We start from the raw sequence: 288358 nt of genomic DNA on the forward strand, positions 1-288358 counted from the left end.
CCGATTCTAGTCTAATTGCTAGTTCTACCCACTGTCACTGTGACTGTAGATGAGCTAGAGACTTAGCGTGGCTTGACAAAGCTTCAGCCACATGTTTCTAATTATTATATCCGTTTTCAGTAAAGTTAATTTTAAGTGAATTTCAGTGAATTTAGTTTAGTTCTGATCCTACTGTTCTTATGCGATGAAGACGAAGGCGGTGTTGTCGATTTTCCGTAGAATTGCAATTCCGAACCTTGCAATTGTTATTGTTTCACTTACTTAATTCTCGTTTTTACAGTTGCATTTTTGCCGCTCTTGTTCATAATATTGATTTTTTATAATATTAAAAACAGAAGTCATTATTTCTTCAATTTCAAAAATTGGCTGTCCTCTAAAATTTGCCGCCCCTGAATTTGCCGCCCTGGGCAGCCGCCCAGTTCGCCCACCCCTGGGGCCGGGTCTGATTTTAATGTCCATGTCTCGTCTCACAACCATATAATAAGATATACCACACATAACATAATAACTAATAACATTTTAGGGCATTCTTGAGAATATTCATCGACATCTTTTTGTTACATAAAAGTGGCATCCAGGTCATAAATGCCTTACGTGATATTTTGATTCTGGTTAGGTAATTAGGTATTATCAATCTGTTCATCAAAGTCACAATTTACATTTAACCAGCTGCCAAGGAATTTGAAACGGAAAAGTAAATCTTACCAAAGAAATAAACAGATAAAGAAAAGAACCTTAGAAAGCTTTAAAATATGATCGTATTTCCGCTTTGGAAATGAGAATGAATCCAATGGAACGGTAGGCTTTTTTTGCAAACCGACAACATTCGTAAGATGTTCTGTTCATTTTAGACAGTGACAGAAAAGCTGTCTTCTTTCAATCTTTTTGTTGTGGCATACACTTAACAGTACCTATGTACTTCTCAAGAACCCATTTCTTTCTCTTGTCGAGTCGTACGTCTTCTTAAGATCTATAAATACCAAGTGTTACTCTCTTTTGTTCTCGTCGTATTTTTCTAAAAATTGTCTCAAAGTAAACAAGGCATCCGTTGTCTTCCTTCTTGGCATAAACCCAAACTGTTCTTTTCTCCAATCGATGTCTCATTCCTTAACCCTAGCCCTAGAAGGACCAAGGGATGTTAAAAAGTATCCACAACATTGCACTACATCCGATTTTCTAAATACCTTTGTTCCTAAAAATCTCAAATAATTAGTAGTTGTCGGCGTACTACTGCCCTATTATAGATGGCATAATTAGCATTTCTATAATTTAATTCATTTCCCCATACTTTTATAAAAACTTGACAGTGGACTGACTATAAATAATCCCCTTCAATATCTTTAGGCTATTGATTATGTACTATAGAAAGGAACTACAACGTTAACGGGGCTTTTATTATTTCATATGGTCAATGAATCTCTATATATGAAAAAACCGCGGAGTGCTACCATTTAAAGGGGTGCGTTTTTGAGAAATGGGTGAATTAGTCCCTGGGCACAGGTTACATTAGGGTCAGTTCTATGCACTTTTGGTACAAACACGTCTACATAAAAATTGTTCCTGGTTAAATTTCCTATCTAAATATAACTTTTTAAAGTCAAATGTACTTTTTTTTATAAAAATATATTCAAAAGAAAAAGTACAAAGAAACCCAAAAGAAATAAATTTTGTTTTTTGTCCCATAACTTTTGTCCACGGGGATATAAGTATAGACTTTGCTTCACAGAAAAAAACTTACATATTTTGTCTTTAAAATGATGTTTGTAGAGGTCATTAGGATTTACAGTTTTCGAAATATGATTTTTCAAAGTTCGCCACTCGCAGCAATTTTGGGCAATTTTCCTTGTTATTTCGCAAATATTGTTCTGTAACTCTTTTCTACGTAACTTTAGGTATATGCAATGGTACATGTAAGAGAAATAGAAATCAATTAACTTTAAAATGTTTTACTGTATAATGTTGTACGACTTCTTTTTCAAGACTATTGGGACCGTGCAAGTTCGGCAAAGCGACCCCTATTTCTACGCTCTATACTAAAATTCGCACTTTTAATTATATTGGCCAATTATATTAGTCCTGGTTACTGGATAATTGCCAAGACCATAGTCCAAAAAAATAATAAGAAAAAAAAATAAGATTCAGGTTATGTTATGAAAACGTCAACAATTAGGCATTCCAAATCACGTGATATAATATGGCTGCTGGATGGCGAAACTGTCATCCATAGGCGTATCCAATGTTTAAACCACTTCATATTTACTTTGCTATCACAATTTCACAAATTTCGTTACACAATTAACAAAAAAACAAAACCAAACAGGATATTCTTTACAAATTTGTCAATATTCAATGTAAACATTAGATACGACATGACCACCCCCCTTAACTATGTCTATGGCCATGTCGCTTTAGCCATCCACCGACCACCACTGACAGTTCATTGGAATCCCTAATTGTATGTAGTAAATAAAATTAGTTATTAAAATGCAGTACTGCAATCAAAATAAAATTAATTAAATTTACCTTTATATAATAATTGCATATCATATCAATATTGTGGAACAATATATAATTTTTCTGCTTCATTGACAGAAGGTATGAAATAAACGTCAATTTGACAATTTCAATTGACAATATGAATTATTTAAGATCGTTGCAATATTTTTCCGCGACTCGCGCACGGTCGTTTCTCGTTTCCCCTTCCAAGTACTTGCACACCGCGAATACGTTTAACGAGTTTTTATATTTTTTACGATTATTTTTTAAATTCCCATTATAACTTTTTTTTCTACATTTAGGTATATATTATATAATAAAAAAGAAAGCTTATTCTATTTACTTTAAAATGGTGTATTATAAAAAAAATTCTAGGATTATTTTTGAATAAGCTATGCTTTTTCAAAATGTAATAAATACTTGCAACCAACGATTTTTGATTTTAGGATTATTTTTAAATTCCTCATTATAACTTTTTTATGTGATTGTGTGTTATGATTGAATCTTATTTTTTATAGGTAATACTTTGGATCCACTTGACTCGGCCGGGCAAACTTCTCTGTTCCAATATTTTACATATTCCTTCTCTATTCCAATATTTACTGTCAAAGCTCCTCCACCACAAGCTTTGCTTGAAAAAATAGCATGTAAATGTACCAAAGGATGTACAAAAAACTGCGATTGTAGGAAGATAGGAATTAGTTGTTCAATATTCTGCAAAGGGTGCATGTGCATGGGTATTAATTGTGGGAACTCTAAGATAACTGAGGTGTCAGAGGAAGATATTGAAGCTAATGCTAACGAAGAGATGGACTTTGATTTTGAAAATTTTTAAATGTCAACGTTTAAATAATTTTAACTAAAGTGATGTTTTCTAAGACTAATGTTTATGTAATTTTTGTAAAAGAAATAATTTTAAATAATACAGGTAAAAAAATATCAAAGAATCACTCGGTTTCCATTACATATTTAAATATAGATGATACACCATTTTAAAGAACAGAAAGTAATCCCTCTTTATTGAGCAATATAATATAGTATATTCATGTACAAGAAAAAAAAGTTATAATGAGAAATTTCAAAAATAATCGTAAAAAATGTAAAAAATAATATTTTTTTATATTATGTATTATATAATATATACTATATAATATAATATTATATTATATATACTATATATAATATAATATTATATAATAATATTATTTTATTTTTATATTATATTAGAAAAATCGTTAAAAGTATAAAACCTTGAAAAACCATAATCTCTTTAAAAAAAGTCGTACAACGTTATACAGTAGACCATTTTAAAGGTAATTGATTTCTTTTCCTATTACGTGTACCATTGTATATATCTAAAGTTACATAGAAAAAGTTACAGAACAATATTTGCGAAATAACAAGAAAAATTGCCCAAAATTGCTGTGAGTGGCAAACTTTGAAAAATCACATTTCGAAAACTATAAATCCTAATTACCTCTACTAGACAAGATTTTAAAGAAGAAATATGCAGGTTTTTTTTTCTATAAAGCAATGTCTATACCTATATCCTCGCGGACAAAAGTTATGGGACAAAAAACAAAATTTCTTTCTTTTGGGTTTCTTTGTGCTTTTTCTTTTGAATATATTTTTGTAAAAAAATGTATCATTGACTTTAAAAAGTGATATTTAGATAGAAAATTTAACCAGGAACAATTTTTATATAGATATGTTTGTACCAAAAGTGCATAGAACTCACCCTAATGTAACCTGTGCCCAGGGACTAATTCACCCATTTTTTAAAAACGCACCCCTTTATATGGTAGCACTCCGCGGTTTTTTCATATATAGATGTCCATTGACCATATGAAATAATAAAACCCCGTTAACGTTGTAGTTCCTTTTAGCTATCTTATTTTGAATATAATCAATAGCCTACTTCAACACCATCCCAAAATGGAAAGGGACGATATCATTCCTGTGTCAAATTAGCAAAATCTAAAATAAAAAAGGCCAATAAGCAAAAACAACCAAAGTTTGTTCAAAATGCAAGTATGTATGCGGAAAGCACAGCAAGAAGTCAAACATGTTTCTGTATCCTACGATGATGCCAATTCCACTGAAGATAAATACTCCAGGTAAATTATAAATTCGTATCTTTTAACTGTTCCATTAACGTGTAGGAATAATATAAAAGTGTTATGTTTAAATTAGTTTTAAATAAGGAAGCACGTTTTTGATTAATTTATATGTGGACATTGATCCTCCTTGGTCCTCGCTGTTTCTACTAAAAGGAAAAGGTTGGTCCTGCGAGGGTTAACCTTCACTCCACAGTTCCCTCCCCCCAAATGTTCATTGTGTGCAAACTCAACTGTATCCCTTTATAATTTTTATAGTCTTTAATATCCCCTTTATCTTTATACAGGGATGATTAGAGCGGTGTCGGTAAATTATCACATTATTTTCGACAAAATATTCTATCGCACAAACAAAATACATCATCTAAAAATAGAAGCTATTTTATCTAATTTATTATCATTATAGTTGTACTGTGGTCTATTTCATTTAAATAATTACCTAATCAAATAATAATTGTTTCTAAAAACTAGAAAACTAGTTGTTACATCTGACATATCCGGAAGTGGTAAAAATTATAAAAAACTTATACATATTACATATAGAGCTGGTTTTTCTCACACCAACAATTTTACTGTCTACAAGTATCCACCTTGAAGTTGTTTGAAATTATGGTAAGAAACAGAATAAACTGCTCGTCAAAAGTTAGGGATATAGAAAATTCTGCTGAATTTTCATAGTAGATTTTTTCATGAACAGATTAACGGATTCCGCAAATTTTTTATTATTATTTTAGATTTTTCTTTTTTTTTTTTTTTTTTTTTTTTTTCCCTGGAAGCCGTCTGTTGTGAACCGGTTGTACTGCAGCCACTTGGCTTATTGTACATCTTCCATTGTTTATGAAACCCATTCCAGAATTCTGGAACCCTGTACCAGCTTGTACAGGTCTAGTGGGTGGGTGCCATATAATTTTGGAGTCATTTCGATGTCTCCGAAAAGTGTTTGCCGCCTCCGATCCAATGCCTCACAGTCATGCAAAATATGGTTGACTGTTTCAGGTTCTCTGTTACAGAGTCTGCAGCTCAAGTCTCCATGAAACAGCCCCATTGTATGCAGGTGACCCTTAACTGGCGCATGTCCAGTGAGGAAACCTGTTATGACTCTGAGCTGATTCCTGCTTGTTTTCAGCAGTAACTCAGCTCTACTAGCACATGTCCGTCCGATATACATCTTGCCATGTGTTTGACCGGGTACACTCTCCCAGTGTGAGTTGTGTTGGCTTCGGATCCAGGCTTTTTTTCGTTCGCGGACGGTGCCTTTTGGCACTCCCACGGCCGGCTCTGGACCCAGGTATTTTGTAGCTGATGCTCTCTTGGCAAGTGCATCAGCTCTTTCATTGCCGTATATGCCCCGATGACCTGGAACCCATACCAGTATAACACTGTTATGTTGTGCCAGTCTATCAAGTTCTTGTCGACATTCCCACACCAGCCTAGAGTTCACCTTAGGGCTTATAAGAGCCCCAATGGCTGCTTGGCTATCTGTGCATATGTTAACCCGCTGCAGTTCGAATGCCCTCAGGTTGTTTTCTCTTGCACACTGCAAGATTGCAAAAATCTCTGTCTGAAATACGGAGGTACATTCTCCCAGTGGAATAGAAATGTTGAAATTTCCACCACTATAGAATATTCCTGCGCCCGAACCGTCTGCAGTTTTAGACCCGTCCGTATACCAGGTGCAACCCTGCAGTCTGGGTCGAGAGTTTCCTCTGTCCCATTCGTCTCGTGGGCAAATGTCCACTTGAAAAGGTACTTCAGGCATATATCTTGATGTCATATGGTCAGAAATCATCATCCATTCGGCATCATTAATTTCATTCGTTATTTTACTATGTCCTGATTTAACTGGTACGTTGCTCAGGTTTTCTCGCAGTCTATAATAGCCCATTCTCGCCTCACCTCTTATTGTTATATGTAAAGGAGGGAGATCCAGTAGTGCCTCCATAGCTGCCGTAGGTGTGCCCCCCATAGCCCCCGTGATCCCGAGACAAGCAAGTCTTTGCACCTTGCTTAATTTGATGATGGCACTTTTTTGCTGCACTTTTGGCCACCATACCACTGATGCATATGTAATTGTGGGTTTTACTACCATGTTATAAGTCCAATATACCATGTCTGGTCTCAAACCCCACATTTTTCCATGAGTACGTCTGGCTACCATTAACGTAGATACCGCTCTCTTCGTTATTCTTTCTATCTGCTGATTTCAAGTAAGTCTTGAGTCTAATATTATCCCGAGATACTTTACTTCACTCACCAGATTTAAATGTATACCATTTAGACTTAGAGGACCCAATTCCTCTGAATTCCTTCTTTTAGTAAATTTCATGATTTTGGACTTTAGAGGACTGATGTTAAGCCCTACATTTGAAGTCCATTCTGTAACTACTGTCAGAGCCTGTTGCATTCGATCTCTGACTGTACCATTAAATTTTCCGTGGGCTAAGATGACTAGGTCATCCGCATAGCCCAGGACGTGATGCCTATTATTGTCGAGTCTAGCTATCAGGCCATCCATGACCAGATTCCACAATAGAGGAGATAAGACTCCCCCCCTGTGGGCAGCCTCTGGCTACCTGAGCTGACACTGTATCCCCTAGCAACGTAGCATATATCACACGGCTTCTCAGCATGCAGTCTATCCATCTACAGCTTGTTTCGTCTATTCCTTTTAGACGGATCGCCCTTGTGATCGCTTCGTAAGAGGTGTTGTCAAATGCTCCCTCAATATCGAGAAATGCACCCAACATCACCTCTTGGTTTTCTAGAACATACTCCACTCTCTGTACAAGATGGTGCAGTGCCGTTTCTGTGGAGACTCCCGCTCGATATGCATATTGTCCCCGATGTATCGGACTTTCAACCAATACACCATCCCTGATATGCCTATCGAGCAGTTTTTCTAAGGTCTTCAGTACGAATGACATCAGACTTAATGGCCGCAGAGACTTGGCCCTTTCCTGTCCGATTTTGCCAGGTTTGGGTATAAAAGCCACCCTTATCAGCCTCCATGCTTTTGGTATGTACCCCAGCCCTAAACTAGCCTGCAGTATCTTACACAATTTTTTGAAAAGAAGGTCGTTTCCCTTCTGTAGAAGTATTGGATAAATCCCGTCCGGACCCGGTGATTTATATGGCTCGAATGAGTTTATTGCCCATTTGATTTTGTCCTGGTTTATAACTTCTTTTTCCACATGCCAGTTTTCCCTAGAACCATAATTCATGATATCCAGTCCGGTTTGCCATGTGTCTAGTGGTATCAGTTTTGTCTCAGACTCAGGAAAGTGCACCCTGAAAAGCTCTTTCAGGGTGTCTTCACCATTCTGAGTGTATTCACCTGACTCTTTTTGGAGCGAGGGAATACTTATCTGAGGGTCCTTTGAGAGAACTTTATGGAGCCTTGCCATTTCTGAAGTCCCTTCTATCTCTTCACAATGCCTTCTCCACGATTCTCTTTTTGCCCTTCTCAGTTCCTTATTGTAGTCAGTCAGAGCTTTGCGATAATCGCCCCACTCGCCTGACCTTTTGGCGAAATTAAATTTTCGTCTAACCTCTGTCCTTTGATTTGCAAGATTATGATTCCACCAGGGAACTTTCCTGTTGGAATTCCTGACTATCTCCGGACAGTTGTCTTCGAACGCTGACGTGACAATCTCTTGAAATTGTTCGGCAGCCATGTCTAGGTCCAATGTATGCCTTATCTTCCCGTTAATCCTGCTTAAGCTATATTCTATGTCTGCTTGATATGCTTCCCAGTTTGTTTTACGAGGATTACGATAAGTTTCCTTGATAAGCTCATTGCCTGTCATTTCAAAACAAATGTGTCGATGGTCTGAAAAGGACACCTCATCTGACACATGCCAGTTTTTCACAGTTCTAGCCACGTTAGTCGTGGCAACTGTTATATCAATCACCTCCTTCCGTCGTGAAGTCACGAAGGTTGGTTTGTTTCCTACGTTTAATATGTCTAAATTATGTTGCATTATAAACTGTAGTACTGACTCACCTCTTGCATTGGTGTTTGTACTGCCCCAAGTCAGATGGTGCGCATTCGCATCACAGCCAATGATCAATTGCAATCCATTTTTCCTGCAATCTCTCACTAGCTGCTCCAATTCCCTTGATGGTGGTTGTTCGGGATCATCATATGGGAGGTATGCTGATCCTAAAACTATCTGCTTCACCCCTCCTCCATCTATGATCTTCATCTTTACCGTGGTTAAATTCCTGGAACAGTGATTTATCAACGGCAGTGTTTTGATGTTTCGTTTGACTATTATGCAAGTTCGCGGGACATCGGCAGACCGGCTATATATAAGCTCTCCACCAATACCCGATAGACCTCTTATTTTGCCCTTGTAAACCCAGGGTTCTTGTATCAAGGCTACATCAAACCTTCTCATGGCGACAGTAAGTTCTGCCGAAGCTGACTTACTATGCTGGAGATTCGCTTGCAGGATTCTGATTGGAGCCATCAATGCCTCTGATGGTTTTGAAGGATATCTTTTCAAGTCTGTAATACGCCTTGAAATTTGCAGCCTTCAATGTTTTATAGGAGACCTCGTCGATCGTGTATACGAGGATTTGCATGTCCTCTCCGACCTTCCGATTTTTCAACAACCAGTCTTCCGTCTTAAGGTCTTTATTTTGCCTCTCTAAACGGGTTCTGACTGTTGATTCTTCAGCCTCTTTCTCGGGGATGCGGGCGAGGACCATAGGGCGTTTTGGCATGTGGCTGGGATCGACCACATTTAAGTCGACTCCTTCCCACAGGCCCTCCATAGTCCTTACCACCTCAGTAGTCCATTTTTTGGTATGTTCGTTAGCACAGTTTACCCACAGAGTACCTGCGCTAAACGATGTTTTATGGAACTGTAGCAGTTGATTTTGACTTCCAACAGGAGCCTCATCCACTGCTAGCTTTAGTTTGTTGATGATCAGGTCTGCGTGAGCCTGATCTAGTTGAGTATCCGGATGGTGCCTGTGTGCCACCGCTATCCTGAATACTTTTGTGACATTGCTGTATGACCTAGTCTGCTCATGAGAGCTCCTTGGTCTCTTAGCAACCCTTTGTTGCGGGGGGGTAATGGTATTCTCCCGCGGTCTCTTTTTACCCTCGGGTTTTACCAGTACTCCCGTTTTGTTTTTATGGGGATTTGCTGTGGTCCATGTTCCAGCAGCCATTTTTGCCTTTTTCGTCATCTTTCTTTTTTGAGCTCCAGAAAGGCGTTTTTTGCTACTTTGTGCAGAGTCTGTTCCGCTTGGAACAACTTCTGGCTCAGTATTTGGGACAGATACAGAATCCACGACTGAAGTCGCCTCTGTGTCCGTTCCCGTTTTTGTGTTTGTTTTTTCAATCTCGTTCTCCATATTTGTTCCCACGAGTTGGGACGAATTGCTGTCAGGCACGGCAGTGCGCCCTTACCGTGCTAAGGCTATAATCCCCCAGAGTTCGCCATCTCTCTAGGGCATCGCTTTAGATACACTTTACTCCCTGTACCATGCATCCCGTCGGCACGATGGTGTTACACCTTAGGATTGGGAGGATGGATCATTTGGCGTTACCCAGGGTGCACCACGTGGAGGCGATCCATCGCTACACCCCTAGATTTTTCTTTAGTATTTACACAGTTATGCAGAGGTTTACTCAAACTTTTTTTTGTACTTATACCGGGTGGAAGAAAAGAAATGTTTTTCTTATGTTAAGTTTGAGACGCCCAGTAGGGAGGACGTGGTACAAATGTGAGTATACATCGAAATCGTATTGCAGTCTTATGTTTTGTGAACATTTTGTTTTTTGAATGTCTCTGGTATCTTTAGAAACAAAAAAATATACGGTTTTATAATTTAACATGTGTTTTAACCGAAACAAAAGTTTGAGACACCTTGTAGGGAGAAAAAGGCACAAAGGTGAGTATACCTCGATATTATGTTGTAGTCTCATATTTTGTGAATATTTTATTTTTTTAATTTCTCTAATATCTTTAATAACAAAGAAACTAGACGGCATTACTCTTTATTATGTGTTTTAACTGACGACATGCATCACATCACACATATGTGAAAGATAGAAACACATATTAAAGAGTAATACAACATAATAATATCGAGGTATTCTCAACTTTGTGCCTTTTTCTCCCTACAAGGTGTCTCAAACTTTTGATTCGGTTAAAACACATGCTAAATTACAAAACCATCTATTTTTTTGTTTCTAAAGATATCAGGGACATTCAAACAACAACATGTTCACAAAACGTAAGACTACAATACGATTCTGATGTATACTCACATTTGGACCTCGTTCTCCCTACAGGGTGTCTCAAACTTAACATAAGAAAAATATTTCTTTTCTTCCACCCGGTATAAGTTCAAAAAATAAGTTTGAGTAAACCTTTTCACAATTGTGTAAATACTAAAGAAAAATCTAAAATAAAAAAAATAGCGGAATCCGTCTGTTCGCGAAAAACTCAACTATGAAAATCAGCATAATTTTCTATATCCCTAACTTTTGACGAGCAGTTTATACTGTAATATATCGCTGGACCAAACATGTGCGTCTCATAAGGATATTGAATAATAACCAGAAAAATCAAACCACACTTCATTAGATATTGGTTTTCACAATCTTCACAATTTTTTACAATCAGTCACTACGTACAGTATTGAAAATGTGTAAAAACCTCTAAAACGAATGATTTTTCACAATGTCGGCCCCCACAAACGCAAAAATTTGGTACTTCTATGACGGCATATGTTATGATTTGTTGTGTAATTAAAACCAGTTATTTAATATGTGGTTTTGGGTATGAAATTTATAAAATAAATATAATTAGCATTCAACAGAACCGCCACAGCTACCTTTGTTCAAATTCCGAAGTTATCCATTGTATTTATTAAAAATTGCAGTGCAGAACTACATGATGAAGAGTAGGTACGGGTGATATCTATCTTAGTAATTGAAAGAACCTGAAATGAGGTTGTTAAAGCTTTTATACATATCAAATCACCCAGAAAACTAAATACATGCCAGCTATATCAATAATGCAACAAAATAACTTGGGTGTAACATGAAACTATAGAAACGGTGGAAGAATTCTGCTACTTAGGGTCACTGGTGGACTGCAAAAAGCAACACATCGAAAGAAATAAGAAAAATAATCATCATTCAATCTTCTCTTGTCCACTGCTGGACATAGATCTCCCTCATAATTTTCCATCTGTTTTGCTATCTTGGGCCTCTTGCATCCAATTCTTATGACAACATTTTAGATCATCAGTCCAACGTGTTGGTGGACGACCTCTGCTTCAGTAGACATCATCTCTGTTCCAGTATCCGCTTTGTCATCTGTCATTCGAGCCACGTGACCTGGACCTCGATTTTTGACCCTTCGCTTCGTTATCAAACGTATTCGCTTCGTATACTAAACAGATACGAAGCGAATAGGTTCGATAACGAAGCGAAGGGTCAAAAATCGAGGTCGTGCTCAGTTTCATTTCAGTGTTAGAAATATGCTTTATTGTTGAAACGGTTCAAAAGAACGCAATTACTTTGTTTTATGCAGAAACCAAAAATTGTAAATTTATCGTAACATATTTTTGTCTTACCCTGTAGACATACAAATATTGCTTCATATGCTAAGTAAATTCATTGAATTTATTTCTGTTTCAAAAAAATACGTGAGAATTTGAGTTTATCCGTCTGGTTAAAAGAAAGACGTTATATTATTTTGTAGACATATCTACATTCGGTTACTCAGTGTTTATATTGTTGCTCGAAAATTGAACTTAGAACAGCCAGTTTGCGATGTGAAAAATAGTTACATTGTATATTATAATGGCCTTTGGCGCCGGGTTTTTTGGAGTTTAGATACACAATACGTGCTCATATCAATGTCAGAGAGCACATGTGTTAATTGTGGACTCAGCAATATCTTTACTTAGAACTGTGGAACTGGGAGAGGTTTGCTGACTTGCGAAATGATTTTTTGATGTTTCCCTATTATGTAGGTTGGGCTTAGAATGTGTTTCGATTTTCCTATTGGTTAATAAAAAAGTGTAGGAAGCTTAGTTACTTTTTTTTTATTAGTCAATGATGAAAGAGGGAAGGATTAAACTTTTTTCTTATTGGTTGATTGGATGAGTAGGGTAGAATGATAAATGGAGTGGGTTTTTGGAAGAAAGCGTTTTGGTTTAGGGAGAAAGATTCAAGTTCTGAGATTACGAATTCAAGTTTGAGCTTTCAAAGAGAGAGGTTTGTTGAGCCTCGGCAGGAGCCGCCACGGCGCGGTTTTCTGAAGAGTTTAGTTTTCTGAGAAAGTTAAGTTCGAATATTAAGTTCCGACATAGCTCTTAATCAAGTTTTTAAAGTTCCTGAATATGTAGTGTGAGAAGCTGTTCTCCTTTCGTGACTTCTTAGCCACAAGCCAAATGCCGCTGTTAGGCAAAGAGCTAGTTTATTTTAGTGTATACCACACTACCTAAATTTCTTTTTGTAAGCAGTTATGGATTAAGTACCAGAGTCATGGATAAAGTCATGCGTTAGGTGCCAATATTAATAATAAATACTTCAAGAAGTTAAATAGAAGTTATTTAAATATTTTAAAAAGTCAATATGAGCAGACTCATTTCGAATTTTATTTATTTTGGAACAATCATTTGGAAGTTTATTTAATTTTGCTGAAACTTTTCATAAATAATAAACATTTTTGTACTATTCTTTATCTAAATTCAGTGAAAAGTGCGTGCTTTGGACATCCACAACGTGAAGATAAGGACAGGACTATATGACAAGGTATTGTTTGTAAACCTTTTTAATGTTTTTGTAAACAGAATCTCTTTTATTGTCTACAAGAGATCCATCATTTCATTTTATTATTTTTAAATTTTAATAAAATTTATTTCATTTTGCAATAATGTTTTTTGCTTGATATTATTACTTGATCCCTTTCTCTTGTTCCTAAATGATATTCAACTGAGAACACTAAGGTAAGGTCATGATATATTTATGTTTATGTAAATGTGTTTGTATTTTATGATGACTATATATATTTATTAACTTGTTATTTTAATTATTTTTTTTGAAGTTTTAAGTATGTTTCGTCTTTTATTCTCTTTTAATTATGGCGCCCCCGAGCAATTGAGTTTCTATTATATTTAAAATCTATTAAGAATCCACACCCCTAGATCTCTGAAGACTTAGAACTACCGAGGTACTCGTAAAGTTACGTAGCACCAAGTACATATATTTTTATGTTTGTTTAATTTGTCGAGTTCATATTATCTTTTTTTGCCTTTGTTATCCACGCTGGGGCTGTTATACAAAAATGGCTTCCACCGTCGAGGCTTTGGCATTTGACGTGTTAATGTTACAAAATAGCGTCCATCCATGATGCTAATGCTACAAAATACCGCCCCCTTTCGTGGGACTGCTACAAAATAGCTTCCATTCGTGACGCTCGTGTTACATTGTCATGAAAAATTGTACAATTTTATCGACAAAGCTTATAAAAAGTCAAGATAACAAAACAATAACAATCCAATTTACTAAAATGATATAAATCGTCAATATTTTTACAATAATAATAATAATGAAGTTAAACAGAAATAATCAATTGCAAAATTTAAATAAATTGCAAATGCATAGTCTACCTAATAGTAATTAGTAAGTTTAAAAGTTAAGCTGCTGCATGTGACACCCAAATATAGACAAAAAAAATAATAAAAATACTATTTGTGCAAAGGGTACTGTAATTTCTTAGTTATTGATTAAGAAAATCTTCTACTGAATAATATGGTCTTTCAGATAGGTAGGCTTTTGTCAGTTTACGGAATTTGGGGAAAGATGCTGCAGATTTAAGTTGTAGAGGGAGATGGTTGTAAAGTTTTTTTGCGAAATATAATATAGATTTCTTTACTAACTCAGAGGACGAGGTCGGCAAATAGACGTCAAACGTAGAATTTCTCGTGAAGTAGTCATGATTGGGTCTTGGTGGAAAGACATGTTGTTTACGAATTAAGCAAACAGTTTCTAAGATATACAAAGATGGAAGGGTTAAAATTCCGTGATCTTTGAAGTAACTTCTGCAATGTGTTGTTCTTCTGAGGCCAAACAGATATCTTATTGCTCTTTTTTGTAATTTGAAAATAACATCGAATTGGGCAGCTGTACCAGAACCCCAGACAGGAAGACCACAACGAAGATGTGACTCGAACAAAGAAAAATATATTATATTATATTATATATTTCCCATATAAATAATTAATCACAAAAATATATTATTTTGGAAGATGCTAAATTGAGTTCATTCGAAACGGATCTTATAGCATAGCAAGCTGAGGATAGTTTCTTCCTTAACAAATCGATATGGCGGGACCATTTAAGGTTGCTGTCTAAAAAAATACCAAGAAATTTTACAGAATCAACGGTACTGATTTGGCTGTTATTAAAAGGTAAGGGTTGAAGAGCTCTTTTATAAGACAATGCTACTGTTTTATCTACGTTAAACGAAAGTAAATTAGAGTCAGACCAGGTTTTTATTGCAAGTAGATCAGAAGTTATAGTAGCATGAAGAGTTGCAATATTTGAGTTGCTCCAAGTGATACTGGTATCATTAGCAAAAAGAAAGATTTTTTCATCGATTTTTAAACCAGTGATGTCATGAATAAAGATAAGGAAAAGTAGAGGACCCAATACTGAACCTTGAGGTAAATGTTTTTGAGACTAGAGTCTGTATCATTTGCTCTAACCAGTTGTTTCCTATCATCCAAGTGAGATTGGAACCAATCTAAAGAAATACCTAGAATTCCGTAGAAATTTAGTTTTTTTATCAAAATGTTGTGATTTGCACAATTAAAGGCTTTGGCGTAGTCACAAAAAACGGTGGCAGTGTGAAGATTATTGTTCGGTGCTTGATAAACCTCATGTAGTACAGAAAACATGGCATCAGTGGTGCATTTATTATTTAAAAAGCCGAACTGATTTTGTGATATTGCTATTATTCTCTCTACTGCCCAGCCACTCCTGATCTTTGTCGTAGCTCTTGGTTTGGGATCTTGTCTCGTAGTGAAACACCCAACATAGCACGCTCCATCGTCGTTTGAGACACACGGATCTTTTGCACTGTTCAAGAAAAAGAATATACGTGACTAATCGCTGTTATTTCGATCTAAGCCTTTAACTAAAAGCGAGATGTAAGTCAAGAGCAACAAGGTGCAAACTTTATAAAACAATAATATGCCCAGTGCTCACTTAGGGATCGAAAACATGGCTATGACGATTTGATATGAAGAGTTACTACGAATCTTTGAAAGAAAAATATTGAGGACCACATAATATGTACCTATATGGTGAAGTTAACGAACAGGGTCTATGTAGAAGGCGATATAATTTCTAACTCTATAGACTTGTTGGTAATGCAGATATCGTGAAAACCATCAAAATGGATGGAAGAAGGGGATCCTGCTAAAATAAGTATGCTAAATAGGTCGGTTGAAAACGAATAAGGGGTCGAACTAAACACATATAACTGGACGATGTACAGGAAGATTTAAGAGATTGGAGTGGGGGAATGGAGTAGACTAGTACTTGACAGGGAAGGATGGAGGATGTTTGAAGGATAAAGAATCGACTATAATGTGGAAGATGCACAAAAAGCCAGTTACCTGTAGCACTTAATTATGTATCATAAGATGTCAATAGTCAATTAAGATGGCTATTTCCGTCTTATATTCATATAATTTAAGCTTCTTCTTGCGGTTTTCTGTTCTCAGGTCACCACTTTATAAGAAACAATAGCAAACGTAGAAATAAAAGAAAAACTATTACTTTGGATTGGATGGAACTGGGCAGTGCAGATTTACGCAGAAATCATAGATTTGTGCTTAAGTATACATGCACTAAGAATATTCTGTAATAGACAACAAGACGGCGGATATAGTACAACAGCCTCCAACTAGATGAACAGGCGACATAAAGTCTCTATGAAAGCATGTGTTTAGTAGTGGATGAATATGATCTGATTTAATCAGATGAAATAAAAAATAATATAAACAGATAGAGACTAAACACCGAGACAAAAGCATTTTTGAAGTTATACTTCTTTAGGCACGAGGGTGAATTTTTACATTCCCTGGCGCATGCGCACACCGACAATATGGTATTAGTCGCTACATCTTCTAAGTTATGTAGCACAAATAAGGTATGCGTGAAAAGAATATATTATTAGTGTTTTTAGTAAATATATTTATTATAATTTTTATGTCTGTGGATTTGTCTTCCTCCTTATAAGTATTATTGAAAATGTTATTATTTTCAATTAATGCATCTGTCACCGTGACTGTAATTATGTCCGAGAAATGATCGACTGAATACAAAAGCGGTGGTAGCTGATCGGTAGAGCATTCGCCTAAGGATCGAGAGGTCCCCTGTTCGAATCCTGACAAAGTCATATCATTTTTTTTTTAATTTTTGGTATTCTTTTTGTTCTTTCTAAAATTAGTTTAATATTTAAATACAATACAAAAAAACTGTTTAAAGTAGATAGGTATATTGATTTCGTTGAAATCATAATATGAAGTTAGATTATAATATAATAGAAGTATAATTTCTTACGTGCGTACCAAGTACACACACATTCTTTTTTTATCATGCTACATGTTATCATGCTACATTGTAATATAAGAAGTTAGTATTTACCTGTAATATGGGTTTCATCAAGTTCATTCTAATTGATGTAACTTCCAAAATTTTGAAGTTTATCTTTATTCTTACCCAATTTGGTAGTTGAAAAAAAAATAGACAATAAATATAATTTAATGTGATGGGTTTTTGGTAGCTCATTGCGGCAAATCAGTCACGAGTATTTAATGATATTTTTACTATATTGAATAGGAATTAACCACAATTTCAGTGGAAAATACGTTTATTTTGACGTTTCGATTTGTACTTTGGAAATCGTTCTTAAAACACATGGTAGGGGAGCCCAAGCGGGGATTTTTGCAGTTACTCGAGGGCGTCAGATTATCATATGGGGAGAAACCTGGTGCCCTGCAGATGTACCTCTATTGGCTCTATTGGCTCAACACAGGGAAGTTCGTTCAGGGGGCCCGAAAAAAAATCTATCATTAAAAATACTCTAAATTGTCAGATTAAGATAAGGTAAGTTAAGGACATGCAAAAGAGTAGGTTTGTTCCAACTCGATACAAAACCGTTCTTGAACGGTTACGAGTGTGCGCAGTAACGAAAAATGTGTTACTGCGCATAATTATTCGTTATTGCGCATGCGCGTAACGATTCAAAAACGGTTTTGTATAGAGTTGGAACAAACCTATAGTATACATATTTCAAAAATCTGACGATTTGAGCGGGGCGTAAAGAAATGGGTGAGTTAAAAAGTTTCTCAAAAAAAGCGAATAATTCGCGAAATTAACGTTAGATCGAAAAAACTAAAAAATACGTTTTCAATGTTTTTCAAAAATATATCGAATGATACCAAACATGACACCCCACGGAGAGGGGTGGGGGGTAAATTTAAAATTTTAAATACAAATCCCGCGATATTTCGCAAAATAAACATTAGATGGAAAAACTGCAAAATACACTTAATCAATATTTTTTAAAAATCTATCGAATGGTACTAAACACGACACCCCCACGGAGGTGGGGTGGGGGTTACTTTAAAATATTAAATAGGAGCTCCAAATTTTTATTCAAGGTTTGGATTCTTTACATAAAAATAAGCAACTTTTATTCAAAACATTTTTTCAAATTATGGATAGATGGCGCTATAATCGGAAAAAACGATTGTTGGAAATGGAAAATTAAATTAAAAATGGAAAGTCTCCACTAAAATGGAAAACTTTACTTAACTCTTTTTGGTTTTGAGGACCTACTCTTCACAACCCAATAGGTCCCCAAAGCGCTCGAGTGACTGCACATTTAGCATACTTCGCTCCCCTACTAACACGTTAAACCAGTGGTCGGCAAACTTTTTAGCCAAAGAGCCAAATATGAGCATTACAATAATTTAAAAAAAATTGGGAGCCAAATCTGCTTGTTCAGCAAACTTTTATTACACTAAATAAAACTAAAGGGCCTAGTCGGTTAAGATAGTGAAAAATGCTCCCAGCGACATTCTAATAAAAAACCACGACATGTTCTATATCAAGAAATATTCGACCAAAAAAATTTTTAAACCCATAATCATAATCAACCTTCCAAAAAATTAAAACGTGTTTCTTCGTTTTTTGGCAATAGCTTCGTTTCTAATAATCGTTTTTTTTTTTTCGTTTTGTAAGCAACTATTCTAAATGGGAAATAAGCCACAATTTAACTAAAAAAATTATTTTATTAACATTTCGATGCCCACATCAGATGTCGTTGTCAAAATACAAAATATTAATAAATTAAACAAAAATGTTGCTTAGTAATAGCTATTTGTATAACAAGGGAGGAAAGTGCTACTTTTCCTCCCGAGAATGAAGTTTACTGCCCGACGCGTAGCGGAGGGCAGTAATCATTCAAGGGAGGAAAAGGCACTTTACTCCCATGTTATACATATGGTTTTTCCACCTTCCTCAAATAACAAGTCATTTTTTCATTTTTACTTAATTTATTTATGTAACTAACCAACAAAATTTATTAGAACTAAAACTAACAAGTACGTACAATATAACTGTCAACTGTCAAATATAAGTCAAGTTAATAATGTAAATTTTGTTAAATCAAAATAACAATTTACTGTTTTTTACCATTCTGCAAAATACAGAGTGTTTTATAAATAAACGTTAAAATGTATAGAAACTTACGTAATAGAAAATAGATATTGTACAGGGCGTCAATAAGTTACATTTCATGAATGAAATACCATGACGTCACTTTTACTTTCCTCCCTAGGGAGGAAAAATATTTTCCTCCCTAGGGAGGAAAAGTACAACTTTGCTCCCTACAATCAGGTCCGGAAAAGTATACTTTCAGTAGAGGTAGGTGGAAAAAATTTTTTCTAATAATTTAATTTTATCTGACTCACTTATGTAAGGTTTTATTTACTACAACACTGTATTTTTTACAGAACTTTTGGCGCAATATCCATTTTTTATGTTAATATGTAGAACCGACAAGGGAAAGAACAGCAAACGTGAGTTTTCTCAGCTCATAAGAATCAGGAATACCTACTATTCCAAGCGTTGAAAATGATCATGTCTTCTCCAGGTGATTCAAAGCAGACCACTTGTGTTGTGAACATTTTTTCTTCTCCAATATTCCCAACTCAAGACAAAGACGTTCGAATTTAGAGCGTCATACCTTCTTGTTCTTAAATCCAGAAATTGTATTTTAAAGCTATTAATGCCAATTTCAAAAGGAAACAATTTCAACTCGGTTATCGTAGCATTAAGAGGATTTTTGACTAATGCTAAAGTGTGTAAATTTAATAAAAGCTAATTTATCAGAATAAGATGTATTTAGGTAATGTTTTACTGTAGTTTTTTTTTTCAATGGAAATATTATTGCGCTTTCCGTGGATATTTGTGCCAGAGCCGCACCTAAGGAGCCAAAGAGCCACATGTGGCTCCGGAGCCGCACTTTGCTGCACACTGCGTTAAACAAATCATTTTGTTTTGTTCCTCGGTAATACAAAAAATTCTAAAAATTTTAATAGTTCTAATAATTTAATTTTATCTGCCACCTTTCTTGTATAATACATTTCCTTTCAGCCTCTCATTGATTTTTCAATCACATAGTACCCCTCTCAATGGCTTCCAGTTAAACCAACCAGCCTATATCCTGTAGGCAATTTATCAATCTAGTGTCCCATTTTCCGTTATGTTAGAGCCAATGTATTAAAATTCTTCTACTCATTATAGTTTTCACCAAGCAATTCGGTGTCCTTAACAATTCATGTTCCTCCTAACTAGGGTAAAGGAGGGTAAGAGTACGTACTTAGTTTATTTTGGGTTGTAACTTGGGGAAGAAAGACATAACAATACCATATTTATTGAATATCGATCTTTATTTATTACGTAACAATAAAATCATATTTTATTATGTTTAAACAAAAACAATTCCTGTAAAAAATATTTTGAAAAAGTGTCATTTGCGTACTCTTGAGCTCGAGGGAGGCTAAAAGTACGAATGAGTTAGGGTAAAAGTACGCACTAGCTAAGAGTCTTACAATGGTCGCAAACGAAAGGTCCGCTTCCTTCATACGCTGAACAGGCCTCATGCCACCATTCTGCACATATTCCACATTGAATCCAATTGTCATTAAATGACTGTCCACATCCTGGGCACTCAACAGTTTCTTCTGATTCTCGGTTTGAGCTGGTAGATGGTTTGGGTTGCTCAATATCAAAAGTTAGTTTAGTTTTGACGTTTGAAGCTTTCTTTTTGTTTTCTTGGTCACTATCCTTCATATTTTGATCCGCTTCAACCGACTCATGTGACATGATTCAAAGAATGGCCGCTATGTGCCTGCACTAAACAGACTCTTCTCTTTAACTCCACTCATTAGATAGCTAATCTTATGGTCATTGCCTTAATAATAATGCAAAATATGCCTACCACTGTTAAGTAATCTTAAACTCTTACGTTTTAGAGTAAAAATATTACATTCCGAAGGTAAAAAAGAACAATTTACCTTGTAAAATCTAAAGATAGAGTGTCAGGTGGATGACAATATGGTCGGTTCTTTTCCAGTTGAAAGCACACTAAAACAACGCTAAAACATGATACCTATATCACAAAATTCCTGCAGTGATGCCAAGTGTTTAATTCCCTGCGTACTTTTAGCCGACCGCGTACTCTTGCCCTCCTTTACCTTACATACACTTCGTTTTCGACCTGCTTACCTACCCCCACTTTTCAATAGCCCTTCTCCAACCCTTCAAGTTCTCCTCCAACATTTCTTTGCTTTTTTCAACTAACACGATGTTTGAAAAATCTGTGAGGCAGAGACAATGCAGAAGTCCAAACAAACAATTCCTAGACAATGTGTAAGCAGATCTATGTAGTGGTACTGGAAATTCAGAAGGCTAGTTTTGAGTAGAGAACGCTGGATCTTTAGGGAGCCAAGGCCCATTAAGGGCTGTAAAGCTATAAAGAAAAATATATTGTTTGTCATGAGACAGACTATAATAAACATCTTCTTCTTCTTATACTTGTTGTAGATCTGTCGATCTGTTAATTCCGACATTGAAGTATTTCTTGAGAGATAGACTGCCAGCTATCTCTCCATCTTTTTGGTGGTCTCCCCGGTGGACGCTTGCCAGCTGGTTTTTCTTCTAGCGCAATTCTTGGTAGTCTGTGCTCCTCCATTCTTTTTACATGACTGAACCATTCTCTTCGTCTTTTCCTGCCCCATATGACTACATCTTGCACGCCACATCGTTCCCTGATGATGTTGTTTCGTATTCTATCTCTTCTTGTCTTCCCTGCTATTGCTCTTAGGGTCTTCATTTCGGCTGTTCCTAGCATGATTTTGGTTTTATTGGTGTCTTCTCTTGATTCAATGCCATAGGTCAGAACAGGTCTGATGCAAGGTTTATAAATTCTAACTTTGCTGTCCATTCTCATATATGGGTCATTCCAGACCACATCTCTCAAACATCCGGACAAGACAGCGGCCTTGTTAATTTGTCCTCTTAGGTCTAGCTAGGAACTGGTTTAGCTGTTCTATGGGTTAACCCTCTACCACGAACTTGCATCTAATTGAGTCTTTCGCAATGGTAATGCATTTTGTTTTCTGCGTGGATATGTTCATGTTGAGTCGTCGACATGCTTGATAGAATCGATAAAGTTGTCTTTGTAGGTCATCCTCGTCCTCTGCAATCAGGGCTGCATCATCCGCATAGCACACTATACTGATTCTACTGTGGTCGAGTCTGTATCCTAGTTGTAGCGATTTCACATCTTCTATTATTTCATCCATTAGCATATTGAATAGAAATGGACTGAGGCTGTCTCCCTGCCTGATTCCTCCTGGTGTTGGTATAATAAACAGTGGATGCTAAATAAAAAAATAAGGCTCCTTAAGTGTTACCTACAGATATAGAATAAAGAAGGCCACAAATGATTTGTATATAGATTGTGGTGTAATAGACGACGCAATTTTTGTTTGCACTATTTTTCGAAGAGAACAGAACAACCTAATAACGACGCAGAACAAAGAAGCCTACAATGTCACCGTCGACTTAGTTACGCAAATAATGAAGAAAAAGGAGATACTAGAAAGAGCGAGAAACGGGTGGATGAGGTAACAAATTACATATAGTACGATCATGGCCCCCTACAGACCATCCGCATTATGGAAATGACGGAATAGACGGCACCTTTACAGCCAGATCTTTAAATTAATATATTAGGTACCTACGAAGTTTTTACGGCTTGAAGAAAAAAGTTTACAACCAATGCATACTGCCGGTAATAACACATATGGTTCCGAAACCATAACTTTGACTAAACATTCTCCGAATAAATTGAGAATAACCCAAAGAAAAATGGAAAGAGTAATGTTAGGAATAACAAGAAGAGATATGGTACCAAATAGGATAGTGAGAGAGAGAGGACCAACGTGACAGATGTCATAGAAAAAATTACATAAGCCAAATAGAGATGGGCTGGACATGTAGCAATGTCTTTGACATTGCTATAATGATAGCATGATAATAGGAATAGGTGATTTAAATGATAATAGGAATAGGTGGACTAAAAGACTCATGGTATGGAGACCTAAAGAAGATAAAAGACACCGAGATAGACCACCAAAAAGATGGATGGATGACTTGAGAAAAACAGTGGAAATTGGATACAGAAGGCGCAAGATAGAGAACAATGGAAGAATATGGAAGATACCTATATCCAACAAGTTGTAACGTTACAAACGTCACATCTTTTACCCATTTCCCCCTTCAAAAATCGGTTGGCGCCCTCTTTTATTACCCTCTTTATTATCTTCTATTTAATATATTTCTTTTCATCTAAAATCTAAATCATCGATTGAACATACTGAACATACCTCGTATATTCATACTCTCTAAATATCTGTATATCAATACGGAACATGCCGCTACTTCATAGTACTTGGTTGTCATTTTAAATGTCGTTTTCAATGACAGTGTCACTTCATCGACTTGACCCCTACTCCCTGACATAAACTGGAAGGGGAAAATTAATCCTTAAAAAGGCATGTAATTCCAAAATTAAATCATTTTTGTATCATCAAATCATTTCCCTTGGGTTTTTGGGAATAAAGATCACAGTTCTCCCTACGGGGGCTTCAAGCCATCCACACCGGTGATGGAACTAAGGCTGACACAATGGGGACCATGATATCCAGACCAGCATCCAACATCTTTAGCTGAGGGGCCTAGGGCCGAAGATCCGCCCAGGCCTACGAGAAGTCCACAACAGCAGTACCATTCGACATCAAGAACTTACCATCGAGCCTAATACCAAAAGCCATAAGTATAATCCAGAATTGTTAGTTTTTGGCAAGAATTTGAATACATTTGTTAATGCAATTTACTAAATCATTTTATTTATTATATCTTTATGAACAATAAACATGATTAGTTAAAAATACTGTTTTGTTTGCTTCCATTCTAAATTTTCAGAGTTCATATCTAAGATTAGGACAAGACGAACACACACCTGAGTGACTGAGCTAAGCTAAGGGTGTAACGATGGCTAACTTAGTTGATTGAGGTAATATTTTCGAATATTATTTCAATTAGCTGGGTAGTCCATCGCTATACTCGTTACAGAGTGTTCCCCTTCTTTTATTTTTACATTGCCCTTGCAATTTTGCATTGCCCAGAGAGGCATGCAGCGCATATAATCCATAGTCTGCATGCTATGTCCTAGCAAGTGTTCCTTTTCTGATCAAATCCAACAGTACTAGGGGCATCTTCCCTAGTTGGTTTAGAATCTTTTCACCTCAGTAAAAAAAAAGCGAAGAATCAGTCGCACTGAACGTAAAAGGCGCTAGATTAATGTATAAGGTACATTCCATGTCAAATCACTCAGGCAAAAAATTTTGGATCTCCGATTTGTCTGAAAATTGGTATATAGCTTCTGCGGGACGTAAAAATAAGATATTTAAGGTCAAAAATCTTCTTCTTCTTTTTTTGTCAAAATGTTATTTTATGCGATTTTACAGTGATTTGGTGTTTATTTAAACAAATTTGCATTTTCTGTCGTAAAGTATCGATGAAAAACATAATATTTTAATAGAGAGGACCCAAAAATGTCATATGGCATTATAACAAGTTATTTTGAATCAAAACAAGTTTTTGATCAAATTTTATAGTGTAAAAAACGTTAAAATACCGTTTTTTGCATAACCTCCATTCCCAAAATACATTATCATTGATTTGGCTGAAAATTTGCCCACAGATAGCCAAAAGATAGGACTTTAAGTGGTTAGAAGGATTTGAATTATATTACAATACCAAAAAAGTTACATGCAGTAATATCAGACTCAAAAGTATACATTAGTCCAGTCGGAATAGCATTTGACCTTGAATGCCGAGCTGCCCAAAATTTTATTTTTCTGATCTTTAGGGGAGTCAATAGTAGCCCAAATTTAAAATCACGAATGAATTTCTCCGTTACGTTAGCAGCCATCTTGATTTTAAAGGAGAACCTGTTTTGCTCAATATCTCCGCCATTTTTAAATTTTCGACAAAAATGGTAGGAACTGAAATTGTTCCAAATAAATCGTATTTACAATTATTACCATTTCTTTTTAACAATTTTTGTCGTGAGGTCGATATTTTCGAGTTAATTGTACTTACAGTAGACGCCTATATTTTTGATTATAATATTGCATGTAACTTTTTTGGTATTGTAATATAATTCAAATCCTTCTCACCACTTAAAATCCTATGTTTTGTCTATCTGTGGGCAAATTTTCAGCCAAATCGATTATGATGTATTTTGGGAATGGAGAAAAATGTAAAAAACGGTATTTTAACGTTTTCTACACTATAAAATTTGATCAAAAGCTTGTTTTGAATCAAAGTAACTTGTTATAATGCCATATAATGACATTTTTGAGTCCCTTCTATTAAAATATTATGTTTTCCATTGATACTTTACGATAGAAAATGCAAATTTGTATAAATAAACACCAAATCACTGTAAAATCACATAAAATAACATTTTGAGAAAAAAAGAAGAAGAACATTTTTTGACCTTAAATATCTTATTTTTACGTCCCGTAGAAGCTATATACCAATTTTCAGACAAATCGGAGGTCCAAAATTTTTTTTGCTCCAAAATTGAGTGATTTGAAATGGAATGGCCCATAAACTTAATTAAATAATAATATATGCACTCCGTTTTGATATATAAAGAAGCATAACCGGTACAAAATCTAAAATAATTATAGGCTTGGATCCCGCGTACCAAGAAAGTTGATTGATAGCAATCTGAAAATTTGTAAATAGCTTAACGGTGTGTAGTCGGACAAACTTTGATGTACGGGAACACTGGAACAGGGGAAGTTTTAATTGGGGAACAGGTTAACAATTTGGAACGTCAGACTACCAAAACGTCCCATGTATTTTGTCGGACAGAACTTCCAATATATTTTTTAACCTTTCATTAAACTCTCATGCAAAACTCAGACTGCTACTTATCACCATCATATGTATTTCCTGTCACTTGACATATTCTACGTGTCGGACTTATTAAAATGCCCAGTTGGTGATAAATACCAGTCTGATTTTTGCATGAGAGTTTAATGAAAGGGTAACAAATCAATTGGAAGTTCTGTCCGACAAAATACATGGGACCTTTTCGTAGTCTGACGTTACAAATTTTTAACCTGTTCCACAATTAAAATTTCCCCTGTTCCAGTGTTCCCATACATCAAAGTTGGTCCGACGAGATACCGTTAAGCTATTAACAAATTTTCAGCTTGCTATTAATCAACTTTTTTTGGTAGACGGGATCCAGACCTATAAATAAAACAACCGTTTGTTAGGAAGAAAAAATTGGGAATTACGTTTTATATAATATATCATATGAAAGACTAGATTGTTAATAATTAAGGTGAGTGAACCAAATAGAAATACACATTAACATTAGACCAAATTAAATATCCACGATAGTGGGGGTTCTCGAGAAAATAAAGTAAAGGAAGGTATTCCACAACAATCAGACAGTTTATTGCTCGAACGTTGGCGACAGGTGAAATCAATTTGGTGGTACCGCGAATTAACGAGGTGGTACCCGCCGGTCGAAACGAATGGTTGTGATCAATGTGAGTGTTTACCGATAAATCAGTGATATTTTTGTGACAAGTCAAGGTAGGACGTTTTTATCTTGTATTGTAGTCTAGGGAAAAAAGATTTTTCTTGTGAGACTGACCCGGTTTGACAAACAAGAGTTGTTTTGAATAGTATGGACCTCTATAATAAGAACCTATGTTTCCTGCAGTCGATTATAAGTTATTAACAAATTAAGCTCAAAAAACGACCAATTTTTGCTTTTTCTGTCTATTAGCAAAAAGTGAAGCATTTGAAACAAATTTGAGACTAATAAACTAATAAGTCATATAAAAAATTTCAAATAAGTCAAAAATTTCGGTTTTTATAAATATAAATAACTTTTTAAAAAATGAACCTAGAACCTTCTCATTACATGTAATGTTGGTTCTTGTGGTGCTCAAAATATGCTCAAAATTTCAAAACGATGAGACGAATAGTTTAAAAGTTATTTTATTTGTTTATCTCAAATTAAATTTTTGCAACAGTGTGTCAGAAAATAATGAAGTAGCAGTAATTCTACGTGCAGCTTATGAAAGAACAAGGTTGGTTATATCAATGTTACGGTTGATGTGATAAATCCGGTCTGTATTAATAATTACCGGTAAATATTAATAGTAACCGTAGCAGCTGGTCAATGTGATTAATAATGCCTTTATAATTAGATTTACCGGTTATTATTAATACTTTCCTAACAATTCTGGTTAATGTAATAAAAACGAATTTTGGGCTTCACTATTGTATATTTATGAAATTTGATAATAAAGTTAAACACTTAAACAGAATTTATCAATAAAAAACTCAACTAGACACCTTATAAGTAAAAACAATATCATTCACATGCATTAGGCTTTAAGTTACTAGACTATAATTACTTGCTTTTTTAGGAAAGGCCCCTGTGGCACTTAAAGTTACAAATAACGCTTAATTTTTTTCATTTGCAGCGTTTTTAATTGCATTGGCCACTACAATATATTGCAGTAGCGGAATCCTTGACTGCCCAATTCTAATCTTTACGAACGCATTCACTGAGACTTATCTCAGTATCAGGCGCTTCATTGACGGAAATAGTGTTTCCTTGCAGGTGGAAAATTCATTTCTTGCATGAAGTTGGTTTAAAATGCCATGCTTATTAGGGTGGAACGAAAGGATAGGAAAATAAGTTTTTTTTCAAAGAACTTTCTAATAGCACTCCAAAGTGGCCTTTTCATGTCTATAATAAAACACAAAATATTTTTGTTCTAGGTTTACATCTTGAGGTGCCGCAAGATCATTGAAAAGATAGATTTTTAACAAAAAAATACAGAAATTTTCAAATATTTTATATATTTAACCTGGTGCCATAGCTAACATTTCTTAGTCAAATATTGTTAATAATAATGGTTAACATTGCTATCATTGCTATATGTACACATTGCTATAAGATTTCTTTAGTTACAATATTCCTCTTGGGACTAAAACACTGTTTTTTTGTATCAAACTTGGGCATAATCTTTTGGGAAGCAATATTTGCTCTAGCAAAGCCATTTCTTGCTTCTATACCACAACCACAGACACTAAGACATGACTCAGTCACGAGCTTTATGACTCTTTCCACTGCCTGTGTATGACAGGGAAAACGCTGAAAATCCGCACACTGCACCTGACAACTAGGGTCTCTTGCTTCACTTATATACTTTAAGTCCTCGTCAGTTACATGTGTTGTGATAAGAAGTTCAGTAATTCCTTCTTCCGTCCAGTTAATTATATCAATGTAGTCATTGGCATTAAAGTTAAGCTTCGGGACAACAAAGTTCCTTACACCATTTTATGAGTTCCGATCTTGCCTTCAAAAGTCGCCGTAGACCTAGCTCTCTTATGTGTTTTAACTTGTCACATAACATGGAGAGAAGCATATTTTCTGGGTGAGAGAAATAATCATTACTTTGAATTACTGGATCAGTTATTTGGATATATGTTCCTCACAAAGATAACGTGAAAATTTGATGAGTTCCCATAGATGTTTTGATCCATTTACACAAGATGGTTTTAGTTTGATATGAGACAAGACTGGGGCATACACATTCATCACATACATAGTTAAAGTTTTCAGATTATCTGAAGGATTCTCTGTTGCAACATATAACCGAAGAATGTGATTGGCCAACGTAAGCCATTGTGAATGAGCTAGGGGTTTTTATAATAAAAACCTAGGGGTTTTTAAAGAAAGATCAGAGGGACATACACCACTGGAGATTGCTTTGCACATTTCAAGTAAATATTTTCGATCTGTGTTTAGATCATCCTTAATCTCTAGAATAGTGAGGTTGTTTTGTATGGGAGCGAAATTAACCACAGGAAGCTGGTTACAGATTTCAACTGCTTTGCTTAAAACCTCTTCAAATTCATTAGGGTTTTTAGTTTATCCATCCAATGTACAAAACAAATGACGCAAAGGCAATTCATTGGCGTGGAACAAACAAATCAGCCACTGCAGTGGCTTATTTTCTATTAAAGCAATTACACCATTGTTAACACCGGTGATAGTGGCAGTTCCATCACATACGACAGCTATTATGTTGGAAACGTTCAAAGGATTGTCACCTTCAAAATGCTCCACTATGCTATCTTTTATAGCTTCACCTCTTCCGGAAGCAGGAGTTATATGCCCTAGGAAGGTTGATCCAGGTTCCTCTACTATTGAAATGTGCTCTTCTAATATAGTCTTTTTGTAAAATTTGTGCCCTCGTTTTTCTTGATTAATTGTTTTGTCTTTTCTTCCATCAAAGGATAACCCCGCGTTTTTTGCAATTTGAGTGAAGGTTCTGTGGCTTTTGTACTATTTTTCAAGCGTGCTCGACGTATTTTCATCCTGTCAATTACCTTACTTTTATTAACTTCCATAATAATGCCAACATCTGGTGATTGCTGCTGCTATTCTGTGAGAGATACCCAGGGGCGTCATTTGATATGGGGCAGGGGGGGCATTTGCCCCCCCTGACCCTGAAAATTACTGAAATTTACAAAAAATAGATAAATTTTGTATTATGTTTGCATATAAATGTATTGTATATATAATGCTTGCCCCCCCCCCTATCAAAATTTCAAATGACGCTCCTGGAGATACCAGTCCTGTCACAGATAGAAGCTACTGTGGGCAGTTCTACTCGCATTTGTTTAGTTATACTTAAAGAACTTAATGGCTTTTTGTAATTATAAATAAATTCTTGCTCGTAACTTTGATCATGATCATCATCATTTAACACATCTAATATTCACAGCTGTGTTACCATCAGCTACTGATTATTGTCTGTAATTCAAACGCTGCTGTACTAGTTTTTGCCTCCTTTCCTCCCTCGTTGCCAGAACCTTTGAAACTATCTAGTCAACTCTACCGATACACATTTTCCTCATATCTTGGCTTTCATCTGCTACTAAGAATGTTTGATTATATTAAGGAATGAAATAAATATTTACTACTAAATATTTCTTTAAATGTGGAATTCTAGTTCAAACTTTGTCAGTTTTAGTAAAAATAAATATTGAATTGTTGTAAGTTAAAACTAAAATTATCTTTAAAGAGTAGTTTTAGAGTGTGTATTAATCATTTAAAATAGGAATTAAGACTGTTCTGAAGCTATTTCCTTGTGGCATTTTTATGATTAATTATTTATATGGGAAATAAGCAGTAATATTTTGTATTTTGACAACGGCACCCGATTTGGGCGTCGAAACGTTAATAAAATTATTTTTTTTCATTTTAATTGTGGCTTATTTCCCATATAAATAATTAATCAGGAATTAAGACATTACAATAGCTATTTTTGACCAAAATAAAATCATTAAAATTCGCAAAATTTAACTAAAAATTCTAATTTTCAACCCTTTTGCGGCACCTCTAAAAATATTTTGTTTTGAAAAATATTTTATTTGTTGCTTAACAATGGCTATAGGCAACTTTCTATCACTATTACACTTTGAAATCATAAAAACATTTTTTTCGTTCCACCCTAATGCTTATTGGCTAGCTTGTATAGCTTTTCATCTATAACAGAAATATTAATGGCAATAATGTTTCGACTATCAGTCTTAGGTCTCTCAAATTCTGGAATTCGCACTCTAACACTTTGACCTACTTTTTCAACAGGGAATCTATCATTAGAATGCTTTAACATTTTGTCAGATTCTTTTATAAGTGACTGTTTAGCAAGATCCCGAGTCTCGTGAACTTTGTTTTGAAGTTTTGTCAATTGCACTGCCATCTTCTTCGTCTCCCTCCTTTTGTTTAACGCCAATACTGGCATTGTATTCCTCATTGACAGCAATTGAGGAGCTTGCGTTCAAAAGGGGCTATATCCATTTGGAAAAAATGTCCAGTAAACGAAAAAAACTTCTTATCGGTTGGCCTTAGTACTTGGGGATAACAAGATAAGGTTTATTTGTAGTGTTTTAGGAAAGTAGTTTGATGCAATTTGATTTTTATTTTTTGAGTTAACGTTTTTTGAAAACAAATGATTATTAATCTGGATATGGATAGTTTTGATTGCAAAATTTTAAAAATTCTCAAAAAGAACTAATTATAACGCCAGAAAACACATTTTTATTATAAAATTGGAATACAAAAGTCAAAAGGAACCAAGAGAAACAAAAAAAAAAAAGAATGTGTGTGTACTTTGTACGCACGTAAGAAGATATTTTTCTATTATATAATAGGTAATTTAAACGAAGTAAATATACTTAAAAGGTTATTTGTACTTATTTTATTTAAAAATCAAACTAACTTTCTTATCTACCACTTTCAAAAAAGAAGAATATCTTCAAAAATTATATAATAATATACTTACAATCATAAAATCTATAAAAAAAATAAAAAATAATAACTTGCTTGGGGCTCGAACCCACTTCACGTCTACCGCGCCGTACGAAAGTTGACGCCATTTCAAACTGCACCAAACTCTCGTATACGTCATGTGGGAATATACACAAACTAAACGTTTACACCATAAATTTATATGAATTTAATAAAATTATTAGTTTGATTTTTGTCGAAATAAAATACAACAAAATATAGAGTAAGAAAACGATATATGAGATGAAGATTTGTAGAAAGTTTGTTCGTAATCAGATTATGTAAATTAAAGCATTGCCTACTAATAGGTAACTACATTATTTTGTTTACATTTTCCAAATAGATAGGTATTGAAACTACTAGGTATTTCCAACTGAAACATTTAGAATTACTTACGTGCGGCTTTTCAAAACTATTTAAAAAGTCACTATAATTATAAATTTCATTTTATTTCTGTCCACACATCAATAAAAACTAATATTATACAATATTTTTGTTTACCGATAACCTCCATATTGAACAATTATTGACAGATCATTTCAAAATTTGAACACCCAATCAGAGCCCGTATAACGACTAATACCATACTGTCGGTGTGCGCATGCGCGCGGATCAATCAAATTTTACCCTCAATCGATTCGCCGCTAAAGAAGAATATCTTCAAAATATTTATATGTGAAGAGCAGCTTCTTCATCCAAACAGTCACATTCCTCGCTCTCATCTACTTCTTTGTCAGTAGATTCCGTGTCTGCATTAGCGGAAACAAGTAAATCCTTATACTATTTTAGGTCTGCTCGCAACATCCAATTTTCACCAAACAGCTCTTTCAGAAGCTTCGTAAGACTGGGTTTCTTCTTATCTGGTAACGAGTTTCTGGGCTCTATAATGTTTAGAACCAGGTTCCCATCGTCTTTTCCTTTTTTTAGCATCATCTGACGCGATTTATTTCCAGATGCAAACCGATAATATAGGTGTATATTTACTTCAATCTTTTGTTGGTTTTGAATGTCTTTTGAGATAAAAATTCTTTTTGTTTCAGCAATGCCCTTTACCTGATTGTACACTTTATCTAGTTCCTTTATATTAACAAGTTTCCAGTCGTTTCCTAAGAGTTTTACTTGACCACATTCTGAATAAAATTTGACGTACTCCTCTTTAGAAATTATATCGGTATTTTGCCTAAGCAACTTCTCCACTCTCCCAAAACAACGATCAGCAGCCATAAAACTATTTCTGAATATAACGAATTATTGGATATAGCCACTTTTGATCGTAAAAGTAAGATATAGCCACTTTTGATGCAAAATGCCGACTTTATATGCGATTTTAAAATATAAATAGCTCGTTTTGATCGCTAATGAACGTGCCAGTTGAAAGATCTTGTAAAACTTTGCCGAAAATCACAAAAAAACCTAATTTGGAAAAAATGGATATAGCCCCTTTTGAACACAAGCTCCTCAATTATTGCACACGAATTATGTTCGATTGGGCTGTTGTTAGTGTTACCTGTATCTTCAATATTCGCTAACTGTGAATCCTAGGCTGTACTGTTGAGTTCCATATTACCACGGTGCTTTGCTCCATCATCAGCGTCATCAGAATGATCTGCTATTATCGCTTCTAAATCTTCTTCTGATTTCGGATAAAGTACCAGGAGGTAAATATGTTTTTAATCCTACTTTAGCCTTATGTATTTAATATATTAAATAGTGTATTACACAGTGGCCGCTTCCGACTACAGATTGACTAACACTGTAGCAGTGCTGCCGCTGAAAAATTTAGGAATGTACTAGAATTCTTCATAAAATGTACTAGATTGTACTCACTGTCGCCAACGACGGAAAAATGACACTTGACAGCCCAGAAAAGAAAAAAATGACAGATAACAACCCAAAAAAGAAGAAATGACAGATTATTTTGTTAGATGTCAAAATAAAAGACAAAGAAAACAACAAAAACTAGTTTTATTTTTTATTTATATAATATACAGTAAAACGTAAAACCTGTCAGTAACGGCCACTAAAAATGAAAGGACTGTTGGCCGGTATTGCCAGTTTTTGTAGTCTACATAATATAATTGGTTTGTGGAATTTTTTAACTGGCCGTTTTAGTACAGGTGGCCGGTAACACAGGTTTTACTGTAGTTTATATTTACATTAAAACAACATAACTGAAACTTTAAATACTTATTCTCACTCTAAGGCCCGGTCTTTTCACCTCCGAATAAATATGTATTAGGAAGTTTATCCAACAGACTACATGTAAATCTGTCAAATAAACCTCCGAATAACTTTTATTCGGAGGTGAAAAGACCGGGCCTAAAAATATAGAAATCAAGAAGTGTAAGTTCTAATAAAAAAATATATACATTTTTAGCTGAAATTTAAGAAAAAATACTCTCAGTCGAGTACTAAATCAAATACTTTAAATATTTCTTGTAGAATATTGACTAATTAACGCGGCTAGACTATTTTTTGTTTATAAACATAAACCACAATAAACATGGAGGAGCCAAGACGCAAACGGCCGAAACGGCACAACGGCAGGTGTAATAAAGTGTAAACTAAGAACAGAGTTGCCAGATAACTAAAAGGACAGTTCACACAACCAACACAATAACCAAAAAAGTCACTAGAAAAATCACCAAATACATAATACATCTCCTTTATTGGTTGATATCTGTATAAAGTGAAGAAAATAGATTGTGTAATAAATGTACTAGAAATGGGTGGATAATTTACAAAATGTACTCTCGTACTCACTCGCTAAAAATGTACTAGAAATAGTACAATTGTACTAGAACGGCAGCACTGCACTGTAGTATGCACTATGCGCCGTATTTAGCTCTGGTTGGTACGTCGCAGTGACTGTGACTAATAAACCTCCCTACATTCCGCAAGCTTCTACGCACTTAACAGTATTGAAATTTATCACATTTACCCTTCTAATCTGGGATTTATTAATAATTACCCGTCGATGTGATTAATTCTGCCATATTTATTACTTTTACCTAGATATTCGGTTTGTGTTAATAGTAACCGGTAATTATTAATAATTTCCAATTAATCATACTTACCGTAACATCAATATTATTAAACAAATATGAAAAAAAAAACAATTTTAAAAATTGCAAAATAATTTTTCAAAATATGTCGAGTTTTTGATAATAAACAATTAGAATATCTTTTTAACCATTGTCTACGGGAAAATTATTTTTTCGTATTTGGAAAGCTTGCAATTTTTTACAAACTTTCAAAGAAAGAAGTTGTCCTAGGACAATTTGGTTATTCCCTATTTTTGAATTCACAACAGCTTTGTTTATAACAATTAAGGAAATTTAATTAGCGCCATTTGAAAGAACATACAGCAAGTTTTAATGTGCCAAATTCGAAAAAGATTCCCTTTTAAGGAAATCGTCCACAAAGCTTCAAACTGTGGTCCTCAAAATTGACCGGCATTGAAACTCGCGGGGGCGATGGAGGATGAAGGAGCTGTTAATTGTTGTATCTCTGGTTCTTGTTTATGGATTTCCATGTTTCTTTTTTAAATTCGTATGTACTATGATAGTGATAGAACAAACCTCTTGCTTTCATAAGCCACACTTAGAATTACTGTAACTTCATTATTTTCTGACTTATATTGTTGCAAAAAAAATTTAACTTGGGATAAACAAATAAAATAACTTTTAAACTATTTGACGCATTTGAGCATATTTTAAACACCACAAAAACTAACATTACATGTAATTAACAGGTTCTAGGTTTATTTAAAAAATTATTAATATTAAAAAAAACCGAAATTTTTTACTTTCCATTTTTCAATTTTCTAAGCAACAAATAAGGATAGAAACATTTCAAAAACACCATTATGAAGGTTTTTATATGACTTATAAGTTTATTACTCTCAAATTTGTTTCAAGTGCTTTACTTTTTGGTAATATACGAAAATAGCAAAAATTAGCCATTTTTGACCTTAATTTGTTAATAACTAAGTTCAAAAAATTGATTACAGGAAACATATAGGTAGGTTATTGTTATAGAGGTCCCTATTATTTAAAACAAATGTCGTTTCCCCAGCCTGGTCAGTGTCACGAGAAACCTCTTATTTTCCTGGACTATTATGTATACTCCATCTTTTTTGTCTTTACTGATAATGATTTGTTTAATACCGCTAGAGCATTTTAGGAGTTCTATTTAAAAAAAAAATATTTTTTATCCATTCCTTCATGTTCCTTGATAAATATTACATTGCTTCCATCAAGTTTCTTCTTTTCTTTTTGATCATTCCGAAGTTTTGTTCTATCCTTTTTTCTTGTTTTTATTCATCTTGATTCAGTATCTCTTCTGACCAATCTACTTTTTCCATTCTGCATACATGGCCACATCATCCTGATTATTTTTCCCAATAACTTTAAGGGTTCTTTGTGTTAAATATTATGAACTCTTTAAATTAAGACTGTCTTGGCTCTTTATTATTCTCTTATATATTTTGAATGGTATTCCTGCTCTCGACATATAGCTGGATAGTTGTTGCAGATGGTGTTTTGTCCTTTTTTATGTATTGAGATTGAGGTTTTGTTTCCATTCTTTAGGTATTGTTCGTATTCTTTATGGATTATTAAATATGTTGAACAACCTTGCTTTTCCTTCTTCTCCTATGTATTTCACTATTTCTGGCCCACATTATCCCTACCACCTGCTTTTGAACCTCTTCTAGTCATTTGTATGTATTCCCAATCCGGTAGTAGGGAACAACTATTTACATTCTTCATCAATAATTTAAGAAAATAAGGGTGTTATTTTTTGTCTGCTGAAATATTATGTCAACTTGGCGTTGGTCTAGGTTCCTTCTTCTTCTTTTTAGCCTCCTACGATACATACTTCCAATTTGTTCCGGATATTTTTTGATGTTCTAATAGCTTGCTCTATATGGCCCACATCTCTGTCAACTGCATTTTCATAGCCTACAAAGGCAAGAAAGAAATACGGGTAGTTGGTATTCATTTGCCTTCTTCTCTATCAATGTTCTCCTTGTCAGCAGATGGTCTGATATACTATATCTTGTGATGGATGTAATGGTCTGTGGAAGCCAGCCTATTCGACTGGCTGTAAGCTTTACTGAGCAACGATATAGATCTATATTTTTTTAGATCACATTCGTCCCTTTTTTTGTGTAGTAGTATTACTAGACTCTTGTTTTACTCTTGTGAACTAGTACCAGTTTTTTGCTATTATGGAGATATCCATTAGATAGCTCTGTTAATATAGGGATTGTTACTGTCTTTTATTTTGTATTGTTTTCAAAAGCTCAGCAATTATACCGTTGTTGTGTAATGGAGCTTTATTAGTTTTTAGCTCTTATAAAGCTCTTTCTATTCTTAACATTTATATATTTTATAGTAATCTCTGAGTTCACGTTTCCTATTTTTCTAAATGAAGCTAATATAGATATATTTTATAAAAATCTTTCCTTTTAATATTTTTTTTTCTGTAAATTTACTTTTTACTTTAGCAATAAAAAGTATTGCAAATATTTAAAATATATTTTGAATACGTTTACTCCTATTTACATATTATGTATAATATGTATAATTATGTTATAAATGTCTTTAGTGTATGCTAATTTCGCATTTACAAACAGAAACGGTAAGATAAGAAACATAAAAGATTCTAGAATTAACTGGACTGATATGGAAATTATATTTTAAATAACGTGTAAGTATGAGATGTTTTTTAAAAATGTTTATTTTTGAGTAATTTTGTAGCCGAAATTAGCAATTTAGATGCTTTATTTATAAGCCTGGATCACTCGTACCAAAAAAAGTTGATTAATAGCAAGCTGAAATTTTGTTAATAGCTTAACGGTGTCTAGTCGGACAAACTCTGATGTACGGGAACACTGGAACAGGGGTAGTTTTAATTGTGGAACAGGTTAAAAATTTGGAACATCAGACTACGAAAATGTCCCATTTATTTTGTCGGTCAGAACTTCCAATTGATTTGTTACCCTTTCATTAAACTCTCATGCAAAAATCAGACTGCTAATTTATCACCAGTATAATTCCTGTCATTTGACATGTTCCACGTGTCGGACTTATTAAAATGCCCAGTTAAAGGCTGATTCTCACTATCATGCAAGTCAAGTGCTCGGCATGGGCAAGGCATCGGCTCGGCAAGATACATTTTACATAAAATCTTATGAACTTCACGGGATGTAATTTACACTATGCGTGCCAGGCACCGGCCAGCGACGGGCTTTGCATGCGACGTTCTTTTCGAAACAATATTTGCCCAGCATGTGCCGTGAAGTTCACGACAGTGTGAATACCTTACCGGCAAGCAATCTGCAATATTGGTTGTTTAAAAGCAGTTTTATAAAGACGATAGAGAAAAAACGTATTTTGTTTTTGAAGAGGTCCCTTAGTATGCGCCAATGTTTCTTCTTCTTTTGGCATCATAACTCTGGATGGGTCTTTGCCTGTCTGGCTATGTCCTTCCATTCGGATTTCTCTTGTGTATTTTTTCTCCATTGTCTTATGTTCATGGTTTTCGTGTCGTCTTCCACGTTATCCATCCCTCTCGTTCTGGCCCTTTCTTTTTTTTCGCCTTTCATTCGGCTTCCATTGTAATATTTTCTTTGTTGTTTATTGATTGTCTTTTCTCTGTACATGTCCCAGCCATGGCCATGACAGTCTTTTACTTTCCACAAATTGTACAGTATCGTAACCTTCATTCAATTCATTAACCTCGCTGTTTCTACTGATTCTTTATGTGCCGTCTTCCTCTTGCACCGGGCCATATACTTTTGCTTCTCAGTATCTTTCTCTCGAATGTCCTGAGTTGGGCTTCATCTTTTTTCGTCATTACCCAGGTTTCACAACCATAGATTACTACGGGTCTAATCAAGGTTCTGTAGATAGTCATTTTGGTTCTTTTGTCTAATAGTTTCGACGTCATCAATCTTTTAATAGCATAGGATGTATGATTCCCTTCTGGAAATACCTGCATTATTTCGATCCGTACGGAATTCTTCAGATTTCTGTGACCAGATATGTGAAGGCATCCACACGTTCAAGAGTATATTTGTCTATGTGATATAATTTTCATTGTTAGGTATTCTTTTGACGGTCATGTAATTCGTTTTGGCTTCGTTTATTTAAAGCTCCCTTTTTCGTGCTTCAGGATCAATGTTTTTGAACGCTTCAGTTAGTCGTGTTAAAGTGTAGCGTCTGCATATGCAGTAATTTGTACTGTCTTGGTGTTTCATTGGTTTTTTTGATGAGTGACTCAAGAACTAGGTTGAATATTACGGTTCAATATGCAGCAATACGTTGTTAAATTCATCCACTGTCATTCGGTTATATTTAAAAAATTTTGTCTGATCGTCTAAAAGTTCGGAGTGTAAGGTTGCAAATTCTCCTTCTTTTGTGCGTTTCTTTAGCATTTTAAGCACCCAACAAGGTATTTTTCTATTTCTGCAATATTTGTTTCCATTTTCTGTTTCTTCGTCTAATATTAGGGCAATTTTTATTAACGTTCAATTTCAACATTGTTCACTACACAAAGCAACCAACCCGCGGCAAGCCTTTCGTAGTGTGAATTGGCTCCGAAAATCTTGCCCGTGCCTTGCCGTTGCCGGTCCGGTTCCTTGCACGTCTAATGAGAATCAGGCTTAAATACCAGTCTGATTTTTGCATGAGAGTTTAATGAAAGTCCAAATCAATTGGAAGTTCTGTCCGACAAAATACATGGGACGTTTTCGTAGTAAGACGTTCCAAATTTTTAACCTGTTCCACAATTTAAACTTCTCCTGTTCCAGTGTTCCCATACATTAATGCCCGACGAGAGACCGTTTAGCTATTAACAAATTTTCAGCTTGCTATTAATCAACTTTTTTTGGTACGCCGGATCCAGGCCTATTATAGATTATATTAAATGATAATTTATTAGATGGGTGTGTAAAGTGGTTCTTTTTACACCAATAGAAAAATTCACCGCATTTACGTCAATTCCATGAATGAACAAAAATATTTTATATATATGTTCCATATAATATTGTTTATTTATAGCATTATTGAAATAACATACGTCAACAAAGATATTTGTAATAATTTAATAAATAAAATAGGAAGTGGTTGAATGCTCGAATATATGAATTTTGCGAAATAAAAGGCAGATATCGAGCAGTGAGTTTTATTAAATCTTGCCCAAGTATACTTTCGCTCGAATGTCATTTATTATAATATGATTGTTTGCATCTTAAATTAACATAAAACTAACAAATACACTAAACAAAGGACAAACAGATAAATTTGATTGCAGGTATATTTCTACATTTTTTGAAGATGAAGATACAATACCTCCATCTTTAAAAAATGTACATAGAAGTATATCGGGACTCAAATTTATCTGTTTGTCCTTTGTTTGGTGTATTTGTTAGTTATATGTTAATTTAAGTTGCCACCAATCAGATAATAAATGGCATTCGAGGATACCTTCCTTTTCTTGACGAAATGCCGCTAAAGATGCTCTAGGAGTGAAAGTATACTTCGGCAAGATTTAATAAATTCAGTGCTCTGCCTTTTATTTTGTAAAATTAATTTAATAATTATTATTATAGATGTTCAAAAATACAACTTCTTCATTGGCGATGTCATTATGGTAGGGGAGCAAAGTATGCGAAATGTGCAGTCACTCGAGCGTTATGGGGACCTATTGGGTTGTGAAGAGTAGGTCCTAAAACTAAAACCAAAATAAGTTAAGTAAAGTTTTCCATTTTAGTGGGGACTTCTTGACCAAAAAATGAAGCACTTTTTGAAAAAAACTCATTAAAACTTTTTAAAGAGTTTAAAAGGCTTTATTTCTATTTTTATAAAAAAAGATTCTGGTATCAAATGTAAGCAAGTTACGCTCAATAAACAGTTGGTCCCTTTTGATTTGGCAAAAAAAATCGGGAAAATTACTCCTAATTAACAACTTAAATAAAATTTATCGTTACCGCTTCACAAGCTGCTTTGTTTATATTGTGTTTATATGATTTGTAAGTTTCATTGATACAACATCCATATTTTTGAAAAAAATTGGTATTAAAATAAAATTTTTTAAATTTTTAATTTTGTAAAGAAAATGCTTTTTTTCAAAATAACTTAAAAATTATTAGCAATACCAAAAATCTCAAAGAGTAATGAAATGTACTTTTTGCTTTTCTGGATATTTTAGACTTTTTTGTCTTCCTGGTAGATAAAAATTGGTTATGCTATGGCTGTTCAAAGTTTGCATACAGTCGGGATTAGTGACTCGTTAAAGCCATTTTAACTAGAGCCTTCTTAAAAAATAAGCACTTTGAACCGATGAAACTTACAGATCGTATAAAGATTAAATAAGCAAATTAACTTGTGAAGCGTTAACGATTAATTTTATTTGGAATGCTAATTAGGGGGTGCTTTTTGCCATTCTTTTTACCAAAAAATAAAAGGGACCAACAATATTTTGAGCGTAACTCAATTAGTTTTAATGTTTTTTTTTTCTTGGGTTTGTATGACTGCGGACCTTAGGGTCCATTCGCCCATCTAACCGAGTTTGCTCATTTTTACATTAATTTCAACTACTCTATGTTTATTTTACTTCCCTATGTATACATTACAATATCATCATATCATTATTATTATTATTATTTTACATTCACATTTTTTACTTTTAGTTTTCATTATATTTTTTTCATCTTTTTATTCAATTATATTTTTTTTCCTTTTTTTTTGTATCTTTTTTATTTTTTTTATATATATATATTTTTTTGCTTTTTTTTTGTTTTTTGTGTCTTTTTTGTTTTCTTTTTGTTTTTTTTTTGTTTCTTTTTTTTTGTTTTTTTTTTGTTTTTTTTTTCCATTACGGTAAGACTAAAACCCGATTCATCCTCGCGGAGGTTATTCGTCTTCTTAATGGTTTCTGTTTTTTTTTTATTACATTGTTTTTACATTTTTTTTTTTACAATATTTATCTAATTCTAAATACAGATAGTTAACCATAGCTACTCATATTTCCAGTTTAATATTTTTAATATGTTCACATAATAAAATGACCAGTTGTGGATTATTACTTTGATTTAATAAGAATTTTAAATTAATTGGATGTATGACATCCTTTAACTTATAAATTTTGTCCAAAAAGATTTTCACTTGAGCTTGTATTAGAGAGCAATTTAATATTTGATGCTCTGCGTCTCCTATTTCTCCACAATTGCAATATGGATCGGTTTTTAAACGAATTTTAAATAGAAATTTGGGAACCGGTACGTGATTAAACCTCAAACGACAAATTTTTCTTATTGCATTTTTGGAAAGATTCCCCTTTATAAACCATGGTTTTTTGGGAATCGTTTCTTGAATTTCTTTGTAATGTTTGCCTTTTTGATTGTTTTTATTATCTTCTTCCCATTTTGATTTCCAAACGTTGTTAATAACTTTTTTTATTTCATTTGTTGTACATTTGTATTTTGTTCCTTCTCCTTCGTGTATGGCCCTTTTAGCTAAGACATCAACTGTTTCATTGCCCAGTATTCCACAATGGCTTTTGACCCATATTAGATGTATTGTTTTGAAATCTTTATTTAATTCTTCAACTTTTTGTAATATTTCTAAGATGATATAATTTATTTTAGATGTAGATTGAAGGTGCTTAATTTTTTGCAAAGCACTTTTACTGTCAGAGAAAATATAAATTTTCTTGTCTGGAAGATGTTGGCAGTATTTTAGGGCTTCTAATATGCCTATTAATTCAGCTGAGTATATGCTACTATTTGCGTTTAATTTAAACGTCTTACTCTCATTTGTTTGAGGATCGTATATTGCACATGCTGTTCCTTTAGTACTTTTGGAAGCATCGGTGTAGATTTGATAAGCATTTGATGATAGTTCTTTAATATCAGCTTTAAACATCACATCTCTAATACATGTTGGGTAATTGGAATAATCTCTTAGGAAGTTTATTTTTAAATTTTTTAATTGTACTGTATTAAAAATATAATTTAAATTAATTGGGGTTGTATGTAAAGTTTCTTTATATTCTGCCAGTTCTCTATAACATTCAGCAATACAGGGAGATTTCTTTTTTTTCCAATAACCTTTTATTAAATCATTTATCGAAAGCCAATGAATTTTATTAATTACTTCTGATTCTTTATGTGATAAATTTACTAAGAATTGACTACACAGTTTATTTCTTCTTAACCTTAATGGCATCTCTGCGCACTCCACATGTAGATTATTTATTGGAGTAGATTTTAAAGCACCTATGCAAAGTCTTAAACATTTATTGACAACATTTTCAATTTTTTGTAGATGAACATTTGCTGCATCTGCATAGAAAATAGATCCGTAGTCTATTATTGATCTAATATAGGATCTATACATCAGTAAGGAAATATTAGGATCTGCTCCCCATTTCGAATGTGAAATGGTTCTCAACACGTTCACTCCCCTTTCTGCTTTCTTAACTGTGTTTTCTATATGTTCCTTCCATAAGAGTTTCTGATCCAAAATCACCCCAAGATATTTTATTGATTTTTTAACCGGAAATTTAATACCATCTATTACTTCTATTTCCTTTGGAATGCCTTTCCTACGTTTGGTAAATATACATGCTTGTGTTTTTTTATTTGAAAGGGACATACCATTTTTAAACGCCCAATTTCTAATTGCAATGTAGCTCTGTTTTACCTTTTCTACACCTGTATTTATTTCTCTTTGGTCACTATAAATTACCAAATCATCTGCAAATTGTAATATTTTAGTATCTGTTACCGATTTTTCCAAATCATATGTATATATTAGGTATAAAATTGGACTTAATATTCCTCCTTGTGGTAATCCGTCTTGTGCTATTTGTGGTCCTAAGCGTTCGTTGTTAATTTGAAGATATAATTTTCTATTACTATACAACTTGATTATTTTTGTGTTAAAAGACTCTGGTAATCCAACTTCAATCATTTTATTATACAATATGTTGAGGTTAACATTATCGTATGCACTTTCAATATCTATAAATAGAGATGTAACTGATTTATTGTTAGTGAAGGATAAATTAATATCTGTTATTAAATGACTTAGATTTTCTGTACCAGAATAACCTTTTCTGAAGCCGAATTGGGTCATTGACATTTTTTTATTAAGTTCTAGCCACTTCTCCAATCTGATTTTAACCATTCTTTCAAAAGTTTTAGCAATACAAGATCCCAAAGAGATACCTCTATATGAATCTGGTGATTCAGGACTTCGATCTGGTTTCAGAAAAGGAACAACTAAGAATTCTTTCCAACTAGAGGGGTAACTTTCAGTTATCCATATATCATTGAATATTGCCAAGATCATCTCCTTTGCAGCCATCCCTAACTTATTTAGCATAACATAGTGTATATTATCTATTCCAGGAGCTGTATTTTTAGTTGTTTTAATGGATGACTCTAATTCGTCCATAGAAAATTTTTTAGTTAGACTGTGTCTTTCTGTATTTACTGGATACAATATATTTTGTCTCGGACCTGGCGGTGCAATTTTATTAAAGAAAGTTGTTGTCCATTCCCCTTCTATTGTTGAATTTATTGGTGGTTTGTACACATTCTTTAGCTTTTTAACCTGTCCCCAAATATTTTTAATATCTGTGTTTCTGTTTAAAGACATGCAAAATTCTTTCCACGTTTTCTTTTTATTCTGTTGTATAATTTTTTTCGTTTGGGCTACACATTTATTATAATTAATGTAGTTTTCCATTGTTCCTTTTTTCTTGTACCGTCTTAATGCTACCTTTTGTTCTTCGACTGCCCTACTACATTCCTGATTCCACCAATGTTTATTAAATTTTGGATTAATCGATTTTCGCTTCTCTGGTATACTGATTGCATTGACCTCATTTAGTTTAGTAGTAAAATCTGTATATCTGTGACTGCCTTTATGAGTTTGTGCATATTGTTCCATATGGTAGGAAAAAATCTCCCAATCTGCTTTATCAACATTCCATTTTTTCCAATTATTTTTACAATCTATATTACTTACACTAACGTTTATATTCATTTTCATACAAATTACATAATGATCTGAGCCTAGTGTTGTATCGTCTACATCCCATTCAAATAAATGAGCAATATCGGTTGTACAAAAGGTAATATCTATAGCTGATTTATTAAAAAATCCCGGCCTTGGTAATACCGTTTCTTTACCAGTATTTAAATACACAGTACCACTCTCATCGCATGCTTCTAATAGATTTTTACCCGCTCGATCCGTAGTACTACAACCCCAAGCAATATTGTGACTATTAAAGTCTCCACCAACTAAAAATGGTTTTTTTAAACTATTAAAAAAATTTTTCCAATCATTTTTAGATATAGATAACCCTGGTTTTACATAAATAGAGTATATATTTATCTTTTTTCCTAAATTTAAGTGAATGGTTACCTGTTTGCACATTACATTATTGATTTTATGAAATGCTGGAGCTGGAGAAAAACCTATACCTCCTTTTAGCAGTACAGCCACTCCTCCATATCCATCACCTCTATCTTCTCGAAAAATATTATACCCTGTGAATTTAATATTTATGTTTGGTTTAAACCAGGTTTCTGACAAAAAGCATACAGATATATTCTTGTCAAAAAGATATTTCTCTAAAGTACCTTTATTTGATAATACTGATCTACCATTCCATTGTAGTAAATTTATATTAGCCATTTCTAGTAAGAACTTTCTCTATACTATTTTTTAAAACTAACAATGTATTTGCTTCTAAAGATTGATTTAAATTATTGAGAATAGTTGTAAAGCATTCCAAAATATTATCACACACATTTTTTTTATTTATTTGTAAATTAGATGAAATATTATGATACTGTGGTACATTATGAAAATTACTATAGACTGTTTGTGATTGTGGTTTCGGTTTACTTAGTATTTCTTTACGTTGTTCAAGCGTTGCCGTGTCGTTTGTTATCGAATTAACACTTTCTGTTCTTCTACGTTTTGTTATTGTATAATGATTCGATGTTTGACTATTTTTTACTGCCGATGAGAAATTTTTTTCATATTTTGTTTTAGCCTCATAATAAGATATTTTTTCTACGTTCATTATATTTTTAATACTCTTTTGTTTTTCTCTTTCTGGACACTCAGCCCTTATATCTGTTGCGGAATGATTCCCGTTACATAATATGCATTTTACTGACTCTTTATCTAAACATTTTGAACTCTCATGTTCTCCAGCACAAAACCTACACCTATCTGTTCCTCTACACTGAAAACTAACGTGTCCGTACCGTAAACATTTCAAACATTGAATTAATCTCGGTTGATACGTTTCTACTTCGTACACTAATTTTTCTATAACTACCTGATGTGGCACTATTTGCCCTTTAAATGTAACAATTATGGTAGATGTAGGTACAAAATCTGCATTTCCTTCTGAATTTATAACCTTTCTATTTATTCTTTTGACGTCTATAACATCAAAATTATATCCGTATCTTGGTTTAATTAATGATTTCAATTCTTTTGTATCTAAATCTTTATCTACCAGCTTAATTACGCCCTTTTTTTGAATAAGAAAATTTGGTAAATACGCATTATAATTTTTAATAGCTAAATTTTCTGACAATATTAATTTATTTGCACTTGCTCCCGAATTTAGTTCTACCTTAACTTTATTTCTACCTATAACGGTTATTTGTTTAATATTATTTTGAATCTCCGGAACCGAATTATTTATAATTTTTGCTGTCCCAATCCGATAAAATTTTCCAATGTTGCCTAGACTATTTTCAATATAGACATAATAAGGTCCATTATCAGTTGCAGTATACAAGTTTTTGTTTGCGTTCTTAATTACCTGACTATTATTTACGCTCGGAGTGGTATTTACCTCACCTAACTGACTGTTATTTGTAAAATTAAATCTTTTTGATATTACTGTATTTTGATTAGAAATATTATTTTGACTTACCGAAGCCTCTGAATATTTATTTTTATCATGATTTTCCGTTACCTGCGTATTTTTCTGAATACTACCTAATCCGGGTGTTTCCAATTCCGTTTCCATAATCTCGCCTTCGTTGTTGAATTTTACATTTTTTCCTCGATCTGGTGGTTCAGGAGGTATATCGTTATCCATATTATTATTGTCCATTTGACTATAAAAAACCTGTATAATTTCACTCACTCGATACACGACCGATTCGTTTGAAATTTTAACACTGAAATGGTTTTAATGTTAGAAGTTTTTTTAAAAAACAAAAATAAACCTTTTTTTTAACACTTTAAAAAAGTTGTAATGAGTGTTGTAAAAAGTGTTCCGTTTTTTTGGTTATTTCTCGATGAAATATTCGATTTGGAATTTGACGAATAAGAACCTACTTTTCATGAGCTACAACTATGTTTCTACTGGGTCTACAGTCTACAGACTTCATATATGCACCATTTTTTTACTTTTATAAGTGACATTTTTATTAAGAATATTTTTTCGACAAAATACTTACTTTTTGAGTTATTTGCGAAAAACCGTCTAAAAACGTGGTTATTTTGTTGAAAAATTAACATATTCACTCGCAAGTAACTCGAAAAGTATTGACTTAGTGAAGAAACTCTATAGAACAAAAGTTGCTTGGAATTAGTCAGTTTATCGAATTCCGAACTTATTTTGGAAATATATTTTTTCACCCCCGAGAAGGGGTGAAACTCGCCCCCAGGGCAAAAGCATATCTTCTTCTTGTGGTGCCTATACGTTACGGATGTTGAACACTAACATGGCTATTCTGACTATGTTGACTGCTGCCCTGAAAAGTCCGGTAGTGGTTAAGTTAAACCATTTTCGCAGGTTATGCAGCCAGGATATTCTTCTTCGTCCTGGACCTCTTTTCCTATGCACTTTACCTTGAAGTATGGTCCGAAGTAGGTCATATCGTTGTTCATTGCGCATTATATGGCCCAGGTATTCCAGTTTGCGACGTTTTATGGTTATGACTAGTTCGCGCTCTTTACCCATTATATGTAAAACTTCTTCGTTGGTAACTCTGTCTATCCAGAAAATCCTCAACATGCGTCTATAGCACCACATCTCAAATGCTTCGAGTCTCTTCAGTGATGCTTCAGTTAAGGTCCATGACTCCACAACATATAAAAGAACGGAGAATACGTAGTATTTTAGTAAACCTACTTTTATTTCCAATTTTATATCGTGGCTATTAAAGATTTTTTATTTTGACGAAAGCTGATCTTGCCTTCTCGATCCTTATCTTAATTTCCGTCGATTGGTCCCACTGTTCATTAAGTTTGCACCCAAATAACAAAAGTTGGTGATTTGTGTTATATGTCTATGTATTGTATATTTTTGTTATATGTATATATTTGGTGATTTGTGTTATTTATTAAAAGCATATATCGGCACAATATCACTTTTTTTCTTTGACTTATTAGCTATGTGTATGCCAAATTTCATGTAAATCTAAGTGGTTCTTTAAAATTTAGAGATTTTGCAATATTTTACCGAACGTACTATTCCATTGCATAAATGACTTCAGATTTTAAAATTTCACGTCCTTCTTGATTTACATAAGGAGACATAAAAGCGCATATTTGATATATTATTGTATTTTCTTGAGTACAGTTCCTCCAAGTTTTATGGCATCAGGATTTTTAGTTTGATACTTCCGATTGGTTGTAATTTTCCTGGATTATTTGTAGGTGCTTGCCTGGATTTCAAAATCAAATCTTTTAGAATTTCAATATGAAAATGTCTTCAAAAAAGTATGCGAAACATTTCACAGAGCACTATAAGACAAGACAAGAAACGATACAATGAAAAAGCTTTATGATGGATCTCAAAAGGATACCAATTTCAACGAATTTTTAACGACATGAGGAATATACTATTTTTCTATTTTATAAAAACTATTTCTATTGTCAAGTTGAAAAGTCTACACATAAAATCAACGAAGGTTATAAAATTATTTAGTTACATAAGAGTTGACTGCACTAGTACAATAAACCTTGTATTGAAATGATCTCATTGATGTTTTTTCTGCATCCATTACACAACATTTGTATCAACGGAATGCTGTTTTTACCAGAGTTTTCGATTGCAGAGATTCATGGTAAGGTGCTGCAATCGGTAATGTTAATAGAAGCGTTATCAATCAACGATAGGAGAAATGAGTTTTATTGTAGAGATAAAAAAATGTGAAAAGTAAAAAGTTACTTGAAATCTGAAATGCAATTATGCTGAGGATTTTTTATATTATCCCTTAATGCAATAATCTATGTCCACAATAAAACAATGAACGGTTCTTAACTTACAAGTGTGCTGTGTGTCCTTCTAGATAATTTTCTTTTATAGCATTAACCTTTCTAATACTGCATATAAGATTACCTTAACTATTTATGACACATATAATAAAGTATACAGTATATAATATAATAAAGTTTATAACTTTCAGATTATTTACAGTAAAAGGTTTAATATTCTTACGGCACCTAGAAAGTACTTTTTGCAAATTAAAAAAAATCGTTTAAAAGACCTTTATTGTGCGACTAGTTTCGGAATCAACAATTTGCTCTCTATCTTCAGATCGACACAAAAAATCAATGAAAAAAACAACAAAAATACACCAATAAGTCACGATTGTGTCAAAACGAGATGTGCCTTTACAGAAGAATCCTGAGAATATCTTACGTATAATGAGTCACGAATGAAGAAGTCTTGGGAAAACTTTCAAAAGTCACAGAATTAAATAATGAATTGGATAATGAAGTAAATATACGAGAACTATAATACCTTCGCCACATGAAAGGAGGAACAAAATACCACCTTCTGTAGAATATCATACAGGAAAAGGAAAAGATTTTCGGAAAGCGTAGCATTTGAAGGTAACGAATATGTCATGGCTACGCAATCTCATGGAGTGGTCTCAGTGTTCGACTACCAGTTTTTTAGAGCAGCTGAAAACATAGTACAAATGGTTATGATGATCGCCAACTTTCAAAAAAATACGGCACCTCAAGAAGAAGATGTCAAAACGATTTCAAGGAATTTTTTATCCCAACAAGCTGGGGGTACTTAATACTACAATCTTCTTCTTCTTTTTTTTCTTCTTCTTCTTCTTCTTCTTCTTCTTCTTTTTGTATAGACATGACTCTGTCTGTTTTTTCAATGTGCCTCTAGTAAGTTGTCGTTCCATCGTTTTCGTGGTCTTACCACTGATCCTCTTCCTATTGTGGAACCGTCTCTCGCTGTCCTGACTACCCTATTTGTTGTCATTCGGCTTATGTGGTCATTCCATTCTATTCTTCTGTTTCTTACAGAGTTATTAATGTTATCCACCTTGCATCTCCGTCGTATATCTGTAGGTACTTCTAGCTCTGTCCCATAGAGTCTTACCATCGATTTTTCGAAGGGTTTTCATCTCCGCTGTTTCGAACAATCTTTTTGTACTCTCTGTGTCGGGTCGTGTTTGTGCCGCGTATGTTATTATTGGTCTGATGACTGTTTTGTAAATTCTGCCTTTCATTTCTTTTCCGATATTTTTATTTCTCCATATTGTGTCATTCAGGCAACCTGCGGCTCTGTTTGCTCTATTCGCTTGATCTTCCACTTCTGCTTCGAGCCTTCCGTAGCTAGATAGTGTGATGCCTAGGTATTTAAACTCCATCACTTGTTCTATTATCTGACCTTCCAGCTCCAATTTACATCTTATTGGATCTGCTGTTTTAACCATGCATTTTGTCTTTTTTGAGGAAATTAACATGTTAAATTTTCTGGCGATTATGTTGAATTGGTGCAGCATACGTTGTAAATCATCTTCACTTTGAGAGATTAGTATTGCATCGTCCGCATAGCAGATTATTTTAAGTTGTTTTTCTCTCATTTGGTATCCTTTTTTAGTTCTTACTTTTTTTATTATTTCGTCCATGATTAGGTTGAACAATAAAGGACTCAAGGAATCCCCCTGTCTTATCCTATTGCCGGCTTCAATTGGGTCAGTTAGTTCATCTTCCACTTTTACTTTTATTGTGTTGTTCTGGTAGATGTTTTCTATCGTTTTAATTATTCCCAGAGGTACCTCTCTCGAGTATAACAAGTGGATAACGTCCTTTAATGTGACCCTGTCAAATGCTTTCTTAAGGTCACGAAACATAAATATGCCGGTTTGTTGTATTCCAACGATTTCTCTTGAACTTGCCTCATTATAAATATAGCGTCAGTGCATGGCCTAAAATATGCTGCATACTACAATCTGTACAAGAAAATCAATGAGCAGTTCTATTATTGTTCGTCCGCTCTAACTTTTCCCATGCGTCACGATTTATTTTCAAACAAATTAAGTTAAAACCTAAAGTGAAACGTACGCCGATGTGTGTAGTATATATAGTATACAGTATACAAAATGTATCACATTGACACATCGACGTTCGTTTCACTTTAGGTTTTGACTTAATTTGTTTGAAAATAAGTCGTGACGCATGGGAAAAGTTAGAGCGGACAAACAATATAACCTAAGCGCCTGCAGTTGTCATTTTAAGTATAGTGTCATTCTATAGATACTAACTTAATTACACTTTACATAGATATATTAAGCTCGCATAATGCTCTGCTTTTACGCTTACTATTTTCACTTCACTAACTCGAAGGGTTTTCTCCTCTTGAACCTTCTTTCTATATCTGTATTGGCCAGGAGTAAATGGACTCGATGTTTACATATTGAAGTAGAAGTTGTTCATATCTGCTGGCACATGTGGCAATTATTTGCTCTACTGTCTACATCTTCAGATCTCGGTAGATGCAGCTATTTTTTACGTAAGCTAGTTTTTACCATAAAGCATCAACGCTGCTCCTTGCTCCTTAGTACCTACCATTTTCTGAAACTTCTGCATTTAGTCCAGAGAAATAAGGTTTTTGTCGGGACACTTGAGCAGCCAGGTTGCAAATGGATTTTTTGGGTACTATATACCTAATACATTATAAATACAAAAATGCCCGTCACAGTTCGGACGAGAAACTTAGTTATTAACAAATAATGGTCAAAAATGGCAGTTTTTTCGTTTAAATCCCTACAGGTAAGAATATGATAATTAAATATCTTACTTATAATATTCTTCTTTTTGTAGGTGAGCCAAGGTTTAAAATGGCACTTCTTAAATTTTGGTCTGATCCTTTTTTGTTTCGGAAAGTGCAAAATAAGACTAAAATTTCAAAAATAAAAAATGTGCTATAACTTTTGCGAAAATGGCTTTAAGACTTTAATATTGCACGAAAAGTTGAGTCAAACATTCCATATAATGCACAAAATATTTTAAAACGATTTGTCAACTAGTTTAAATTTTGTTCAATTTGTTTATCGCAAAGAGCTTTTTTTCGCAATGTTATTGTTCAGAAAATAATAATGACATAGCAATTCTGTGGAAACCACATGCAAGAATAATATTTATATTTTTAAAGTATTGAAAAAATCATTAAAAAGTCGTTTTTATCACTCCAAAAAAAGTTTAGTAAAATAGAGTCACTTTTGACTCTATTTTATTGAATATTATTTTGAATAGAGTCAAAATTGACTGTAGAGGAAATCTACTTTAGGATTTCAAAAGCTGGTATTTTAATACGAATTTTCAGAAAGAAAAAACTTTTTGCCTAGTTTAATTACCGTCAAAGTTAGCCACTTTTATTATTTAATTCGCAGTTACTTCTATATACATCAAATTCTCCTGTAACAGTGTTAGTTACTACTCCGAAACGGCTTGGCCGATTTTTTAAAAATTTTTCACGTTTATCCTGTAGGACGTTGAAGAGGTTTTAATCCATTTTTTATACCCATAATAAGATAACAAGAGCAATGCCCCAGCGAAATGAAAAATCAATAATAGACTTCATAATTGTTCCTCGAGAAAAAAGGAGTAAAGTTAAAGATGTCAGAGTGAAAAGAAGCTATGATATAGGTAGTGATCATTATCTACTAGAAGGAATATTCAAGAATAACAACAAAGTCGAGGACCGAAAACAGATACAAAACAAAAACTATAGCGGAAGAATAAGAATCTATAAGCTGAGAAACTTGCAAACAAGAAATGAGTATATAGAAAAAACAGAAAAACAGTTTGCAAGGATTGAAAAGAGAAGACAAAGTAAAAAATTTGGAAGAAACGTGGATCAGATTTAAGGCAATACTATTAGAAACAGCAGGGCAAGTTTGCGGGTATACCAGAAGAAATAATCATAAAAAGCAGACAAGCTGGTGGAACAACGATATTAAAAAAGAAGTCAGAGAAAAGAAAAGGCTATGGAAAATGTACATACAAAAAAGAAATCAAGAGGCATACGATAAATACAAGGAACAGCGCAACAAAATTAAAGTAAGGATAAAACAAGAAAAGCAGAACGCCTGGGAAGAATTTGGAAGAACTATGGAAGAAAATAGTACCCAAAATACAAAATTATTTTATAGAGTATTAAAGAATATGAGAAGTAAAACGGAAATTAAACTGCAGCAGATAAAAGATAGAAACGGAAATATAATAACTGAGGATGAGCCCATTATAGAAAGGTGGAGAGAATATTTCAAGGAACTTTTAAACAATGAAAATACAACAGCAGAGAATCGCACACAGATAACAGATGAAACACCTGAAAGAGGGCAAGAAGACGTTTATGAAACTGAAATAAAGATGGAAGAAGTTGAAGATGCACTAGAAAAACTAAAAGTTGGTAAAGCAGCAGGGATCGACAGAGTAGATGCTGAATTATTGAAATATCTTGGACAACAGGGTAAACAAGAATTACATGACCTACTAAATTTAGCGTGGACAAACAAAAAAATCCCAGAGGATTGGAACATTTCAATAATACTGCCTATACACAAAAAGGGACACACGAAAGAGTGCAGTAATTATAGGGGTATATCACTTCTCTACTCAGCGTTGAAAATCTACGAAATTATCCTAGAAAAGAAACTACGAGAAATAGTTGAGCCTCGACTGGCGGATATACAAAGTGGATTTAGACCATCACACAGCAGATAAAGATTATATATTCACACTACAACAAATTACTGAAAAAACACTGTTAAAAAACGATACACTGTACCTGTCGTTTTTAGATATGAAAAAGGCGTTTGACATGGTCAATAGAGAAGGAATATGGCAAAGCCTGATAAACAAGGAATTAGATGAAGAACTTGTAAGTGTAATAAAGAGTTTGTATGCCAACACAAAAAAACAGGTCAGGACAAGTAACTTAATCTCCGGCGAATTTTCTAATAACGACGGGGTTAGACAAGGTGGAGTGTTGAGCCCACTGTTATTTATTTCCGTTATGGATGAAGTTATTAAAAAGTGTTGGAAAAAAAACTAAAAAATGCGCTATAGGGTATAGAAATTTGCAACAAATAAAAATTGAAGCCTGTACATTTGCTGATGACATTGTATTAGTTGCAAGAACTGAAAAGGCTCTCGCAGATAACATTAGAATCTGGGCTGAAGAACTAAAAAACTACAACTTAATAATAAATATGGAGAAAACTAAATTAATGACAATAGCCAACAAAGAAGCAACTGTAAATATTGAAATCGAAGGGCAAAAAATCGAGCAAGTAGACCTCTTTAAGTATTTGGGAATAATGTTAAACAACAAAGGAACACAAGAAGATGAAATTGGAAACAGAATAAAATTGGCAACGAGAACTTATTATTCACTGTATAAAAATTTCCTAAACAAAAAAGAAATATCGAGGAAAACCAAAATGACAGTATATAAAACTGTATATATGCCAATTACAATATATGGGGCAGAAAACTGGGTACTTAATGACAGACAAAGAAAAAGATTACAAGCTACAGAAATGAGATACTTAAGAAAAGTGGTGGGAGCAAGAAGATTAGACAAAAGGAGAAACGAAGATATAAGACATGAATTACAGGTAAAATCGCTCAACGAAAAAGTTGAAGAAAAGAAGTTAAAATGGGCTGGACACATGATAAGAATGAGTGGTGAGAGACAAGTGAAAATGACATGGGAGGCCAAAGCAGTGGGTAAAAGCACGAGGGGCAGACCAAGGAAAAGCTGGAACACTAGTGTAAACGAAATACTCAAGAAAAGAGGAACATCGTGGAAGAAGCAAAAGTTATAGCAGCAGATAGGAAGAAGTGGCGTAAATTTGCAGAGAGTATTATATAAAGGAGGAGTCCTCGACACCTAATGGTAAAAGAGGCATCCGATTATGTATGTAGGTATGTGTTGTTTATCGCAAAGAGCTTTTTTTCGCAATGTTATTGTTCAGAAAATAATAATGACATAGCAATTCTGTGGAAACCACATGCAAGAATAATAGTTATATTTTTAAAGTATTGAAAAAATCATTAAAAAGTCGTTTTTATCACTCCAAAAAAGTTTAGTAAAATAGAGTCACTTTTGACTCTATTTTATTAAATATTTTTTTGAATAGGGTCAAAATTGACTGTAGAGGAAATCTACTTTAGGATTTCAAAAGCTGGTATTTTAATACGAATTTTCAGAAAAAAAACTTTTTGCCTAGTTTAATTACCGTCAAAGTTAGCCACTTTTATTATTTAATTCGCAGTTACTTCTATCTACATCAAATTCTCCTGTAACAGTGTTAGTTACCATACTACATACTACTCCGAAACGGCTTGGCCGATTTTTATAAAATTTTACACATTTATCCTGTAGGACGTTGAAGAGGTTTTAATCTATTTTTTATACCCATAAGTTATAAGGGGGGTTGCCCCCTGACATTTTTTTACTTTTTTTGGACAAAATTATCTACCTTAATTTGATATGATGTACATATAATTAAAAAATACATACAACCCTTAATTTTCACTCTTCTATCACCAACCCCTATTTGTTAATAACCATCTATATATTTATATCTATAAAATTCTGTCACAGTGTTAGTTTCTATACTCCTCCGAGACCGCTTGACCGATTTTTATGAAATTATATATGTATATTCGGTAGGTCTTAGAGTCGGTCGTAATCTATTTTTCATATCCCTGAGTGATAAGGGGAGTTCCCTCTAACATTAGGTGGGGTTGTGTGTACATAACGTACTCTATAAGACTACGAGTACATACAAATTAAAAAAATTATGATCAAAATCCATCAACAGGTTCCAGCGATATTAATCGCAGCATAATATGTTTGCAGAATCAGTTTCATTTTTTGAGTACACGTATTTTAGTAATTCCCCTCTACCGACCACGAATTAATTCCGTTCGGACGCCATTTTTTAAAGCTTTATTAACCACGCTGTTGAGATTCAAAGTTTACTCAAACTTTTACACATAAGCTATATATCTTCAACTTCAAAATGGCTCTAGTTAGGTTGCTTAATTGTTATAAACAAAGTAGCCGTCAATTAAATAAAAAAAGTGGATAACTTTGACCGTAATTAACCTAGGTGAAAAGTTTTTCTTTGAAAATTCGTATAAAAATACCAGTTTTTCAAATTCCATTGTAGTTTTAGCCTACAGTCAATATTAACAAAGTTATTCAAATTGTTTATAAGCCAAAAATGACTCTATTTTAGTAAAATGTTTTCTGAGTAATAAAAATAACTTTTTAATGATTTTTTAAATTCTTTGGATATATGACTATTTTTCTTTCATGTTGTTTTCACAGAATTGCTATATCATTATTATTTTCTGAACAATAACATTGCGAAAAAAATCTTTGTGGGATAAACAAATTGAATAAAATTTAAACTAATTGACGCATCGTCTTAAAATTTTTGTGCATTGTATGGACTGTTTGACTCAACTTTTCATGCAATACGAAAGTCCTAAATTCATTTTCGCAAAAGTTATAACAAATTTTTTATTTTCGAAATTTTAGTTTTATTTTGCAATATCCGAAGCAACAAATAATGGAACTAAAATTCAAAAAACGCTATTTTAAACCTTGGCTCATCTACTAAAAGAAAAATATTATAAATAAGACATTTACTTACCCTATTTTTACCTGTAGCGATTTAAACGAAAAAACTCTCATTTTTGACCCTTATTTGTTAAAAACTAAGTTTCTCGTCCGAACTGTGACGGGAATTTTTGTATTTAGAATGTATTAGGTATATAGTACCCAAAAAAACCCATTTGCAACCTGGCTGCTCAAGTGTCCCGAACATGGTATATTTTTGCCTTATTTCCCTGGTGTAATTACTTGTCTGGGCATCCCCAGAGCTGTGCGTGTGATCTCTATACTGGTCTTAGTATTTGTCTGTAAATCAGTAGTAAATCAATGGATAGTTTACAATTTCCTCTAAGCATGGAGCATTCATTTCGTTTTTCTAAATTTTATGTTGAATTCTTCTCTCTTCTTTTTAATGTAGACTTTCCAACATAGTATCTTATCCAAACGCAACCTCTAGATATTTATAGAATCGGCAACAAGGACTTGAATGTTATCTATTCTAATAGGCTGATATCGCTCTCTTGTATATGTGACATTGACATTCCATTTTTTGTCCAATTATTTATTTTATTCACTGAGATCTGCAGTTTTCTTGCAGTTTCTTCATGGTCTTCTACAACTGAGAGGATAGCTTGATCATACCTTCTTCAAGTGTTAGTGTAAACTAGGTAGTAGTAGTTCCAATACACTATCTTGCGGTACCCCCGATTTAATAGATGAACAGACTTTCTTTTCTTCCAATGCTCTTTTTATTAAATTAGTTATTCTATGTATTTGATATAAGCTCTAATGACTTTCCCTAAAACCAAACTGAAGAGGTGGATGAGGTTCCTTTCGTGGTTGGTTTTAATCTATTTAGCAGTACTTTTTCAAATAGTTTCGACAGTACAGGCAACATGGACTTCTTTAGGAGTAAAAAATTTAATTTTCATTTCGTCTTGGTAAATATGAGTCAATTTGTTAAAATCGTACCCTGGTTTGATTGGAATTTGTTTTTGAAATGTTCTGAAAACGTGTAGCTTTTTTTCGTTGTTTCTGGCCCAACTTCCGTGTGAATTTCTTATTTCATGGAAATTTCATGGAAATAACCCATATCAGCTTTAAATTTGCATTTATAATATTCTGACTCAAACAAGATACTTTTTGACAAACTTGAATACAAAAGTTCTTTGTTCTGTTTTAAAATATTAATCATATACCGACGCCGGGGATGACCCTGTCCTTTACTTGTAGTGTGTGATTTGTATTTTTTTAAAACCCAGTGTCAATGTCATTGCTCATTTGATATTTGATGTTGTCGTAGATAATTTAGTAAGGTTGATGAGTATTCCTGACAGTGAAATTATCATAAAATCTTTAAATTCTCATGAAGGACTAGGTAATTTTTACCAGAGCAGAACCAATGTCTTCTATTTCTGTCATAAAACTTCGCTCCAGGTTTTTTAACTGAAATTCCTTTCGATTATAACCTTCCAAGTTTTAGCAAATTTTATCTCGCTTACAATTGTTTTGAATTTAAATTATTGACATTTAAGTCGCCAAAGGTATTATTTAGTTTATTATTTATCCACAAGGTTGAATGCATGTTGTATACCAATAACGAGGAGGTTTTACCTCAACCTAGATAATTCCAGGTAGATAATATACATTTTTTAAATGGCTTCTGAAGGTTTATACCAGACGATGTTTAAAAATTACATTTTATACACAGTGGTGAATGATAAGTGTCTGCTGTTTCTGAGTTAACCTGCTATTTTGAACAGTTTTGACAAAAAACTTTGTTCCTGTTAAACCTTCGATTAAATTATAGCAGAAAATACGATTAATCGTCTGTTTTTTTTTTAATTTTGGGCATAGATTTCAAAATTTTTGAAATATATTTTCTTGTTGCGTTTTACTATTAGTACATTCTTTTACGGTTTTTGCTGTAGATTTTAAAGAACCGCTTGGATTGACATGTATTTTGGCATACGCATAACTAACATACCCTGGGAGTGACTTTCACCCCATCTCGGGGGTGAAAAAATATATGTCCAAGATAAGTCCCGAAGTGGATAAACTGACTAATTTTAAGCAACTTTTGTTCTATAGCGTTTTTTTTTCACAAAATCAATACTTTTCGAGTTATTTGCAAGTGAATATGTTCACTTTTCAACAAAATAACCACACGTTTTTAGACGGTTTTTCGCAAATAACTCAAAACGTAAGCATTTTGTCGAAAAAAATATTCTTAGCAAAACTATAGCCTATAAAAAAGTGAAAAAAACGGTGTATAAATTAGATCTCTATACCTAGCAAAAGCAGAGATATAGCTAATGCAAAATAGGTTCATATTCGAAAAATTCCGAATAGAATAATTCAATGTGAAATATCCAAATAATGAAGCAATCTTGGGGAAAACACATTACAACTTTTGTAAAGTGTTTAAAAAAGCTTTATTTCTGTTTTTATAAAAAAAAATTCTAGCATCAAATGTAAGCAAGTTACACTCAGAATAAAAATGGTCCCTTTTGTTTTGGCAAAAAAAAATCAGGAAGATCACCCACCAATTGGCAACTTAAATGAAATTAATCGTTACCGCTTCACAAGTTATTTTACTTATGTTTTGTTTATATGATATGTAAGTTTCATCGATTCAAAGCGCTTATTTTTGAAAAAATTTGGTTTTAAAGTAAAATTTTTAAAAATTTTAATTTAAAACCAATGCTTTTTTTCAAAATAACCTAAAAATGACTAGAGATACCAAAAATCTTAAACAATAAAAAAAGTCGGCTTTACTTTTCTGAATATTTTGTATTTTTTTGTTTTTCTGTAATCCAAAAATTGGTTAAGATTCGGTGTTTCTAAATTTGCATACACTCGTGATAAGTGACTCGTTCAAGCCCTTTTAATTACAGCTCTTTCAAAAATAAATACTTTGAACCAATGAAACTTAGAGATCATATGATCAATACATACGCGAGTAAAAAACTTGTGAAGTGGTAACAATTATGTTCATTTGAAATGATTAGGGGGTGACTTTCCCGATTTCTTACCAAAAAAAGGAACCAACTTTATTTTGAGCGTAACTTGTTTACTTTTTTACTAAACTTTTTCTTTTTACTTGTTTACTAAATTTTTTTTTAAACAAAAATAAGCATTTTTAAGCACTTTAAAAAGGTTAAAATTAGTTTTCTCCAAAAAATTGCTCGGTTTTTTGGTTATGGCACGTTAAAATATTCGATTTGGAATTTGACGAATTTTTCATTAGCTATAACTCTGCTTCTACTAGATCTAGTCACCCAATATATACATCATGTTTTTCACTTTTTTACGTGCTATATTTTTGATAAGAATTTTTTTTTTTCGACCGAGTACTTACTTTTTGAGTTTATTTGCGAAATACCGTCTGAAAATCATGGTCTGTTTTTTTTTAGAAAAATTAACATATTCACTCGCAAATAACTCTAAGGGCCGGTTGTTCGAACGCTAATCAACAATGATCATTATCAAATATTTAATTGCTGTCACCAAAACTGTCAATGTCAACTTTGTTTGGGTTGCTGAAAACATAATTAATTACAATTATGAGATTTATTATTAATTATGTTAATAATTATTGTTATATTAATTGATTATAGACTCCACAGACTTTTTAACAATCCAAACAAAGTTGACATTGACAGTAATTAATTATTTGATAATGATCATTGTTGATTAGCGTTCGAACAACCGGCCCTTAAAGTATTAACTTGGTGAAAAAACTTTGTAGATCAAAAGTTGCTTAGAATTAGTCATTTTATCCATTTCAGGACTTATTTCGAACATATATTTTTCACCCCCAAAAGGGGGTGAAACTCACCCCTCGGGCAAAAGCACACATCGGCACAATATTACTTTTTTTCTATGACTTGTAAGCTATGTGTATGCCAAATTTCATGTCAATCCAAGCGGCTTTTTAAAATTTAGAGGTTTTGCAATATTTTACCTTTAATAAAGAACGTAAGTAATATATTAATTAATATATTTAACATGTCAACTAAACCCCTGTAGCAAGAGCGACGTTCACTAGCACGAAGCAAATTTTCACCTTAACCGAAAGGCCACACAGGCGATAATTTACGGCGCCGTAAGAGAAGTAGCCAACAAATTTAAGATTGCTGTGATGGTAGCCAACCTCCGATAGGAGACGGTACTGCAAGAAGAAGAAGAAGAAAAGTAAACCCATTGGTTGACTAACTCCTCCACCAATTGTAGATGAAATAGGAGTTAGTCAACCAATGCTTCGTCAGGTTTACTGCTCTTACGGCGCCGTAAATTATCGCCCGTGTGGCCTTAGCCTTACAGCCTCACCCTACCTTTTAAAATCCGACTTCTCAAATGTTAGATATGTGTTTCTGGTTTTGTTGTATGGAATGGAGGCGTGGAAAATGACTGCACCATTAATGAAAAAAGTAGAGGCTTTCAAAATGTGGGCTTACCAATACCTGGACGTATATTATGTATTGGGACCGTGCAAGTTCGGCAAAGCGACACCTGATTTCTACGCTCAGCAACATTATTCGCACTTTAATTATATTGGCCAATTATATTAGTCCTGGTTACTGGATAATTGTCAAGGCCATAGTCCAAAAAAATAATAAGAAGAAAAAATAATATTCAGGTTAGGTTATTAAAACGTAAACAATTGTATGTAGTAAATAAAATTAGTTATTAAAATGCAGTACTGCAAGCAAAATACATTAATTAAATTTACCTTTATATAATAATTGCATATCATATCAATATTCTGGAGCAATATATAATTTTTCTTCTTCAATGACAGTAGGAATGAAATATACTTTGACTCAATATGACAATTTATACTCAATTTGACAATTTCAATTAACAATATGAATTATTTAAGAAAGTTGCAATATTTCTCCGCTATTCTCGCACGATCGTTTCTCGTATCCCCTCCAAGTATTTGCACACCGCGAATATCCTAGACCGATCACGTGACCAACGAGTACGCCGGATAGGTAAGAAGAGAGAGTTAGGAATAAGTATAAAGGAAATAAAGTTGGAATCCAAGAGAAAAGCGACAGCAGAAAGGGTCCTGGGAGGAGGAGACACTGGTGGCTCCAAAACATGCGGCAATGATTCGGATTGTCATCTGCCGAACTATTCAGATCTGCCGTAAACAAAGTTAGCATAGCCATGTTAATTACCAACGTTCGGAATGGACAAGGCACATGAATAAGAAGAAGCCCCTATAGAAAGAGTGAAGAACTACAACTATCTCGGCACCATAATAAATGAAGAATGGACCAGCAACCAACTGATAAGAGAGCGTATTAGAAAAGCTAGATCCACTTTCAACCAGATAGAGGGCTTCTTCAACAGCCACAGGCTCTCTTTTGATATAAAAGGAAAAATACTGTGATGCTTCATCTTTCCCGTTCTTTTCATATCCCTCAGCTACATGTTGTATCGTAGGTATTGAACGAAGATATTATGTTCAGAAAATTGGAAGCATTTGAGATGTGGCTATATCGGAGAATACTTAAAATCCCGTGGACTGACTGATTCACAAATGAGGTGGTCCTCAGAGGAATGAAGAAGAACCGAGAAGTACTAACACTAACCACCATCAAATCTCGTAAGTTACAATACTTTGGACACATTATGCGAAATGAATCCAGATATGCCCTCCTGAAAGGAAAAATATTTGGAAAACGAGGTCCACGAAGTAGGACATCCTGGTTAAAGAACCTCAGAACCTGGTTCAACACAACATCTGTGCAGCTTTCCGCGTTGCTGCAGATAAAGTGAAGATTGCCATGATGATCGCCAACATTCGTCACGGATAGGCACATCAAGAAGAAGAGGCTAAGTACAGTATGCGGCCAAATAAACAGTACTGAAATGAATATTGAAATGTTTATGATTATTTATATATTTAGTATACATTATATAGCCTTGCAAACATTATTAACGACGGCGCACGTTCCTGATAAAACCTATGTTAAAGATGCCCTCTGACCAGTGGTGGATCTACGGGGACGGAAAATGAGGAAATTTTCCCCCCTAACAAGGTCCAAAATTAAAAAAAAAATGTTCAAACATAAAAATATATTAGCTGATTTGAAACCAAAACCATAGAAAGACAAATTCAACCCGATAAACACGCTAGTTAGGAAAATTAAGGGAACTTAATGCCTATAAGATATTATTTATGTCTTTTATTTAATCTCAGTGTATCTTTTTTATGTCTTTTGGTTGGTTTTAATTGGAACTTTCGGTATGACCAAAAATAGTACTCCACCATAAAATATTTTTGTGCAAAAATGAGAACTATTCTGAAGCATCTAACATTATCACGACATTCACATATAGACCAGGACTGATTGGTAAAAAAACGTGTATTTTTGGATGTGAGAGGGGGCATTCGGATTTTTGCAGATAAAGTTAGGTAATAATAATTGACTAATGCTCCTTCTCAAATATGCCCGGAACATTAATAAAAAAATTAAAATATTTAAAAATTTCGAAAACCATCGATTTTTTCTGCTTTCATTTTTTATAACAGTAGGTAAAGAACAGGTTCTTTTTGGAACAAAGTCGTCAAGAAATAAAATAAAGATAATTGAATTTTGTATGACATACGACTGGTCAAAAATGTCTTAAGGTATTACCTTTTCTGCAATATAGCAATAAATACAAAATAAGGGGGCACAATATGCCTGCTATTCAATGTTCCTTAACCACTTTGGTAGCACCCTCAGTAATTTGCTAGAAAATTCCTATAACTTACTTAAATGGTCTACCAAATTTCAATAAAATCGACCTAATAGATTTTGCATAATAAATTTGCAATGTAAATGTTTTTAAAAAAGTTCAAATTTTTTAAAATCTTTCTGAACAAAAAGTAGACCATTTAGAAGTTGGTTAATTTTTTTACATATAAAGAGGGCTCTGCCTATCTAATACACATTACAGAATTAAAATCGGATTATTTAAGGGGCCTCAGCAATGTTTTAAAATTATAAACAATTTTTTGGCTTATAAAAAAATAGCTTTGTTTAATAATAAAAAAATTAAATTTTAGCAATGCAAATAATTAAAACTGATATTATTTGACTTAAACTTTCAAATGCTGTCAGCAGCAATTGCTATTTTATTTTTTAATCAAAAGTTATTCTCGTTCAAAAATTGCAATTTTTCGATTTTTTTAATGTTTCACCGCGTTTATCTCGAAAACTATGCGTCCTACGAAAAAACTTGTAAAAACATTTTTTGCTTAGAATTACCCAAGAAATACAAAAACATATTTTATTTTGCGAAAAATCGATGTTATGTAATTCCTCAAGTTCTTTGTTTATAACAATCTTATGGACATCCGGATCAACTGTTACCCAAAAAATTCGTGTTCTACGGGTCAAAAGACATAAAAAAACTCCGGTAAATCCATCTAAATAAAGGAGCCTAAATTTGTTTATAAGCCAAAAAATTGTTTATAACTTTAAAACATTGCTGATGCTGCTTAAATAATCCGATTTCAGTTCTGTAAAGTGCATTAGATAGGTGGAGTTCTTTTTATATGTAAAAAATTGACAAATCTTTGTATGTTCTAGTTTTTGTTGTGCAAGATTTTAAAAAATTTTAATTTTTTAAAAAAGTTTAGATTGCAAAATTATTATGCAAAATCTAGTAAGTCAATTTTAATGAAATTTGGTGGACGGTTTTAGCAAATTACAAAAATTTTCTAAACGAATTAGGAAGGTCCCAAGTGTAACCTAAGTGATTGAAAAACATTGAATAAAGACAGGCTTGTTTTGCCCTCTTATTTTATATTTATTGCTATTTTGCAGCAAGGATGTTCAATTAAGACATTTTTAACCAATCGCATCTTATAGGAAATTTAATTATCTTTGTTTTATTCCTATACGACTTTGTTCCGAAATGAATCGTTTTAAAGTTATAAGCAAAAAAAGTAGAAAAAAAAAACGAAATTTTTTGAAATTTTTAAATATGTATTTAATTTTTTTTTAATAATGTTCCGGGCATATTTGAGAAGGAGCATAAATCAATTATTATTAACGAAGTTATCACCTGTAACTTTATCCGCAAAAATCCGAATGCCACCTCTCACATCCACCTAAAAACAGATCTTTACTGGTCTAATACGTTATAAAGACGCGACGACGACGTTCGGAAACCACTCAGTACGTTTCGGCGCTTGACACCCTGACACATACAAATTTGAGGCATACGAATTTCATAACTGTTTATTTTGCCGCATACCGTCAGTGGCGTGCTGGAACTTTTCAAGCGGCCCGGTGATTTTATAGAAAAGCGGCCTCCCATCCTCATTTTACCTTCTATTATCAGGATGATTTATTCGTTATTTATAAAATAAAAAAAAAACAAAAATATAAATTATTTTTATATCAAACATACAACTTTAAACTCAATGATTTTTTAAAATTTGTTATATTTTTTTATTTAAGAATAAGCAATAATTTTACAAATAATAAATGACATGTATGCCAATATTGTATGCAGTAAGGCAGAAACCATGATTCCTTAATAAAATAAAATTTTGAGAATTTCTCAATCATGTATGAAGTTGAATTTTAGTAAATCGATTATACAAGAGAGTACAAATACAAGTACAGTGCAAATACTTTAATTCAACAATATTTAAAATGTTAATACAACGCAATAATCTAAACATTCTTTTGCAATTATTTTATAAAATAATAACTTAACTCTCGCCCAATAATTTCCGCATTAAAGTAGATTTTTGAGCAAATTCGTCGATTGTTTCATCATTTTTAAGCTCACACAAAGCTTCTTTTTCTATAGCCATTAGCATAAATGTTTCCAAGTGATCTTGTGTTAAAGTACTTCTTAACTGATTTTTTATGTATTTCCACGTTGAAAAGCTTCTTTAGCAAGATTTCTGTGTCACTGAAAGAGTTAATAAATGAAATATAAAGGAAAAGATTCCTCTCATTGGCTGTATACCTTAATAAAAAACTTACTAAGGAAGTAAAACTTCACTTGTAGGTAGATGGTATATAAATTTATTAAAATTTTTATCTAAAAAGATCCTAATTGGATTGAAGTGGGTACATCTCTAGTACAAAAAACACAAACGTTTTCGGACCAATCAGTCCATCATCAGGTTGAAACTTTAGATCCAAAGTAGTTGGAACTAGCTACATAGTTAGGTCGACATTGTTATAGTTAATCGATAGTTAATCTGACGACATTGTTGTAGCCGAAATGGCCTAATTCTTATAATACTAAGGTCTTTTGACCTAACTATGTAGCTAGTTCCAACTACTTTGGATCTAAAGTTTCAACCTGATGATGGACTGATTGGTCCGAAAATTGTGTTTTTTGTACTAGAGATGTACCCACTTCAATCCAATTTGGATCTTTTTAGATAAAAATTTTAATAAATTTATACAAGGTGTCCCCGAAAATAGTGCGTTCCTTTAAAGTATGGATATAATACAAAATTTAGAACAAAAAGGTCCTATAACATTTTTTTTTAAGTTAACCGTTTCCAAGAAAAAAATTACATTGTTCGCCATATAAGTGAATTTTTATTTTCATAAATTTTAATGACCTGCCAACGTGGCGTTTATAACTAGAAATTTAACCTAATTCAACCCCTTGTTTATTTACAATTGGTGTGATTTTTGGGGTTGTTGACACCTATAGGTACGTACCTACAACTCTTATCTATGAATTAAACAAAATAGCCAATGTCAAATTTTTGGTTTGTTTGATGTGAGGGGACGACAAACCCTGCAGAACTGGATATCAGTTTGATTGATATTTACATTATTTTACCTACCACTAACTGACCTACAAACCTGGATACTATTTTTCTACCTTCAGATTTTCAAATTGTGCGTTGTTGCCAGACCTCAATTTGCATATCAAAATGTATTTTCGTATTTTCGTCAAACAACTGAATTTAGAAAAAAATGTTATAAGACTTTTTTGCTCTACATTGTTCCTTCTACCGATACCTTTAAGGAACGCACTATTTTCGGGGACACCCTGTATACCATCTACCTACAAGTGATCTACCTAAGTTTTACTTCCTTAGTAAGTTAATAAATGCTTATATACTATTTAAATAAGTACACTGATATAGGTTGTACTTATGCAAAACAGCGTAACAGCAAGCTATACAATCTTTATACTTTTTAGTACCACACGGAGGTGAAGTTTTCACGATATCAACAACATTGTCATTTGTTACTTCATGTTCATTATCATTTAGACTAATAATATTATCCTTCATCATTTCTGTAGACTGAACATATTCATCATTAACTCGATTTACTATAATTTCAGTATTTTGCAAAATCCTATTTTTTAATACAATCCATTTATCAGCAAAATCCACGAGTTCTTCTCTAATTGCAGTCGCAGATATGGTAGGATAAAAATTTCTTAATTATTCAGTAAACGATTTAAATGCCGTTAAAAGTATCCCTATTCCACGAACATACGCCTGTTTTGGATTACTTCGACAACGAATATTTTACTGTGCAAAATAAGAAGAATGAAAGTAAATTGCAAATTACATTGTTGTTTATTGGAATAATTATTAGCGCCATTTACTTTCGTACTTCTTTTGTTGCACAGTAAAATATTCGTTGTCGAAGTAATCCAAAACAGGCGTATGTTCGTGGAATGGCCCATATACCATTTTTTATTGTGTCAAAATTTCTAAGATGTAGAGTGCTTATAACATCATAAAACAATTTGTCTTGATCAAATCGTTTTTCAATACTTACAATAATTTGGAAAAAATGTGCAAGACATTTTTTATTCTGCACAGTACATACATGTTTTAAGGAAATTGGAAAACCATAAAAATACTTATATAATGTATGAAAATAAATATTATCTGTAGCAATCTATTAATATATATATATATATATATATATATATATATATATATATATATATATAGAGTCTTATTAATTTACTTACTGTATTTATTTAACTCTATTTTACCATTAAAAAAATTTAAATTTTTTTGAAATATTTTTTTTTGTTACATAAAAATTTTTGTGAAAAAAAACCTATCTGACCGGCCTCAGGAGGCCGCGGCCTCTCGGTGATTGCACCGATTCATTTATATGGCCAGCACGCCACTGCATACCGTATAACATACAACTTTTCGGCGCTGCGACACATAAGATAAAGATTGCACTGCATTTGATAAAACATGCATGTCCAGTCCAATGTCCAAACTTCATTCTGATTAAGGTTGTTATCTACCTTGATTTACGTTATAGATCTTATTAAATGTTTATTAAGATGCTACTTAGTGGGATGACAAAAATTACGAGAAAAGATATTGTGAAGATATGTACTTTAAAAAACAAACCTCTTATACATATGACACAAGAAGAAAAATAGCTACACTTCTGACATAAATTTTGTTTTTTCTATTGGGGATAATATTAAAGCGAAGAGGCTTTTAAAAACAGATTGATTCAACATAGAAATATATAATATTTTTAATCATACTTTATTTAACAATCAGAATATAATACATTCTATATGTTAAAGTGTGACACAATGGGTGGAATTCATAAAACGTAGTACCTGCTAATGCTTCAGCTTCAAGTATGTACTACATTTTTCAAGATTTTACTCTAGTTACAAAGCATTACTACACTTACAAATGTTTTGTAAGTATTTTACTACAATTTAAAAATTATGGAAATACTTTTCAATTTGTTAAGGTAATAATTTTATGTAAGTAGGTATATTGATTAAACATTCCATAGTATCACGTCTTAAATTACATAGGACTACTAAACAGATCACGAATAATACAGTATAGCCCGAAATAAACTACTGAAACTGAAACATAGGTTTCTCTTTCTGCACGCTGTCATACCCAAATTAACTTGTATAGATCTGCCAAGTAATTCTTAGCAATTACTAATAATCAATAGTTGTTAAGAATTACTTGGCAGGTCTATACAAGTTAATTTGGGTATGACAGCGTGCAGAAAGAAAACCCTATGTTTCAGTTTCAGTACTGTTTATTTCGGGCTATACTGTATTACATAAAGATCAAAATAAAACCCTAATATTATTGTGATTATCGCTTTATACAATAATAAAAAAATATGAAAAAATTGTTTTTAAGAAACGATTTTCTTTAGTTACGAGTGACTAAAATTAAAAATATTATAAAAAATCAACTAAAAAGCAAAAAATAAAAAAAAAATTAAAAAATCTAACACATTCGTCAAACAAAAGCGTGGCGCGTCTTCGTCGAATAAACGGTTTTCGCCCCACCCTTTTCTTTAACGAATGTGTTGGATTTTTAATTTTTTGCTTTTTAGTTGATTTTTTATAATATTTTTAATTTTAGTCACTCGTAACTAAAGAAAATCGTTTCTTAAAAACAATTTTTTCATATTTTTTTATTTTTTACTTTTTAGTCTTCCATTTTTCAAACATTAAAAGTAGTCAGAATCGGCAAAAAATTTGAAACTTCATTGTTTATTTATGAAGCATAACGTAAACAACTAACGTAAAAAGTGAAATTATGTATAGTTCATATAATTAGCTACAATCTGTAAAAGTTTCAAGTTTCTTCATTGTAAAAAACAAGAGAATTTAAGCATTTTCCGTTAAAATCGTTTTTTAAACAATTATTAATAAACATAAAAAAATTTATTGACTATTCGTGTATTGTTCCCGCGAATGCATATTATGTCTGCAAATTTTCAGTCATTTGCATTGAAGAAAAGGCAGTCAAATTAACGTCTAAAATTTGACCCAAACGATTGAGACAAAGAAAAGTGTTTAATTAATACGCCAAAATGAATTCTAATGTTAATTGTAGCACAAAACGTCTCTACCGGCGGTTTTTCTGAGACTACAGCGGCAGTTTCACATAGCAGTTCACTGTTATCGCAGCGGCTTTTAGCGGTGGGGATATATCTACTGCGATCGGTTTTACTGCTACCTACTGATTCACTACCCGTATGTCCAAATGAAATAGTCAGTTTTTAAAGATGGCGCCGAATAAAAAAGGTGTAGATGGTGTAACAACTTATTTATTACTATTGAAGAAAAAAAATATTATGGAAAAAAGTACCCTCGGTGGCGAAACGAACATACAGTAAGAAAATATATTGGGTGGTGAACACACCGATATTATCAGATCTGGCTTTGACATGGAAAATAATTTATTAACAGAACCATTAAAACCATGGCACTGTTGGACAATAAATAATCATCTGTGCTCATTCCTGTTGGTTGGCTATCATAAATTTTCTTTTTTTCTACTAGATACGTTGCTCTTATGGATGCTATCTTATTTTTTATGGTTTCTTTATCTATAATCTATACCCACATGTGTTGTCGCCAGATTTCGCCATTTTAATTTTATAAATAAGTTACTGCGATAGCAAAACTAGAATTATTTCTACTTATCGCAGTAATTCTTACAACAATCCACTGTGATCGAAGTGGTATGATTCACAACGAAGAAAAGGTGACAGTCAAACCACGCCTACCTAACAGTCGCTGTGATAACAGTGAACTGCTATGTGAAACTGCCGCTTAACGATAAAACACGAATTTTTTGAATTCGAGTTTTGGTTGAAGTTTTATTTCGTATCGTATTGAAATTTGACACGAATAAGCGCCGATTTTTATATAAACAAATATATGAGCGTTTAAAATTTGAAGCCTTATTGTTTATTTATGAAGCATAACGTAAAAAATTAACGTAAAAATTTAAATTATGTATAGTTCATATCATTAGCTATAATCCGTAAAAGTTTTAAGTTTTTACATTTTCAAGAGAATTTAAGCATTTTCCATTAAAATCTTTTTTTTTTTATTTAAACAATTAATAAACATAAACAAATTTTTTTTATTGACTATTCGTGTATTGTTCCCGCGAATGCATATATCTGCAAATTTTCATTCATTTGCCTTGGAGAAAAGGCAGTCAAATTAACGTCTAAAGATTTGACGAAACTATTGAACTAAAGAAAAGCGTTTAATAAATATAAGTATTACGTTTATATGGGATCAAGTGACAACTAATTATACCTAATAAAAATTACATTTTTAACTGCTGTTTGACGTTTACAGTCTTGAGTGCGAACTTAAATAAACAAAGATTATCCCGGACAATGGATTGTACTACGTGGATCCATAGGATGGCCACCGAGATCCCTGGATCTTATTCCTTTAAATTTTACGTTGTGGGTTATCTAAAGTTATGGTAAATCAGAAGAATCCACAAAATATTGCTAATCTAAATCAGGGAGTTCAACAAATACGTTACATCACGCAATATATAGAAAAATGTTACAAATCGTTGGAGAAGAAAGAAAAAAATCAGTTACACTACGTACCTATAACTGGTGAATAGTGAACATTCTGAACTCAAAATGAACTAAACTTATGAGTTTTTATTAATGCCATTTATAAATATCACAATTGCGAAATTTTCATTACTTAATGAGTTAATAAATAGGTAAGTAAAAATTATTAGTGTAATATATTTTTAGAATCAGATTTTGACAAAAACAAGTCATTAACTCCTAAAAAACATTTTTCAATACCAATTAATCTTCATGCCTCACTAAACTTTTGTTTGTTACTAAAAAACTCACTATCTCTATAAAATGTCTAGACAAACACATTTCACTACATTGTACCCAAAACTTGTTAAACAATCTGTTTGATTTGGTTTTAAACCTTTAGGAAAGATCTTTATTAGTCAATTTAAATAATTTTTTGGAAAAAGTTGAATAACATGGTTTAAGTGATACTAAAAATGGATCGAGATGTTTTTAATGTGGTAGTTACCAGGCAGCTATATTAAGATTAGGTTAGGTATAATATTGATACCACATTGTGTGCACAAGATTTTGGTGTGTTGATTTAATTTTATGCAAGTGTTTAGTGAAACAATTTTCATCATCCAGCCTCAAACATCTACTGCTGAATATAGGCCTCTTCCTCTCGTTTCCAACCACGTCTATCTTGCGCCGCTCTCACCCTTACGTCACCTCTTACGTCTTCTTAAATCGTCAGTTCATCTTATAGGCGGTTGACCTACGCTTCTCTTATCTTTAGTCCAGGGCGCATCTGTTTTGAGATGGACGTTGAGAGGTGACTCATATTTTTTTGCAGAAATTACTTGGAATTGACTCATATAATAATAATTGAGTTATCCTCCCACTTAAAAAGGTCCGGAACTTTGTTTAAATAATCAAAATGTCAAAAAATGAAGGAAAAATTCAATTTTTTTCTTGGTTTTTTCATTATAACTTTCAAAGTAATCACTTCCGAGAAAAGTTGAACCGACATAAAAGTTGCGTAATTAAATTTCCTACAATATAGGATTGGTTGAAAATTTTAAAAATTGTGACGCTTGTTGCAAAATAGCAATACTTGCGAAAAAAACCATAAGAAACAAGTATTCGCATTTTACGTTTTTCAACCATTCATGCTACACTGAGGACCTTCATATTTTACCCAGAAAAACTAAATGATATAATAAAACACTAATCAATTTCATTAAAATCGGTTTCATAGATTTGGCAAAATAAATTTTGTTATCCAGCTTGCGCAAAAAATATTCATTTTTTCAAAATGTGACAGGACTAAAAATAAAGCAGATAGCAAGTTGAAACTTTTTTTGCATATAAAAGAATACTGCACCTTTCATATTCAATTTGCAAAATTAAAATCGATTAACTATTACGGCGTCAGGTTTTTTTTAAATAAACATTAATTTTTGGTGCGACAGCGGTGTTCGATTCACACAAGTTAATTTCCACCAAAATTTCTTCTAATCTTTATCTAATATATTATTTTCTTACTCCATAGTTTGTTGTATTTTAATATTTTAATTCCACAAAAATCAAACTAATTTGATTATTGTTTGTGAAATATTGTTTAAACAATTGCATATGTTTAAAAATAATAAACTTTTATTCTCTTAAAAAGTTAAAATATATGAACAAAGAAAGTTTTTGCTACAAAAAGTGTTATTTCAAAGGACAGAATATGTGTTTTTTTTTACAATAAACAAATTTATTTAATTATATCGAAATGTACTAAAAATTAAAATTTATCAATCATTATCAATTGTCATTGGAATGCCCAATCAGACCAAACGTATCCGCTGTCCTGCGCGTAGCACCAAAAATTAATGTTTATTTAAAAAAATTGTTAACGCCGTGGTAGTTAACCGATTTTAATTTTTAAAATTTCAAATGGAAGGTACAGCATTCTTTATACGCAAAAAAAATTCAACTTGCTGCCTGTTTTCTTTTCAGTCCTGCAATATTTTGAAAAAATGAATTTTGTTGCGAAAGCTGGATTGCAAAATTTATTTTGCAATATCTATTAAACCGATCTTAATGAAATTCACAGTATTGTTTTAATACATCATACAATTTTTCTGTGTAAAATATGAAGGTCCCAAGCTTAGCATAAATAATTGAAAAACGTAAAATGCAAATACTTGTTTTTTATGGTTTTCTCGCAATTATTGCTATTTTGCAACAAGGGCGACAATTTTTAAAATTTTTAAGCACCCCTATATTGTAGGAAATTTAATTACGCAACTTTTATGTCAGTACAACTTTTCTCGGAAATGAAAACTAGTTACTTATATTCAAAAAATGAAGAAAAAAATCGACTGTTTCCTTCATTTTTTGACATTTTGATTATATAAACAATGTTCCGGACCTTTTTGAGTGGGAGCATAGCTCAAATATTATTATATGAGTAATTTACAAGCAATTTCTGCAAAAATATATGAGTCAGCTCTCAACGTCCAAATGTACTAATATTTTTACAGATGCGCCCTGGTCTGCTTCTCTTGGTTTCCAATACAATACCCTCTGTCATCTTGTCCATTGCCCGTCTGTCATTCTAGCTATGTGTCCTGCCATTCTTCATCTAAAATCCATAAGAAAAAAATTTCCTGTAGCTGGCTGTATACCATTAATTACAAAAATAGAAGAAAAAAATCTTCTGTGTAAAAGGTATATTCATTTGAAAACCCCAATAAAGGGCTACACTAAAAAAACAGAACGTTTTCGCTCTAAAGAGAGCATCATCAGTGTTCTAAGCAAGCTCTACATGCTAAGCCACCAAGTTAGCTTTCACCAAATACTATTGACTGTATTATTTATATACTATTGACAGTCAATAGTAATTGCTTTCGCCTTTTTCTTTGTGAAGACAGAGAAATCGTCTCAACCTCCCACATGCTTCGTGGAATAGTCATATGATGCTTTGAGGTATCTCTCCAAATTTCATCCATCGCTAGGATTTAATATACAACATGTCAATGTAAGACATTTAGTCGACATTTTAAGAGTTTTAACCCATGTATTTTTGGTGGCTTAGCATGTAGAGCTTGCTTAGAACACTGATGAGGCTCTCTTTAGAGCGAAAACGTTCTGTTTTTTCATGTGCCCTTTATTGCGGTTTTCAAATAAATATACCTTTTACATAGAAGATTTTTTTCTTCAATTTTTATTCTTCATTTAGTCTGGTTATTCTTTGGATGACGTCAGTTACTTTTGTTGTTCTCCTGATCTCTTGCCTCGCAGAGTTATTCCTAACATGGATTGTTCCAGTGGCGTACCGATAGATCAGCGGACCCTGGTTCCAGTTGGGATGCGGGCCCGCTCGCCCAATAAAAACACACATTGTATATCAAAAGTTTTTAATAACCAATTAATATAAATCATCATTTTTATCATTGAATATACTAGCCCAGTAAATGAACGGGAAATTCGGCGATACCGTGTAATTTTCAGGGGCAACTCCGAATTGCATGAAAATTTGGATTTAGGTTCTACTTACCCTCCACTTCAAAGTTGAAATTGTGCCGTTGGTTGCTTTTACTTGGGGTGTGACAGTCACCCCTTCTCGGGGGTGAAAAACATACGTTCAAGATAAGAACGGAAATGGATAAATTGACTGATTTTAAGCAACTTTTGTTCTATAGAGTTTTTTACGTAAGTCAATAATTTTCTAGTTATTTGCCATTGAAAATGTTGATTTTTCGACAAAAAAACTACGTTTTCAGACGGTTTTTCGCAAATAACTGAAAAAGTAAATATTTTATCGAAAAAAATATCCTTAGCAAAAGTGTAGTTTATAAAAAACCCAAAAAAATGGTTTATCAGTAAAGTCTATCAATCAAACAAAAACAAAGTTGTAGCTCATGAAAAATACGTTCTTATTCGTCTAATTCCAAATCGAATATTTCAAGGTGAAATCACCGAAAAATTAAGCACTTTTCGGGAAAAACCCATTTAAACTTTTTTAAAGTGTTTATAAAAAGCTTTGTTTTAATTGTTAACAAAAGTTTTAGCATTAAAAATAAGCGAGTTACGCTCAAAATAAAGTTGGCCCTCTTTTTTTTGTAAAAAATCATGAAAATCTCGCCGTGTTTAGCTCCCCAAATGAAATTAATCGCTACCGCTTTACAAACAATTTACTTACCTATATATTTTTTATATGATGTGCCAGTCTCACCGGTTTAAAGTGTTTATTTTTGAAAGGGTTATAATTGAGAAAGCTTGAATGGGTCACTAATCACGAGTGTATGCAAATTTTGAACAGCCATATCTTAACCAATTTTTGTCTTACGGAGAAACAAAATGAAACTAGCATATTTATAATAGCAAAACCTACATTTTTTCACTCTCTAAGATTTTTCTTATCACTAATACTTTTTAAGTTATTTTGAAAAAATAAAATTTTTCAAAAATTTTTAGAAATTTTTTTTTACTATAAAACCAAATGTTTTTAAAAATAAGCACTTTAAACCAATCAAACTTACAGATCATATAAACAATACACATACAGTTAAAATAGATGGTAAAGCCAAACGATTAGTTTCATTTAGGGTGCTAAATAGAGGGAGGTTTCACGATTTTTTTTACCAAAAAAAAGGGGCCAACTTTTTTTTTCAGTGTAACTCGTTTATTTTTGATGCTGTAAACTTTTGTAAAAAACAAATAATAAGCTTTTTTCGATACTTTAAAAATGTTAATAAGGTTTTCCCGAAAAATGCTTCTTTCTTCGGTGATTTCGCGTTGAATTATTCGATTTGGAATTAGACGAATGAGAACGTATTTTTCATGAGCTACAACTTTGCTTCTACTCAATTTGTAGACTTTACTGGTACACCATTTTTTTCGTTTTTTTATAGGCTACACTTTTTTTTCGATAAAATATTTACTTTTTGAGTTATTTGGGAAAAACTGTCTGAAAACGTAGTTTTTTTGTCGAAAAATCAATATTTTAAATCGCGAATAACTCGAAAAGTATTGACTTACGTAAAAAACTCTATAGAACAAAAGGTGCTTAAAATAGGTCAATTGATCTATTTCCGGCCTAATTTTAAACACGCGTTTTTCACCCCCCGAGAAGGGGTAAATGTCACCCCCCAAGTAAAAGCAACCAACGGCACAAATTCAACTTTGAAGTGGAGGGTAAGTGGAACCTAAATCCAAATTGTCATGCAATTCGGAGTTGCCCCTGGAAATTACACTCCAAAACGGTCATTTATTGGGCTATACCATATATTTATAAAACCTCAAGCTAATTTATAGTCCATTTACTTTAGGTTTTTGCTGTAAATTTTAAAAAACTGCTCTTGGTTCCGAGTGCTCATTTTTGAAAAAAATTTGGTTTGAATTAAAAAAAAATTTAATTACGTAAAAATTGTTGGTGATACCAAAAATATCAACTAGTAAAAAAATATATGTTTTAGCACTGTGAATATTTTGGACTTTTTGTTTTCCTGAAGACAAAAATTGGTTATATAAGATATGGCGGTTCAAAATTTGCATACACTTGTGATTAGTGACTCGCTGAAGCCCATTTAACCAAAGCCTTTTCAAAAATAAGCACTTTGAACCAACGAATCTTACATATCTTATAAACAATAAATAAGTAAAGTAATTTGTGGAGCGGTAACGATTAATTTCATTTCGGATACTAATTAGAGGGTGATTTTCACGATTTTCTTTAGCAACCAAAAAAAATACCATTATTATTTTGATTAAACTTACTTACTTTTGATGTTGGAAACTTTTTTAAAAACAATGGACTATTAAAACAGTAAGTTAATATTAATCCTATCGTTTTTCATACTGACATGACTGATCACTTTACGCCAGAGGTTTTTATAAATAATGAAACTCAAAAATTGTCTACATCTATAATTAAAAACCTTAATATCGAAAAAATGAAACGGTTTTTAAAAAATGAAAATTGGAATACAATTTATTTCAACAAAATAGATTCTCAAATTGCATATGATACATTTATAATTAAGTTAAATAATTACATGCAAACCTCTAGCTCTAGGAAGATAAAACGGTTAAATAGAAAAATATCAAAAAAACATTGGGTAACGGTGGGGTTGATGATATCTTTTATCAAACGACTAGATTTTCCTTAAAAGAAATTAGTGTCTATATTTATCCTTATTATCCTTACCACTACATATTGTTTTTATTTAGAATTTCCATAATTTGAGCTATTAAGATTACCTAAAAGTACAGGCTGAAGGATGAGGGTGCTATAAACACGAGTATCGAGCATCGATCCTATTGTATGGAGATTATTTTTATGACCCACCGTATAAAACTTGCATTGATAATTTTCCAAATTTCTGCAACTTTGTGGTTTATCTATAACTTACTCATGGATAGTGCTAATGTAAAAAATACAAGTACGTACAAAAATACAAATACGTTAGTCTTTAAACAAGTGTTAAAACAAGGGCTTCGGTAAGTAAGTAAAACGAGTAAGGAACCTTACAAAAGCGTTCCGTGTGTTTCAATAAATTTTGTTTTCAAATTTTTTTATAAATATCGGTTCTTCGTTTTTATTTATAAGTACCTACACAAAAATTAAAATTTATTAAGGAGTTATATTTCCTAATATATAGGGTGAGGCAGATAACTGGCCTATTAGAAATATCTCGAGAACTAAAGGCAACAAAATCATGAAAATTGGAATGAAGGGGTTTTGAAGGATGATCTATTAAATGAAAATATTTTCATCTCTTTGCAACTTCCGGTTATACCGAAAGTTGCTTATAACTTCGTTTTTTTAAATGGGACACCCTGTATATTTTTACATTTTTGGATTCTCTTCGATGTCTTCTTTCTTAAAATATAAGGTTTTGTAATATTATACAGGGTATTTTAAAAAATAATTACGTTTTTTTATTAATTTCGTAGCAACATTCACATCCTGTAGAATTGTAGTAGTTTGACATCTAAAACTCTACTTACGTTCAAATGATTTTTAATATACTCTACTATTGTTAAGAATCATTAGTAGAGCTAAATTTTTAATTTTAGTATACAGGGTTGGTCGAAATTCGGAATGAGTATTTTCTGAGTTTTCTTAAATGGAACACCCTGTATTTTTGTATTGTAGTGAAATGATATTTTATAGTACTTTTTTATTTCTTAAGCATTCCCTATACCTAACTGCTTTAATTTGTGAGTTATTGGTGATTCAAGCTAAACATTAATTGCAACAAAAAATACGTAAAATTTTATTAGGTTGGCCGTGAAAATACTCAATCCCAAATAATTTTTCAGAAATAAATACATATTAATCCAGACTGGTCCTTAAAATTACCAATAATGGTTTAGCTATCGAAATACCTACTTAGTTTAGATTGTTGGTGCGATTAACAATTAAGCACAAATTAAAGCAGTTAGGTATAGGGAATGCTTAAGAAATTAAAAAGTACCATAAAATATCATTTCATTACAATACTAAAATACAGGGTGTTCAATTTAAGAAAACTCAGAAAATACTCATTCCGAGTTTCGACCAACCCTGTATACTAAAATTAAAAATTTAGCTATACTAATGATTCCTAACAATAGTAGAGTATATTAAAAATTATTTGAACGTAAGTAGAGTTTTAGATGTCAAACTACTACAATTCTACAGGGTGTTAATTTTGCTACGAAATTAATAAAAAAACGTAATTATCTTTTAAAATACCCCGTATAATATTACAGAACCTCATATTTTAAGAAAGAAGACATCGAAGAGAATCCAAAAATGCAAAAATATACAGGGTGTCCCATTTAAAAAAACGAAGTTATAAGCAAACTTCCGGTTGCAAAGAGATGAAAATATTTTCATTTAATAGATCATCCTTCAAAACCCCTTTATTCCAATTTTCATGATTCTGTTGCCTTTAGTTCTCGAGATATTTCTAATAGGCCCTTTATTTGCCTCACCCTGTATACTTGTGTAGTTCAAAATGTCCCCATCAAATTAGAAACAAAAGAAGCAAAAGGCGCGTTAGAGTGGGCCCCTGCGGGGCCCGGCCCTGGTTCCACGGAACCCGCGGAGCCATGCTCAGTACGCCACTGGATCGTTCCATTCTTCTCTGTGTGACTTTCAGTTTTATAGCCGAGGCTTTTGTTAAGGTAAGTATTTCTGCTCCGCGTAACAACACTGAGGGGATGCATTAATCAATGCTTTTCTCTTGAGGCATATGGGCGGCTCACTTTTAAAAATTTCTCTGAGTTTTCCATATGCTGCCCACCCAAGACCGATTCTTCTTCAATACTTGGGTCTGATTATCCCTGACACTCATAATTTCATATCCCACATATTTATATTTATCTACGAGTTCTATTTCTTGCCCACAAATTGCACAAATACTGATGTTCTGGTTGGGTAGGTACTAAATTTGTCATTATTTTTGTTTTTGAGATGTTTATATTTAAACCTGCTTTCTCTGTATAGTCCAGGGCGCATCTGTTTTGAGATGGACGTTGAGAGGTGACTCAAATTTTTTTGCAGAAATTGTTTGAAAATAACTCAAATAATAATATTTGAGTTATCCTCTCACTCAAAATGGTCCGGAACATTGTTTAAATAATCAAAATGTCAAAATATGAAGGAAAAAATTCGATTTTTTTATTGGTTTTTTGATTATAACTTTAAAACTATTCATTTTTGAGAAAAGTTGTACTGACATAAAAGTTGCGTAATTGCGAATTGGTTGAAAATTAAAAAAATAGTCATCCTTGTCGCCCAATAGCAATAATTGCGAAAAAAAAAAACATACAAAAACAAGTATTCGCATTTTACGTTTTTCAACCATTTACGCTACACATAGTACCTTCATATTTTACCCAAAAAACTTTATGATATAGTAAAACAACATTGTAAATTTCATTAAGATCGGTTTAATAGATTTTGCAAAATAAATTTTGAAATCCATCTTTCGCAAAAAAGGTAATTTTTTAAAATGTTGCAGGATTTAAAATAAAGCAGACAGCAAGTTGAATTTTTTTTGCTTATAGAAGTGTACTGTACCTTTCATTTTCAATTTGCAAAATTAAAATCGAATAATTACCACGGCGTCAGGAAATTTTTTAAATAAACATTAATTTTTGGTGCTACGCGCAGGACAGCGGTGTTCGATTCATACAAGTTGATTTCCACCAAAATTTCTTCCAATCTTTATCTAATATATTATTTTCTTACTCTATATTTTGTTGTATTCTAATATTTTAATTCCACAAAAATCAAACTAATTTTATTATTGTTTGTGAAATATTGTTTAATTAATTGCATATGTTTAAAAATAATAAACTTTTATTCTCTAAGTTAAAATATCTGAACTAAGAAAGATTTTGCTAAAAAAGTGTTATTTCAAAGGATAGAGTATGTGTTTTTATTTTGCAATAAACAAATTTATTTATTTATATTGAAATGTAATAAAAATTAAAATGTATCAATCATTATCAAAGGTCATTTTAATGCCCAATCAGAACAAACTAGCCGCTGCCCTGCGCGTAGCACCAATAATTAATGTTTATTTAAAAAAAATCCTGACGACGTGGTAGTTAATCGATTTTATTTTTGCAAATTGCAAATGAAAGCTACAGTACACTTCTATATGCAAAAAAATGTCAACTTGCTATCTGCTTTATTTTCAGTCCTGTAACATTTTGGAAAAATGATTTTTTTTGCGAAAGCTGGATTTCAAAATTTATTTTGCAAAATCTATTGAACCGATCTTAATGAAATTTACAGTATATGTTATACTGTAAAGTTTTACTGGGTGAAATATGAAGGTCCTAAGTGTAGCATAAATGGTTGAAAAACGTAAAATGCGATTACTTGTTTTTGTATGGTTTTTTCGCAATTATTGCTATTTTGCAACAAGGGTGAATATGTCTTAAATTTTTAACCAATTCTATATTATAGTAAATTTAATTGCGCAACTTTTATGCCAGTACAACTTTTCTTGTAAATGAATACTTTTAAAATTACAATCAAAAAACCAAGAAAAAATCGAATTTTCCCTTCATTTTTTGACATTTTGATTATTTAAACAATGTTCCGGACGTTTTTGAGAGGGAGGATAACTCAAATATTATTATTTCAGTTATTTTCAAGAAATTTCTGCAAAAAAATTTAAGTCACCTCTCAACGTCCAAATGTGCTAATATTTTTACAGATGCTCCCTGGTCTAGTAAGCACAACGGGTTATTGCACCATCTCTCCTTTAAAAATGACCTCACTTTTGTAAAAATGACTTTACAACTATCAATTTTTCGTCAAAAGGACACAATATGTCCACGAATTAATTAAAAAGTACGCATACAACAAACTCCTTGACATTATAAAAGATAAAAGCTTGTTTTTGGTTTCGAAATATAAATAAATTCGCAGTAAAATTAAAGAAATTAAAAGTGAATATTTATTGTAGGTGTAGGTACTTTAAGAAAACATAAAATCGACTTTTATGGATGTAGAGACATGTAGATGCATGTGATAATAAACGTAATTTTTTATGTCAAGTTACATCATAATATGATCATATTTAAAAAACATGTTTGTGGTTATAGCTGGTCAAAGATTTGTGTAATTTGTTGTTTAAGACATTGTCTCAGTTTTTTGTTTAGATGCCTTATTTATTTATTTATTAAGCGCAACAGGCCTTGTAGGCCTAGGGCTAAAATGTTTACATTTCTAATTACATAAATAATAAATAACTTAATATAACTTACATAACTTATAAATTTTAATTAATTACACTTCAGTCTTTTTATACACTCCTTCACCACCTCCCTCCATCTCCTTCTGTCCAATGCTAGTTCTTTCCATCTGTCAATGTTACTTTTCTTCAAGTCTTCGTACACACTGTCCTTCCATCTTTTCCTTGGCCTGCCTTTCCTCCTCTTTTGTATTGGTCTTCGTGGGAGTACCATTTTTGGCATTCGTTTACTTCCCATTCTCTCGATGTGCTCCAAATATCGTATTCTCTGTGCTTTGATCGTCGTCGTGATCGTTGGCTCTTGATATAGTTCTTCCAATTCTTTATTGGTTCTTCTTCTCCACTGACCTTCTATTTTCACACCTCCTATAGATGCCTTAGTGAGAATAAAACAAAAACTGTAGTAATATCCATTCTTTATTTGTTCTTTCGACTTCCAGATTTAAGTAAAAAGTTGTTTACAAGACATAATTTTCTAATTATAAAAACTGTCTTGTTTTTGTAAGTTGGAAACAAAACAAACCATTTCTATGCTTTTTTATTCCGAAACATTACCTAGTACGAGGCTTGATCAATTATTGTAACACATCTTTGTCCAGAAAAAAAAATATTGGCAAATAAATCTACAAATAATTAGCACTACAATTAGAGTACATATCCAATTGTTTCACCTACCGTGTGTATGCCCTGCTTAACCTTCCGATGTCCAACCTTTTTTTGTTACACGGATGACCAACGGGGGTCAAAAATGACCCCCAGTCAAAAATGACAATTGACAAAAAAATTAAGTTTTTTAAGAAATAAAATAATGTATCCGTAATTTTAATGGTAGTATTGTATCAATAGATGATAAATAAACTTTAGTAAAACATATTTTAATTATAACTGAAAAAAAAACAGGAATCATCATTCTGAACATAGATCTAAAGAAATTTTAAAATACACTTATTTACGTCGCCACAGATTTAACAAACAATAATATAAAATTGGAACATGGAAGGCCAAGGGAGTTCATCTTTGACCCCACATTCAGAAAATATTTTTTTCCTAAAATATAGGGAATTTCTTTTATTACAAATATTAGGGTACCTGTCTAGAATGATATAAGTCAAATAAAAAATAATGAGTTTAAAATTGAAAATATTTCTGAACTTATTAAATAAAAACATACATTGGGGTCAAATTTTACCCCCCTTGGTCATCCGAAGGTTAAAGAGTTCTTGTAACTGTTGCTCGAAAAATTCTTTTACGGAATTTTGTATATTTCTTCGTCCGACTGAAGATTATTTTTTTAACTAATTTTTTAGTGGCCCAAAGATATAAAAATCACATGACAATAAATTGGGACGACAGGATGGATGCTCTCATTTCCTCCATTTCGTACGTTGAAGATTTTCTTTCACTACTTTGGCAACATGAGGCCGAGTAGGATACCACCAGGTTCATGTAGAAGCATACCACTACGTGATGTGATGTTGAAAAGGTAACTATTCGTTACAAATTACTCGTTACTTACGAATACCGAAAGTAACGATTACTATACAGAGAGGCAAATCGTTACTTTGATTACTTTGATTACTCTGATTACTTCATTTCTTCGTACCAATCGTATCAGAGCGAGTACCTATTTTGATTTTGAGTATTGTATCTACTCGGTTGACATCGGTTGATGTCGGACCGATATTCCACGAGTTTTTGGTATCAGTACAATTAACTAAAATTTTATCTATGAAGGACGAAGGCTATGAAGAGTTTTACAGGATTACAGGGCGTCGAGAAGTAGCTGAAACAGAGGGAGGTATATCATTTTTAACAAAGCTTGCACCCAGAAACAGATGTCTATACGATTTGTCGAGGTAGATAATTCACAGAATTTCACAGATGTTAGTTCTTTTGAAAATAAAAATGCAACACATTAGATTTTAATAATAAATACACACTATTCTTATCAGGCCTAGAAAAAAATAGCTTAGATTGACCGGAAAATATGTAGAAATAATATTTCTAGACTATGATCATCAACTTTAATTTTACATGTAGGTATGTCATTGTTTTTATTAGACCAGGACATTTAACACTAAAAATACTTAAATAAATCTATTTTTAAATATAGTAGGTACATAGAGACTTGCAACTTTTTGCATTGTATTTAGGATTAGGATGACGCATGACGTCTGGAAAAAAGTCTACAATAAAAAAATAGGTGGAAATGCATTATTACATTTTAAAGTGTATAAAACGCATCGAAAAATACATAAACATGTTAAAATCAGTATATTAAGGGCCAGATTTTCTTATTTCGGGGTATTTGGGGTCACTGAATACGAATTTGCAATCAGAACCGACCTCCGAAGCACCTGGGTTCCCAGGGTTATTACTAAGGTACGTCATCTAGAGTTTCGAGGGTTTGTTTTTGGCACTTAATTGATGCAAACAGATTACTCGAGATTACTGATATTGTGGAGCAGCAATGACAGAACAATTACATATCATTTAATTTCTATCCATTAAATAGATCGGTGAAGGTCGTTATATCGGATCTTATACTTATACGAAATACTGAGAAATGCGATTCTCGATATGATTACCTGTACTCAAATACAAGAGTAATCATAGTAATCAAAGTATCCTACAAAAACTAATACAAAATATGTACTGAGAAATGCATGATTACCGGTACTCAAATACAAAAATAACAAAAGTTATCAAAGTAACGAATACTTTAAATGATTACTTTATACAAAAGTAACGATTTGTAACGAATACTCGAAAGTAGGTAACTATAATCAACATCACTACTACGTGAGAGCTTTCATTTACATTATTGCTTGATGTAGCTTGTTCACAATTTCATTATATGCACTCTAAGTTCTGTAAACTCTATCAGAACAAAGGTTCTTTATGTTAGAAAAATATGTTAACATGACCTTGTCTGTAGAATATTGAAATTTAAACTTTCTTTCTCTATCTATTATGTCACGGTTAAAACTAAATCATGGATGGCTTTCAACACATTTGCTTCGGATTGGCATCCCAGAAAAACCTGTCTCTCTCTCTTGTCGTTTCCCCATTACCGAGGATCGTGATTTCTTCCAATATTCCTAACAATGTTTCTCCATTGGTCTCTATCTTCAGCTGCTCTACGAGCTTCGCAGAATGAGTTTCCAGCTGAATGCTTTATTTGGTCAGACCATCTAGTTGGTGATCGTCCTCTTGATCTTCTCCCCGGAACGTTTCCAGAAACAATTAATCTCTCCAAACTGTCGTCACCTCTGCGAACCACGTGACCAAAGATTTGCAGAATTCGTTGCAGACATATTGTGGACAGCCTTTTTTTAATATTGAGTTAGTTTAGAATGGAAACGTTTGTCCTATGAGCTATCCAAGGCAGTGGCGTGCTGCAACTTTTCAAGCGGCCCGGTGATTTTATAGAAAAGCGGCCTCCCATTATCATTTTACCTTCTATTTTCAGAATTTTTTGTCCGTTATTTATCAAAAAATATATATAAATTATTTTTAAATTAAACATAAAATTTTGAATTTGTAAATTGACTATGTCCTTTTATTTAAGAATAAGCAATCTTACAAATAATAATAATAGATAAATATCATCACATGAATTTCCTGAACAAATATATGAATTTAATGTAATTAAAAAAATAAAATTTTGAGAATTTTTCAATTATCTAAAGTTGAATATTAGTAAATCAATTATACAAGAGAGTACATATTCAAGTACAGTATAAATACTTTAATTTAACAGTATTTAAATATTAATACAACGCAATAATCTAAACATTCTTTTGCAATTATTTTATAAAATAATTAACTCTTGATCAATAATTTTCGCATTAAAGCAAATTTTTGAGCCAATTAGTCGATTATTTCATCATTTTTAAGCTCATACAAAGCTTCTTTTTCTATAATAGCCATTAGCATAAACGTTTCCAAGTGATCTTGTGTTAAAGTACTTCTTAACCAATTTGTGTTTCAACGTTGAATAGCTTCTTTCACAAGATACTTGTGTCACCAAAAGAGTTAATAAATGCTTATATACTATATTTAAATTTGGATAAGCACACTGATATGTTGTACTTATGCAAAACAGCGTAACAGCAAACTATACAACTATACAACCTTTACAATTTTTAGTACCACACGGAGCTAAAGTTTTCGCGGTATCAACAACATTATCATTTGTTACTTGCACAATCCTATGTTTTGATACGATTTATCATTAAAATTGACAAAAAGTCATAGCCTGTGATCTGTTTTTAAAAAGACAACCACATGCTATGAATTTTTTGTGATGGATATTCTTGAGTTGATTTCATGTAATCGAATGAACTATCTCTCAATAAAATCGTCCCAGGAACGCAACTCATAAATATTGCCAATATCTTTTTGAAGTCTTCTACTTTAAAATAAGTATAATATATGTCTGAATTTCCGATAGAAATGAATCAGATTAAATTAAAATGTTAGAAGAATTCTTTTACTAAGCAACAACATTTTTGTTTAATTTATTAATATTTTGTATTTTGACAACGACGCCGATCTGGTCATCGAAACGTTAATAAAATCAGTTTTTTTTTTGTTAAATTGTGGCTTATTTCCCATTTAGAATAGTTAATTACAAACATGCCACAAATAAACAGCTTCAAACCAACATCATTCGATTAGAAATTAAAATAAAATATTACATCTAAAATTTTTTGTAAAAAAGACTTATTTATTGATCGGCCTCAAGAGGCCGCGGCCTCTCGGTGATTGCACCGATTCATTTATAGGGCCAGCACGCCACTGATCCAAGGTATGCGTAGCATTTTTCTCCAGCACCACATCTCAAATCCATCAATTTTTTGGCGCTCGCATGCGCGAAGAGTCCAAGTCTCTGCTCCGTATAGAAATATTGAGAATACAAGGGCATCCACCAGTCTCATCTTGATATTTTGAGAGATAGATCTGTCTTTCCAAACTTTAGTTAGGCGAGTCATCGCGTTTTTTGCCATACCAATACGTCTCCGAACTTCTGCTTCACAGTTACCATCATTAGTTATACTAGATCCGAGATAGATAAAGGTGTTTAGTGTTTACTATCTGGTATTCCTGTAACATGTTAGTTAGTCGAATAGTGTCGAATCTGTCGACCACCATTATTTTTATCTTAGCTTTATTGATTATCAGATCAACTTTATTGCTTTCGTACTCAACTCTTCGCAGAAGATCAAACATTTCTGACCAACTGACATTAACACTCTATCATACAAGAGAAAGCAGTATTCGATAGTTTCATTAAGTTTGGCTTAGAGGCAAAAATAGACATGCACTAATGCTATCCACGTTCTTTACACACAAACACACAACAATGTCATTCAAAATTCCAAAATTGTAGAAAAATTAAGGTATCAATAATAGAATAATTAAACCCAATAATGTATCATAAATTTCCTTACAGTATAAAGATAAGAACTAATTAACTAATCATTGTTTTCTGTAATTAGAAGGGATTAGCTAAAAGTGTTCTTTTAGGAATGCTTAACGACATTGAAATAGTTGTCCAGATTATAATACTATAAGCTATAAAATTCGATGCTTATTACATCCAAATTTGTGCCAAAACTTTCATTCAGTCTTGGAGCATGTAGAGCAGAAATCGAGGATTTGGTTCGGAGTAAGTTCAATACGAGTTAGAAGTAGGCAGAAGAGGTAGTCAGACATAATCCGTTTAGGTAACAAGTAATCATCATACAGTCTCTGTTTGCGTCCACAGTCGGACATAGGCCTTCTCAAAGTTTTTCCATTTATTTTTATCTTGTGCTAGTGCAACCCAATTCGCTGCCTTGGCCACCTTGGCTGCGCTTATCAGTCCTTGATCTCAATTCCAGAATCTTCATTGTCCATCTTCCAATCCGCCATTGAGCTACATATTACCTACACCCATCTCCAATTCAGCCTTGTAATGCGTTCGAGAACATCATCAAACTTTAACTTTCTGTGTATTTCCTCGTTTTCTACCCTTCCTCCCGAAAAGATAATATAAGAAAATTGGTATTAAAAAGACAGAAATTATAATAAGAGGATGGGTACGTATTTTCGGCTGCAATGCTATTCAAATGGGGATTCATTTTTTTCGAATCCTGAGAAAACTAATAAGTATTTTTAAAAAATTTAAATGCAGAATGAAAGATTACGTTATTGGCGAGGGCCGAAAGTCCCTGAGAACTTCTATAATGTTTATTTTAATAAGTTACAGGGGTGAAAAACTAAGAGAAAATTTAATGTGATATTTAATTTAAATTATCTCATTCAAAATAAACTTTTTATTTATTCTAAGGGACTTTCGGCCCTCGGTAATAATATAGCCTTTCATTCTGCGTTTAAATTTTTCAAAAATATTTATTGGTTTTTTCGAAAAAAATGAACACAATGTCCGTGGTAATATTTTCAAATCTATCTTTGTCATACAACGCACTCAGTCGAATAGAATATTGTCGGCATACTGTCAGTCAGACAGTGACAATCAGTGATAATTTTAAATATTTGACATGGCATCGGGAATATTTTGAGTTGTTGATTAAATAATATTGATATATAGTGTATTTGATAAATAATTGATTTAAGACGTGAACTTAATAAAAAGTTATTTATTGTCTATTATTTGTGGAAGATTCAAGCAGAGAATACATCAGGATAATATATTCTGTGATCCAAGTATTTTGTTGTTAAAGATGTTCAAAATTGTCCATAGTAACAATATATTATTAAAAAATCACTTTAACACTTTTCGTCTTTTCTCGGTTGAGTATTAGTTTTTGTTGTACATATAAATTATTACAATCACTGAATACAGAGTTAGTGAATAAATTATCACATTTATTAACTGAATTAATAATTTGCAATTATAAAAATAACAGTTATTCAAGAACATTCAAAAGCCATCTCTTTATATTAATGATGACATGTTCAAGTAGAATGACATTCTAGTAATGTTTACATATCCATACCAGTGTGACTTTTACTACACGTAATTTGCCGTGTAAAGACAGAAAAAGTAGGGATACCCGTAAAATATTTGCGAATTATGTACCGATACCGATGGCCTTAAATTGTAGGTTCGATCAAATATTTTCAAACTAATTATTTGTTATTTGTAGTTTAATCAAACAGTAAAAACCGGCACACAAATTTGGAATAACTAAAGCATGATTGACGCTCGTGGCTGCCATATTTGAAGACAAATTCATCGATTTCTATTACTCGTGTGATTTTTATTGCATGCCTAGTTTGGAAAATATTAAAAAATGTTTGGTATTGATAATTATCGTGGCTCATTCATATTAAAAACAGTTCAATGACGAATATGATAAATGGACGAAAGTGATAAACCAAGAGGTAAATATTTTTTACTTTAAGGGCGTAGGCGCAAAATTTCGCGCTAATGTGTTTTAAACGCATTCATTTTTTTCGGATCCTGAGAAAACTAAGAAGTATTTTTGAAAAATTTAAGGAAGCAGAATGAAAGATTACATTATTACCGAGGACCGAAAGTCCCTTAGAATTACCAAAAAGTTTCTTTTGAATGAGATATTTGATAATAAAAATCACACTAAATTTTCTCCTTTTTTTTATTAAAATAAACATTATAGAAGTTTTCAGAGATTTTAGGTCCTCGGGAATAAAGCAATATTTCGTTATCCGTTTAAATTTTTAAAAATACCTACTTCGGCGCATAAGCAAACAATAGTTATTTATGTACCAAGTCAGTAAAGTAACTCTTTATAGAACGAGTCTGATATTACGAGAAGAGCGAGTGTAGCGAGCGAGTCGAGTAACAGACGAGTTCGATAAAGAGTCTTTACTGACGTGGTGCATACAAAATTTTATCGTCAACATAATTTGATTAGAAATCAACTTGGAATTTGAATTCCGATGATTCGCACCTTAAAGTCGACTACGTAAGAGTTTGGGCTCTGTAATTATTTAAAAATAGTATAAAATTTATAAAAAAAAAAGTGAATAAAAATATGTCGTTTATTTAACTTCTTTAAAATCTCATTATAACACTACACAATTTTTTTTAATTTGATTATCTTCATTATTTCATAAAATTAATCATCTTTAATTTTAATAATCCCTGAATGAAAAACTGAAGACTGAAGTACTGGAAGCTTGGCAGCTTGGACAATGCCAAAATATATTTTATCTACAATTTTACTTTCTACAATAATTTGATATTGGTTTTAACACTTACCTGCAATTTACAATTTAAGAACTTTTTAAATTTTAGACGTCATAATAATTTCATGACATTGATGACAGGCAACTTTTGCAAGATGTCCGCTTTCGATTTTTAATCGATAGTTATCAATATTGAATAATTACTAAATCGGTAAAGTTTTAATTTATTTAATATGAATATAATTACAAAATACTACAAAATTACACCTTTTGACATAAATTTAATTGATATTATCGCAAATTGTGTACAATATTTTTAACAATGAAAGTAAATAAATTTTAAGTTCACTCAAATACTCGCCATTCGATTACTGCCATCGAACACCTACATTCAATCTTGGTTAATTTGATTAATCGCGGCAGGTAAAGTAAAATTCTTCTTTCAGCACAATAAAGTGTTACTTTACTGCCGCAAATGAGGGCAAATGAGTACAATAATAAGTGACTTTAGTGGCGGTTGGCGATAAAAATAATTACTAAGCATAATCAAAGAGAGGAAAATACAATAACCTGGATCACGTGTTGAGGGGTGAAAAATATGAATTACTCCAAATTATATTTATCTATCTATAAGCGAGGTTCCTACAGCCTCTGCCGCTTCTCGCATTTCGACCGCCATCTTTTTCTGTCCACATCCATTCGTCTTCTTTGATTCTCTCATGATGTGCTGTATATTTTCTTCCCAGGCAACTGAAGGCCTTCCCCTTCTTCCTCTTTGTTGTGGTATATAATTTAAAGCTTTCTTTGGTCATCTATCTTCATTCATTCCTTTCATGTGACCATACCACACTAGTTGTCTCGTTTCAATTCTATCTACACTGGAATATACAGTATTTGTCCTCCTTCTAATATCTTCATTCTTGACGTGATCTTTGTTGGATATACCACACGCTCTCCTTAGATAATACATTTCTACTACTTCTATTATTTTTCTATACTTTTTTGTGATTTACCAAACTTCTGCCCCATAAATCATACTACCAAGTTACGAGGAATTTCGTTTTTGTCTTTTACCTTTAGACCATAGTAGAGAGCTTAGAATGCTTACCGCTTTTTTGCCCTGCTGCGTTCTGTTTTAGATGTCGCAAATTTTACTGGAAGGTAAAGTACAGAGCAAAAGATCAGCTGGAACACGTGAGAACTCGTGCCTGAAAGACCTGAGCAGATGGTTTAACAGCTCATTCGCAGAAATCTTTCGTGCAACAGTTTTCAAAGCTACAATTGCAATTTGGATCGCGGAAGAAAACGGCACAATAAAAAGAAGAATGATAGCGTTTATGTACCAATGGCCATAGCTGTTGAGATCTATCTATCTATCTTATTAGCCATCTATCATCTAATCTATCCTTGGATATAGGCCTCCTTTTCCTTTTCCATGCCTGTCTATCTTGGATATTTTGCATGCATTTTGATCCGGCGTGTTTCTTAAGGTTGTCGGACCATCGCATTTGTGGTCTTCCCCTTTTTCGTTTGTGTTTCCACAGTCTCCAATGTATAATAATGTTGTCAAGATACTTAATTAATTAACAAAGCAATATTAGTGTGAATATTACCTTAAAAAATAAATTAACTTCAGTTGAGATTTGATTATCACATATACTCCAGTCAATGGGAGCAAGAATAGGTTATTACCTCCGAATTCTATCCTACTGCATGGATTTTAATGAAATTTTGTAAATAGCATCTACTTATCTCCTAATTCAAAGTCTACCCTATGCCGATGTGTGCTTTTACATTGGGGGTGGTTCCCACCCCTTCTTAGGGTGGAAAAATTTTTGGTTAAAATTACCACAGAATTCGCTAGATAACCTAATTCTAAGCAAAAACTGTTCTATAATTTTTTTTGAAAACTCAATACTTTTTTAGATATTCGTGGTTGAAAATTGGCCATTTTCATTGAAACATAATACCTTTTCGAACGGTTTTTTGCGAATACCTTAAAAACTATGCATCTAACTAAAAAACTACATTAAACATTTTTGTAGGTTATAAAAAAACAAAGAGACACTTACCTTCATAAATCTTCTAGTTATGATACAAAAAGAGATATGGTAGGTGAAAATAGTTTGTTTTTTGCTACATTCTCAAATTGGTGTATTCAACTTGAAATAACAGAGAAACGGTCATCTTTAGGTTTATAATGTTACTAATAACTTATGTAGCGCTTAAAAAGACCTTTAAAATGAGCTACATTAGAGGTTAATTACATTAAAACTAAGCGAGATATGCTGCAAACAAAATTGATAACTAATATATTTTAAGAAAAAATGAGAAGTAATTTTAACCCCCATCCACCAAAATGTAAATGCATCGTTTTCCTTCTACAATACCTTTTATTATAGTGTTATTTCTATGTTCCAAAAATTCCACGGGTTTAAAATGAATGGTTTAAAAAAAAGATCTAATTATAGAGCGCATTTTTAAATTTTCTTAAAAATCTTCCTTTTTCTCCATGTAACTTGAAAACAGTAAGAGATACAGTAATGAAAAATAAAAATAAAATTTATATCTGAAAAATTCCTACATTTTTGAGTGGTATTTTTTTCGTATCTCTTATATTTTTCGAGTTACATGGAGGAAAAGGAAGATTTTTAAGAAAATTTAAAAATGCGCTCTATAATTTAATCTTATTTTTTTCAAAAACCGTTCATTTTAATCTAGTCCAACTTTTTGAAGATAGAAATAACACTATAATAAAAAGTATTGTAGAAGGAAAACGATGTGTTTAAGTTCTGATGAATGAGGGGTTAAATATACTTCTCATTTCTTCTTAAAATACATTAGTCATCAACTTTTTTGCAGAATATCTCGCTTAGTTTGATTGTGATCGACATTTAGATTTTCTTGTTTTGAAGGTCTTTTCAAGCCCTACAAAAGTTATTAGTATCATTATACACCTAAAATTGACAGTTTCTCTGTAATTTCAAGTTGAATAAACCGATTTGAGCATGCAGCAAAAAAAAACAAACTCTTCCTACCTACCATACCCCTCTTTGTATTTTAACTAGAAGATTTATGAAGCAACAAATCTCTTTGTTTTTTATAACCTACAGAAATATTTTATATAGTTTTTTTGTTAGATGCATAGTTTTTAAGGTATTCGCAAAAGTCCGTCCGCAAAGGTGTAATTTTTCAATGAAAATGGCCAATTTTCAACCACGAATAACTCAAAAAGTATTGAGTTTTCAAAAAATAATTATAGAACCTATTTTGTTTAAAATTGGGTTAAAAATCCACGAGGAAAATAAACTTCCTGTAGCTGGCTGTATACCATAAATCACAAAAATACTAAATATGTTTCTTGTAATAGGTATATTTTAAAATACCCTAAATAAGGGTCACAATACAAAACGTTTTCGGATTAAGAAACCATCATCAGTGTTTAAAAGCCCTAAAATGAAGTATAACCTAATTAATTGAGATAAAAGTTAAAAAATTGACAGAGGTTTTAAAAAAACAAGAGGCCATACTTGCAAAAATTGCATGCCTGAGCCACCAAAATGTATTGGGTAAAAACCCTTTAAATGTAAACGATTTAGTTGTTTTACATATTTATATAAAATTCATGTGATGTCAAAGATATGCCTGGATGTTACCCAGGGCAACACAGGACTCTTCCCACGTGGTTGGAATTGGGTTCTCTAGCCTGTTCCGTGGCTATTTTAACCAAAACATTTTTCACCCCCGAGAAGGGATGGGAACCACCCCCAAGATAAAAGCGCACATCGGCATAGGGTAGACTTTGTTTCTTGAGGTATTCCCTACTTCCTGTGAAAATATCAAGTAAATCGATGTAATAGGATGGAATTCGGAGCCAAATACCCTCATTGACTGTCCTAATAGTTAAAATAATAAAAAAAAATCACCCAAAATTAACTCTCTGTCCATTTAGGTGTACATTTTCCCCTTCTAATCGTATATTATTTATTGCATGTATCTGGAACAGAATAATCCAATCGCTCAATCAGTGTCCTCAATCCAACAAAACAATAAAAAAGATTAAAAATCCATACAAAGTAGCTAAATTATACCATTTTTGTACACGGACGACATAAGTATTCTCTGTTACAAAAGTTTATCAGGTATTATCTTATCAGCGTGTGATTTTGTAAATACAGACAATTAAATACGGACCATAGAAAAAGTTAATTGTCACTTTTGATTGAGCGCGGGTGTATGATCAGTGATACCTAATATTTTTCTGCAAAGGTAAGATAATAATGAATGCATTGGACAATGTTAAGTAAAAAAGATTTACGTCATATAAGATTGATTACTTAGACGATATGAGGATGGTTATACATTAGTATACTTTCATTCATTCTGTATTTCAGAACTCTCCAGTCTTTTACATTCATTGTTCTTATGTCTTCTTCTACACCTGGACAATAAGTGGTGTCAAGTTAGTTATCCTTCTCCGTTAGTAACCTTTAAGTAAGAAAGTGACTTTTATTATTTGTGTCAATTATTTTTGGTTCATTTTCCCAACATTTTTACCTTATATTACCAATATATTCTTTTATTTTGGGAACAGGACATCGTTATAGGTCATTTTTTGCTTCTGAGGGTGGCAATTTTCTAAAAAACTGTACCAAGTTGACCTATCCCTAGGGATAGCTGGCATGTATTAGATTCAGAGTACAGGAGTACATCAGAGTCCCTAGAAGGAGGTTCTGCAAACAGATATCTTCTTGTCATCCTGCCTATTAACTAAAACCACCCTGTCCTACTTGTGAACAGTTGATTGTCGCACATACCGTACTCCGGCGGGAGCACTCCCTTCTCTGATATAGATCTTATCTCTTATCTCTGTGATTGGTGCGACTGCTGCTTCTCTTCTTCTTCTTTCCTTTTAATGACTGTACAACTGTAATTGTGCACACTATTCCAATTCTCCTTACTTCCCGTCATCTTTGCAATCATGTCTCTCACAGTCACACCGTTCAAAGCTATTTTTCTATGCACACTGCTTCTCTCCAGTGTCTACCTATTACACTCCAGCATTGTCTGAGTAACAGTGTCGGAGTATTCGCGGTATAGGCATGAGCCTCTGAAAATAGGCCCTAAAGCAACCCTGTCCTGTGAGCACTTACGTCAGGAAGTAATCCAGTCGTCTGTGACAGTGTTTTCACAGTCCACCCTATTCCTTAGCCTCGGGATCAGCATCTTAGTCTACTGGGCAAGATCAGTTAATTAATCCTGGATGATATAGTAGATGATTGATCAATTACTACTCCAATAGGTGTACCTTTTCTTCTGTAATATTTCAAATCGGCGTCCAAATAGTCCATTAGATATTCATGGTACAAGTTAGCCATTATAAATATATATCGGCCTGTCCCTGCTGGGCTGGAGTATAAGACGCTCATTAATATGATCTCTTTTGATCCATTTTTCGCAGGAAATCATTCTGCCCATTCTTTGTCTTCTTGTCCTCTGCCGTCTTCCTTCCCAGATTGTTATGTGATTTTGCCCGATTAAGCCCCATTCTTTTCTATGGTATATGCTTGTTCTCCAGTTAGGTATCTTCATTCTGTTGATATCTTCTCTAAACTGATCTTACCATCTGCACTTTGGTCTCCCTCTAGGTCTTGTATTTGTAGGTTTCCACTTTAATATTTTCTTTATTAATTTATCTTCTTCTCGTCTTGGTATATACCCGAGCCATTTTAACTTGTGAGTCTTTATACGTCTGATACTGTCTTTTTTATTTGTCTGATTTATCTCGATGTAAATAATCGTCTTAACTCTCCGTTTAGGATTTTTTTGGTCCAAGAATTCTTTTTAGGATCTTTCTTTCTATTATTCTCAGCTTCTCTTCATCTCTATTTCAGGTATATTGTCTGTGTTCTATGTAGGTTATGACAGGTCTGATTGCTATTTTATATATTTTAATTTTGGTGCTTTTATTGATATGTCTGTCTTTTAGTAGTTTAGTATTTCAAATAAGCTCTATTGCTCACTTTTATACTACTTTAGTTCTCTCTGCGCTCCTGTAGTTTGAGCTGCCTACCGTTACACCTAAATACTTAGATATCTACTTTTTGGAATGAATTGAGATTAAAATGTACTTCGTCTTCTCTTCATTTATTTTTCGTCCTATAATTTTCGCTTCTTCTATCAGAGCCATCAGTGTGTATTCTCAGCTTTTTTTGTCTCTTGCGGCTATTATCAATATCACGTCCTCTGTACTCTGTCCAGTGCTATGTTTATAAATGTAGTAGATAGGCTGTCACCTTGTCAAACCTTCTTTATTTATAGTTTCTCTGTATTTTCCTTGTATGTTATAGTTTCTGCTACCGAGTTGTCCATTGTTATTTACGCAAATTTAATCAATTCTGGTATGTTCATGTTTTTCATGTCGAGTTAGAGTTGGTATCTATTTGCAGAGTCAAACGCTTGCTGGAAATCTATAAATAGTAGGTGTAAACGTATGTCATGTTTGTAGCACTTTTCAGTTAGTGGTGTTAGTAGGTGAATAGCGTATATAGTCAATTTTCCTTTTGAGAAGCTCTGTTTGCCCTAGTGTATTTTCATTGTATTTACGTATTCTGTTTTTCAAGTTGCTTTTCAATATTTTGTATGTTAATATTGAGTTTGTTAAAAAAGACGTTAATATTGAGTTTGTTAAAAAAGACAAATCATTTAATATCTCTCAGAAAAAGCTTTAGCTAAAAAAGATAACAGATAAAACTATCTTTACCAGAATGTTTGTCCACATTGATTGATAACTACATATATTGGGATAGGCATTGGAAGAAAAATAGGGGTAAAGATAGGCAAAATGCCCTCACTCCCAGAATTCAATTTTATTATTTTTTTTACGTTCTATGCAACTATCGGGATCTATGCAACTATCGGGGGGAGATAACGCGGGTTTTTAGCTCGCCACCCCCCTTACGCCTCCCCCACAGCCAAAAAGTAGATTTTTAGATTTTTTTTTAGTTGGGTTGCAATTGATTTAAAAATTTCAAAAAATTCACACGTGTAGCTGAGGTTCTTACAAAACATGTCTATTTTTTATGGGCCCGTAGGTCGAGTGTACATAACCTCAATTTTTTTTAACTTTTAAAACCTATAACTTTTTTTTGGAGGGGGCTGCAGGTCCACTTTTTTGCATTTTGTGTATTTTATCAAAAGCTATCTCTCTGATGTTTTTCATATTTTTCCGTCAGGTGCGCTATCTTGAAAAATCAGGAAAACTGTATTTTTAGGGGGTTTTTAGGGATTTTCTCCATTTTATAGACTGCAAAATAGATCAACTGAAGTTTTTTTTAATAGATTATGTGTAATTTCAAATAACTGAGTATTTTAGGATTATCAAAAATTGGACAAAACACCTTTAAACCCCCCAAAAGCCATGTTTTTTTAAGTTATGTAAGGGTTTTTGCGGGCTTAATGATATTTTTTGAGATCGATACAGCCTGAATATTTTTTTTTCATTTTTTTACGTTATATGTGATTAAAAAATAAGACTAATCGCATTTTTAAGCCTTGAAAATAGCCATTTTAGCGTTTTTCAAATTTTAAATTGCATGTAACTCGACAACAATCAATTTTATAGAAAAATCACAAGAGACCTTTTTTGCTCAGGTTGATCCAGAGAATCTAAAACAAATTTGTTCTAAGTGAAAAAAGTGATTTTTTGAATTCGTTTAAAAAATTGTTAAAACAATTTTCCGACCGCGATACTGCCTGGCACCTTGTGGATTTGTTATAAGGACCTGTTTTTGAGTAATTGAGTAAGTTTGTGCAAAAAAATGAATCGGAATAATTTACCTAATGGGGACAAGCATACAGCATGGACTATTCGCATTATGAGCCAAACGAAGATGGTTGGGAAAACATTAAACGATAGATACTGTTGTAGATGTGAGTTGCGGAAACGGCAACATAACTATAGGCTGTTGTTCGCATGTAGCTGCCATAATATAATATTTATCGCATGGAAGATATTTTACAAAAATCATCAAGCCAGCAGAATATCTTACAAAACTCTTTGACAATACAGATGTTATACCTGTAGTAGACGAAGACAGCGATGAAGACTTTAGAACTGTAAAGTGTAATACCAACGAATATACTCCCCGAATACTCTAAGAGTATATACGGAGCTACATATTCTTTGGTAATACTTTCTTTATTCTTTTTATGGTGTTTTACGTGGCAGTAAACGTGAAGCAAAATGACATTTTAATAGGCAGAGCAGAGATATAGGTTATATAGTGGTACAAGCACATGTTTGAATAATTAGAATATGTATAATGTAAGGTAATATTAGGGTACCTACTAAATACAAACTAATGAACAAAGAACAAAATTTTTTGATTCACAAAAGGACAAGAAGTATGATGATATATTAAAATAATGTATTTTTCTTAAATTGATTATTCTGTTTTATTTTTGTTTTTTGTATCCTACCTAAAAGATATCACAATGACATCTTTACTTTATACAAAAATATTGCAAAAATTTGAAATTATTTTGTTAAATTGTAGTTTACTTGAGGACAAACTGAGCAACAGATATCATCATCATCCAGCCTCAAAAGTCCACTGCTGAACATAGGCCTCCTCCCCTCGTTTCCAACCCCATCTATCCTGCGCCGCCCTCATCCAGTTTTTATTTACCTTTCTTAAGTCGTCAGTCCATCTTGTAGGCGGTCGACCGACGCTTCTCTTGTCTTCTCTTGGCCTCCATTCCAATAACCTCTTCGTCCATCGCCCATCTGTCATTCTGGCTACGTGTCCTGCCCATCTCCACTTCAACCTGGCTATCCTCTCGATGACGTCAGTCACCTGATATAGGCTGATGAGGCAACAGATATACTGAGAGAAAAATGAAAACGAAAAAATAATGATTTATTGGGCAGGTTGAGAGGGAGGAGGGCTAAAATTGAGCTAAGGCTTATTTTTAAACACATCAAACGTAAAAAAAAAACGAAAAAAAATATTCAGGCTGTATTGATCTCAAAAAATATTAGGCCTGGATCCCGCGTACCAAAAAAAAGTTGATTAATAGCAAGCTGAAAATATGTTAATAGTTTAACGGTGTCTAGTCAGACAAACTTTGATGTAGGTAACAGGGAAGTTTTAATTGTGAAACGTAATTTTAATTGTGGAACGTGTCATCCTCGTTTATGATTGTGAAAACTAGCAGGTTGTTTTTAAGTTTATTCAATAGTAAATTATATAAAATATCCCTAAAAACTCAGTTATTTCAAATTATACCTATATAACCTAGAGTTAATCTATTTTGAAGTATATAAAATGGAGAAAATCTCTAAAAACCACCGAACAAATCAGTTTTACGGATTTTTGAAGATGGCTCACCTTACAGAAAAATCTGAAAAAAGTCAGAAATATAGTTTTTGATAAAATACACAAAACATAAAAAAAATAGACATGCAGCCATCACCAAAAAAATATACGTACCTATTAAAAAACAAAAAAAAAAGATTTTTTTAGGTTATAATATGTACACTCGACCTTCGGGTCCATAAAAATAGATGATCTGTAAAAGCCTCAGCTTGTGCGTGTGAATTTTTTGTAATTTTTAATTTAATAATTATTAATTATTCTAAATGGGAAATAAGCCACAATTTAACTAAAAAATGACCATTTAGAATAGTTAATTACAAAAATGCCACAAAGAAATAGCTTCAGAATAACATTTGTAATTGCAAACCAACTTAAAAAAAATAAAATCGAAAAATTGACATTTTTGGCTGTGGGGGAGGGGGAATAGGGGAAGTGGGCTAAAATTGCGGTGAGTCCTAATTTTTTTAAATCATATAGAACGTAAAAAAATAAAAAAAAATATTCAGGCTGTATAGACCACAAAAAATATAATTAGACTCGCAAAAATCCTTACAAAACTTAAAAAAACATGGTTTTTTGGGGGGTTTAAAAGTGTTTCGCCCAATTTTTGAATATCTTAATATACTCAGTTATTTTAATCTATTAATAAAACCTTAAGTTAATCTATGTTGCAGTCTATAAAATGGAGAAAATGCCCAAAAACCCTCTAAAAAAAACAGTTTTCTTGATTTTTCAAGATGGCGCACCTGACGGAAAAATCTGAAAAAAATCAGAGAGATAGCTTTTGATAAAATACAAAAAATGCAAAAAAATTGGACCTGCAGCCTCCTCCAAAAAAAAGTTATAGGTTCTAAAAAAGTTAAAAAAAAGAATGTGTGTGTACTTTGTACGCACGTAAGAAGTTATACTTGTACTACATATTATGTGATTTTTAAGACAATACCAAAAATTTAAAAAAATAAAAGAATAAAACGCACACAAACACATTGAAAAATGTCACAAAGAAAAAATGATTTCTGAACGATAATAATTGTTGGCAAAAATTCTAAATACGCATTTTCTGAAAAAAAAAAAATTATATAACAAATATACTTACAATCATAAAATGCATAAAAAAGTAAAAAAATAAAAACTTGCATCGGGAATCGAACCCGTGAATTTCGGGGCGCTTTGATATGTAATCGAAGCCTAGACTCACTCGTCCAATTCCACATTATTTGTCATGTGGAAAAATAGGGTAACTGAACGTTTTACTGTTTGACAATTGTTTTGAATATAATTAAATTATGTAGTTTAAATTTTGTGGAAGAAAATATTAAAATATAACAAAACAGTAAGAAAACAATATATTAGATGAAGATTGGTAGAACTTTTGTTGGTAATCAAATTAAGTATGTAAATCAAAGCATTACATACCTACTAGATAAATAAATCTACGCCAAAAAATCATAATTTAAAAATAAAAATCGGACCTAATTTGGGATTTCTCTCTAAAATCCCCATTCTTGAGAAAATAAATGTACAGTAGAGCGTCGATTATCCGAACGTCGATCAACCGAACGACCGCTTATTCGAACTATCGACTCCCGCGTCCCGCACTCGAATACCGAGCAAGCGTTAGTAATTGACGCTTAAAATATCTTCAATTTTCTTCAATATTGTATCCAAAAATAATTATGTTGTTGCAAAGACTGCACTTTTTTGTTTAGTTGCTAGTTGTCATTATCAAGATATAAATAAATATGTAGGTATATAAATATGGCTTTTATTCACTTGTGGATAAATATGTATGACCATAGATATGTATCAATATATTGTAGTTCGATTATCCGAACAAATCGGTTTTCCGAACACCTATGTCCCCCAATTAGTTCGGATAATCGACGCTCTACTCTATTTCAACCTAATCCAAATGTATAATTACAATATGATTTTAATAAAAACTACTTACCAAATTAGAATGAGTTTTCCTTGTCCAAAATAGTCCAAAAGTCCAAAGATATAGGTATATGAAAACTATTTAAAAAGGCAGTATAACTATTAACTAACTTTTGTTTGTTGTTTCTTTTCACACAAATTTTAAAACGCAACAACCATAAGTAATCTAACTACAGCTGTGCCACAGCCGCCATATTTAATAATTTTTGACATGTCATTTGAACATCCAATCAGAACAAAGTTATAATGCGCATACGCCGGGATCATAGGTTTTAACATATAAAAATTCACCCTCATATCGCCGGTAAAGAAGTATAACTTCAAAAATTTGAGGTTATGTACACTCGACCTATGGGTCCATAAAATGGACGTTTTTTTTTTGTAAAAGCCTCAGCTACACGTGTGAATTTTTTGAAATTTTTAAATCAATTGCAACCCAACTAAAAAAAATTAAATCTAAAAATCTATGTTTTTGGCTGTGGCGGGGGCATTTTGCTTATCTTAACGGGGGGTACCCTTTGCCCAGTAATATTTTTATGACACGAAGGGGACAAAACTATTAAGAATAAATAAGAATAAATTATATGAGGAATGAACAGAGATATGGCTTGTAACTCATTCTTCAGACAAGGTATTTGGAAAAAGGGGACCAGGAAGAAGAAGAATATCTTGACTTCAAAACCTGAGAAAGTGAAAGTTGTTCAATACATCGACAACCGGACTATTCCGAGCAGCAAGCAAAGTTAGATACCCATGCTACTCGCCAACATCTAGAACGGATAGGCACCGTAAGAAGAAGAGTACATTTTAGTAATGAGAAAAGTGTTATTTTAGTTAAATAGGCTGACGAGTTTGATTCTACATGGTACCATTCAACTGGATCTACACGGTATGATGGTTTTCGTTCGTTCATTGGATAGCATTTCGTCCACAAAATAATCACAGAAAAACATATTGTATAAAACTTTTTCTTCTTCTTCTTCTTCTGGTGCCACTTCTATCGGAGACTGGAAATCATCAAGGCTATCCTGACATTGTTTACAGCTGACCTAAAAAGTTCATTAGTGGTTCAGCCAAACCACTCTCTCAAATTCCGCAACCATGACATTCTTCTACGGCCTAGATTCCGTTTTCCTTCTATTTTTACTTGCAATATATTTTGATGTAATGCGTAATAAAACTTTAGTAAATTTAGAACGATTCTTCTATCATCGTAAGCAATAAGCTTGATAAAATAATTTATCAAAGCCTTTCCTAATAAAGGCAAATGTTTTAAATATTTGAGGAATTCTTTCCCATAAGTTGAATTGAAAGAATTTTTTGCTGACTTTAATATTCTTGGAAAGATTGTCTTAATAATTATTGAAGATACCTTTGTATTTCTTTTCAGATGGCTTCCAGATTTTTTTCTGCTCTGACCCGTAAGAAATCCAACGATGACGAAGAGAGCGAGAGTCCCTTAGCTCGAGTTCTGACACTACTAGATCTGACAACTTTGGGAGTAGGAGCCACATTGGGTTTAGGAGTGTACGTTTTAGCCGGCTCTGTAGCAAAGGAGGTAGCTGGACCTGCTGTGTGTGTGTCGTTTGCAGTGGCAGCTGTAGCCTCAGCCGTTGCAGGTAATGTTGGTTTACATACTCATATACTTACTTATTCCTCTTCACTCGACGCGGAGCATAGGGCGTCAACTGTCTGCCTCCATTCTGTCCTATCTTTTGCACTGATCTTTATTTCTGTCCAGGTTTTCCCAATAGCATTCATTTCTTTCTAGACACTTCTTTTCCACGTTTCTACGGGTCTACCTGGTCTTCCATTTCCATGTGGTGGGTATTCTAGGGCTTGCCTCGCTATGCCTGTGTCAGGTCTCCTTAGTGTGTGCCCCATCCAACTCTATTCCAACTATTGTCCTAGATATAGCTTTCTGGTTCCTTGTCCATAACTTTTGGTTTGATATGCGATTTGGCCAGTAAATGCTAAGAATCTTCCTTAGGTATTTCTTTATGAAGCACCTGGATCTGTCCGATACATTTTCTGGACACTTTCCAAGTTTCTGCTCCGTATAGTAGCACAGTCTTTACGTTGCTGTTGAATAATCGTATCATGGTTTTACTTGTCATCTTACGTGAATAGCACATTTTCCTTAACATATTGAATGCGTTTTGAGCTATTCCTTTTCTCCGTTTTACTCCTTTGCCTTCCTCCGTCCCTCCTTTGTTGTTCAAAATACTGCCCAAGTATAGTTAAATTTCTCTACCATTTCTAATTCCGTGCTTCTCCGTGATATTCCCATTTCTCGTGGTGTATTTATTTTCATTATCTTAGTTTTCCTGACGTTTATGTTAAGTCCGACCTTCTACCCTTTCTCTGCTACTTTTTCAGTTTTGAGTGGGATGGTCTTTTTTCTGTTAAAAGGCATATCATCTGCAAATTTCAAGTCCTCACGTTGGTTAAAAAAATACTCATACACATTTAAACTTTATTTTTGAAGATAATAGATGGTCATATAAATTAATAAAAAAACTGGAAGAAGGAATAGATGAAGTCAGTTTGAGTTCAGACACGATCTAAGAACTAGAGAATCGTTATTTTTTTATGTGATAGCTCAAATATGAATGGATATGAATGTGGATGTGCATGTTTGCTACGTTGATTTTGAAAAAGCATTTAACTAAGTAAGACATGAAAAATTAGTCAAAATTCTAAAGACAAAAACATAGACAAAATGTGCTGTTCTTGAATGCTTATACCACTTGAATGTTTTCTCTTCTGTTTTATTTTTTTTAAATGACCTTTATTAAACCCGGCAAAAATTTTTTATTGTATTTTCCTAGACTGAGGCAAATATGAGATATCAAATATTTATTCCGTTTATTTGACTAAAATGTTTTTACCATTTCACACACATATATGAAGTATAATACAAACATCATTTGCAATAATCTCGGCGTCAATTAATTATTAGAATAATTATCAAAAATTCGCCCACCGGGAAGAACAAGAAATTTTGAAGATAAGAGTTTTTGCTAATTGTCCTTAAAATTGATTGCTATAATGTAAAACTTGAGTATGCACTAAAAACAGTTCTTAACTATAGTTAAAAACAAATAATTATTGTCTACTTGATTTCTTGGATTAGATATTTTCATGAGATAAAGGAGATAAAATGTAAATTTTACTACGAGTAAAGTGATCTGCAGAGCACAAAATTTGCACTCTGCATTTGTATTTATGTAATATCTGCTTTGTATTTAATACCTAGTGACCTGTCACAAGCTTTTAAAATATATGAGGGGTTGGCGTAGATTCTCTTTAACAAATCAACGCAGGTTATGGCTTATGCTGACTACTTGGATTTGATTGCACGCACCACACGAGGACTTAAAGGGATGGTATCCACCTTTTTAATGTTATCACAAAATATGGGCCTTAAAATAAATGAGGAAGTAACCAAAATGTTGGCTCGATTGCAAATAACAGAGATAGAGCTAGAAATACCGAACAAAACTTGTTGCATAGCAAATAACAGTATAGACCACTATAATGTTGAGATCGACAAAAAGGCAACTGACTACATATCTGGGTTCTGTCAAAACAAGCGGTAAAGGCACATCTGAAGAAGTAAAACGAAGGACACTGCTAGCGAGCAGTTCCAATTTTTAGCTAAACAGGCAGCTAAAAAATAGAAATTTTAACCAAGAAACCAAACTAACATTGTATACAGAATACTCATCCTATGATGCTGACATATGAGTCAGAAACATGGTATATCTCCAAAATATACAAACATCGTCTGGTCGTCTTCGAAAGGAAGATACTAGATTCCTCTATCTATACACTCTTAAGCCATGGTTTGTTAGAACAGTGAGCGACGCACGGCATACGCGTACAGCAGAATCTGTTGTACTCGACGCACGGCAGATTTGACTGGGTCGGTTTGTTAGCATATTCATTCTGTCGCTCTCAAAATAGTTTCAGTTTTCAGTTTGACGTTTGCTATCACGAAGGGTATACGTATAAAAATGAATTCTGACAAAATCAAAGCAATCATTTTATTACTCCTAGAAGAGGAGGAGGAAGAAGAGTTAATAATACTACATTTAAATATAAGAAATAAAAATGTAAACGAAATGTTTTCATGTGCATTTAAATGAACAGTGGAAATAAGATTGTTTCAGAACGAGGAAAAAATTCGAGAATATTTTAGATTTAGACTGTCCAGGGATTTATTTGAAACTGTATTACAATTTATAAGGGATGAAATTACTAAAAAACCTTACAACAGAAGACAACATCCGATTTCTGCAGAAGAAAAATTAAGCATAACTTTGAAGTATCTACCTAAGTTTTTTTTATTTAGAGAAAAAATAAAAATACAGTGTTTAAGTACAAAAAAGAAAACTTCTTAAAAATGTATATCATAAATGTATCTTACATTTCTGCATTGCTATAAATTGATTCTGGCGAAAATACAAACGAATGCACGAACTGAGATCCTATATTGGGTTCCAAAGAATTTTTTGGTCACAAGAAATATTTGTTATGTATAGGAACCAATGTTATGAATAGAACCAATTCATATACCTAATTAATTTGCAGCCAGCTCAGTTTCATATCGCGAAACAATATTCATGAGTTCAGCTTTTATTCTTGCCTTTTCAATCGTACGAAATTTCGATACTGTGGAAGCCACACCTTCAAAAAACATGTGTATAGAAGGATCACCTGATTTTTGAGCCAATGTCGATGATGTTTCCGACTTTTTAACAAGTTTTTCAATCAAAGTGGTTCGTTCCTCTCGTCCCATTTTTAATTCACTCATTAATGAGAAATTTCTGTTTTTAGACATTGACTGTTTTCGGTTAGGAGACTCCTTGTCAGACTGAAATGTAAATGTCAGAAATTTCTTGGAAATTTCTCTTATGTGGAAGTTATTGACCATTTGTATTTTATATTACAATTACATTGACCAAAATGGTTTCGAAGTAAAGAGACTTAGCAAGTGTATATTTCTGGCTCCTGGCGACAGGAACCAGGAGTAATAAATCGTATAATACAATAGTAATACAAATTAGATGTTCGCTTCCCGTGAAGCATATGGTGTCTTTGAAGGGCACTACTGAAAGGTTTATAGTATCTTTTGTTAAAGGCAACCTGCTTTTCTCTTTGAATATTTACCCAAAGTATTGACTTGAAAACAGGTCAATTAACAGAGAACTATGTACATATTTAAAAATATGAAAATAGAATAGTAATAAATATTCAATCAAAGCATACTTTAATAGGCCAGGGTAATAAGACAAAAATATACCCTGTTCGTGACACTCGAGCAGCCAGGGTACTGAAGCGTTTTTTCGACAAGTAATACCTATAGGAACAAATTGTAACTATTTCCTGCGTAGGATCTGTCGACCATTTTTATTTATAAACAATTAACTGTCAAAAAATGGCATTTTCCCTTTTTTTTTTTCAAATCAATGGAAAACAGTGAAATTTATGATTTTTTTAGTTCAAATATCTTTGAGATTCTGGAAAAAGCTTTAAAATGACATACTACAAAGTTTGATATACTCATTTATTGTTAATATAATTGCAAAAAAAGGTCGGAATTGCAAAAAAAATATTTTCGCAATAACTGTTGTAAAAATTAGTGTAAAGGTTTGAAACTTTTGTCAAATAAGGGTTCTTTGGTGCTTAATATGTGATAAAAATTTCAAAGCGATTCATTCAATTGTTTCAATTTTATTCGAATTGTTTATCTCAGAGAGCATTTTTTTTGCAATAACATAAGTCAGAAAAAAATGACGTTAGAACCATTCCACTGGTGTCGAATGGAAGAGCAAGAGCTATGTTTTTAACTTGGTTTAAAAAAGCGAATAAAAAAATGCATTTATTAGTAATAAATAATTATGCAAAAGTATCGTAAATCTTTCCTTATAAACTTTTTGAATGACTTTTTCCAAAAAAATTAACTTTTTTACCCTGTTTTTAGTGCACAACTACCAAGTAATGTTATTGATATCATAATTGATAAAAAATTGTAATAAATATATATAATTTCTTATATAACAAAATAAAAAGTTTATAAGGAAAGATTTACGATACTTTTGCATAATTATTTATTACTAATAAATGCATTTTTTATTCGCTTTTTTTAAACCAAGTTGAAAATATAACTCATGCTCTTTCATTTGACACCTGTGGAATGGCTGCAACGTCATTTTTTTCTGACTTATGTTATGGCAAAAAAATGCTCTCTGGGATAAACAATTTGAATAAAATTTAAACAATTGAATGAATCGCTTTGAAATTTTTATCACATATTAAGCACCAAAGAACACTTATATAACAAAAATTTCAAATCTGTACACTAATTTTTACAATAGATATTGCGAAATTAATTTTTTTTGCAATTCCGACCTTTTTTCGCAATTATATTAACAATAAATGAGTGTACTAAACTTTGTAATATGCCATTTTAAAGCTTTTTCCATAATCTCAATGATATTTGTACTAGAAAAACCATAAGTTTCACTGTTTTCCATTGATTTGAAAAAAAAATGGGAAAAATGCCATTTTTTGACACTTAATTGTTTATAAATAAAAATGGCCGCCAGAACCTACGCAGGAAATAGTTACAATTTGCTCATATAGGTATTACCTGTCGAAAAAACGCTTCAGTACCCTGGCTGCTCGAGTGTCATGGGAAAAACCTTATTACCCTGGACTATAATAGTGATCAGGGATCTGTATAATATGGCAAGAAAAAAATTGTGTTACGTGTTGAATAATAACGATACACTTTATTTTGTATCAACGTTGTTTTATTATAATGCATGCCTCACTTTAATAAGTAATAGTAATAATACCAACTAATTTAAATACCAATTAAATACTAATAATATAAATTTAATACAAGTGACTTTTTCATTTACTTTGTGCAATTTAAAATATATCAAATCATCTAAACTTATTTCTGTTTGAATTAAATTAGTTTACCACCATATTGTACATTGTACACCGTGAGTTCAGCTGAACGTTTGCGTCCAAATCAAACCCCAGCTGATTCCAGCGCACACCGTCGACGTACACTGCTGTCGGTCTTCAGAGCGCGCAACTCAGCAGAACCTAACAATCCGTTAACATACAGAAGCCAATCCTTTGATTTGGACTGACGTGCGCGGCGTTCGACTGACTGTGAGTTGTGCGTCGCTCACTGTTCTAACAAACCGTGGCTTTAGGGTAAGAACAGAACAAGGAGGTCGCGGTGGAGGTGGAGGTGTCGGTCGCGGTCGATGTCGACATCCATGTAAAACAAACACATTGTAATGAATGGAAGCGAACAGAGCAGGTAAGTCGCGATGGAGGTTTAGCGCGATGCCATCCAGGAGATTTACATCGATGCTTTTGAAAATCAAATGAGTTTGTTTTACATGGATGTCTACTGCGCGGCCTACAAGGATGCTTCCCTGTGATTGGTCCGTTCGAAGCCAAGTTATCATTACCTGCGCTATCTGAGTTGATACTTTTTATAATATAATCCCCTTTCTGTATTCAGTTTATTTTTGAATTTCCAAAGTAATTATATTCAGTAAATTTTTGAAACATAAAGAAGGATCTGATTATTTACAGCTGACGTTTCATCACTATCATCACCTGACTGACACAATATCGCAAAAGCACAGTATTTTTGTCATTAAAATTTCATTAACCTTTCGCTACCGAAGGGTCAAGTTGTTTTGTAGTTGACGGAGGGGGTACATTATGTACCCCATGCATTTTTATAGATTAAATATTAACATAATGCAATAATTTTAGTTAAAACATATGTAATTAAAACAAATACAAGTATTTTTTATTGAATATAAGTAACAATAAAAAAACATATGGTGTCTTGAAAAAATTAATTATCGTTTTTTTGATTAGCTTTACATTTTGTACATATTATTGTTTGAATTGTTGTGGTTGTTTGATGTTCAGCACAAACAAAGAATTTACAAGAATTGCACGTTTTTCTGCCTTTGCGGTCCTTCTTGCGTGGACAAAGTAAACATCGCCCTGAGGATTTCAAGATGGTGGCGTCGTTTTCGCGATTCTCCCTTGGTGGCGGTGGGCATAATTCGTACATCGCGTTTATAATTCGCTTATGGAATTTTTGTGGACTTTGTAGTCGCCTATCGACATGGGGCTTTATAAGTTCTTGACCCAGGTTTAGTAAAAATTCTCTGCGTCTGTGAGAAGCTTCATACGCACGAATGGAATTCTTTGTCGTCCACAGTATGTATGCATTCAGACCTGCAATGTCTAGAAGATTTTGAAACAAAACAAATGGCCATCTCTTAGAGGCTCTTTTACAAGAATATTCATTTACCATCTTATCCATAGTATCTACGGCACCTTTTGTAGAATTGTAATGCAAGATTATGTCTGGCTTATAGTCCGTCTCTTCTCCGCTAATTTTATCGTCGTTATGTTCTGTACTCAATAAAATTACTGCCTTATTCTTTTTAGGAACGTAAGACGCCAGTGTTATTTCCTCCGTGAAGGCAAAAACTGAGGACTTTTCTTGTCTAGAAATATTGGGTAGTAGGGCTGGAGGGATATCCTGCTTGTTATTTCGAAGTGTTCCACATAATGTTATTTGTCGATCTAGGAGTTGTTTTGCCAAGGGAACACTGGTAAATAAATTATCAATAGTGATGCCATAACCAGTTTTTAGAAATGAGACCAAATCAAGTACTACTCTTTTGCCCTGGTCTTTTTCTGGTTTGTTACCATCTTTTCCAGTATAAATCTGAAAGTTAGCAGCATAGGTGATTGTTGCATCAACTAGAGCCCATATTTTGATGCCATACTTGGCTGGTTTTGATTTCATGTAGACTCTAAATGGACACTTACCTCTAAAACTTACAAGTTGTTCATCAACAGTTAGATGAGAGTGGCACTTAAAACTTTCTTTACAGTGTTCTACAAACTTTGTAAACACTTCCCTAAAAGCTGCTAGTTTGTCAGAACTTCTACGTTCTTCTCTAGTGTTCAAATCATCGAATCGCATAAGTGAAATTATATCTAGAAATCGGTCGCATGACATGGCAGCCGGAAAAATAGATCGACTGTACAAAGGGTTTCGACACCATAAAAAGTGCACTGGTTCCCTATTGGCTTTTAGCGCACCCGCCGTAATCAAGAGTCCCAAGACCGCATAAATTTACACTGAATCAGTGGGCAACCAGGTTCTTGTTTTATTAGGATTTTTCCCATTCCAATCCTGAATGTATTTCTCCGCTTTCTGGTTTGTACATTTGACGATGATCTCTACAAATTTCTCATCTACAAATAATTTGAAGCAATCACTAATTTTAGCGACATTTAGATTTTTCTGTAAGCCCTGGTTTTTCGAGCAAGTTTTTTGTGCGACATCTAGTTTTTCGTAAAGGACGATTTTTCCAAACTGTACCATTCTTGGAAATAAATGTGGAATCTACTGCCCCCAAAACTGGTTTATCAGAATCATTACTGTCGCTCTCAGATGGCTAAAATATAATAAACTCAAGATAGAAATATCGTACATAAAACAAAAATAAAAATTACCTGCAGAATTTCAGGCTCATATTCCGCTACTTCTAAATTATCATCTAATTCTGAATCATCCGATAAACTATTTCTTTCAGAAAGGTAATCATCATCACTTTCCTCTAACCACTGCACTGCAGTTTCACGATCCTGTTCTTTCCGAAGGTCTAACTTTATTTTTTTCGACATATCGGTAAATCGTTTAGTCACAAATGGATAAACTAAAACGGTATGTTAGCACTAAGTCATCCACACAACTGATTTGTGTGTTATTGCAAACAACAGGTTTGGTGCCGTGCGCAAAACGTCTGGTTTAGTCAGTGGCGTCGACCGCAATGAACTGTACCGCGGTTGACGGAGGGGGTACAACTTGTACCCCAAGCACAGTGCTGCACTTTTCATAGGTAAAAATATGTCAAATTGAAAACAAATGGTTGGATATGCTTTTACACATCCCAATGAAGAAGTAACTAGAACAGTTAAACAAAGTTCCAACATTTTTAAAAATTATTCATGAAAAATCGAATTTGGGGTACAATCTGTACCCCCTCCGGTAGCGGAAGGTTAAACTACTTCACTTGATAGTGGTTCTAGCTCGACTGACAGCGCAGGTGACCTCCTTGCTATGTGCTGTCGACATCGATCGCGATTTAACTAGTAGCATCCACCGCGACCTACACCTCCACCTCGACCCACTTGTTCTGTTCTTACCCTTATTGTAGACAGTTGTTTATGCTTATCTCTGTTCTTATAAATTCGTCATAGCTTTGAGAGCACTTTTCCGATTGAACTTTTGAGGATGTTAATTGAACCAAACAAGGAGATAATGCAAATAACTTTGAGATTTAATCGAGCAAAATTGGTACTCGAAACCTATTATAAGTGTTCTGTTCTTAGAACTTTATAAGTGGAAATCACTTTATAAAATCAATATTTTTTTGATAATGTAAACATACTAAACTTTGTGCTTTATTATCTAGTATCTAAACACTTTCCACCGTTTGTAAGATGTTCCTTTTAGACTCCTCTTTCTTTTTTACCCGTATTTTTTACATTTCTTCTTCTTCTAATACCGACTTCACTAATGAAGGTTAGCTATAATCATCGCAAATTCGTTTCTATCTTCTGCATTTCTTAAAAGCGTCTGTGTGTTTAACCCAATTCAGTTGCGAATGTTTTTCAGCCAGGATGTTTGTCACCTACCCCCTTTTTCCTTTGATATTACTTTTCATAGTCAGCTGCGACAACTCGTTCTTATCATTTCTAAGTATGTGTCCCAAAAATGATGTATTTCTCCTTTTAATTGTGGTTAAACGTTCTCTGTCTCTTCCCTTCATATTTCAACTTACAAAATCTGCTGCTTCTCTGTTTCCTTTTTATTTTTGTATCATTTCTTCTTTATATATCCGCTCAATTGTGTTTGTCTAGTTTTTTTCCAAAACTGTAGTTCTTCTGAAACAAAGAAATCTTCATAACGACACCACTCCTTTTATAAAGATATTTATACCGTTTTTTATTTTTATTTTTGGTTATTAATATTGTGAAATGCTTCTTATATTCCTATGTGAATTTTGCATATTTCAAATATATTCTCAGAAATCACAGAGTGGTACAAAATATGTACATATTTTCTGATCATTTGTGTCTGCTAATAAAACAAATAAGTTTTTTATACTTCTGGAATATTTTTTGATAGTCAATGACAATTTTCAACAGCGTCTTACACTTTTTTTGTACTCTTTAGTTTTCTCAATAATCGAGAAAATATCCTTGTATATGTTACACCCAAACTCCGAATTCGGGCAATGTCCGAAATGGATAATATATTTTACCCACGTCGGGTTGTGGGTATTTTGCGCAAACACCGAAAAGCCTCAAAACACAACCATACCCTACACTAATTCCATAATAACAAGTAAAATAAAATCCAGTTTTCCTTGAAATTCCATTTATTTTAACTAAAAAAAAACTAAACAGTAAAATACAAGTATCTTATTATTAAAAAATGGAAAAAAATTAAACGTTTTCATACATAAGATATACGTCTTTTATTTGACTCTTTTTCATACATGTACCACTTTCAATGTTTATTACAGTTCTTTTCAGAAAATATTAACTTTACTTGTTAGCACAAGAAGTGCTACCCTGACATTTAGAATTGCATTTTATGTTTTAGTCCAGAAAGCCACTGCGCATCTGCTAGGAAAAATATTCTAATTCGGATTTTTTGGACAATCTTACTCAAAAAGGACTCCTTTTAACAAATTTGCATGTTGCCAGAACCAAAAGGTGGTCAAAAATTTTTTAAACGTTTTTTTTTGTTTTCTTCCTAAAATTATTTTTTTTGCATGGAAAAAAGATTTTTTAGGTTTTTTGGATCATTCCAAACAGAAAAGGTCTTTAGTGACTTTTCTCTAAAAATGATAGTTTTTGACAAATAAGCGATTAAAAATTGAAAAATTGCGAAATTGGCCATTTTTAACCCCCAAAAACTATGTGAAAAACTGAAAATTTGAATGTTGCCAAGGTAGGTGGATATTCTTTAAACATCGATTGATGAAATCCCGAAGAGTTTTTTGCAATACAATATTCAAAACTCCTTTGTTTTTTAATTGCTAATCAAGCGTGCGCGACACTATTTTCCACCGACAGTATGGTGCAAATGAAAGGAATAAATTCGTTTTTTCGTAAACCGGCGACTTTAAGGAAAAATCCCGAAACAGATCCATTTTTATTTTTAAGTTACGATATTGTGGCATATATGGTATACTAGTGACGTCATCCATCTGGACGTGATGACGTAATCGATGATTTTTTTAAATAAGAATAGGGGTCGTGTGCTAGCTCATTTGAAAGGTTCTTCAATTATCTATTTAGTAATATAAACATTTACCTAATTATTTATACAGGGTGTCCAAAAATTTTTTATCAAATTAAATTATTTGACAAAAAAAGAAGTAGAAGGACACCCTGTATAAATAATTATGTAAATGTTTACATTACTGAATAGAGAATTGAAGAACCTTTCAAATGAGCTATTACACGACCCCTATTCTCATTTAAAAAATCATCGATTACGTCATCACGCCCCGACGGATGACGTCACTAGTATACCATATATGCCACAATATCATAACTTAACAATAAAAATCGACCTGTTTCGGGATTTTTCCTTAAAGTCGCCGTTTTACGAAATAACGAATTTATTCCTTTCATTTGCACCATACGGTCGGTGGAAAATAGTGTCGCGCACGCTTGAATAGCAATTAAAAAACAAAGGAGTTTTGAATATTGTATTGCAAAAAACTCTTCAGGATTTCATCAATCGATGTTTAAAGAATATCCACCTACCTTGGCCACATTCAAATTTTCAGTTTTTCACATAGTTTTTGGGGGTTAACAATGGACGATTTCGCAAATTTTCAATTTTTAATCGCTTATTTGTCAAAAACTATCATTTTTAGAGAAAAGTCACTAAAGACCTTTTCTGTTTGGAATGATCCAAAAAATCTAAAAAAACTTTTTTCCATGCAAAAAAATAATTTTTGGGAAAAAAACAAAAAAAAAGTTTAAAAAATTTTTGACCACCTTTTGGACCTGGCAACATGCAAATTTGTTAAAAGGAGTCCTTTTTTAGTAAGATTGTGCAAAAAATCCGAATTAGAATATTTTTCCTAGCGGATGCGCAGTGGCTTTCTGGACTATTTGATTTTACACATTTGCAAGATTTACCCGAACAGTTCTTCTTGCATCAACATCTGATGAAACCTTGGTAGAACCCGGATGACATCATTGCTTCTATATGGACATTGAGCTGTTCATCAGGTACATCGATGTTATTATTAAGTTTATTAGGAAGCTACCTGGATTTCGTTTCTATAGTTCGTCTCAGGTTGACTTTACACTATAAGGAACATAGGCAATGCAGTCCTTATAAGAGTGTTTGGCGCGGTGATGCTTATTTTATCAAAAATAATTTGTAATAGAACATTAGAGAGATTAAATTAAAAGTGTTATGCGTTTAAGTTTATTTGATATATATAGTTATTACGCAAATGAATCATAAAATTGTAGATTGTATTTCTAAAACAGTTTTAATTTAATCTCTCTAATGTTCGATTACAATCGAACAATAACATTCTTTTTGATAAAATCGACATCACCGCGCTAACAACTCTCATAAGGACTTAATTGCCTATGTTCCTTATACTGTAAGGTCAATGTAATGGTCAAGGTGAGACGGACTAGAAAACTGCTTGTGTATAATAGTAGCGGAGTAAAGTATGCTAAATGTGCAGTCACTCAAGCGCTTTGGGGACCTATTGGGTTGTGAAGAGTAGGTCCTAAAACCAAAAAAAGTTAAATAAAATTTTCCATTTTAGTGGGCGCTTGCCATTTTTTAATTTCATTTTCCATTTCCAACAATCGTTTTTTCCGATTATAACGCCATCTCTTCATAATTCGAAAAAATGTTTCAAATAAAAGTTACTTATTTTTACGTAAGGAATCCAAATCTGCAATAAAAAATGGGGGCTCCTATTTAAGATTTTAAAGTAACCCCGCACCCCACCTCCGTGGGGGTCGTGTTTGGTGCCATTCGATAGATTTTTCAAAAATATTGAATAAGTGTGTTTTACAGTTTTTCGATCTGATGTTCATTTCGCGAAATATCGCGGGATTCGTATTTAAAATATTAAATTTATCCCCCACCACTCTCCGTGGGAAGTTGTGTTTGGTATCATTCGATAGATTTTTAAAAAATACTAAGCACATATTTTTTAGTTTTTCGACCTGTCATTCATTTCGCGAAATATTCGCTTTTTTCTTGTGAAACTTTCGGACTCGCCCATTTCCTTACGCCCGGCTCAAATCGTCAGATTTTTGAAATATACACTCGTTTGCATGTACTTAACTTACCTTAACTTAATCTGACAATTTTGAGTTTTTTCAAGGATTGATTTTCTTTTTCGGGCCCCCCTTAACGAACTTCCCTGTGTTAAGAGCCAATATATGGTAGAGGTACATCTGCAGGGTATGGTCGAAGCGAAGATCGGTGGGATATGCGCATTTTATCAATGAAATTCGATATTTTTAAGATAGTCCAGAAGCGGCCACAGATAAAATGTTTTAAGAGCCCATTAATCATTCAGAATTAGCCGACGGATATTAGTACAGTTAAAATAATTAAGACGATAATTATTTAATGAGTGAAATTTCTAGTTTTTTCTACTTTAATGACAAAAAAAGCAAGCTCATTAGCAGAATCCAATTAAAAATTATTTTGCACATCATATTTGAAACATTATTTGGTTGAAAAATCTCATTTTTGTTGGCAAAAAAATATATTAATTTGTCTGGACTAAATTACACTTCTGTTTATCTTAAAAAGGATATGTTACTATCAACATTCACACAGTGTTGCCAAACTGAATTTTGTTATTTTGAGTGGAAATTTTCCCAGAGATCTCCGAGGGTACAATACCAGGTTTCTCCCCATATGCTAATGAAAATAGACAGTAGGCCTATTCACTGATTACAGTGAGGGGGTGACATGTCTCGACCTGCACGTCTGAACCGTGAGAAACGGATTTCGGCGTTTGCGCAAACTAGAAATACCCACAACCCGAAGTGGGTAAAAGAGATTACCCACGTCGGGTTATGGGTAATATGGTTTTGTTTAATCGCCGGTGAACGTGTTTATTTCGGCAATTGAGTACTTTCGTTTACCCACACCGCGTTCTGGGTATTTCGCTTCGGCCGATGTCCGAATAAAATTCTCACTCCGCGACGTGGGTAATTCACGTTGTACACATCTCGATGTGAGTAGAAATTTCGGACATTGTCCGAATTCGGAGTTTGAGCGTAACATATAGGATAGTTCTTGTCGTACCTCTTCATTTCTGTCTGTATATAGTCTTGCAATACCTGTCACTCTTCTTATAAATCTTTCGACGTACAAATCCGCAAATAAAGTCAGGTTAAACAACGAGCCATGGAATGTGCAATACTGGACATGAGCCTTCGAAACCACATAACAAACCAACAAATCAGTCAAAGATCAGAAGTTCAAGAAGTTATCGAAAGAATCACGACGCTTAAGTGGAATTGGACGGGGCACTTAGCTAGAACACCAGACGGAGAGTGTATAAGACGAATCATATAATAGATGCCCAATAACTTTAAAAGAAGCCGAAGATGACCACCACCGACTAGATGTCTCAACGGCGTAAAATGAGTAGCGTAGTGTAGAGAACATTGGAAGAAACCGAGGGAGGCAAAGGAGGGTTCAGCAAAAAATATTGTTTTTATCTATTTCTGTTAATTGATTTGTATCTTTGTGTACGTATTGTTATGCTCTACTTTATATCTTTTATTAGATTGATTAGCAAATTCTTAATTTAATTAATTACTCAATTATTTTAATTTCTGCCTATGTAAAAACAAAACCAAATTCAAATTAAATTTTCTAATAAACTTTATTCTCAGGGCTAATTGTGTATTCGACGCAATACCTTTGATTTGTGGCTTCTAGTATCTCTAGTTGCTTACTCCTTCCAGGATAAAACAGGGAAATTAAACACATTCAATATCATATAAATGTAATCAATCTATTATTTATTTATCCAATATGCCGTATAAATAAGATTCGAAAAAAAAATACTAAAATCTAAATTTGTTGCAACAATTTCTTACTTAATAAATCAAGCTTTAATTCTGATGTCTCCTTGTTTTAACAAAAAAAAATTATTTAAATAAATTATTGTTTATTCATACTAAATTTAATAAAATTTACTTTTCTCCTTTTGAATTGATTACTTAAAGTTGGAATGACTAACTGAGTTTTAGAACTGTTCAATACAAAAAAAATGAGCATATATGGTGTGGATATAAACAAGCTCTCTCCGTTTCGACAAATGATTTGACTAACCTTTTTGTTTCTTCACTCTTTCTTTTCCCAGATTGCCTCGTCCTTGATTCTCCCACACGTACTCTTTGGATGTTGCGAAAAGGTCCCTCTCGTCCAAACTGCTTCAAAAACAAACAAAACCAGGACTCGCTCGAATTCTCCTCAGTTTCTCCTTGATCGATATCTTGTGCAAATAGATAACAATCAGCTACTCGTTCTAGACAGAACAAAGGAATGTTCCTCGGACACAGGAAAATTTTACTTCTCAACCGGTCAACAATTTCGTTTCAACTTGATTCTGCTCGCAAAGGCCGATTTCACCACTTTACACTGACTTCTCACTTTTTCAAAAAAACTGGACTGCTCTCTCCTGATATTTATCACACACTGTGTATCTTTTCTCTCTGAAATTCTGACTCCACATTCTCATCCCTTCCATCGATCTTTCTCTACCAATCAAAAACAACCTCTCTACCCAAAACATCCATACTTCTTTTCCTAAGAAAACCAACTTAATTTGTATCCAACTTTCCATTTTGTTAAAATTCTAAGAGACATCAAATTACTATCGTTTTTTCAAAAAACTAAACAAAAGGCATTACATTCTAAACTCAATAAAATTTGAGACTAAGTTTTCAATCGAAAAGGGTTATTCATTTTCAATAAAATTTGTTTATCGTTTAAACCTTCTACGAATTATTTACAAAAATCCTATTGATGTTCACAAAACGAAACAACATGCACTTTCCAATATTTTCGAACCATTGTCTGTAAATCCTTTCAAAAAACCCATTAACGAAAACCACATTAACGATTTCACCTTCCCCTAAAAAGCACTGTTTATTAACTAAATTAGACTCTATACAATTTTTGGTCATATACAGGGTGAAGAAAATCTATGATCTCGTGGTCCCGATATAAATTTATTTTCTGAATTTTTCAAAAAAAAAAATTCTACAACAGTATATTCATATATTTGAATAGTTGTATAGTTGTACTAATGATAGAAGAGACTAACAAGTACCTAATAGTTGACAAAATTATATATGCAAGAATTCCTCAATGACGTACAACATTGTCGCAAACTTTCGCTAACAGCCTGATAATTATATTATAAATCGATTGCCAAAAATTGCGTACAAATAATTTTTGCAGCATCTGTTAGTCTGTCAAGAAATGGGTCGACGACCCACTGAATGAATATTTTTTGGAAGAGCGAACATTCAAACTAACAAAAATAGACCTGGATCCCGAGTACCAAAAAAAAGTTGATTAATACCAAGCTGAAAATTTGTTAATACCTTAACGATGTTTAGTCGGACAAATTTTGATGTACGGGAACATTGGAACAGGGGTTAATTTTGGAACAGTTTATAAATTTGGAACGTCAGATTACGAAAACGTCCCATGTATTTTGTCGAACAGGACATCAAATTGATTTGTTACCCTTTCATTAAACTCTCATGAAAAAATCAGTTTGCTATTACTAATCAACATGATTCCTGTCATTTGATATGTTCTTCCTGTTCCACTCATTAAAATGTCCAGTTGGAAAAATTCAGACTGCTATTTATCACCAACATATGTATTTCCTGTCACTTGACATATTCTACGTGTCGGACTTATTAAAATGCCCAGTTGGTGATAAACACCAGTCAGATTTTTGCATGAGAGTTTAATGAAAGGGTAACAAAACAATTGGAAGTTCTGTCCGACAAAATACATGGAACGTTTTGGTAGTCTAACGTTCCAAATGTTTAACCTGTTCCACAAATAAAACTTCCCCTGTTCCTGTGTTCCCATACATCAAAGTTTGTCCGACTAGACACCGTTAGCTATTATCAAATTTTCAGCTTGCTACTAATCAACTTTTTTTTGTAGGCGTGATCCAAGCCTAAAAGTATTATGGTTTAATGTTTAATTGGTACAAGGCTAACAGGTGGACGTTAAATAACTAATTATTGTTTTGATACAATATTTCGCGTGGATAATTTTATCTCAATATTATTAATGTTAAACAGAATTGGTCATGCCGTGAGAATACATTGATTTCTAATGAGGTGGTTTTATATTTAATTACAATATATAATTAAAATATTAACGATTTGATCGTGAATAACTTTTGTATTTATTGGGACTGTGCAAGTTCAGCAAAGCGACACCTATTTCTACGTTCTGCAACTTTATTCGCACTTTTAATTATATTGGCCAATTATATTAGTCCTGGTTACTGGATAGTTGTCAAGGCCATAGTCCAAAAAAATAATAAGAAGAAAAAATAAGATTCAGGTTATGTTATTAAAACGTAAACAATTGTATGTAGTAAATAAAATTAGTTATTAAATTAAAATGCAGTACTGCAAGCAAAATACAATTAATTAAATTTACCTTTATATATAATAATTGCATATCATATCAATATTGTGGAGCAATATATAATTTTTCTTCTTCAATGACATAGGTATGAAATGTACGTCCATTTGACAATTTCAATTTCAATTGACAATATGAATTATTTAAGAAAGTTGCAATATTTCTCCGCTATTCGCGCACGATCGTTTCTCAATTCCCTTCCAAGTACTTGCACACCGCGAATCTTCTTCGACCTCTTTCCATGATAAGTTCGCCATTTTCGCCCTCCCAGCTCTTTATTCTCCCAGTCACCTTCTCTGAGGTCCCTATTTGTCATATCATTTCCTATGTAAGTTTTCCATCTCATAACAGGTTTTCCTCTCCGTCTTCTTCCCGGCGGGTCGCAGTGAACTATTCTTTTCAGCCGCCTGTGCTCCATTATTCTTTGTACAAGCCAGTACCACTGCGGGGCTCTATTTATCAACTTTTTTGTAATTGAGCATTCTACTTCCCTTCTGTTCCATATTTCCTCTGTTCTTATTCTATTCTCTCCTATTCTAGTGATTTGTAGACATGTTTTCATAAAGTTTAGTTCAAGTTTTCTTGGAAACTTACCGCGCTGAAACTTTCTCGTTGGAACTTTACCGCGCTGAGCAGATGGGACGTGAATTATAAATTGTAAAATTCCCTCATCTTCCTTAGTCTCAGAGCCTCGGAGATGTAACCAGAGAAGGTTCCCATTGTTTTCAGTCTGGTGGGATGTAGAATAACATTATGTTGTTTTATATGCCATTGGATTGAAAACTTCTTTGATTGAAAAGTCTTTTGCTAGCAGTTGCCGCTAGGGCATCTATTCCATTTCGTTCGTTGCAATCCGTGACTGCACGCCGGGGTTTGTTTTGGTTGGATCAGAGAGAGCAGCATAGGTGCCTCCTGATGAGAGACTAATAAGTTTCGAAACCGGTAGAGGTGCTTGCTTAGGGTTACCATAATTTATTAAGGCCAAATCCGGACATGTGCAGTTTAAGGAAAAAAACATATCATTGCCCTTGCCTTTTGACACCCCCAAAGTTAGTATTAGTATTATCAGCACAAAGGAAAACTACTTTTGAATCAATAGAATATTTTTTAATACATTTTAAAACATGTTCTACTAAAAGATCAGATGTTTCACCCGGAAGTTCATCAAAAAATATAAAAGTTTCACGTTGACACCTTCATTTTGCTAAAAATAACGAACACATACCGGAGTCAATTTGATCTCGTTTCTATTTGAACTATCAATTGTAACCGTAATAAAATTTGCATCTTTGAGATCTGCGAGTAATTTGTTAAATATGTTTTTTTAAATATTTTTTTTAGTAAAGAAAAAAATCCGGACATTTCTCATATCCGGACGCCAATCCGGACATGTCTTTCAAATCCGGACTGTCCGGACGAAATCCGGACGTATGGTAACCCTACTGCTGCACTCTCTGATTTTACTAGAATATGATGCGGCTGTATTTTCGTTTTGCAACGAAATTGAAAATGGTTATTCATTTTTGATTCAAGTTTTCTTGTTTTACCGCATATTGATGTTGTCATTGACCATACTTCCGCTCCATATAGGGTACTATTCAGCGCAATGTTCTGAAAGAACTTCAAAGTTGTTCCCATGCTATTTTCATTTCTAATCTTTCATACATGTACCACTTCGACTTATCATTAACCCCAAAGTGCTAAAAGTCTTAAAACTCTTAATATTCTCTTCTTCTAAACTTAAGTTCAAATTTATCTTATTATTATTTAGTTGGAGACATTTTTATACATTTTCAAAATGATTCTCAATATTGAAGATTTTATGAAAGCTTTAGAAGGGATTATATTATAGACAGTTAGACAAGGCGAAAACGGCGGGTTAGTTGGAAAAAATATTCCCATGAGATTTTTTTGCATAATCACATTTGTGAGACATTCCAGAATAAGGTTCAAGAAGTCGCCCACGTGAAAAGTGGTCCAAATTCTTTTTAACAATTTTTTTAATCACATTGCAAAAATCAATGTTTTCGGCCCGTACTAATTTTTTGTAGGTTTTTGGGTAATTCTGGACAAAAAAGGTCTCTTATAATTTTTCTCTAAATTTGATCGTTTTTGAGTTATAAGCAATTTAAAATTGAAAAACGAAAAATGGCGATTTTCAACGCTTAATAACTCGGTTAAAGGTTATTATCAAAGTCAGAAAATTACTAAATCACAGTTTAAAGCCCGCCCTACAAGATCCCGAAGAAATTTTTGTTACTATTTTATTACTAAACTGTTATTTTTAAGTAATAATGTTGAGCGCAGTGCACGTATTAGGCTGCCGTCCATGGTGAGTGCGAGCGAGATGCCATTCCCGCAGTCAATGGTGCATCTTACTCGCACTCACATTTACAGCCACGTCAATACGACCTTACCGCTCATTGATAATAATTAAAAATAACAGCTTAGTAATAAATTAATGACACAAATTTCTTCAGGATCATGTAGGGGTGCTTTAAGCTTTGATATAGTCACTTCCTGATTTTCATTATAATAATGTTTAACCGAGTTATGAAGTCTTAAATATTCGCGTTTTTCAAATTTTAAATTGCTTATAACTCGAAAACGATCAACTTTAGAGAAAAATTATAAGAAACCTTTATTGTCAAGAATATCCCTAAAAATCCAAAAAAGATTTATCCGGGCCAAAAATATTGACTTTTGCAAGTTAATTAAAAAAAAATTGTTAAAAAAAGTTGGACCACTTTTCGTGTGGGCAACTTCTTGAACCTTATTCTGGGGGTCTCACGAATGTTATTATGCAAAAAAATCTCATGGGAATATTTTTTCCAACGAACCCGCCGTTTTCGCCTTGTCTAAGTATAGCGAGAGAATTTATGCCGGTCTACTATAGGGAGAATGGAGTAAAAATGAACTCCTAAATGTATATTTAAGGAGTTATTAACGTTCTATTGTCTATTTCAGGTCTGTGTTATGCTGAATTTGCAGCCAGAGTTCCTAAGGCAGGTTCTGCCTATATATACAGTTACGTCAGTGTAGGAGAATTTGTGGCCTTTGTTATTGGATGGAATCTTATTTTAGAATACATTATTGGTAAGTTATATTATAATAATTATTAACGTATGGGCCATTCCACGAACATACGCCTGTTTTGGATTATTTCGAAAACGAATATTTTACTGTGCAATATAAGAAGTACGAAAGTAAATGGCGCTAATAATTATTCCAATAAACAACAATGTAATTTGCAATTTACTTTCGTTCTTTTTATTTTGCACAGTAAAATATTCGTTGTCGAAGTAATCCAAAACAGGCGTATGTTCGTGGAATAGGGTATACACACACACACACTATGTAAACATAGAAAAATATGTAGCACCATCACTTATTATATCGGAAATCACCAGACGAATATAGAGGAGCGAATATGCGATTGTTCTTCAGGATAGGATATAAGAAAGACCATAATAACTATCGACCACTAAATCTTCTAAATACGACACTCAAACTATCAACAAAAATAAATGGAACAGAATAACTCTGCAAGAAGAATAGTAGGGATGTCAGGCTCGAAGATCATGCACGGAATTTCAAAATAACTGGATAATAAATCCAGAGCAGGAAAAAAAGAGATCGACGTAAGAGAAACAGATATGGGTCGGAAAACTAGGTCTAAACAAACAAAATAAAAGCAACTAAAGTTACAACAACCAAAACGGATTTCCTAAGAAAACGCTGTAGACTAATGAAACTGGACCAAATTAGAAAGGTATAGATAAAATAAAAGATTGCACTGAAATAACTACCGAGCTACATAGAACAACAACTTCTACCTTAGGTAGTCAAATATAATCCAGGAAAGAAAAATAAAAGAAGAGTGGAAGCATCGGTTGAAAGAAGAAAGGCATATAACTGCATATGGGGGCGGTTGCCACCCCATCTCGGGGGTGGAAATTTTTTATTATATTTTGACCGCAAACGTTAATAAAAACATTCATTCTAAGTAAAAAATGTTCTATACATTTTTTTGATAAAATATGATATATAGAAAATGATATGTCGAAAAAATCAATGTTTTTCGATATACTCATTTACGATTCACTCAATTTTTGCCGTAGAAAAAATTTTTTCAAACCAAGTTCTTGGGAATTAAATAACCTACAATTTCATATTTAAACATTTTTTCGTATCTCTGATGCTAATCTTTCTATTCTGAAGGAAATTGCATTTTTTACCAAATTATAAAAATTCGTTATTCGTTTTTAACTCTAGTTTTTTAAAAAATAATAATTTTAAGCCAGTCAAACTTCTAGAATCCATTAGTAATACATAAATATAGAAGAATGAATAAGGCGAATGACTAAAACACCGCTAACTTACATTATTATGTTTCCAATTGGATTTCTCCTTTTTTTTTCAAAGAAATATATTGATTTTTTAACCGTAACTTTTTTATTTTTTATCTTAAAAAGTTTGGTAAAAAATAGTTTTGTACGTTTTTGCAAGATCTACAAAATTATTAATATTAAATCTTTTTAAAATCCTCAGTCGCAAAAAGAGGTGACTTTTAAAGGGTTGGTAAAGGTGGTTTTTGCATGATATTATAAGTTTTAATTGTCAATAGCTTACTCAATTTTTACCATAGAAAGAATTTTTGCAGACCAAGTTCTTAGGAATTAAATAAGCTACAATTACATATTTAAATATTTTTTCGTATCTCTGATGCTAATCTTTCTATTCTGAAAAAAAGGCCATTTTTTTCCAAACTACAAAAATTCGTTATTCGCTTTTAACTCCATTACTCCATACTCCATAAACTAATCATTCTAAGCCGGTCAAACTTCTAGAACCTATTAATAATACATAAATAAAGAAGACCAAATAAGGTCAATGACTAATTTTAATCTATAGGGTGGTGATTTGGGTGTTGCTTCCGATCACTTTTTCGCTGAAAAAAATAGGGACTGACATTCTTTTCATTATAAGTCACTTAGGGCCGGTTGTTCGAACGCTAATCAACAATGATCATTATTAAATATTTAATTACTGTCACCAAAACTGTCAATGTCAACTTTGTTTGGGTTGCTGAAAACATAATTAATTACAATTATGAGATTTATTATTAATTATATTAATAATTATTGTTATATTAATTGATTATAGTCTCAGAATTGTAATTAATTATGTTTTAATAATTGACATTGACAGTAATTAATTATTTGATAATGATCATTGTTGATTAGCGTTCGAACAACCGGCCCTTAGTTTTTAAGCTAAAGAGTTTTTTCTGGAGAATAGATATTTTTAAATACTTTAAATTACTTTCAACAACTTATCCTCGAAAATGCACCTGGTAAAAGCGCCTTTCGGCATCATATAGATTTTGATCCTTGGACTATCCACTACTCATTCTCAAATTTTCAAGCAAATCGATCCGTTCTGTAAAAATTGCGAGGTTTTGTCCTATTTTAAGTTTCATTAGGTACTTGGACTATAAGTATTGGAAGAAGACGCATCAATCTGAGAAAGTGGTATAATTGCAGTTTCGTCGGCTTGTTCAGAGCTGCAATCTCAAAAGTGAAAATAGCTGTGATGATTACCAACTTACTTAGAGGAGACGGTACCTAAAGAAGAAGAAGGTACTTTTGTAGTCTGAAAAATAAAATTAGTAACTTAATAAACCCTTTTTTCGCGAATCACTGTGTATAATTACAAATATTTAAAAAACTTCTACAACATATAAATATACTATCCTCGTGTAAATAATAAAACAGTTTTATAGCAGAGAAATCATTGATATTGTTGGATAAATCTTTTCACAAATCAGTCAGTGATTTCTGATAAGATATCATTAAATTCCCCTAATACCTATCATCAACATATTTGTTTTACAATTTTATCTTGAAAAATAATTCAATGATTAGAAATAACAACACATTTAAAAAATATATAAATAATTTATATTCAAGTAAATTATATTAACAATGACGTGGTTTCAAGGAGTTATAGGACAAACAGTGACATTAAACTGTGGCTGACGAAAATAATACTCCACCGCTCCCAACTATTTTTCTTACGTCGACCTCTTTATACAGTGTGTCAATTTGAAAAGGTGCCACCCTCTATAATTGGGCCCCTATAGAAAATCTAAAAATTTTCAAAAAAACGTCAAATTTATTTGTGAAGGGGGCAATTTGTAGACCAGTTTTCAACTAAATTACATCAACCCTCTAGCGGGGGCGGACACGAACCTCAAAATCTTTTATGGAAAAGGGGTTGATTGATATCACATTTTAAAATCATTCAACCACCTTTTCAAAAACACCACATACATTATATTTCTTTTTAGTACTTTTGATATAATTTAGTTGAAAACTGGCCTACAAAATGTCCCCCTCACAAATAAATTTTACTTGTTTTTGCATATTTTTAGATTTTTTATAGGGACCAAATTATAGAGGATGGCATCTTTTCAAATTGATACACTGTATACTGGGTTCTATAGTATGTTAAATTCTCCTTTTGTGTTCCTGGAGATCTGTTTATCCCATATGCTCCGTTTGTTTGTGTAATATACTCAGTAACGTGAAACGTGTTACACACCCAGAAAGAATAATGTAATATACGACTTTATTAATTTATATTTACAAGTTTACTCTACAAATCTCTAGCTTAAACTAAACTCATTTACAAAATCCGTTCCTATATAAAGCCCAGTCGTTATTTCTCGAAGATTCTGCCCATCTCTAGCTATTGTCCCGACATTCGGAGAATTGCTCGTCTTCCGCCCCGCTACATCGCGTCTTATCCAGAAAGATCGACGTGGAATGCGTGTATGGAGATGGGACCTGTTATACGAGGTTCGGTCACATGTAATCTTTTGTTACAATAATAAACTTGAATTTAATTTAATGGCAACATGGTAGATTTTAGGCCTGGATCCCGCGTACTCAAAAAAAGTTGATTAATAGCATGCTGAAAATTTGTTAGTAGCTTAACGGTGTCTAGTCGAACAAAATTTGATGTACGAGAACACTGGAACAGGGAAGTTTTAATTGTGGAACAGTTTAAAAATTTGAAACGTCAGATTAGACTCTCATGCAAAAATCACACTGCTATTACTAACCAACATGATTCCTGTCATTTGACATGTTCTTCATGTTCCACTCATTAAAATGCCCAGTTGGTGATAAACACCAGTCTGATTTTTGCATGAGAATTTAATGAAATGGTAACAAATCAATTGGAAATTAAAACTTCCCCTGTTCCAGTGTTCCCATACATCAAAGTTTGTCCGACTAGACACCGTTAAGCTATTAACAAATTTTCAGCTTGCTATTAATCCACTTTTTCGTGGTACGCGGGATCCAGGTATATTTACATCAAGAATGAAATGATAATGTTGGCAAGAATTTTTATTAATATGTAATGAAAAAAAATTAATATTGTTTTTGGCTACCCCGTAGCTGATTACACTCCTGTACAAGTCTAGACATTGACAAAATGAGATTATCGATGTCTGCTTATGCCACTTCGTTCCAAGTAAACTTAAACTTCATAGATTAACTATGCCAGAGCCTGTGGAGGATGGTGCAAAGTGAACAGTCTCCTTTTCATTACATCACACACATGTTCGATAGGATTTAAATCCGGCGAATGGGGTGGCCTGTTCTGGAAAGACAGAGTGCGGGGTGGTGCTAGGGATCTAGTATTATATGCAACGACGTTGAGTTTTAACGGTTTTTTAAGTTTTCTTAGGATGTTATAAATTTGAAATGTTAACTCAGAATTAAAGTTTTTATTTTTTACTTACTTCATTAATGTTTTTTGTTCTTTTTCAGGTACTGCCAGTGTTGCTAGTGGTATGAGCAACTATATCGATGCTCTGATAGGTGGCCAAATCAAGGAGACACTACGAGAATGGATGCCCATGGATATTTCTTTCATGTCCCCATATCCAGACTTTCTTTCCTTCATTTTTGTGATGATATTGACATGTAAGTTCCTTTTATACTACTGGGTACTAATTTTGATTCAAAAAGCCCTTGATAAAAAAATTAATGAGATGAACTTGGGATGTAAGAGGAAAGAGGAACAAAGCAGTTATTAAGAAATGAAGGATATACACACAAAAGATTCTACAAACATAAAAGAAAGGCGCAAAATAGAGTATCTATAAAATATAACAAATATATAACAAATATATGGAGTAAGAAAGCTAAGCTCCTGGACGACAAAATGTTGCCAATTTTAGAGAAATGGCTAGTAACAACAAAGAAACAAAAAAGAGAAAACATGGAAAAGAAAATCTGATTTGTGAGATTTGGCAACAGGACGGTTTCCAGATGGAAAGAATATTATAAGGACATACTAAAAGGAGAAAATATAGTGAAGGAAGAATAAGAAGGAAGGAGGAGCAAAAATAATATGAGAAGTTGAAAAACTAATAAATTTATATAAAAGACCGAAGAAAGGTCTTCATCTTGAGAAAATGCAATGCTGATATCAATAGCTACACAAAAAAGAAGCAAACAAGATTGCCCAAACTATAGCATTAAACACTGTATACAAAAGGAATACTGAAGGGAAATGAATGAACTGGAGGGAAGGGAAAAGCTAGAAATGAAATAAAATTCAAACAAGTTGTAAACCGCCCTTGCTCCTTGCTTAGTGGGGAACATCCAATAGCCCAAGTAGAAAAAGTAACAAGACTAGTACCGGGGAAATTGAAGCAAAAAAAGTTGGGAAATAAATGAAGAGTAGTATATCTTAGAAAAAGATTGCTCAATCATATGAAGAAGAATCAAAAGTAGTGATGGTGGATAACTGGAGGAGAGCAGCCAGGGACAGAGATACTTCCAGGCGAATGCTGCAGAACGACTTGGGCTGTAGAGCCCATTATATAAATTTGACAATAAATAAGAGAAAATAATGAGTTAAAACAAGAAATTTTGAGTCCAGATTTATATTTATGAGAAGAATGATATAATTATTTTTTTCTTTGAATTAAAATGGCACATCGATACAAATAATTTGCAAATGCAGATTCGGTTTTGTAGTTATAAAGTCAGATAAATAATTTATTTAACAATTTGTCTTTTAATCGTAAAAACCTGAACTGCTATAAAACCAATTTTTGAAAAATCAGGAAGGAAACCGTCTACAAAGAATTATGCTCATTTATGCTAAAGAATCATAACAGTCCATTTACGGTCTGTCTGATAATTGCATTCCGGGCGGAAGTCAGAACAGTTCTCGATTCTATTTTACAACTTTACTATTAATTTTTTTCCATAAAAAAGAAGATATCCTTTGAATGAATCCAAGGTTAGCAAACACTTTTCATCTAAACTACTTTTAAATCTATTATATCCGCATTTTTAACTCTTACATAACAATAATCGTAGATTCAATGATAGATTACGCATAAAATTAAAGCAAACAGGAAACATTCACTTATAGACCTGGATCCTGCGTACGAAATAAAAGATTTTTAATAGTAAGCTGAAAATTTGTCCATAGATTAACGGTGTCAAGTCGGACAAACTTTGATGTATGGGAACACTGGAACAGGGGAATTGGAACATGATAAACGTGTCATTCGGGCAAGTTTATGATTGTGAAAAGTAGCAGGTTGTTTTTAAGTTTATTCAATGGCCAACGTTATATAATAACTTTATAGCAAATTAGATGAAGTATATGAGGCTATACCCAGGTATGATATGAAGATCATTCTAGGAGACGCTAATGTCAAAACAGGCAGAGAAGAAATATTAATGCCCACTATAGGCAAGCATAGTTTACATCCAGAGACTAACGAAAGTGGATATTTCCTGGTAGATTTTGCCAAAGAAAAGGGACTTGTAATAAAAAGTACGTACCACCAACGAAAGGACATTTATAAGGGAACATGGAAATCTCCAGACGGCCGTACAGTCAACCAGATCGACCATGTTTTAATTGAGAAAAACGAAGAACACTGCATAACAAAGGTGAGAACATATAGAGGACCCGATATGGACTCTGAGCACTATTTGGTCGGAATATGGATGAAACAATTAGTACCAACTCTTCGAAACAAAAATAGATTAAAATACGAAAGAAACAAACCAATAAGATTACAGACAGAATGTGAGCAAACGTTGTATTGACAAATTATTAACAACAAATTAGAGAGCATAGTGGATGAAAGGAATGTAGAATACATGTGGGGAACATTAAAAAAAGTAATTATAGAAGCAGCAAATATTTCCAGCACCCATGACAACACAAAGAAAAAACAAAAAGAATGGTTTGATGAAAAATGTGAACAATCATTGGAAGCTACGATTAAAAATGATAACTCAATGAACAAGAGAAGCGCAGGAAAATTACATTAAACAAAGGAATAGAACCAAAAAAATACTACGAGAAAAGAAAAAGGAAACATTATGAAGCTAAACTGAAAAATATAGAGAAAAGCTACAAAATTAATCAAATTAGGAACCTGTACCAAGGGATAAAAAATGAGAAACGAGGGCACCAACCTAAAACTGTACATTATAAAGACAAAAATGGAGAAATGATTATATGGGTGAACCAGAGATATTAGAACGCTAGAAGCAGTACTTTGATGAGCTTCTAAATGGACCTGAAGAGACAGACGATAATGACGAGAAAACAGAGGATCTAGTAAATGACATATAAAATCAACAGAGTGAAGAGCAGGCTTCGACTATAAGCGAAATTCAGAATATCATCGATAAACTAAAAATGAATAAAAGCTCAGGAAGCGACTGCATAACGGCTGAAATGATTAAATTTGGAGGAAATCAGTTAGTAGATAAAACCCATAAACTAATTAATAATATATGGGAACAAGAAATACTACCTGAGGAATGGACAGAAGCAATACTGTGTCATATTCACAAAAAAGGAAATATGTCTGATTGTCAGAATTATCGAGGCATAGCGCTGCTAAGCATAACGTATAAAATATTGGCTATGCATATTAAAAACAGATTAACAACGAATGTTGATAAAAGCATAGGAGAAGATCAATGTGGGTTCAGAAAATGCAGAAGTACTGTGGATCAGGTCTTCACACTACGAGAAATACAGGTTGAAAGTTACGAATATACTAAATTACGGTTCTTTTCATTGACTTTAAACAGGCTTTCAATCGGGTGAAAAGAAGCGAATTATTCACAGCATTGCAAGACATGGACGTTTCTCCAAAGCTTATAAGAATTATAAAATTAACTCTCCAAAGAACAATGAATAAAGTGAAGATAAACAATACTATAATAGAAAGCTTTGAGGTCAAACACGGAGTGCGGCAGGGTGATCCATTATCGTCTATAATGTTTAGCATATTACTAGAAAAGGTTATACAGGAAGCAAACATTAATAGAACAGGTCTGATCTACCACAAAAAACATCAGTGCTTGGCATTCGCAGACGATTTGGTAATCTTGGCTAGGAGCAAAATAGAACTTATCGAAACGGTCATGAAACTCGAGGAGAGGGCAGCAACAAAAGGATTGTATATAAATGAAGCAAAAACAAAGTATATGGAATTGGAAAATAAGCAATTCGTTCGGGGAAATACATAACAGTGACAACAGCGAAAATAACACAGTATAAATTCGAAGAAGTTGAGAGATTTGAGTACTTAGGAACTGTTTTCACAAGAGATCCTAACTGTGAAGAAGAAATACAAAAGAGCATTATGTCGGGCAACCGCGCTATATTTGCTCTTAATGGGTTGTTAAGAAGTAAAAATATATCACGAACAGCAAAACTAAGAACTTACAAGACCGTAATAAGGCCGATAGTAACGTATGCTTCTGAAACATGGGTCACAACAAAAAACACCAAGAGTTGTTATTAGTTTGGGAGAGGAAAATATTGCGCAAAATCTTCGGTGGGAAAAACTTAAATGGACAATGGGTAAGAAGAACAAATAAGGAACTAACTTAGCTCTATCAAGATCCTAACATACTAGCAGTAATTAAGGCGCAAAGACTTAGATGGTTGGGCCATGTGCGGAGGATGATTCCATCTAGAATTCCCAGAATGGTACTATCTAGTTCATTGGCAGGGAAAAGGTGAAGAGGAAGACCGAGGAAGAAAATTATGTTGGTAATAAATAGCAGTCTGATTTTTGCATGAGAGTTTAATGAAAGGGTAACAATTGAATTGGAAGTTCTGTACGACAAAATCCATGGGACCTTTTCGTAGTCTGACGTTCGAATCTGTCTATATCTTATGAAATAGAACCTGATAGAACTTCCAATTGATTTTTCAGCCTTTCATTAAAATCTCATGCAAAAATCAGACTGCTGCTTGGCTACTTGTCATTAATATAACTCCTGTCATTTGACATATTCTACATATCGGACTGATTAAAATGCCCTACTTTTTTGTTGAACAAACATTTTTTCATATATTCTATAACGTTGGCTATTGAATATAAACTTAAAAAACAACATTCTAGTTTTCACAATCATAAACTTGTCAGGATGACACGTTCCCCAAATAATATCACGTTCAACAATTAAAACTTCCCCTGTTCCAGTGTTCCCATACATCAAAGTTTGTCCGACTCGATACCTTTACTCTATGGACAAATTTATGCTTGCTATTAATAATCTTTTATTTGGTACGCGGGATCCAGGACTATTAACTCGTATGCGTGCATATTCCATTTTTTTATACTTAGTTGTTTTTTCAAAACGTTCAATCTTTTGCAACCTTGCGTGTCAAATATTTGCTCACGGTGTTGTAATTTTTCTAAGATTCAATCGTTTTTATGAGAAGTAATTCTATAAAGTATGGCAATAATTTTATTCTGAGGATTAAAATTGCAACATGTGAAATGTAATTCGAGCATGTGATGCCAAGTACGTAAAATTATTATCTATGACAAAGCATAAATCGGTTTATTTGAGATTTAAAATATGGAAGAGAACCGAAAAGTGCCGAAAAATTGCCCAATTATAAAACAGTATTCGGAAAAACCGGAAAAACTGTAAAGAAACAGAAGAAAACTGACATGTATCGAACTATTAGCAAAACAGTTAATTCAAAGAAATCGATGATGGACTGGAACGCACCGAAGAGAAGATATAATCCCTTAATAAAACGATAAATAAACGAATACAATCATTAGCAATATGCACCGAGTCTTTCTTTGCAATTGATTCAATCAGAAATATACACTCCATATACCCAATTGTACAATGCAGCCACAGTATCTACCTACAACAGTAAAAAAAAATGGTGTTTCAGTAACCATCATCTGGATACCATCACATGTTGGTATCAATGGAAATTAGGACGCTGATCAAGCAGCAAAACAGGCCTGCTCCCTAGAAAATCTGGAAAAGCGAATCTAGCACTTGGCAAACACACTGGAACGTGCAAAATACAAAACTGCGCACAATTCAACCAACTGCTACCTCCACCACCGAAGCTAGGACAAATAATCCCCGGACAAATAATCCCGGACAAAAAATCCCCACAAATTATTCCTGGACAAAAAATCCCCACAAATTATTCCTGGACAAAAAATCGCCGGGCAAAAATCCCCAGACAAATAATCCCCGGGCAAAAAATCCCCACAAAAAATTCCGGACAAATAATCCCCAGAAATTTTTTTGGTCAAAATATCCCCACAAAAAATCCCGGACAAAAAATCCCCAAGAAATATTTGCTGCCGAATAGCTCTCTAAAAGTTTTCCCGAAATTTTACCAAATTTCGAATTCTAATTCCATGCTGAAAACTTCAAATTTTACATGACAAACGAGTGTGAGTTTTTTCAAAAATCTTGGAAGATATGGGGAATGAGCTAAGGCCCCGTTCTGATGACAGGCGCTTAACATGCGTTTTGATAACGTGCGATTACAACTAGGTACATACATACTGAACACCGTTCACATGCTAACGCGCGTTTTAGGTCATCAGAACGCCGTCTTAGCTCATTCCCCATATCTTCCACGATTTTTGAAAAAACTCAAACTCGTTTGTCATGTAAAATTTGAAGTTTTTAGCATGGAACTGGAATTCGAAATTTGGTAAAATTTCGGGAAAACTTTTAAAGAGAGCTATTCGGCAGCAAATATTTCTTGGGGATTATTTGTCCTAGATTTTTTGTGGGTATATTTTGTCCAAAAAAATTTGTGCGGATTATTTGTCATGGATTTTTTGTGGGGATTTTTTGTCCGGGGATTTTTTGTCCAGGGATAATTTGTGGGGATTTGTTGTCCGGGATTATTTGTTCGGGGATTATTTGTCCGGACCCCCCATCACCGTACCCCAAATAAGCAAAAAATACAATATTATTATCAGAAGCTCAGAATAAGTTACACTCGTCTTACTCATGGATATCTAATGCCTTCTGAAAATCGTCGTCGCTGTGAATATTGTGATTACTCCTTAACAGTCCAGCACATATTACTAGAATGTGTCCACTACAGACCCCAAAGAGACTACTACAAGTTTCCAAGTAATTTAAGTGTCCTGATCGGTTCTACAAACATGTAGAGTGCCATAATATACAGAGTGAGTTTTATGTATGTAAACACTCAATTATCTCGGAAGCGGTTTGCACGATTTTTATAGATTTTGGTGGGTAAAGGTTTTCTGAGGTGGCCGATATTATAGTGGCAATTACATTGTTGTCAGATTTTTCGTTTTTCTGGAAATCTAATGAACTTTCTTATTTCAAATGGAACACCCTGTATATTTTTTGCGCTTTGAAGTCCTAAAGAAATACTGACTATTTTTCATGTTATATTCCCTATAACGAAATGCCATAATTTCGGAGGTTATTGCTACATTTATTAAAAAGAAAATTTAAACAAATTATAAAAATCAATTTTTTCGGCTCGGGTAAATATTATTAGATTCTTTGGATCATTGTGAACAAAATACATATTTCGTAATTTTTCTATAAAATTAATCGTTTCCGAGTTATAAACAATTTAAAACTGAAAAAAATCGAATAATGACGATTTTCAAGGTTCAAAAATACAAATAAAAATTATTAGTTTTGAAACTGCGTAGTACCCAAATTCAAGTTCAAGCCTTATTTTACCAGATATCGATAAGTAATTTGAACTTGTTTTATATTAAAATATTTTTTTTAGTTGTTAATGCAGCCCGATCGCCCGTTCTCTCATAATATGCGCTTTAATAACAAATTAAAAAGCGATGTTTTAGAATAAAATGTACCAAAAACTCTTATGGCCAGCTCCTAGAAAGAGGATAGAGGTACTTCGTAATTTCTAAAATTATATTTTTTATTTTGTGTTTTTAAACTTTGAAAATCGTCATTATTCGATTTTTTTTTCAGTTTTAAAGTGTTTATAACTCGGAAACGGTTGATTTTATAGAAAAATTACAAAAAAACTTTTTTGTTCCCAATGATCCAAAGAACCTAAAGTAATATTTACCCGAACCGAAAAAATCAATTTTTATAATTTGTTTAAAATTGTTTTTTAAAATAAATGTAGCAATAACTCCGAAATTATGGCATTTAGGTATAGGGAATATAATGAAAAATAGTCAGTATTTCTTTAGGACTTCAAAACGCAAAAAATATACAGGGTGTTCCATTCGAAATAAGAAAGTTCATTAGATTTCCAGAGAAACGGAAAATCTGACAACAATGTAATTGCCACTATAATATCAGGCCGCTTCAGAAAACCCTTACCCACCAAAATCTATAAAGATCGTTTCCGAAATAATTGAGTGTTTCCATACATAAAACTCACTATGTATATAATTCGTTTCCTGAAAGACTGTCACAAATAATTTTTTTATTGAAACATTATACAAAACAAATTATAATGAAAATTTTACATATTTTCAGTTCTTCTTGCCTTTGGAGTAAAGGAATCCTCAAAACTCAACAATGTTTTCACCGCAGTAAACATGGTTACCATTTTTATTGCAATCGTTGCAGGATCTATAAAGGGTAAGTACAAATTGATTACTTATCTATTATTCACTTTTTTCAGTGTTAAAATATTATACCATTTGTTTTCTCGGTGCCTTCTCCTCTAAGGACATTTTACTTTGCAGTAGTTATGAACAGTTCTATTGTTGTCTTTCTACTCCACTGCGTTAAATTTTTCAACCAAGATGTACGTCATTTCGCCGGTTTTTGTTTTACTTCCACCTTCTCTTCTTAAGGCTTTCGTGTTTGTAACATGTGCACAGTGTTTAAAATTGGTCAAAACGTGATCGAAACTAAATTTGTTTAAACTGTAAAAGTGATCCGGCTGAAAACTTGGAATATTTTAGGTATTATACCGTATAACGAGTATATTGTAACAGCAGGGGTCGTTTTTTTTAGGTTTCATCCCTTCATTAGGGGGTGAATTACTTAAAAAATATCGTTATACTAGGTGTTTCATTAAGAATGTCCAATCTTTGATTTATAGATTCTAGACCTCAAAATATTAGGATTTAACCCAAATCACTTAAATAAAATGTGGCTCGTTACAGAGTTACAGGGTGTTTTATTTAAAAATTTAAAAAATATTTTTGCTCAGTGGTTTAAAACTATTTGACGTCTCCTTTTCATACTTGGCAAAAGTGTGGGTACTGTACTGTACACCCTATAAAATAATGTTAAACAATCGTTTCTGGCTATTACCAGAGGCGTACGACAGGGGACAGTGAATAGCTGCTTAGTGTATTAATATACGCGGATTATGCGACAGGTTATGACGGAAGCTCGAAACAAATGAGAAGCGTTGAAAAACCCTATAACGTATCTGCGCGTAGAGCTAACAATTTTTGATGAATTCGCGCACATTTACATTTACTCCCAATCCTAACCTTTTTCCCAATCGCGCCTAAAGAAGTATAACTTCCATAAATTGTTAATGTAGCTATTTAGAAAACTAATGTACAATATTCTCTATTAAGGAAAAATACTACTTCATTAAAACTAAAATCTCTTTTCGCAACCCCAACAAATATCATATACATGTAAACAATACGTACAAGTGCAATTAATTCAGACTAAACGCGCGCAGCGCTCGATGCAATGCGCCATGTACTCAGTTGCGCAGTTTTGCGCAGTTTGTGTTATATATTTTTTTATGCCTTACATTGTAATTTTTCATTTAGTGAAGGATTTAACGTGGCACAAAATGGCACAATAAACGTAATACGCTGTCAAAAATTAATATGTATTATCAAAAATTGTATAGGTTTTTAGACAACCGATTATATCAAAATTATAATCACCTTTCCGTGAAGGTATATCATTTTAATCTTTAAAGTATGTATTTTTATCTCAAATAATTACTTTTATATTAGCTATCCACATAAATGAAGTAATAATCAAAGTAAAAGGCATATTCTGAGAATTTAAATTTCTTCTCTTCTTCTTCTTCTTTTTATATAGACATTACTCTCTCTGTTTTTCAATGTGTCTCCAGTAAGTTGTCATTCCATCTTTTTCGTGGTCTTCCCACTGATCGTCTTCCTATTGGGGAACCGTCTCTCGCCGTCCTTACTACTCTATTTGCTGCCATTCGGCTTATGTGGTCGTTCCATTCTACTCTTCTGCTTTTCGCCCAGTTATTAATGTTGTCCACCTTGCATCTCCTTCGTATATCTGCAGTTCTAGCTCTATCCCACAGCGTCTTACCATCGATTTTTCGCAATGTTTTCATCTCTGCTGTTTCTATCATTATTTTTGTCCTTTCTGTATCAGGTCGTGTTTCTGCCGCGTATGTCATAATTGGTCTGATGACTGTTTTGTAAATTCTGCCTTTCACTTCTTTTCCGATGTTTTTATTTCTCCATATTGTTTCATTCAGGCAACCTGCGGCTCTGTTTGCTTTATTCACCTGATCTTCCACTTCCACGCGGATTTAAATTTGATGTATAAAATTATATTGAATTTTGTACTTTTGATCATTAATACATCTGGCCCTAACAAACTTAAAAAACCAATTTTTGCTGAGAAGTTGCATCATGAGTAGTACAAACAAACCCCTTAATTTCGGAATTCTCAGATTTATTTTTTTTTGGACTTTCGATCACGTTTCCTTCAATTTTGAACAATGTGATGTGGTGCCATGATATTTTCCACATTTTTCGATAACATCACTTTCAAAACTAGCAAATCTCTATTCAGTTGCATCCGTTAATAGTCCAGACTACATCTCCATACCACAGGATAAAAAATATATATATATATATATATATATATATATATATATATATATATATAGCATCTCAATATTCTACTTCTAATTTATATTTTTAGTTTTCCACTGCATAATACTGATTTTATCTTGTTGAAGACGCTTCTGGTCATCTCAATGCGTTGTTTTATTTCAAGGCTACGATTCCATTGTTCATTTAGCTCATATCCGAAATCACCAGCTGAAATGTACTTAAACAGGAGTTTAAGAAACAAGCTCGATCACGTCCACCAAAATTTACCAGATCAGAAAATCAACCCACTGGTACAAGGAAGTTAAATGTAGCAGAGAGAGTGCAAGTAAGGTATTACCAAGGAAGCAAGGAACATTGGTTTGGGAAAATTTTTTAATAGTATGGATTGTTACAATACCAAGTTCGACATGATGATGTCTATTGTCTAATACGTTACATTGACCAAATGCGTAAAACCATGGTACTTAAATTGTATCTAACCTTTGTAAACGAACCAACAGTGAGTTAGTCTAAAATATAAATTTGTATTAGGTTTGTTCTAACTCGATACAAAACCGTGCTTGAACGGTTACGAGTATGCGCAGTAACGAAAAATGTGTTACTGCGCATAATTATTCGTTATTGCGCATGCGCATAACGATTCAAGAACGGTTTTGTATCGAGTTGGAACAAACCTATAGTCATAAATATTACTTAGTGTAGATGAATTAAAATAATTGTTGTGTGTGTGTGTGTTCACAAAGAGGGGATGGCATTAGATGAACTTTTTGCCACAGATATTTGAAGGTTGAAGATTGAAGATGTCATATTAAATTTTTATTATTATCTCATATTATATCATATCATATTATCCCCTTAGACAAGGAAAGAGAGGTTGCCCCTAGTGAAATTTTTTTTTTATCTTGTCATGTTTGTCCCACACCAACCAAAATTGCTAGTTAACTAAAGAAGAAGAAGAAGAAGATGAAGAAGAAGAAGCAAATTGTACAATGTACTAACTCCAAATTGTAAGTGAATAAGGGATTTTCCCCTTGTTCCGAGACGATGAGCTGGCCAAATACCCAAGTAGGTGGAGGCCAATAAACTGAAGAAGAAATTTTTATTTTAGAATCTTTAAGAAATTGTATGATAATATCATTAGTAGTTTTGGTGTTAAAGCTTAGTAGGTGTGAAAAATAATTTTTGGAACTGAAAATAAAATTAAAATAAATAAAAATAAAATAACAGCAAAGTGCAATACTGTTTATTTTGGCGAATACAGCAACTTAAAAATTTATGTCAATATTTAATATCTTTGTTTATACTTTTTTAACATATTAACTTCCATTACAGCTGATGTTGGAAACTGGAAAATTGATCCAGCAAAATTAAACGAGACAGAAAGGGCGCATGCAGGAGAGGGTGGATTCATGCCATTTGGCGTAGCTGGAATTATGGCAGGAGCGGCAAAATGTTTCTATGGTTTCGTAGGTTTTGACGCTGTCGCTACCACCGGGGAAGAAGCCAAAAATCCTCAAAAGGACATTCCTCTTGCCATCGTCATATCGTTGTTCATTATTTTTGCCGCCTACTTTTCTATTTCTACCGTTTTGACGATGGCTTTGCCTTATTATCAACAGGTTAGTATTATTATACTAGACTGTAGTAAACTATTAAGTAAATTATTAAGATTATTAAATAAATAAAACTAATAAGGTACATATATTAAAAAGCAATTACATAAAGCCAACAGAGCAGCAGGATATCTAAACAATACAATATGAAGGAACAAACACATTAGGATGGAAACTAATACAAAAATTTACAAACAGATAAGACCATAAAGACATACAAAATACGAGGAATCGAAAAAAAAATTGACAAAATCAGAACGCATGCAAGGTGGAAAAATTACATACAAAAGCTGTACTCTTCATCTTTAAAAATTCTGCAATTCTGCTTAAAAATGCAAAACAAAATTCTAGTTTTGTTTTAAAAGATTTTTCCATAATATTTGCTAAATCTAAAGTAAAACGCGCCACAAAAGAGTAACTTTGATACAGTTTGAATTTTGAAGCACTTTTGTGGCGCGTTTACCTCAAAATTAGCAAATATTATGGAAAAAATATTTCAAAATAAAATTAAAATTTTTTTTCCATCAAAATGAAAATACATTCTAGCGCCACGTAATACTCATATCAGCTCTTTTGTAGCTGGAATATCGTATTCGCCACTCATTTTTACGGCGTTTAGCGGTTTTTTATTCTTGTATCAGGAGTTTTTCAAGTTTTTTATAAATTAAATGTATGAATTTGAATGCAATGTTTCTCGATTATACGTTAAGCTTTATAAATGGTCGCCTTTGTCGCATTATCTCCCAAATGATCTAGTGTCCATCGAATGTACACTAGATTTTTTTCTGTTCGAAATAGATTGAAAAAAATATTGGGATGGCCGGTAAATATACTCGGATTGCCCGTTGCCAGATCAAATTTAGCGTCGTAACCACTACAACTACATAAACCATTTCGGAAATAATCGTTAATTGGATTATAATTCTTTAGCTTAATAACTTCTAAACGGCTTAACCGATTTTGATCACTAAACATGAGTTTGAAACGTATTGACAAGTAGTATCTGATGCATCCAAGGTCAAGTATGATCACTGAAGGTATTACAGGAATTATTGAACTTGAAAAACCGTTTTCCCTATAAGAAATATATTTGATCATACTTATGAAGCCTATAACTTAAAAATTCGAATTTTCACAGATATGAGGTATACACCGTTAGATGCGTCTAGAGTCCTACAAACGCTCAGTTATTGGCTTAATTCGTAGGTTGAAATTTTGAGTAATTGTCAAAAAACCAAAATTTTCAAAGTTTGGTTTTTCAGTTTTTCGGCTATAATGAGCCGTGTATATGCCTGATCCTAACCACTTAGGTACCATTTTAAAGCTTAACTCAACGCTATTGATTTGGTGTATCTGCGGTTTTCCTGTCTCTACTTGAACCTAAGATATATACGCCCAAAAAATATGCCATTTCGTATCTACCAAGTCCTATATAGCTGACTTATGGGTGGTCAAAAGTTACAACCTACACCGGTTCTGAATCAGCCCTGACCCCCTCTTGAAACACAGAAGAAAAAAATCAGATCAGTGTAACTTTTCCACATACATACATACATACATATCCACAAACATTTTCCTCTTTTTAAATAAAAATTGAGTCATATTTCTGATCTCGGTAACTTTTGAACGGTATAACCGATTTTCAAAATTAGACATGCGTTGGAAAGGTAATGATCAGTACTATTAGAAGCCGCAAAAGCCGGACTTGTATTATTGAAATTTTTGGGAGTTTTGGGGACGAGAACGAAAAACAGACCCTAAATGGGAAGGTCCGTAAAATGCACACCCTTGGACCAAAATGGAGAGTTGACATATGAATGGACGAGTCTTTTCCTAAACTTTAAGATGGGATTTGGCGCGATTTTCAATTCAGTCAGATTTAGAAAATCGAAAATGTCGTATATACAGGGTGATTGATTAGTGGGGTAAAGCTCAATAGATCAGCTATAGTAATATACAGGGTGCGCCAAACCTCTGGTTTTCTTTGATTACGGCTAAACTATGAGATATACAAAAAATGTTTATAACAAAACTAATGTGTATCAAAGAGGTCTATAATTTAAAATTATTTTCAATTATACAGGGTGAGTCAGAACGACGGTATCAACCAAAGTTGTATTTTTTTAAACGGAACACCCTGTATATTAAATCATTTTTGAATATATTATTTAAAAATATGAAAAATTTGTATAAATTCTTATAGGCCTGAAGTTAATAATTTTCGAAATATTTACATTTTTATTGAGAAAAATGGTAATATTTATAGGGTTGTGGATTATGTTTCCAAAGAAATAAAAATTTAGGTGATAGGTCAAAGTTTTTAAAATATAGTGTTATTTTTAAATAATTTAATATTTCTTACTTTTAGCCATAAAATATACAGTGTGATCACTATTTGCAAATACAAAATTTTCTCATTTATTTTAAATGGGACACCCTGTATATTAGTGTTGCGTTTTGTAGTAAATATTACAACCTTTCTTTTGGTATAAGATTGTATGTACCTAGCATGTTTCGTTTTGTAGATATTTTAAAAAAACTATAGATTTTACGTTTTTGCGGATTTTTTCTTTAAAAAATTTTTTGCAAAAAAAATAATTATAATCTGGTTTTAGAAACAGACACTAAAATATAAAATATGAAAATAAAAACGTAATTAAAAATTAAAATAAATAGTATGCTGGTACAATTCAATTGAATTTAATAACTTTAAATTATTTTACAAAAAATATTTTACCATATTAATGAATGCATAAATTAGTTACTAAATTAAATAAACAACCAAATTTTAAATCAACCGTAGTAATTCTTCTACCACAGCAACTTTCCTGTACCAAATTAATTGTTAGTTGTATTGTATTTACGAGTAAGATCAGTTAATAACTTTTTAATTTACCTACATCTTGAGAACGTATAAAGTATGCTTTGAAACAAATGAACGTTATGGAAATATATTAAGAAGTAAATAGTATCTATGTACCTACTCGTGTCACAAAAGCTGGTAATAATTTCTAATGGTTTCGCCCAAAACAAATGTCATATCCAAAAATTTTCCGGTTAAAAAATTAAAATTTAAATTATAAAAAATTGTTACAAAATTTCAACTACAAAAGTATTACCAGCTTTTGTGACACCAGTAAATACTATTTATATTAATAAATAATTTGGCTGATACATTTAACATTCATTTGTTTCAAAGCATACTTTATAATAATTTTTATATTCTCAAGATGTATGTAAGTAAATTTAAAAGGTAAATTAAATGGTAGGGGAGCAAAGTATGCTAAATGTGCAGTCACTCGAGCGTTATGGGGACCTATTGGGTTGTGAAGAGTAGGTCTCAAAACCAAAAAAAGTTAAGTAAAGTTTTCCATTTTAGCGGGCGCTTGCCATTTTTAAATTTAATTTTCCATTTACAACAATCGTTTTTTCCGATTATAACGCCATCTATCCATAATTCGAAAAAATGTTTCGAATAAAAGTTACTTATTTTTACGTAAGGAATCCAAATCTGCAATAAAAAATGGGGGCTCCTATTTAAGATTTTAAAGTAACCCCCCTCCCCACCTCCGTGGGGGGTGGTGTTTGGTGCCATTAGATATATTTTTTAAAAATATTGAATAAGTGTATTTTACAGTTTTTCGATCTGATGTTCATTTCGCGAAATATCGCGGGAGTCGTTTTTAAAATAATAAATTTACCCCCCCACCCCTCTCCCTGGTAAGTCGTGTTTGGTATCATTCGATAGATTTTTAAAAAATATTGAGTAAGTATTTTTTAGTTTTTCGATCTGTCATTCATTTCGCGAAATATTCGCTTTTTTCTTGTGAAACTTTGGGACTCACCCATTTCCTTACGTCCGGCTCAAATCGTCAGATTTTTTAAATATATACTCTTTTGCATGTACTTAACGTACCGTATCTTAATCTGACAATTTCGAGTTTTTTTAAGGATAGATTTTTTTTTTCGGGCCCCCCTTAACGAACTCCCCTGTGTTAAGAGCCAATATATGGTAGAGGTACATCTGCAGGGTACCAGGTTTCTCACCATATGATAATCTGACGCGCTCGAGTAACTGCAAAAATCCCCGCTTGGGCTCCCCTACCAAAAAGTTTAACTAAATACAATTTAACTAACAATTAATTTGGTACAGGAAAGTTGCTGTAGTAGGAAAATTACTACGGTTGATTTAAAATTTGGTTGTTTATTTAATTATTAACTAATTTATGCATTCATTAATATGGTAAAATATTCTTTGTAAAATAATTTAAAGTTATTAAATTCAATTGAATTGTACTAGCATACGATTTATTTTAATCTTTAATTACGTTTTTATTATCATATTTTATATTTTAGTGTATGTTTCTAAAACCAGATTATAATTATTTTTTTTTGCAAAAAAATTTTTAAATAATAAATCCGCAAAAACGTAAAATCTATAATTTTTTAAAAATATCTACAAAACGAAACATGCTAGGTACATACAACCTTATACCAAAAGAAAGGTTGTAATATTTACTACAAAATGCAAAACTAATATACAGGGTGTCTCATTTAAAAAAAATGAGAAAATTTTGTATTTGCAAATAGTGATCACACTCTATATTTTATGGCTAAACGTAAAAAATATTAAATTATTTAAAAATAACACTATATTTTAAAAATTTTGACCTATCACTTAAATTTTTATTTCCTTGGAAACATAATCCACAACCCTATAAATATTACCATTTTTTTCAATAAAAATGTAAATATTTCGAAAATTATTAACTTTAGGCCTAAAAGACCTTATACAAATTTTTCACATTTTTAAATAATATATTCAAAAATGATTTAATATACAGGGTGTTCCATTTAAAAAAATAAAACTTTAGTTCATACCGTCGTTCTGACTCACCCTGTATAATCAAAAATAATTTTAGAATATAGACCTCTTTGATACACATTATTTTTGTTATAAACATTTTTTTGTATATCTCATAGTTTAGCCGTAATCAAAGAAAACCAGAGGTTTGGCGCACCCTGTATAGCAATAAAAGTTAATAACAAAAATTGTAGGCTACTTTGAGATTCATATTACAAAATTAGTTAGAATATTACAGGGTGTTCGATAACCTAGTGGCAGACCAAACTTATGTTTTTTAAATGGAACACCCTGTATTTCATTTTATATTCGAAGTCTCCTTAACTGCCCCTTCACAAAAATATTAAGATTTGTTATGTTATACAGGGTATGTACAAAGTTATAATCAATTTTATATGAAAATCATAACAAAGTTCAACATCCTGTATAAATAAAAATAAGCACAACAGAAATGGTTTACTGGTGTCTTATTTTTTATTGATTGTCAAAATTTTCAAAAATGATTGATGCTGCTAATTTTTTTTATATCAAATACAGGGTGAGTCAAAACGCAAGTACATCATTTACTCAGTAATTTTAAATGGAACACCCTATATTTTATATCACTATTGAAAAGTACCATTACCGTTATTTAATTTTTATATAATATTCCCTATGTCTAAATTTATTAGTTTTCGAGATATTTTCATTTTTCAGAGCAAATTATTAATTAGGTGTCTAAATTTTTCCAAATTTCAAGTAAGCCATGACAATATATTGCCCCATGCCCCATGACCCATATTTTTGTGATGGGGCAGTTAATGAGATTTCGAATATAAAATAAAATGCAGGGTGTTTTATTTAAAAAAAAACAAAAGTTTGGTCTGCCACTCGGTTATCGAACACCCTGTAACATTTATACTAATTTTGTAATATAAATCCCAAAGTTCTCTATAATTTTTGTTATTAACTTTTATTGCTATCGATTACTATAGCCGATCTATTGAGCTTTACGCCACTAATCAATCACCCTGTATATAGTGTCACATGTCGCATATAATATATTGTGTCGCATATGTAATGTGCGCCACTGGGAATTTACGAGAAGTTTTACTGAGATATTTGACAAAGTCATTCCATGATAGTTGGGGAATTTAGGTAAATGGTGATGATGGTAAATTTGAATTAAATGCATAAATAATATAAAATGAAATGGGAAGCGCCTGTATTTTTTGGTAATTTAGTGATTCCCCAAATAATTTTGTAAAAAATATTAGTGTTTCAATGAGGTTTAAAGGTTATATAATATAGGTATTATTATAAAAGTAGTATAGTCACAAGGTTTTTCCTAAAAATAGCGGACGTTCAGAATTGCCTTGATCCTGACAACTTTTCCACAATAATTTTTACGATTTTGGAGCATCTACAAGGATATAGCAAGTAAAATTAATAATCCAAAACCTCACTATAGTTTGTTTCTGAACCAAGAGGAGTAAACTAAAAAGACAGATTCAGAGCCAAGAAAGTCACTACGGTAGGGGAACAAAGTATGCTAAATTTGCAGTCACTCGAGCGTTTTGGGGACCTATTGGGTTGTGATTATTAGGTCCTAAAACCAAAAAAAGTTAAGTAAAATTTTCCATTTTAGTAGGGACTTTCCATTTTTTAATTTAATTTTCAATTTCCAACAATCTTTTTCCCGATTATAGCGCCATCTATCCATAATTCGAAAAAATATATTGAATAAAAGTTGCTAATTTTTACGTAAAGAATCCAAATCTGCAATAAAAATTTGGGGGTCCTATTTAAGATTTTAAAGTAACCCTCCACCCCATCTTCGTGGGGGTCGTGTTTGGTACCATTCGATAGATTTTTCAAAAATATTTTAAAAGTGTATTTTACATTCTTTCGATCTCACGTTTATTTCGCGAAATATTCGCTTTTTTTTGTGAAACTTTTTGACCCCAATTTCCTTACGCCCCGCTCAAATCGTCAGATTTTTGAAATATACACTCTTTTGCATGCACTTAACTTACCTTATCTTAATCTGACAATTTCGAGTATTTTTAAGGAGAGATTTTTTTTCGGGCCCCTCTTAACGAACTTCTCTGTGTTAAGAACCAATATATGGTAGAGGTACATCTATAGGGTACCAGGTTTCTCCCCATATGATAATCTGACGCGCTGGAGTAACTGCAAAAATTGCCGCTTGGGCTCCCCTACTAGGGATGGCGGTTTTTGACAAAACACCGGTTTTCGGTTATACCGGTTTTTTTTTCATTACGGTTTAACCTAGCTGTTATAACCGGCCAAAAAAATCGGTTTTCCAAAAACCGGTTTTCGGTTTTTTTAATCCAATAGGTTACAATGTTACATTTAGAATGCACTTTAGTTTGCGATACTCCACTCGACTCGATACTCGATATCAATATGATCATAATTAGTACTATCGAAAGAACATCAATATCAATATAAATAAAACAAAATTTTTAATAAAACCATTTTATTCTATTAATTATTATATTTATTTATTATTTTAATTTTATTATATATTTATTGATTATTAGTAAATATAATATAGCGTAAGATTAATATATACAGGGTGTAACAAAAATACAGGTCATAAATTAAATCACATATTCTGGGATCAAAAATAGTTCGATTGAACCTAACTTACCCTAGTCCAAATGAGCATACAAAAAAAGTTATAGCCCTTTGAAGTTACAAGATAAAAATCGATTTTTTCCGATATATCTAAAACTATTAGAGATTTTTTAATGAAAATGGACACGTAATATTCTTATGGCAGGAGCATTTTAAAAATAAATTATAGTTAAATTTGTGCACCCCATAAAAATTTTATGGGGTTTTGTTCCCTTAAACCCCCCCAAACTTTTTTGTACGTTCCAATTAAATTATTGTTGTGGTACCATTAGTTAAACACAATGTTTTTTAAACTTTTTTGCCTCTTAGTACTTTTTGGAAAAGCTAGTTTTTATCGAGATATTTTGAATATTTGTCAAATCCACCACATATTTGTATACTGTTACGTACGATTGTAGAGACCTGGTAATAATTATAATAATTATAATAATTGAAATTTTTTTTATAAATTACAGTTTGAGGTATATTTTGAACCATATTAGAAAAGAAGCCACATCTCGAAGCCACATCGGAAAAATACTAAGAGGCAAAAAAGTTTTAAAAACATCCTGTTTAACTAATGGTACCGCAATAATAGTTTAATTGGAACGTACACAAACATTTGGGGGGTTTAAAGGCACAGAACCCCCATAAAATTTTTATGTAAACATAGTAAAAAAGAAGCCGCATCTCGATTAAAACTGGTTTATCGAAAAAATACTAAGAGGCAAAAAAGTTTTAAAAACATTGTGCTTAAATAAGGGTACCACAATAATAATTTAATTGGAAAGTACAAAAAAGTTTGGGGGGGGGATTTAAGGGAACAAAACCCCCATAAAATTTTTATGGGGTGCACAAATTTAACTATAATTTATTTTTAAAATCTTCCTGCCATAAAAATGCCACGTCTCCATTTTCATTAAAAAATCTCTAATAGTTCTCGATATATCGGAAAAAATCGATTTATATCGTGTAACTTCAAAGGGCGGTAACTTTTTTTGTGTGCATATTTGTACTAAGGTAAGTTACGTTCAATCGAACTATTTTTGGTCCCAGAATATGTGATTTAATTTATGACCTGTATTTTTGTTACACCCTGTACATATTGCAATAATATACAATTTAACCCGACCATTTCAACTTATAAAAAATTTCCCAGATTCTTTAAACTGGGATTTAAAAAAAATAATAACATAAATATTTTACTTAAAATTAAATTGGATAATGCATTTTATCTTTTATTTTGACTACCATCAAAAAAAATTTATCATGTATTTCTTTTAACACGTTTGCATATTTGTGTAATAGGTATATTTTAACTCATTTAATACTTCCTGTATGGGTGTATCGTTTTGAAAACGTAGGGAAATCATTGGAGATTCGAACTCGTAATCGGTGATTCGATATTCATAGTCAGAACATTATTTTTGGTAATCAGAAAAAGTCATTCACCCACTTTGAATGTAAAGAGTCAAGTGTGAAATATACATAGATGATGTTTGCGTCTACTTCAACCACATCACTTCTTATGTAAATATTATGATTACAAATATTATAATAAAACTTAATTGTCTCTGGCTGATGTTTCCACTTTCAGTTTGCTTCTGTATTTATAAAATAAAGGTTGCATTATGAATTTGTTTGGAATGATTACTTGAGAATAATAATTATGATTGGGTTCCAAAATAATACCTAACCTAATCCTAATCACCGTAGAAACCTAATAACCGGTTTTTACTTTAAAAAGAAAAAACCGGTTATAACCGGGACAAAAAAACAACCGGTAAAACTGGTTATTGCGAAGTAAAAAAACCGGTTTTAGGTTAAAACCGGTAGGTTTTTCCCATCCTTATCCCCTACCACTAGAAAAATCACCAAATACATCTTCATTTTTGGTTAATTATGTCAGCTTTCGACAGTAATCCATAAATATAATATACTAATACATCGCTAAAGAGTTCTAAAAACAACTGTTTTTATATAAAAACATACTAAAAATCTAAAAATTAAAGGAATAACGCAGAAAACACAAAAAATCGCCGATATAACTTAATTAACCTATGAAATGCCAATAGTGCCTAATTTAAAAAAATTTCATAAATGTCAATAGTGTCAAAATTTTATAACAGTGGAGTAAACTTGCCTGCGGTTGGACCAATTACAAACAAGCATTACGGCGCGGTAAATTTGAATTACTCCTCCTAGTTTAAAAACAGACCATAGACAATAATAAGTATGAGGATTTCAACGTAAGAGCAGCAGTAAAAGAAGAATTACCAATGGCTTAAACGGGATAAGTATATGGAACGAAAGAAACATATGACTGCTACAGGTCGCACTGGAACTTAAACTTTAATAATGAATATCTCCTTCTTCTTCTTCTTCGAGACAAAAAAAGCTACCTCGAAAAATAGACCTTTGAAAGTCCATACAGTGTCTCTAAAACGACTAAAAGAATTTAAATACCTTTGTTCCAAATGGATAATGGGAAACTAGATCGAGAAATTACTCACAGGATACAGGCTAGTTGTCTTAAATAAAGCAAATGAGCGAGAAAGGAACATGGTAAATCCTGTGTTAGTGTACGTCGGTGAAGTATGGCCTGTAAAGAGGGTTCTGGAAAAGAATATGGAGGTAACTGAAATGAAAATATTACGGTTGGTGTTGGTTAAGACTGGAAGGGACAAGATCAGGAAGAACGTGTTTAGTGAGAGCCGGAGTGACTACAGTCGCAAAAAAAGTTCAAGATCAAAGGCTGGAATGATTTGCAGGGCTGCTTTATCCATTAGGCAATATAGGCAGTTGCCTAGGGCGGCAAATTGTGAGAGGGCGGTAAAAATACTGTACAAAAAAATATTTGTATATAAAAATTAAAATCGAATAACAAGTATGTATGTTCATCCATCAATGAAATAGAAGTAGGCATTCATTTATAAATAGAATAAAACAAATTGCATTCATAAAAAAAATAAAACAAACATAGCATTCTGTTATCTTAACACTATTCATTAAAAAAGGACGGAAGTCATAAATTTATGGATTATTAGGCCGCCGGCATCTCGGCAAAGACGGTGGGCCATTGAACACTTCATTTTTTGCACTCAATAAAAAAGCTAAATAGTTGACATAAAATGTCAAAATTTATTTTTTTAGAACATTGAAAAACCTTCAAATTGACGATTTTTGAAAATCAAAAAGTTAATTTGCTGCTTTGTAAACTGCAAAATAACTGAAAATCGTTATTTATTACTAAAACTAACTTAGAACTGTAGTGTTTCACTCAAAGTTGGGTATTGGGGTACATAACAAACCCTCAAAATTTGAGACCGATTTGTTATTGAAAAGTTATTTGGAATTAAAAACTATGTTTCAATAATATGCAATTGCATTTCGTCCTGTCGCTCGGGGGGGAGGGGCGGGGTACAACGGCCTACTTTATCAACGACCCAATTTTTTTATGTATTTTGTCCCATAGAACACGAATATTTTGGTTAACAGTTGATCCGGATGTCGGTAAGTTTGTTATAAACAAAGAACTTGAGGAATTGCATAACAGCGATTCTTAGCAAAACAAACCTTTTTTTTCAATTTTTTTGGGTCATTCTAAGCAAAAAATGTTGTTACAAGTTTTTTCGTAGGATGCATAGTTTTCGAGATAAATGCGGTTGAACTTTCAAAATATCGAAAAATTGCAATTTTTGAACCCGAATAACTTTTGATTAAAAAATAAAATAGCAATTCTGCTTACCGCATTTGAAAGTTCATGTCAAATTATACCGGTTTTGATTATTTGCATTGCTAAAAATTAAACTATAAACACGTAGTGCTTGAGTAATGTTTTCAATACATCTCTCATTTAAAATCGAACGAGTAGGCGCGCCTACAAACAGGCAATTTCTACGTAACACGAATTAAACGCTTGCATTAGGCACAGGTCAAAACGCTCAAACATACTTATAATAGTAATATGTAACATTACGCCTGATGTAAAATAAACAATATTTTTGACACATTTCCAAACATTATTTGAAGAACCTAACATTCTAATTTAAATAAAAAATTCTGCTTGCATTTTTTTTTTCGCAAAAATGGTACATGTTTGAAGGGCGGCTACTAGAGAATTGCCTAGGGCGTCATTTGACCAAAACGCGGCCCTGATGATTTAGACACATCAGGTATTATTGCTGTTTTGTTTATATTTTGTTCCCAATGCTTTTTCCGCTGCTTTGTGAACACTGTTGTATTGACGAATTCATATTGATACATTAAGAAGCTGCTATCTTATATTTCAGGATAAAGACGCTCCATTTCCTTATCTCTTCCATTACTACGGATGGGAATCGATAAAATGGATAGTTACGATCGGTGCCGTCTTTGCCCTCTGTACCAGTCTCTTGGGAGCGATGTTTCCCTTACCTAGGGTTATTTATGCCATGGCTAATGACGGTATTGTCTATAAATCACTATCTAAAGTTAGCGAGAAGACGAAAACACCTATTTTTGCCACGTTGCTTTCGGGATTGTTATCAGGTAAATATGAATATTTTTTAATCGCATAGACTAGGTGTCAGTCAGCCAATCACAATATAGTAGCCACGTAATTATGATCACTAGCTTAGGGAGTAATGGGTAGTATACCATGTATGTGACTAAATGTCTTGTTACTTATTAAAGTCGACTTTACAAAGTCCGTTATTGAATCCGAACGTCTGCGGTCCCTCAAATATGAATATTTATAGTTGATGTATTTTGCAGTAAATTAATTAACTCAATCATGAACGAGGAAGACTGGGTTTTTAGAAAATTAAGCCAAGGTATAGCAAAGGTATGAAACGATAGAGAAATACGATATCAAAATAATCTCAAAATTGATCATATGTATTTATTACTCTTGTGATACATTTCCCTAATTAAACTAAAATAACTGATTAATAATAACTATTTTCATACAAAAAAGTTCTTGGTTTTTTGTGCCAATGGACCAACACTGAAGAGATAACAGCGCGCATCGGAAAAGCTAGATAAATCTTCAACCGTATGGGGGCCTTTTTCAAGAGCCACAACCTTTCTCTTGTCGTAAAAGTTAGAATGTTGGAACATAAGCATTTGAGATGTGGCTATAACGGAGAATACTTAAAATCTCTTGGACTGGCCGGGACACAACGGAGGAGCTCCTCAGAAGAATGAAAAAGAAGCGAGAGGTACTGACCACCGTCAAATCTCGAAGGTTAGGATACCTTGGACACATTATGCGAAATGAATCCAGATATGCCCTCCTGCAAGGAAAAATATTTGGAAAGCGAGGTCCAGGAAGAAGAAGAACATCCTGGTTAAAGAACCTTAGAACCTGGTTTAACACGTTTGTGCAGCTTTTCCGCGTTGCTGTAGATAAGATAAAGATTGCCATGATGATTGCCATGATGACATTCGTCATGGATAGGCACATAAGAAGACGAATACAAAAAAGTGAAGACCTAATGATCTTTGGATCAATGTTGTTGGTTTAGCAAATATTATTCTTCAGACTTGGTTTTTTCTTAACCAAAATTTTTGAAGTTATATTCTGAAAATGAAATGTAAAAATGTTCACACCAATGTTCCGTGGTGTTCACGGAAACACATAAATAAAATAATGTTAATAAAACGCAAACAACTGTCAATAATAATATATTTATTTATTTTTCGTAAAAAAGGCGTGCTTTGTTTATTTCTCGTGAGGGTTTGTTATTCTTTTGCCCAGCGAGGGTTTATGACCGAACTACGCCTGCTGGGTTGTGTGAACTGGCTGGAGGCTGTGTATCGACTGAACTAGACCACAAACACTAATCTGTCATTATGTGGTTCTACCATATGGCCAGACAGGCGACAATTTATTAAATCTGGCGTTTTAAAAACTGAAAACATTTCGTTTCTAAGAAGTTGACATAAAGAGGGTGGCTAATCTGGTACCGTAATCTACAGGGTGTAACAAAAATACAGGTCATAAATAAAATCACATATTCTGGGACCAAAAATAGTTCGATTGAACCTAACTTACCTTAGTACAAATGTGCACATAAAAAAAGTTACAGCCCTTTGAAGTTACAAAATGAAAATCGATTTTTTCCAATATATCGAAAAGTATTAGAGATCTTTTATTGAAAATGGACATGTAGCATTCTTATGGTAGTATTATCTTAAGAAAAAATTATAGTGAAATTTGGACACCCCATAAAAATCTTATGAGGGTTTTGTTCCTTTAAACCCCCCCAAACTTTTGTGTACGTTCCAATTTAATTATTATTGTAGTACCATTAGTTAAACACAATATTTTAAAAACTTTTTTGCCTCTTAGTACTTTTTCGAAAAGTAAGTTTTTATTCAGATATTTTGAATATTTGTCAAATCCACCACATATTTGTATATGGCTAAGTACGATTATGGAGACTTGATAATAATATGAAAATTTATTTATGATTTACATTTTTAGGTATACTTTGAACCATATTAAAAAAGGAGTAATATCTCGATAAAAAGTGCCTTCTTGGAAAAATACAAAGAATAGAAAAAGACTGTTTGACTTGTACACACTTCTATATAAATCTAAACGGGAACTGGTGTATGTTTTCAAAAGACTGATAGTGTGTAAATAAATTTATTAAATCAGCTAAGTACTTTCAGCATATTATGCCATCATCAGAGCTATCGTCTTATAGGTGTAAAAACCTCAAAAGAAGAGAAAACTTCGAACAAACACATTCTTTAGTTTAAAATAAACCCAGGGATATAACCACTGGTTAGGGTAAAAACCCTTAAATGTTTAAAAATTACATTTAATGTGTTTTTTATAAAATGGCTACCATTCTTACAAGTAACAGCTGTTTGTAAGAATGGTAGCCATTTTATAAAAAACACATTAAATGTAATTTTTAAACATTTAAGGGTTTTTACCCTAACCAGTGGTTATATCCCTGGGTTTATTTTAAACTAAAGAATGTGTTTGTTCGAAGTTTTCTCTTCTTTTGAGGTTTTTACACCTATAAGACGATAGCTCTGATGATGGCATAATATGCTGAAAGTACTTAGCTGATTTAATAAATTTATTTACACACTATCAGTCTTTTGAAAACATACACCAGTTCCCCTTTAGATTTAAAATACAAAGAGGCAAAAAAGTTTTAAAAACACTGGGTTTAACTAATGGTACCGCAGTAAAAGTTTAATTGGAACATACACAAACATTTGGGGGGTTTAAAAGAACAAGACCCCCATAAAATTTTTATGTAAACATATTAAAAAAGAAGCCGCAACTCAATAAAAACTGTCTTATCGAAAAAATACCAAGAGGCAAAAAAGTTTTAGAAATATTGAATTTAACTAATGGTACTACAATAATAATTTAATTGAAACGTACACAAAAGTTTGGGGGGGGTTTAAGGGACAAAACCCCCATAAAATCTTTATGGGGTGCACAAAGTTCACTATAATTCTTTTTAAGATGAGCCTGCCATAAGAATGCCACACGTCCATTTTCAATAAAAAATATCTAATAGATTTCGATATATTCGAAAAAATCGATTTTCATTTTGTAACTTCAAAGGGCTGTAACTTTTTTTATGTGCATATTTGTACTAAGGTAAATTAGGTTCATTCGAACTATTTTTGGTCTCAAAATATGTGATTTAATTTATGATCTGTATTTTCGTTACACCCTGTATTATGGAATTTGTGTTTCCCATGAAAAAGCTATTATTTTATACATCCTGGTTTTGTATATTAGGAGCGAAACATGTAAATTTTAAATGAGACATATTATTTACAAGGATGTCACAATTTTCCAGGCGGAAACAACGCAATCCATCACTTCGCAGAAGAAATACAAAGGCAGAAAAAAGCATACCGTCCAATTGCCATATTCCCAGATAGTCAGGCAGCGTTTAAGGTACTCAATTAAGTATGTAGAGGTCAATTCCATGCTAGTGTAAGATTGTGTGGTCATCATTCGTTGGACCGGAACCCTAATCGTGCTTTGCAAGGGCAGTAGTTAAGAACATTAAGAACGTCTACAAGAAAGAGGGTAGTTCATAAATCTCTGGATAGGTGGAGGATTTCACCAGGACAAAGACAGGAGAGATAGTTAATTACAGAACATTGTCCAAAATTTACGGCAAGGCTTATAAACAAAGACATTAAAACAATCATAGCCATAGCAGGTCTGCTATCAGAGCATTGTAAAACAGTTGAAGCTAATAGGTTTTGGCAGATGATGATCTATGCAGACGATGTCACCTAAAAGAAGAAACGGCAGAGGGAATTTTATGTCAGTGTGACAGCCTGGCAAATGGGCGCGGGCGGTTCTTTACATTAAGTGAAGAAAAGTCATCGACAAAGAGCTACATGAAAGATTGAGTCGAAGGTAGACCTTTTAAAAAGAGTAAGGCTAGAGAAAGCTACCTCATTGAATCTATTCTATCTGTGATATAAAATCTACTTCTTCTTCTTCTTTAAGTTCCATCTTCTATCGAAAGTTGGAAATCATCATGGCAATAGCTCTGAACTACTGCATTCGAAACATTTCCTTAAGTTCTTAAGCCAGGATGTTCTTCGTCTTCCCACATTTCGCTTTCCTCGGATTTTGCCTTGCATAATAAGTTGTAATAATGAGTAAGTATCTTTGCCCTCTCATCACATGTCCCAAGTACTCAAGCTTTCGTCTTTGGACAGTTAATATTATTTCCGCTTTATTTCCTATCCTCCTAGTTACTTCCACGTTTGACATTCTTTTAATCCATGATATTCGTAGGATTCTTCTGTAACACCAAAATTCAAAGGCGGCCAACTTATTCAAATGGACTTGTTTCAATGTCCACGCTTCCAAGCCATAAAGAAGAGTAGAGAACACGTAACACCGAAGCATCCTTAAGCGTAGTTCCACCCTAGTACCCGAGAATAAAGAAACTTTTTAAGTGTAATGAATGATGCACGTGTTATTTCACTTTCTACAGGAAAGTGAATTTCCTGTAGTCGGTTGTATACCATATATCACAAAAATTGATTAAAAAGCCTTTATAAAAGGTATATTTATTAAAAAGATCACTTCAGGTTACATCACAGAACGTTTTTGGAACGACAATTCCATCAACAGTGCTGCTTATAAGGTCTACATGCATGAGCCACTAACCAATATATGGGTGAAATCCTTCTTTTAAATCCTGTACAGTTATTATATATTATAATACATTGTAGATAATATCATGTGATGTTTGAACTTCTACGTGATTTTACATCAAGGCAACGCAGTACCACCAAATATGTGGGTTGCTGTCCCTGAGAGAAACCTCTATAAAAATATTTATGACATTATCGCTGGAAAATATCGCCAAAATTCTCTTTGATGATTAACATGGTGGAGAAATTTTAAAATGTAAAAATAGAACTATAAAGTTAAATATAAAAAACAATTTGTCAGTTCGCGTGTTAAAAACTAATCAGATATTATTTATGTATCCATGAACCGTTAGACCATAAATTAAATATGGTTGAAACCACTTTAAAAATAGCCTTGACTCGTATGGTTCAAGACAAAAAATTTGGGACAAGTTTGACCGCAAAACAAATTAGAAGAAACTAGTTTTTCGATTTAAAAAATTTTTAATATACGGTTAAAACTTTTTAATATACATAAAAATGTATTTTCCACTTTACCTTTGGGGAGGTAGGAGCAATGGGATCCCCATTCGTGGTTAATTTTATATTCAATTCATATTCAAATATCTATTTGTATTCAAATTAAACTATGTATGTAGGTATATAAAAATAACTTAATTAGTATAATACTATTGATGCATATAAAATAACCACAGAATAGTATAATTATGTACTTGGTTATTAAAATCAAAAAACTAGGGAAAGCAGTTATATAAGACATTTAGTATAATTCGTTGAAGTCCTCTTAACATCTGAATTTTTTAATTCTTCTTTATGAGACACATTTTGAAATTATAAAAGTATAGCATCAGATACCCATATTTTATAAAAAGAACGATCATCAAGAAAGTAGTCATTGTTATTTTAATGATATCCATCCAGCGTTTTTTGGTCAGCCTCTTTTTCGAATCCTCCCCAAAGTTTGAGGAGTATGCTCTAAATTAAGAAGTCTCCGACCTATCATGTTCCACACGTAGTCAATTAGGGTCAAATCTGGGGATCTAAGGGGCGAGGCAAAATATTGACTCCAGCCTGTTAAAGAAGTTCAAAGCAGTTCAGAAGGTTTTAGAACTTTTTCTATTTGGATATTTGGTTTTCCCAGTTCTGCAAAGCATTGGTTTCTTATAGACCTGGCAGTGAAGAAGGGGTTTCTTAGAGCCACCAAACTCAGGCGACGATGTTGATATTCTGTTGACAACAACGATATTAACTGGTATTTATATATTGCACGTATTTAATTGTATTAATATTTACCTTATTTTTGCAGGTATTATGTCAATATTGTTTGACTTAGATCAATTGATTGATATGATGTCCATTGGAACACTAATGGCATATACCATTGTAGCAGTATCTGTACTAATATTGAGGTGAGTGGCAGTACAAATAAATATATTGACAAGTACACTTCAGTTTCTTGTTTAATGTGATTTCAACTTTGATATATTTTTACAGTTCTTCATGTATTCACTCTTTTATATTTTTCATATTTACTGCCTCATTTTTTTCTTATCCAACGTTTTCTGCCAATTCTTTCATTATTTTCTGTCTTACATTTGGTTTTCTTGCTCATTTCTTGTCTTACTACTTAATTTCCCTCTTTTATCTTTTTTTTTTTATATAAAAGCGAGATCACTGTTCATAATGATGGTCTTTTTTCAGAAGTTACGATTTACCACTTGGTACCAAAATCTCTATCATCAGCTGCTATTTATTTTCTACGTTATTAAAAGGAGTAGAGGCCTGGACACTTTCCGAAGCTTTTTTAAGAAAATTTGAGTCATTAGAGATGTGGTGTTACAGACGCATTTTAAAGAATTTCGTGGGTGGATCGTGTGACTAATGTTGAGGTCCTACGTAGAATGGGCAAGGAATACGATTTTATTAACACCATCAAAGAGCGCAAACTAAAGTATCTTGGCCATGTTATGAGGAATGAACACAGATATGGCTTGTTGCAACTCATTCTTATACATCGGCAACCGGACTATTCCGAATAGCTGCAAGCAAGGTTAGGATAGCCATGCTGATCACCAGCATCCGATCATCTTTTTTAAATTATTTTCTTTTGTCTATTGTCTATTTTTTCCTCAATTGTCTTTTCTACCTGTTTTTATATTTTAGCTTAGGACTTTATCATGTTCTTCACCCTAGTGGTATCAATTCTGTTTTGTCTCTTACTACGTTTGTTTCTTCTTTCCTTCTTATATGTCTTCTCAACTCAATATGTCTCGAATCACTTTTCTGAAAAAAAATTAGTTGCTTTTCCTATATGGCTAAATTATGACTTTATTTCGGAAGCCTACAATTTAGTAGGATGTAGAATCATTTTGTATATTTTATTTATAATGTATATTTGTATATGTACTATAATCTCTTATTTTAATGCTCTTTCTGCGCGAACCACTTTAGTTTTGTTATCTGTATATTCTATTATTTATGTAATATTCTATTATTTATGTAACATATGTTTTGACATAGTTTTGAAATAAATATGTTTTATTTTTGTAGGTATGAACCCAAGACATCGGAATACCCAGGACTATCAATTAAAATTGAAAAACAGACATCCGTAGAAAATCACATGTTGAACAGTGTCAAAAATTTATTTAATCTTCATAATATTAAAGAACCCTCCAAGGAATCATCTGTTATTGTTAACTGGTGTATTGTTTTATTCAGTAAGTATAGATTAAACTGTGCATAAAATCATTGGATCAAATTCATCACCGACTAATATTCTCAGAGTGTTATAAAAACTCATTTTTTGGTAATAATAGCACAGTATGCCTCAACTGACGATGCCTTAGCGTCTGAAAAGGATAACGTATGCCAGTATCTGGTGACAATATTAGAAAATGTTTAAAACAGGAAAAAATGTTTCTGATTGGTGACTTAAATGACAGAACTGTACAGTAGTATAATACTAAGTAGTATAATAATAAAAGTAGTAGGAAGCTAAGGAGAAGAATTGTAAATAAGAATGACACATGGCGATTAACACAGTTCGGATTTCTCTGTTTCTCTTTGACTATTTCAAGGTCCTCGTATTGGCTCCGTGTGTCTCCCCTCTACTTACAGTCACGTGACACGCTGTCAGATTTTGTAAGGACGTTTTAACATTGAGTCTTATGGGATTATTTTGTTAAACTTGAATATGTTATTTTGTAGTGATAATAACCGAATACAATTGTTAGAATTCATTAGTTATTAATTTATACTGTAATTTATAGTGCAACAAAAATATTTTCTTTTTCGTTAATAAAGATTTATTGACATAAACTGCGATAGTGAGGTTATGTATACAAAATCTAACTGATAATCAATATTGGAAAGTGAAGAATTTATATCAGATAAAGTGCGTTTTTATTTTCTGTTTATATTAATACATAGTATCACTAGCGTGACACGGCATTTTTTTAAATATCTCATTTAAACATACACAAAGCGTCCTTATAAAATTTCAAAAAACCGCCACCATGAGCAGGTCGGTCGATTATGCTTTGACACTTTGTTAGCGCTCGGAGCGAATAGGTCCAATCTCAAAAAGTTCTTCTTGAGGATGTTATGTAATAGAGATACGTTGTCCGGGATATTAAGAGTATGGTTATTTTGTTTAAGATGTTGAGAGAAGGTTGATGTATTTTCTCTTTTAGTATGTGTAGAGTCAGCTCAGTATGCAACCACTTATACGTTTCCTTCAGAAACGTAGTCGGTACTTGAGACAGAACCTCTTTGGGGAGAAGGACAGGATGTCTAGATAGTAGTAGAAGTTAGGTTAATGATAAGGATTGTAGCTTTGAAATATAATTGTAATAAAGAGCTAAATAAAGATTGTCTCAATAATTCTACATGGTGGCAGCGAACTTGCAAATACTCCGAGGAATATTTGGCAAGTAGAACCTTCTTCGAAGAGCAGAAATAGAGTGAAATAATTCCAGGGATGGCAGAGAATCAAGCAGCGAGCCATGTGCTTGCCAACATGGCAACAGTATCAGCTCCTTCTGAGTTTAATTTCTCCCTTCCAGGATCATGGAATCAGTGGAAAAAGAGGTTACAAAGATATATGTCGGTTAGTGGTTTTATAAACAAACCAGAAGCTGAAAAAATTGATATGTTAGTGTATCTAATGGGGGCAGAAGCAGAGGAAATTATAACTCAATTTAATCTAACACCCGCACAGCAAGTATATAGTATTATTATCGAGAAGTTTGACGCTCATTTTATACCCCAAAAGAACGTAATATTTGAACGATTCAAGTTCAACACACGTAGTCAACAGCCAGGGGAGTCAGTGGATGCATATATCACTGCACTCCATAGCCTGGCAGAGCATTGTAGTTATGGGGCTATAAAAGATGAGTTAATAAGAGACCGCATAGTAGTAGGAGTTTTAGATGTAAAAGTAAGTGAGAGGTTACAACTCCAAAAGAACCTAACATTAGGGGAAGCTGTATTAACAGTACGTCAAGCCGAGCTGCAGAATTCTCAAAACAGGATTCTTAGGCAAGAACGAGTACAAGAAGTAGCTACGGTCAATGTACACAGAGGTAACTACTGGTCACAATCACAAGCAGAACCAAATAAATATGGACAACAGAACACACAGGGGAAATCCAACAAAAACTACAAATGTACATACTGTAGTGTACCAAGCTGCAACAGCCGAGAAAGATGTCCAGCAAAAGATAGTCGTTGTCGATTATGTGGAAAGAAAGGACATTGGCAAGCTAGATGTAGATCCGGCAGGAATGTAAGAGTAGTTGAAGGTCAAAACTGTGCTGAAAGTGATGTAGGAATAGAAAATGAAATGGAAAACTTACAGGTAAATAACTTTGATTTTCATCTAGGACACATTTACACTAATGATAAAGATCAGTGGTTTGCAAAAGTTTTAGTTGACAATAAATATGTTATGCCTTTTCTTGTTGATACAGGTGCTGATGTAAGTTGTGTCTCTAGAAATATGTTGTCTGATTTCTACAAAAATAAAATGTATGTTTGCCAGGAGTCCATAGGGGGCCCTGATAATAAAAAACTAGAAATTGAGGGTAAAATTGATGTTAATTTGACTTATAATGACAATATGTGTTCAGAATCTTTATATGTTGTAAAAAATCTAAAGGTGCCTATCCTTGGTCGGCCTGGAATTATAAAATTAAAAATGGTTAATATTAATAAAAATAGTTCACGTTATATTAATAACTTAGTATCTAAAAATATAAATGCATTTGGGGCAGAATCAGAGACCTACAGTACTAGCAAGTACTCATTAGAAACGATAGCTGAGTCATTTCAAGGAATATTTGATGATATTGGGGAATTTAAAACAGAAATGAAACTTGAGCTAAAATCTAATGTTCAGCCATTTGCTCAGTCAGTACCACGAGTAGTTCCATTACCACTCATGCCCAAGTTAAAAGTTGAGTTAGACCGTCTACTTCAGTTGGGTATAATAAAACCAATTGAAGAACATACCAGGTGGGTAAGTCCTATTGTTTGTGTACCAAAGGGTGACTCTGTTAGGTTGTGCGGAGATTACACAAAACTTAACCAAAGTGTATTAAGAGCTTATTTCCCACTTCCAAAAATAGAGCATACTTTGGCTCAACTGAAAAATTCAATAATATTTTCTAAGCTCGACACAACTAGTGGTTACTTCCAAATTAAACTGAAACCAGAAAGCCAATTGCTAACAACATTCATCACACCATTTGGTCGATACTTTTTTACACGTCTTCCCTTTGGAATTTCATGTTCTCCAGAATATTTTGCACTTAGGTTTTTTAAGATTCTTTCAGGTATGAAAGGGGTAGTCTTTTATATGGATGATATTTTAATCCATGCTAGTTCAGTCAAAGAACATGACGAAATTTTAAACCAAGTTCTAATAAAATTACACAGTGAAGGTATAACCCTTAATAAAAACAAATGTGTCATTGCTGCTAAGTCAGTCAAGTACTTGGGGCATATCATCACTACTTCTGGGGTTAAAATAGATCCTGAACGGGTCAGAGCAATTAGAGAATTCCCAGAACCAGCAAATAAAACAGAACTTTTAAGATTAATAGGTATGATTAATTTTGCTGGTAAATATATTAAAAACAAATCTGAAATTTTAGAACCTTTAACATCTCTTCTAAAAAAGGACTCAGTATTCTTATGGGGACCTGCTCAAATTCAAGCTCTAAATACTCTAAAAAAATGTTTAGAAAGTTCCCCAAATTTATCATATTTTGATGCGAACAAAACTATTGTTGTAAATTCAGACTCTAGTTGTTTTGGTATAGGAACTTGTCTGATGCAAGAAAATCTAGATAAATCTCGCGAAATAGTGGCATTTTCATCTCGATTATTAAGTCAAGTAGAGGGTCGATACGCGCAGATAGAAAAAGAAGCTCTGGCGATTACGTGGGCAGCTGAAAAGTTTGCTGATTATATAACAGGGGTCAAAGATTTGATTTTTGAAACAGACTCAAAACCCCTTGTTCAAATTCTACAGACGAAAAATGTGGATGAATTATCTCCTAGGTTGCAGCGGTTTCGGATGAGATTAATGCGTTACAATTATAAAGTAGTTTACATCCCAGGAAAACAGTTGGTTGTGTCAGACGCACTAAGTCGAAGTCCCATAAAAAATTCTGTAACTAGTAGTGATGAGTTGACAGGTATTGAAGTCGAGGGGTATGTTAAATCTGTAATCCGTAATTTACCCATAAAAGATCGGTTTATAAAGCAAATAATCGAGGAACAAAGCAATGACCCTGTTTTACAAATAATAAAACAATATACGTTGACTTCATGGCCAGAAAAGTCTAAAATTCCTGTGCATGTTTTGCCATATTTTCAATTCAGATATGATATATCATTTTGTGAAAATTTGTTATTAAAAAGTTCTCGAATTATTATACCAGCAGCTTTACAACTTAAATGTCTAGAATATATTCACACAGGTCATCTGGGGGTAGTCAAGTGCAGGGACAGGGCTAAATCTACAGTGTGGTGGATCGGGCTGTCTTCTCAAATAGAAAAAATGATTAGAAATTGTCCCAATTGTGTGGAAAATCGTGAAAATATAAAAGAAACTTTTTACAAAGAAGAATCATGTACAAGGCCTTGGGAAAAGATAGCGCTAGATCTTTTTAAACTGGATAAATGGTTCTTGATTGTCGTGGACTACTACTCCAGATATTTTGAAATATTTGAGCTCAGTTCCATGACTGAAATCGTTATTATAAATCACTTGAAAGGTTTATTCTCTAGATATGGTATTCCGAATATTGTGCGTAGTGACAATGGACCACAATTTTCAACATTATTTAAGAAATTTGCTTCAAATTATAATTTTATTCATGTAACTAGTAGCCCATACTTTGCACAGAGCAATGGATTAGTTGAACGGGCAGTTAAGACTGCTAAAGAACTAATCAAAAAGAATAGTGAAGATATATTTTTAGCGCTCTTAGCCTATAGGGCTACACCTTTAAGGTGTGGATTTTCACCAGCAGAGCTGTTTTTCTCTAGAAAATTAAGAACTAATCTACCACAGTTGTCATTAAATTTGGAACAATCGGTTGTTAAGGGGGGAGTGTCATTAAGAGAAAGGGAAAATAAGGAAAAACAAGCAGATAATTATAATAGTAGACACCGAGCCAAGGATATGCAACCTTTATATGTGGGCGATTCTGTCTGGATTATTGATATTAGGCAATATGGAAAGGTAATTGAAATTTGTGAAGAACCATGCTCTTATGTTGTTCAAACTAATAGTGGTCAATTCAGACGTAACAGATGGCATTTGGTCCAGGCACCTTACTATACTCCTGATACCAGTAACCAGTTAGTTCCTAAGAAATTTGTTGACGGCAGCGACTTAGCAACTCCAGGCTTCTCCCACAAAGAAAAGGAGAATGAGAATATAAATAATTCCTCTGATACTTTAGAGACTATACATGGGAGTCAGAGTTGCGGAGTCGATGCTTCACCAAATAAAAGTGATGTCCAAAGTGAACACTTACCTGTACAGGAACCTGATCTGTTATTGAGGCCTAAAAGGAACATTAAAAAGCCAATTTACTTGTCCGACTATAGTTGTTAAGTTATGTATATTATGTTATGTATTCATTCTATATTTGCTGGGGTCCTGGAATTTTCATAGAGAGCTCTGTGGCTTACCTCATTTAAAAAGAGGAGAATGTAGAGTCAGCTCAGTATGCAACCACTTATACGTTTCCTTCAGAAACGTAGTCGGTACTTGAGACAGAACCTCTTTGGGGAGAAGGACAGGATGTCTAGATAGTAGTAGAAGTTAGGTTAATGATAAGGATTGTAGCTTTGAAATATAATTGTAATAAAGAGCTAAATAAAGATTGTCTCAATAATTCTACAGTATGTTCAAGGGAACGGGAGGCGAGTGACCTACAAGTTCTCCCTATATATGTAGCATCACAATCAGAACTTTGTAACTTATAGACACCACTACGATTCATGTAGTTAATAGGGGCTTTGGAGTTGGAGAGACACTGTCCTAAATTACCTGTTACTTTGAATGAAATTTGAATGTTATCAACTGATCTTTTAATAATATCTCTAATATCTCCACACAAACGTTCATGATGATATGGTAAAGAAGTGTAAATGGGCTTGGTGGTCAAATCCCTGGGAAACGCAGCCTCTCTCAAAACTCTTAGTTGTCTCTTATGGATAAGCTTGTCTATGATGTTAGGTTCGTAACCATTATTGAAAGCTATTTGTTTAAGAATGTTCAATTCTATTGTAATTGGATTGTGATAGAGGGGTAGTTTTCAAACGATGTATGAAACTGTGAAATGCTGAATATTTGTGTGAAAAAGGGTGATTAGATGAGAGCGGTATGACATGATCTATCTGTGTTGGTTTCCTATAGATACTGAAATCGAAATGGTCATTTAATCTGGTGATAGTGAGGTCCAGAAAATTAATAGATTGGGATGATTCTAGTTTCATAGTGAACTTAATATTAGGGTGGATTTGGTTGATTTTAGAAAGAAGTGAATCAGCTGAATTAGAATTCCCGGCTATAAATAACAAACAGTCATCCACATAACGAAACCAGTGTAGAATCTCCGTATTTTTCATGATCTGTGTGGATTCTAGACATGAAAATATCAGCTAAGAGAGAGGATAGACAACTACCCATGGCTAAGCCATCAGGTTATCTATAAAATTTGTTATTGAAAACAAAGAAGTCTTGAGCTAGACAAAATTGTAATAATTGGATAATAGAATCTGCAGTAGACATTGTGATTGAACTAGCTCTAAGAAGAGAGTGTACCAGATTAATAGTTTCTTGTTTAGGGACAGAAGTGAAAAGATTGCTAACATCAAATGAAAGCATAGTGATATTAGGACGAAGATTTATTTGTTGGAGTTTGTTGACTAGATGACTAGTGTTTTTGACTGAAAAACGAGGGGTGAAGTTCGTCAAAGTATTAATGAGGTTCAATATTAATATTAATACTTCGACGAACTTCACCCCTCGTTTTTCAGTCAAAAACACTAGTCATCTAGTCAACAAACTCCAACAAATAAATCTTCGTCCTAATATCACTATGCTTTCATTTGATGTTAGCAATCTTTTCACTTCTGTCCCTAAACAAGAAACTATTAATCTGGTACACTCTCTTCTTAGAGCCAGTTCAATCGCAATGTCTACTGCAGATACTATTATCAAATTATTACAATTTTGTCTAGCTCAAGACTTCTTTGTTTTCAATAACAAATTTTATAGACAACCTGATGGCTTAGCCATGGGTAGTTGTCTATCCTCTCTCTTAGCTGATATTTTCATGGATCATCTAGAATCCACACAGATCATGAAAAATACGGAGATTCTACACTGGTTTCGTTATGTGGATGACTATTTGTTATTTATAGCCGGGAATTATAATTCAGCTGATACACTTCTTTCTAAAATCAACCAAATCCACCCTAATATTAAGTTCACTATGGAACTAGAATCATCCCAATCTATTAATTTTCTGGACCTCACTATCACCAGATTAAATGACCATTTCGATTTCAGTATCTATAGGAAACCAACACAGACAGATCATGTCATACCGCTCTCATCTAATCACCCTTTTTCACACAAATATTCAGCATTTTACAGTTTCATACATCGTTTGGAAACTACCCCTCTATCACAATCCAATTACAATAAAGAATTGAACATTCTTAAACAAATAGCTTTCAATAATGGTTACGAACCTAACATCAGACAAGCTTATCCATAAGAGACAACTAAGAGTTTTGAGAGAGGCTGCGTTTCTTAGGGATTTTACCACCAAACCCATTTACACTTCTTTACCATATCATCATGAACGTTTGTCTGGATATATTAAAGATATTATTAAAAGATCAGTTGATAACATTCAAATTTCATTCAAAGTAACAGGTAATTTAGGACAGTGTCTCTCCAACTCCAAAGACCCTATTAGCTACATGAATCGTAGTGGTGTCTATAAATTACAATGTTCTGATTGTGATGCTACATATATAGGGAGAACTTGTAGGTCACTCGCCTCCCGTTCCCTTGAACATACTAAAAGAGAAAATACATCAACCTTCTCTCAACATCTTAAACAAAATAACCATACTGTTAATATCCCGGACAACGTATCTCTATTACATAACATCCTCAAGAAGAACTTTTTGAGATTGGACCTATACGAGGACCTTGAAATAGTCAAAGAGAAACAGAGAAGTCCGAACTGTGTTAATCGCCATGTGTCTTTCAATCGTGACTTTCAACCCTTGCATCGTAAATAAGAATGGTAAAGATAATAGATTATACCCAAGATTTTTTATCCGAGATAGAATAGGGCAAAATGTTACGATAGACCCATATAACTTTGAAAGAGGGGAGAGTTTTAAATATCTCGGAGCAACAATCACTGCACATAACGATATCACGGAAGAGATTAGTGGAAGAAAGGGCCTAACACGAACATCAAAGATCAGAATATATAAAACAGTGATTAGACAGATGCTCATGTATGGGTGTGAGGCGTGGACTCTGACCAAAGCAATTGAAAAAAAACAGATGGTTTGAGAGAAAAATCCTCAGAAAAATCTTTATCACGACCATAATATCAACCAATTCCGAATGAGAACAAATGCTGGGGCCAAGCAGGGGTATAGAACTAGCGACGTAGTAAATTTCCATAGACTCCCTTATAACCGCCTTGCCAAGTTAATCTGGGAGGAAGCCCCTACAGGAAGAAGGCTTCTAGGATGACCAAAAATGTGATGGAAAGACAATATATGGTCAGATTTAAAAACAATGGGGCTACCCATTGACCCAACCATCATTGTGCAGTCAGTCAAGACCCACCCCGGGTTGTAGAGCTACCAAAAGAAGAAGAAAGATCCATCGAGTATATGAACAACAGACGCTGCAAATTTGAAATGGATGGTTTCGACACAGAAACATTCATACGTACACAAGATCGAAGCAAAACATAAAAATTTGCAATTTTTGCCGATATTCGATAGAAAAATTAACTCTAAGGGGGAAGAAGGGGAAGGCTATTAGTTAGTAAAGAAAAATAGGATTAATTCCACATTAAGAAAGCAATAATACAGGTGGATAATCTCAGTCCTCTGCTCTTCAATATAACTATTACAGCATTTATACTCAGTCCTCTTGGACAGGGAATTGGGCAGGGAAGTGGGCAGCGTGAATGTGTAAATAGCTCACTCGCGCTGCTGCTCGTCATGCTATTGCCATTGCACCTACATACCCAAAGAGTCGGTTTTTGTGGCGGAAGTCAAAAGAGAGGCAGCGCGAATACGAGTGGGTATTTACATTAAGCTACTCTCTCTCTCTCTCTCTCTCTCTCTCTCTCTCTCTCTCTCTCTCTCTCACTTGCCGCCGGCAAAGCGGCAAGTGAGTAAGGGAGCAAGACAATGCTGTTGTCATATTCCTTTCTTGTCAGTCGTTCGGTAATGAGTTGTGAGGACATTGGCGAGGAACTGATGTGAACACCTCACTCTCGTCGATATCATATTTCGGGCAATATTTCCGGCAACGGCAGCAGCAATGGCAATAGCTGAGTATAAATCCGGCATATAGTTTCGATACTATATTGTACGGTAGGCGGCAAAATAAACAGTACTGAAATTCATATGCCTCAAATTTGTGATTTTTGTCAGGCGCGGAAACGTACTGAGTGATTTCCAAACGTCGTTATAACGTATGTGAATGTCGTGATAATGTTAGGTACTTCAGAATGGGTCTCAGGTTTGCAGAAAAAAATTTTATGGTGGAGTACTATTTTCGGTCATAAGGAAAAGATCACCAAAACGGTCCAAGCTTAAAATCAACAATGGATTCAGCAGGACGGAACAACCTGTTACACTGCCAGGAAATCTCTTCGAATACTGCGCAATCATTTTGGGAGTTGCCACTCACCAGAACTAACGCCACCAGATGCGTATATATGGGGAATGCTAAAGGAGTCAGACAGATTCACCGTCTGCCATTTCGGAAGTACGGTCTAGAATTAAAGATTTTTTCATGTCAGAGGCAGTGGCAGATCTAGAAATTTGCCTTGGGAGGGGAAATTTGCCTTGGGGGGACCTTCCAATGAAAAACCAACCAAAAACATAAAAAAGATAAATTCAGATTACACAAAACATACATAATAACTTATAGGCATTAAGTTCCCTTAATTTTTCTAACTAGCGTGTTTATTGGGTTAAATTTGACTTTCTGTGATTTAGGTTTCATGTCATCAAATATATTTTTATGTTTGAACAATTTCTTTTTTTTAATTTTGGACCTTTTTAGGGGGAGACATTTCCTCATTTTCCCTCTCCGTAGATCCGCCACTGGCCAGAGGGCATCTTTAACTCTATTTTATCGGGAACGTGAATAATGTTTATAAGGCTATATCATGTATACTAAATCATAAACATTTCAATTTTAATATCAGTACTGTTTATTTTACCGCATACTGTACAAAAGAAATGGATAAAATGCTAAACATATGGATTAAATAAATAAAAGATGAAAAACTACCAGAGAAATGTATTACTTGTAGACAAAATAAAAACAAAATAAGTAACTTTTAGTAATTTACATAAATAGTCCATTAAAATGTTACATTTAGGTTGCATTTCTTAGAGGAGTCAATTTTATTTTTTTAATGTGTAGGGGGGTTCAGTAGAAGCTTAAGTTCAAGTTTTTGGGGTCGCCACCCTTGTCCCCCGGCCGCCATATTGGAAAAAGGGGTGCAAAGGGTTTTCGCGCTGTATCTTCTAAACTAGCAATCCTACAAAAAATTTCATTATACATACAATGTAGCAAATTAAATTTTCTACAATTTTATATCTATTACTTTTTATCGTCAAGTGACCACCAAAAAAGTTATAAATAAAAATATGAGAAAATTTTGTAAGAAGTTTCCTTTTGGAGGTTATAACTTTTTTTCCGTTCATTTCACAATAAAAATACCATCATAGCGATTTTGTAGAGGATTTTTCAATGAACAATTTTCGCTATAAAGTTGTTTAATTTTATTTATTATCTAGGTTTTACAGCGCTCCAATCTTGACCAGATTCTCGAATTCTCATCTCTCTCTCCTGTCGTTTCCCCATTACTGAGGATCGTGATTTCTTCCAATATTCCTAACAATGTTTCTCCATTGGTCTCTATCTTCAGCTGCTCTAAGAGCTGCGCAGAATGAGTTTCCAGCTGAATGCTTTATTTGGTCAGACCATCTAGTTGGTGATCGTCCTCTTGATCTTCTCCCCGGAACGTTTCCAGAAACAATTCATCTCTCCAAACTGTCGTCACCTCTGCGAACTACGTGACCAAAGAATTGCAAAATTCGTTGCAGACATATTGTGGACAGCCTTTTTTTAATATTGAGTTGGTTTAGAATGGAAACGTTTATCCTATGAGCTGTCCAAGGTATGCGCAGCATTCTTCTCCAGCACCACATCTCAAAGGCATCAATTTTTTGGCGCTCGCATGCGCGAAGAGTCCAAGTCTCTGCTCCGTATAGAAATATTGAGAATACAAGGGCATTCACCAGTCTCATCTTGATATTTTGAGAGATAGATCTGTCTTTCCAAACTTTAGTTAGGCGACTCATCGCATTTTTTGCCATACCAATACGTCTCCGAACTTCTGCTTCACAGTTACCATCGTTAGTTATACTAGACCCGAGATAGACAAAGGTGTTTACTATCTGGTATTCCTGTAATATGTTAGTCAGTTGAATAGTGTCAAATCTGTCGACCACCATTATTTTTGTCTTAGCTTTATTGATTTTCAGACCAACTCTATTGCTTTCGTACTCAACTCTTCGCAGAAGATCAAACATTTCTTGCTCATTTGCTGCTATAAGTGTAGTGTCATCAGCAAATCTTAAATTGGAGATTTTCTTACCAGCTACTGTTACTCCACCGGCCCATCCTTCTAAAACCATCCTCATGACATGTTCACCATAAATGTTAAATAAGTCAGGTGACAACACGCATCCTTGTCTAACACCTCTCTCGGTCTTGAATTGGTTTGAGAACTTCTGATCTAGTCGTACTGTCGCTATATTAGACTGGTATAGATTTTTAATAAGTGTCACCAGGTGCATTGGTGCGCCCATTTCTATTAAAATTGACCACAGATTTATCCAGCTTACACAATCAAATGCCTTTTGGTAGTCAACGAAGCATATAATCATAGGTACTTGAAATTCTCTAGACTTTTCAATGAGTTGTCTCAGGTTCAGGATTTGTTCCCTTGTACCTTTACCCTTTACAAACCCCGCTTGTTCCTGAGGTATTTGGTAATGTAGATAGGTTTTTAATCTGTTTTTGATGATATGCAACAAGATTTTACTAGCATGTGTTATTAGTGACAGTGTGCGGTAGTTTTCACATCTGGTAGTAGTTCCTTTTTTGTGTAGTGGGATATAAATTGAGGTACACCAATCAGATGGCCATTTTCCTGAATTCCAAACAGCGACACAGATAGAATGGATGATATGTAATCCTTTGTCACCTAGTAACTGTAGTATTTCACATGGTATTGAATCAATGCCTGGGGATTTATTTCCCTTTAGTGATTTAATTGCATCTTTGACTTCAGCGAGTAAGACAGTAGGTTCTCTAGGGTAGTCAGAAGGCCACTGATTTTCTGCTGATACCTCGTTATTTTTATATAGCTCGCCACAGTAATTTCGCCATGTTTCCAATATTTCATCAGTATCGGTCTTTAAATTACCTTCCTTATCTATTACAGACCACGTTTGAGGTTTAAACTCTCTGGTAAGGAGTTTGATCTTCTGGAATAAGTCACTCGGTTCATTTCGACAGCCATGTTCCTCTATCTCTCTGCATATTTGAGAGATGTAATCAGCTTTATCTTTGCGGCACTGTTTTCTGATTTCTCTCGATAACGCTCTGTATTCATCGTTTGTTCCGTATCTAGTTTTATGTGCTTTTCTGCGTTGAATCACAGTCCACGTATTATCGGATATCCATGGCTTACGGCCAGTGGAAACCGCTGCCTCACAGTCTTTTGCAGCCTCGATTACCTTATCTTTGAGATAGATCCAAGTGCTCTCAGGGTCATTATCTACTTGGTCTAAAGAAAGAGCATCTTCTAGGTTTTGTCGGAAGTCATTGATTTTTGATGGACTTAGAAACATGACTTTTCTCTGGGGTCTTCTTTTGGGGACTTTAAAACGAAGTCGAACGTTCAATACCAAGAGTTGATGATCGCTTCCACAGTCTGCGCCAGGATATGTTTTACAGTTGATGGACGACGATTTCCATCTTGATCTTATTAGGATGTAGTCTATTTGATTCCTTGTTCGTCCATCTGGGCTGCGCCATGTGTATAATCTCCGTGGATGATGTTGATATAATGTGTTTGTAATTGTAAGATGTTGTTCTACACAGAACTCCACTAGACGGTCACCATTCTCATTTCTCTGTCGTAGTCCATTTTTGCCCAGCACTCCTTCAATATTTTCATTAGATGACCCCACTTTGGCGTTAAAATCTCCTAAAATTATGACGAGTTCACGATTCGGAATAGCGCGAACAGTTTCTTCTAAACAACCATAGAACCTGTTGATGTCTTCTTCTTGTGCAGCTGTTGTAGGAGCGTATACCTGGACAAGGTGTAGGGTATTGGTGGATATTCTCATTTTAAGGGATATTATCCTGTCATCAATAGTATTATATCCAATTACGCAGTCGTTAAGTTTAGAGGGTACAATTATTGCGACTCCATTTGTACTTTTGTTATCTGGGCCTGAAAAATAGACGACGTTGCCAGCAGTTGTTTTAAAATGCCCTTTTCCTCTCCAGTGAGCTTCTGAGAGTCCCAGTACCGAAAGATTGTGGTCTGCCATTTCTTTTCCAATTATGTGTAACTTTCCAGGATTTTGGATCAGTCCCTGGACGTTCCATGTACCAATTCGCTGACATTTTCTTAAATTAAATGAAAATTTGGATTCAGTCGCACAATTTCTGCCAGGTGCCTGATCCCTCACACCTTGGCAGCCGGTAGCAAATTTCACACCATCCGACCCGGAACCGAGATGGCGCCGAGCGTGAGTCGGGTCGCTACACATTCCATCTTCACTTGCCGAAATTGTCATCGTTATGGGAAGAAATTCTCTTGGGAAAGTAGTGCAGTGGTTTCCCTTTGCCTTCTGCACCGCTGTATATGTGCCGTTTCTGTGGCTATCATTCTCGCCGCATGGTCAGTTTTGTAACAGCCAGCTGCCACTGTCCAACATATCACCATGTCTGGCTACCCTCACTTAGTTTAGCCTGCAGACCAATGCAGTTGCCCGGGATGTGGCACGTGGAGCCATAAGTGAGAGTTGAGTGCCTTATGAGGACCAGTTATCAAAAACCATCTCCCGTCTATGACGTTTGATGTGGTCGTTCCAATAAAAGGTGCTACCTCTATAACACACTCATACACCCCAAATTCCCCCCACGAATTCTCATAGGAATACAATAAAAAAAAAATACTTTTCTATCTATATATTAGTCGAGCGGTAGCAATCTTTATACCGACCACGAAAATCAAATTTAAGGTGAATGACCAATTTTGGTCTATTTTTATGTTTTTGAGGTCGCTGAATCCGAATATGAAGTTTATTTTTATCTAGATTTGGTGGAACATGTTCAAAAATCAAATTTTATACAAAAATGCCGAAAATCAATTTTGATGATTTTTCGAATTTACCTCGCTGTATCTTTGGTCGCTGTAAATATTTCCTTTTGAAAAGTTTACTGTTTGATCTCTGAAGTATGTAGATAACAATGAGACTTGTCCTAAATATTTAAACACATTAAAAAAGGAGCTGTTAGTTTTCACACATTTTGTCATCATATTTCGTTAGTTTCATGTTTACTTAAAAAAGTTGAGTGACAAACTTTTTAGTTTATAATTTTAACCAACACAACAATAAAATATAATTCATGAAGAAGTTTTTTGGAAAATTTTAAGTCAAAATATACAATAGGAAAAAAGTTATGTTACTTCATAAACAAGCGGCACAACCCAAAAAACGCTATATCTCGAGATCCTGACCACGGTGTGGTGAATGGTTAATTTTGTTCATACTTTATGATTTTGTAACAAAAATTCGTTTTTTGCTCTTCTTAAGAATTTTGCAATATGCGGTTGCATCATTCTTCTTCTGAACCGGCGAATTTGTCCTCATACAACTTCTTGGGCCGTTTCTATATTTGCTTCGGGTTATAAGTTTTATAGTGGGAAGAAAGGTTAAAAATAAATTAATAATAGCATAGGAATGTTAAAATCATAATAAATTGTATGAATAAAAAAAATATATATATAGATAGAAAAGTAAGCCTAACTTTTGTTTTTATTATATCCCTATGAGCATTCGAGAATCTGGTCAAGTTTGGAGCGCTGCAACACCTATATAAATAAATAGAATTAAACAAATTTATAGTGTAAATTGTTCGCTGAAAAACTCTCTACAAAATTGCTATGTTATTTTATTTTAAAATGAACTGAAAAAAAGTTATAACCTCCAAAAGGAATCTTGTTAAAATTTTTTTACATATTTTTGTTTATATCTTTTTTGTTGGTTACTTAACGATAAAAAGTAATAGAAATAAAATTGTAGAAAATTTAATTTGCTACATTTTATGTTTAATTAGATTTTCCGTAGGGTTGGTAGTTTACGAGATATAGCGCGAAACCCCTTTGCACACCATTTCCAAGATGGCGGCCGGGGGACAAGGGTGGCGACCCCAAAAACTTGAACTTAAGCTTCTACTGATCCCCCTACACATTAAAGAAATAAAATTGACTCCTCTAACAAATGCAAGGTACGGCTTAAAAAATGTAACATTTTAATGGAGTAAAAACATATTTGTCAAAATGCCAAAAACATTTTTTTTAATATTTTGGCGAATGCGCCAGGTGCTCTCGAACATTTCCGTCAATAATGTTTTTTTCACTTCTTTTAAGGTATATTCTGTGCTCTTTTCTGTGCAACTGTAGCCAATGGAAGACAGCTCGTATTTACTCAACCATTTTACATACTGGCATTTATCGTTACAATAATTGGCATGGCAGTATTGATGGTAATTATGGTACGACAACCAGTTGTTGAAGAAAAACTATCATTTAAGGTATGTATGTTTCTTCTTCTTGTAGTGCCTATTCGTTTCGGATGTTGGCGACCATCATGGCAATCTGTACTTTGCACACTACTGCTCTAAACAGGTTTGTGGTTGTTGTGTTGAACCACGTACGTAGCTTTTTCAGCCAGGAAATCCTTCGTCTTCCTGGTCCTCGCTTTACTTCTACTTTTCCCCCGGAGCTCGGCACTCTATTCTCCCAGTTACCTTCGCTGAGGTCTCTATCTATCATAGTATTTCCTATGTATGTTTTTCATCTTATCGCAGGTCTTCCTATGAGGCAGGTGAGGCAGTGCCTCACCAGTATATCAATCCACTATTTACGTTATTTTTTTATCCCATCATCAATTTATTAAATACAATTTAACTTTTTGAAATTTGTTAAATAACTTTATTTTTATGATAAAAAATAAAAATAGGTACGGCCCTGATCTCTGTTGTCCACGTGCGAGTAAATGCATCTCATTTTCACTTTCTCAAATAATGGTTACAGGAGAGGCATGCCTGGGCCAGCTTCTCATCGGTTCTATGTCTAGCTTACGGTTTCGTAAACGGGACTAGACCGACCAGCAACAAAAAAACCTTTCGAAGCATGCCTCAGTAGTGTCAAATACGATATATATATATGATATATATATATATATATAACTGCACCGATCTGTTTAATGGATAAAAATTATTGGATATGTAATTTAGTATGTTAACAATTATAAAAAGCAAAAAAGCAAGAGGTGTCCGATCTAATTTTCTCCTGACTATAATTAATAATAATTATTTAATTATTAAAAAATTACTTTTTCTATAAATTATAAAACATTTCGGCCCAGGCAGATATTATTTTAGATTTTTTGGATCATTCTAAACAAAGAACGTCGTCTTTTGTAATTTTTCTCGTTGATCGTTTTCGAGTTAATAATTTAAAACCGAAAAAAGATCGAAATATGACGATTTTTAACGCTCGAAAACAAGAAAAAAATATCATTTTTGAAAACACAAAGTACCTAAATTCAAGTTCAAACATTAGTCTATCAGTTTTTGATAAGTATTTTGGAGTTATTTTATTTTAAAGCATTGTTTTTAGTTGTTGTTAATGCAGCCCGATCGCTCGTCTTCCCATAAGGAACCTTCCTCATTAACTATTTAAAAAATACATTTTAGAATAGAACATGGCAAAATTTTTTTACCGGGACCTGGTATAAGAAGGTTTGAACTTAAATTTAGGTATTCGATGATTATAAAAATAATATTATTTACTCTTTATTTTGAGTCATGAAAATCGCCATCTTTCGTTCTTTATTCAGTTTTAAACTGTTAATAACTTGAAAACGATCAACTTAGAGAAAAATTACGAAAGTCCTTTTTTGTCTCGAATGATCCAAAAAATCTAAAATAATATCTGCCCAGACCGAAATTTCTTTTTAATTTACTTATGTCAGAACAAAATGAGATAAGCACCACTTGTATTTTATAAATATTAAAATACCTACTAAATTACATATAATACATATATGGATATTACCCAATAATTTTTATCCATTAACCAGTTCGGTGCAGTTCGATCTTATGTCGGATCCTCTACTATAGCGTTTTTTCACGATAGAGAGAGACTTTTTTCGCGATAATGATTTAAAACTTTGTATGCCAGTTTAAAATTATTATACATTTGTGCTGTTAAAAAATATATCAGAAAGTTTCTTTAATTAATAAAAAAAATTTTGAATTGAGTTTTCTATTTACCATTTATATTTTATGAAGTTTTTTACTACAATAACTTCAAAATAGTAAGTGGTTCGAATATATGAATTTTACGAAATAAAAGGCAGATATCGAGCAGTGAGTTTTATTTAATCTTGCTCAAGTATCCTTTCGCTCCTAGAGCATCTTCAGGATCATTTCGTCAAAAAAAGGAAGGTATCCTCGAATGTCAATAATTGTCTGAAGTTGTGGCAACTTAAATTAACATATATCTAACAAATACTTAACTTACACAACACTGTAACGTACAAACAGATAAATTTATCTATTTGTACATCCATCTTCAAAATTTATAAGTACCAAAATTACCTGCCCTCAAATTTATCTGCTCGTCCTTCGTGTAGTGTAGGTTAAATATTTGTTAGATATATGTGTAATAATGAAAACCTTGAGAATTAAAGGTTTTAATAAACTAAAATTGTACATACATTATGATTGACAAACTGTGATATAATGATATGACAATGACATGACATTGACATGAGTGAATGACATAATGACAATAATAACAATAATAGTTATGCAGAAAGGAACACCACATTCATCCACGCTGTTAGTTTCTGACATAATCTTGTAAATGGGAAGGAGGCTTTCTTATTCGCTTTTGCAATATCAGTTCTGGGGGAACTGAAGTTGAAGTAGTTGGACCGTCACCAGGAGCAGAAAAAGGTTGTTGAAGTTGACTATCTATGGTATTAATTTCTTCTACACTGTTCAATGGTTCCATGTTTTGATTTATCATGGGGGACTGGTTTTCTACATGTTTTCCATTATCTTCAATAGTTGCCTCATCTACTGCCAAAAGGGAAGTATTTCCTCTCGGAGCTAAGTGTCGGACCGATACTGTGGTTTCATTTCCATTTGGTAATCTGACATGTGCATAGTCTGAATTTGCTTCTAGGAGTTGGACTTCTTCCACCAGAGGTTCATATTTCGAATTTCTAACATGTTTCTTGAGGAAAACAGTTCCAGGAGTACTAAGCCAAGTTGGAATAGATGTACCATTTGTTGATCTTCTGGGATGATTAAACATACGTTCGTGTGGAGTACAGTTAGTAGAGGTACACAGTAAAGATCTAATTGAATGTAAAGAATCAGGTAGTACATCTTGCCATTGGTTTATGTGAAGATTTCTAGATTTAATTGCTAGTTGAACTGTTTTCCAAATGATACCATTATATCTTTCACATTGTCCATTTCCTTGAGGGTTGTATGGAGTTGTATGACTGGAAGCAACACCATGACTTGTTAGGAATGATTTTACCTCAGCAGACAAGAATGAAGATCCTCTATCGCTGTGAATATATGCAGGAGTTCCGAAAGTAGTAAACAACTCAGTTAAACAACTGATGACTGTTGAAGATGATAAATTTGAGCATGGGAATGCAAATGGAAACCTTGAATATTCATCTACAATATTCAGCAGATATTTATTTTGATTGTTAGATGGTAAAGGTCCTTTAAAGTCTATATTCAGTCTGTCAAAAGGTGCTGTAGCCTTAATCAAAGTGCTTTTGTTTTTGTAAAATGTTGGTTTAATTTCAGCACAGATTGGACAAGAAGAGATAGTTCGTTTGACATCTTCTAAAGAATAAGGTAGATTTTTACATCGTATCCAGTGATAGAATCTGGTTATTCCAGGATGACACATTGTGTTATGTAAATTGAATAAATTTTTATCTGACATAGTGGGGTGAATAGCAGCAGATATTCTTGAAAGAGTATCCGCAACAATGTTTTGATTCCCAGGTCTGTAAATAATTTCAAATTTATAGCAGGACAGTTCTATACGCCAACGCATTATTTTCTCATTTTTAATTTTAGATGTTGATTTTAAGTCAAACATAAAAGCAACTGACCTTTGGTCTGTAATAATTTTAAAGTGTCGGCCCATAAGATAGTGTCTCCATTTTCTTATGGATTCCACAATTGCATAAGCTTCTTTTTCAACACTTGAATGATTATGTTCTGTTTTTGAAAGTGTTCTTGAATAAAATGCTACTGGTTTTCCTTGTTGTGTAAGTTGAGCTCCAATGGCAAATTCGGAGGCATCTGTTTCAACTGTAAATATTTCATTTTCATCAACAGAAGTGACTACTGCTTCTACAATGTCCTGTTTCAGCTTTTCAAAGGCATATATTTGAGTTTGATTTAAGGGAAATTCTTTGATATTGACAATAGGATGTATCTTTTCCGAAAATTTGTGTATGAATTTTGAATAGTGGGCGAACATTCCTTGAATTCTTCTTAATGAAGTGATATTTGTTGGTACTGGTAAATTGATAAGGGGTTGCAGTCTTTCAGCATCTGGTTTTATAGTTTTCTTTTCAATAGTATATCCAAGTATATTAATTTGAGTCATGCAGAATTTCGATTTTTCATCGTTTAAAATTAATTTATATTTCCTTGCGATTTCCATAAAGTTTTGTAGATTCTTGTCATGTTGTTCTTTTGTTGTTCCACAAATAGTGACATCATCTAGGAATGCAAATGTATCTGTTAATCTTTCATTCTCTATTATGTTGTTAATCGTTCTTTGAAAACATGCTACTCCATTGGTGACACCAAATGGAATTCTTGTAAACTGATAGAGGTTGCCACATGCTTCAAATCCAGTATAGATTTTCTCATGTTCTAGTATGGGAATTTGATGATAAGCACTTCGTAAATCGATTGAACTAAAGTATTCATATTGAGAAATTTTATTTACTAAAATTTCGAGATTTGGTAAAGGGTAGGCATCTAGTTCAGTAAATTTATTAATAGTTAAAGAATAATCGACAACCATACGTTTTTTATGATTTGTATTACTAGTAACTAGTACTTGTGCTCTCCATGGAGAATTGCTTGCTTCAATAATATTTTCTTTCAATAATTTTTGAATTTCAGTGTCTATGAATTTGGAATCTTCAAAGGAATAGCGTCTTGATTTTACGGCGATAGGTTTGCAGTTTCCTGTTAAATGGGCAAACAGTGGGTATGGTTTTACAATTGCTGTTGTTAGATTACAGATTGAAATTGGAGGTTTCTTACCATCAAAATTGAACTGCACTCCAGAATGTTTATTAAGGATATCATGACCAATTATGACATCTGAGCATAGGTTTTCTAGAACATAAAGTTTAAAATTTTTATAGGTATGTTCAGATATTTTTAGGTTAACAATGCAAAAGCCGCAAACTGGAGAGTTTAAAGATGAGGAAGCCATTTGTACATTTAAATTTGTAGGGAATATTTGTAGTTGATTTTGAATGGCAATACTATTTGAAATGTAACTGTCTGTACTACCAGTATCTACTAGAGCTTCAACCTCAGAATTATTTACATGAATTTTTATTATAGCTTTTGATAAACAGGACGGAGAAGCAGCAGATAGCATTCCAACTAAAGCAGCAGATGTTTTGTTATGAACATGTGATTTTTGTTTTTGATTCTTACTTTTACAGACTTGCTCAAAATGTCCGAATTTACCACAAGAGCATTGGTGATTTTTAGCAGGACATCTATCTCTAGTATGGCGACTTTTTCCACAAAACCAGCATTTTGAAAAGGTAGCTGCGCTAGTCGAGTTGTTTTGATCAGTTTCGTGTGCAGTATTCTGAAGGGTGTTATCAGTAGTAATAGAATTTACAATAGAATTTGACATAATATATGAATCTGATTGTTGTTGGGCCATTTCTAAAGCTCTGGCTGAATTATATGCTTGATCTAATGTTAAAGTGGCGCTTTCAAGTAGTCTTTGCCTAATATTTGAAGCACTTAAACCTCGAATAAAAGAGTCCCTGATGTAATCGTCTTTATTTCTATCAGCAGACACTGCTTGAAAATTGCAATCCTTACTTAAGTGTTTTAAGATTAGTAAATATTGATCAATGGACTCACCCACTTGTTGCTTTCGTGTAGATAATGTGTGCCGGGCAAATATTTCACTCTTTTGTTTTATGTATAGTTTTTCTAAGGTAGCAGTTGCATCAGTGTAGGTGGTACATTCACCTATAGCTTCATATACTACAGGATTTACATAATTCACCAATAAATTCAGTTTATCTTTGTCTTCAGAAACATTAGCTGCTTCTAGAAAGTTTTGAAAGGTTCTCTTCCAGTGTGTCCAGAGTTGTGTTGCATTTGTTGAATTGGAATCGATGTCTAGTCGATCAGGCTTGAGTAGTTTATCCATTGTTGAATAAATTTTAGTTTATTAAATTGTAATAATGAAAACCTTGAGAATTAAAGGTTTTAATAAACTAAAATTGTACATACATTATGATTGACAAACTGTGATATAATGATATGACAATGACATGACATTGACATGAGTGAATGACATAATGACAATAATAACAATAATAGTTATGCAGAAAGGAACACCACAATATGTTAATTTAAATTGCCACCACTTCAGACAATTAATGACATTCGAGGGTACCTTCCTTTTTTGACGAAATGCCCCTGTAGATGCTCTAGGAGCGAAAGTATACTTGGACAAGATTGAATAAAACTCAGTGCTCGATATCTACCATTTATTTCGTAAAAAATAACTTTATTTTATTTATTTTCATATTATTATTATAATTTCGTAATAATTAATTTTCTTTTGCGCTTTTGATATAAAAAACAAAATTTAACCCTTAGTTTATTTAACATAAAAATCAATCTTATAATATAACAGTAATTTGTTTCTTGATTGTTTGTATTGCCCAATATTCAATAGGATTTACAATATAAGATTGGTTCTAAAATTAAATTATCACGTGTTTGTAGGTGTATATTGTTTGCGTACAATAATTTCATTTTGGCAACTGATTAAACAAAATCAGTTGATGTCCGTTGTTCTCATGTAGTTTTTAATGTAAATTTTGCTTAATATGGCTGTACAACGCTGATGAGACCCAGGAAGGACGAAACATCTGATGCATACTGTTTTGATATGTGGTATTAGTAATTATTATTAGCTAAAAAACTGCTACCTAGAGTATGAACCTATCACAGACTTGACCAGAAAATAATTTGTCTCTCTCTAAATACCAGCCTGCCACATAAAATGGTAGCCGAGCTTTCGTTGCTATTTTTGCCAATAAAATATTTATTTAATATAATTTGCAAGGGTTAAAATAAATACGGCAATGTTCTGTAGACGGCCTCACGTTATGACGTCACAAAATTGACCTTTCGCTCATTAAAGAGAAGCTAACCACAATAATAATATTCCTCAAGTGTAGTGTGCCTCACCATTTTGTATATCACGAGCCGCCCCTGATTCTATCCTCTCTGGTAATTTATAGACATCTTCTCATAAAGTCATATCTCCGCTCCATATAGGCTAATATTCATCACTATGTTTTGAAAAATTCTTTAACACTATGCTTTTTGGTTAGAGTGTTGTTCCATATCACTCCATGGAGTGCTTTCGTGGCTAGTTTTCCTTGGAAACACCTCTATAGAATTTTCTTCTGATTTCTCCTGATTTCATTTTTCAGTATTGGTAATCAGAGTCAACCAATTGAAATTTGCTCAAGTAGAGCAAACTTGAAAAACAAATATGTAAAATTTTCATTACAATCAATTATTGTAGTGTAATGCTGAACATACCACAAATAAAGAGTATCAGAACCTCTTTGAAAAAAAAACGTCTAAAACCATGATATGTTTTGATATGTATCACAATCGTTACAATATTAATACGGTACCTATTTTTCACTGTATTATTTTCATTTATTTTAGGTACCATTGGTTCCCTATATACCGTGTATTAGTGTGGTTTTCAATTTATATTTGATGTTTGAGCTAGATCTACACACATGGATTAGATTCCTAGTATGGCTTGCTGTTGGTAAGTATTCATAAAATGTATTATAGTCACAGTAAACTCAAAAAATATTGAATTTGCACAGAAAACAAATGAAAATAGCACGCAAAAATTTTGATCACAAAGTAACAGAGATCACTCTAGCTAGATGGACAAGAAAAAAAATTATACAGACTAGATAGAAATAGAAAATAAATATACCAGGGAAAATACCGACTCCAGAAGCTGCAGGAGGGCATATAAGTGACACAATTCCTATCTAGAGCCAATAGAGCGCATTCAATAGAAAACGGTAACTGAAAGACTTAAGGAGGAAATAAATAATGACTAAGTATCCCAGCTATGGAAGATAAAAAAATATACATATATACAGATAGCTATGGAAGAAGCAAATGAATCAAGAATATTAATAGTACAAGCAAAGAATCAAGGTTGATTTGCCAAAAAGCGTAAGAATGCATTGATGAAAAAAGAGAAAAAGCAAAAATAGAACAGACATGGTACAATAGAAAATACAGAAACACGAAGAGAAACATTAAATATCTTTAGAAGATTTTATAAATAGAGAAATACATTTTTTGGGTCTGCAAAGCTGCATGACGAGTTGGAAACATCCGAAGGAATAAAAAGGTAATAGCATCGCTAAAGTTGGGGACAAGTCATCAAAGGACTTGACTCACGTGCATCAGATTAAGAGTCTCGATGGAAGAGTGTTAAGATGGTATGACTACTTCAGAGAGTTGCTAAATAAGTAACACCAGAGGATAACGAGAGATATTATATACAGGGTGCGCCAAACCTTTGGTTATCTTTGATTACGGCTAAACTATGGGATATACAAAAAAATAGTTTTAACAAAACTAATGTATATCAAAACCGTCTATAATTTAAAATTATTTTCGATTATACAGGGTGAGTCAGAACGACGGTACGAACCAAAGTTTTGATTTTTTAAATGGAACACCCTATATATTAAATCATTTTTAAATATACTTTTTAAGAATATGAAAAACTTGTATAAAGTCTTATAGACCTAAAGTTAATAATTTTCGAATTATTTACAATTTTATTGAGAAAAATAGTAATATTTATAGGGCTGTGGATTATGTTTCCAAGGTAATAAAAATTTAAATGGTAGGTCAAAGCTTTTATAAGATAGTGGTGTTTTTAAATAATTTAATATCTTTTACTTATAGCCATAAAATATACAGTGTAATCACTATTTGCAAATACAAAATTTTCTCATTTTTTTTTAATGGAACACCCTGTATATTAGTATTGCATTTTGTAGTAAATATTACAACATTTCTTTTGGTATAAGGTTGTATGGACATAGCATATTTGGTTTTGTAAATATTTAAAAAAGAACTATAGATTTTACGTTTCGCGGATATTTTATATCCGCGAGTATTTTCTAAAAAAAAATTATAATTTGATTTTAGAAACATACACTAAAATATCAAAGATAAAAAAAGAACTTTTTTAACTATTTATAATGGGAAATAAGCCACAATATTATTAAAAAATGATTTTTATTAACGTTTCGACGCCCAAATCGGGTGCCGTTGTCAAAATACAAAATACTACTAACATAAACAAAAATGTTGTTGCTTAGTAAAAAAATTCTTCTAATAATTTATTTAATTTGACTCATTTATATCGGCAATTCAGATACATAATATGATACATTTTAAAGTAGAAGACTTTAAAATGATATTGCCAATATTTATGAGTTGCGTTCCTGGGACGAATTTACTGAAAGATAGTTCATTCGATTACATGAAATCAACCCCAACTCAAGAATATCCGTCACAAAAAAATCATAGCACGTGATCTGTCTTTAAAAAGACAACCACATGCAACGGTGACATTAAAATTCTCGCGTTAGAGATCTCATAGTAAATCATAGATCTCTAACGGGAGAATTTTAATGTCACCGTTGCATGTGGTTGTCTTTTTAAAGACAGATCACATGCTATGATTTTTTTGTGACGGATATTCTTGAGTTGGGGTTGATTTCATGTAATCGAATGAACTATCTTTCAGTAAAGTCGTCCCAGGAACGCAACTCATAAATATTGGCAATATCATTTTAAAGTCTTCTACTTTAAAATGTATCATATTATGTATCTGAATTGCCGATATAAATGAGTCAAATTAAATAAATTATTAGAAGAATTTTTTTACTAAGCAACAACATTTTTGTTTATGTTAGTAGTATTTTGTATTTTGACAACGGCACCCGATTTGGGCGTCGAAACGTTAATAAAAATCATTTTTTAATAATATTGTGGCTTATTTCCCATTATAAATAGTTAAAATTGTAAAAATGCCACAAGAAAATAGCTTCAGAACAACATTAAAAAAAAAGAACGTAATTAAAAATTAAAATAAAACGTATTCAGGTGCAACTTAATTGAATTTAATAACTTTAAAATTATGTAACAAACAATATTTTACCATACTAATAAGTAATTAACATTGATAAATTAATTATTAAATTAAACAACCAATTTTAAAATCTACCCTAGAAATTTTTCTACCCTGGTAACTTTATTGTACCCAATTTTGTTAGTTAAATTGTATTTACAAGTAAGATCAGTCAATAACTTTTTAATTTACCTACATCTTGAGAACGTATAAAGTATGCTTTGAAACAAATGAACGTATATATTATAAAGATAAAGTAAATAGTATTTATGTAGTCGTGTCACAAAAGCTGGTAATAATTTCTAATGGTTTCGCCCAAAATAAATGTCATATCCACCAATTGTTCGGTTGAAAAATTAAAATTTAAAATACTTATAAAAAAATGTTACAAAAATTTCAACTACAAAAGTGTTACCAGCTTTTGTGACACCAGTTAATACTATTTATGTTAATAAATAATTTGACTAATACATTTAACATTCATTTGTTTCAAAGCATACTTTATAATTATTATGTTCTCAAGATGTAAGTAAATTTAAAAGGTAAATTAAAAGTTTAACTGATTTTATTCGTAAATACAATATAACTCACAATTAATTTGGTACAGGAAAGTAGCTGTGGTAGAAAAATTACTAGGGTAGATATCTTTGGTTGTTTATTTAATTTAGTAACTAATTTATGCATTCATTAGTATGGTAAAATATTTTTTGTAAAATAATTTTAAGATATTAAATTCAATTGAATTATACTAGTATACGATCTATTTTAATCTTTAATTACGTTTTTTTTCATATTTGATATTTTAATGTATGTTTCTAAAGCGAGATTACAATTTTTTTTGCAAAAAAAATAATAAATATCTACAAAACGGAACATGCTAGTTACATACAACCTTATACCAAAAGAAAGGCTGTAATATTTACTACAAAAGGCAATACTAATATACAGGGTGTCCCATTTAAAAAAAATGAGAAAATTATGTATTTGCAAATAGTGATCATACTGTATATTTTATGGCTATATGTCAAATATTTTAATTTATTTAACAATAACAGTACACTAAAAAAATTTGACATGTGATTTAAGTTTTTATTACCTTCAGCGCCGTACAGCGAGTGGTAGAGTTGAAAATGTTTATATAGATAAGTGAAGTGACAAAAAAGGATAAAATTATAAATATCTATATTTGAAGAAGTCTAGAGGTGGCACCAACTGATGCCAAAATCAAAGGTATTGTTATTGGTATGACCAAAAAATAATGATAGGTACAGACGAGAAGAAATATAGTCCCACAAAACATTATTCATGAAGATGGCATTGAAACGGTTGGAAAGTTTACATACCTGGGAGTAGAAATATGTATATGCAGATGGATCAGAAGATGGAGAAATAAGGAAGAGAATAACGCAGGCAAACAGACTTATTTTCCCCACTCCCATATATTTCGGTCTAAAAATATCCATTGAAATACAAAGATGAAAATCTATAAAACTTTAATTCGACCGATAGCATGCTATACCAGTGAAGCATGGGTCCTGAAAGAAACATCCAAAAACAAATTTGACATATTCGAAAGGAAAGTACTGAGGAGAATACTAGGACCTGTGAGGGAAAACGGAATCTTCAGAAGTCGATACAACAACGAGCTTTACCAACTATATAAGGAAATACCCCTTTCAGACTTCATTAGAATACAAAGATTGCTATGGGCAATGGGCCGGATATGTGATAGGAATGGGAAAGGATAGGCTACCAAAAAGAGCACTGAATGCTAGAATGCAGGGAAATAGACCAGATGGAAAATCAAGAAAGCGCTGGGAAGACACAGTAAACAGCGACGCACAAGCCCTTTTAGGAGTCCGTGTATGGAGAAGAGTAACCACAGACAAGCAATGGTGGAGGCAAAAAATAAAGGAGGCCAAGGCTCCGTTTAGGTTGTAGTGCCGTATAAAAAAAAAGATGACCAAAGATAGCAACTTATAGTGCAATGTGATACATTACAAAGATAATTAAGATACATTACTTTTGGGCAAAAATTTGACCAACATTTTTGGACAAACCTCACCCTAATAAAATTTAATATCTTTTGATATCTGATAGTTTTATTTTAGTTATAATGTCACATCCGCTAACTAAACTATTGTTATTTCTATTTTCAGGCTTTATTATCTACTTCTCCTACGGAATCCGACACAGCGCAGAAGGAGCCAAAGACAAAAAACTGCGAGAAATCGCAGAGCCTCCAGGCCCTCCAGCAAAAGAAGTCACTTCGTTCTGAGAACGTCCACCGCCAGAAATTAGAAGAAGACTCAACGAAATAGAAGTTGTTGTTTGATTCGTGCTACTCTAGAAGCTGTGATAAAGAGTGCCTAGCATTTTAGTATTCCAAGTGTTAGTATTTTTTGACTTTTAGGTTGTAAGAAGTGAGTTACCCGTGGTAGAAGAATAAAGGTTTCTAGGTTTGACAAAAATTTTGAACGATTGAAATCTTTTTATACGAATTAGTCAAAAACTTATAAAAAAAACGTTTTTGCAAGTGAAGGGTACAGGGAAAAAAGGAGGAATGTCACTTTTGTTGAATTTTTCAGCAGAGCATTTTCAAAGTTATAAGACTAATATTATTGATATATTCTGATGGTACTTTTTTATATCATATGTTTGGAAAATTTACTCTGTGGGAATACACAAAAACAATGTCTTTTCACTTATTTATGCGAGATTCACAACTGACATTCTCCTAATTAACCGGTAACACCATGACATTCCCCCTTCTTCTCCTTCTTCTTCTTCTTTTTGTATAGATATGACTCTGTCTGTTTTTTCAATGTGCCTCTAGTAAATTGTCGTTCCATCGTTTTCGTGGTCTTCCCACTGATTGTCTTCCTATTGGGGAACCGTCTCTCGCTGTCCTGACTATCATATTTGTTGTCATTCAGCTTATGCGGTCATTGCATTCTATTCTTCTGTTTCTTACCCAGTTATTAATGTTATACACCTTGCATCTCCGTCGTATATCTGTACTTCTAGCTCTGTCCCATAGAGTCTTACCATCGATTTTTCGAAGGGTTTTCATCTCCGCTGTTTCGAGCAATCTTTTTGTCCTCTCTGTGTCGGGTCATGTTTCTGCCGCGTATGTCATTATTGGTCTGATGACTGTTTTGTAAATTCTGCCTTTCATTTCTTTTCCGATATTTTTATTTTTCCATATTGTGTCATTCAGGCAACCTGTGGCTCTGTTTGCTCTATTCACTTAATCTTCCACTTCTGTTTCGAGCCATTCTTCTTCTGTATAGGTAATTTATTATTAGTGTTATCTCATAACACAATCCATTTTTAACCAGTGTTATTTACGTATATTACAGTACAGAATATATTATAACCTATCTAATGAATTATTAAAACAAAAAATGAAAATTTCTGACATGCCACCTTTTTTCCCTGTACCCTTTAAGTGACATATGACACGTGAAATATTCTTTTGAGTGTCACTTGTCATATGTCAGTTTGACACATTTGTTTGATTTATGATTTATGGTAAATTTTTTGTCAAATACTAGTAAGTGATTATTAAGTCAACTCTCGCATTTTACTTATATTATTATTGTTGATATTACGGATTGCTGATATTTTACAATAAAACCCGGCATCTAGCACTGCGATAAATACAAAAGGTAGAGCTGAATAATCTCAGTGTGACTCAAAATAAGACAATAAGGAAAAATAGCGCTATCCTCTGTTAGCATTGTACACCTTAGCAATATACCTATTTTATTTATTAAATAATTATTGTGTATATAAAAGTTTTTTAAGTAATGACAATACAAAATAAAAGATATTTAAATATAAATTGTTTTCTTTATTTAAATTTCCCGCTTTTTACCTTTCTGTAGCTTGTATGTTTCTTGGTATTTTACTGTATTATTGATATGGAGTTACTAAGAATAATCAAAGAAGAAAAAATCCAATACTTGGGCCATGTGTTGAGAAGTGAAAGATATGTAGCCCAATAAAATAAAATAAAATCAAAATGTAATTCCGTACAGGTTGGAATAAATTTTTTATCAAAGTTTAGGTCAAAACAAAAGATATTTTCAAGAAAGTATATGATTCATATAAGGGGATCATTGTTTAAATAATTAAAAATTGGTAATTTTTGCACAAAACTTACTTTTTCAACTGCTCCGGTAATTAATGTTTTGTTAAGGTTTTCACAATTTCTTTCTGCAAAGCTGAAGAAACAATATATTATATAAGACTTGCTAAATTAAATTTGACCCTTAATTTATTTAAATAATTGCAAATCAAAATTTAAAAAAAAATTCAAAAAAAAATAATATTTGCATTATAAATAAGCACTATAAAACATTTTGTTTTACAGAAAAAGTTGCGCTATGGTACCAGTATAAACTGAAAAAAATTGGTAAAGGCTGATTCTCACTAGTATGCAAGGCAAGAGCTCGGCATGGGCAAGGGATCGGCTGGGCAAGATACATTTTACATAAAATCTTATGCAGTTCATGGGATGTAATTCACACTATGCGTGCCAGGCACCGGCAAGCGACGGGCTGTGCATGCGACGTTATTTTCGAAACAATCTTTGCCGAGCATGTGCCTTGCCGTTGCCGGTCCGATGCCTTGCACGTCTAATGAGAATCGGACTTAATAAATATTGAGTAGTTTATGAGATATTTAATTTGTTTATAAAAAATTGTCATTTTTTCAATTGCAAAAACGCGGTTGTTGGCGATAGAGCATACAAGTTTTAAGGTCTTATTTTTTTGCTTTTTCGTATATTTTCGATAAATGTATTGACAAATCAAAATTTGCATTAAATACCCTTAAAAATGGCGTTTGAAAATTGGTGTAATTTGTTTAAAACTTGTTTTTTTAATAACATCGCCGTGATTAAAAATTTTGAAATTATTTTTCGAAATTCGTGTTTCTGGTAGTTTTTGACACATTTACAAAAGAAAAAATTTTCTAGATCAGTTATTTGCTGAGATAGCTTTTCCAAGTTTAAAATTCATATTTTGTTTATTTATCGATATTAACATTTTAAAGTTCTTTAACAAAGAAAAGGGGAAGGCCAAATCAAAATGGCTGCAAGATGTTAAAGAATTGCAAAACTCAAAAATAAAGGAGAAGCAGGGAAAAACTAGAGACAGGAAAAAATGGAGAACGGTCATTAATAATAGAACATGAGTAAGCAAAAGGAACTGATCATCCCAAAAAATAGGATCTAGAAATTAATAACTTGTTGCGCATTTTTTCAAATATATATAGGTAATAACTATAACCTATAAAACTTAAAAAAAGTCATATGGACAACCTCTGAAGATCTCTAATGAGAGTGAAACGTCCCACATAAAAATGATGTTCGCATCATGTTCAAAGCATATACTACCAACATTCGACGGAGTATATTCTTTTTAGTATATGCGTAGTACAAGCATAGCATGTACCATAAAAACATTCTAAATTTCATGTTCTTTGCATATTCTTCAAAGAATATTCTCGTACCTAATATACTGAGTACATTCGTGTACGTAGTATCCCGGAATATTCGTAAAAGTATATTCTTGGAATGTACTTAACACAGTAAAGTTCCTATGTACTTTAAAAATATCTTAAAAAGAATATGTATACATAGGAAGAATAATGATTATTATTATTATCAACTTCGATATTTTTAGAATAATTAATAAAATTTATATATGTAGATGTAGGTATCCTCAACGAATTCATTTCTTAAAATTGTTGTATTTTATGGTAAAAAAGTTTAAAAATTAATTTTTATAACGAAAAACATTTCGTTTTCATAAATTTACCATAGTAAAAGTTTTTACATGGAATTTAGGTAGGTACATTCAATTGCTGTTTATAAAAGAATAGGGCTTTTCATCGATTGTCATTTGTTTCGAGCTTCTGTCATATGTTGTATAATCTGTGTATAATTCTAATAATATACACGGATCACGGATTATACGACTTATGACAGAAGCTCGAAACAAATGACTGTGAATGGAAAGCCCTATACACCATACACCAAGTTAATCATTAGATCGTACAAACGGAAATGACCCTTCTCATTCTACCTGCATAAGAATAGGAACAAAGGTTTTATGAAAACGCAAGTCTATCTTTGCAAATAAGAGGTGGGGGTGAGTGGGAACCTTCTTATGAAAAAATGGCTGTAAGTCCGGTTCTGCTAAATCGAATTTTGCATACTAGATCTTGTTGAAAACAGCTCTTTTTTGTCAATGTAAGTGTCTTATTTTCGAAATAACCTAATAAGTAACATGCAAGCTAGGAGGTGTTATTTAATTATTTTCAGAAATCTAGTTTTCTTTGGAAAATATTAAAATGCATTTTTAATCCTTTATTACAAAATTAGACCAAATTAGCAACATAATACCGAAAACCGCATGTCGATACTTTTTTTCTATCACGAGATATCTTAAGAAATATGTAAATTTTAAACATAACTGTTACTGTCACCGGTAAATGAGGTTAAGGAAAAGTAGTGTGCTATGGAAAAACCAATAAACATTTTCCAAATGTAAACGTGTATAATTAATTAAAACAACAATAAGACAAACAGCACTATAAAATATAACAAAGAAATAAAAGCAACTACTTACTTAGTCTTAGTGACTGCCTAAATGTTCAAATAGTTGCCCATCATTTTCAATGCAAGCATTTACTCTTTCGAGAGTAGATTGAATAGCAACAGAGTTAACTGTTTTAGACTTTTATTTATGGGGACGGATTAAAGACCTTGTTTTTGCCGCTAGGCCCACTACTCGAGAAAACATGATCTAGAATCTAGAGAATACGAAACACCATTCAAAGCATTGCGAAAGCAGAAATTGAGACTGCTGTTCAATCTACTCTTGAAAGAGTAAATGATAGGCAACAATTTGAACATTTGGGTCGTCACTAAGTAAGTAGTTGCTTTTATTTCTTTGTTATATTTTATAGTGTTGTTTGTCTTATTGTTGTTTTAATTAATTATATACGTTTACATCTGGAAAATGTTTCTTTGGAAAATCTCGAGATAGAAAAAAGGTATCGACATGCGGTATTCGGTATTATGTTGTTAATTTGGTCTAATTTTGCTCCTCCTAGCTTGCATATTACTTATTATGCTATTTCGAAAATAAGACACTTACATTGACGAAAAAGAGCTGTTTTCAACAAGACCAAGTATGCAAAATTCGATTTAGCAGAACCGGACTTACAGCAATTTTTTAATATGCCACTCACTCCTACCTCTTATTTGCAAAGGTATGCGCAGAATTTTATGAAGAATACGATGATGGGATTTCCAGTGCCCTTTCATTAGATACATTTTGTAAAATTATGATTTTTTAATTTTTGATATTCAATTACGCCATCTAGCGGTGGACTTACAATTATGAAAATAATTTCCAGGCTTTTCCCGAGGCAACTTTTGTTATACATATTTTTTTCTCAAAGCTGTACTATAAACGGTTCCTGAGATATGGCCGAGAGCCATTCTTATTGGGACACCCGGTACATCCATGCCATTCTCTCAGGTTGCGCAGCCACGATATTCTGCGTCTCCCTATGCTTCTTTTTCCTTGAATCTTCCCCTTTATAATGAGTTGGAGCAAGCTGTATCTTTCTCCACGTGCAATATGTCCAATATATTCCAATTTTCTGGTTTTAATTGTATTTAAGACTTCCATTTATTTATTTATCTTTCTCAGATCCTTTTTGTTTGTTACGTGTTCTGTCCATGATATTTTCAGAATTCTTCTATACACCCACAACTCGAATGCTTCTAGTTTTTTGAAGTTATAGGTACTTCTTTACGATCGAGAGTGAAATTTTGTAATGCCGGGCGCATGCGCACACAGACAGTATGTATTTCGTTGCTAATCTTTCAAGATATGTATTATCAGCGCAAATAAGTCATATTATATCATATAAAAGGATATATTAGTGTTCTTAGTAAGTGACTAGTGTTCTTAGTAAGATAGACTTATTATAATTTTTGTGTCTTTGGATTTGTCTTCCTCGCGAATAAGATATTTTATAATAATAGTAGGTATATATTTAAATATTTTTGTATACCACTTGGTCTATTAAATTTGTCAATATGTATGAGAAATCTTGTAACCTGTCAAAGAAAAAGGGATATAGCTCAGTGGTAGAGCGTGTGACCGGAGATCAAGAGGTCCCGGGTTCAAATCCTGGAAGATTTATATTCTTTTTTGATATATTTTTGGTATCGTTTTAATAAAAATTTTTAAAAGTGGTAGGTAAAGAAAGTTAGTTTAATATTAAAATAAAATACAAATATCCTGTTAAGTATATATTAATTTCGTTGAAATCATAATAATAGAAGTATAACTTCTTACGTGCGTACAAAGTACACACACATTCTTTTTTTATGGATGCCGCATTCAAGGTCCAAGCTTCCATTCCTTAAAACACAGTCGATAAAACGTAGTACCTAGCCAACCTTATTCTTAGCTCTAACTTCAGATCTCTTGTGCAGAACAGTTTTCTAATTTTGTTAAAATTCACTCTAGCCTTTTCTATTATAATTTAAATTTCCTGGAAGTAAACATTTGTGGAGTTGATCATTGTTCCAAGTCATGCATATTGGTCTACTCGTTCGACATTGGCTCCATCTATGAGGAGATTCTCGTTGTTTCTTTTCTTTTTAGAAATTCTCGTACATTTTGTCTTCTTGATGTTCATTGTTAGACCGCATTCTTGGCTATACATCGCTATTCTGTTCACCAGTCTTCACATTCGAGGAACTGAAAATTATGATAGAGGAACTCGCAGACAGCTCCCCATATATCGGTCTAAAAATGAATATGACAAAAATAAATGAAAAACACAATTGACCCCAGGCGTATAACTGGCAGAGAGATAGAACAAGTTTATGAATATATCTATCTAGGCCAAATTCGCAAACTTGGTAAAGAGAATGAAGGTACGGAAATCAGTAGAAGACCAAGACTGGCATGCGGCAGCATTTGGATAGTTGGATACTCAAGAACCGCAAAATACCCCAATACTTGCACCGAGAGAACAATTTCTTTTCTCCTAAAACACCGATTTCTTTGAGCAATATTTCTTAAAAGTTAACATATCCTATTAACTTAAACATACCGGTTCACATATAAAGAAACGAGTTTTTTAAACACAACTCAATAATTTCTTACAGAAAATTTCTTCAATACTAAGAAATGCATTAGTGGTTACATTTAATTTTCTTATCCTAAAGTTTTTATTTCTTAAATTGAAAACTACAAATATTTTGCAGTATAAGAAATATAATGTTAAGTTAATCCATATTTATATTTGCGAACAAGAAATTTTCTTGCAATCAAATAAATATTTTAAACCACAAGAAATAATTCTTCAGAAATACCCTGTGTAGTAACTGTGGTTATAAAATAAAAACTTTGTCATTAATGCCGAAATGTTACTTGCAAAGAGATTTTCTTCCACAAAAGAATTGCGCAGATTAACTATTTATGATTTAGTCGTCAGTGCGTTTGTCAAGATGGCGTGATATGTTCATGTTCATATAGATGGATTTTTGATTTATTGGTGTTCTTTAAAAATTAACGGATATTTTGAAGGTACGTATATATATTGGTATTAAATAAAAGTAAATTGAGTAATTTAAGATGTAATAATAATATTGTTGCGTATCCGAATGTTTAAAAAAGAAACATAATAGTATCTTTATATGCTTTTTAGGTATAATGATGGACGACTCTGAAATAAAGCAGCTTATTATTATAACTGGGAAATATGCCACAATTTAAAACTGGGACAGAATGATATAATATATATAGCTTCAGAACAATATTAAGAAAGGAGTTCCAGAAATGGTAGAATTTCATACATGTAAGTACCTTTTTAAAAATGTGTATGCTTATTTATCAACTATAAACTATAATAGGTTTCTTGAATGTATCGTCTTCTATAAAAATATACAATACAAGGCTATATCAAACATGGCAGGTGCAACGCTGAGGATGTTCTCTGTTAATTTATTTGAGATAAAGAAATCAGTTAGTCTAAAAGAAATATATGTTTATGGTTAAGAAATGTTATTGCCGAAAACCGTGAATTAGTTAATATGTATTAAATGACTTAGATGTAAACTAATAATACTTTCAATAATAATACTAAAAATTTCTTAATGATTAGGTATGCTGTCTCTTTTAGATTATAAAAATTAAGAAAATTACGTATTATTATGTCTGCTTCAATGTTTTACATTGGTTGTATTTTCTCTCTTGTTTTAGCTAAACAATGTTTATTGTGTGACTTAATATTATACAGATAAATAATTAATATTTTATTAACAAAAAGAAAAAAATAAACAAAGATGTGTAGGTTAAATAATGCCATGTTTGAACTAAATATGATTGATTATTATTAGTATTAATAGTTCTTATGTGGGGCCGTGTATTTGTTTTTTTTTGTATTTCCGAAATTTGTCAAAATAAATATCTATATCTTTATAAAAAAATTATTAAAGTAAGTTTACTCTTTCTACATAACGATTTTGTTTTAGTGAATTGCTGATATACAATGTACTATTAACAAAAGAAGGAAAATTTGAGGAAGTTGGATTTGCCACTCCATCCTTTTATTGTTGTGTAGAAGCCAGTGGTTTAAGAGTGGAGAAAATAATATTTGTATGTAATAATAACGTTTTATATCTTGTTTTATTAATAAAAAATGATTTTACCTTAACACAATGATTTATTTCGCCGTATGTAATGTCACTTTATTTTCAAGAAATATTAACTTAACTCTAAATATACGTTTATCTCTGCGAAATATATTTCTTAACATTAAATACATTAATTATTAATAGTAAAATAATAATATTCCTTACTAAGAAATATTATTGCTCAGAAAGAATAGTTTTGTAATGTGTAGAAAACATATTTTTATGACTAATAAAATTAATTAATATCAAGTGTAATTTCTTTCTGATAAATGGGTTTGAAGTTTGCCAGAAAGTGATAGTTCAATCATGTTTAAGATATATTTCTTTGGCTATAGTAGAATTTATTTGAAATATTTTAGAAAATTATATCTTATATATAAAGATATATTTCTTAGGCAATATGCCAAGTCGATCTTTTTTAAATATTAATAAAGTTCCTTTATGTCAAGAATTTTTTTCTCTCGGTGTGAGGAGCTTAGTGTTCAATCAGTGCATCCTTCCTATCATGACACATGGATGTCAAACCTGGACTCCAACCAAGGCAAATATGAATAAACTAGCCACAACAGAAAGGCAATGGAAGGAGAAATGTTAGGTATACGACTCTCAGAAAAAAGAGGAACGACTGGACAAGATCAAAAACAGAATTTCAGGATATACCACAACCAAAATTACCAAACTCAAATTGAGCTTCACAGGTCATACGTCATACGTTATAGCGCCAAAACACAACATTGGATATCTTAGAAAGGCAAACGATCAAGTAGAAGTCCATAGATCTTCTTCTTCTTCATCCTATTTTATAAATAGGCTCAATGCCTGTTTTACTTCGGTTTTTAGCCTCAATTGACATTGTCTGACCATCATTTCCTCGGCCGTCCCAATGATTTTCTTCCATTTGGCGATTTGCCTCTTGCTATTCGTACTATTCTATTTTCTGTCATTCTTTCTATGTGTTGATTCCATTCTATTTTTCTTCTTTTGGTCGACATGTTTATTTCTTCTATACCACATCTCGCTCATATTTCCTCACCTCTTACTCTGTCTCTTAGAGTTTGGTTTGTTATTTTTGCTGTTTCTAGCAGTCTTTGTGTTTTCGCCGTATCTGCTCTTGTTTCCGCTATATACGTCATTATCGGTCTTATTGTTGATTTACATATCCTGGTTTTCGTTTCCATTGTGAGGTATTTGTTTCTCCAGATTGTGTTGTTGAGTCATCCTGCTGCTCTGTTCGCCATGTTCACTTGTTTTTATACTTCTTCTTCCACTTTTCCGTAGCTTGATAGTTTTATTCCCTAGTATCCTGTTTCCATCACTTGTTCTATTATTTTGTTGCCTCCATCTGCATCACTCACTAGGTGGATCGAGTAGCTTGGTAAGTGATGTTGCCGGTCCCAAGCTCGGATAAAGGAGGAGGGTTGTAGGGTTAGGTTAGTAGCCTGCCATATATAAAAAAATAAAAAAAGCTCAAAAAACCGGTGAATAGCCTCGGACTAGGATGGAAAATATGGTAACGACAAAGGCGAGAAAAAAGACGACGAACTGAAACGAAAGTCCATAGATAATGGTTTTAAAAGAACAACCGGAATAAATTCGAAATATGTTGCTCAGGATAGAGATCGATGGAGGAGTTGGGAGAGGCCTATGTCCAAACGTGGACGATAGAAGGCTAAGAAGAAAAAGACGATGTTTCGAACGATGTAATTATCTTCTAATACTCTCCACTTTTGTGAAACGTACTATACACACACAGTTTTTTAATTTTTTTAAAATTTTTCTTTTTAAATAGGATAGATAGAAATTTATTAGTCATTTAGCCAATTATAATAGATTATCCAATCAGACAAATACCCAAACCTATCCCTAATACAAAATTAAGGATTACACAAATATTACTCCATTAAAATGTTACATTTTTTAAGCCGTACCTTGCATTTGTTAGAGGAGTCAATTTTATTTCTTTAATGTGTAGGGGGGATCAGTAGAAGCTTAAGTTCAAGTTTTTGGGGTCGCCACCCTTGTCCCCCGGCCGGCATCTTGAAAATGGTGTGGTGAATGGGGTTTCGCGCTATATCTCGTAAACTACCAACCCTACGGAACATCTAATTAAACATAAAATGTAGTAAATTAAATTTTCTTTAATTTTATTTCTATTACTTTTTATCGTCAAGTGACCAACAAAAAAGATATAAACAAAAATATGTAAAAAAATTTTAACAAGATTCCCTTTGGAGGTTATAACTTTTTTTCAGTTCATTTTAAAATAAAATAACATTATAGCAATTTTGTAGAGGGTTTTTCAGCGAACAATTTTTACTATAAATTTGTTTAATTCTATTTATTTATATAGGTGTTACAGCGCTCCAAACTTGAAAAGATTCTCGAATGTTAATAGAGATATAATAAAACCAAAGTTAGGCTTACTTTTCTATCTATACAGGGTGTTTCATTAATAGTTGTTCATATAGTAACTGGAGAAACCTTAGCACAAAATACGAAGATTTAACCTAAAACACCTAAATAAAATGTGGTTCCTTACTGAGTTACAGGGTGTTTTATCTAAAAATTTAAAAATTATTTTTGCTCAGCATTTTAAAACTATTCGATGTATCCTTTTCATACTTGGCAAAAAGTGCGACTACTAGGCACCCTACTAAATTACGATAAACAAACGTTTCTAGCTACTACCAGAGGCGTACGACAGGGGATGGTGAATGATTGACCCTTCTCAAATTCTACGCCACGGGAGGAATTACTATTTTAGTGCAATTTTTAGATTCACCAATACTTTCTACGTAAATAATATAGTCTTCATTGGTAACGATAAAGTCATTAGTTTTCGAGATATTTGAGTTTAAATATGAAACGGCACAGTTATTTTGATTAATTTATGATATGATTTATATAATTAAAATTTAAAAATTATTTGTATCCAGTACTTTAAAACTATTTGGCGTATCCTTATCATACTTGGCAGAAAATGTAGGTACTGTAAACCCTACTAAATTAAGATAAATAAACTTTTCTAGCTACTACCAGAGGCGTACGACAGGGGATAGTGGCTGGTTGACCCTTCCCAAATTCTACGCCACTGACGAAATTGTTATTATAGTGTACATTTTCGATTTTGCAATACTTTTTATGTAAATAATATACTCTTCATTCGTAAAGATAAAATGATTAGTTTTCGAGATATTTGAAATTAAAAATGAAGCGACACAATACATTAATCAAAATTACCGTGTCGTTTCATTTTTAACTTCAAAGATCTCGAAAACTAATGACTTTATCGTTACGAATAAAGAGTATATTATTTTCATAGAAAGTATTGGAGAATCCAAAAATTGAACTAAAATAGCAATTTCGCCAGTGGCGTAGAATTTGAGAAGGGTCAACCATTCACTTTCCCCCGTCGTACGCCTCTGGTAATAGCCAGAAACGTTTGCTAACATAATTTAGTAGTGTGTACAGTACCTATATTTTCTGCCAAGTATGAAAAGGATACGTCGAATAGTTTTAAAATGCTGAGCAAAAATACTTTTTAAATTATTAGATAAAACACCCTGTAACTCAGTAAGGAACCACATTTTATTTAGATGTTTTAGGTTAAATCTTCGTATTTTGTGCTAAGGTTTCTCCAGTTACTATATGGACAATTATTAATGAAACACCCTGTATACAGGGTGTTAGTAAATAAGTATGAAAAACTTTAAGGGATAATTGTACATGAAAAAATAATGGCAGTTTGCTCTATAAACGTATGTCCGCAAATGCTTTGTTCCCGAGATACAGGGTGTTGAAATTTTTATTTCAAACTGCCAATTTTTTTATTGCTCTAAGACCGGTTGAGATATGAAAATTACTTTTGGTGGGTTTCAAGAGGTAGTTATTGCGCATTTTTTGGCAAACAAATAACAATTTTATATTCATCATTGGCGCGCCTACGGGTAATGGTCTGAATTATTTTAAAGAAAAAAATAGTACGCCACTGAGATATTTCAAATTAAAAATTACTTTGTATTCCACGTTTAATTTATGAAAACGAACCTTTCTTGTATTTTTTGCCTGTGGTGCATCGTTTTTATGCGAAAAAATAAAACGTCTTCGATCGTATTTTTCATTTCTTAATACATTATCAAGAACTCTCCAATATAATAATACCAAAGTAGAACAATAACAGAAAATATTACTAAAAAGATTTTAACTAGGTGCAAAGCTACAACAAATGTTCTCAATTACCTTCTTTAAAGGTGACAAAATAATTGTATATTCACCATTGGCGCCCGTACAGGTAATGGTCTGAATTTTTTAAAGAAAAAAAATAGTACGCCACTGAGAAACGTCAAGTTAAAAATCATTTTTGAATTCCTCGTTCAATTTACGACAAAAAATCATTCTTGTCGTTTTTTCATATGCGGCGCCGTTTTTATTCAAAAAAAATAAAACATCTTAACGCTTGCAAATTATTCGAGGTAAATTCCATATGCATAGAAACTTATTTCAAATACTTTGTAAACGTTAAGATATTTTATTTTTTTGCATAAAAACGGCACCTTATATGAAAAAAAGACAAAAACGATTTTTTGTCGTAAATTGAACGAGGAATCCAAAAATGAATTTTAATTTGATAAATCTCAGTGGTGTACTATTTTTTTCTTTAAAAAATTCGGGCCATTACCCGTACGCGCGCCAATGGTGAATATAAAATTACTCTGTCACCTTTAAAGGAGGTAATTTTGAACATTTGTTGTAGTCTTGCACATAGTTAAAATCTTTTTAGAAATATTTTCTGTTATTGTTCTAGTTTGGCATTATTATATTGGAGAGTTCTTGATAATGTATTACGAAATGAAAAATACGCGCGAAGATGTTTTATTTTTTTGCATAAAAACGGTGTACCATATGAAAAAAAGATAAGAAAGGTTCTTTATCGTAATTTAAACGTGAAATACAAAAATATTTTTTAATTTGAAATATCTCAGTTGCCTACTATTTCTTTCTTTAAAAAAATTCAGCCCTTTACCCGTAGGCGCGCCAATGATGAATAAAAAATTGTTATTTGTTTGCCAAAAAATGCCAAATAACTACCTATTGAAACCCACCAAATTTAATTTTCATAGCTTAAAAGGTTTTAGAGCAATAAAAAAATTCGCTGTTTGAAAAAAAAAATTCAACACCCCGTACCTTGGAAACGAAGCATTTGCGGACATACGTTTATAGAGCAAACTGTCAATATTTTTTCATGTAGAATTACCCCTTAAAGTTTTTTATACCTATTTACTAACACCCTGTATATTTTTTATTCATACAATTTATTATGATTTTAACATTCCTATGCTATTATTAATCTGTTTTTAATCTCTGTTTTTTAATCTCCCCACTATAAAACTTATAACCCGAAGCATATATAGAAACGGCCCAAGAAGTTGTTGGAGGACAAATTCGCCGGTTCAGAAGAAGAATGACGCAACCGCATATTGCAAAATTCTTAAGAAGAGCAAAAAACGAATTTTTGATATCAAAATCATAAAGTATGATCAAAATTAGCCATTCGCCACACCGTGGTCAGGATCTCGAGATATAAGCGTTTTTTGGGGTGTGCCGCTTGTTTATGAAGTAACATAACTTTTTTCCTATTGTATATTTTGACTTAAAATTTTCCAAAAAACTTCTTCATGAATTATATTTTATTGTTGTGTTGGTTAAAATTATAAACTAAAAAGTTTGTCACTCAACTTTTTTAAGTAAACATGAAACTAACGAAATATGATGACAAAATGTTTAAAAACTAACAACTCCTTTTTTAATGTGTTTAAATATTTAGGACAAATCCCATTGTAATCTACATACTTCAGATATTAAACAGTAAAATTTTCAAAAGGAAATATTTACAGCGACCAAAGATACAGCGAGGTAAATTTGAAAAATCATCAAAATTGATTTTCGGCATTTTTGTATAAAATTTGATTTTTGAACATGTTCCACCAAATCTAGATAAAAATAAACTTCATATTCGGATTCAGCGACCTCGAAAACATAAAATAGACCAAAATTGGTCATTCACCTTAAATTTTATTTTCGTGGTGGGCATAAACATTGCTGCCGTTCGACTATGTATAGATGAAAAGTATTTTTTTTATTGTATTCCTATGAGAATTCGAGAATCTGGTCAAGATTGGAGGGCTGTAAAACCTAGATAATAAATAAAATTAAACAACTTTATAGCGAAAATTGTTCATTGAAAAATCGTCTACAAAATAGCTATGATGTTATTTTATTGTGAAGTGAACGGAAAAAAGTTATAACCTCCAAAAGGAAACTTCTTACAAAATTTTCTCATATTTTTATTTATAACTTTTTTGTTGGTCACTTGACGATAAAAAGTAATAGATATGAAATTGTATAAAATTTAATTTTCTACATTTTATATGTAATTAAATTTTCTGTAGGATTGCTAGTTTAGAAGGTACAGCGCGAAAACCCTGTACACCCCTTTTTCCAATATGGCGGCCGGGGGACAAGTGTGGCGAGCCCAAAAACTTGAACTTAAGCTTCTACTGAACCCCCCTACACATAAAAAAACAAAATTGACTCCTCTAAGAAATGCAACCTAAATGTATCATTTTAATGGACTATATGTAGTCATAATTTTATGCGTTACCAAAAATTTCTAAGATTCCATTAATAACACTTGAATATACATGTTGCAGTTTAATTATAGTTATCAGATAAATCATGTGATATTTGTATAGACACTTGAAGTACATTTTGGCTTCAATCTGCACTAAACGTTAATTTGTATTAATTGTCATCTTATTGCAATTTACTATTTTTATTGGTAATAAGCCACAATTTTACTTAATAAGTTTATTTTCACGTTTTGATTTTCACTTTGGAAACCGTTCTCACAACACAAAACGTTAATAAATTAAACAGGGTTATCAAATAAGGGCTTATCAAGAAATTACAACATCATAACAACATTTTTAAAACAATTAACACCCTCAGATCTATCCTGTTTAAAACCAAACCCAACAACAGACAAGGGAGGTCAAAGCATCTGCAAAACTACATCTACAAAATATTCTGTGATTGCAACAATTTCTATGTGGGAAAAACTGAAACACCACTAAGCGTCAGGATAAACGAGCATTAAACTTCTCTTCTTTTTCAAAACTCCTTATGTCCCTCAGGGGTGTCGGAGGTTTTATTCATCCTCTATCTATATCTTCCATTTCTTGCGATCCTTTGCTAACTCTTTCATTTGTTGAAGTGTTTTTCCTTTTTCATGTCCAATTTCTATAATCGGATCGATCCATCTCTTCCTTGGCCTCCCTTTCCTTCTTTTACCATATCTTTTTGGTTCCATCACCTGCTTTGGTAGTCTTCCTTAGTCCATTCTGTTAATTTGTCCATACCATTTTAAATTTCTTTTTTTAATCTTGGTTATTATCGATTCCTGTTTCAGTCTTTGTCTAATATCTTCATTTCTTATTCTGTCCAATTTCATTTTTCCTGCTAGTTTTCTCAGCTGCTTCATCTCCGCTGCGTTTATTGTACTGTCTATTTTTGCATTGTTTACCCATGTCTCACTTGCATATATTAAAGTTGGTACAGATATTGCGCACTGTATACCTTCAGTTTTATTTCTTTCTCTATTTCTTCCTTTCCAAATATTGTTTTATTTAGTGCATAGTAGATCTTATTTGATTTTTTCGCCCTGTATGAGATTTCTTGATCTAGCTTTCCATCCTCTGATATTATTACTCCAAGGTATTCAAACGTCGAGACTGTTTCTATTATTTCGTTTTTGCACCTAAATATCGTTTGGTTTATTTCTTCTCTTTTCTTTTGGGCTACTATCATGGTCTTCATTTTCTTTACATTTACCTCCATTTTCAAATTTTCTATTTCTTCCACCCACATATCGATTAATTTTTGCATTTTCTTATTATTGTCTGCTATTATTACTAGGTCATCTGCATATAGTAATCCCTCCATTCTCACTGGTACCAAATTCCTGTACCCTATTGTTGACTGTAATTGCCTTGACTTTCTTTTAGCGCTCTTCATTACTCTATACATTACTAATATAAACAAAACTGGGCTGAGACTGTCCCCTTGTTTTATTCCTCTCCTTAGGTTTATTATTGGCGATCTGTTTCCGTTTATTTGTACTTTAGCAAGTACGTTTATATTATGTACTTTTTACCACGCTTACTATCTTTTGCGGTATTTGCAGGTCTTCCATTACTGACCATATTACTTCTCTATTTATAGAATCAAAAGCAGCTTTAATATCTATAAACGTAATATATAAGTCTTCTCCTATTTCCTTTTTCCTTTCAATTATATTTCTCAGTATGTATATATTATCTGTTGTTCCGCTTTCCTTCCTAAAAGCAGCTTGTTCTTCTTCTAATTTTCCCTCCAGTTCTTTCCTGAGCTTCCTTTCTATTATTCCGATGTAGACTTTATATGCCACTGATGGTAAGCATATAGCCCTATAGTTATCACATTCCACTTCATCTCCTTTCTTGTGTATTGGTATCAATAAATTTTCTTCCCAGTCTTTCGGTATCTTTTCTGTTCTCCATGCTTCCCTCATTATTTCCAGTAGCCAAAACTTGCTTTGTTCTCCTACGAGCATTAAACATACATCAAAAACAAAGATTTCGACAAATCACAGATACGCAAGTATGCCTGAATTGAAGGAGCAGACCCATCCTATTAAATGAGAGAAATGTGTAACAAATCCATTAGAAGAATGCAATAGGTCTTGGTTGCTAATACTTAAGGAAGAAGTGAACAAAAAGAATATACCTACCAACAATAGTGGATGAGAAAATGTGAGACGCATGTCTTCAATCATACATAATATTATCATACGGATACATAATAATATATATGCAACACACAATACAGAAACACAATATGAACACTCCCACACAGAAGCGAATACAGCACATAGCAATATGCAGAAACACACAGAATAATCAGAATTGTATGCACCATACGGCAAAATACATCCACCTTCATGCCTTTCCAGCCAAAGCATGGCTCTTGTTTACAACATCATGGCCAAGTATGTCAACTTAAATTTTGACATATATAAAACATACCCTCCTCAACACCTTGGCGGTTATACACACTTTCAAGACAATTTCCTAATAATCTTTTCTGAAAATAATTTCCGGAGTGAAAAAATCAAATCCTTTTAGGCAAAAATGTGATAATTGGATGCCTCAGAAGTCAAACGGTGTAAGTAAGTCATATTCTCCCTAAAAATTATTTATGAGATATAACACCTATTATTATATATAATAAAATTATTATTTGAAATAAATGGCGACTCGATTCTAGTTTTCTGTTGACCTAGATATCAAAATATCAACAGGCACCGCTGGGAAATTTCCCAGCGGTGCCTGTTGATATTTTGATATCTAGGTCAACAGAAAACTAGAATCGAGTCGCCATTTATTGCACTTATTCCCCGTTAGAGGGCGTTCTAACCTTACTCCGGTATAAATAGTTTTATTGTATACCGAGAACTACGGAAGTTTTGATTTGAATTTGTCTTCTTGCATAGCCTCCTTGACAAAAGGTAGACCTAGAAATAGCGCTATCGGGGGATGGCAGGAGACAGATTTAAATCAAAACTAAACCGTCTATTTTTGTATTTTTTTAAATTATTATTTCCTTATTTGTGTTTATGAATATGTTACCCATATTATGTTAAATAAAGACGTTTTGTTTGTTTTTAATAACTACTTATATTTCTGCAACTACTTTCAGAAACATCTTAGTATCTCATTTTAAACACTTATTGACTTATACCGATTGGCTTCTAAGGCATCGAATTGTCATTACAATCAATAGGGCTTTTCATCGATTGTCATTTGTTTCGAGCTTTTGTCATATGTTGTATTATAATATGTGTATAATATTAATATACACGGATTATACGACATATGACAGAAGATCGAAACAAATGACTGGGAATGAAAAGCCCCATTGTGGCTAATTCCATAGAAACACAACATTTACCTAGAAATTACTAAGAAGTAAGTTAAAAACGTCTTAAAACAGATGCAAATGATAAACTCCTGAAGACGACGTAATAACAAAAGAGATGATTACAGCTGGAGGTCAAACTACTTTGGAGGTAATTCAAATCTCAATGAACAAGTGTCTCTTTGGTGTTATTCCAACTTTTTGGAAAATACATAGGTACTTTTACTATACCAGAAAGGAAACAAACATAAACTCGAAAATTACAGACCAATAAGCATGTTACCACATCCGTACATATTCCTTACCATAATAATTACCAACAGATTATCAAATAAGTTCTATAATTACCAACAATTTGAACAAGTGGGATTTCTCCCTCCCTAGTTCCATAGAACACCTGCAGATAATACGATGCAATGAACCTCTTCATTGAACCCTTTGGCAATGAACCCTTTGGCATTTGTGGATTGCAATAAGGCATTCGATTGCATAAACCCTGGGCCGTATTTAAAGGAATGAATAACTCAAGGATTGATTTCAGATATAGAATATGAATGTACCTCTAAAATACATACACGGCAATGCAACTTTGCAAATAAACGTAGCAGAAGGTCTAACAACAAGCAAAATATGAACGATAAGAGGAGTTAGACAGAGAGACACTCTCTTCAAAATTATTTATTCTTGCATTAGAAGATGTTTTCAAGAAATTAAATTGGGATCAACGCAGAATTAAAATCAATGGCAGATTTTTAAGTAATCTAAAATTTACCGGTGACACAGTACTCACAAGCAACAATACAGAAAAACTAAGAACTACTCTACATGCTGAAGGATCTAAGAAAATCGATTTAAAAATGAATTTAAATAAAACCAAGTGATAACAAATCAATATATCAAGATATACCTACTTAGATGGAAGTGAGATTTTGAAGAGTATATGTTTTATTCGTTCTCTGGATTAACTCTTTATAGAAGTTAAGACTAATTTTAATAGTTTTATTTTAATTAAAATACAAATGTATTGTTACAAACTTATCCGTCATTCAAACCCGTAATAACATCTTATAAAAGTCAATAGTCAAAAGGAACTCTTCTTTTTTATAATCTTGTTTAAGGTAGGTAATACAACAGTATATATAGGTACCTACACATAGGTCGTACGATCAAACTAGGCAAACAAAATCAAACGGCAGAGATAACCAAATGAATCTGAGTAACTTGAACAGCCTCATTTGGCGCAATGAGGTGGAAATTTCCTGATGTATATGTATCCACCTCGGCAAAAAGGTGGAAGATATAATTGGAAAAATTGCGCAAATAAAATAGAACTGGGTAAGACACGTGGCACGACAAAACAACGAATGGTAGACTAGAAACATTGTACACTGTACATGGTGGAGGACCACAAAAATGGTGGCTAGACGGTATCAAAACAAAAGTGGGGAGGAACTTTCACCAAATAGTACAATACAGAAAAGAGTGGGGAACTCATAGGGAGACCTTTACCCATGAGTGGATGCAAACAGGCTAAAGACGAAGAAGAGGGAAAGACAGCTCATCCAAAATAGACACAGTCGAAACAACGAAGGCGCTAAGTTGATTCTGAATGTGGACAGCAAAGCGTTCAATTCCATTTTCTTCAGTGTATTTTTCCTGATGTAGATGTAAACACTTTTTTACATAACAGTTTAATTTAAGAACTAGTTAATTACTTTAACATTTTTTGGAGTAAATTAGCACGACCAAATAGATTAATCATACCTAGTTACCATGACGCAAAGCGTTAAGATAAATTAGTTTGAAAAAATATAATATAATGATATAAGCACTCTATAAATCGGATTATTATATGAATTTTATAAAATGACATTGGTGTGATTGTGTAACGAGGATATTGTTTTTAAGATAATATTGTACTCTTGCATTATCATAATCATTGTATAAGATAAATGATTTATCAGCCCATTGTACAGCACTATCAAAGTTACCGATAATATTATTTAAAAAATCAGTAATTTCATCACGAGTTGTTTGTAATAACAACTGCGACGAAATAATCCTTTCAACATTTTTTTAAGACAATTCGAAGTTTTATTTACAGAGAAATAAAACCTCTAATGGTACCAAGTTTCTTGTTACGCCTATTTGTGGTTTCTATTACTTTCAAACCAAGAGAATGATGAATAAAGAAAGACACGGGAGCTATAAAAATTGCATCTCATTACCTGTCTATGCATCATGACCAAATTCCAACGAAAACTTGGTTTCGATTCAGTTAGGACTACTAACTCCAGTTAGGAGTAAAACTAATACAAAATTTCCTCATTTTGCAGTACAGTCTCCTATCGGAGGTTGGCTACGATCACAGCAATCTTAACTTTATTGACTGCAGCTCTGAACAATTGTATATAATTGCACCCGTAACACTCCCTTAAATTTCGCAACCAGGAAATTCTCCTACGTCCCACATTTCACTTTCCCGAGATTTTTCCTTGGATTATGAGTCTAAGCAGGGAGTACTTTCCCCTCTCATTATGTGGTCTAGATATTCCAGTTTTCTCGTTTGTATAGTTTTTATGACTTCGTATTCCTTCCCCATCTTCAGCAAAATATCTTGATTTGTTACTACAATAAAATACAAAATATTTCACTGAAAAACGAAACTAAAAGATGTCTTATATTTAGTTCGTTCAAAGAGCGCCATAAACGCCATTACGTACCCCACATAACAATTTCATGTTCTTAGTAGATTCATAGAACATACTTTTCAGAAAAAGTATATGCTGAGAATATGCGTAATTACCATTACGAATGTGCAGAGCAGATGCTGAGTATATACTACATTGCAGTACTTAAACGTTCTATTTATATACTTAGAATGTACTACCGCACTTCTTTTTAGTATATACCAAGAATATACTTTTTAGAATATTCCAAGGAAGTGCTATAAACCTTCTATTTATATACTTAGAATATACTACCGTACATCTTTTTAGTATAAGGGAAGAATATACTTTTAAGAATATTCCAAGCAAGTGCTATATTGCTCAGAAGTATGTTTTCAGCATCACCTAATCTCATCTTAGGTTCTACAAACTATCATATTTACATATTCAAATTGCATACGAGACACGAGAATGTAGTTAGTAGGTACATTTTACAATATTACTTAAAAGTAAGTAGGTACATATACATTTTAGTTATAATATTATATAGGTAAGTATATTATATTATATTTAGGTATTATGTGCATATCAAAATAAATATGCTGAATATATAGATACCTAAATATAAATATTACATAGTATTTAGCTGAACTAAACTATAACTAAAATTTATATATTATGTACTTACCTACTATTTAAGTAATATTGAGTTACCAAAATGAATTTAATATTTTCAAGAACCGCAAACAAAATAAAGGTATTACGTATGTTCCTAGTCCTAGTTCCCAGTATACTTTGTCGTTCGTCTTCATCCTAACACAGCACAGCATAGATTAGATACAAATTTCTCTGCACTGTGTCTGTTAATCTGTTTACTAAACTTCTGAAATCAAATATGCGCAGAATTTTATGAGGAATACGACGATTGGATTTCCAGTGCCCTTTCATTAGGTAAATTTTGTAAAATTTTGATTTTTTAATTTTTGATATTCAATTGCGCCTTCTAGCGGTGGACCTACAATTATGAAAATAATTTCCAGGCTTTTCCCGAGGCGACTTTTGTTATAAATATTTTTTTCTCAAAGCTGTACTATGGTTCCTGAGATATGGCCGAGAGCCATTCTTATTGGGACACCCGGTACATCAAATGAACTTTTCAGAGCAGCTGTCTCTAAAGTCCGAATAGGTATGATGATTGTCGACCTCTGTCGTGGAGATGGCACTTGAAGAAAAAGAAGAAAGTGCCCGCTATAGTCACGATGTCGTCAGCGAATCTGAGGCAGGTGGTTTAACTTGTTGCTATTAATGCCATATGTTGGCCAATTTGTAGTTTTGAAGACGTCTTCTAGGCTAGGTCTAGGTTAAAAAGCTTTGGCGATATTACGTCTTCTTGTCTAACTCCTTAAGAATAACTTAATAAACAATAATAAAGAAACGTCGTAGTGGATTTAATTTAGCTTATTTTGCTCCTATCCCCTGATTAAGTTTTAATGAACCCAAATAAATATGTCTCTTATTAAATATAGAATGAATTAAATATATTTTGGATACAATATTAGTAAACAATGGTGAAGATTAATATTATTGCTAGATAAAATACTACACATTTTTTTGGTATTATCATCTTAACTAGACTTAGGTGAATGCTTATTGATTATGAATTAACTAGACTTAATCTGTGAAAAATACTTCTGTATTAATGGACTTAATTTTCTTGGGATTTTATTTATAAAGGCCCTAAAGTTAAGAAAACTATTATAAATGATTATTTTTTGACTAGACCACTCGTATTTGTGTGCATCTTAATGTATCTCAATTCACTTCTGGCTATGTAGAATGTAGGGCAGTCAATGAGGGTATTTGGCTCCGAATTCCATCCTACTACATCGATTTACTTGATATTTTCACAGTAAGTAGGGAATAGCTCAAGAAACAAAGTCTATCCTATGCCGATGTGCGCTTTCATCTTGGAGATGGTTCCCACACCTTCTCGGGGGTGAAAAATTTTTTGGTTAAAATAGCCACGGAAGAGGCTAGAGATTAGGCAAAAACTGTTCTTTAATTATTTTTTGAAAACTCTATCCTTTTTGAGATATTCGTTGTTGAAAATTGGACATTTTCATTGAAAAATGACACCTTTTCGGACGGATTTTTGTGAATTCCTTATGAACTATGCGTCTAGCAAAAAAACTATATTGGATATTTCTGTAGGTTATAAAACAACAAAGAGATTTGTTCCTTCATAAATCTTCTAGTTAAAATACAAAGAGGGATATAGTAAGAAGAGTTTGTTTTTTTGCTGCATGCAAATCGGTATATTTAACTTGAAATAACAGAGAAACGGTCGATTTTAGGTGTATGATGATACAAATGACTTTTGTAGTGCTTGAAAAGACCTTTAAAATGAGCAATACTAAATGTCGATTACATTCAAAATAAGCGAGATATTCTGCAAAAAAGTTGATGACTAATGTATTTTAAGAAGAAATGAGAAGTATATTTAACCCCTCATCCATCAGAATTTAAATACATCGTTTTCCTTGTACAATAATTTTTACTATAGTGTTATTTCTATGTTCAAAAAGTAAGACTGGTTTGAAATGAATGGTTTTTAAAAAAAAAAGATCAAATTATAGAGCGCATTTTTAAATTTTCTTAAAAATCTTCCTTTTTCTCCATGTAACTCGAAAATGATAAGAGATGAGAAAAAAAGATACCATACAAAAATGTAGGGTTTTTTCAGATAAAAATTTCCTTTTTACTTTTCATTACTCTATCTCTTATCATTTTCAAGTTACGTTGAAAAAAGGAAGATTTTTAAGAAAATTTAAAAATGCGCTCTATAATTTGATCTTTTTTCTTTTTTCAAAAAACCATTCACTTTAACCACATCCAACTTTTTGAACATAGAAATAATACTTTAATAAAAGGTATTGTAGAAGGAAAACGATGCATTTACATTTTGGTGGATGGGGGTTAAAATTACTTCTCATTATTTCTTAAAACACATTAGTTATCAATTTTGTTTGCAGCATATCTCGCTTAGTTTTAATGTAATGGACCTTTAATATAGCTCATTTTAAAGGTCTTCTCAAGCACTATAAAAGGTATTGGTAGCATTATACACCTAAAATCGACCGTTTCTCTGTTATTTCAAGTTGAATACACCAATTTGGGAATGTACCAAAAAACAAACTATTTTCACCTACCATATCTCTTTTTGTATTATAACTAGAAGATTTATTAAGGCCTCTTTGTTTTTTATAACCTACAAAAATATTTAATATAGTTTTTTTAGTTAGATGCATAGTTTTTAAGGTATTCGCAAAAAACCGTTCGAAAAGGTATTATGTTTCAATGAAAATTGTCAATTTTCAACCACGAATAACTCAAAAAGTATTGAGTTTTCAAAAAAAAATATAGAACAGTTTTTGCTTAGAATAAGGTTCTCTAGCAAATTTCGTGGTAATTTTAACCAGAAAATTTTCCACCCCTCAGAAGGGGTGGGAACCAGTGCCGGTTTAACCTAACTTCGGGCCCTGGGCGCTGAATATTTAGGGGCCCCCTTAATTGCTATTCGTTGTCAGATTTTTTTACAAGAAAACACATTCATGTATTTATACCCGTAAAATCCATACACAACTTTTAGCAAACAAGAAGAATAGCAAACATAAAAATATTCCAAAAAATACATTTAAAAATGTATAAAAAACAGAAAGTTACACAAAGCAACACATGGCAAACAAAAAAATATATTCTAAAAATACATATGAAAAAAATTAGATCACTTTTTTGCTTGATTAGGCATTAGCAATCTGTCAGATGATACTATCACAATTCAGTTGCTCCAGGTCTTCATTTTCTATGATACAATAGTGATATGCATCTAGATTTTCTTGACCCAAATTTGGCGTTAAATATATTTTTATTCTTTTTAAAGCCGAAAAAGACCGCTCGCCTGATGTATTAGAAGTTGGTATCGTCAAATAAACTTGCAGTAAAGGTAAAATATTGGGAAATGTTACCTTTAGGTACAATATTTACATCCTGGATGATACCAAATTTTATAAATGTTTATTTAACTTTTGGCATAATGTTATAGAATGGGTAATTCCATTATGCAAGTCCTCTTTGGTTTAATCAACATATTTTTTTATATTTCACATATAAAGTATTAATTGACGTCTTGACTGATTCTTTATCTAGCGTAGAAAATCATCTAACAGCTGATGTAACATCTTTGTAGCATATATCCTCGTCTTCGCAAAAAAAAATATTTTTGGCTTCTAGTTCAATTTCGCTTGACATATTTCTTAGGTCTCCAACAAATCTCAAAATAGATAGTCATTAGTCATTATTTCTACTCCAATTGACACGTTTAAGTCCACAGTTTCTTCACGTTCATGTATTGCTTTTGCATAACTCGTTCCAAAGTTTTTGTCAAAATCAGTGTCAATAGAGCTGTCTTAAAGATTTTATTCTGCAGTGTCTTGGCTTCATTTTTAATTGGTAATTTTTCGTCTCTGTTATTGCTTAACTGGATAAAATAGGTTTGATGGATCCCTAGTTTTTAACTAAATCATTTACAGCGTCAAAAGTTTCTACAAGCTTTGATTTCATTACTTCCAAAAATTCATTGCAAATTTGATGGGACAGATAGCTAACTGAACCTTTTCATTTATTCGCATTCCGTTGTAAATGCTCAGCTAAGAAGTAGTCAAATTTAGCCAAGTATACAAGACAACTGTAAGTTCCTTTATGACGACTCGTTAAATCCTCATTGCATCAACGGAAAGCTAGTCCTTGAGAAGCAAGTCATTTAGTAGTGACAACAACTCTTCTTAGGACGTTTATCCAATAGTTAGCTTCGCATTTTACTTGCTCTTTCAAGACAGCGTCTATAGCTCTAATCAATAATGATCTTGTTATTAATGTAACCATAGAGTTCAGATGAAATTTACTTTCTTCGTGAGATTTAAGCAAAATATTCAAATGTTTCCAGTGGGTTCATCCAAACTCAGTTAAAATATTTTTTCAATTGAAAATAATTTGCACGGGTAACAATAAACAGCTTTAACACTTGCGCCGTATATTAGCCAATCTCTCTTTTCTTTGCCTCCATTGGGTTTTCCTCTATAAAAGTTGTTTTTATTTAATCTCCTATAATAAGCTTTTTCTCCATCTTCAAACATGTTTTTATAAAGTTCTAAGATATCACTTTTTGGTTTAAGAGTTCGCAGTTTTTATAAAGTCATCAGTCTAAAATCAGACCATTTCGAAATCGCAGGTATTTCGTCGTTTTTTTTTTCTATTTTGGAAAATACGTAGATTATTTAGCGGACTTTACTTTTTTTATTAGTAAAAGGAACGGGTCCGTACGGGCCCCTCCGTGGCCCGGGCCCCTGGGCGCCCGCCCCAAGCGCCCAGTGCATAAACCGGCACTGGTGGGAACCACCCCCCAAGATAAAAGCACACATCGGCATAGGGTAGACTTTGAATTAGGAGATAAGTTGAGGCTAGGCGCAAAATTTCATTAAAATTCATGCAGTAGGATAGAATTCGGAGGTAATATCCTATTCTTCCTCCCATTGACTGGCGTAATGTAGAGTTTTTGGAATATTGTGCATTAAATCAGCGCCAGCGTTCGGGATGTTTTGATTTGGGGGTTTTTCAGTATTCGGGGCTCAATTTTCAATTGAAATTTTTATAGCGCGCCCTCACTTTCTTCATATAATAATAAATATAAGGGATATTGTACGTTCAAAATTTTGACCTTTATAGGGGTGTATTCTGTAACACTTCCGTTAAATTTTAGTGGCCTCTAAAATTTTAGCGCCCGCTAAAAATATTTTGGTATTCTGTAAATCATACATCCGTTAAAATCATAACCAAACAGTTAAAACTCCCTCTAAATAAAAATATTTTAGAGGATGTCAAAACGTACCCGCTAAATTTTTAGCAGTCCGTTAAATGTGGTTTGATTATTTTTGTTGGGTTATGTTTGTATGAATAGTAGTTTGTTATTCTTGTATTATAATGGAGATAAATATTTAAAAATGGAAAATGGCTTTTTATAATATATTTGGTGAAGAAGTACTTAATAAATAATAATGAAAGGTAAGTCTCATTTTTTACTTTACAATTGACACACTACACCTATAAGTAACAAAATTCAAATGTTTGTTTCTCTTTGTAGAGCTGATTTCAGATTACAACATAAACACAAAGTAAATAATTGACCTGAAAGTAAATAACTACAATTACCATTTCAAAGGAAGTAGGTACCTACAAGTATGTATTACCTAGAAATGTTATTGAAAAAGTGTTGGAAGTCAAAGATGTTTGTCAAAGCAATTAAATCCTATTAATGCAGGTAAAATTATTTAAAGTTATTGTGGAACATTACAAAACGTATTACCAAATGTTTAAAAAGGTGAAGTTTCAGAAGGTTTATAACCAGATGCAGATTAATAAGATGACCTTAATGTTATTGAAAATAGACCATTTGACCAAAATTAGTGTAGAAGGGGAGAAGAAAAAATAAGATATGCATTTTTTCAGTAATATTTTAATGTATAACTTTATAAATAAAAATGTTTAATTGGAAAATATGAGTTTTACTAAAAAATAATTAAATATAATAAATATTATTTTCTAGGAAACTGTCGTTTTCTTCTTCTTCTTAAGGTTTTTGGCCTCTAACAGTCAGTTTTCGGTCAATTTCTAGGTTAAAAGTAGTTCAAAAAGATCAACGTGCGACGTTGCCGTATTTGTTCCAAAACCTTTTAGAGGATTCCTCTAAAATAATATTATTTTAGCGGTCCTCTATAATATGTGTTTACAGAATGACAATCTAACCGAAAAGTTTTAGAGGACCGTTAAAAGTTAAATTTTAGAGGCCTCTTAAATTTAACGGAAATGTTACAGAATACACCCCATAATCTACTTAGTTCAGCGTATTGTTAATGCCCTCAACTTTAGGCATAAAGCCCGAGTAGAACTTAATTACAGACCTTTAAAGTTACCGAGAATAGGAGCATTTATTAAAACTTGGCAAGTGTTTTTAGTCCAGAATATTATAAAAGATCTGGTCAACAGCAGAGCAAGCGTGTATCAATGCTAGAGCTATTAGAGGTTCCTCTCAGAGAGTTTACACTGAATTATCATTAAGACGAAGACATAGACTATATCGAAGAATTCGAAGAAACAGAACTAGAAACGCCCGAAGAACAAGAAGAAATAACAAAACCCACATTACCCAGAGATATAGGTAAACTGGTCAGAAAAAGTTCACCAAGGACCCCTTTTGTATAGAATATATACAGCAACTGTTCCAAGAACACCAAGAACACTACTTAGCCCTTACGTGGACGACACTGCAATCTCGGCAAAACACAGGAACTTGGATATAGCTAAAAGAACGGAATATTCAATTGAAAATGTCCATAACTCCAGAGAAGACTCAGGCGTTTATTTTCAAAAAGAACAGAGATAGCGCAGAAGAACATCTAACAATGCAAGATAGAACCAGCTAATGGCAGAATAAAGCTAAATACCTAGGAATCATAATGAGCTAAGGTTTGACGTTCACACCACACGAAAACGCAACACCCCAAAAAAACTGACGGCCAGAGCCGTAATAAGAGAATCTTCCTCTTCTTCTTCTTATACTTGTTGTAGATCTGTCGATCTGTTAATTCCGACATTGAAGTATTTCTTGAGAGGTAGACTACCGCTATCTCTCCATCTTTTTGGTGGTCTCCCCGGTGGACGCTTGCCTGCTGGTTTTCCTTCTAGAGCAATTCTTGGTAGTCTGTGCTCCTCCATTCTTTTTCCATGACTGAACCATTCTCTTCGTCTTTGCCTGCCCATCTGACTACATCTTGCATGCCACATTGTTCCCTGATGATGTTGTTTCGTATTCTATCTCTTCTTGTCTTCCCTGCTATTGCTCTTAGTGTCTTCATTTCGGCTGTTCGTAGCATGCTTTTGGTTTTATTGGTGTTTTCTCTTGATTCAATGCCATAGGTTATAACAGGTCTGATGCAAGTTTTATAAATTCTAACTTTGCAGTCCATTCTCATATATGGGATATTCCAGACCACATCTCTCCAACATCCAGACAAGACAGCGGCCTTGTTAATTTGTCCTCTTAGGTCTCTGGCTGGGTCAAGATAACTTGATAACTCTACACCTAGATATTTGAACTGGTTTAGCTGTTTAATGGGTTTCCTCTCTACCACTAGCTTACATCTAATTGGGTCTTTCGCAATGGTAATTTGCAAAAGTATTGCAAAAGAAACTTGGTCCATAATAAAAGATCTTCGAAATAAAACCCACACTGCTAAAACAATTTCCCTTCCAGACCCTGAAAATTTAAATGAATACTTTGTTAATGTGAGTAAAAATATTACATCAACTATTTTGCCAAAACAAGATCCCATTGCTTATCTCCCTAATTCAAGAAAGGTCTCGAATTCATTCTTTATAAAACCAGTCGATAAATCTGAACTGTCCAAACAATCAATAGTATCAAAAGCACAAATCCTCCTGTAGTACTGATGGTCTATCGATAAAAATTTTTTCTAATCTCCCAGAAAATGTGTTAGAAGTCCTTATCTCACTAATTAATGATTCCTTTGAGAAAGGTAAATTTCCAGAGTGCCTGAAGACAGCCATCATTATTCCTCTTCATAAGGGTGGTGAAATATCTAATACCTGCAATTATAGACCTATTGCACTACTACCGGTACTCTCCAAAATTATTGAGAGACTCATAAAAGCCCGACTTATGTCCTTTCTAGTTGAAAACAACAATTTTATCACAAAATCAGTTCGGCTTTTTAAATAATAAATACACCACTGATGCCATCTTTTCTGTACTACATGAGGTTTATCAAGCACTGAACAATAATCTTCACACTGCTACCGTTTTTTGTGACTACGCCAAAGCTTTTGATTGTGTAAATCATAACATTTTGATAAGAAAACTAAATTTCTACGGAATTCGAGGTATTTATTTAGATTGGTTCCAATCTTACTTGGATAATAGGAAACAACTGGTTAGAGCAAATGATACAGACTCTAGTCTCAAAAACATTGTATGTGGGGTACCTCAAGGTTCAGTATTGGGTCCTCTACTTTTCCTTATCTCTATTAATGACATCACTAGTTTAAAAATCGATGGAAAAGTCTTTCTTTTTGCTGATGATACCAGTATCACTTGGAGCAACTCAAATATTGCAACTCTTCATGCTACTATAACTTCTGATCTACTTACAATAAAAACCTGGTCTGACTCTAATTTACTCTCGTTTAACGTAGATAAAACAGTAGCATTGTCTTATAAAGGAGTCCTTCAACCCTTACCTCTTAATAACAGCCAGATCAGAACCGTTGATTCTGTAAAATTTCTTGGTATTTTTTTAGACAGCAACCTTAAATGGTCCCACCATATCGATTTGTTAAGGAAGAAACTATCCTCAGCTTGCTATGCTATAAGATCTGTTTCGAATGAACTCAATTTAGCATCTTCCAAAATAACATATTTTTCTTTGTTCGAGTCACATCTTCGTTATGATCTTCCTTTTTGGGGTTCTGGTACAGCTGCCCAATTCAATGTTATTTTCAAATTACAAAAAAGAGCAATTAGATATCTGTTTGGCCTCAGAAGAACAACACATTGCAGAAGTTACTTCAAAGATCACAGAATTTTAACCCTTCCATCTTTGTATATTTTAGAAACTGTTTGCTTAATTCGTAAACATCTACATGTCTTTCCACCAAGACCTAATCATGACTACTTCACGAGAAATTCTACGTTTGACGTCTATATGCCGACCCCGTCCTCTGAGTTAGTAAAGAAATATATATTATATTCCGCAAAAAAACTTTACAATCATCTCCCTCTACAACTTAAATCTGCAGCATCTTTTCCCAAATTCCGTAAACTGACAAAAGCCTACCTATCTGAAAGACCATATTATTCAGTAGAAGATTTTCTTAATCAATAACTAAGAAATTACAGTACCCTTTGCACAAGTAGTATTTTTATTATCATTTTTTTGTCTATATTTGGGTGTCATATGCAGCAGCTTTTAAACTTATTAAATTACTAGGTAGACTATGCATTTGCAATTTACTTAAATTTTGCAATTGATTACTTCTGTTTAACTTCATTATTATTGTTATTATTGTAAATATATTGACGATTTATGTATGTGTGTGGAAAGATAATGGCATGGAATCAAGTCCATTTGCCACAGAAAGTTGTAAAAGGAATTTTCTTATAGTATAACTACAGAGATGTGGGTTATGCCGTTTTAAATTTGTATTTTATTTTCTTTAATAAAATTTACTAAAAGTTCCAAGGTGTTTTTATTGGCAGCTAACAAAATGTGTGTGAAATTTAATGGAAGAAAATATTTCATTTCAATAAGTGTACGAATTAAATCATTGGATTTTTTTAAATGTTCTTTGCAACCGAAAAATATATGATTTAGATCTCCGTAAGAGTTCTGATCACAACTACAGGCCGAGGACTGTATAATGCCCAGCTTAGCAAGGTGCGATGGAAATCGCCCATGATTTGTTTTAAGTCGAAAAACACTTGCCGAAAAGAATTTTGAAGTAGGGTAGTTGAAAATATATAGAGGTGGGGATGGTAGGGTAGGATGTATTTTAAAGTAGGTATTTTGTGAGTTTTCTACAGTATTTTCCCACTGTCGTTCCCATTTTAATCTTATTTTATTTTTTATCAAATGAAAGACGTCTGGTAATGTATAAATATTACAAAGAACTCCGTTAAGTACTGCTTCCTTAGCCAAACTATCAGCTTTTTCATTACCTAGTATACCTGTATGACCTTTGACCCATACAAATGTTATATTTAAATCTGCTATCAAATTTTTTAAATTGCATAATATAGGACATTTCATTCTTTCAAATTTTATGCTTTTTATTGACTCCAATGCAGACTTAGAATCAGTTAGTATTACTCCATCTCGTAAATTATTTGATGTTAACCAAGTAATGCCCTTCCAAATTGCTATAAGTTCAGCAGTATATATGCTACATATTGATGGTAATTTAAACATAAATGATTGTTTTGTATTTTGGATAAAAACTCCACAACCAACTCCGTGTTTTGTTTTTGATCCATCTGTATATATAAATGGCTTATTGACTAATCCACCTAATATGGATTTTAGAAGGGTGTGATTTATATGATGGTATTCTGTATAATTGGGTATTATGACTCTGTGTGGTTTTATTAGTGATCTATAGGGTATGGTATACATAAACAATGTTTTATTTTTACCAAAGGAAATGTGATCAGCATTGGTCTCAACGAAAGCTTCTGCCAGTGGAGGAGAATTCTTTATTTTCCAAAAGCGGTTTGTTAAATCTTCTTTTGCAATATCACTTAATTTGTTGATCATGTTTGACTCTAAGGATTTTAGTTTTAAAAGATATTTTTGTGATAATAGCTGCCGACGCAAATCCAAAGGCAATTCATTACATTCTGCCAGTATTGCTTTCACCGGTGATGATATCATTCCACCTATGCAAGTTCTAAGACATTTATATTGAACTCTGTTTATTTTGTTTAGATTGGTGTTACAAGCAGATCCGTATAAACAACATCCATAGTCAATGATAGACCGCACATAGGCTCTATAAAACAATAAAGCTATACCAGTAGCTGCGCCCCAACTTCGATTTGTTACACACCTAAGCAAATTATAGCCTTTCTCACATTTGTTTATTAAGTGACGTATGTGACTCGACCATAGTAACTTGGTGTCAACAATGATACCTAAATACTTAAACTCTTTAACTACCGACAAGGTACGCCCACACAGAGTTAATCTCTCTGGTGCACGTAGTCTATGCCTGGTAAAAAACATAATAGAGCATTTTTCTGTTGAAAGGGTCATACCAGTTTCTTCTGTCCACGTACTTACCTTATGCATAATATTATCAAGAGCCTCAGTGCATGCTTCATAACTATTTTGAATGGTGTATATACAGATATCATCTGCATATTGTATGCAATTTACGGAATTATGAAATAGTAAATGAATATTGGCAGAATATATATTAAAGAGTATAGGACTAAGTACGGATCCCTGTGGCAACCCGTGATAAACAACCCTTGGACCATGTAACACATTTCTATGGTCTCTAATATAGACATGTCTAGAAAAATATAGTTGCAATATATTTAGAGCAGTCGTTTCGCTAAGACCAATCTTAACCATTTTCTGTTTAAGTATATTTATATTTACAGAGTCGTAAGCCCCTTTTATATCTAGGAATAAACAAGTTAGATACTTGTTGCCAGAAAAGGCAATCTGGATGTCATTTACTAAATGAGTTACTGCATCCAAAGTACCATATCCCCTTCTAAAACCGTATTGAGTATTAGGTAAGATATTGTTATACTCCATGTACCACTCCAGTTTTGTTTTTATCATTCTTTCGAACGTTTTAGTTATACATGACATTAAAGATATAGGGCGATAAGAGGAAGGCATATTTCTATCTTTAGTAGGTTTTAAAATTAAACAAATGGTAATTTGTTTGAGATGCTCAACATAGTTTGAATTCACCCACCAATCATTGTATATATTTGGTATAAAATTTTTAGCAACTTGGGGAAGATTTTTAATAATGTCATATGTAACATAATCATTACCCGGAGCAGTACATCTAGAGGTCTTAATTGAAGCTTCAAGTTCTGTTATATCAAAAGGTGCATCCATGTAGTGGCTGCCAATTTTCTCGTTCGGACCTTCAAGCATATTTGGCACAAAACTAGGTGCTACAATATCAAAAATTTGGTTTATTAGTTCTTCAGATAGAGGATGTTTTTTAAAAGTTGAGTTTTTGTTCGATATTTTTTTTTATAAAACTCCAAATTTTTGATATTGGGGTATTTTTATTTAATTTGTTAATAAAATTTTTCCAGCATAGTTGTTGCTTTTGTTTAAAAAGTAATTTAGCTTTGGCCTGAATATGCTTAAACTTGAGGTAATTTTCATAATTCGTGGTCATTTTATATTCATGGTATGCGTCTTTTCTATCATTAACAATTAAAGTGCATTCATTATCCCACCAAATAGGATTTGGAGGTTTTTTACTGTTACCTGAACGAGATTTCATTGACTTAGAAGCTGCATCATTTATTACTTTCATAAAAAAATCAAAGGAGTTATTATTACTATTATTGTTATAGATTTGTGTTTCAATTAGGTTTTGAAAAAGCGTCCAGTCAGCTGAAGACTCAATCCATTTTCTAGAGGGTGTTTTGTTAGTGGGGATATATTCCCGAGATATAGTAATATGGATAGGGAGATGATCTGAGCCAAGTGTATCATTCAGAGGATTCCATTCAGATAAACTTAAAAGGCTAGGTGAGACAAAGGTAAGATCTATGGCAGAAGGTCTTTCGTTAGGTCTGACTATCTTAGTAGGTCGTCCGTCGTTTAAAATAATTAGGTTAGTTTCTTCTATAGCTTCTACAAGTCGATTTCCTTGTGAGTTATCTATTGTAGAGCCCCAGAGACTGCGATGACAGTTAAAATCACCGCATATAATGACATCACCCTGTAGTTGTGAAAAAAGATTATTCCAGTCAGTCTTAGTTGCTTTTATGTTGGGAGCTTTATAAATGGAGGCTAAGGATATCTTAAGGTCATCGATATATGCTGCACATACTTCTATTTTGGAATTAAAGTTTTTACGAATTGAAATTTCATGATAGCATAGGGAATCTTTAATAAGTATGGCAGTGCCTCCGAATCCATCAGTTCGATCTACATGTAATATATTGTAAGTTGGTAAATGAAATATTTTCTTTTTAGATAACCAAGTTTCGTTAAGCATAATTAAATTAAAAAATTAAACAGCGTGATCGTTTAGAAAATTAATAAGATTAGCTTTGTTTTTAGTAATGGAGTTACAGTTCCATTGCAATATATTTATCATATACTTAATAACAACTTTCGTCACTATTACTATCATTGTATTGTATCGTATCTAAGATTGTTCTGAGTTCTGTTTGTGTTTCCTGGATAACTAGTGGATCTGGGTTTACCAAATTAAATTTTTTAAGCATATTTTCAAAAATAGAAGGAAGTTTCTGCAGTATCTGTGATTCTAATTTTTCTTTGTATGAATGGAAAGCTTCTCTATGTGGATTAGGAATGATAGGATTTGAAGCGGTATTTTTAAGTTTAAATGAAGGGGGTTTATTAACTGAAAGTTATTAATTTATGTCCTATAATGGCATTAGCAATATTATAAGATTTAAAAATAATTTTTACTTTATTTCTCCCGACTAATTTTATGTCAATAACATGTGTGTTAAAAGTAGTATTTTTAAATAAATAGTGCCCAACTTTAACAGCCGATAAATGACTTTTTTGATCAACCGGTTCAACGATAACATAGTACGGTCCGATGTCTGTCGAAATATATTTGTTGTCTAAATTATATATTTTATTATCAATTTCCATTTCGCCTTGTATATCTTTCTCATCTGGTGGGTCTTTTCCAGACGGGGGAGTACCCCCGTCGGAAGAGTTACTCATTATAATATTAAAAAACTTGTACTTACCTTAACTATGGGTTTATGAAATAACAAACCAAAATAAAATATCTACCTGCCTAAATTCGAGCAAAAAGTAATTAAGCGCGTGTAACAAAACCAACCTTACTGTTCGGAAGACACACTAATATTGACGATTTATGTAATTTTAGTAAATTCAATTGTTATTGTTTTGTTTTCTTGACTTTTTATAAGCTTTGTCGATAAAATTGTACAATTTTTCATGACAATAACGCATATTTCTATTCTATTCTATTCTAATGCATTTTGTTTTCTGCGTGGATATGTTCATGTTGAGTCGTCGACATGCTTGATAGAATCGATAAAGTTGTCTTTGTAGGTCATCCTCGTCCTCTGCAATCAGGGCTGCATCATCCGCATAGCACACTATACTGATTCTACTGTGGCCGAGTCTGTATCCTAGTTGTAGCGATTCCACATCTTCTATTATTTCATCCATTAGCATATTGAATAGAAATGGACTGAGGCTGTCTCCCTGCATGATTTCTCCTGGTGTTGGTATGTTGGCCGTAGTGGTGTCGTTTGTTTTAATTTTTTTTATATCCATATATTTTATATAATATATATTTTATAATAAGTGAATCAAATGTCCATAATGGCATATGCCTCTCTCGCATGGGGACACACATATAACACCAACATAAAGAAGATACAAGCAGCACATAACAGATGCTTGAAGAAGCTACAAGTGTACCCAGATACGTAGCTGAACACTTTCTGTTTAGAGATCTGAAACAAGTAAGGATGCCTACTAGAGATGATAGAAAAAAACAGGAAAATACGTTGAACTTGAAGATCACCAGAACCGGATCCTTCTTCTCCTAGGACTATAACCCGGGGTTCGTCTTTGCTGACTGCACAACTCATTTCCATTTTGAACGATCGTCCATGATAGTTAATTCAGTGGGTAACCTTATTGCTGTTAAATTTGACCATGACCATATACTGTCTCTCCATCGCATTCGTGGGCATCCTAAGGGCCTTCCTCCCAGATTAACTTAATAAGGCAGTTATTAGGGAGTCTATGAACATGACCAGTCCATCTTAGACGTTAATCTCTTTTAGAGTTAATCTCTTTTACTACGTCGCTAGGCCTTTTCATCTCTCTGACCTAGGCATTTTATGGTGGTACGGGGGTTGCAACCCCGGGTGATGTGGTTGATTAGGTTGAAACTCTAAATACTTGAATATATTTATTTAAGTCACTATGTATGACAGTAACTAGTTGGTGTAAGGGATAGACAACGTCTCTACTCTAACCACGTCTGTTTCTGAATAATGAATAATCTCTGTCTATTCTTTTACGTATCTATAAATAAATCGTAATTGTGTGTTATGATTGACTATACTTTAATGTGACCGTGAATTACTAATACAAGCATTATTGCTGACTTAAATAGTTTCAATATGTGTGGCCTAGGTTACATAAAACCAATGTCACCCATTTACGAAATAAAAACAATGCATGTGAATAATATTTACCTAAGACTTTTAAAAATTAAATCGATTAAATACTCTTATTTTTGGATGCTAATATAAATCCTTTACAATTTGTTCTCATTCGGTATTAGAATTCGGGTAGTGATAAGGTTCAATGATTCTTTTGAGGATTCCACAGACGGAAGCATAGAAGACTTAAACAAAAAACTTTAGAAATATCTAATAAAATCTAGATATATTATAGCTCTATCAGAAGAAATCATCACTGATTCATTTTTTTTAATAATAATAATTAAAAAGTGAAATTCTTCAAATCCCATTAAATGTATTTATGTCTGAATAGTATTAAGTGAGTAATGTTTTTATCTGATAAGGCGAATTAAACTGACACTTCAAACATTCTACTTCATGCAGACAGTGGTGTCATGGTGTGGGAACGCGTGGGAACGCCGTTCCCACACTGGTTAAGAAAAGAAAAAAAAATAAATAGAGAATTAAGGTTTTGTAAACAAAAATTAGCAGTGCGTTCCGACACTGCTAATTTTGCCATGACACCACTGCATGCAGACGAAACAATAATGGTGATAACAGTGATACCGGTTATGACTCATGCACAGTAATATATTTTGAATACAAATAATATGCTGTATAAAAAAATATGAAAAAAATATTTTTAAGAAACGCTTTTCTTTAGTTACGAGTGACTAAGATTAAACATATTATTATAAAAAAAATCAACTAAAAAGCAAAAAATAAAAAAAATTGAAAAATCTAACACATTCGTCAAAGAAAAGAGTGGTGCGTCTTCATCTAATAAACGGTTTTCGCACCACGCTGTTCTTTAACGAATGTGTTAGATTTTTTCAATTTTTTTATTTTTTGCATTTTAGTTGATTTTTTTATATGTTTAATTTTAGTCACTCGTAACTAAAGAAAAGCGTATCTTAAAAATATTTTTTTCATATTTTTTTATTTTTTACTGTTTAGTCTTACACTTTTCAAACATTAAAATATATCGTCATGTTTATTAAAATATGTATAAAACATATGATGTACAAACATGAAAAGTAGTCGGAATCGGCAAAAAATTGGAAACTTTATTGTTTATTTATGAAGCATAACGTAAACCAGCGGTTCTCAAACTTTTTTAGTCGCGGCACCCTTGTAGGGCTAAAATATTTCGAGGCACACCAACCCTTGAAGCGACTTGGAAAACGACAAAAAATGAAAAAAAATACAATTCTGAGGCTCCTTTGATTTCAATATCAACTTTATTTCAGATCAATAAAATACAGTACATTTGATATTCAAATATCCTTACTTAATGTGATGAATGAAACTGTTTCGATGATGTTTTCATTACATCCTTTATAATTATGGGAATCTTTGTAAGTTTGACCCTCAAATCCCTTGATGCTTGAAGTTTGCTTCTGTATTTGTTTTTAATGTAAGCAAGTGCGGAGAAAAAAACTCACAGAGGTAAGTCGATGTGAAACACACACGTTTTTATTACTGCAACCTTGCCAACAACATTATTTTCTGAATATACCTGCATCCAGAACTCTTCTTGGCTTCCTTCACGGTATTTGACATTCCGACAGGTTTATTTTTTGGGTCGCACGAAAACGAGTCCATCATCCAGCTATATAAGTCATCTGAGTCAATGTCAGAAAAATAGTTTACAATACTTTCTTCCAAACCTTGCAAATGAGCAATAACAATTTAAAAGAAGATCGTTTGAGGATTGATTTCATTTGTTATAACAAATTCCTGTAATCGAGAGAAATTTCCGAGGTTCCTCTTTTCAACACATGCTTTGAAAAATGTAACTTTTTTACGCAAGGCTTTGATTCTATCTAATAATAATTGTGCCTTTGCCTTGAAGCGAAGTGGTGGTTTTATTTATTATTTCGAAGATGTCTGAAAGGTATCCCAATTTTAGCAGCCAATTGACTTCTTTTAATTTTTTTCTTAGCATCTTTTTAGTTGCCAAAAATGGCGATGTAAGATACAATGATTGCTGGAGGCATTTTCTGCGACTACCATTATTCTAGACATCGCCCCTCTAATTTTACCAACCATTGCAGCCGCTCCATCACTGCAAATATCCACACATTTACTCCACTCGTATATCATTTTTTCTTATATACTCATGGATAGCCTTGAAAATTTCTTCACCAGTGGCATACCTAACTTTTAAGCTCTTCACAAGGCTCTTCGTCTATTTTCATCCCGAACGTAAACCTCACAAACACAAGCAGAGCAGCAAGTCCAGCAACGCAACGTCGGTATGGTGTGAATTCTCTTGTTTATAGTGCTGTTTGACACCTACACATTATCAATCTTCTTGGTCATATCTGGACCTAACATGCATTGTACGACATTCTTCACGCAAGGTTTAATCAGTTCCTCGGCAATGATATGGGGTATTCTAGCTTTTGCAATGTGCAAACAACAATAAATGACGCTTCAGTGGCGTTTTCGTTTTCATTTTTGCAGACTCTTTCCATCATGCATGACCCTGCCTGAAGAGATGAAGCACGACATTTAAAGGTTTCTTCGGCCTTATCGGCTAAACCAGGATGAGTACTTTCCAAATGTCTTTATTTAAATGTCATTAGCAACAATTTTGTGAAACTTAACGCATTGGCCTTCTGGTGCCTGTGCGTTGCCAACTTGAATAAATCCATATTACGTGAGATAGCTAGGATCATACCTTCTTATTTTTCCCCGAATTTCTTTTTAGTAAGGAACCTCTTTTCCACAAATTGAGGGAGAACAACTTTGATAAGCTGGACTCGAATGGATCTCGTGAACATTTGCATTTTCTCAATCTCTGCTAGTTGTCACTGAATCAGATGATTCAGATGCTTCAGTGACTTACACTAAATTTCCTTTTAAAAGAACCAGATTTTAGCCAATTTTCCATTATTCTGGAATGAAAAAAATGTCCCAAATAAAATAGAGCAAAACATTGCCAACAATGAAAGGTATTTTCCAACCGTAATAGTGCAAGACATATTTTATGGCAAAAATAGCAACAAAAGTACATAATATTATACATAATAATTCCAATGAATATAATTACTTACGTCGTCACTTTTCTTCTGTAGTTATATCAAAAACTTCCACTTTGAAATCTAACTCTAATTTTTACAAAACTCACTTATCGGCTGCAAGAACTAAACTGTGGAAGTGTGGAATAAATGCAGGTTTTAGCAGTCGCGTCGGTCAAATTCGGCTGTTTGTTTCTCTATCGCCATCCAGAATACACAAACACAAGTACAAAAATAGTCAAAATGTTCGATTGGACAGTGGCGCAACGGCCGGTTGTTCGACTTTTCTTAAATGTTCCTCGTCGCCCTTGACAAATGCTTGAGGCACCCTAGGGTGCCGCGTCACCCACTTTGAGAACCTCTGACGTAAACAATTAACGTAAAAAGTGAAATTATGTATAGTTCATATCATTAGCTACAATCCGTAAAAGTATCTACATTGTAAAAAACAACAGAATTTAAGCATTTTCCATTAAAATCGTTTTTTTTTATTTAAACAATTAATAAACATATTTTTATTGCCTATTCGTGTATTGTTCCCGCGAATGTATATGTCTGCAAATTTTCATTCATTTGCGTTGAAGAAAAGTCAGTCAAATTAACGTCTAAAGATTTGATGCAAACTATTGAAGTAAAGAAAAGCGTTTAAATAAAAGAAGGTGCAATGCGTTATATTATTCTTTTCTTCTTCTTTAAGTACCGTGCCCAAATTTTTAGGCGTGGGTAGCTTCCATAACAATTTGCCGATATCGTTCTCGATCTTGTGCGACATGTAACAATTGATCTGCTGATAAGCCAGTCCATTGACGAAGGTTTCGGAGCCATGAATATTTCTTTCGACCAATTCCTCTTTTTCCGTCGATCTTTCCATTGAGTATTAACTGCAGCATCCTGTATCTGCTACCTCTCATTACATGCACGAGCTATTCAAGTATTCTCTTTTTTATCATCTTCATTAAGTCACCTTCGCCTTGACCTACTCTGTTTAAGACTTCTCTGTTTGAAATGCGTTGAACCCAAGATATTCTGAGCATTCTACGATAGGACTACATCTCAAAGGCTTCTAATTTGTTCATCATGTTAACCTTCCTGATCCAGGTTTCACATCCATATAGTAAAACAGGATACACATAACATTTTAGGAACTTGATTCTTAGTTGTAAGTTCAGCTGAGAGTTGCTCAGAATAGATCTAAGTTTCATAAATGCTCCTCTTGCAATTTCTATACGAGTTTTAATTTCTTCATCCGGATTTAGTGTCTCGTTTATCCAACATCCTAGGTATTTAAAATGTTTAACTTTTGTTATTGACTCATCACTGACAATTAGTTGCATAGGGCCGACGTCTTGTTTACTAACCACAAGTAACTTTGTCTTTGTTGCATTTATGTTAAGTCCGTTATTGGAGCATTCTCTAGTGACTCGATCAATAAGGAATTGAAGATCTTCGATATTTTCAGCCATGATCGTGGTGTCGTCTGCATATCTGATGTTGTTAATAGTTTCTCCCCCGATTCGAACTCCACATTGTCCTTCCAAGGCTTCATTAAAAATTATTTCTGAGTATACGTTAAACAAAGTTGGAGATAACACACAACCCTGTCTGACACCTCTTTGAATGCAATTTTTGTCTGTTTCTTTGCCGTCTACCAGAATAGAAGCTTCTTGATTCCAATATAGATGTTGTAAAAGTCTCAGATCTTTATCATCTATTCCAATCATTTCTAGATATTCAAACAACCTATCATGTTGAACTCTATCAAACGCCTTCTCAAAATCTATAAAGCAGACGTAAATTGGTTTCTGTACTTCCCATGATCGTTGAAGTAATGTTAACATTGAGAACAAAGCTTCCCTTGTTCCCAATCCTTCTCTGAAACCGAATTGTTTGTTTCCCATTGTCTCTTCACATTTCTGCTTGATTCTATTAAGAATTATCTTAAGAAGTAGCTTGAGAGAGTGGCTCATGAGACTAATTAGTCTAAAGTCTTTACATGATGATGTATTAGGTTTTTTTTGGGAGTGGAATAAATGTAGACTCCAACCATATCTGTGGCATCATTCCAGTCTCGTATATATGGTTATAAATGTTTGTTAATTGTGAGACATTGTCGTCATCCAGAAGTTTGAGCCAGTCTGATGGTATTTGGTCAGGGCCTGGAGATTTCCCATTTTTGCTCTGTTTGATGGCTTTCTCTACTTCCGCTTTTAAAATACTAGGACCAGTATTCGTATACTTTGTGGTATTAAGTGGTGGTCTCGTATCCAGGAAGAGCTCTTTTATATAGTTAGTCCATTCTTCCTTTTTTTCATCCAAGTCGAGAATTATGTTACCTTTTGAGTTTCTCATAAAGTGAGGAGTTCTTTTCCTCTGAGTGTAGGTAATTTCTTTAAGCTTTTTATGTATATTAAACTCGTCATGTTTTCTTTGTAGTTCTTCCATTTCACGACATCTTTGTTCCATCCAGTCCTCTTTTGCTCGCTTAACCTCGTATCTTATTTGTCGATATATCTCTCTATACCGAATCTCTTCTTTGTTTTTCCAATTTCTTCTTTGTTGAATAAGGTCTAGTATTTTATCGGTCATCCAATCCTTTTTCTTTATTGGGTCTTTTTCTGGTTTCAAAACTTCGTTTGCTATGGTGACCATGGCGGAATTCATGACATCTAGATTATGACCGATATTTTCTTGTTCAGATCTTTCTAACTGTCTTTTAATCTCACGATTTATCTTAGTTCCGAACTCATCTGCTATTACGGAATTTCTTAGGAGTCGAGTATTAGGTTTCTTCTGCGTTGTGGGGGCTTTTATTCTTTTTAGTTTTAGTTTGAATCCAGCACAGAGAAGATTATGGTTAGTTGCTGCGTCTGCACTTGGGTATGTTTTTGCAGATATAATACTGTTTCTAAACCTTCTATTAATGATAATGTAGTCAATTTGATAGTCAATTTTGAAGTCAAAACTGCACAAGATACAAATAAAATGACGACTGATTCTGATGAAGTATTGAAAATTGTGTGGGAAAAACTTATAAAAGATTTTATTTGAATCAATCTATGTCAAAACATTCTTCTTTAAGTGCCATCTCCACGACGAAGGTTGGCAATCATCATGGCTATTTTGACCTTCGAGGCAGCTGCTCTGAACAGTTGCCTTGAGCTGCAACCAAACCATTCTCTCAGGTTCTTCAACCAGGAAACGCGTCTCCTTCCCTCTATTTTTTCTTGAATTATGAGTCTCAAGATGTTATATATTTCGCCTCTTATCACAGGTACAAGATATTGCAATTTCCTTTCTTTTATTGTGTTTTCAATTTTCCTCTCTCTGTCTATTCTCCTTAACACTTCTATATTTGTGACTCTATCTACCCATGAAATCCACTCTTCTAAATTTCCACATTTCAAACGCATTAAGTAAACCGATCTATCCGAAAAGACATCAAAGAAAACAACACAAGAGAAATAACTCACATAATTCAAGAAAACAAAGGTTTAAAAGTTTTGAGGCGAAATACGAATAACATCGGTAACAAAAATATGTACAAAATCAGAAACAAAGATGGCAACATTGTTTCGGATAAAGCCGAAATCCTCAAGGTTGTCGAATCGTTTTATCGCGAAATGTATGAGAGCACCAACGAAAGGCAAGATCAGCCCCTGCCCAAAATCACAAACCAGGGATCAGAATTAATGCCAGAAGCAACACCACATGAAGTTAAAAAGGCACTTTCAGAAATGAAAATAATAAATCCCCTGACGATGACGGAATAGTAATCGAGGCAATCAAACAAGGTGGAAATAAAATTATCCAGGCTTTGGCCCGAATGCATATACCAAGGAAAAACTCCTTCTCAATGGAACAATGCAGTCATTGTTTTATTACACAAGAAGGGTGACATAACAGATCTAAAAAACTACCGTCCTATCAGTTTGCTATCACACATATATAAACTTTTCACAAAAATTATCAAAAAAAAGACTGGAGGCTAAGTTAGACTTCTATCAGCCTAGAGAACAAGCTGTATTTAGATCTGGATATAGCACTAACGACCCCTTGCTGGTAATAAAAAACCTAATAGAGAAGTCTGCGGAATACAACAAACCATTGGCACTGATATTCGTGGACTACGAGAAAGCATTCGATACCACAAGCCAGCAGAAAATGTTAAAAGCATTGACAGAATGTCGAATAGACCATCGCTACATTAAAATGATCAAATATATCTACCAAAAGGCAACGGCTAGCGTAAGACTGTCTGAACAACAAACAAATACATTATGTATACAGCGAGGAGTACGGCAAGGAGACACCATCTCACCAAAGCTATTCACAACCCTTTTAGAACACACATTTAAGAAGGCAGATCTAAACGAGTATATAAAATAAATATTTTTAATACGAAATTACACATTATAATTGCAAAAACATGGAATACATATGCAGAGTACATCTAAATTACGTACAGTTGTATACAGTATTGTTCATTTCTTGGTAAAAAACTCAGTCAAAGTGAAAAAACGTTTGTTTTGTCTGATGAAAATCGGTCCGGGTTAGCTGGATTTCCGGGTTATCGGGGGGCGACTTATCGGGGTTCCACTGTATATCTTAATATTTTGTTCTTTACTCTTTCTAAGTCTTCCAAGTTGTCGGCTATTATGACTTTGTCGGCATACCTAGGTAATGTTATTAATAAACTTCCATTCACTTTTATGCCGACTACTGTCTCGTTTACCAAAGCTTCTTGTATTATTTCTTCAGAATAAGCATTAAACAATAACAACGACAGTATGCAACTTTGTCTGAGCACTATTTTATAGCCAAAATAGCTTCTCAAAACTTTTTATAGCCATCTAATCAACATTATCCTCTTTGCTTTTATTTCTATGCAAGTCAGCTTCCTTAATTACATTTCCCTTCTATTTCTTCTATTTCCATAAGTTTCTATCTTGGGTCATATCAATATCAATTCTCTTTACCGACATGTCCTGCCTTATCGTCTCCCCCAGGTCTTCTTTGGTCTTCATCTCATAATACTCCCAGGAATCCTCAGATCAGCAATTCTTCGTATTGAGTGATGAACGTTTCGACGTTGAACAGGACCAAACCATCTTAACTTAGCTCTCTCATTTTGGCATCAATCGGTGCCACCCTTAGACTTCCGCTAATATACTTATTCTGAATTTTATCCATTTTTGTCACTCCACTCATCCATCTTAGTAATCTCATTTCCGCCACATGCATTCGTTGTTCCTCTTTCTTTGTAACATTCACAAGAAAATAATACGAGGAAAATAACAATACCATCTATGATAGGACTATCTGAGAAACTTAGAAAAAAATTCAACATTTCAACAAAATTCACAACAACAAACATATTGAGATAAATTTAATCTAAAACTAAACCTAACAATGAACAAGAAAGAACAAAGAATTGGATTTATAAAATACCTTATGAATGCGAACAATTTTATTTAGGTGTAACATCAAAACCATTAAACGTTAGAATAATTGAACATGTAATATATTGAAAATAGAGAATTTGTTAGACCTTAAATATGTAAACACGTATGTAACAATGAACTTAGAGTTTAGTACAAAGACTCAAGTAGGTTCTCATAATACTCCCAGGAATCCTCAGATCAGTAATTCTTCGTATTGAGTGATAAACGTTTCGACGTTGAACAGGATCAAACCATCTTAACTTAGCTCTCTCATTTTGGCATCAATCGGTGCCACCCTTAGACTTCCCCTAATATACTTATTCTGAATTTTATCCATTTTTGTCACTCCACTCATCCATCTTAGTAATCTCATTTCCGCCACATGCATTCGTTGTTCCTCTTTCTTTGTAACATTCACAAGAAAATAATACGAGGAAAATAACAATACCATCTATGACAGGACAATCTGAGAAACTTAGAAAAAAATTCAACATTTTTATGTTATATTATATTATTTTAAAATTTAATCTAAAACTAAACCTAACAATGAACAAGAAAGAACAAAGAATTGGATTTATAAAATACCTTGTGAATGCGAACAATTTTATTTAGGTGTAACATCAAGACCATTAAACGTTAGAATCATTGAACATGTAATATATTGAAAATAGAGAATTTGTTAGACCTTAAATATGTAAACACGTATGTAACAATGAACTTAGAGTTTAGTACAAAGATTCAAGTAGAGTCCTGAAAGAAATAGATGATAAAAAGAGATAAATCAAAGAAGCGGCTCTAATTATGTTAAAACCGATTGTGTCGCAAATTTCTCGGAAGATTGCAGTAGGATTTGGTTATCCATATTAACAGAGGAAGTCGATAGGTAAGTTACGATTAGTAAGTCAATAACATATAGAGTATACATAATTTATATTTTAAAATAATGTACATGTCAGTGTTTAGTATTAATATTGAGAGTAAACAGAATGTAGGGCCTTCCTCCCAGATTAACTTAATAAGGCAGTTATTAGGGAGTCTATGAACATGACCAGTCCATCTTAGACGTTAATCTCTTTTAGAGTTAATCTCTTTTACTACGTCGCTAGGCCTTTTCATCTCTCTGACCTAGGCATTTTATGGTGGTACGGGGGTTGCAACCCCGGGTGATGTGGTTGATTAGGTTGAAACTCTAAATACTTGAATATATTTATTTAAGTCACTATGTATGACAGTAACTAGTTGGTGTAAGGGATAGACAACGTCTCTACTCTAACCACGTCTGTTTCTGAATAATGAATAATCTCTGTCTATTCTTTTACGTATCTATAAATAAATCGTAATTGTGTGTTATGATTGACTATACTTTAATGTGACCGTGAATTACTAATACAAGCATTATTGCTGACTTAAATAGTTTCAATATGTGTGGCCTAGGTTACATAAAACCAATGTCACCCATTTACGAAATAAAAACAATGCATGTGAATAATATTTACCTAAGACTTTTAAAAATTAAATCGATTAAATACTCTTATTTTTGGATGCTAATATAAATCCTTTACAATTTGTTCTCATTCGGTATTAGAATTCGGGTAGTGATAAGGTTCAATGATTCTTTTGAGGATTCCACAGACGGAAGCATAGAAGACTTAAACAAAAAACTTTAGAAATATCTAATAAAATCTAGATATATTATAGCTCTATCAGAAGAAATCATCACTGATTCATTTTTTTTAATAATAATAATTAAAAAGTGAAATTCTTCAAATCCCATTAAATGTATTTATGTCTGAATAGTATTAAGTGAGTAATGTTTTTATCTGATAAGGCGAATTAAACTGACACTTCAAACATTCTACTTCATGCAGACAGTGGTGTCATGGTGTGGGAACGCGTGGGAACGCCGTTCCCACACTGGTTAAGAAAAGAAAAAAAAATAAATAGAGAATTAAGGTTTTGTAAACAAAAATTAGCAGTGCGTTCCGACACTGCTAATTTTGCCATGACACCACTGCATGCAGACGAAACAATAATGGTGATAACAGTGATACCGGTTATGACTCATGCACAGTAATATATTTTGAATACAAATAATATGCTGTATAAAAAAATATGAAAAAAATATTTTTAAGAAACGCTTTTCTTTAGTTACGAGTGACTAAGATTAAACATATTATTATAAAAAAAATCAACTAAAAAGCAAAAAATAAAAAAAATTGAAAAATCTAACACATTCGTCAAAGAAAAGAGTGGTGCGTCTTCATCTAATAAACGGTTTTCGCACCACGCTGTTCTTTAACGAATGTGTTAGATTTTTTCAATTTTTTTATTTTTTGCATTTTAGTTGATTTTTTTATATGTTTAATTTTAGTCACTCGTAACTAAAGAAAAGCGTATCTTAAAAATATTTTTTTCATATTTTTTTATTTTTTACTGTTTAGTCTTACACTTTTCAAACATTAAAATATATCGTCATGTTTATTAAAATATGTATAAAACATATGATGTACAAACATGAAAAGTAGTCGGAATCGGCAAAAAATTGGAAACTTTATTGTTTATTTATGAAGCATAACGTAAACCAGCGGTTCTCAAACTTTTTTAGTCGCGGCACCCTTGTAGGGCTAAAATATTTCGAGGCACACCAACCCTTGAAGCGACTTGGAAAACGACAAAAAATGAAAAAAAATACAATTCTGAGGCTCCTTTGATTTCAATATCAACTTTATTTCAGATCAATAAAATACAGTACATTTGATATTCAAATATCCTTACTTAATGTGATGAATGAAACTGTTTCGATGATGTTTTCATTACATCCTTTATAATTATGGGAATCTTTGTAAGTTTGACCCTCAAATCCCTTGATGCTTGAAGTTTGCTTCTGTATTTGTTTTTAATGTAAGCAAGTGCGGAGAAAAAAACTCACAGAGGTAAGTCGATGTGAAACACACACGTTTTTATTACTGCAACCTTGCCAACAACATTATTTTCTGAATATACCTGCATCCAGAACTCTTCTTGGCTTCCTTCACGGTATTTGACATTCCGACAGGTTTATTTTTTGGGTCGCACGAAAACGAGTCCATCATCCAGCTATATAAGTCATCTGAGTCAATGTCAGAAAAATAGTTTACAATACTTTCTTCCAAACCTTGCAAATGAGCAATAACAATTTAAAAGAAGATCGTTTGAGGATTGATTTCATTTGTTATAACAAATTCCTGTAATCGAGAGAAATTTCCGAGGTTCCTCTTTTCAACACATGCTTTGAAAAATGTAACTTTTTTACGCAAGGCTTTGATTCTATCTAATAATAATTGTGCCTTTGCCTTGAAGCGAAGTGGTGGTTTTATTTATTATTTCGAAGATGTCTGAAAGGTATCCCAATTTTAGCAGCCAATTGACTTCTTTTAATTTTTTTCTTAGCATCTTTTTAGTTGCCAAAAATGGCGATGTAAGATACAATGATTGCTGGAGGCATTTTCTGCGACTACCATTATTCTAGACATCGCCCCTCTAATTTTACCAACCATTGCAGCCGCTCCATCACTGCAAATATCCACACATTTACTCCACTCGTATATCATTTTTTCTTATATACTCATGGATAGCCTTGAAAATTTCTTCACCAGTGGCATACCTAACTTTTAAGCTCTTCACAAGGCTCTTCGTCTATTTTCATCCCGAACGTAAACCTCACAAACACAAGCAGAGCAGCAAGTCCAGCAACGCAACGTCGGTATGGTGTGAATTCTCTTGTTTATAGTGCTGTTTGACACCTACACATTATCAATCTTCTTGGTCATATCTGGACCTAACATGCATTGTACGACATTCTTCACGCAAGGTTTAATCAGTTCCTCGGCAATGATATGGGGTATTCTAGCTTTTGCAATGTGCAAACAACAATAAATGACGCTTCAGTGGCGTTTTCGTTTTCATTTTTGCAGACTCTTTCCATCATGCATGACCCTGCCTGAAGAGATGAAGCACGACATTTAAAGGTTTCTTCGGCCTTATCGGCTAAACCAGGATGAGTACTTTCCAAATGTCTTTATTTAAATGTCATTAGCAACAATTTTGTGAAACTTAACGCATTGGCCTTCTGGTGCCTGTGCGTTGCCAACTTGAATAAATCCATATTACGTGAGATAGCTAGGATCATACCTTCTTATTTTTCCCCGAATTTCTTTTTAGTAAGGAACCTCTTTTCCACAAATTGAGGGAGAACAACTTTGATAAGCTGGACTCGAATGGATCTCGTGAACATTTGCATTTTCTCAATCTCTGCTAGTTGTCACTGAATCAGATGATTCAGATGCTTCAGTGACTTACACTAAATTTCCTTTTAAAAGAACCAGATTTTAGCCAATTTTCCATTATTCTGGAATGAAAAAAATGTCCCAAATAAAATAGAGCAAAACATTGCCAACAATGAAAGGTATTTTCCAACCGTAATAGTGCAAGACATATTTTATGGCAAAAATAGCAACAAAAGTACATAATATTATACATAATAATTCCAATGAATATAATTACTTACGTCGTCACTTTTCTTCTGTAGTTATATCAAAAACTTCCACTTTGAAATCTAACTCTAATTTTTACAAAACTCACTTATCGGCTGCAAGAACTAAACTGTGGAAGTGTGGAATAAATGCAGGTTTTAGCAGTCGCGTCGGTCAAATTCGGCTGTTTGTTTCTCTATCGCCATCCAGAATACACAAACACAAGTACAAAAATAGTCAAAATGTTCGATTGGACAGTGGCGCAACGGCCGGTTGTTCGACTTTTCTTAAATGTTCCTCGTCGCCCTTGACAAATGCTTGAGGCACCCTAGGGTGCCGCGTCACCCACTTTGAGAACCTCTGACGTAAACAATTAACGTAAAAAGTGAAATTATGTATAGTTCATATCATTAGCTACAATCCGTAAAAGTATCTACATTGTAAAAAACAACAGAATTTAAGCATTTTCCATTAAAATCGTTTTTTTTTATTTAAACAATTAATAAACATATTTTTATTGCCTATTCGTGTATTGTTCCCGCGAATGTATATGTCTGCAAATTTTCATTCATTTGCGTTGAAGAAAAGTCAGTCAAATTAACGTCTAAAGATTTGATGCAAACTATTGAAGTAAAGAAAAGCGTTTAAATAAAAGAAGGTGCAATGCGTTATATTATTCTTTTCTTCTTCTTTAAGTACCGTGCCCAAATTTTTAGGCGTGGGTAGCTTCCATAACAATTTGCCGATATCGTTCTCGATCTTGTGCGACATGTAACAATTGATCTGCTGATAAGCCAGTCCATTGACGAAGGTTTCGGAGCCATGAATATTTCTTTCGACCAATTCCTCTTTTTCCGTCGATCTTTCCATTGAGTATTAACTGCAGCATCCTGTATCTGCTACCTCTCATTACATGCACGAGCTATTCAAGTATTCTCTTTTTTATCATCTTCATTAAGTCACCTTCGCCTTGACCTACTCTGTTTAAGACTTCTCTGTTTGAAATGCGTTGAACCCAAGATATTCTGAGCATTCTACGATAGGACTACATCTCAAAGGCTTCTAATTTGTTCATCATGTTAACCTTCCTGATCCAGGTTTCACATCCATATAGTAAAACAGGATACACATAACATTTTAGGAACTTGATTCTTAGTTGTAAGTTCAGCTGAGAGTTGCTCAGAATAGATCTAAGTTTCATAAATGCTCCTCTTGCAATTTCTATACGAGTTTTAATTTCTTCATCCGGATTTAGTGTCTCGTTTATCCAACATCCTAGGTATTTAAAATGTTTAACTTTTGTTATTGACTCATCACTGACAATTAGTTGCATAGGGCCGACGTCTTGTTTACTAACCACAAGTAACTTTGTCTTTGTTGCATTTATGTTAAGTCCGTTATTGGAGCATTCTCTAGTGACTCGATCAATAAGGAATTGAAGATCTTCGATATTTTCAGCCATGATCGTGGTGTCGTCTGCATATCTGATGTTGTTAATAGTTTCTCCCCCGATTCGAACTCCACATTGTCCTTCCAAGGCTTCATTAAAAATTATTTCTGAGTATACGTTAAACAAAGTTGGAGATAACACACAACCCTGTCTGACACCTCTTTGAATGCAATTTTTGTCTGTTTCTTTGCCGTCTACCAGAATAGAAGCTTCTTGATTCCAATATAGATGTTGTAAAAGTCTCAGATCTTTATCATCTATTCCAATCATTTCTAGATATTCAAACAACCTATCATGTTGAACTCTATCAAACGCCTTCTCAAAATCTATAAAGCAGACGTAAATTGGTTTCTGTACTTCCCATGATCGTTGAAGTAATGTTAACATTGAGAACAAAGCTTCCCTTGTTCCCAATCCTTCTCTGAAACCGAATTGTTTGTTTCCCATTGTCTCTTCACATTTCTGCTTGATTCTATTAAGAATTATCTTAAGAAGTAGCTTGAGAGAGTGGCTCATGAGACTAATTAGTCTAAAGTCTTTACATGATGATGTATTAGGTTTTTTTTGGGAGTGGAATAAATGTAGACTCCAACCATATCTGTGGCATCATTCCAGTCTCGTATATATGGTTATAAATGTTTGTTAATTGTGAGACATTGTCGTCATCCAGAAGTTTGAGCCAGTCTGATGGTATTTGGTCAGGGCCTGGAGATTTCCCATTTTTGCTCTGTTTGATGGCTTTCTCTACTTCCGCTTTTAAAATACTAGGACCAGTATTCGTATACTTTGTGGTATTAAGTGGTGGTCTCGTATCCAGGAAGAGCTCTTTTATATAGTTAGTCCATTCTTCCTTTTTTTCATCCAAGTCGAGAATTATGTTACCTTTTGAGTTTCTCATAAAGTGAGGAGTTCTTTTCCTCTGAGTGTAGGTAATTTCTTTAAGCTTTTTATGTATATTAAACTCGTCATGTTTTCTTTGTAGTTCTTCCATTTCACGACATCTTTGTTCCATCCAGTCCTCTTTTGCTCGCTTAACCTCGTATCTTATTTGTCGATATATCTCTCTATACCGAATCTCTTCTTTGTTTTTCCAATTTCTTCTTTGTTGAATAAGGTCTAGTATTTTATCGGTCATCCAATCCTTTTTCTTTATTGGGTCTTTTTCTGGTTTCAAAACTTCGTTTGCTATGGTGACCATGGCGGAATTCATGACATCTAGATTATGACCGATATTTTCTTGTTCAGATCTTTCTAACTGTCTTTTAATCTCACGATTTATCTTAGTTCCGAACTCATCTGCTATTACGGAATTTCTTAGGAGTCGAGTATTAGGTTTCTTCTGCGTTGTGGGGGCTTTTATTCTTTTTAGTTTTAGTTTGAATCCAGCACAGAGAAGATTATGGTTAGTTGCTGCGTCTGCACTTGGGTATGTTTTTGCAGATATAATACTGTTTCTAAACCTTCTATTAATGATAATGTAGTCAATTTGATAGTCAATTTTGAAGTCAAAACTGCACAAGATACAAATAAAATGACGACTGATTCTGATGAAGTATTGAAAATTGTGTGGGAAAAACTTATAAAAGATTTTATTTGAATCAATCTATGTCAAAACATTCTTCTTTAAGTGCCATCTCCACGACGAAGGTTGGCAATCATCATGGCTATTTTGACCTTCGAGGCAGCTGCTCTGAACAGTTGCCTTGAGCTGCAACCAAACCATTCTCTCAGGTTCTTCAACCAGGAAACGCGTCTCCTTCCCTCTATTTTTTCTTGAATTATGAGTCTCAAGATGTTATATATTTCGCCTCTTATCACAGGTACAAGATATTGCAATTTCCTTTCTTTTATTGTGTTTTCAATTTTCCTCTCTCTGTCTATTCTCCTTAACACTTCTATATTTGTGACTCTATCTACCCATGAAATCCACTCTTCTAAATTTCCACATTTCAAACGCATTAAGTAAACCGATCTATCCGAAAAGACATCAAAGAAAACAACACAAGAGAAATAACTCACATAATTCAAGAAAACAAAGGTTTAAAAGTTTTGAGGCGAAATACGAATAACATCGGTAACAAAAATATGTACAAAATCAGAAACAAAGATGGCAACATTGTTTCGGATAAAGCCGAAATCCTCAAGGTTGTCGAATCGTTTTATCGCGAAATGTATGAGAGCACCAACGAAAGGCAAGATCAGCCCCTGCCCAAAATCACAAACCAGGGATCAGAATTAATGCCAGAAGCAACACCACATGAAGTTAAAAAGGCACTTTCAGAAATGAAAATAATAAATCCCCTGACGATGACGGAATAGTAATCGAGGCAATCAAACAAGGTGGAAATAAAATTATCCAGGCTTTGGCCCGAATGCATATACCAAGGAAAAACTCCTTCTCAATGGAACAATGCAGTCATTGTTTTATTACACAAGAAGGGTGACATAACAGATCTAAAAAACTACCGTCCTATCAGTTTGCTATCACACATATATAAACTTTTCACAAAAATTATCAAAAAAAAGACTGGAGGCTAAGTTAGACTTCTATCAGCCTAGAGAACAAGCTGTATTTAGATCTGGATATAGCACTAACGACCCCTTGCTGGTAATAAAAAACCTAATAGAGAAGTCTGCGGAATACAACAAACCATTGGCACTGATATTCGTGGACTACGAGAAAGCATTCGATACCACAAGCCAGCAGAAAATGTTAAAAGCATTGACAGAATGTCGAATAGACCATCGCTACATTAAAATGATCAAATATATCTACCAAAAGGCAACGGCTAGCGTAAGACTGTCTGAACAACAAACAAATACATTATGTATACAGCGAGGAGTACGGCAAGGAGACACCATCTCACCAAAGCTATTCACAACCCTTTTAGAACACACATTTAAGAAGGCAGATCTAAACGAGTATATAAAATAAATATTTTTAATACGAAATTACACATTATAATTGCAAAAACATGGAATACATATGCAGAGTACATCTAAATTACGTACAGTTGTATACAGTATTGTTCATTTCTTGGTAAAAAACTCAGTCAAAGTGAAAAAACGTTTGTTTTGTCTGATGAAAATCGGTCCGGGTTAGCTGGATTTCCGGGTTATCGGGGGGCGACTTATCGGGGTTCCACTGTATATCTTAATATTTTGTTCTTTACTCTTTCTAAGTCTTCCAAGTTGTCGGCTATTATGACTTTGTCGGCATACCTAGGTAATGTTATTAATAAACTTCCATTCACTTTTATGCCGACTACTGTCTCGTTTACCAAAGCTTCTTGTATTATTTCTTCAGAATAAGCATTAAACAATAACAACGACAGTATGCAACTTTGTCTGAGCACTATTTTATAGCCAAAATAGCTTCTCAAAACTTTTTATAGCCATCTAATCAACATTATCCTCTTTGCTTTTATTTCTATGCAAGTCAGCTTCCTTAATTACATTTCCCTTCTATTTCTTCTATTTCCATAAGTTTCTATCTTGGGTCATATCAATATCAATTCTCTTTACCGACATGTCCTGCCTTATCGTCTCCCCCAGGTCTTCTTTGGTCTTCATCTCATAATACTCCCAGGAATCCTCAGATCAGCAATTCTTCGTATTGAGTGATGAACGTTTCGACGTTGAACAGGACCAAACCATCTTAACTTAGCTCTCTCATTTTGGCATCAATCGGTGCCACCCTTAGACTTCCGCTAATATACTTATTCTGAATTTTATCCATTTTTGTCACTCCACTCATCCATCTTAGTAATCTCATTTCCGCCACATGCATTCGTTGTTCCTCTTTCTTTGTAACATTCACAAGAAAATAATACGAGGAAAATAACAATACCATCTATGATAGGACTATCTGAGAAACTTAGAAAAAAATTCAACATTTCAACAAAATTCACAACAACAAACATATTGAGATAAATTTAATCTAAAACTAAACCTAACAATGAACAAGAAAGAACAAAGAATTGGATTTATAAAATACCTTATGAATGCGAACAATTTTATTTAGGTGTAACATCAAAACCATTAAACGTTAGAATAATTGAACATGTAATATATTGAAAATAGAGAATTTGTTAGACCTTAAATATGTAAACACGTATGTAACAATGAACTTAGAGTTTAGTACAAAGACTCAAGTAGGTTCTCATAATACTCCCAGGAATCCTCAGATCAGTAATTCTTCGTATTGAGTGATAAACGTTTCGACGTTGAACAGGATCAAACCATCTTAACTTAGCTCTCTCATTTTGGCATCAATCGGTGCCACCCTTAGACTTCCCCTAATATACTTATTCTGAATTTTATCCATTTTTGTCACTCCACTCATCCATCTTAGTAATCTCATTTCCGCCACATGCATTCGTTGTTCCTCTTTCTTTGTAACATTCACAAGAAAATAATACGAGGAAAATAACAATACCATCTATGACAGGACAATCTGAGAAACTTAGAAAAAAATTCAACATTTTTATGTTATATTATATTATTTTAAAATTTAATCTAAAACTAAACCTAACAATGAACAAGAAAGAACAAAGAATTGGATTTATAAAATACCTTGTGAATGCGAACAATTTTATTTAGGTGTAACATCAAGACCATTAAACGTTAGAATCATTGAACATGTAATATATTGAAAATAGAGAATTTGTTAGACCTTAAATATGTAAACACGTATGTAACAATGAACTTAGAGTTTAGTACAAAGATTCAAGTAGAGTCCTGAAAGAAATAGATGATAAAAAGAGATAAATCAAAGAAGCGGCTCTAATTATGTTAAAACCGATTGTGTCGCAAATTTCTCGGAAGATTGCAGTAGGATTTGGTTATCCATATTAACAGAGGAAGTCGATAGGTAAGTTACGATTAGTAAGTCAATAACATATAGAGTATACATAATTTATATTTTAAAATAATGTACATGTCAGTGTTTAGTATTAATATTGAGAGTAAACAGAATGTAAAACCAAATACTTACTAGTCGAGATAGTATCATCAGGTTTTTTCCTAGTTTTTCCTCCTGATGTACTGTGGAATCACTATCACGAGAATTTTACAGTCATCATTGGATATGGTTGTCTTATTAAAGACAAATCACATACTATGATTTTTCTGACGGATAATATTAAGTTAACGTTGACTCCATGTAATCGAATGAACTATTTTCAAATCAAGTCGTCCCACGAACGCAACTTATAAATATTGGCAATATCATTTTAAAGTCGTCTACTTTAAAATGTATAACCTGTGTTTGATTCACGATTAGTTTACCGTGAATATACGATGTTATTAAATATTACTTTAGCAATTAAAATAATATTCGGCGACACTTTTCGATAGAACTCTTTATTGATTGCTAGAGGTGTTTACAGTTCAAAGTTTTGTTCGCTACTACCTACTAAAATTACAAAAAGCGCTCGACTAGAAATCCCGTGTGGTGGGGAAAGCAAAAATGTCTTTATCTCTTCTACAAAATTTCACTTTGGAAAAAAAACGTAATTAACAAATCGTCATCACTGTCCTTCTAAGAAGCAGCAACATAGGTTCTCTCACAAACTTTCCAAATACCTAACTTTATAAAGAGAATCAGGAATACAATTGACAAATATTACCCAGAACTATGGGTAAGAATGAATGCATTTTAAATCTATTAAGATATTTCTGGAAAATAATTTACCCAAGCTTTAGGCATGTTCTGATATGTATCTACATGTAAAATAAAATCGAAACAAAAATTAACTAAACCATAAGGAGACGGAACAACCTGTCTGAATAATTGTCAATACGAATGAGTCTAAAATTAATAATTTATATAATTTATATAAATTAATAATTAAATTATTAGAACATTTTTTTACCAAGCCACAAAAACAAAATTTGTTTAATTTGCGAATATTTTTTTATTTTGATAACGATTTCCGAAGTGGAAGTCGAAACGTCAAATAAATTTAATTTAAAACTTAAATTGTGGCTTTTTTGCAAATAAAATAGTAAATGACATATTGCTCTAATAAAAAATTTGATAGAACAAAACTAAAAAGTATAATAATTCGTGTATAACATTTTAACCTGTTAAAATTTTGTGCAAATTATCATTTCTTAGAAATCATAGAGATTAATGAGAGATATTGATTTTTTTACAAGTTTGACTGAAACACTCAATCATTCAAGGTAAAAACATCAAGTTTATCAATATTATTAATGTTCTTGTTCTTATTGAATAAAAGAATAAAAATGATATTAAACTCGTGAGGAATTCAAAGATATATTTGATATATACCTATTATATTCTTATCTCGTAGCCGTTTGTAGAACAATCATCATTTACTGATTATGATTATTACAGTTCTAGCAAAATAACTACGTAATATTTTCAAGTGTAAATTGATCGATTGAAATACATCAGTTGGAATTAGTTGAATGCTTGCTACATTTCAGATGAACAAAAAGGAAGATACAGTGCAACGCATATAATTGAAGCATTGGATATGTGGATTCATAGAAGGATGCTGTAGATACAGAAGGATGCTGTAGATGCTGTAGCACAGCAAGAAAATCTAATGAGGAAATACTAAAGAGGGCCAACCATGCAGTGACGGGATCCAGGGGAGGGCGATGGGGGCGATCGGCCCCCCTCTTAAAACAAGTTATATATAAAGATTATAAAAACATTAATTTATTCATTTATTTTTTATATAAGTTTAGCAAATCGGCCCCCCTCTTGACGATGCTGGATCATGCTGGATCCCCCACTGCAGCCATGATAGAGAAGTGTTAAAGAATGTTAAATACCGGAAAATGTCTTATATGGGGCATATAGTGAGGATAAAAATAGACATAGAACACTACAACTGATCCTTAAAGGCAAAATAGAGGGTCGTAGAAATCTTCTTCCTTTTTATAAGCAATTCTGCTTTCTGTGGAAGGTTGTCGCTTGTTATGGAAAAATAAAGAGATATGGTAGTATCTATTTAAAAGTAGTTACATATAATAAAATGAAAAACTATTTATCTATTTAATTATGAATATTAATATAATATAGAATACAAAATACAGTTAATCTGTCTTTATTTCTTCTCAGGGATTTATTGCCGGTTAGCAGACGGCGGATCCTGGATGATTCTGAGCATTAAAACAACCTATAACTACAACCATTTATTTAAACATAGAATAGAACATAAAATGAAACAAACAGGGGAATTGTACCAAATACATGAAAAATGTATTGACTATTGAACTATTAAATATAAGATATTGATAAGACTTTAAAAACCCTAAATCTCAAAAATCAGTTCGGCTTTTTAACTAATAAATGTACCACTGATGCCATGTTTTCTGTGCTTCATGAGGTTTACCAAGCACTAAACAATAATCTTGTGTAAAATTGTGTGACATTTTGATTAAAAAACTAAATTTCTATGGAATTCGAGGTATTTCTTTGAATTGGTTCCAATCTTACTTGAATAATACGAAACAACTAGTTAGAGCAAATGATACTGACTCTAGTCTCAAAAACATTGTATGTGGAGTACCGCAAGGTTCAGTATTGGGTCCTCTTCTGTTCCTTATCTTTATAAATGACATCACTAATTTAAAAATCGATGGAAAAATTTTTCTTTTTGCTGATGATACCAGTATCACTTGGAGCAACTCAACTATTGCATCTCTTCATGAAATTATAACTTCGGATCTACTGACGATAAAGACCTGGTCTGACTCTAATTTACTCTCTTTTAACATAGATAAAACAGTAGCATTATTCTATAAAGGAGCTCTTCAACCTTTGCCTCTTAATAACAGCCAGATCAGTACCGTTGATTCTGTAAAATTTCTTTGCAGTTTTTTAGACAGCAACCTCAAATGGTTCCTTCATATCGATTCGTTAAGTAAGAAACTCGCCTCAGCTTGCTATGCAATAAGATCTGTCTAAAGGGAACTCAATTTAGCATCATTTAAAATAACATATTTTTCGTTGTTCGAGTCTCATCTTCGATATGGTTTTCCTTTTTGGGGTTCTAGTACAGCTGCTCAATTTGATGTTATTTTTAAATTGCAAAAAAGAGCAATAAGATATCTGTTTGGCCTCAGAAGATCTACACATTGCAGAAGTTACTTCAGAAATCACGGAATTTTAACACTTCCATCTTTATATATTCTAGAAACGGTTTGTTTAATTCGTAAACACCGTCATGTCTTTCCAGCAAGGCCCAATCATATTTACTCCACCAGAAATTCAATCTTTGATATTTATTTACCAATCCCATCCTCTGAGTTAGTAAATAAATCTATATGTATTATATTCCGCAAAAAAACTTTACAACCATCTCCCTTTACAACTAGGATGCGATGAAATACCAGTCGAATTTTTAAAAGTTTTTAACGAGAACAACATGAATGTAGTATTGAAACTGTTCAATAAGATATACGATACGGGTCAAATTCCATCGGACTGGCTGAAATCTACCTTTGTGCCCCTTCCCAAGAAATCCAATTTTAAGACGTGTAGCGAATATCGCCTTATAAGTTTAATGAGTCATACCCTTAAAGTATTCTTGCGTATTATCCATTCCAGAATACGAGCAAAATTAGAACACAGCATAAGTAAAACACAGTTCGGTTTTAGATGCGGTTTTGGAACTCGAGAGCCCCTATTTGCAATACAAGTCTTGATTCAAAAATGCCTGGATCAACAGAAAGATGTTTACGCCTGTTTTATCGACTATGAGAAAGCATTTGTATGCTTTCTTTGAATTTGAAAGCATTTTTGTATGCCAAATGTATGACAACATCTAAATACCCACTACGATGTAAAATCGAAATTGATGGGAAAATAATAAAGCAGGAAGCAAGGTTTAGATATCTGGGAATTGATATAACCAGTTACGGAGATGTTGAAGAAGAAGTACGACAACAAAGCTTAAAAGCAAGTAAAGCGGCGGAATCTCTTAATGACACAATCTGGAAGAACAAACACTTAAGACAAGACACAAAAGCAAGAATCTATAAAGCAGCAATTAGACCTATATTAACATACACGGCGGAGACAAGGCCTGACACATCTAAAACGAGACGACTACTAGAAACAACAGAGATGAAAATACTCCGACGAATATCAGGGAAAAGTCTGTTGGATAGGGAGAGGAGCGAAAACATAAGAAGATCATGCAATATAGACGACATAAATGGATGGGTGACAAAACGGAAACAGGAGTGGAACGAACACATTAGTAGAATGGCAGAGGATAGGATAGTACGAATAGCACGAGATAAGTCACCAAATGGACGAAGAAGTATTGGCAGACCAAGAAAGAGGTGGTGCGATAACCTAAACAATTTAGGAGGATAATATTGAAGAAGAAACAGGCTTTAAAGCCTACATACAAGAAGGAAGAAGAAGGAAGAAGAGAAAGCATTTGATACTATCAAACATGACAAACTCATAGAACTATTACATCTTTCAGGACTTGACACTAAGGACATCCAGATTATAAAAAATCTATATTGGAATCAAACAGCCCACATAAAGAATGGACATATGGTGAGTGAAAATATAACCATTTCTAGAGGGGTTAGACAGGGCTGTATTCTTTCGCCACTGCTTTTCAACCTGTACACGGAACAAATATTTCTAGAGGCACTAGAAGAGTACAATGAGGGCATCAAGATTAATGGCGTACCCATCAAGATTAATGGCTTACCAATAAGTAATTTTCGATATGCAGATGATACTGTTATACTAGCCGATAACATCGAAGATTTACAGATGATGCTAAATAGAGTAAATACAACTGGCAACCAATTTGGACTGAAGATCAATAGAAAGAAAACTAAATTTATGGTGATCAGTAAAAAGAACATTCAACATATCGACCTGAATATTGAAGCCGAACGTATTGAAAGAGTACACCGATTTAAATATCTGGGATATACAGTAAATGATAAGTGGGACCCAGACGTAGAGATTAGGATCCGAATTGAAATAGCAAGATCCAAATTCATAAAAATGAGAAAGCTCTTAAGCAACCGCAACCTAAGCGTTAACCTCCGATGGCGCGCCACAAAATGCTATGTACTCTCTACGCTACTTTACGGAGTAGAAGGGTGGACGTTAACAGCAGCAACTATAAAGAAGTTAGCGGCTCTAGAAATGTGGCTGTATCGACGCATACTGAGAATTCCTTGGACAGACAGAGTGACCAACACAGACGTATTGAGACGAATGGGTAAAGAGTTGGAATTGTTAACAACTGTTAAAAGGAGAAAAGCGTCATACCTGGGCCATGTGTTCCGTAATGATAAGTACAGTCTGCTACAGCTTATCGTCGAAGGCAAGGTAGAAGAGGTTTGGGCAGGAAGAAGAAATCCTGGCTGAGAAACTTGAGAGAATGGTTTCAAATACCAGAAGCTGCGAACATAATACATGCGGCACAAAACAGACAAACCTATCGTTTGATGGTCGCCAACCTTCGGTAGAAGACGGCACATAAAGAAGAAGAAGAAGCTCAATACTGATATCATCAATTTCTATTTTACATCTGATTGGTCCTTTACTAATTACTATTGTTTTTGTTTTCTGAGATGAAATTGCCATTTTGAATTCTTTTGTTCGTATGTTAAATCTGTGGACTAATCTTTCCAGACTATTTTCATCTTGACCTATCAATATTGCGTCGTCTGCGTAACACATCATTTTTACCTCTTTTTCCCATTCTGTATTCTGTTCCTTCGTTGACGTATTTGATGATTTCATCCATGATTAAATTGAAAAGCATAGGACGTAATGAGTCTCCCAGCTGCCTATATCTATAGGTTCTGTAAGTTGTCTATCTATTCTGACTTCAGTTTTGTTGTTTTGGTATTTTTCAATAGTTTTTATTATATCTAGTGGGACTTCTGTATTATACAGAAGATGTATTACATCTTTAAATCTTATTCTGTCAAATGCCCTTTCTTTAAGTCAATCAGACAGAAATGCTGGTCTATTGTCCTCTAGTAATTTCTCAATAATTTGCTTTATGACGAATATTGCTGAGTGTCGAAGAAGTATTGGATGAAAAACAAGTTTAGTACGCCGGTGATCCAGTTGAAGGTGTATCTAGCTTTTCGATGCGCGCTCTTATCTCTTGGTTGTTGATCTATTCTTTATTTATTATGGTGCTGAGGTAGTTGGTCTTTCTACAGGGTGTTTGGTTGAAGTAGAGTTGACCTTCTGTTATCTTTTTCTTGATACCTAATGATTATAAGCGTTGTCATTTTTTCATGTATATTAAATCGATATTGTTGACTCTAATAAGTGATTTTGTTCATAAGGATTTGTAGGTCTTCTTGGTTGCAAATACTATGGTGTCATCTACATATCTGATGCTGTTTAGCCGGTAACCGTTTAGTAGGTTCAGATCTTGGTTATTAATTCCTGCTTTCTTTAGTATTTGCATAATCTTGACGTGCTGCATATGAGCAGCATTTATGAACCCGATCTGGATGTAGGAAATTTGACTTTTACTATACAGCTTGTAAATTCTTCTACTGATTATATTTAGGGCAATTTTAGAAGATTACTCATGAGTCATGAGGCTTATTGTAGGATATTCTTCAGAGTCGTATATGTTATGTTGGGTATCTTTGTGATGTATGGAAAGAGTTGGGACAGGCCTATGTCCATAAATGATCGAAAGAAGGCTAAAAGAAAAAGAAAGATCTTTGTGATTATGGCTATTGATTCGTTATCCATTAGTTTGAGTAGTTCTGCTTGTATACTATCAGGGCCTTCTGTTATACAATCGTTTAGCTGTGCTGTTGCAGTATAAACTTCCTGCTGCAATATTCTTGGTCCTTCATTTACCACTTCTTCCAGCTCAAAGGTAATATCTATTTGGTCTCCAAATAATTTCTCTGGGTATTCTTTCCACGTTCTTATTTTACTCTGTTTGTCCGTCAGGATTAGTTCGATTTCTTTTTGTCTATGTCTTAGTCCAACTGTGAGTTCTTTTACTTTCTTATGTAGATTGTGACTATCGTACTTTGACTGTAGAGTCTCAAGTTCTTCTCATCTTTCGATTGCTTCTTTTTCTTTCGCTTTTCTGATTTTCCTTCTTATTGATATATTTTGTCAATTTATATTTGTTTGGGTCATTTTTGGCTTTCCTTTTTTCGTCCATTAATTTCAGGATCTCACCTGTCGGACTAATAGACTATTAAAACCATTACTCTTGTAATAGTCCATTGAAATGTTACATTTTTTAGGCCATACCTTGCATTTGTTAGAGGGGTCAATTTTATTTTTTTAATGTGTATGGGGAATTAGTAGAAGCTTAAGTTCAAGTTTTTGAGATCGCCACCCTTGTCCCCCGGCCGCCATCTTGGAAAAGGGGTGCAAAAGTGTTTCGCGCTATATCTCGTAAACTAACAACCCAACAGAAAACCTAATAAAAAATAAAATGTAGCAAATTAAATTTTCTACAATTTTGTTTTATTACTTTTTATCGTCAAGTGAACAACAAAAAGATATGTACAAAAATACGTAAAAATTCTTTAACAAATTTCCTTTTGGAGGTTATAACTTTTTGTCTGTTAATTTTACAATAAAATAACTTCTTCTTCTTCAGGTGCCATCTCCGCTACGGAGGTTGGCAATCATCATAGCTATTTTAATTTTTGAGGCAGTAGCTCTAAATAGTTGTTTTGAGCTGCATCCAAACCATTCTCTCAGGTTCTTCAGCCATGAAATTCGTCTTCTGCCGATGCTTCTTCTGCCATCTATCTTTCCCTGCATTATGAGTCGCAGGATGCCATACTTCTCGCCCCGCATCACCTGTCCGAGGTACTGTAGTTTTCTTTCTTTAATTGTCAGTTCAACTTCCTTCTCTTTACCTATTCTTCTCAGTACTTCATTGTTCGTAACTCTATCTACCCAGGAAACCCTCATAATTCTTCTATACGTCCACATTTCAAAGGCGTTAAGTCGTCTCATTGTCTCTACATTTAACGTCCATGATTCCAGTCCATAGTATAGTACACTATATACGTAGCATTTTGTTAGGCGTACTTTAAGAGCTAATGTTAAATCTTTACTACATAGGACCTTTTTCATTTTCATAAAATTAGAACGTGCTTTCTCGATTCTGACTTTGATTTCTGCAGTGTAGTCATTATTTTCGGTTATAAGTGTCCCTAGGTAAGTGTACTTTTTTACTCTTTCGATCTGCTGGCCCTCTACTATCAAGATTTCGTTAGTATTATGGTTGTTTTTACTAATTTTCATAAACTTTGTCTTTTTGATATTGAGAGAGAGTCCGTACTCCCTACTACACCTTACTATTTTACTCATGAGTATTTGCAGGTCTTGTAAATTATCGGCTATTATTACTGTATCATCTGCATATCTGATGTTGTTAACTAAGACTCCATATACTCTTATGCCGACTGTTTCATCTTCCAGAGTTTCTCGCATTACCTCTTCAGAATAAGCGTTAAATAATAGAGGTGATAGTATGCAGCCTTGCCTGACTCCTCTTTTTATTTCCATTTCTTCAGATGTTTCTGTTTCAATTCTTACTATTGCTCGCTGATTGTAATAGAGATGTGTTATTAGTCTTAAATCTCTTTCATCTAGGTTTTTAGTTTTTAGAATTTCCATGAGTCGGTCATGTTTTATTTTATCAAACGCTTTATTGTAGTCTATAAAACAGACGTAAAGAGAACGGTTAACATCCAAACATCTCTGTGTCAGCACGTTGAAGGAGAATAATGCCTCTCTGGTGCCCATTCCATTGCGGAACCCATATTGAGTGTCACTAATATCCACCTCCAGTTTAGAGTGTACTCTGGCGTGGATAATTTTCAGCAGAATTTTCAAGGTATGTGACATTAAGCTTATGGTTCGGTAGTCACTGCATTCTTTGGCATTCACTTTTTTTGGCAAACACACAAATGCTGATGTCAACATTTCTCTAGGGATGATTCCCGTAGTATAGATAGCGTTGAACAGTTCTACTATTATGTCCAGGTTTTTCTCGTTGACCAACTTTATCAGCTCGCTAGGTAATTCATCTGGACCAGCAGATTTATTGGTTTTCATAGAGTTTATTGCCTGACTAACCTCTGATTTGGATATCTCTGGGCCTACATCTCCGGTTTGGCTATCTACGGATGTACTAGCTTCTCTCTGGTCATGAAATAGTTCCTCGATGTACTCTTTCCATCGTCGTAGTTTTCGTTCTGTCTCTATTATAGTATTTCCGTTTTTGTCGAGCAATATATTTGAGGTTCTTCTATTTCCTATTCCGGCTAGTTCTTTGACTTTTTTATGTAGGTTGAAGTTGTCATATATGTTTTGAAGTTCTTCTATTTCTTTACATTTTTCAGAGAAGTAGGTTTCTTTAGCCTCCCTAATTTTTCTTCTTATTTGGTTTTGAAGCTGTTTGTAGCGAGTCTTATTAATTGTTTTGTTTTTTCTTCTTTCATTCATCAACTCTAGAATTTCCTCCGTCATCCATTCTTCTTTCTTACATTTGGTTGTTGTAAGTACTTTCTTACTTGGATCTAATATAGAGGTTTTGAAGAATTGCCACTGTTGTTCTACGTTGCAATTATTTCTTGGGTTTCTATCTAGATTTGTGTTGATTTCATGTTTCAAATTTTCTTTTGTTTCTTCTGACTTAAGTTTCTGTATGTTAAGTTTATTGTTGTTGCGGCTTTTTTGCGTCTTTTTTAGTTGAAGTTGAAACCTAGCAATAAGAAGACTGTGATCAGAAGATACGTCCGCTCCTGGATATGCCTTTACTGCCTGAATTGAGTTTCGATATCTGTGCTTTATTAGGATGTAGTCAATTTGATTTCTGACGATTTTGTTGTCTTTGTCAGCTGGCGATTTCCATGTATAAAGGCGTCGCTTAGGTAATTTAAAGAATGTATTTGCGACTACAACATTATGTTCCTGGCAAAATTCTATTAGGCGATCCCCTCTGTCATTTCGTTCGCCAAGTCCATATGGCCCTACATTAGGGTAGCATTTTCCTTCGCCAATTTTTGCATTGAAATCACCCATGATCACTGTTATGTCTCTAGATGCTGTGAGCTGTAATGTTTTTTGAAGTTCGCTATAAAAGTTCTCTATTTCTTCTTCATTTTTGTCAGCAGTTGGCGCATAAATCTGAATTAGGTTCATTTTTCCATGAGCTGTCAATAATTGCAACATTATAATTCTTTCGGACACCGGAACGAAGCCTGTTACTGATCTCGTTACTTTTTCACTGAGGATCATAGCAACTCCATATCTGTGTTGGGTGTCGCTGCTTCCAGAGTAATAGATTCGCCCATTGTCTGTATTGAGTTCGCCAGAACTGACCCATCTTGTATCGCTTATTCCTAATATATCGATATCTAGTCGCATCATCTCTTGCTGTATATTCCTCAGTTTTCCAGGTTCATACATACTTCTTACATTCCATGTAGCGATTTTGTAGGTGTATTTGTATATATTTAGGGAACAGGGATTTCGCTGACTAACGGCCTGGGAAGCCCTGTCGTTGCTGTTGTTTCTTCCCCTGCCGAATCTTGGCATCCGAGAACCATGATTAGTAGGTCGTTGATTGTCATTTCTGTAAGCCATAACGATTTCTAGGGATACTCCATGAGTCTTTAATGCAGTGGTTTCCCGTTGCCTTCTGCATTCTTATACCGTTGACCATTCTGTAGGGTTCATCCGCCTTCGAGACCGATTTCTCAGTCTCAATAAAAATAAAAATAACAAAAATCTCAATAAAATAACATTATAGCAATTTTGTAGAGGGTTTTTTAGCGAACAATTTCCTCTATAAAGGTGTTTAATTCTATTTATTTATCTAGGTTTTACAGCGCTCCAAACTTGACCAGATTCTATAATGCTCATAGGGATTTATTATGGTTTTAACATTCCTATGCTATTATTAATCTATTTTTGACCTTTCTCCCCACTATAAAACTAAGAACCCTAAGCATATATACAGGGTGAGGCAGATAAAGGGCCTATTAGAAATTTCTCGAGAACTAAAGCTAAGACAATCTTGAAAATTTGAATACTGGGGTTTTGAGGTATGAACTATTTAATGAAAATATCTTCTTCTCTTTGCTACTTCCGGTTATACCGGAAGTTGATTGTAACTTCGTTTTTTTAAATGGGACACTTGTATATTTTTACATTTTTTGATTATCCTCGATTTCTTCTTTCTTAAAATATAAGGTTTTGTAATATTATACAGGGTAGGTTAAAAGATAATTACGTTTTCTTATTAATTTCGTAGCAATATTAACACCCTGTAGGATTGTAGTAGATTGGTATAATAAACTCTATTAATGTTCAAATGATTTTTAATATAGTCTACTATTGTTAAGAGTTATTGGTATAGTTTTTCATTTTAGTATACAGGGTTGGTCGAAACTCGGAATGAGTATTTTCTGAGTTTTATTAAATGGAACACCCTGTATTTTAGTATTGTAATGAAATGTTATTTTATGGTACTTTTTAATTTCTTAAGCGTTCTCTATACCTAACTTCTTTAATTTGTGAGTTATTGGTGATTAAAGCCAAACATTAATTGCAACACAAAATAGGTAAAATTGTATTAGGTTGGCCGTGAAAATATTCAGTCACAAATAATTTTTTGGAAATAAATACATATTAATCTATACTGATACTTAAAATTGCCAACAGTGGTTACCAATTGCCAATACAAGTATTATTCCAACAGGTGAGATCCTGAAATTAATGGACGAAAAAAGGAAAGCCAAAAATGACCCAAACAAATATAAATTGACAAAATATATCAATAAGAAGGAAAATCAGAAAAGCGAAAGAAAAAGAAGCAAATCAGGTATCCACTAATTGCCAATATAGGTTTATCCAAAGGTATCAAAATACCATCGAAGTTAAGATTGTTGGGGCGATTAACAATTAAGCACAAACTAAAGCAGTTAGGTATAGGGAATGCTTAAGAAGTAAAAAGTACCATGAAATATCATTTCATTACAATACTAAAATATAGGGTGTTACATTTAAGAAAACTCAGAAAATACTCATTCCGAGTTTCGACCCATCCTGTATACTAAAATTGAAAAGTTAGCTACACTAATAATTGTTAACAATAGTAGACTATATTAAAAATCATTTGAACATAAATAGAGTTTATTATGTCAAACTACTACAATCCTACAGGGTGGGAATATTGCTACGAAATTAATAAGAAAACGTAATTATCTTTTAACCTACCCTGTATATTATTACAAATCCTTATATTTTAAGAAAGAAGAAATCGATTAGAATCCAAAAATGTAAAAATATACAGGGTGTCCCATTTAAAAAAACGAAGTTATAAGCAACTTCCGGTATAACCGGAAGTACCAAATAGATGAAAATATTTTTATTAAATAGATCAGTCTTCAAAACCCCCTTATTCCAATTTTCATAATTCAATTGTCTTTAGTTCTCGAGATATTTCTAATAGGCCCTTTATCTGCCTCACCCTATATAGAAAAGCTCCAAGAAGTTGTTTGACGACCAATTCGCGGGTCCAGAAGAAGAATGACGCAACCGCAAAATGTAAAATTCTTTAGAAGGGCAAAAAACGATTTTTAAATATTTAAAATAAGGATTAAATGAAGAGTAATTGTCCAGGAGCATCGGTATGGCGTTGGTTTTTTGACAACGATGGCTGTTATTTTCATCGATATTGGTTCGAATTTCATTATCTTAATTTAATCGCCCCCATTTCAACCCTATCTACAGTTGCGTCATTATGCATCTGAAACAAGGTCTAAGATAGCGCGTATTTCAGTAACGACGCAACTACCCTATAGTGGCTCAGCACATTTTTACAGTTCGGTCTTTTTGTATCATCTTTACATAGAATTTTAGAAGTTAATTGCGTAATAAACAGGAATTGACAAAATTCGCAGTTACGTCACTTTTCTTCCGTACCGGACTGGATATCTGCTTGCTATTCGGTCCCCCTCTACTTAACTTATTCTTACAGTTGTGCTACCTATAGTCCGTCCGCTATAACTTTTCCCATGCATTTTCAATCAAATTAAGTCAAAACATAAATTGAAACGAACGTCGATGTGTATATACATTTTGTATACTGTATACTATATACTACACACATCGGCGTACGTTTCACTTTCTGTTTTGACTTAATTTGATTGAAAATGAATCGTACCGCATGGGAAAAGTTATAGCGGACGGACTATATTTGGCCACGAGCAGTCGTATTAAAAATTGTGAAAAGTATTTTGAGTTTTATAGATAATACTATTGAGAGTCTTATGGGTAAAATTTATATTTTTGTGATTAGATAATTATTTTGTATTTTTGTAAGAGCGCATCATGAGTGGTGGTTATTTTATTTGTAAGAAACCTCTGGAGAAAATTATTTGTCAGTGGAAAAGTCGAGCCATCTTTTCTCACTGTTGTCTGGAAACCCTGAGATACAAAAGATTCGCTAAAACAGTGAAAAAAATGCCTTTAATCTCTTCTCTCTTCCTCCAACACAAGATTCAGCCTGTTTCCACAGACTCCGAGTGTATCACCAGATTCAGTCGTGGCTCGGTAAACATTGTGATCCAGAAAATTGGGTCTGGCAAAAGCATGGAAAATTTTGGATACCAATCCAAACTTCCAAGCCTTCAGTACCCCCATGCTTATGAAATTCGTCTTTAGCAGATGTAATGGAAACTGGAAGCGCCTATGGTTGTCGAAAAGCAGACCTCATATGTTTAAAAGTGTGCCTCTATTGTGGTGGTGATAGTTGCAGCAACATCGTGGACATATCAACATTATTATTGAAGAAAATGAATTGGTAGATGAATTCCCGACAATGACGCCAACTCTCTCTCATTATACCACAAAAATTCATCTCGGATACTGATTCAGATCTTGACTCGCAGCCTGGACCATCGAAAAAAAATGAAAGAATAGTAACTATGATAGATCTTTTTCAACATATAATAATAAATAATATTATTTTGTCTACAAATTGTCCATGGATTAGACCTATTGGGGATACCACACAAAAAACGCGCCTCCAGACTCTACCTCATAGGTGGCCGAGAAAAGGGTCAAAAACGGCTTAATAAGAGCATAGGAATGTTAAATCATAATAAATAAATATATAAATAGAAAAGTAAGCCTAAGGTTTTGTTTTTATTGTATTCCTATGAGAATTCGAGAATCTTGAACTTAAGCTTCTACTGAACCCCCACACATTAAAAAAAAAAAATTGACTCCTCTAAGAAATGCAACCCTAAATGTAACATTTCAATGGACTATAAGTTTGATCTAGTTTTCTTTGTTATATTTCCATCTCTTCTTCCCTCCGACAATATTCGAATATTTTTTCATCATTACTTGTTTATCATTTGAGATTTGAGCTGGTTTTAATGTTTTGTTTTTCTTTCGGTTCCCTATCAAACAAACTCTTCTTCTTAAGGTGTCCTATCAAGTCCCCTTGACGTTGGCGATAAACATGGCGAAACTGTCTCTGTCTCGATTTATTCTAAATAGTTGCTCTGCTTTCTTTATTTCTGTCCACTCCCTGATATTCTTCAACCAAGACGCCTGTTTTCTACCAATTCCTCTGCTTCCTTCTATTTTATCCATCATAATAATTTGAAGAATATTATATCGATCTCCCCTTACTACGTGTCCAAAATAGGCCATTTTTTTTATATTTGAGCATCTCTTTTAAGCACCTTTTTAAGCATCTGAGGCATTTGAGAATCTTTTTAAGCACCTCGCGGACAGCATTGGCTCTCTTAAGGACTGCCACATTTGTCAGCATAGCCGTCCATGGTATTTTTAGTGTACGTCTGTGCAGCCACATTTTAAAGGCCTCCAAACGATTAATGGTGGATATTTTAAATGTCCATGCTTCGACACCGTATAACACCAAATGTCACATTTAATCATGAGCTTTCGAAGTAGAAATTGCTAATCATCATTACAGAAGAATGACCTCATTTTGAAAAATGTTGTGCGGGCTATCTCGGTTCTACATCAAACAAATAAAAATGTATTAAATCTGAGGACCAACAACCAAATACTTTCATAAAATAAAAGCCGAACATTATTTTTATCACTCATTACTGCAGATGTTTCTCGTATTGTTATCATCAAAGTAGAAATCAATAAATTTAGACTGATGGACTGGGCTGATAAGCAGGCGATGATATCAATTTTCATAAGCCGTTACTGATTACGGCTAAAGTGTATATATACGAGAGAAAATCATTACTATCCACATCTGTTAGTGAACAAGTCTGAAGCAAGTCTTTTTGCTAGTTAGAATATCAAATTGATAAACATGAAGTTCGTATTGGTCGCTCTAGTTTTGGCCGTAGTGGTGTGCCAAGGTAAGATACGAATACGATATATATATCAAATAAGGCATAGAATAACATAATTATTATGTTTTAAAACAAAACACAACATTAATTTTCACTTTTAATATAATATTTAAATTATTTGACAATTCAAAATGGCGCCGCTTGATCGTAGAATGGCGTGACACATTTTTCTGTGATCTTGGAATTAAATTTAAATTACTCACATTCTTTCAATTATTTATGACATTTAAAATTAAAGTAATTAATTAAATATAATCCTAATATTACAGATAATTAATTTATTATCGTCAGTGGCCATATTCTGACGAGACACGTTAATTTCAATAATTAAATAAATAATTTTAATTAATTTATTACTAAAAAAATTTTTTGTATAAAAGTTAAAAATAAAAAAAAATATCAACTAATTCACTATAGCTGTAATCTACTTCTTTTTTATTTAAATAATTGTATTTTTATAATTTGTTCAAAACTACCAATTTAAAAATGAATTGAAATTTACTTTAACTATAAACTAATATTTATTCTATTATTAAGTTGAATTATTTTTTATTCTTTAAAAATATTTTTTAATTAAATCTAAGGCTAAATACAAGGTTTTGTATTTATTACTTATACCTACATGAGAGATTGTCATATAAATTTAATTTTATTTTTAATTAATGCTGTGTTTAATTAATAATTATATGTATATTTTATTTAGTTATTGATTAAATTTAAATTTGATTGGTATTTAAAATGATGAAAATTGAAGTATTGGAATAAATAAGTAATAGTAAATTGATAATTTTTAAAAAATTAAATTTATAATATTATTTTAATGTTTAAATTTTTAATTTAATTTTTAATTTTTAAATTCAGTATGAAATGAGGTTTTGCTTGATTTTGTGGTTAAGGTAAATAGTGAAATTAAGTGAGGAACAGGATTTTGCTTGATTTTGAAATCATCTTTTTTGTTGTTGCTGTTTTTTAATAGTTCAGTTTTCTGCATTTATTTTAAGGTTCATTATGCCCTTTGTAAGCTTGTCCAACTCCTTTTAAATATGACTGCTATGCTCAATTATTGTGCTTAAACCGATTCCGCCGATTATGCTTTAGCAATCCCAAAATACAGTGCCCATGACCTTTCCAACAGTTCCATTCTGTTCTCTTGTGTGTAGTAGTGGGTCCAGATTTCATCTGAAACACTGCTGAGAAGTAGTCATTCGATCATATTTTTGGTCAATGGTTAGCAAACGCGGCACCGATCAGTAGGATAATTTTTTCATATTCAAAATTTCGTTCAAAATATGACTAGTGCGCTCTTTATTAATTCTTGTGGCCTCTGCTAATTCACGCAACCTTCACTTTACGATCATCTAGGACCACTTCGTGGACGTTCTTTACATTTTGGTTCATTCAATGTAGTTACGAAATTCACAGAACCAAAATTTGATACTGTAGTCTGAAGGAACATTAGGCCTATAATATTTGTCCTGCTTTTCCTTTGTTTCGTTCGCCGTTTTATTTCTCAAATAAATATAATAATGTTTAATGAGAGAACGAAAATCGTTTTGCTCCATATGCGTCATTTCTCCAAACATGTCAACTTTACGCATCTGTCAAAAATATACTAATGACCCACAATGACCGACTAGACTCTCTAGAACTCGTGTTTTTGATATGGTTCTTTTCATAGGCATTTTTCAGTGCGTCACAAATGATAGAAAAAAAAATAAGTCCGTGATAATACACATTTATATAACATTTATTCTAACATGACCTTAATCATGACCTGAGTTAATCTTATAAATTGTACAGATTATATTCGTAGATATATTATATAATTCGTAAATAATTTTTTTTTCCATTATAGCGCCATCTATCGACAACTCGAATAAATGTTATAAATGTCTGTAATCACGGACGTGCTTTTTTTTCTGTCACATACAATTTTATGCGTTAGAAAGAAATCGAAAAACTGTGACGCACTGAAAGATGCCTATGAGAAAAAGATTAGCGATTTTTGAACCCTGATACCTTCTGAAGATTGAGATAAAGCGTTCGCAAAGATTACCTAAGAAGACAACAGCAAAAACCTGTGCTGATTATAGAACAATCAGTTTGTTAAATCATTTATTGAAAATTTTTCGGAAGGTAATACATGGTCGTATCTAGAATAAATGCGAGGAATACCTGGATGACACACAGTTTGGTTTCCGTAATGGGTTTGGAACGAGAGATGCACTGCTTGGAATTAACGTTCTTGCTCAAAGATGTCGAGGTATATCTGTAGACATATACTGTTGTTTTATTGACTTCCAAAAGGCATTTGATCGTGTTAAGCAGTCTATATTGATCGAAGCTCTAAAAGACATTGGCTTGGACGGCAGAGATGTTCGAATAATTGCAAATTTATATTGGAATCAAACAACATCAGTTTTAGTAGATGGTGTGAAATCACAGGCTCTTAATATTAAAAGAGGAGTACGGCAGGGATGCCTCTTGTCACCCCTGCTTTTCAACGTTTACTCTGAAAAAATTTTCAGAAAAGCACTTTCTGAAAAACAAGAAGGAATACTTGTGAACGGTGAAGTCATCAATAATTTGCGATATGCGGACGATGCTTCCTAGCTTCTAGTCAAGAAGATCTGCAAACACTACTTGATAGTGTCTTTGAGAGTTGTAGGGAGGCAGGTCTGGATCTGAACATACGGAAAACCAAAATACTCATAATAAGTAAACAACAGCATATAAAACCGTCTATATAATATGTAAATAAGACCAAACTTGAGCAAGATGATAAAATCGTTTACCTTGGACAGCAGTTAAATTATAACGCATAAAGTCACGGCGAAATTAGATCTAGGATAGAGCAGGCTAGAGCCGCTTTTAGAAGGATGTCCAAGGTATTATGTAACAGCGACCTAAAATTGGCATTGAGGATCCGCCTACTTCGCTGCTACGTGTTCTCGGTCTTACTTTATGGTGTCGAGTCCTGTACTGTAAATAAAATCGACCTAAATCGCCTTGAGGCTTTCGAAATGTGGTGTTATAGAAGAATTTTAAAAGTTTCCTGGGTGGGGAAGATTCGAAACTCCACAATACTAGAACGTCTCAGCAAGACTACTGAGATCATAAAAAGCATCAAGCAGAGAAAGCTGGAGTATTTCGGACATGTAATGAGAGGTCCCAAATATAGGTTGCTACAAAATATCATGCAAGGAAAAATAGCAGGCAAACGCAGTCCAGGACGAAGATGAAGAAGAACCTCATGGTTGAAGAACTTGCGAGATTGGTATGGTGTTGATACAAGCATGCTATTTAGGGTGGCAGTGAATAAAATTAAGATAGCTATGATGGTAACCAACGTTCTGAAAGGACAAGGTACATGAAGAAGAAAATATTACCTCCTAGTAGGCGTTCGACAGTATCGGTGAAGCATAAACCCCTATCTAACACCTCGTTGTATTTCAATTGGCCTTGACGTGTTACCATTGGTCTGTATGATTGGTGTCATTACAATAAATATCTTCTATAATTTGAAAATATCTTTTGTCGATTCCGATATCAAGGTCCTGTGCTACACCCTATCATGACATATGGATGTCAAACCTGGACCCTAACCAAGGCAAATAACTAGTCACAACAGAAAGAGCAATGGAAAGAGCAATGCTAGGTATACGACTGTCAGATAAAAAGAGGAACGACTGGGTAAGATCAAAGACAAAAGTCGAGGACATAACAACAAAAGTTGCCAAACTTAAATGGAGCTTCGCAGGCCACACTGCTAGACAAAAAGACCAACGTTGGAATGCAGCAATGTTGGCAACGTGGTCGACCGTTCTCCCGTAAGAAATACATTGCCCTATGCTACCTGTACCGCATACTAACTGTGGCTCTACTTTAGTGATGATCTAGATTTGCCTACTTACGTTATCTTGCAAATTTAAATTTAAATCCATAGAGCCTTGAGAGATGCAGAAAACAAAGATGCAAAAACATTAAAACAACATGATGAACTCAACTTAAAAGCTTAGAGCATTTATATTTAACATATCTTTTGGAAAATAACCAAACTCTACAGATAAGTGATTTCAAGTATGATCAATGTAACTGTCGGCAAATTGTTTACTTATCATCAATTAATATCTGACATTCTTGTTAGTCGTTACAAATACTTCATCAAGTATCTATTTGCTTTGTATTTAAATTTGAAGATAAAAGTTTGTCCTTATGTCATTATTTTTTATCGTTAGAAGTTTTAATCAAATGCATCTTAACACATTATGACTTAAATCTTATATTTAAATATTGCATAATTCCCTATATTTCTTACTATCTTGAAAAAACGACAACGTTTTGTAAAACTGATGAAGTTACTCTAGAACTCTAGAGCTAATAGATGACGTGTAACGGATCTAACAGGAAAACAGCAATAGCTAAAAATTGTTAAAGCTTTACTGACTATACAGTGATGAGCGCGCTAATAACCGGCCAAATAGCGCAAAAGATAGAAAACACAATACATAGTGAAATAAAAGAGATGAAAATTATCGAGGAGGTGGAAATTATCGATATAAACGTATATATTAACATTACTTTACATAGCTTCCATTTAAACGTCTGTGACAGGAGTATTTTAACAAATTCTCCTGTCACAGTCACAGCAAAGAATACGCACCTACTGACAGTTTTCATACTCCTCCGATATGTTTAAAGGTGGGAAACTATGTAATGCAATTTTAATTTATACGTTTTTATCGATGATTTCCACCTCTACTAGTTTCATCTCTTTTTACTTCACAATGTATTATGTTTTCCATCTTTTGCGTTATTTTGCCAATTATTAACGCGTTCATCACTGTATAGAAAAAAATCTAACAGGACATTTAAAAGTTAAAACTAGGTATCGTAGTCCTGTCGCCAGTATGGGCACAACGGCTTCCTTAGTTCAGATGGACTTACCCAAGTTTTTTTATGTATTTTCACCCGTAGAATACGAATTTTTTGCGTAACAGTCGATCCGGATGTCGATAAGATTGTTATAAACAAAGAACTTGAGGAATTACATAACAGCGATTTTTTACAGCAAAACAAAACATTTTTTTGTATTTTTTGGGTGATTCTCAGCAAAAAATGGTCTTACAAGTTTTCTCGTAGGATGCATAGTTTTCGACATAAACGCGGTTCAACTTTCAAAAAATCGAAAAATTGCAATTTTTGAACCCGAATAACTTTTGATTGAAAAATAAAATAGCAATTCTGCTTACCGCATTTGAAAGTTCAAGTCAAATTCTATCGGTTTTGATTACTTTCATTGCTAAAAATTAATTTCTTTATTGTTAAACAAAGCTATAAACACGTAGTGATTGAATGATGTTTTCAATGCATTTCTCATTTGAAATCGAACGAGTAGGCCCGCATACATACAATTTCTATGTAGATAACGTACATTAAAACGCATGCATTGGGCACGGGAAACACTATGTGTTTATAGCTTTGTTTAAAAAAATAAAAACTTAATTTTTAGCAATGCAAATATTCAAAACCGATAGAATTTGACTTGAACTTTCAAATGCAGTAAGCAGAATTGATATTTTATTTTTTAATCAAAAGTTAGTCGGGTTCAAAAATTACACTTTTTCAATTTTTTGAAAGTTCAACCGCGTTTATCTCGAAAACTGTGCATCCTACGAAAAAACTTGTAAGACCATTTTTTGCCGAGAATCACCCAAAAAATACAAAAAAAATGTTTCGTTTTGCGAAAAATCGCTGTTATGTAATTACTCTTAAATAATTTCTTTGTTTATAACAATCTTATCGACATCCGGATCAACTGTTACCCAAAAAATTCGTGTTCTACGGCTCAAAATACATAAAAAACTTGGGTAAGTCCATCTGAATTAAGGAGGCCGTTGTTCCCCCCCCCCGCTCTGGCGACAGGACTACGTAAGTAATCAGCTAATCAGGGTGTTTTGCTGAGAATGCAAAAAATAAGAACAGCTAATCACAATAAAAACAGTCTAAATCGAATACCTCGGTTACGTCATGAGAAACAGTGAAAGATATGGACTGCTGCAACTAATCTTGCAAGGAAAAGTAGAAGGAAAGCGAGGACCAGGAAGGCGAAGGATTTCCTGGCTGAAAAATCTACGTGCTTGGTTCAACACAACAATCACAAATCTTTTTAGAGCAGCAAAGTGCAGATTGCCATGATGGTCGCCAACATCCGAAACGGATAGGCAGTCCAAGAAGAAGAAGATCGTAAGTACTTTTCTAGATGAATTTGGTAAAAATAAACAAGTTTTGCCTCTTGGCATTGTTTTGAGAAAGCCCCTTCTTCGAGTTATGAGCTATTTAAAAGCTAGATCAGGACAAAAGTTTTAAAATTCAAAAAATCTTCTTCTTCTTTTTCTTCGTGCGACTAGGATTACTCTTGTTAGTCTGCCTCTTATTCTGTTTCAGTTGTTGTTGACTGTACATTGTCTTTCCACCTTTTCGGCGGCCCTCCAACGTGTCTTCTACTATACAGCTTGTTGTTTTTACAGATGTTCGCTAATCTATTTGGTTCCATTCGGTTTACATGCTCATTCCACTTTTTCTTTTTTTTTATCCACCTGTTAATATTTTGTTATTGCTCTTAATACTTTCATTTCGATATTGTTGATTTGTTGTTTAGTCTTTCTTGTATGGGTTCTTGTCTCCGCTGCATATGTTAGGATAGGTCTTACTGTTGTCTTGTATACTTTTATTTTGCTTTCCGTGGTCAGATATTTGTTTCTCCATATGGTTTCTCGGAGGCAACCACTTACTCTTGCCGCTTTTGTTGCTTGTGTTGTGGTCTCTGTTCTTATATTCCTGTCACTAGTGATCTCTACTCCTAGGTAATTGAATTTCATTACTTGCTCTACAATTTTGCCGTCTATTTCTAACTTGCATCTATGCGGCTCTTGACTTATCACTATACATTTAGATTTTTCTACTGATATTCTCATATTAAGTTTATTTGCTGTGATATTGAAAGTGTGGAGCTACCTTTGTAGGTCATCCTCGTTATCAGCAATTAGTACTGCATCATCGGCATAGCATAGTATCGTGATTTTATGCGCTTATCCACGTCGTTTTCTTACTTCGTGAATTATTTGATTCATCACCATACTGAATAACAATGGACTGAGCGAGTCTCCTTGGCGGATTCCTCCTTTCAGTTCTATGCGTTCTGTTTCTCCTGTTGACATTATAACTCTGGTCTTGTTGTTCTTGTTAATTTCATTAATTAACCTTATTATCTGGTGGTCTATTTGTTCAGCTTGTAATAAATTTAAGATATCATTTCTCCTCACCCTGTCAAAAGCACCTTTTTAAATCTACAAAGCACATGTATGCTGGTTTTCCATATTCAATGCACTTTTCTACTATTTGCCTAATAATAAAAATTGCATCTATTGTGCTGCGGTTCTTCCGGAAGCCTTGTTGTTCATCTGCCATGTTTGATTTTTCCTCGATTTTATCTTTTATGACTGCCGTAAACAATTTTAACGTGCTGTTCATCAGACTAATGCCTCTATAATTTTCAGGATTTTTCGAGTCTCCCTTTTTGAGTGTCGGTAGCAGGAGACTTTCCTTCCATTCCGCTGTTACTACTCCGATATTTATTATATCGACAAATAATTTTAGCAGCCATTTGAGCAGAGCAATGTTCCTCCTCCATATTTTAGCAGTTCATTATTTATCTTATCAGGACCAGGTGCTTTTCTATTTTTTAATTTTTTCTTTGTTTTTTTTTACCTCGCGAAATATTTCTTAAGACATATAACCTTATTTTTTGTGTGCAGCCAAATTTCATTTAGCCAGTGAATCTTTACATCGAAAAAACTCCGTTTTTGCTGTTTCTCGCAAAGGGGGTAAAATGCATATGAATGACATAATAGGGCGCAATTCAAACAAGTAGGCGTGCACGTCATAGATTTAATGATATTATAACCCAATGGTACAAACTTGACGGTAAACAAATTCAACACATTTTTCCTCATAATATATTAGTTTTTTGCTACTCTTAAGTTTAGCAGGAAAGCGCTGTTGCCAAATAAAAAACATATATGTATTTACCACAGCAGCTACCAGTTATACTGTTTCTCTTTGTCTTTAAGAGCGTGAAACAAAGATAACTATCTGTACTATAAGTGTCAAACTTGTGTTGTCCTATAGGAGGTTATGTAAGATTTTTGTTTATAGATGTGAAGTTGGTTTAAAATATATGCTTTTATATGAAATTGTCTACAAACTAAATTCTGTTACTTTAATTTCTCTATTTGATCTTGATTTAAATATTTGGATATTTTAATTTAATTTAGTCGCTGATGTGACATAATACCTCCAATTTGTTTTTTCATGAGTTTTGTAAGAGATACTAAAAACTTTTTTACAGTCACCTACTGTTTTCATATGATATTTTTTGACATGTTTTGTAGTAAATTCAATTAACTATTACTACAAAACATATGTCTAAAGAGACTAAAAAGACTAAAAACTTTTGTAGTAAATTCAATTATCTATTACTACAAAACATATGTCAAAATTTACAGGTGAAAACAGGAGATGGCCCTAAAAATGGTTTTTCGTCTTCTACAAAAATATTGTCACATCACCGACGATATACCAGAAGTATATGTGGCCATACCAAATAATACATCCTTGATAAATATAAACATTTTAATTGCACAAAATCTTGCATTGTACATTACAATTACAATCTGGTCATAGCTGACCAATGAGCAATTTTAATTTAACCTAAATTACTACTGCTCCTTAAAATGAAGAGCTTACCCCATAGCGTCTCTTATCTAATCTAACAAGATCGTGCACAATTCTAACATACACAGGCACACAAGCACTATGCTCTGCTTTTCATTATCACCTATCACTCAAACTAGTTCAAAAGGCTTTGTCCTCTTCAATCTTCTAGTTTGCCCAGTAGTATCGAGGAGCTGGATTTCCTCAATATTCTCGTACTTATGAAGTTGTTGCTCGTGTTTCCTGCCATCTTCTTGATGATTATATCCAGGTCCCATTTCTAGGTCCTTATGGAGATCACTGTTTGTCACATACCAAGGAGCTTCTACAATATTTCTCAGTATTTTGTTCTGGAATCTTTGTATAATTTTTATATTACTTGGTCTAGTAAGTACACCCCCATAGTGGGCATCCATAAGTCCATACAGGTCTTAATATTTGTTTATAAAGTAATAACTTATTAAATGTAGTAATGAAACACAGACTTACTCACAATTATTTAATTATACTTTGACGACCGGTTTCTATCTCTACATTATTCAGATCATCTTCAGGTCGGCGTTACAAGCAGTTAAATGATACAATTAAAGAAAACCAGAGTTAGAACATTGTCTGGTTGCACAGATGCTAATATCGCACACATCTTATGGAAAATATAATGTCACTCAAATTCAATAAAATTTATACGAATAGATTCGTTTTAAATTAACGACCAAATCTTATCATTGCGCCAACTCTTAATTATGATTAATTACGGCGCAAATTGCAATTAAAGTTTATCAAAATCATATTTTGGAAGTTCATAAAAATGTCAGATACAATCACTATTACTCAGGGTGCTATTCAAAGCAGCTTAAACCCAGCGGGTCCTAAAAGCGGATTAGTGAAACTATTAATAGGTTTGTTCGTAGAACGATCAGCAACCGTTGCCAACCATCAGACGCATGCGCGTTCGTAGTCTACGAACGCTAACTGTTAACTGCGCAACGCTAACTGTTCACTGCGCATGCGTCTGATGGTTGGCAACGGTTGCTGATCGATTGGATCGTACTACGAACAAACCTTATACTTTCCTACTTCTCACCAAATATTTAATTATTACATAGGCGTTCGTTAAAAATGATCAATGGTGAGTGGTTCGCCTGTTTAAATGTTGTGGAATACTAATCAATTTTTTATTATTTATGTATGGTAAGTATACATAAAATCTGTAACTAATTTCGATTAAATAATGCATTTCATTTCCCCACCACCATTGAGGTAAAATGCAAGGCGCGTTTTTTGCATGGTTTGCCCATTAGGCCTAATCCATGTTGTCATTAATTATTAAAAATATATATAAAAAAATTGAAAACCAAGCTGTGGTATTCAAAAAGTCAACAATTACTTATTCAAATGCACGTCTCTATTAAGAGCGTCTAAGACAGAATGTAATAACTGTGTTGATGGATACCTTACATTTGCGTCATGCCTTGCATACCCTAGATACCATAATACACTTGCAACATGAGCACAGCATCCAACAGTTCGTGCACCAGTTTTGCAAGTGCAGTAGTAGCCGTCGATTGGTATATTGTCACCGTCATTTTCTAGATGGAGTGGTTGAAAAGCTATCCATAATTGATGTTTAGTCGCCTGACGAAATCTAGAGTAAACACGAGCTCTAAGAAGACCCTGTTCTTCTAAAAGTGCTTGAAATGTAAAATGTTCAATGTTTTCTCTCTGTAATTTATCTTGAATGTAACTGGGTGCAAGTTTTACTTGGTAGATTCCAATAGTCAAATCTCTAATCTGTTGTAACGACAAAATGGGAAATTCTGGTAAAATAAGTTCATCTAAATTCACCCATGCATCGTCTTGAATACGTTGTAAGTCCAAACGGTCAACTTCAACACGAGCTTTTACGACATTTTCATATGCAGCCAATTCCTGCATTGTTTCTGCCAATTCTGCAGTTGCACCTTGCATTTGAATAGGTGGAAAATATTTATTAATTAAACTGCACCCAATTTTTAAAAATATTCTAATATTAGGCACATGATGGACCGGTATTAATCCACAAAACAATTTAAAAATACTTTTTAAATGTCCATTCCGAGCTTCAACTATCCATCTTGTTTTAGTAATTAATCGCGCTTTATTAGCATCTTCAGTAGACAACTGTCTTTGTCCTCTTGGTAGAAGTGGTGGCATATGACATTCTAGGCCTAAATAATTTAATAAATGAATAGAATCACGATAGCCTCTATCTACAATTACAATATCATTTGGTTGCAGCCAGTTACGCAAGTTATTTACTTCGTCTTGTTCCTCATCTTCAAGGTGATGTTGTAAAATTGCAGCATCGTTCTTTCTTGAATCAGAAAAATAGGGGCCTTGTACGTCCAAAATATATCCGTCAGGTCCGACTAATAAAACAGGTTTGATTAAATGAAAACCCTTATGTAGACAGTAAGTTTGGCGAAGACTTCGAAAATTAGACGATTTGGGAATTTTGAGATAGGTTCCATCTATGTAAATAATGGCTTGAGGATTGTCAGGATTCGGACTGTACAAAGAGTTAGCAAAATCTGTAACATGGGTTCTAATAAATTCTTGGCGACCAATTACTTCTAAACCCAGATTTTCTCTAACAAATCGTTGACAAAGACTTGTACGTACTGCAGTTATTGTCAGACTAACGTTGGATCTGCTAGAATATGAGCACAAAATTTTTAATAAATCGTCACTTAAATTGTATTTTAATTTCATAAGAAATGTAATTAAATCCTTTTTAGTAATAACTCTAGTTCTATCATAAACTACGACCTCATCGCAATAAGTATAAAGATCTTGAAAATTATTTTTGCTTAAGCTTGTCAATGCTTTGAAGTCGTCCTCTTGAATACCCGTGTCTGTCTCGAAACGATTAGTAGTATTTTCAATTGCTGTCAGACGTAACGCTTGAAACCACTCTGAAACTTCTTTCGGACTTAAGTTAACATTACGCATATTACCACGCAAATTCTCTATTATATTATGATCTAGCATACTGTCATCATTTATGTGATCACTGCAACATAAAGCACCCTTTCCTACAAAAATCTCTCGTTTCATGTAGATATCTACTCTAGCTTCTAATGACAAACGTTCAAGATTTCTAGCTCTATCACATACAAAACATAAATTATTTCTTTGTAATACACACTTGAATCTACAAGCATTCACATTATCATCATTACCTTGTTCAATTTCTTCAATGATGCATCTGTAGCAGTTTATGTGAATCACAATCCCAATATCAAATTGGCTTCCGGTAGATTGTTGTTCATGCGGCGACCCAATGCAATCTCCTGAAATCTTGGTGGAAGATTATCTAAGTTCTCAACTCGACGAAAACCTCTAGCACAAACTCGAACATCACAAATATAACACTGCATTTTCACTAATTAAAATAGTTAATAGTAGAACAACAGTTCGACAAAAACTAACCATTTGGCGGAACGTAACGACCCTTTATAATAATTACTAGTTTACAATAATTACCAGATAAAGTTGACTAGTGACAAAAACTTTTGACTCTTTCTAAAGCAAACGATTTGCCTAATTTTCTTTTAATTGATCGATAATGTTAAAACACAGTAGAATGCAATTTAAGTCGTAATTCAATAGTGTTAATTAAATAAAATTCTGTTAAATTCTCATTAGTGCGTTAAATACCCTTGTTTTACGGTGCGTCACTGGAAGTGCGTTGTCATTTATGATTTACAAGGTAAGAGGCTTAATAATCTTAGAAGATTTATGAACTCCCGATAATTTGGATATCTTAAAATATTTTTTCTCTCTCTCTAACTTATGTACCTACCCATTTGATTTCAGATTAATTTATATCAATTCCTGCTCTTATTACTGAAAATTCAGAGTTGGCGCAATGATAATAAGTGACCGTTACATTGAAACGAATCTATTCATGTAAGTTTTATTGAATTTGAGTGACATTATATTTTCCATAAGATGTGTGCGATGTCCTTTGAAATTTTTGAAATAAAGGTTTGCAACTGTTGACATTTCAGAAATTCGATACATACAAATACACACCTATGAGAAACAGATACTCATAAGCATGTATAAGCACATGGATGCATGCAGTTTATGACTATTTGTTGAGAAAAGGGGTAAAACTTTGAAATATTAAAAAACTAATAAAATATTAATCAAAATTTCATATGCTACCAAATTCAAAAAATAATAAAATTCCCTCTAAGAATGAATAAACAAAAAACTAGATTCCAATTGAAAATTAAAAAATAAAAATTAGTTATTTAGTGAATTGGGGAAATCTAGTGCTACCTCCCATCAAAAATTTTTACCAATTATTGCTATGTCTGTGTATTTTTAAAATCCTATGTGTTATGTGTTAATTTATTTATTTATTTTAAAACTATTCTCAAGTAAGTGCCTACACCCTACCATTAACTTTCTTTCTGAACATATTCCATCATACAATAGCTCAAATAAAATAACCCTTGCCTTTTCAGATCAATTTACAGTTTCTTAACCAATCCTTTTTGACAATTTTTTTTAACTATTTCTATACATTTCATAGATTTCAAAGTGTTAGGCACCTACAATTTTATTAAATATATGACATCCCGTAGTCCTTTGACCGGGAACAAGACATTTTAATTTAATTTAATTAAAAATTTTTTCCTATTTGTCATTTCCCATGCTTTCACCTCTGCCCACATCGTAAAACATCAACGAGCAAAGACCATCACATTAGTACAAGTGTCTACAATAAAGTGATTTCAAACTTGGCTACATATAAAACACACCCACTCGAACGTTGTCTTTCTCCTTTCTAACACAACATCCTCTGTTTCTCAGCACACATCTTCCTTCAGGATCCATTCAAATTTCAAAAAAAAAATAATTTACTATGTTTTGACCTACGTAACATGTCCGTTTGCCCTGTACCTCTCCCAGCTAACCAATTAGCATAAGTTGGACGTATAAACATGTTATCAACGAACTGGCAACGCATCCCTTGTATCGGCATGTAAGTGGATCAAAGCAATATTACTATTTATTATTATTATTTTTTGAATTTGGTAGCATATGTAATTTTGATTAATATTTTATTAGTTTTTTAATATTTTAAAGTTTTACCCCTTTTCTCAACAAATAGTCATAAATTGCATGCATCCATGTGCTTATACATGCTTATGAGTATCTGTTTCTCATAGGTGTGTATTTGTATGTATCGAATTTCTGAAATGTCAACAGTTGCAAACCTTTATTTCAAAAATTTCAAATGTGGCTTTCTATTAGCATCTGTGCAACCAGACAATGTTATAACTCTGGTTTTCTTTAATTGTAGCATGTAACTGCTTGTAACGCCGACCTGAAGATGATCTGAATAATGTAGAGATCGAAACCGGTCGTCAAAGTATAATTAAATGATTGTGAGTAAGTCTGTGTTTCATTACTACATTTAATATGGACTCACATATGCAACCCATTCAATATTTTAATAACTTATTACTTATTACTTATAACGTATTATGCATCGACAATGTGGAGTTTCTTCCAACTAGCCAATACACTTTTTACATATAATTTCTTTTTCCTTTCATAGCCACAAGGCTATACGTTTCCTTCCTGGTTTTTTTATAGACCACTTTCAGCGGATTCTAAAAAAAATTAAAATGGATGGTAATTTTTCTATTCTTTACAATTAAAAATCAAAAGAAATAGGTACTATTTACAGGTATTAATATGCATAAATAATTCGTTTCATAAAGAATAAAGAAAATTGAAAACGGATTTTATAATGCTTACATAATTGTTTAAACAAAAGAGATCCAGCCAGAGCAAAACTAACATACAGAACAGAAAAAAGCCACTAATTCTAATTTCCACTTTCCATCCAATCATACATTTTTAGGTTATCATGAAATGTGATGACCACGCGGCACGCGATCCTACTTACATAGAACACGCGCAGCAAATTTGAAAATGAACGCAAATTGAATAGTAAATGGCCTCACTTAAAATATAGGACATTGGCAGTATGTTCATAGAATGTCTTGTGGTAACATTCCACCAATAATTTAATCAGATGTTCACCGAATGTTCCTTGAATGTCCAGGACATTCAAACATTAATAGAACTTTGATGGTACATTCCTGGAATGTTTTGTGTTGTTAGGGCATGGTCCTTTCCTAACTTGGATACGCTATACTGAAACTGAAGATGAGTTAATAAGTCCGAAATATATAAATACAGTTGCCCTCCATAATTTTATATATTTTCTTTTATATTCACATTCATTTTGCGAGTTTTTTCCAATGATTTTCCTTATCTATTTTTATATTCATATATTGCATATTCATTATAATATTTTGTTTAATTGTTTCAGTGATATGTGATGGTGATGATACTGGTTCCTCCAGCACCACCATCGCGGTCACCACCAGCGAAGCTCCACCTACCACCACCAGTTCGAATGCGGAACAATCATCAACAACCTCAGCACCTGAGAGCAGCACCAAGGGTGGTGCATCTACGGCCATTCCCGCAATAGGACTTGTATTGGGAACCGCTTTACTGTGTCTCCACTAAAAGCAGAAAGGACGCTTTTGTATAGTCACTGTTCACTTTAATACACTCACTTAAATTATTATTTTCGAAAAAAATATCAATTTGCTCAAAAAATAAACATCAGACATACAACCATAGAAGCCATAGAATATTGATCGAATTACTTGATGTTTTAAACGTTTGTATCTAATAAAATATAGCTTAATTTATTGTAAACAGTTTCTGTATTTTTCAGCATTCACAGTCTACATTCAATAGCGTTGTCATTGTCATTCAGCCTAATTCTGTAACTACAAATTGAATAGAAATGAGTCAAATCGAATAGAGGTAAGCAAGTCGGATAGGAATTTGTAGGAATAGGTATTCTGTAACTCATCTCGACCTCTACTATCAGAACGTTGGGTAGAAATTGATTTCGACTATACTAAATTTACATTCAAGATGCAGTAGAAATAAACAAACCAAGACACGTTAAATGACCCGTGTTGAGCTGCCCCCCCCCCTTGCAAAAATTAAAAAACAAACAGCCCTGATTTATGAGCTATTTATGAGCTCTCATATTCCGCAAATTAAAAATTTTGAGCTCGTTCCACTGAGCAGGAATTTAATATTTTAGTGGGGGGGGGCGGAGTCAGCCCCCCCCCACTACTTAAAAATAGGAATATTGGATCGATTTTTGCGGCAGAATTACGAGCTATTTATGAGCTCTTGAAATGATATAGTTTCGATTTTTGAGCTCATCCACTTCACCCCCAAACAACCCTTTAATTGATTTAACTTAAGAGAAAAATGATGAGAAAACCTAAAGTATGTCGTATTGCTTATATATTCTAAGAATAAACTATTAAATCACGTGCATTTCGATTATTGAGCTACAACTCCTTCGCAAGAAAACTACCCCATCTTCTCAGCTTAAGAGAGAGTTGTACTTAAAATGCATTAAATTAATTATTTGGCGACTACATATCATTTAATAATTTATGAGCTCCCAAATTACGCGCATTTAAATCAGTAAATTGCAATTTATTTTGTATAGTGCAGTCACTGAAGGTAAAAATCAACGATTACCTTCAATTTCGGTGAACCTTCATCGATTTTCACGAAAATTGGTTAGTGGTTAGAGGATAGATCAAGAAACAAAGGTGACATGGTGCCACCTTGCGCCTTTACCCTGAGGGTGGATACCGCCCCTTTTCGGGGGTGAAAATCATTTTATAAAAAATAACTGCACAAATCAATAAAACGACAAATTAATTATAAGCAACATTTGTTACATAAAGTTATTAAAATAAGTCAATACTTTTTAAGTTATTAAAGATCAAAGATTTTAATTATTCGTGAAAAAAAATGCATGTTTTGAAGCGGTTTTTCGTAAATCACTGAACAACTATAAGTTTTTACAAAAAAAGTTAATAGTAGTTTAATTCGTATTCCTTATATTCTAAGAATAAACTCTTAAATCACGTGCATTTCGACTATTGAGCTACAACCCCTTCGCAAGAAAACCATCCCATATTCCCGGCTTAAGAGAGAGTTGTACTTAATAGTTATTTATGATATACATAAGTGTTAAAAGTACAATTTTAAGAATTCTGCAATTCACATGAGTGCTTAAAAATTTACTTTTTAACACGTATACCATACAATGTTTTTTTTACAAACGTTATAAATTTATAAAATACAATATTTTTGTTAATTGCTGAAACCATGAAACCTATGACCCGTAAAAGGTAGAACTGGTTGTCTACACTCGAGGGGAATGTCTAAAAATTCTTAGCGAAAATATTATACCGCTACATAAACTTGTTTTTTTCTACAAACGTGTTAAAAATGCAATAATGCAGTTTAAATTAAATTTTAAAAAACCTTTTGAACCACCTTTTTCAAATTGCGCAATTTGTACTATTAATATTAATGTTAATAAATGAAATATAAATATTTTGACGTTTCACAATTTGACAATTCACTTTTAACTGCTGTACCTTAAAATTTTTAAAGCACTAGTGCCTTAAAGTAGCATTTTTAACACTCCTATGGAGTGCTAAAAATTGCATTTTAACACGGTTATAGAAAAAATAATTTAAATTAATTATTTGGCGACTATATTTCGTTTAATAATTTATGAGCTCGCAAAATATACGTACCTCAATTATTGAATTGCATTTTTCTTTCTATAGTGCAGTCACTGAAGGTAAAAATCAACTATGACCTTCGATTTCGGTAAATCTCCATTCATTTTCACGAAAATTGGTGAGCGTATAGAGGATACCTCAAGAAACAAAATTAACAATAACAACTTGCGGTTTTACTCTGGGGTATATGTCACCAGATCACCAAGATCAAATATTTTAATTTTTGTGAAAGAAAATGTATAAAGCGATTTTTCATAAATAACTCAAAAACTTATAAGTTTTTACAAAAAAGTTTTCATCACTAAAATTGAAGCTAATAAAAAATATAATAAATTGCTTACTTAAAAATAATGTTAATTTAAAGTAAGTTATAGGTAATTAAATGTATATTTTTCTGCGACTATTCAAATCTAAGGATTCAAGCTTAAATAACGGGAAAGAGATGCATTTTATGTAACACTTACTAAATACTTGTCAAAGTACTTAGAAATACCTATCAAATGAGCTCCAGAAAAAGTTAATAGCATCATAATTTATACTCCAAAAATTTTTCCTAAAAATGAATTTTTTTTAATAACTTTGTTAATTTTTATGATATCAGGCACATCCAACATCCAACTATTTGAAAGGTAATTTCAAGAGCTATAAAACTGTATTACATTTAATCTTTTAAATACTTTATTTTTTTAGGATAATAGTAAAGGGCTCCTGTTACATTGTTCTCGTAGTAAAATTTAGGCTTAAACGTTTCTATCTTCGTTATTTTGATTCATACAGAAATCAAAAGACAAGTAAACTCTTTGCTAATAAAAAAAAACTCAAATTTCGTTATCTATAACTTTTTACGTGTATCGAGTATTGTTGGAGTAATTATTTTAAATATGATTTAAAAAAATCAAAATTTTTCAAATTTTCGTAAATTATTTGCATTTGATAATAAATCCAACAATACTCGATACACGTAAAAAATGATAGATAACGAAATTTGAGTTTTTTTATTAACAAAGATTTTACTTGTCTTTTGATTTCTGTATGAATCAAAATAACGTAGATAGAAACGTTTAAGCCTAAATTTTACTACGAGAACAATTTAACAGGAGTCCTTTACTATTATCCTAAAAAAATAAAGTATTTGAAAGATTAAATGTAATACAGTTTTATAGCTCTTGAAATTACCTTTCAAATAGTTGGATGTTGGATGTGCCTAATATCATAAAAATTAACGGAGTTATTAAAAAAAAATCATTTTTAGGAAAAATTTTTGGAGTATAAATTATGATGCTATCAACTTTTTTCTGGAGCTCATTTGATAGGTATTTCTAAGTACTGAAAACTTTTTTGTAAAAACTTACAGTTTTTGAGTTATTTATGAAAAATCGCTTTAAAGCATGCATTTTCTTTCACAAAAATTAAAATATTTGATCTTTAATAACTCAAAAAGTATTGATTTATTTTAATAACATTATATAACAAATTTTGCTTAGAATTTGTCTCTCTCTCGATTTGTGGGGTTATTTTTAATAAAGTAATTTTAAACCCCGAGAAGGGGTGACATATACCCCAGGCTTAAACTGCAAGTTGTTATTGTAAATTTTGTTTCTTGAGGTATCCTCTATCCGCTCAACAATTTTCGTGAAAATGAATGGAGATTTACCGAAATCGAAGGTCATAGTTGATTTTTACCTTCAATGACTGCACTATAGAAAGCAAATTGCAATTCAATAATTGAGATGCGTATATTTTGCGAGCTCATAAATTATTAAACGATATGTAGTCGCCAAATAATAATTTAAATTATTTTAAGCACAACTCTCTCTTAAGCCGGGAATATGGGACGGTTTTCTTGCGAAGGGGTTGTAGCTCAATAGTCGAAATGCGTGTGATTTAAGAGTTTATTCTTAGAACATAAGCTATACGAAATAGCTTTTTTTGTAAAAACTTACAGTTTTTCAGTGATTTACGAAAAAACGCTTCAAAACATGCATTTTTTTCACGAATAATTAAAATCTTTGATCTTTAATAACTTAAAAAGTATTGACTTATGTTATAATAACTTTATATAACAAATGTTGCTTATAATTTGTCCTTTTATTGATTTATGCAGTTATTTTTTATAAAATAATTTTCACCCCCGAGAAGGGGCGGTATCCACCCTCAGGGTAAAGGCGCAAGGTGGCACTATGTCACCTTTGTTTCTTAAGGCATCCTCTAACCACTGAGCAATTTTAGTGAAAATCGATGAAGGTTCACCGAAATTGAAGGTAATCGTTGATTTTTACCTTCAGTGACTGCACTATACAAAATAAATTGCAATTTACTGATTTAAATGCGCGTAATTTGGTAGCTCATAAATTATTAAATGATATGTAGTCGCCAAATAATTAATTTAATGCATTTTAAGTACAACTCTCTCTTAAGCCGAGAAGATGGGGTAGTTTTATTGCGAAGGGGTTGTAGCTTAATAATCGAAATGCACGTGATTTAATAGTTTATTATTAGAATATATAAGCTATAGAAATTATATCCGCAATACGATATGTTTTAAGTTTTCTCAGCATTTTTCTCTTAAGTTAAATCAATTAAAGGGTTGTTTGGGGGTGAAGGGGATGAGCTCAAAAATCGAAACTATATAATTTCAAGAGCTCATAATAGCTCGTAATTCTGCCGCAAGAATCGATTCAATATTTTTATTTTTAAGAAGTGGTGGGGGGCTGACTTAGCCCCCCCCCCCATTAAAATATTAAATTCCTGCTCAGTGGAACGAGCTCAAAATTTTTAATTTTCTGAATATGAGAGCTCATAAATAGCTCATAAATAGCTCCTAAATAGCTCATAAATAGCTCATAAATCAGGGCTATTTGTTTTTTAATTTTTGCAAGTGGGGGGGAGGCAGCTCAACAGGGGTCGTTAAATGCTACTAGGAGCACTGCCGAATCATAATTTACAATGTATAAACTTTGGAAATCATTATGTGGGATTTACAATGTATACCTATACATTGTAAATTATGATTCGAGGGTGCTCCTAGTAGCATTTAACGTGTCTTGGTTTGTTTATTTCTACTGCATCTTGATTGTATATTTAGTGTAGACAAGCTCTGTCGAGATCACATTTCGACATCGAAATTGGTCTTGACGCTTGCGCATTGGCATGGCCTGCAAGGGATGCAATGGAGGAGGGCCCCAGTTTGGGGGGCGCCAAATTGAGCTTTTTTCTGTTGGTGTTATACAAAATACTATTTGAAAAAAAAACGAAGGGCGCCTACCTATGTTGCTTGGATTATTGTTAGACGTGTATTTGTTAAATAAAATTAGCGATTTTAGCCTGTGTCGTTATTTATTTAGATAATTGTATGTTTAATTTTATTTACCAATAATTATACAGCATCAAGGTTAATAGAAATCATTAAACATTTTAAGAATTGCTACTCTAATTAATTTACTGGTAGAATGTATAGACTTGAACGTACCTAGTGTGCTTCATACGAAAAACCAAATTTTTTCTTAGGGAAAAAACTTACTTTTACCGTGCAATAATATTTTATGTTCAGATAAATATAAAGACTATTATGTAATTTAAATGCTCAGCAGATGTTTTTCTCTTTGGTATTCCACTTGCAATTTTTATTCTTGTGTTGAGTTTGTTCAACTTAACCAAAACAAACCAAAATTTCTTCTTTGTTTGATGAATTCTTCGCGGCGCACTAACCTTTCCACTAACTTAACGTCACAGAATAGAACACTTTTCTCGCTTTTCAGTGCGTGGTTGCCACCACCTCCTGAGCGCATCAAATAGAAGTTGACGTTTTCGATTTACAGTGATTACGATGTGAGTTACAGAATGCCAATTCAAACAAGAAAACGAAGCGATATAGATCCAACATTCCGATTTTGAGTAATTACGATTCGACTTGGTCATTTCTATTCGATTTGTTAAAAAACTTTGCAGAATAGGGCTGTTTGTCTAATGCTTGAACACTTGGTGAAGAGCGGTTTTACTTTTGCCGCACACACACGTTGTAGATAAGCTCGAGTTACCGTGTAGTAAAACGTAAAGTGTAGAAAATACTACACATACACATACTACCTGACCTGTGACAACCAGTTAGACAGAGGTCCCAGTATACTAAAATCGGAAGTCAGAAGAGCAATACAGCAAACCAAAAACAATAAAGCACCTTGACCAGATCAAATCCCTGCTAAGCTACTTAAACTTTTGGATGAGGAAAACCTTATCTACTTAACAACTTTCTTTAACAAAATTTACATCGAAGGAAAATATCAGTTGATTGGTTAGAGTCACTGTTTATAACATTACCAAAGAAAATCATACCCACCAAATGCAGCGACTTTAGAGAAATCAGTTTGATAAACCACATACTTAAGATTCTTCTTCTTCTTCTTTTATATAGGCAGAACTGCCTGTTTTTCTTCAACGGTGCCTTTCATTCTTACCCTAAGTTGTCATTCCATCTTTTCCTTGGGCGTCCTATACTTCTCCTGCCTAACGGTGACTTGTCCCTGGCTATTCTTACTATCCTTGATTCAGAGACATCCTGCTTATGTGCTCATTCCACTCTTCTTTTCTGTTCTTTACCCAGGTATTTATATTGTCTACCCCACATATGCGTCTGATTTCCTCACTTCTTACCCTATCCTGTAGTCCTTTTCCAGCAATCCTTCTCAAGATCTTCATTTCGTTGGTTTCCAGATGTCTTCGTGTTTTTCTTGTATCGGTCTTGTTTCGGCCGTGTAAGTCATAACTGGCCTAATAACTGACATATATTCGGGCCTTTGTTTCCAATCTTAGGTGTTTGTTTTTCCAAATTGTGTCGTTTAGGCATCCGGCCGTTCTATTGGCTTTAATTATTAATTTGGTGTTTTACCTCCTCTTCGATATTGTTGTCGGCTGATAGATTAATTCCCAGATATTTAAAAGTCATTACTTGTTGTATAATTTGATTGTCTTATTGCATCTCCAAACTCCAATTTGCATCTTATTGGTACTTTGGCAATTACTAAGCTTTTTGTTTTTTGGGTTGATAATTTCATATTCATTTCTTTTGCGTTAATGTTGAACTCGTGCAATAAGCTTTGTAGGTCGTCTTCTCACTCTGCTACTAACACGGTGTCATCAGCTTAACAGAGTATTTTTATCTCTCTATTGCCCATTTTGTACCCTCTTTTTTTCTTCACTTGTTTTATTATTGCATCCAACATTATGTTAAACAGTAGAGGGCTTAGTGAATCTCCTTGTCTGATTCCTGTATTTGTTTCTATGGGTTCTGTTATCATTCCATTGACTTTCATTTCTATTTTACTTCTTACATATATGTTTTCTATCAGTTTTATTGTTTTATGATATCCAGTGGTAAATTTTTGGCATATAGTAGGTGTATTGTCCTTTTCATGATCATTTTTCAGTGCGTAACAAATGATAGGAAAAAGGGTAAGTCCGTGATAATACACATTTATGACATTTATTCTAACATGACATTTTAGTTAAATCTGACAGTTGTCACATTTTATTTTCAATTTGGAATAAAAACAAATCAAATGTGTTTCTTGCATTTATAAAATGGTATTTTCTTTGATTTGTATAGTCTTATAAATTATACAGATTATATTTGTAATATTATTATCTAATTAAAAAAAAATTATTTTTTTATTATGGCGCCATCTATCGACAACTACAATAACTAGAAGAAATGTTATAAAATGTCACCGACTAAATGTAATCACCGACGTGCCTTTTTTTCTGTCACATACAATTTAATGCGTTAGAAAGAAATCGAAAAACTGTGACGCACTGAAAGATGATCATGAGAAATACTGTATCACGTCTTTTAATTGGAATATATCAAACGCTTTCTCTAGGTCTACAGAAAAAGGCTGGTTTGTTATATTCTAATAGGCGAGGTTAGCAACCTACCTATCGTAAAATGAAGCAATACTTTTGAAGATACTTTTACGAATTAAACAAAACCGAATATTTCGTTTGTGCGAAAGTAGAGAGGCACTATTTTGTATGTGCATTCTCTTATAAAAAAAGTTACGAGTTCCAAAAGCACCTTTAGGTTTGTTTCATTGACTTCGGGAAAGAATTGGATTGAGTACATAAGAACATTTTTAACACTATAAGACCCAACCTTTACGTGAGATTTTTCAATCACGAGAATATCTGACGTAGACAGAATCACTAATGTAATGACGGAGTCTTGTGAAGACTTTCAAAAGAAACGGAACTGAATAATGAAATATGGACGGAAAACGGTCCAAGCTTAAAATCCATGGAACGTGGGTAGATCAAATGGTTTCAGCAGGACGGGACAACCTGTCATCCTGCCAGGGAGTCTCTTCGAATACTGCGCGATCATTTTGGGAGTTGCCACTCACCAGAACTATCGCCATCAGGTGTGTACATATGGGGAATGCTGAATGAGTCAAACAGATCCACCGTCTGCCATTTCGGAATTGCGGACTAGAATTAAAGATTTTTTCATTCCAGAGGCACTGGCGGACCTAGAAATTTGCCTTGGAAGGGGAAATTTACCTTAGGGGGAAATTCCAATGAAAACCCAACCAAAACACATAAAAAGATAAACTCAGATTACATAAAAGATACAAATAACTTATAGGCATAAAGTCTCCTTAATTTTCCTAACTAGCGTGTTTATTGGGTTGAATTTGTCTTTCTGTGGTTTCGGTTTCATGTCAGCTAGTATATTTTTATGTTTGAATAATTTTTTTCATTAATTTTGGACCTTGTTAGGGAGATAAATTTCTTCGTTTTCCCTCCTCGTAGATCTCCCACTGACCAGAGGGCATCTTTAACATATGTTTTATCGGGAACGTGCGTCGTCCTGAATAATGTTTAAAAAGCTATTTATCATGTATAAGTGTAGTAGATATACAGGGTGAGTCACCACTAACGCGACGGAAGATTACAGCGAAATGGTAAAAGATTTGAAAAATATTTAAATTGAATAGTTTGTAATTTGATAAAAGCTACATTTTAAAATTATTTTGAAATATACAATAAATCCCAATAAATGGCGGCGTATCAAAGTTATATTTTTTCTTATGGAAATAAGGTATAGTTTCGTAAGGCTTTCCTATACCTATGTACAGAGTGTTCTGAGTTATGTTGACTTTTCTTAAAATGTAAAGTTTTAAAAGAAGGAAATTATAAAAACATTACTTTTACATCTGTTGGATACATATAGGAACAATAGTTGGATATTGGTTAAATAGTTAAATGTATTTCATGACTAATTATTACACATTTGTCTACAGGGTGTTCAAAATTTACAGTTTCATTAGTGGAGTATCCAATGTGTCATATGATGCTTATTTTAAATGGAACACCATGTATATTAATAAATAATTATACTAAACAAATTTACCTCTTTCGAATGGTATATGGATGTCCTATACCGAGGTGTCATAGTTTTTGCCTAATTTACAATTATTTAAATTCTTAATCTGTAAATCGATTTTAAAACAAAAAGATGTAGTTAATTAATGTCATTGTATGACATTGTAAGTTTATGATAGTACGGTCTGGTAATTATCAAAACTATAAACATCGGTGTATGATATTCAAATTTTTTTTTACTTAAAAATGGCTTTGGCAGAGAATTTTACATTCAAATTTAATTATTCCTAAAAATGAATAATCACGATATCTATGAAAGAGTACACATGCTACTTTTCATTGGGGAATATTTTTAAAATTGTCTCTTAGCTTCTAAAGTTTACGCTTAAAGGTATCCTGATAGAAGACACCAAAAAAAGGACGTTTTTGAGAGATTTCTCGATATATTCCATGTTACTCGTAATGTTGCATATTATGTAAGTACGAAAAGTTAAATGAAAATAAACCATTTATTTTTAATGACGTCAACGAACTTGATGTCCTGCTTTCTGTTACGGAAAACCCAAATACTAGTACGTGAAAAATTTCGAGTCAATTGGAAATTAATCAAACGAGTGTATGTAGAATACATAAGAAAAACCAGTATCATCCGTATAAAACCCAACTACACCAGCATTAGGCAGAACAGGAACGTTTAACTTTTCGTTTATGGACTTAAGAATTTGGAGAAGATCTGTTTTTTAAGAATGTATTGTGTACAGACGAATCTACCTACTTTTCATAATAATCGTCTAGTTAATAGACAGCTTTCATTTTATTATGATACAGTAAACAAATATTTTACTGTTGATCACCAACACGCAACACTGGCAACACCGATGAAGTGTTAATGTTTGGGGCAGTATTCTGAGCGAGGACGTTATCGATCCATATCTTTTTGACGAAAATCTGAATAGACCAGCTTTTTTAAATTTCCTAAAACAAGTTTTTTGGATCCTTCTTAAAACCTTCCACTTAGCGTGCGAACAAACATGTTGCTCCAATTGGACGGAGCTCCTGCTTATTTTTGACGTGATGTTAAGAACAACCTCAACATAATTTTAACTATTTAGAATGGGAAATAAGCCACAATATTATTAAAAAATGATTTTTATTAACGTTTCGACGCCCAAATCGGGTGCCGTTGTCAAAATACAAAATAGTATTTTGTATTTTGACAACGGCACCCGATTTGGGCGTCGAAACGTTAATAAAAATCATTTTTTAATAATATTGTGGCTTATTTCCCATTCTAAATAGTTAAAATTGTAAAAATGCCACAAGAAAATAGCTTCAGAACAACATTAACCTCAACATAAAATTTAGAAATAAATGGATAGATAGATTCGGTCCATATATTTGGCCACCTAGGTCACCAGGATTGACCAAGATGAATTTTTTTAAATGGGGTTATATTAAAAATATTGTAAATGCTATTCCTACCCTACTACTTCAAATGATATTTTTATGAAATTAAGAATTTCGAACGCTTTTGCGTCTATAACACCAGCTATGTTAATTAATGTAAACAAATCATTTAAAATCCTAAAAAAGTAAGATTGTTTTGCCTTCGCATTTCAACTGAATTAAAAATAAAAATTTTATTTTATTTTTATATTGGTCTTTACTCCTTCGAGTAACTAGGTCCATTTTCTGTTGGAATTTACCAGCTGAACAGACGGGGTCGTGAATTGTAAGTTTTTGAATTCCCTCTTGTCTTCTCCGCTTCAGCATCCATTTGGCTTGCAAATTTTAGAAGCCATGGAGGTGTTACCAAGGAAATGGACCAATAAGTTTTCGATTTAAAAATCTTTTAGTAATATTTTAATATTTTCTAAATATTATTAACCTTTAACTACCCGCGCATCAAGTTATAACATAACTACACGCGTGGCGTACTTTGTACGCCACAAGAAAATACACTTAAAAACAACGGATTTGTTTAATTTTTTTTGAAAAAATACACTTAGTTGTTTGTTATAAACCTTATTCGGCATCAGTGAATACTTGAAGTTCCTTTTCAGTAAGCCAATTGGGATTTATAACTGGAATCATGGAATAACTGGATTCCATGATAAATAAAATTACTAATAAAAAATTTTTTTAAATGTGATTTTTTACAGGAGAAAAAGTATTGTTTACAAAGAAAAATATATTTTTTGCCATAATGACTAAAAAACAATTAAAATATGTACTTATATTACGACTTATATTAATATAATGTATATTGTCCACCACCGGAAACAACAAATAATAAAATGTAAATTACGATCTTTCCAGAACGCCGATTATAACGAAACTAAAACCAAATTGTAAAGCACATTCCAGTGATAGGTTAGAAAAATAAGCAAGGTCAAAAATTAAATTTTTAAATATATTTCCAGTAGAATTCTTATATCTGGCGTACAAAGTACGCCAGCGCGTGTAGTTAAAGGTTAATAATGCTATTAGGATCGAAAACTTCATCTTTTAATTACCAGATGACGCTAGTCACCTAATATTTTCACTTCAGTTGCAATGGGTGGGAAAACCTCTCAGTGCGGATCAATTGGGATATGGAGAACAAGCCTACGTTCTTTCCGATGAGGCTCCAATAAGAGCCGAAAATCGCGATTCAAGGGACTGGACTGCGCTCCGTATTCTAATTGAAAAGTAAGATTGTTTTGCCTTCGCATTGCAACTGAATTAAAAATAAAAATTTGATTTTATCATTTAAAATCGTTTGTTGTATAAACATTTTGAACATGTATTACATAACTGATAATTTTTTACTTATAGTAAGTTGTGGTTCATTTTGTATTTAGTTATTTTCTTAATATTATTACTTAATAACGAAAAAATTTATTTTACACATCAGCAAATAAAAATATATCTACATATTTATTTACAACTACACTCTATAACAACTATGCCAAGATGATGGGTTTAAAAATCGAGGGTGACTATAAATATTTTTAATATCGATATATCGTTTAAGAAAATTGTAAATTACGCAAAAACTATAACTCCTAGTTATAGAACATATCGTCGGCTTACTGCCAAAACCAACTAACTCCACTTTTTAAATTTTGGGAAGTCTACCTTTTAAACTTTATTTTAAAATGAAAAATCGTCTGAATTTAAAAAATGAAATATATTTTTGAATAATAAATGCAACATATTTTTCAGTTCTTAAATTATTTTTTAAATTCAGACGATTTTTCATTTTGGATTAAAGTTTTAAAGGTGAATTTCTCAAAATTTTAAAAAGTGGAGTTGGTTGGTTTTGGCAGTAAACCGACGATATACCATATACCATTCGAAAGAGGAACAACCTGTGTTTAGTATAATCCTTGATTAATATACATTGTGTTCTAATAAAATAACATATACATTGAATAATCCACTAATGATACTGTAAATTTTGAACACCCTGTAAATAAATGTGTAATAATCAAGCATGGAATGCATTCATTATAAGATCGTAGACCAGACCGTATTGTCATAAAATAACAATGTCATATAATGACATTAATTAACTTCATCTTTTGTTTTAAAATCGATTTACAGATTAAGAATTTAAATAATTGTAAATTATGTAAAAACTATGACACCTAGGTATAGGACATTCATATACCATTCGAAAGAGGTAAATTTGTTTAGTACAATTATTTATTAATATACATGGTGTTCCATATAAAATAAGCATCATATGACACATTGAATACTCCACTAATGAAACTGTAAATTTTAAACACCCTGTAGACAAATGTGTAATAATTAGTCATGAAATACATTTAACCAATATCCAACTATTTAGATGTAAAAGTAATGTTTTTATAATTTCTTAAATAACTTGAGAATAAGCCTTCTTTTAAAA

General features: G+C 33.0%; 1 protein-coding gene across 3 annotated transcripts; it reads left to right on the forward strand.

The window, feature by feature from the left end:
• Positions 1-26764: 26764 nt before the first annotated feature.
• On the forward strand, positions 26765-189090 carry LOC126883389 (cationic amino acid transporter 2). Of its 3 annotated transcripts, none has more exons than XM_050648918.1 (12): positions 26765-26919; positions 102627-102855; positions 123054-123182; positions 127931-128086; positions 135947-136051; positions 139609-139895; positions 151668-151905; positions 157829-157931; positions 159073-159242; positions 175080-175243; positions 182729-182837; positions 187403-189090. In XM_050648918.1, the coding sequence occupies exons 2-12, from the start codon at positions 102627-102629 to the stop codon at positions 187519-187521; spliced, it is 1809 nt and encodes a 602-aa protein (XP_050504875.1). In that variant the 5' UTR covers positions 26765-26919; the 3' UTR covers positions 187522-189090. The 3 variants fall into 3 exon arrangements, with proteins under 3 accessions (XP_050504875.1, XP_050504874.1, XP_050504876.1); XM_050648917.1 differs by lacking the exon at positions 26765-26919 and adding an exon at positions 94032-94187; XM_050648919.1 differs by lacking the exon at positions 26765-26919 and adding an exon at positions 94394-94412.
• Positions 189091-288358: the final 99268 nt, after the last annotated feature.

This window comes from Diabrotica virgifera, chromosome 4, assembly GCF_917563875.1.
Source record: "Diabrotica virgifera virgifera chromosome 4, PGI_DIABVI_V3a".
Classification (NCBI taxonomy): Eukaryota; Metazoa; Arthropoda; class Insecta; order Coleoptera; family Chrysomelidae; genus Diabrotica; species Diabrotica virgifera.

Coding starts and splice junctions, on each gene's coding strand:
- LOC126883389 (XM_050648918.1), top strand. CDS start 102,627: ATGGCTTCCAGATTTTTTTCTGCTCTGACCCGTAAGAAATCCAACGAT. Junction 175,244..182,728: donor AAGAAAAACTATCATTTAAG/GTATGTATGTTT, acceptor CATTTATTTTAG/GTACCATTGGTTCCCTATAT. Junction 182,838..187,402: donor CCTAGTATGGCTTGCTGTTG/GTAAGTATTCAT, acceptor TTCTATTTTCAG/GCTTTATTATCTACTTCTCC.